The sequence below is a fragment of the Carex rostrata genome, chromosome 7 (assembly GCF_964058835.1).
Source record: "Carex rostrata chromosome 7, lpCarRost1.2, whole genome shotgun sequence".
Lineage (NCBI taxonomy): Eukaryota > Viridiplantae > Streptophyta > Magnoliopsida > Poales > Cyperaceae > Carex > Carex rostrata.
The window spans coordinates 4013999-4251629 of record NC_135924.1 but is presented as its reverse complement, the minus strand read 5'-3'; the positions used below and the strand labels follow the sequence as shown (position 1 = coordinate 4251629).

The window sequence follows — 237631 nt, the reverse complement described above, 5'->3', positions numbered from 1 at the left end:
ATATAATATAATATAATATAATATAATAATATAATATAAATATAATATTTCAAATTCTGGACGGGTTTACTTAACCCGTCCAGATTTTTTTTTTTTCTTGGGACGGGATGCTTAAACCCGTCCGGAATTTTTTTTTTTTTTTTTTTTTTTTACAGACTCGGGACGGGATGCTTAAACCCGTCCGGGAATTTTTTTTTTTTTTTTTTTCCGTGATGTTAGTTAACGGCTAATCCGATTAACCGGGACGGGTCAATTGGACCCGTCCGGTGGGACGGGTTTACAGGGCCCGGTCTACTTAGTTTTCGAAAAAACTCAGCAGTAGTGTTCTTTTTAAATATTTTATTTATTTTATTTCTATTAATAAAAAATTCGGACCTATGGGTTGTTGGCCCAAAAAAAAAAGGGAGGGATGATCTAGGATTATTAAATATCAAATGGTATTATTTTTTTAATTTGTATTGAAATTAATAAATATATACTCTTTGATAGATTTTTAAATCATCGTAATTACATGTATATAAAAAATTATAAGATTTTCATTTTATTTCGATGGCCATTAGAAGAAGAATTAAATTGTTAATCTGTTAATTTTATTAGCTCTTCGTAGGTATCAAAATAAAATTAAAGTGATATATTTTTTTTTTTGTGTACATATACATAATTAATTAGTTTTGTTATTTAAAAGTTTAAAATAGTTATCTGGGATTTAAATTTATAGATAGCGATAATTTTTTCTTTGATATAAATAAATCGGTTATAAACGATTCTCTAACTGTATTAGATGGATATAGTTTAATTGGTTGACTATAAAAAAAAAATTCTATCCTGCGAGCAAAATTCATGTTAATAACAAGCTATTGATATAACTTTGAGAAAATGTTCTTGTCCACTGGTTTTTGTCCACCATCTGTCCACAACATCTTATCCACCGTCTTTTAACTAATTTTACTCGCATGTTTTAGATAAGGTTTCAACTGCTTTTAACTGTCGGTCTCCAACTTTTGTTTATTTAAGGATCTCCTTTCGTATCTAATTTCATATCTCCTTCTCTCTAAAAACTTTTCTCTGCCAACGCTTTGGTCAAGCCATATCTGTCCAGTCAGATTGTCATCATCAGATCTCACATCTATGTTGAGATCGACTGCCTCCCGTTGGAAGGCGAGACCACCTCCGCCCCAGTCAGGCCGCGCGTTTACTCCTCGATGGTTCGACAAAACAGATTTGTTTGTCTCTATGTCATCGTTCTCTCTTCTCTTGCTGTTCCTTCTATCTACTCTCTCCGATCTCTCCGATCAGGGTCACATAATTCCATTTGAAAGCATAATCGAAGCCCTTCGCTCAATTGATCAAACCAGGTTAACAAAAGTAGTGAATAGATGAAAATATTTGCTTCAATCAAGTACTGGTTCGATTTCGGCTCGCTACTCTGAACAGTGAATGTATTGTTTCAAGCTTTGGTAAGAAATATTGTACATTTCTGATTCATTTTTCCTTTGCAATGTCGATTTTAATTGAGATTACTGACTCGATCTCATTTTTTATATATGATCGCAATGGAACCTTCAATCGTGGAGCGCGATCGAATAGAAGTTGTTTTTGTTGAAGAGCACGGCAAAATTCAAATATAGTAAGTTATTTATGTTGAATTTGTTGTTTTCGTTGTATGCAGTAACAGATCTAGCATTTCAAATGAAATCTGGAGGAAAGAGATGATAGAGAGGCGATATGGAGTATTGATCTGTTAATTTTATTGTATTGCCCCGCTAATTTTACAGTATTCATCTTGTGAAAATCTGAAGGAAATAGATGATAGAGAGGCGATATGGAGTATTGATCTGTTAATTTTACAGTATTGCCTCGTTAATTTTACAATATTCATCTTGTCATTTTTACAGTTTTTCTGTTGAATTTTTTTTTTCATTGTATGCAATAACAGATTTATCATTTTGACTGAATTTTTATCTGAATATTAGTCGTATGTTGTAATTTCTTATGATTTTGTATTCTCTGTTTTTTACAGTACATATATATATATATATAGATAGAGTAATGCTACGCTACTTCGCGAATTAAAAGTGTTGTTTTAATTCGCGCTCATATCTCTAGTTTTGAAGGCCAAATAGCCGATCCAAACCGTTAGATATTTAATCTATATTAAAATGTGCTTGGAGACCAAATTTTACATTTTTTGGAATTTTTTTACTATTTATTAAGATGGTTTGAAAATTGCTGTTTTTATTAAAATTCTGCACCATTAAAAAACAGCGATTTTCAAACCATTTTAATAAATAGTAAAAAATTTCAAAAAATGTAAAATTTGGTCTCTAAGCACATTTTAATATAGATTAAACATCTAACGGTTTGGATCGTCTATTTGGACTTCGAAACTAGAGATATGAGCGCGAATTAAAACATCATGTTTAATTCGCGAAGTAGCGTAGCCTTACTCTATATATATATATATATATATACATATAGAGTAAAGCTATCCTACTTCATGAATTAAACTGCATGTTTTAATTCACGTTTCTGACCCTTCGATCTGCTTCAAAAATAGTGCTGAACAGATCTAAAAACAGCGGAACTGGACATCTCCAGTTGAGCGTACTTTACTTTGAAAATTCAATTATCAGAAATGGAGGCCTCCAATTAAACCACAGACTATTGTCCCGATCCCTCTCCTTCTCTCTCACGCGAAAAAGAGGCGAACTCCTGGCGAAAACCTAAGGCGAGAGAGAAAGTTCAGTTGCAGTCGATCTCCCCTCCTCTCTTCCATACGCCAAAAACCATCTTCGCTCTCACCTCTCTCTCTTTCTCTCAGTCGTAATTGCAGTCGCTGCCTCTCCGACCGGTCGCTCAGCGCAGCTCCAACTCCGACGGACCCAGCCCCAACTCCGACGGACCCAACCCCAACTCCGACAGACCCAGCCCGAACTCCGACCCCTCTCTTGCCTCTCTTGCCAGGTGCCCAAACTTTTAGTTGGAATTTTGAGGTGTTATCTTAAAATGCAGCTAGGTTAGATTTTCTTTTGCTTAGTTCTGTGAACTCTAAATCCATATGAAGTTAGATGTTTTTATTATGTTAAAATTTGGTTCATTTTAATTCAATTTTGATTTTAATTCCGTCATGAATTGTAGAGCAAACGATTGGAATTTGTACACAATTCAGGTGGTGCTCCCAAAGAAGTGTACTGGTACAAGACATTTTTTTTTTTTTTTTTAGAATTAGCAATGTAAATGTACTGAATACTGATGTATTAATCAGTTTAAATTTAGTTTAGGTTAGTTCTATTAGTGTGTTGATGTACTGAGCAAGTCGATTTTAGCTTTGCTGATATTTTAATTATGAGTTGTACTTGCACAAATCTATGTTGTTTCACAACCTATGCTTGCATGCTTCTTATATAGTTCCTTTTGTATATCTTTTTTCAAGAAGTTATTTCTTTCTCATCCTAATTTGGATTTGCGTATCTATGCTGTGAGGATCTATGCGTGCCCAAGATGTACTGTGATTATGTCTAATTTTGTTTCAGAATGTAGTTTTAGATAAGATGTAGTTTATTAATTGTTGATGAATTTTTTTTTATTATTATTTTTGGTTTACAAAGGAAGAAGAGACATTTGACTACTAAGGATGAGAATTTTAATTCTCTCACTGTCATGTGCATGCCAAAGTTCTTTTTTTTCCTTTATATTAATATGTAATCAAAATGCTAATTATAGTACTTTGCAATACATTTTTTAATTATGTTTTTTCGAGGAAATTAGACATCAAATTTGTACAAAATCTGAAAATTAATAGGAACAAAATGCAAGATTTCATTACTGGTACCAATTGGTACCAGTGCAAAAACAGAAATCAGAAATGAGTTTGTAGGTTTAATGAAGCATATAAATAATAAGACATAACTGACCAATGCAAAACATTACTGCAAATAAAAAGAGTACAATTGCAAATTAAATAAATTGTATTGCAATACACAAAAAAGTGATGTTTATTACAAGCCATTATATCACCCTTCAAAGAAATACACAAAAAAAAATACATCACACCCTATCCTGGATTCTTTGTTCAGTTCTCTCTTATAGTGTCATATACCCCTAAGCCTCCTTGCACTCACACTAGAACATAACAACAAAAAATTTCAGTGCCAATTAATTTCAACATTACGTTACCACATTGAGAGCAACATTGTCAAGTCAACATAGTGAAAGTATGAAACAAGGCACATGGAAAATATAGAATTTTTGATGATTCTGAATCAAGAAACCAGCACAGAGACCACACCAAGAACACACAAACAGTCAAGACGGGAACACACAAACAGTCTGTGCTGGTAAGCATCAGAGTTTATACAAGAGAAAAGGAAGCAGAAACAAATGGAAGCCATTGTTGCTGGATTTAAATATAAATCAAATTTACAAAAAAGGGCTGCCTTGAAAGAGCTTCGTCGAGAGAGAGGAAGAGGTTGCCGATGTTGCCGAAGAGCCACCGGACTGAGTGGGGCCGAGAGAGGAGAGAGCGCCGCTACCGCTGGAGTTGGGGCTGGGTCCGTCGGTGTGAGGAAGAGAGGAAGAGAGGAAGAGAGGAAGGCGACTGAGAGAGAGAAGCGCCTGATCGCCTGAGAGGCGCTGATCGCGACTAAACCCTAGGCGCTGCTTTTGTGCTATTCGCGTGAGAGAGAAGGAGAAACAACGGGAGGAAGTCTGGGGGTTTAATTGGAGATCTCCGGTTCAAATTAATTAGGTTGGATATACAAAGCGCACCGAACTGGAGATGTCCAGTTCCGCTGTTTTTAGATCTGATCAGCACTATTTTTGAAGCAGATCGAAGGGCCAGAAACGTGAATTAAAACATGCAGTTTAATTCATGAAGTAGGATAGCTTTACTCATATATATATATATATATATAGAGTTAGGCTGGGTTGCTATGGATAGCATAGTGGCCTCTATGCTACGGCTCAATATTCGAGTTTTCAAAATCCAAACGGTCGATCCGAACCGTTCATCTTATTCTCCATATTAATATCTGCTTGGAGACCAAATTTTACATTTTTCTGAATTTTTTTACTATTTATTAAGTATTTTACAAAATTGTTGATCCAACGGTGGCTGCACAAAACAGTAAAACCGTTGGATTAGCGATTTTCAAAGTGGCTTAATAAATAGTAAAAAAATTCAGAAAATTATAAAATTTGGTCTCCAAGCAGATATTAATATGGAGAATAAGATGAACGGTTCGGATCGACCGTTTGGATTTTGAAAACTCGAATATTGAGCCGTAGCATAGAGGCCACTATGCTATCCATAGCACCCCAGCCTAACTCATATATATATATATATATGAATTACAATATATATGTCTCATTTTACAAGATATCGAACTGTTATGAAAGTTTCTGGATGTTTGAAAATGTGAAGTACGTTTTTTGTAGGATTTGTTATTTAAGTTACAACATTGAATGATGAATTTTACAGTATTAGTGCATATTGAAATGTTTTCATATTACATGCACTCCTATGATTTTCAGTCAGGTAAATAACTTGTAATATTATTTTGTAATTCTTATTTGTTATAAATCGAATTTGTTTCATTGTTTATTTTATTATTATGCAGGATGACATCTCAAAAGAACGTGTTGTTCTTGTGATAAGACTTCTTACTCATTCAAACAATGAACACATGAGGTTTTTAATGTAAAAGTTATTTGTCCATAGTTTTTTGTTGCTATTATGCTATTCTGAATGTTGCGGTGAATATTTTTATCTTGTGTTGAACAAATCTTGTTTGTGGTGAACATATGTTGTTTTGTGGTGAACAGATTTTTTGTGTGATGATGGATGTATGTATAGATTTACTAATTTTAGAGTATACATGGTATTATTTTATGGTTTATATTTTGAAATTTTATAGTATACATGATTCTTTGTAGGTTGTAGTTTAAACTGAAATGTAGCATTTGTTACATTTTATCTTACAGTATAGATGGTATTATTTTATGATTTAGTTTTAAAAATTTTACAGTATACAATAATCAATTGAAAATTTACAGTATTATGTGAAAATTTTACAGTATACAAGATTCAATTGAAAATTTACAGTATTATTTGAAAAATTTACAGTATACAAGATTCAATTTTACAGTATATATTTTACAATATACAAGATTCAATGGAAAATTCTACTGTATACAAGATTCAATTTTACAGTATACAAAATTCAGTTGAAAATTCTACCGTATACAATATTCAATTTTATAGTTCTGTTGATTCTGTTTTACAGTATACAAGATTCAATTGTAAATTTTACTGTGTAGCAGATTCAATTTTACAGTATGCAGGATTCAATTTTACAGTATACAAGATGTAATTTTACAATATACAAGATTCAACCCAGTGCGGAAGCTAATAATTAACTCTAACTGCCAATAACCGCTAATAACTGCTAATAACTAACTCTAACTGCCAATAACTTCCTATAACTGTAATTTCCGAAAGTACAATTTGAAAGTACATTTATTTTGTCCTGTTGTGCAAGTTGCAATCTTTTTCTAACTATCATGGAACCATTTCAAATAGTTGCTGGATGTTTTGTGATTAACTGATATATTTTATGTGATATATTGTATAATTATACAGCATGTAAGAGTAATTTTACAGTATTCACGCAAGTTAAAACTGTGGACAAATGGTGGACAAAAGGCTGTGGACAATTAGACGCTTCCTTTGGTCCTGCGTCTATTTCTTAAAAAAAAAAAAGTTTCAATAAGCTTTTCAATTATTGGACATAATAATTTTATCTAAGTTCTAATTGTTTTTCTTAATTCAACTTGTCCTATCAAGGGCTTGTTCGGCAATATGAGAATTTAGTGAGAATTAGAACTTTTAATATGAGAATCGGAATTTTAATTTGTCAAAACCAAATGTATTTAACCTATGATTTTTTTTAGAATATAGATGTTCGGCAAATGCATATTCACAATAAATTGCTCAAAACTAGTTCAATTAAGATTGCTAAAATTAACACTGATTGTAAATTGTAATGTATGAAATATATCAATAAAAGTTAATTATTCAATTAAGATTGCTAAAATTAATATGGTATTAGAGAGCAAGAGTGATCTGTACCCGTTAATCCATTTAATGTACAAGCAAGAGGAAATTAATTATGTTTAATTTTGCCAAAATGTGCATCAAGGCATGACTCATGGATGAGGTGCCCAATTTCACGACTTTGCTTTTGAAAGTTTTTTTTTATATTTCTCTCAAAATTAATCAAAACAATGCTTTTTTGCTTTGCATTTACCTAACCTGAAATCAGGATTTTGGTTTAAAATATTCCTTCAAAAGCTGCACTTAACAAGTTATGCTGTTGGAGAGAAAAAATGTTTTGGTTCGACTTAATTAAGACAGTTCAGAATTCAATTTACAAAAGTTTGTAGATTAATTGTAATTAAAAAGTATGATCGACCATTTCTTATGGAATGTATGGTTAGAAAGAAATAGAGTTATTTTTAATGATAATACTACTCCCATTTCTGCTAAATCATTAGGGGTTTAAGATAATCTTTTTAGCTACTTTTTGGTGTAAGTCTAGCTCTGACAATTCATACTTAAAATTAAGTCTAATACTTCCATGTGATATTAAGGACCTTCCAGATCAGATACTCGAGGAGGAAGAGGAGTCCACCCAAGCTCTTGGAACTAGCAACCTCCCAGATCATATGTCTGGAGACGAGATGTCGGATGAAGATCTATTGGATTACTAGTCTCCTAGGATATGATTGCTTTTTGAGACTTTTATTTTGCTTAGTATTCATTTTGTTTCCATTTTAGCTTTTGATGTGGTACTATCTCTCCTTGTATGCTTTTATGTTTGTTGATGATGACTTGATGTAAGACTTTTCATATTTGATTTTGGTACCTATTTTAGGTACCATATCAGGTATGCTTGATTTCTATGAAATCGGTGGTAATACCACTATTTTTCAAAAAAAAAAAAAATGTACGATCGACCTGACAAGTTATGCCATTTTTGGTTTTATTTATTTATATACATTTTTATTTATTTTGGCAAAAGACATTTTTTGGAGATGCTCTGTTTTGATTACCGCTAAAGAAGGTTTTAGGATTTGAAAGACGAACATTTTACCCAAGAGCTTTAGATCTATTGATGAAAAGAGAGTCTTACTTACAAAATTAATATCTTGTATCCAAACATGTCATGCTGCTAATGGACAAAAGCCTTGTTCATGACCGGTCCAGATCAAAATTGAAAGGAACGGGTTCTGTTCATGTTCAGCCTGGTTTAGTGTTGTTCTTGTCTATGTTCAGCCCATTTATACATGCTCAAAAATGAATTCGGTTCGGACTTGAACTCTGTTCGGAACAGGCCCGGTTCAATGAACAGGGCTGAACCGTTGACAACTAATTGAGACCTGTTTTGAACAACTTTTCATACTAACTTAGTGATTAACAGAACAGATACATGAAAATGCGTACCATCACAGAATCACTACTAATAGATGAATCACTACTAATCACGGAACAAAATACATGTTCTCTCACTTACAAATATCTCGCAAATCCCCGTTAAATGCATGTATATGCTATTGGGCTCCAATGAACTCAACATAAAAAAGTGTTGGCCTCTCGCGAATAGTAAGTGCATGTTTGGCACAATGTTACGTTATAAAATATTGTATCAGCATTTCATAAATCGGCCGACCACGATACAATTTTGGAATAAGTTCCTTAGTATGTGATTTGAAAAACCAGTTCAAACTGGCAGAGTCGAGCGATTCTTTGCCAATTCTTCTACCGTGAATAGGTTCTTGAGTTGATTCTCACGACTTGAAGCGATTCTTTAGAAAAAAAAAAAGAAAAAAAAAAGAGCAAAGCAAAGTGCTACAACCCGAGTCGGATTCGGGGATGAATTCTGCGATTTTATGGAGAAGAAGGGCCCGCTTCAGTTTCTGCGATTTCTTCAGATGAGCTTTTCTTTTAATTATATGGGCCCCAAGACTCAGAAACTGACAGTTCAAGGAATTAAAGTCTTGGGGCAGCAAAAAATTAATTAAAGTTTTATCGTTTAAATATCTAGAGATGGGCCGTTTATTTATTTGACATTAATTTTAACTTATTGAACATTAATATATTAATATAAATAATAAATTTTGGCATTATTGTCTCATGTTGATTTTTTTTTATTTTGTTTTGACAATTTTTTTACCCATTTTTCCTATCTTTTAGTACAGAACAAGTTTTTACCACAAAGATCTGAGTTTTCGATCTGATTTGGCCGATTCCGATTTCGTTTCCAATTCCAATTTTCCATTCTATGATTTCATACAAGATCAATAAAAGTATAAGCTGTCGATTTTGTTTCGAATTCCAATTTTCCATTCCAATTTTCCATTCCAATTTTCCGGCTCAGTGTATAAGCTGTTGATTTCGGTAGGAAAGACTCGGTGGGGATTCAAAGAAGTTTGGGCAGCAGCTGTACCTTCGAAAGTCAGCATATTTGCGGCACTGCTATTGGAAGACAGAATTTTAACACGTGAAAGGTTGAAAATTATAAACAAAAGTTGTGATGAGCATTGTGTTATGTGTGATATGGGTACTTTAGAAACATCGTATCACCTTTTCTTCGAATGTAACAATGCTAGAGAGGTCTGGGCACGTGTGGGAAATTGGATGTAAAGCAGGGGGTCGGTACAGGACACTTGGGAGGCATCAAAGTTTCATTACTGCAACAATCAAGGGTATCCAAAGCGGGTCTGGGTTGTACTCTTCATGGCTGTTAATTCTTTGGTCCATTTGGAGGCAGCGCAATGAAGTGATTTTCCGAGACACGAAGTTACCATCTCGAATTGTGGCGAATAGGGCAGAAGAGGATGCGCGACTGTGGCTGAGGTTTTGCAAAAAAGGGAAACAGATTGGTTCAAGACATGTTGGGAATCTAGGAGTAGATCAAAGCAGGTTCGGAGTGATGTAATAAAAACTTATCCATGAGTTAGGACATGTGGTTGTAATCAAATTTATTAATATATCTTTGGTAGTCACTACCAAATTTTCAAAAAAATAATAATAATAAAAGTACGTCTCTATTTGATTTTGAAGGTGAATTCATAAATGAAGATACAATTCAATCAATACTAATTACTTAATAGAGCATGTTTTGCATTTACCTTTTTATCTACTTTGATTATGTTTGTTGTTTTGGGCCAATATAATTGTCAAATGGTATTTTCTTAGATGGTTATAAATCAGTGGTTAAACAAATTTCATGACTTCCTTAATAATTGTTTTAGTTTTTTTTTTTTTGTACTTATAAAACAGATTTACTGGTATATGCTATTCTGCTCTCATACCATACTAATATTCAAATTGTGATGTACAGGTATCATGAACTAGATCTACAATTATTGTTGCATAATCCATACACTTTACGATATCTTTGAATAACATTCCCTGGTAATCGGCTCTGTATCTATTAAAATTTAAATTTAGATTTCGATCAAGATGAAGAAGTACAATTAAATGTATTATGTATGTATATCCTTCCTACTATTTAGTTTAACCTGACCAATTAATTAAAGCATGCAAACTAAAAAGAAGTCAAATTACTCCTAGCAATACTAGAAGAAGTAGAAAGGGATCAAAATATATAATTAAAGAAATTGTATTCCAGAACTACAATATTCTGCAAAAACTATTGAAGCAAAATTTAGTTTGAATAGTTAAATCATAACTTCTCTGTTTTCTTAAGGCTCAATAATTATTAGGTCATACATGCTATTAAATTAGAGCTAGTGATGAAGGTTTTCCTATCGCTCATCTCCAACCTCTATCTTCCAGCTCTTCATGATGTTTTATATCCAATATTCTTTTAGATTATTACAGTAAAGCCTACTAACATCCCAATAATTCAAAACCACATTCTTCAACAATCCCAATCGCTTTCGAATAATTAAGCTCCAAATTCACAAAAGAGAGAAAATAAAAAGGAAAAGGTATAGAACAGAACGGAAGGAATAATTACTCTTTTCCTAGCAAAATATACTCTTTGAACTAGCGAACATTTTTTTGTTAAATTATGTAAACCTCATGAGCTCATGTGATATATATTTTCATAATAATAAAATTAATAGCCCTTAAATTCTTAGGGAATTAAGTAATTAATGATAAATTATATCTAAACGTTGCAGCTGGAATTAAAGACCAAGCCAAAAAACTATGTTTGTAACAAGTAACAAATGGTTGGTGGCTCAAGCAAAAGCAATGGATTTTCAAGTCATCAAAAGCAAAAGCAATGGAATCAATGAAACGTATGGGATTCCACATCGCACAAAGCAAATGGAAAAGCAAAGTAGTGCATATCATTTCCTTGTCTTGCTATTATGCTCCACCTCTTTTGAATAACAAAGCTTCAAATTTACAAAAGAGAAACGTTAATAAAAAGAAAGGAATAATTACGTACTCTTTGATCCTAGCAAAATTAATGTACTCTTTGAACTAATAAAGAACATTATTTGTATAAATTATAACAACCTGATCATCTAATTTAATATATAATTTCATATATAATAATCAAAATAATATCTCTAGAAAATAATATCATAACATTACTGACTAAAAAACCCAGGCAAGAAAACTATGTTTGTAGATAGTACGTAACAAACGACTAGTCCCTCGATCAAGCAATGAATTTTCATATCATCAAAAATGAAACAAAGAATAAAACATATGGGTGTCCACATTAAGTGTAATTATGCTCCACTTCTCACAACCAGTTATAACCAATTAATTAAGCAAGCTTCAAATTTACAACATAGAAAAGGAAATCAAAAGATAAAGGTACAACGACAGAAAGAAATTAAAGGAATAAGTAATCTTTGATCCTAGCAAAAATATACCCTCCAGCTCTAGAACCACATTCTCCAACTATCTCCATTTCAATCCCTCTTCCTCTTGAGCACTATACCTGCAGCTAGCTCCCATTCTAAACAAAGATGGCTATGATACTTGATGCCTTCCTGTCAAAGTTCAGCGAACTTCTCATGCAAATGGTGCAGGATGAGGTCGGCATGCTACTAGGCATCCCTGGCCAGATTGAGAAACTTGGCGAGACCGTTCGTGATATCCAACGTGTCCTTCCCGATGCTGAGAGGAAGCAAAGCAAGAGCAGTGCCATTCAACGGTGGCTCATGCAGCTCAAGGATGTCATGTATGATGCTGATGACATTATCGACCTATGTCAGATCAAGGCAAAGGACCGCCTTGCTGGCTCTAGTTCCCATTCCTCATCAAATGCTCATTGTGGCTACCCTTTGCTGTCTTGCTTCCGTAACCCGGTCTTTGCTCATGGGATTGGCTCCAGAATTAAGGATATCAATTCCAGGCTAGAGGGGATTGCCAAGAGAAAGTCTAATCTGGGTTTGAATGAATCACAAATCTCTTATGGGCCTTCCAAACCAGTTCCCCGAGTGGACTCTGTCATCACCCACAAGACTGATCCCTTGATTGTGCTAGATGATATTGTGGGAGAAAAGATTGAAGAAGATACAAACCTAATAGTGAACTGGCTGACGGAGGAAGAGAAGAGTGCGAGAAAAACCATTCATGTTGTAGCAATTGTGGGGATGGGTGGAATTGGGAAGACCACTCTAGCGAAAAAGATCTTCAATGATCCGAAAATTGGGGAGGAATTCCAGTTAAAAATTTGGGTGTGTATCTCAAAGGAGGTGAATGGAATAGAATTGTTGAGATGTGTGATCCGGGAGGTAGGAGGTGACCACGGTGCTGCCCAGGAAAGATCAGAGCTGGTGCCTTTACTCGAGAGGCTTGTCCGGGGAAAACAGTTCCTACTTGTTATGGATGATGTTTGGGAAGAGAGCCAAGTGGTGTGGGACGGTCTGTTACGTGCTCCCATGAGTGGGGGAGGTCACGGGAGTAGGTTACTTATTACCACTCAAGATGAAAGAGTTGCAAATCAAATGAGAGCAATAAAATCACATCGGGTAGATAAGTTATCTCTTGAAGATGGCTGGTCCCTGTTAACAAAACAGGTAATTGAAGTTTATAACTTTGTTTAGCCTTAGCCTTGCTACTTTTGCCTTAGAAGCTTAGCATTGTCTAATTGGTTGTGATTTAAGCCGATTTTTTTTTTAAGATCCAACATTAAATATAAATTTATACAAATGTTCATGAATACTGAACAATTTTAAAAATGCCCAGACCAGCCAAATTGGCCGATTCTAATTTTTATTCCAACCGACCATTTTTTGGCCGGTCGGGATTTCTTTTTTAGAACATATTATGATTTATTTATTTTATTTATTGAAATATTATAAATATTTTATATATTTCTTTGAAGATAGATGAAAATGTCGGTGATTTAAGTATTGGGTTTCTTACACAAACAATTTTGCAGTCGTATAATAATTCCAAACTTATTTAATCCTATCTAAACAAAACCGAATTTTGTATAAGATTTTACAATCCACCACAATGACACCTGGTAGCACTTGATAAGCAAAATGGAATTTTGTATAAAGCAATAATAGATATAATGCCTATGATTATTTTCATAATTAATGGAACCACTTTAAATTAATATCTCTGTTCGCCAATAGGCAATTTCTAACAATTAATATGTGGTCCATTGATGGGGTGCACTTGGTAGCACTTGATAAGCAAAATAATCACAGACACTATATCTATTATTGCTTGATTGTAAATTCCATTTTGCTTATCAAGATGCTCCACAGTTGGTTGCACTGCTTAATTTCCAATTAATTGAGCACAAAAACGAAATCGGCTAATATTTTGGTTGCACTACTGCTATCTATCCTAATTTATTCTCTCTTTTCTTTGAAAATGAGGTTTTGTTATCTCTTAATTAATGTGTTATGGTTTTTGCTCAATCTCAATATTTTATCACAACCCTAGGATTTATAATTCTTTTACAATCATATATATTAACATATAAATTTTCTAAAACACTTGACATGTATCTAAAATAAAAATGAAAGCATTGACGTTCCTAACTTTTTCATTTATTTGACAGGTAGTTCAAGATGAGGAAAAGAGTGAAATTCAAGAACTTAAGGATATTGGGTTGCAACTAGTTGAAAAGTGTGATGGTTTGCCTCTTGCTATCAAAATCATAGGTGGTGTGCTTTGCACGAAGCGGAAAACCAAGGTCGAATGGCAAGCAGTTCTAAAAAACAACATGTGGTCCATATATTGATGGGGTGCAAAATATCCACCATGTGATCCATATAAATGAAATGGGCATATCATTTGCTCAGCAAGGGTGTCGATGTTGTGGGGTCAAATACACAACTGCAAAATTTGTTTGCACGGTTGTGGTGATTAAAGGGAGTAATTAATACCTAAGTTAAAAAAAAAATTTTGGAAGGCATTATGTGATGCATTGCCAGTATCTCATACTCTTGGTTGCATAAATAATTAGGGATTTTAACTCGGCTTGCCCGATCTGTGGGGATAAGATTGAATTCGTTACAGGGACATTTTAGTGCAATTTTTATAAAACTATGGGAGGACCTAGATGAATATAATTTGTGTCTCTTATCTTATATTGAATGGTCATTATGGAAGGCGAGATGCTCCTATTTTTATGCTGGCAAGAAGTTCAACCCTACTGGTATACTTGCAATGGCTTTGACACAGATTGCGATTGCTGAAAAATGCAAACTGCTCCAATCTCCTATTTGCCATATAGCACATAAGATAGCATGCTGGTACAGTACCAGACCCGCTATGCAGAGGCATTTTCACCCTTCCAAATGGAATTAAGCTTTAGCCATGTTATGTGCTATAGAGGCTGCTCAAACAAGGGGCATATATATCAGAATTAATATTGTTGTGTAATCTTCTAAATGGGAAAACAGCTTCAATTAGTGTGGAATGGCAATCCCCCAATGAGGTGTTGTAGGATTGGCTAAATTATATTGGCCAACTTGGTAGAATGTTACAAATAAATTATATATGGATTTACTCTTCTCTTATTTGCAATGTTGTAACAGACGATGTAAAACGTAGTTTATTGTTTAATGAAATAGCCTTACTGGAATATTGCCAAAAAAAAAAAAATAGTTCTCTGAACTAGCCGTTATTGTAAATTGGAACATGAGCTCTCCTGAACCTGATTAGTTTGAATTCACCGATCGAAAATTTAATGACGAAATCTGAAGAATATAAAAGATGCAGAAGTGTATGCAAATATGCATGTCTATTTTTCTTTATGCTTGTGATTAGGGTGGTAATTAATGGCATATATATGTCGATCTTATGGTTCGATTTATGCAATTATTAAAAAAAAATAACAATGTTGTTTAATGAGTTGCAAATGTGTTTGAAGCTGTAATATTTTATTTGGAATTGAAATCATTTTTTTGTGATTTGATATTGTGATTGAAACAAATGGTTTAAGAAATTGGTAAAGCCCAAAGGCCCAAAAGCACAGGAGACTTGAGAGATTGGTAAAGCCCAAAGGCCCAAAATGGCCCAAAATCATTTATTTGGCAACTCTGCCGAGTTTTTTAAAAATACCCAAATTTATTAATATTTTATTATAAATAACCAGAAGTTTGGCAAAATTATATTTTTGCCCAAACCGTACGATTTCCTTACGGTTTGAATTTTTTTTTTTTTAGCCCAACTTTGCACCTCTGGTTAACATATCAAAATACCTTTAAAAATCATGAAAATTTACCGACATGTATTGTTGACTTCATAGAATAAGACTGTGTAGTTTCATACAAAATTTCAAAACAAATCGTGAGATATCGGCTCTCAAAAATTGCCCGAACTGCTGAAAGAGTGTTTCTGAGCCCAACTTTGCACCTCTGGTTAACATATCAAAACACCTTCAAAAATCATAAAAATTTACCGACATGCATTGTTGACTTCATAAAATAAGACTGTGAAGTTTCATACAAAATCTCAAAACAGATCGTGAGATATCGGCTCTCAAAAATTGCCCGAACTGCTGAAAGAGTGTTTCTGAGCCCAACTTTGCACCTCTGGTTAACATATCAAAACACCTTCAAAAATCATAAAAATTTACCGACATGCATTGTTGACTTCATAAAATAAGACTGTGAAGTTTCATACAAAATCTCAAAACAGATCGTGAGATATCGGCTCTCAAAAATTGCCTGAACTGCTGAAAGAATGTTTCTGAGCCCAACTTTGCACCTCTGGTTAACATATCAAAACACTTTCAAAAATTATGAAAATTTACCGATATGCATTGTTGAGTTCATAGAATAAGACTGTGATGTTTCATACAAAATTTCAAAACAAATCGTGAAATATCGGCTCTCACAATTTATTTTGAAATTTTGTATAAAACTTCACAGTCTTATTCTATGAAGTCAACAATGCATGTTGGTAAATTTTCATGATTTTTGAAGGTGTTTTGATATGTTAACCAGAGGTGCAAAGTTGGGCTCAGAAACACTCTTTCAGCAGTTCGGGTAATTTTTGAGAGCCGATATCTCACGATCTGTTTTGAGATTTTGTATGAAACTTCACAGTCTTATTCTATGAAGTCAACAATGCATGTCGGTAAATTTTTATGATTTTTTGAAGGTGTTTTGATATGTTAACCAGAGGTGCAAATTTGGGCTCAGAAACACTCTTTCAGCAGTTCGGGCAATTTTTGAGAGCCGATATCTCACGATCTGTTTTGAGATTTTGTATGAAATTTGGCAGTCTTATTCTATGAAGTCAACAATGCATGTCGGTAAATTTTCATGATTTTTGAAGATATTTTGATATATTAACCAGAGGTGCAAAGTAGGGCTAAAAAAAGAAAAAATTCAAACCGTAAGGAAATCTTACGGTTTGAATTTTTAAGTCAAACAGTAAAATTTCCTTACAGTTTGGGCAAAAATATAATTTTGCCAAACTTCTGGTTATTTATAATAAAATATTAATAAATTTGGGTATTTTTAAAAAACTCGGGCAACTCTGTGTTCCTCTCCTCTACTCCCACCTCACCTCCTCACTTTCATTTTTAGTCAGTTTCCCACGCCTCTTCTTCTCAAGTCGTTAATTATTTAGTCAGACGCAAGTGTTTGTTGAAATGCCCCACGGAGATATGCTTCGCACGTGCTGCCTAAACCACTTCTCCACCTCTTCTCTCAAATGCAAGCAGACCAACTACCTAGTCTCTCTCTAACCATGGTAACTGCCCTTCATGCTCTCTTGTGTAGGTAATTTGCATTTACTCCATAAATTAATTAGGCCTTTTGATAGATCGGGGTGGAGAACTCTTTTGTTCCCTCAATTTAAGATCTTCTGTACTTGGTACTACATTTGTGAACATGAGTTTACCATTTGGTAATCCCTGACCGTGCACACAAGTTACTTGATGAAATGTCCCAAAGAGACATTCCGTATGGAATGTAATTTTGATTCATTCAAGGGGAAAATGTCCCTTGCTGTTTCTATCAAAGTGAGAAACAAGGCATAAATTGAGTATCATTTAGGACCATAAAAATGTTGTAATTATGCATCACTGTCTATTACTTTTGAACAAGTTGGTTAAAGCCAAAGTTAGGAAAAATAAGAAGAAGAAGACCATGGGAAAGGAAATGGGGCTTTAGGTTATGATTTATGAACCAACAACCAATTTACTTATGTTGAATGCAAAAGATAAGAGAATGAGAGCACACAAAGAGTGCCATTCTGTTTATTAAAATAGTTACTAGTTTTATGATATTATTGGGGTTCTCAATTTTTTTAGGATTGTACTGCGCAGTTCAAAGGTTGCAAGCATAGGGGTGAAATTACATCTTAAATAAACATGTCAGACCTATTAATTTGGAATTAGGTATATCTATTTAGCTGAATTATTATTAGTTTCTCACTGCTGGTTATTCGAGCTCCAATCTGGTTCACACGTTGCTGATCAAGTCTTGCCTTTTCAATTGAGATGGTTTAATTAACTTTCTTGGAAGTAATTTATTTGTTGGGGGCATAAATTAGGCTGGTGTTATGATGTTTAACCGTAATTGTTGAGAGGCATCGGATCTGATATAATTCCTAGAGGCATCACTTTTTTAGTATGGTACTAGGAGTTATTTCTTTGAGCCTCAACAAAGCACCAATTTGTCTCGTGAAGAAAAAGCAAACAAAAACAGTCCTTCACTACTAAAATCTGATTCTTAAAGACAAATTTGTTTGATACAGACTTTGAGTTCCTATTTAGCCTTTTGCTATTTTCAGTATGATTTATTGTTTTATAGCTTTTAGTCATTGCTTGCTTCTTGATTCTTTAGATCACTTTGCTTGTTGACCAAATCCCTAGAAAGGAAAAATGACCAAAAAGCCCTTCAGGAAGTGTCTAACTTGATGCAGTATCTAAACCACTCCTAACGCAAAAGGGCATAACATAACAGTACTTTGTGTGGTAACTATTGTACTGACCTAAATTACAACTCTAATCAGAACTGCTTTATCCAATAGTTATTTTTTTAATAATTGCATAAATTGATAAATGGATTAGAACGCAAATTGATAACATAACAGTACTTTATGCAAAAGGACATAAATTGATAAATTGAGATATGTCGACCTAAATTACAACTATGTTGTTTAGGGTAATCCATTTATGCAAAAGGACATAAATTGATAAATTGATATATGTCGACCTAAATTACAACGCAAAAGGGCATAACATAAGTACTTTATGCAAAATCAATTAACCATTCTTTCATTTTTTTTTCAGGTAATCCATTGATAAATTATATCACACCTTCAGTAAGGTCCTTGCAGGTGACCTCTCTGGATTTCTGTCCACCCAAGTTAAACAAACAGGTGTATCTGCTCCATATTCTAGAAGCAGTGTTGAAGCTGCCCCCAATCTTACAGTTGTATCTGTCCATTGTAACCATTTCATACCATGGCCATGGGGACCCGCCAGCTGGAATTACTTGTAAAAGAACGTTATCGGTCGGGCACTCTTACTATTAAAGATGCTCTTCAATTTTTTGATCACTTGCTGGCCGCTAAGAACCCGGCACCATCCATCTATTCCTTTACTCAACTCTTTACCGCCTTAACTTGTATGAAGAACTCAAACAACCATTATGCAACTGTCTTTTCACTTTTTAACCGCTGGACCCAATCAAGAGGGGTCTCACCGTCACCCAATGTTTGCACCTATAGTGTCTTGATCAGCTACTGTATCCGAATTAATCAGCCCAGACTAGGCTTGGTTTTCTTGGGGCAGTTTATTAAGGGCGGGCAGAGAGCTGAACCTAACATCTTCAATCCACTACTTAAGGGCCTTTGTTCTAAGAATAGGATTAGTGAAGCCATAGCCATAGTGTTGAACAAAATGCCTAAGCTGGGCTGCACACCTGACGTGATCTCCTACAACACTGTTCTTGATGGCCTTTGTAAAGAAGGTGAACTGAGTAAAGCATTTAGTTTGTTTGACCGAATGCTCTCAAAGGGTATTACACAAGATGTATTTACGTACAGCTCACTGATTGATGGTCTTTGTAAACAAGGTGCAATTAGTAAAGCTTTTAGTTTGTTTGACCGAATGCTCTCAAAGGGTATTACACCAGATGTATTTACGTACAGCTCACTGATTGATGGTCTTTGTAAAGAAGGGGCAATTAGTAAAGCATTTAGTTTGTTTGAGCGAATGCTTTCGCAGGGTATTGCGCCTGATGTAATCACATACAGCTCACTGATTAATGGCCTGTGCAAGGAAGGAGATACTGAGAAGGCAGAGGAATTGTTGTCCTACATGGTTTTTAAAGGACTTAAACCTAATGTTGTGACCTATAATACTGTCGTGGATGGGTTGTGCAAGAAAGGGCAATTGGGCAAGGCAGTGGAAATGCTCCAGTCCATGGTTTCTAAAGGATATGATCCCACTGTTGTGACTTATAATACCATCATAGATGCAATTTGCAAGGAGGGGGAAACTGAAAACGCAGAAGAGTTGCTATGTAATATGATTTCTAGAGGTACAAATCCTAATGTTCGTACCTATAATACTCTTATAGATGGGTTCTGCAAGGTTAACAAATTAGAAAAGGCAAAGGAGTTGCTGAATGTGATGGTTTCAAAGGGAATATCGCCTAACACCGTGACATGCAATATAATTGTGGATGCACTTTGTAAGAAGGGGGAACCTGATAGGGCAGAGAAACTATTGTGTGATATGCTTGATCAAGGTGTCAGACCTAATCTTATCACATATAGTAGTGTTATAAATGGATATTCTAATCTAGGCTGCTGGAAAGAGACTATTAGAGTTTTGAAGGATATGATTGATCACGGCATTTTGCCCAATGAGGTTACATTCAGATCAATGATGGATTCTTTGTGTAAACAAGGCCAAAGTAAGGAAGCTGAAAAGTTGCTTGATTTAATGGTAAGGGGAGGTATAAAACCAGGTGTTGTATCATATCGATTTTTACTTCTCGGCTATGTAAATGATGGCAATATTGATGATGTGATGAATATCCTAGATAGAATGCATCTCAATCATATAGCGCCAGATCTCTCTACTTACACTTCCTTGCTCAAAGCATATGCTAAGAAGAGAAAAGTAGACGCAGCTATGAGTGTGTTGAACAGAATGAAGAAAGAAAGGGTGAAACCCGATTTGGCTGCCTCTGCACCAGTATTAGAACTACTTTTGAAAATGGGACGCAATGATGTTGCAAGAGATCTCATGGAGCAGACAAGTGGCAAGACAAATGATTGATGTGTCAAATTGGGTCGAAGATGGCTTCTTGGAATGTAGATAATCAATTAATTTACTTATGATTGATCGAGGCTTTTTGCCAAATGAGGTTACTTATGGATCAATGATGGATTCTTTGTGCAAACAAGGACAAAGCAAGGAAGCTGAAAAGTTGCTCGACTTAATGGTAAGGGGAGGTATAAAACCAGGTGTTGTATCATATAGAATTTTACTTATTGGCTATGCAAATTATGGCACTATCGATGATGTGATGAAAATCTTAGACCGAATGCAACTTAATCACGTAGCACCAGATCTCTCGACTTACACTTCCTTGTTGAAAGCACTTTCTAAGAAGAGAAAAGTGGACCAAGCTATGTGTGTGTTGCACAGAATGAAGCAAGATGGGGTGAAACCTGATTTAGCTGCCTCTGCACCAATATTAGAACTGCTTTTGAAAATGGGGCGAGATGAAGATGCAAGGGATCTGATGGAGCTGACAAGTGGCAAGACAAATGATTGATGTGCCAAATTGGGTCGAAGATGGCTTCTTGGAATGTAGATAATCAATTAATTTACTCTGACAGCTCCTTGTGCTATTAACTTTAAAAGTTATTGTACTGCTTTGCTGATTATTTTTGTTATAATTTGTAATGTTATTTGGTTATTCTGCATTTAGTTTTATTTTTCTTTGTGATTTTATTGTTTTTTTCACTTGTAGTTGTGCTGCATCCAACTTGACTCTGCTAATAGCCCTTGGCTTAGGGCCTATAAAGTAAACTGGGAGACTCATGAAATGGGGAAATGATTGTTCACAATATTGAAATATCATTCGAAACAATTTTTGTCCTTTATACTTTGCCTCTGCCTTGGGACTTACAATGAAGTACTGTACTTATTGTTCAATTGACACCATATTTCCAAATAGCAATCATGGTTTTATGAAAAGAGAGGGGTTTGGTAATATGGGTATAAACTGCTCTTGTGAAAAAACTAGACATATCTTTGCAATTCATGGTACACTGATTTAAAATTCCAGTTAAATTTGGCGTGATTGATTTTATTAGACGGTGGATGTAAAAGGAGGCAGGCAGGCAGTCCTATTCTTCGAACTAATATCAATTAAGCTTTTTTGCGCAGCGACAGTACAGGAAGCACAAGCAATAACTGTGATCCTGGCACTGTTTTCTGAAGCATCAGGACAAAGGGGTGGGGCTGGAGAAAAGCACCATATGGTTTGGTAGGGCTACTAGTCAGCTTGATGTGGAAGCTGTCTCTCAGGAATTGAGGGTCCCACCAAACGATCATCCTAGTGGAGAAGAGCAGCAAAGATTAACAGTCAAGAGACCTGGTCCACTGAAGACAATGGATCATGGGGCCTTCCCGGTATGAACTGCGTGCATAGAGGAACAAGAAGATTATCAACACCACATCTTTGGATGCCAATTTGCAAGAACCTGCTGGTATGGTGAAGCTATGGCATACTAAGGTCAGATGCACTAATTTCTGGAGGGCTTTTTCTGAGAGGTTCAAGGAAAACAAATCCTTCATTTCCAGATAGGTACGGAGATTAGTGCATATTTCTTTCTCTTTGAGAATGATTGGTTCAGGTTGTACGGTGTTTGCTAGTAAGGAATCAGTCGGTGGACCAGTCCTGGTACGAAGAAAAAAAAAGGGAAAATTACGATTTGAACCCTCCAACTGTCTTTAATTCATAAACAAAAAGGACAGGCACACGGAATTTCAAGACCTTTCAGATGTGAAGGCTCCAACAGAATAGATGTTTAGCTTTATTTCAATTGGTTTTTGTTTCTGTCACAATTTACTTTTTTTATTCTTATGCTACTTATTACATCGTAGGTTTAAATTAGATTGCCGTAATATTTTGACAATTTCCATTAATAAATTACACCTACAAATTTTTTTCACAAAAAAAAGAAAAAAAAAACTAGTTACTACATAAAGCAAAACATCAATAGTACAAGTGAAAGTGTATAGCATCATTGCAAGATACAAATATATTTATGTCATAAATCATAGTTGGCCACAAGTCATCTCTAATTTATTGCAATTTTCAATTGCACTATTAATTATATTTTGTTTAAGATAATACACATTTCAATACCCTAAACAAATGGGAAGCTAGAAATACAGCTATTTTGTGATAAAGAATATGAAGTTCATTATCATAAATTATTTTAGATATTTTTCAAAGATTTGCCAATTAATTACCTATTTTGATCTATCATGCATGTTTTCAGATTCATTAGTTATATATATGTATATGTTGTTAATATGTTCGGGGTTTGTTCATACAGAGCAAATTAAGCACTAGACCGTACAAGATACAATTAATTTCTGGAGGGCTTTTTCTGAGATGTTTGAGGTCTGGAAGAGGTTCAAGGAAAACAAATCCTTCATTTCCAGATAGGTACGGAGATGCCATAATTTGGCAAGGGAAGAATCCAAGTGTGGTCCTACATAGGATACTCATATCCAATGTTCAAAGAATGAGATTCTGGTTATGCTATAGGATACAAGGAATATTTCTACAAAATGTTTTCAGGATTAATAGTGAATTCGATGTAATCGACTACATCCTATACAATGTAGTTTGGCTTAGTGAAAGTTTCTGCCTACGGGCTTATATGCCAAAAAAAAAAAAACTTTTAGAAAAAATAATGCAACTTCTTGTTAAATCGTTTTATGGAGGTCCCAGAATTAATTTTTTTTTAAAGACATATTGTTATCAAATGATTTTTAAAATTAAAACGTTTAAACCGATTATACTGCGTTAAGTGACACCTCATCTTAAATTCTTGCAAAAATGTTTAAAAAAAAAATCTTAATTTCAATGCAAATAGTGAAAAATACAAAGAAGATACCACCAATCACAGTTAAGAACCAACTCTTTAAGTAAAATTTCTCCGTGTAGCTAGCACATCAAAGAAACAATATTGTAAGAAATATACGTTAATTCGTTAAAATGATGGAAATAGCATCATTTCGTTAATTTTCTGCTGAAACAGCAATTTAAATCCCATACTTTTTTATGAATCTGAATAGTTAAAAGGATAGATCATTATTTAGTGGTCATCTGCATGTAGCATGTTATGAAGTAAATATTGCAAAAATTGTATTTCAGCTATTATCTAAACTTTTTTTATGCACAATTATTTACTAGTACTAAAATTAGTTTCGTGAGTTTAAACTCATAATAGCTTTTCTCAAAATGAAAACAAAACGCTAAATAAAATTAAGGATTTAAATAGGTCTTTTATTAATGTGCACAAAATGATGGTGACAAAAACTCAGCATTGCAGCTAATATGTAGTTGTGGTTATTGAACTTTATTCCTTCATCTAACAGAAAGAAAAATATAAAATAAAGTAAAGTCAAAATTTGAATTAAGCTTTTGAAGTTTTGTTCAATTTAGCCCCTCAATTGTTTCACATCATTCAATCAAAGACTTGACTTTTTCTTAATGAAAATTTCCTTAATATTTTGGGCTTGATTAAACATAAGCACCCTCGATTGAGAAGACCTTCTTGTGAGAGGATCTTGTTATCCAACATGAGCCATAGGAAGATTGTAATTTTCATTGGGACTTTAATTTTCTAGAGGAACCTGTTAGGGGAGATAATACCTTTGTGATGAAGCAGCCTGTAAGCCGACGAGCATGTGAAAAGACCTGACTCGGTCCATTTCCATGTTATCCCATTCTCTCGGTCGAACGAGCAATTCATTTTCGCTTTTGCTACTTAGCATTTTATGTTTCTAATTCCACTAAATTGTGTTCGAGATCCGTCACTAGCAAAGTCTGCTAGTCGATATCCGGAATCAAGATTGCGTCAATTTGTATCAGAGCAACCTATATATCCTCTTCTTATTGTTGAATATCTCACTAAACCAAACAAAACCTGTACACATGGAGTAGAGTTTGGGACGTGCTGTCGTCATATAAGTTTTGTTACATTTAATAATATAACAATAGAATTATTGCTCTTTAATCGGATTTCTCTACTCAACATTGACTGAGGAAGTAGATTCACGAGGAAACAGTTTTGGTAAGGATTCTTGCATAATTGAGTGGCCCAGATGCATTTAATTCTCACATAAAGAGCCCCACAAAAATTGAAGGTAGAATCAAAATGTTGGTGAGAGCATGTAATTGAGAGGGGGTTGGAAATTAATATGTAGAACATCTTTGTGGAGTGCGGCATCAAAACTTTTTCGACTTAGTTAGCCGACAGAGAATGGATAAAAATTAATTTTATTTATTTATTTCTAAATTTATCTTTCGTTCTTTGTTCTTATCTTCCTTTTCTTTAAATTTTTTAATGTAGACATTGCAAACCAAACTATACCAAATTCATGTCAAATTTGACAAAATTCTATCCTTTAATGCCTTTTGCCGTAACATAGGTCTATATTGTAATCTCTTTTGCCGTAACATAGGTCTGTTTCTCAAATTTTGCTTCAAATAAAAGAGAAATTTAGATATATATATGCCCATCATAACTTCTTCAATTAGATATTTTCTCATCAAAAATTCAAAATTAGTTATTTCCCCATCTAAATAGATCTATATTATAAATATACCCATTACTCAATTAAATCAATTAATAACACTGATTAATAAAATAAAAAATAAAAAATAAAAAAGACAGTTATGCCCTTCTCTTGCCTCCGGTTTAAGCCCGTCCTCTCCTTTCTTCCCTTGGATGCAAGAAACAATATCTCTTAATTTATTTTAAATCTAGTAACGAGAATCATTACGTTGTACTAATTAAACAGAAATGGTTGCTTGCTCTGATTAATTTAAATAAAAAAAAAATCTGCAAAGGACTACCAAATATACTAGAGTAGATAAAAGTACATCAATGAATTTTTCTCTCATGATTAATTTCAATCTTATAAATGGTTTCCAGATCAAATTGTTGAATTATTAAATACCCCGAGGCCAAGATTGCTGGTGAGAGATTCTTGAGGGCTACCTCTGACAAGCATTCCTTCCCAAAATCCTGCTCCAAGAAAAGGTGAAAAAGAATTATAGTTTTGGCTCCACTGATATATATCAAGAGATGATAAATTTTTAAAACAATACTGAGGAACCATGCTGCTAAGGCTGCTGGTACTCAGTAATTAATCTGCTGTACTCGATGACCCTGTGAAAAATATTAATCACAAATAAGATTAGTGAGGCTGAACTAGTCAGCACATGCACACAGTATAAAGGACAACAGCTTAATTTGGTTTTAACGGTATGGACAACCATTTCACCATTTCAAAAGGTTCTCAGTTCTCCCAAAAGAATAATGTAATTATTGTGAATGGTGCAAGTTTTGTACGGTCCAGCATATGGAACTCATAATTCAAATGTCAGTGCAAGTTGCTTCAAAAAACCAGCTTTATATGAAAACCTATGTTATAGTAGTAGAGTAGCTACCAGACACAATTACCTAATTGTATGCCTGCCATGGCATGTACTGAATCAGCAAGTCGGATGCAGAACAAATGCAGGCACAAAGTCAATAAAATCATACAGAAAAATACAATACAAAATGCAAACTAAATAAAACATTACCAATAAAGAAAGTACAGTGAAAAAATAATAATGAAGATATCTAGAAAAACAGAAATATTGAGCAAAGAATTAGAGGTACTTCATTTGAGTAACAAACTATCCAAATTACATAAAATGATTATCCAAATTCAAATGAGCTATCTTCAACCAAACTCAGCACTTCAATCATTAGTCTTACTAATTGTCTGCTCCATTAGATTTCTTGCATCATCATCGCGTCCCATTTTCAAAAGCTGTTCTAATACTGGTGCAGAGGCAGCCAAATCAGGTTTCACCCCTTCTTTCTTCATTCTGCTCAGCACACTCGTAGCTGCGTCTACTTTTCTCTTCTTAGCATATGCTTTGAGCAAGGATGTGTAAGTAGAGAGATCTGGCGCTATATGATTGAGATGCATTCTATCTAGGATATTCATCACATCACCAACATTGCCATCATTTACATAGCCGAGAAGTAAAAATCGATATAATACAACACCTGGTCTTATACCTCCTTTAACCATTAAGTCAAGCAACTTTTCAGCTTCCTTGCTTTGTCCTTGTTTGCACAAAGAATCCATTATTGATCCGTAAGTAACCTCATTCGGCAAAAAGCCTCGATCGATCATATCCTTGAAAACTCTAATCGACTCTTTCCAACAGCCCACCTTAGAATATCCATTAATAACACTAGTATATGTGATAAGATTAGGTGTGACACCTTCATCAAGCATATCAGACAATAGTTTCTCTGCCCTGGCAGGTTCCCCCTTCTTACAAAGTGCATCCACAATTATAGTGCAAGTCACAGTGTCAGGCAATAATCCCTTTGAAACCATCTCATTCAGCAACTTCTTTGCCTTTTCCAATTTGTCCAACTTGCAGAACCCATCTATAAGAGTACTATAGGTATGAACATCAGGATTTGTACCTCTAGAAATCATATTACATAGCAACTCTTCTGCGTTTTCAGTTTCCCCCTCTTTGCAAAGTGCATCTATGATGGTAGTATAAGTCACAACATCGGGATTATGTCCTTTAGAAACCATGGACTGGAGCATTTCCATTGCCTTGCCCAATTGCCCTTTCTTGCACAAACCATCCACGAGAGTATTATAGGTCACAACATTAGGTTTAATTCTTTGAGAAACCATGTAGGACAGCAGTTCCTCAGCCTTCTCAGTATCTCCTTCCTTGCACAGGCCATTAATCAGTGTGTTGTATGTGACTACATCTGGCGCAATACCCTCTGAGAGCATTCGCTCAAACAAACTAAGTGTTTTACTAATTGCGCCTTCTTTACAAAGGCCGTCAATCAGTGAGTTGTACGTGAATACATCTGGGGCAATACCCTTTGAGAGCATTCGGTCAAACAAACTAAATGCTTTACTCACTTCACCTTCTTTACAAAGACCATCAATAACAGTGTTGTAGGAGATCACGTTAGGTGCGCAACCCAGCTTTGGCATTTTGTAGAGCAACATGGCTACGGCCTCACTGCTCTTATTCTCATAACAGAGACCCTTGAGTAGCGAAGCGAAGATAAAAGCATCAGCTCTCTGGCCCTCTCTAATGAGCCGTCCTAAGAAAACCAAGCCTAGTCTCGGCTGATTAATTAGAATACAGTAGCTGATCAAGACACTATATGTGCAAACATTGGGAGACGGTGAGACCCCTCTTGATTGGGTCCAGCGGTTAAAAAGTGAAAAGACAGTTGCATAATGGTTGTTTGAGTCCTTCATACGAGTTAAGGCTGTAAAGAGTTGGGTAAAGGAATAGATGGACGGTGCCGGGTTCTTAGCAGCCAGCAAGAGATCAAAAAAGTGAAGAGCATCTTTAATAGTAAGAGTGCCCGACCGATAACGTTCTTTTACAAGTAATTCCAGCTGGCGAGTCCCCATGGCCATGGGATGAAATGTTTACAATGGACAAGTAAACCTCTAAGATTAGGGGCAACTTCAACACTGCTTCTAGAATATGTATAGATACACCTGTTTGTTTAACTTGGGTGGACAGAAATGTAGAGAGGTCAGCTGCAAGGGCCTTACCTACAAAACAAAAAATGAAAGAATGGTGAATATATTTGGCATAAAATGCTAAAGTATTGCAGGTCAGTACAATAGGTACCCCACTAAGTACTGTTAGGTTATGCCCTTTTGCGTTAGGAGGTGTTATAAAGGGCAGGAAAGTTCAAGTCGTACTCTACCAGAAGGGCTTTTTGGCCATTATTCTTGCTGGGATTTGGTGAATAAGCAAAGTGTTCTAAAGATTAAAGAAACAACAAATGACTAAAAGCTTGAAAACAATAAATTATTTTTTTCTAATCAGTTAATTCTCTTATACAAATTAATAAGCCTGTAGCCTCTACTATGCAAATTGACATTTGTAGCAGCTTCGCAATGAATTGTTAGACTGCAGTTGTTTCCTTTTCAGTGGCAAGTTGCAGGCTTCTGGTAATACCATTACTAAATTGGTCAGAAATTATCAGACCATACTAAGAAATAAATTGAATTCCTTGACACTTTTAAGAGCTGATTTGATAATGATTTATGCTCAGTTATAGGGTTCCAGTCAAAACCCAAAATAAGAGAAAAAAAATGACTTGTACCAGTATGAAGATAATCGATCAAAGGAAGTTCTTGATCTAACGCCTCTCCCTCAGCCCGGCGACTGCAACATTTAACATTTAATTTAGTTTTGCTTTTGCTTTTGCTTTTCGCGATAGAGGAGAGACGGCACACGGGAGAGTTGAGAGTTGAGAGTTGAGTCGAGAGAGGTGGCGAAGAGGGAGGGAGGGAGTTAGGGTGAGTAGAATAGAGAGAGGCGGCGAAGAGGGAGTAGAGACTGTAGAGTTGGAGCGGGAGGTGTGTGTGAGAGCAAGAGAGGGATGACACTATGACAGAGATCAATCCGTCTGGGTCAGGAGTCAGGGCTAAACAAACGGATTTCTCAATAGAGAAGAAGATAAAACGGGCCGTCTCAAATCCTCAAAATTCAGCCCGTTTAAGAAAATAAAAATTCTGAAACTTGAGTATTACAAATATAATACTTGTACGCATCTCACCGTAATCCTTATAACATGCAAGTTAATGCGAAATTCCATCACTTTTTATTGCCTAATAATTAATTGTAAAATCAATTGTAGTTAATTAAAATTGTGAGATTGCCATTTACCAATAAGATAATCAGAATATCAAATCAAAAGTGTATTAATTCAATGCTGCTCTGACCACTATACATCTCAAATTACACCATTTTTTCCTTATAAGTTAAATACTTGATTTTTTTTACCTTAATTGTTTGATTTTGTTATTTGATATATTAATTTAACGTCATAATCTGCATGGTGTTCTCAAACACAATGTGAAATGGGTAATGTAGAAATATTACTCTGTCCAAGTGTTTTTATATGTCTGAATTAGAATATAACAAACTTATTTCATTTCTAATTACCATAATAACCGGCAAAAAAAAAAAATCCAAGATAAAGAAACAAAAAATATATGTGTGCGCGCAGATTGAGCATGAAGCGTACGTAACACATTTAATTTGGTATAATTAAATGTATGCATTTATTTTTTTTATAAATATTTAAAGTTTGAAAATTTAATCTTCACCTTTTGTAATAAATGGCTAAATGTCTGCCTTTGTAAAAGTACAGTAATTTGTAGAGCTGTAAACGAACATAGAACAAAATTAAAGTGTGATGTGGTCATCAAGAGGAGTTGGTACATAAATCACTCGCAAGTACTTGAATTTCAACAATTTAGATTCGTAAATCAAAATTAATTTGATATTAGTTTCTTTGGAAATGTGCTCATCAATCTCTCCAGATGAGCACATTACACTCTAATTTTGTTCAACAAACATATATAGGCAAATAGAATTAGACAAAATTTGAACCTGGTTCATGTCCACCAAAAAACCAAGTTGAGTTAGGTTGTAGCCAAACTAATCACGAGCTACTGTAATGAGTCATGCATAGATCAAAGAATTTTACTGACTTATGTTATATAAGCCAAAGAGACATTTTTTTTTTTATAATGAGTTTTATAATAAACACAAAAAATTACAATGAAAGAGTCAATTAAATGAATAGAATAGAAACAATTAAATGAATTATTTTATTTATTTTAAAAGTGTGCTTAAGTATCTTTTTAAAGGGATTATTTTATATATACATGGAGTACACCATCATATTCACATGACCTCCAATTGAAGTCCGAAACTAGGGCAACATAATATTTTTTCTATCTACCGGACTATGGTAGCCTCTACCTTTCCAACAAGTACAAAAGAAAATAACTAATAGTTTGAATTCTAATTTATTTTGTACTTTTTATAATACAACCTCAAAAACGTTTGATTATAACTAATACACCGTTTCTATTATAAAATGTAGGCATCTGATATACTAGACATGTAGAAAAATTATTGCAAAAGGCTAATTTAATGTTGAAATTGGAAATTATTTCTTCTATATTCAAGGACACTGCAAAAATAATGAACTAATTTTGAGCAATTTAGTGTGAATTGATCTAATTTATGGTAATTGTTAATTAATTTGCAAGTTCAATATTTTTCAGCAGAAGTCAAGTGCATACAGAGAGGGAGAGTAATCTCAAAAATAATTCATGTAGCGTACAATTTGTTAATTTTATGCCACAGAAATTCAAAGCCCACTTTCGCTACCAAGCGGCATGTCTTCACCCTATCAGTCAATGACTCAATGCCAATCAAAAGTTCAAAACAATACTTTTAATCCTGACCTGCTATATGTTTGACAACAAAGTTTACATTACGGAAAGATTCTAACAAAATAGTCAAGTACAGTAATTCAAAGAAATAAATTCTACATTTTAAATTTAAACTTCAAAACTGTTAGTCTCATTTCTACTACAACTTGTAACAAAACGCTTCTCTAGTGCTTACTGAGGCATCCAGTGGCATTGATAATAGAACACATCATATTGGCCAGTTTTTTTTTTAAAAAAAAAGGCCTAAGCCCGTTTCATTGCCATGAAACATAGAGTTTTACAAAACAAACATAAAAGCAACATAAGGTTCACCAACCAAGCAACAAAAAAAACAAAACAACAAAAGCATAATAAGAACATGCAAGTAGTAGCTGAAAACAGTCATCACCACAAAATAACATAGTCTATGCCACCAGAAGAGCAATTGTGGCCAAAAGAAGCAAACTGCAGAGCCTAATTAGAGTCACTGGAAATCCATGCCACCATCTGAGCATCATAATTAATTTGAGAAAGAAATTTAGAAAAGAAGAAGGTTCGAGAGAGAGAGAGAGGGGGGGGGGGGGATGAACTGTCTGGGCGGACCTGGTGCGAGCTTGGCGGACCAAGAAGAGAACCAAGGAAAGAGGAGCGCGAGAGAGGGAGGACCTATTCCTTAACCTTCTTCTGACTTGTCGACGGAGCAGGAGGCGCACGAGAGAAATAAGGAGGTGCTGAGGGAGGAAAAAAAGCAACATAGGAGAAAGAGGCGCAACGAAGAGAAGGGATGTGAAGAAGAGGCGGCGCAGATTGGATCTAGGATAGAGAAGAGAAGAAGCGCAGCGCTCGAGTTCCAGCGAAAAAAATTAGACTCGTTCGATTTAATCTGCACGATTTTTGACTCAAATTCAACGGTGCAGAGCGAAAATGCGTGTGGTAATATGTGTGGCTATATATGTGACGGGTCCAATTTGAACTAAATGTAGACTTCTACATTTATAAAGAATGTATTTAATCAAAAGAAGGTATATTATTTGATTTGAGGGTTCAGATTCAATCCGAATTAAGATCAATCAATCTCAGCCGTTGAAATTTCAAGACAGCCAATTTAATTTAAGATGCATAATATAGAGAGATTTCTCTTGAAGTCTAATGGAAATTTAGATAGTGTTAGTTTTCTTGTTTTATAACTTTTTTACCATGACAAGATTCACACAATTACACAAAACTTAACTCTGAAAACTTAGTGATTTTTTTTTTCAAAAAAAAAAAAAATTGGATTTTTTTATGAAAATTTGAGTTTTCATGAAAAAATCTTCAAGTTCGATGGAAATTTGTGTTTTTTTGGATCATTTTGTAAATTGGAAATGGATGTAATGCATCATCTTAAAAATTAAAGATGAAATTTGTACCCGCATGATTCCACTCTATGGGTCCTTTTGTGTTTCTTTTATAATATTTTTCTTTTGAGTTCAGAGTGCGTTTGCTTTATTACACAATTTAATATTAGTAAACTTTGAACATAAAAAATAGATAATAATCAAAATATTACTTTATGACACACTACATAAATAATCAGTAGATGATTGTTAAGAAATGATCTATCATTTTAACTAGTCATGAAATATTATGCGCTTTAAATTACTATTTGAGCAAAAATTAACAAAAATAATGCTATTTTTTCTCATTGCAACTAAATAATTAAAATTTATTTCTTATAATATTGTTCCTTTTATGTGCTACACAGAGAAATATTACTTGAAGAATTCGTCCCTAACTGTGATTGGTGGTATCTTCTTGGTATCAGTGTATTGATACCAGCATTTTATGAATTCGTATCCTCTGAGATATCTCAAACTTTGCGTGACTTTATGGAAAATCCCAACCATTTAAATATGTTCTGCACGAATCTCAAAGCATACATAATTTTGACCCCTACATCACCTCCGAATAGGCACCGGACACGTCGGTCACGCAAAAGTTGAGATATCTCAGAGGATACGCGCACTCGCATTTTATTGTCTCTATAAAATCTCAATGCAAAGCTTCATTGGATTTGAAATTAGCACCTACTCAGCAAAATCTCAATTAATAATCTCAATTTTCTATTTATTAGTTGGAGTTTAATTATGCAACTAAGTAAATGGGTCAATTTTCATGGAATATTTGGATTTCGGTCACTCATGATATTAATTTAGTACATCATATTTTTCACAATCTGCATTGAAATCAAGATTTTTATAAATATTTTTACAGGAATTTAACATGAGGTGTCACTTAACGGTGAAATTGATTTAAATGCTTTAATTTTAAACTTCATTTGAGAACAACATATATTTTGTTTAATCCATGCTAGGGGCTCCATAAAACGATTTAACAACAAATTTAATTATATATTCGAAAAGCTTAATTGATATAACCATCTTTTGTCAAATCTATAAAAAGAACGGCCAATTGTGCACCCAATTTATTCAATGGACCATTGTCTATATAATTCGACCCACTGCATACTATGCTACACAATTTCCACTTCAGTGATTTTCTTTGAAAAAATAGAGAGAGTTCGTGGAGCTGTTATTGAGCTTTATGCAAATCTCATTAATGCAATGTTCTGAAGCAAGAAAACTAAAAAAAGTTCCCTTGAATAAATATAAAAAAAATTGTTTGGCTTATCGGAAGATACTGACCTTAGTTATTTAATATTATAGATGTATTTGCTCTAGAGGCCTCTAGTTGTGTTTTTTTTTTTTTTTGAGAAACAGCCCTTTACACGTACGTAGTGACATAAGAAGCCTGAATAACGCGTCAGAAAGTTCCAAATTTGCATAGTTTCAAAATATACCTGTCACTCTGCACATACTAGGGCCTGTGGATTTTGTTAGAGATTGTACCAGTACCTCTAAATCGGAGTAAAACTTACACTGTTTAATGCCTCTGGATTGAACTGCATGCATTCCTCACAGTAAACTCAGTCCCTCCGCAGTGAACATCCATTCCCCACATACTGTACCACCAAGAGCTAATAAAATTAACAGATCAAAAATTAAATTATTCCTTTAATGGCTACTGAAATAAAGTCAAAATCTTATAATTTGTTATATACGTAATTAAGATGATTTAATATATCATCAAAACTTAGTTCACTTCCAGAGATCCCATAATCTTGTACCAGTTCTTCTCCTTTTACAAAAAGAACCCTATACAGATTCCTTATCATATCATGTACCAGACCCCAAATTACTAACAAAACTCACATAAAAAAACCAGCAAAGAAATATAGGCTACAAGTACCAATTATAAGTACAAACTACAAACCCTTGCATAGATCCCATCCATCTCCCGTACCAGACTCTAAATTGCATATAAACCCTTAAAACACCAAAAATAACAGCAAAGACCACACATATATCAGGTCAGGCCTCAATCTACAATTTACAAGAAACCCCCCTAGAAAACCCAATCTACAGCGAAGCCTCTTGAAAAACCAAATGTATAGCTGAGCCCCCATATATGTCAGCTGAGACCCCAATTTACAACAAAACCCTTCAAAAAACCAAAATTTTCAGCAGAAAACTACAACCCAAGGACAGCACTACACAATATATACAAAGACACCTAAAAACCCCTAGAAAAACACGGACAGCACCACCAAATATTTACAAAGACACCCAAAAATTACAGCACGAAGAGCATGTACCAGTTGCTCGGAATCTGTAAATAACAAACATCTGGTCTGACCATGAGAAGCTGTAGCTTGCATACCTATCAAGAGACTTGTGGGCCTCAATATGAAAGGGGAAAAAAGCAGAATAACCAAATAATATTACAGCAGCCGAATTGTATAAGTTTACACCCCCATATGCAACACAACTGCAAGTGAAAACACAATGAAATCACAAAGAAAAATTAAACTAAATGCAGAATAACCAAATAACATTACAAATTATAACAAAAATAATCAACAAAGCAGTATAAAAACTTTAAAGTTAATAGCACAGGGAGCTGTCAAAGTACATTAATTAATTATCTACATTCTAAGAAGCCATCATTGACCCAATTTGGCACATCAATCATTTGTCTTGCCACTTGTCTGCTCCATGAGATCTCTCGCATCATCATCCCGTCCCATTTTCAAAAGTAGTTCTAATACTGGAGCAGAGGCAGCTAAATCGGGTTTCACCCCTTCTTGCTTCATTCTGTTCAGCACACTCATAGCCGAGTCGATTTTTCTGATCTTAGCATATGCTTTAAGCAAGGAAGTGTAAGTCAAGAGATCTGGCGCCACATGATTGAGATGCATTCTATCAAGGATATTCATCACATCATCAATATTGCCATCATTTACATAGCCGAGAAGTAAAAATCGATATGGTACAACACCTGGTTTTATACCTCCCCTTACCATTAAGTCGAGCAACTTTTCAGCTTCCTTGCTTTGTCCTTGTTTGCACAAAGAATCCATCATTGATCCATAAGTAACCTCATCCGGCAAAAAACCTCGATCAACCATATCCTTGAAAACTCTAATTGACTCTTTCCAACAGCCTAGCTTAGAATATCCATTTATAACACTATTATATGTGATAAGATCAGGTGTGGCACCATGATCAAGCATATCATACAATAGTTTCTCTGCCCTGTCAGGTTCTCCCTTCTTGCAAATTGCATCAACAATTATAGTGCAAGTGACCGTGTCAGGCAATAATCCCTTTGCAACCATCTCATTTAGCACCATCTTTGCCTTTTCTATTTTGTTCATCTTGCAGAGCCCATCTATCAGGGTACTATAGGTATGAACATCAGGATTTGTACCTCTAGAAATCATATTACATAGCAACTCTTCTGCGTTTTCAGTTTCTCCCTCCTTGCAAAGTGCATCTATGATGGTAGTATAAGTCACAACATTGGGATTATGTCCTTTAGATACCATGGACTGGAGGATTTCCACTGCCTTACCCAATTGCTTTTTCTTGCACAACCCATCCACGAGAGTAGTATAGGTCACAACATCAGGTTGAACTCCTTTAGAAACCATGTAGGACAGCAGTTCCTCTACCTTCTCAGTATCTCCTTCCTTGCAAAGGCCATTAATCAGTGAGCTGTATGTGATTACATCTGGGGCAATACCCTTTGAGAGCATTCGGTCAAACAAACTAAATGCTTTCCTCACTTCACCTGCTTTACAAAGACCATCAATAACAGTGTTGTAGATGATCAAGTCAGGTGTGCAACCCAGCTTTGGCATTTTATCGAACGCCATGGCTACGGCCTCACTAATCCTATTCTCAGAACAAAGGCCCTTAAGTAGTGGATTGAAGATGCTAGGTTCAGCTCTCTGCCCGCCCTTAATAAACCGCCCCAAGAAAACCAAGCCTAGTCTCGGGTGATTCATTCGGGTACAGTAGCTGATCAAGATACTATAGGTACAAACATCGGGTGAGGGTGAGAGCTGTCTAGGTTGGGTCCAGCGGTTAAATAGTGAAAAGACAGTTGCATAATAGTTGTTAGAGTTCTTCATACGAGTTAAGGCTGTAAATAGTTGATTAAAGGAATAGATGGATGGTGCCGGGTTCTTAGCAACCAGCAAGCGATCAAAAATTTGAAGAGCATCTTTAATAGTAAGAGTGCCCGATCGATAACGTTCTTTTACAAGTAATTCCAGCTGGCGGGTCCCCATGGCCATGGGATGAAATGGTTACAATGGACAGATACAACTGTAAGATTGGGGGCAGCTTCAACACTGCTTCTAGAATATGGAGCAGATACACCTGTTTGTTTAACTTGGGTGGACAGAAATCCAGAGAGGTCACCTGCAAGGACCTTACTGAAGGTGTGATATAATTTATCAATGGATTACCTGAAAAAAAAAAATTAAAGAATGGTTAATTGATTTTGCATAAAGTGCTCAAGTCTTCCAGGTCAGTACAATAGTTACCACACAGAGTACTGTTAGGTTATGCCCTTTTGCGTTAGGAGCGCTTTAGATACTGCATCATGTTGGACTCTTCCAGAAGGGCTTTTTGGTCATTTTTCCTTTCTAGGGATTTGGTGAACGAGCAAAGTGATCTAAAGAATCAAGAAGCAAGCAATGACTAAAAGCTATAAAACAATATATCATACTGAATGTAGCAAAAGGCTAAATAGGAACTCCTATTTCCTAAATTAATGTTTTCTGATCAGTCCTCTTATACAAATTAACAAGCCAGTAGTCTGTATCAAACAAACTTTGTCTTTAAGAATCAGATTTTAGAAGTGAAGGACTGTTTTTGTTTGCTTTTTCTTCACTTGACAAATTGGAGCTTTGTTTAACTCCTAGTACCATACTAAAAAAGTGATGCCTCTCAGGAGTTCAAAATTGGCAATCAAAGTTCAAAATTGACCTTACAAATTGAAACAGAGCAAAAAAAAAAAAATGAGTGCCAATACAATCTTGCCAAAACTTGATCGGTCTCAATATCTAAAAAACCCAAATTGGTAGTCTTAGGTTGAAACTTGAAGTGTAACCTGCTCATAGAATAATAGTAATTATTATGCACAATTAAGAGATGCTTGATCCAACAATGGATTCATTTATTAAAGTAAAATAGTTTCACCACTACACATGTAATCTCGAAATAAGTTTAGCGCCTGGGTGATAACCACCACAAATCCTAATTACTTTCAGAAATGTAAATAGCTCATACAACTAGTACATATGTAAATAGAGGAGGGTTCAAATGCCTCCATTTTTTGTGCCTCCACTTTTTAAAACTTTAATAATTCAAAATTTAAAACTTAAAAATCAAAATAAAACCGTTAGATATGATCTACATCATTTTATCTATGCACATGTAAAAAATTATGACATTTCAATTTTATTTTGATTATCATCAAGAGCTTGTAAAAAATGCACTAATTTGGATGATTTCTAGATGTTGATTTTTGAATTTATTGATTCACATAAAAATAAAATTGAAATGTAATAATTTTTTATGAGCACATAGAGAAAATAACATAGATCACATCTAACGGTTTTATTTTGACTTTTAAGTTTTAAATCTTGAGTTATTAAAGTTTTAAAAAATGGAGGCATGATGGAGGCACAAAAAATGGAGGCATTTGAACCCTCCTCATGTAAATAATACAAATAGTAAGTAATAACTACTAAAAAGAATATTAGCTCAGAATGGTATTCCTAGTGTGCTCTCATTCTCCTATTTTTTGCACGTTTGATGACTAAATTTGTTGGTGGCTCATATAGTTGACTACATTGCAATGCACCCCAAGAATAATCAGCTGTGTGTACAAGTATACATCGGCCAATTTTCGCTCTAACCCAACTTTTTAATAAGTAGTGGATGATGATGCTTAACTTAATTACCAGATTTACATATAGGGGTCATAACTGTAGTCAATTGGCTTTTATGTCGTGTACCCAAGCATCTATTTGAAAAAATTAGCAAAGGATACTTCCAGACCGGTCATTTTTCCAAGAAACTTGCATGCACAGTCACCAGGATCGACCAAAGTGCTAAATTTGAGGCCTAAATGCAAAGCACCTAAAGAATCACTTACCACAGTTAGAGAGAACCTAGTCATAATCCATCTTCTATGATTTGAAAGAAGAGGTAGAGCGCTTCTTTAGACAACAAGTATGAAGCGTGGCTACACAAAAATGGTGTTTGGAGCGACAATACTTCTCAGGAGCATTTTGACAAACAGTTGGAGTGCAAGAGAGAGTTGAGAGAGGAGATGAGCTGAAAGCAGGGGAAGATAGGAGTTGCTTCGGAAGAAGAGAATGAGGCTCAGGCGGCGGTGGCACTGGGAGTAATTTAGTTCAGTGTGGGAGAAGTACAGTACAGTGCTACTTTCGTCCAATTTCAAAACACCAAGGAAAAGCCAATTTGGGGAAGAAGTAGAGAGGTAATCTCATCCAATTTGGATGAACCTCTACTGAATTGTGGGTCCGCTTTCTTGGTTCTGGTTACGGTCTAATAGAATAGGTCCATATGGTGATACCACAAAATTTCAAGAGTATTTCAAGTTTTACGATCAGATCCCAACTGTTCGATTAAATGTTGAGCTAATCCGGTTGTGCCAAAAGAGATTTAACGGTCCGGATCTAAACTCAAAATTCGATTGACTTCAGGTGGTATCAAACTATCAACTCGTTAAGGGATCGGATTAGGGGTGTAAACGGATCGGATAATATCTGATTTCGTCCGAATCCGAATCCGAAAAAGTACTTAAATTATCTGATCCATATCTGTATCTGAGATTATCCATATCTGTATCCGTATCCGAAAAATTATAATGGATACGAATATGGTAAGACATTTAACTATCCGTATCCGACCGTTAACACTTTAAACCACAACAAATGTGATATATGTTCTTAAATTGATTTATTAAATTACATATTGTACGAAATAATTTATTAAATTGCATATAGATATATATTTTGATGAACAGTATAACACTATGACATAATTAGTGACTAATATTTTAATAATATAATAAATGTTTTGTAACTAACAAGCTAATTATGAAAAATATCCGTATCCGTCCGATATCCAATCCGTATCCGTAACATTTAATATCCGATCCGTATCCGTATCCGTATCCGTATCCGAGACTATTTGTATCCGAAAAATTATAACAGATACGGATACGAGATTACCTCTAAATAATATGTATTATGTTTAGATTTGATCTAAGAAAATAAATATGTATTATGTTTATAATAAATGATGAGATTTGATGTACATTTTATCGTAATTAAATGATTTAAAATTTGAACAGTTTGAGCTTAATAGTTACTTACATACCATTGAATAATAATTAAATTAAGTAAAATTTGATTATTAGTCTATCAATTTGAAGAATCCATTTAATCTTTTTAATTTAGAGAACTCACTGCACGTATCATCAATTCAGATTCTGTATTTATGCTAGAATTTCATAATCTAGTTCATTGTTTTGCATTCGATGCATGAATTTAAACGGTGGGTAAAGGTATTAACAAAGTTGTTCTCGCTTCATGCTAAAATTGAAATGGAGGCAGACGTACGTTTGTATTTCCAAATACTTGATTTATTTACCTTAATTGTTTGATTTTGTTATTCGATATATTAATTGTTCTCAAACACAATGTGAAATGGGTAATGTAGAAATATTACTCTGTGCAAGTGTTTTTATATGTCTGAATTAGAATATAACAAACTTATTTCATTTCTAATTACCACAAATCGATAATAACCGGCAAAAAAAACAAAATTCCAAGATAAAGAAACAAAAAATATATGTGCGCGCAGATTGAGCATGAAGCGTACGTAGCACATATAATTTGGTATAATTAAATGTATGCATTTATTTTTTTATAAATATTTAAAGTTTGAAAATTTAATCGTCACCTTTTTTTTTTTTTTAAATGGCTAAATGTCTGTCTTTGTAAAAGTACAGTAATTTGTAGAGTTGTAAACGAACATAGAACAAAACTAGAGTGTGATGTGGTCACCAAGAGGAGTTAGTGAGCACACCTTCAAAAGAATATCGAATTGACTTCGAACTATAAATCTAAACCGTTGAAATCCCTATACTTCGTGAGTGATACATGTACATGCAAATTTTTTTAAGTTTTGAATTTATTTAGCATATGGTCAAGTAGTCAAAACAATGAAAATTTTATGAATTTTTTATTATTATTTTATGTATTGATTTTTCATCATTTTTTTTTACCGTTTAACTATGTACTAAATAAATTCGAAAGTTTAAAATTCTTGCATGCACATACATCACTCACAAGTATTTGAATTTCAATAATTTAGATTCGTAAATCGAAATTAATCCGATATTAATGTTTTGAAAATATGTTCATCAATCCCTCCTGATAAACACATCACACCCTAATTTTATTCAACTAACATATATAGTCAAATAGAATAAATTAGACAAAATTTGGACCTGGCTCATGTCCGAAAAAGCCAAGTTGAGTTAGGTTGTAGCCAAACTAATCACGAGGTACTGTAATGAGTCATGCATAGATCAAAGAATTTTACTGACTTACATTATAAGCCAATGAGAATTATTTTCTTTTTACAACGAGTTTCATAATTAACATAAAAAATTACAATGGAAGAGTCAAAAAGAAAAAGGCTTCATAATTTTCTTACAACGACTGAGGAACGAACCGAGTTGAGTTTGATTTAAACTGAACTCGTGATATAACAAATTTGAATCAAAACGAACTGATTAATAATAATTAGTTCATTTTGAACTGATCTCGATCGAACAAGTCACGAGTTAGAAGTTCTTTTTTTATCCGTCAATCTCGCAAAAATATAATATGGATGGCATTAAAAGGAAAAAAGAAAAAGAAAAAGAAATACCTTGACTTTGACCATGGTCAACAAACAACTCAATTATAAACAAACAATCAAAGTTAACTGTTTTTGTCGGATCTTTACTGAACTATTTATGACTTACGAATGGTCTGACGTACGGTCGATCGATTTAATTACAAACTAATTAATATTTTTTTCCTTTTTTATAAGAGAGATTTGTACAAATTGTATAGGCCTGTATAGACGTACTACAAGGCTTACGGAATTATTTTTCTTAAGTAGATATATCAACTTAATTATCTGCCTTACAACTCAAATTTAATACTGTTTAGTATTAGATTGAATATGGACTGCCAAATTATAACAGAACATGGACTGCCAAAATTCTCACGTCTGTTCCTAGAACCATCAGATTGAATAGTAGATTCAAAAACGCTTTTTCCTTAAGTATATAATTCTCATTTTGTTGACAACTAACCATAATATGCAGAATGTTATAATTAATAAAATAAAAAAATTTAATATATAGATGGATTAACTTTCGGCTTGACATGATTTAGCACTGTCATATCTGTAATGGTTACTTTCTAAATTGATTGTCTCTAATATCTTAAAAGTTGGCAAGAATTGAATTTGAAATAATATGATTCCATATTTATGCAAGAATGATTGGATTTTGATGTTTCATATAAATAGATCATCACAACATATTCAATTATCATTACATTTATATTGTTTATATCATGTATGTACAAACATTATGTTTTGATGACCAGAAAATACTTTTACGATGCTTTCACATAAATATTGCATTACCTCAACTTAAAAGACATGATCACCTCAAAACACATACAAAAGAAAATAACTAATAGTTTGAATCCTAATTTATTTTGTACTTTTTATAATATAACCTCAAAAACATTTGATTAAAACTAATACACCGCTTCTATTATAAAATATAGGCATCTGTTATACTAGACAGGTAAAAAAATTATTGCGAAATGTTAATTTAATGTTGAAACTGGGAATCATGTCTTCTAAATTCAAGGACACTTCAAAAATAATGAACTAATATTTGAGAAATTTACTGTGAATTGAACTAATTTCTGCCGATTGTTAATTAATTTTCAAGTTCAATATATGTTTTTAGCAAAAGTCAAGTGGTAATCTCAGAAATAATTCATGTTGCGTATAATTTGTAAAGTTTGTGCCACAGAAATTCAAAACGCTACTTTCGCTGCCAAGCGACACGTGTCCTACTACTCTTGCAAGACAAGCCACGCGAGGCACCGGGCACGTGCTCAAATACATATGCGCACAAATCACATGTATAGCAAGTCAATGCCAATCGAAAGTTCAAAGCAATACTTTTAGTCCTCACCACCTGCTATATGTTTAACAACAAAGCTAATGCCACATAAAGATTCTAACAAAATAGTCAAGTACAGTAATTCGAAGAAATAAATTATACGTTTTAAATTTAAACTCAAAACTATCATTTTTTTTTCTTATTTTTTACTCGAATAATTTTTAACACTTTAGCATAGCTCCGTTTATATATAATTATGTGCAATTTTTAACACTCTTGAATTATTTGTTAATTTACAGTTAATTACATTACATAGATTTATTTGGAGATGACATATATATGTTTATGAAATTTCTATCATCCATTCAAACTAACCCACGAAAGAATCAACATTATGTAAATGTAAGGAAATTACAAATAATACTATACATAAGTTAATTAGTTCCTCAATTTCTAGTGGAACAAAGTCTTAAATTTCAAACAACTTATTCGAACCCGTGCGAATGCTTTATTCTACTCATCACTTCACTGTATGCCACACAAAGTTGTCCCCTTCTGAGGAAAATTGAGATGCCCAGAACAATGCATAATTCGGAGGATGAAAGAATTTATAAATAAAGATGAAGGAACTTAATGCAAAAATAAAGATGAAGAAATTTATAGTTTCAACCATCAAAAACAATTTGATGCACACATTTTAAAATTACACCATTTTCCATTATCAAACTGTCAGAAACTATAAACCAAAATAACAGCCAAATTACACTCAAGAAAAAGGGAAGGACCCACATGAAAAAAACAGCTTTTAACTTCTGTCCTGCAGTACTAGGCCCCCTAAATACTTTTCTGGCATATATATATCATCATATTAAGAAGCATTCTCTAGTAATTCACACGAGTACAATTAAATAAGACGAAAAAACCAGTAGTGATTTTTTATAAGAGACTATTGGGAGGAAGACCAAGGGCATCTTTCACAGGTGAAGACTTTAGTCAGTACTATAAGGCACCTCGTACCATATCAACTAAGACTGACAACAATAACATGAATCTTAAGTGGTTTATAACTCAAACACATTAAACCCTTCTCATCTAGCTAATAATAGTGGTACCAGCGGTATCAGCACGTAAATTGGATCAAAAGGCAAGTTATGCTGAGTTCAGCACCAAAGAGGAATGGATTCCAAATCTTAAGGCAACCAGCTACTCAAGTGTGAAACAGTGCAAAATTCTGAAACATAAAACAACAAATTCAAAAAGCAAATTCAAAAAACCTTGCCCTCCAAAGTAAATTAAAAAAATTGCACTTGTACATACTTTCGAAATGTAAACCAGTGTAAAATTCATAAAGGCCAAGTCCTCCAAAGAAAAAACCCAAGCCGTCCAAAGCAAATCGAATCGGATTTTACCTAAATATGACAAGTCCATAATTTTTAAAGACGCTTCCCATTGTAAGCACAACATAACAAAGCAATATTAAACAGCAAATACTAGCTGGCTCATTCCAAGCATAATCAAGTAAATAGAAAGCACACATTAAAACAATAAATAACTTAATTAGCAAACATATTCCTTCCAAGGATGCAGAAGTTACAAAAAAGCATATTTTAAGTCAAAAGGCTAACAAAATGTTCAACAACCAAAGGTAAAAACTAAAGTACAACAATCAAATTGGACAAATGTTTCACAAAGTCTCATTTCTACCACAACTTGTAATAAAATGTCTCTGCAGTACTTACTAAGAGACCCAGTGGCATTGACCATACAACAGATCATATTGACCCGCGTTTGCTTAGTTGGCAAATACCAACGTTTAATTGGAGCCCTCTTTATTATGTTAACTTGTAGGGGATCGCACACAATGAACCCAATTTATAGAATATAAAATATAAGTTGGGAGGATGAGATACATTGGCTGGTCAAATAAAATAATGGCTCAAAGATCATTTTAAAGAGAATTAAACATCAACTAAATCTGTTAAGAGAGTAATATGCAGCAGAGCAGTACAAGCCCTTCAGTTAAACAGAGTTATAAAATGCCCAAAGTACATAAAATGATTACCCAAATTCAAAAAAGCAATCTTCAACCAAACTCAGCACTTCAATCATTTGTCTTACTAATTGTCTGCTCCATGAGATTTCTCGCATCATCATCTCGTCCCATTTTCAAAAGCAGTTCTAAAACCGGTGCAGAGGCAGCTACATCGGGTTTCAACCCTTCTTGCTTCATTCTATTCAGCACACTCAAAGTTGCGTCTACTTTTCTGCTCTTAGCATATGCTTTGAGCAAGGAAGTGTAAGTAGAGAGATCTGGTGCTACATGATTGAGCAGCATTCTATCTAGGATATTCATCACATCATCAATATTGCCATCATTTACATAGCCGAGAAGTAAAAATCGATACGATACAACACCTGGTTTTATACCTCCCCTTACCATTAAATCAAGCAACTTTTCAGCTTCCTTGCTTTGGCCTTGTTTGCACAACGAATCCATCATTGATCCATAAGTAACCTCATTCGGCAAAAAGCCTCGATCAATCATATCCTTGAAAACCCTAATCGATTCTTTCCAACAGCCTAGCTTAGAATATCCATTTATAACACTAGTATATGTGATAAGATTAGGTGTGGCACCTTGATCAAGCATATCATACAATAGTTTCTCTGCCCTGTCAGGTTCCCCCCTCTTGCAAACTGCATCCACAATTATATTGCATGTCACAGTGTCAGGCGATATTCCCTTTGAAACCATCTCATTTAGTAACTTCTTTGCCTTTTCTGATTTGTTCATCTTGCAAAGCCCATCTATAAGAGTATTATAGGTTCGAACATTAGGATTTGTACCTCTAGAAATCATATTACATAGCAACTCTTCTGCGTTTTCAGTTTCCCCCTGCCTGCAAAGTTCATTTATGATGGTATTATAAGTCACAACAGTGGGATCATGTCCTTCAGAAACCATGGACTGGAGCATTTTCACTGCCTTGCCCAATTGCCCTTTCTTGCACAACCCATCCACGAGAGTATTATAGGTCACCACATCAGGTTGAAGTCTTTTAGAAACCATGTCGGACAACAGTTCCTCTGCCTTCTCAGTATCACCTTTCTTGCACAGGCCATTAATCAGTGAGCTGTATGTGTCTACATTTGGCGCAATACCCTCTGAAAGCATTCGCTCAAACAAACTAAATGCTTTACTAATTGCCCCTTCTTTACAAAGACCGTCAATTAATGAGCTGTACGTAAATACATTTGGTGTAGTACCCTTTGAAATCATTTGGTCAAACAAACTAAATGCTTTACTAATTGCGCCTTCTTTACAAAGGCCATCAATAACAATGCTGTAGGAGATCACGTAAGGTCTGCATCCCAGCTTAGGCATTTTGTTCAACACCATGGCTACGGACTCACTAATCCTATTCTCAGAACAGAGGCCCTTGAGTAGCGAATTGAAGAAGTAAGCATCACCTCTCTGGCCCTGCCTAATGAACCGTCCAAAGAAAATCAACCCAAGTCCAGGCCGATTCATTCGAGTACAGTAGTCAATCAACATAGTATAGGTAACGACATTGGGTGACGGTGAGACCCTTCTAGATTGGGTCAAGCGGTTAAAGAGTGAAAAGACAACTGCATAATGGTTGTTTGAGTTCTTCATGCGAATTAAGGCCTGAAACAGATGATTAAATGAATAGATGGATGGTGTCGGGCTCTTAGCAGCCAGCAAGCGGTCGAAAAATTGAAGAGCATCTTTAATAGTAAGAGTGCCCGACCGACAGCGTTCTTTTACAGCCAGCTCCAATTGGCGAATCCCCATGGAGGTGTATTTGAAATGGTCACAACTCCAGTTGGAGATGGTTCATTCAGGTGCAAGATCGGTAGTGAAGTCACTTTTTAATTTTACAACCTGGTATTGACAAGCACGATTTCAATCAGATCAGCTACCATGCTATTAGGCTACAATTAACTACTGGATACAATTTAGGATCTAAACTATAATTCCTGATACCATAGTAAGAAGCTCAGGCCTCTAGAAATAGAAATGATACAGCTTGACCAATAAGAGAGTTGATGCATCTCATAATTACAAATAAACATTGGAACACCAGCCGAATTTATGGCCCCAACAAACTAATTACTCTTTATTCTTTAAGAAGACGACAAAAATTACCAACCAGAGGTTCAAAATTGACCTTACAACTGTTTTTTGCCAAATTTACAAGTTGGTGCTATATTGAGGATCTTAGAAATAATTCCTATACCATACTATAAAGGTGAGGCATACAGGTTTGGTATGAGTGAACAAATACCAGAGTCGATGCCTCTCACAAATTACGAATAAGGATTATAATAACCAGCCTAATTTATGACCCAACAAACCAATTACTCCTACTGGAGATAATTAAATGATAGAAATCTAATGATCAAAATTAACCTTACAAATTGGATCTGTGGCAGCAGATACTGCGCATGCAAAGTGATGACCAGTACATGCCGGTACAAACTTGATCAGCTCAAAACGACCTGAGATAACTGTGCTTGATTGGAACTGGTCTTGTAACCTGCTCATAAAGAAATTTTGTTTAAGAAAATATTTGATCTAATAATAAATTGCCTTTACATGATTCGTTAAAATATAATACCACCATTATGCTTGTAACATTAAAACTAAGTTTAGATGTTGTGAGATAACCTGCACAGATCCTAAGAACTATCTGAACCCTAATAACTCATAAGCTAGTACATATTGAAATAAATACAACTATAGATGTATCCCTCAGAATGGTACTCTTAGTGTTCTCTCATTCTCTTATTTTTTTTGTATTCAACCTTACTAAACTGGTTGTTGTGGTTCATAACCTAAACCCCTATTTCCTTCCTAAAAAATCAAACTTCACAACTGCAATTAATTGGTTTTATTTGTTATTTACCCATTTGGGAAATGAAATCTAAATGATACTTCAAAACAGAAAGGTTCACAAAATTGAATCCGTACAGTAATATCTCTTTGGACTTTGGGACATTTTATCAAGCAACTTACGCGCACGGTTAGAGGACTCCTAAATCACACAAGTGCAGTACCAAATACGGGACACCGAATTAACAGAATTTGAGAAAAAAAAAAAAAAAAAAAAAACCAAAGTCACCATAATATCTGAAAAGTCACCTATAAAGGAACCAGCATAGGAGGGCAAAAGGTGTTACCATGGTTGAAGAGAACTTTTTCATTCTTGCATTTCAGAGAAAAGGTTGAGAGCTGGTTTAGAAACATGTATAAAGCTTAGCCGTCAAAATCTGTTGCTTGAAGCAAGAATATCTCTCAGGGGCATTTTCACAAACAGTTGATGTGCAAGAGAATTGTATTACACCACATTGAAAAAGGATGAGAGGGGAGCTGAGGATTGGGGGGAAGAGAGTTGTGAGGAGGCAGCGATGGTGTAGTAGGAGCTCCAATGAAGTATTGGGGGGATTTGGCAGCGTTAAAATGAAAAGAGAGAGGGGTACTTGTTCCAACTTCCAAGCGACAATCAGTTGAAGTGCAAGAGAGAGTTGAGAGAGTGGGGTTCCAGACTTCCAGTAGAGAAGCTATGCGGTTCCCTTGTTTCCATCTAATTGAATTGGGTTGGTTACTTGGGCTGGGAGCAATTTTCTTTTCAAAGGTTTTTTTGGGCCTTTTAAGTATAAATTAAGCCTAGAATTAAATGTTTATTTTAAAAACCATTGAATTTAATTTTGTTGGACGGAGAATAGTTTTTCATTTCAATTAACTGAAGTACAGTATCTATACGAATTTAAATCACATTACAACTAAAGTGTACGGTTCAAAGAATCCATCGACCTTTGATATATCATAAGACAAAATAGCATGGTTGAAGCCGATATGCATTGCAAACATGTGCATCATGTTAACACAGCCTTATTTCGTTTGTTACAAATAGATGCATGAATATGTTTCTTTTTTAGTAAAGATCAAGCCACACAACCATATATTTATTACCACGAGAGATTTTCTTATTCGGATTTCGAATCTGCGACACATGAATGCGTTTGCTAACAATAATTAAACTTGATGTTTCTCTTCGAAATGTCACTTACAATGTTTGAACACAATATGGATTTTCACTAACTAACATGCAATTATACAAAATAAAGAAGCAAGTTTGAAGTGTCGCAGCAAAACGGGGAGACCGACTTAATGAAAATTTTATCAAAACTCAAATTTTCATCAAAACCCAATTTTTCTTTCAAATAGAAAGAGGAATTCACTAAGGTGTTAGATTTAAACTTTGTGTAAATTTCTTCATGCTTCTGTTAATAGTTTTTTTTTTTTTTTTTTTCAAAAAAAGATGGAGGTCAAATTTTCAAAATTTATTGATGAGAACACCAGAAGTGCCAGGGCTACTAATAATTATTTGATTAATGATTGAAATAGTTATTGATAAAGGGGAACAAAAGGGTGGTGACACAAAAAAAAAATCAGCATTCAGACTTGTTAGTACATGTCGTAAATCAACTTCGTTTCATCATCCATCGTAATTACAAATATAAAATAAAAATAAAGTCTGGTTTAGAACTTTAACTAATAATGTAAGATTTAAAAAAAATTAAGTCTTAGTGAATAATTTCATAGGGTCAAGTTGAATAAAAAATAATTTTAGAAATAGATAGAAAATGATTGAACAAAAAATTGAAAGAACTGGACGCAACCAAATTTTCGAATTAAGTCAAAGCAAAACGCCAAATTGTCGGGACCGGATCCTGAAGTAACCCAAAATTGGAGTGCAGGTCGGACCGAATTGGAATGCACGGGGTTCCATTAATATTCGTGCCAGAGAAGATCGAACAGTCCGGATCCAAATCCAAAAATTGAGTTACTTTAGGGATACATGTGTGCTTCATTCCGATCAAAGGAAGAGCTGTTTTCAAATCGGACGAAACTACCACTCTACTTCTAACTTCTTCCCCCACTGAACTAAAATTACTCCCAGGCTCCCAGCACCCCACCGCAACTCTTGTTTTCCTCTGCTGTCATCTTACCCCCTCTCTCAAAACTCTCTTGCACTCCAAATGTTTGTCAAAATGCTCCTTAGAAGTATTGTCGCTCCAAGCACCACGTGTTATACTTGTTGCTCTTCCAAATGAATCAAGACAGACTAGGCTCTCCCTAACTGTGGTAAGTGATTCTTTAGGTGCTTTACATTTAGACCTGAAATTTAGCACCTTTGTAGACCGTGGTGACTATGCATGCAAGTTGCTTGGCAAAATGTCCTCAGACGTTGCACTCTTGAATTCAATATGTCAAGTCTTTTCATGGGATGGGAAGTACCCTAGCACCCACACGGCATATAACCAATTGATTACAGTTATGACCCCTATAAATCTGGTAATAAATTAAGTTAAGCATCACCATCCACTATTTATTTTATTAAAAAGTTGGGTTATTGTGAAAATTGGCCATTGTATACTTGTACAAACACCTGATTAATCCTTGGGGTGCATTGCAATGTAGTCAACTATATGAGCCACCAACCAATTTAGTCATCTTATGCACACTAGGAATACCATTCTGAGCTACAAATTCCTCTCTTACCCCAATCCCCACCTACCCTCTCTTCCTTCTTTGAAGTGGTATAATAGAACTCTCTTGCATGTCAAGTGTTTGTGAAAATGTTCCTGAGATATATTCTAGCTTCCAGCAGCATATTTTGATTGCTACGATTTGTACACGTTTTCAAGTCTCTCTTTAAACCATATTCTCTGAAATGCAAGAATGAAGAAGACATACTAGTCTCTCTTTAACCATGGTAACACCTCTGCCACTTCCTTTAGGCCAGTAATTTAGCACCTTGATTGATTATGGTGTTTTTTCCCCCTCAAATTCTTGGTCCCGTATTTGGTACTGCATTTGTAAAATTTAGGAGTCCTCTCACTGTGCACGAGGAGGTGCTTGATAAATTGTCCCAAAGAGAGTACATGAATTCAATTGTTTGAACCTTTCCATTGGGAAGTAGTTTAGTTTTCATTTCCCAAATGGAGAAAAACACATAAAACTAATTAATTGCAGTTGTTAACCCTATAAATTGGTAATTATGAAACTTTCTCTTGTATCTTTTTTAGAAAGTTGAGTTAGAGCCTAAATTGTTGAAACTAAGAAGCAAAAGCTCATGCAAAAGGCATCTTTTGCCTTGTCAACTATAAGTGAAGCTCGATTATTTAGGAAGGAAAATAGTGGTTTAGGTTATGAACCAATGACCAGTTTAGTAATATTGAATACAAAAAAATAAAAGAATAAGAACACACTAAGAGTACCATTTTGAAGGATACATCTAATTTATTTGAATATTTACTAGTTTATGAGGTAATTAGGGTTCTGATAGTTCTTAGGATTAGTGCATGTTACCTCACAGCATCTAAACTTAGTTTGAAGTTTACAAGCATAATAATGACATAATAATAAATTAAATCATGTAAAGGCAATTCATTATTTGATAAAGTATTCTCTAAAGAAAAATTTCTTTACGAGCAGGATACAGTACCAGTTTCCAATCAAGGATTCCAATCTCAGGTTATTTTGCAATTGAGCTGATCAAGTTTGGTACCGACATGTGCTGGTTATCACTGTGCATGCACACTATCTGCTGCCACATATCCAATTTGTAAGGTTAATTTTGATCTTTAGTTTTCTTTCGTTTAATTATCTCCATGAGGAGTAATTAGTTTGTTGGGACATAAATTATGATGGTATTAGGATTCTTTTTTCCTAATTTGTGAGAGGCAAACACAAAAAGATCCAAGTAATTACTAAAATCTGGTTCACGAAGTCAAAATTTGTCTGATTTGGACCACTGCAAGCTCAGTAATTACTGCTATAAGAGTATCGAGCTGCAACAATAATTAAGTTAATAGGGAGTTCTCTATTTAGCCTTTAGCTACATTTAGTCTGATACTATGATTTATTATTTTTCAAGTTTTGAGTCTCTTGTTGCTTCTTCATTCCTTGCCTTATCACAGACAAAATCCCTAACCAGAAAAAATGATCAAAATACCCTTCGGGAAGAGCCCAACTTGACCTTCACTTCCCTCAACCAAGCCCATCTTAGTATGGATAAAAAATACAACGAATGATTATGACACTGTATAACACAAAAAAAAGGCATCTGGTAGTACCCAGCAGTAATGGTAGCTGATCTGATTGAAATTGTACCAACCTGAAAAACTTCTTCTATTCGTGTTTGACTATTTGCATTGTACATCACTATTAAACAAAGATGCACATCACGTACTGGACTGATGCCTAACTAGTATTGTTCTGATTTCTATTACCTCAGCCATGTTATGCAAAATTATATTCACTGTTCTTTCATTTGTGTTTTGTAGGGAATGTATTGATTAATTTTTAGGACCCCATTTATTTTCTGAGGCTACCAACAGCCTCAAGTGAATCATCATCTACAAGTGGAGTTTTGACCAATTGAAACACACGACCATGGTGATCCACCAATTGGAACTAGCTCTAAAAGAACATTGTCGCTCGGGTACCCTTACTATTAAAGATGCTCTTCAATTTTTTGATCACTTGCTGGCCGCTAAGAACCCGGCACCATCAATCTATTCCTTTAATCAACTCTTTACAGCCTTAACTCGTATGAAGAACTCGGACAACCATTATGCAACTGTCTTTGCCCTCTTTAACCGCTTGACCCAACCTAGAAGGGTCTCTGCCTCACCCAATATCTACACCTATTGTATCTTGATTTCCTACTGTATCCGAATGAATCGGCCGAGAATAGGCTTGGTTTTCTTGGGGCGGTTTATTAAGGGCGGGCAGAGAGCTGAACCTAGCATCTTCAATCCACTACTTAAGGGCCTTTGTTCTCATAATAGGATTAGTGAGGCTGTAGCCATGGCTTTCAATAAAATGCCAAAGCTGGGTTGCACACCTGATGTGATCTCCTACAGCACTGTTATTGATGGTCTTTGTAAAGAAGGTGAAGTGAGTAAAGCATTTAGTTTGTTTGACCGAATGCTCTCAAAGGGTATTGCACCAGATGTATTCACGTACAGCTCACTGATTGACGGCCTTTGTAAAGAAGGCGCAATTAGTAAAGCATTTAGTTTGTTTGAGCGAATGCTTTCAGAGGGTATTGTGCCAAATGTAATCACATACAGTTCACTGATTAATGGCCTGTGCAAGGAAGGAGATACTGAGAAGGCAGAGGAATTGTTGTCCTACATGGTTTCTAAAGGACTTAAACCTAATGTTGTGACCTATAATACTCTCGTGGATGGGTTGTGCAAGAAAGGGCAATTGGGCAAGGCAGTGGAAATGCTCCAGTCCATGGTTTCTAAAGGACATGATCCCGATGTTGTGACTTATAATAGCATCATAGATGCTCTATGCAAGCAGGGAGAAACTGAAAACGCAGAAGAGTTGCTATGTAATATGATTTCTAGAGGTACAGATCCTAATGTTCGAACCTATAGTACTCTGATAGATGGGCTCTGCAAGTTGGGCAAATTAGAAAAGGCAAAGAAGTTGCTGCATGAGATGGTTTCAAAGGGAATATCGCCTGACACTGTGACATGCAATATAATTGTGGATGCAGTTTGCAAGAGGGGGGAACCTGACAGGGCAGAGAAAATATTGTATGATATGCTTGATAAAGGTGCCACACCTGATCTTTTCACATATACTAGTGTTATACATGGATATTCTAAGCTAGGCTGTTGGAAAGAGTCGATTAGAGTTTTCAAGGATATGATTGATCGAGGCTTTTTGCCGGATGAGGTTACTTATGGATCAATGATGGATTCTTTGTGCAAACAAGGCCAAATCAAGGAAGCTCAAAAATTGCTCGACTTGATGTATAAGGGAGGGATAAAACCAGATACTGTATCATATGGAATTTTACTTACCGGCTATGCAAATTGTGGCACTATCGATGATGTGATGAAAATCTTAGATAGAATGCAGCTCAATCATGTAGCGCCAGATCTCTTGACTTACACTTCCTTGCTGAAAGCATATGCAAAGAACAGAAAAGTAGATCAGGCTATGTGTGTGTTGAACAGAATGAAGCAAGAAGGAGTGAAACCCGATATAGCTGCCTCTGCATCAATATTAGAACTGCTTTTGAAAATGGGACGAGATGATGATGCAAGAAATCTCATGGAGCAGACAATTAGTAAGACAAATGATTAAAGTGCTGAGTTTGGTTGAAGATTGCTTTTTTTAAACTAGGTAATCATTTTATGTACTTTGGGCATTTCATTACTCTATTTAACTGAAGGGCTTGTAATTCTCTTTGAAATGATAGCTGAGCCATTATTTTAATTCTCTTTGAAATCATCCTCCCCAACTTATATTTTATATTCTATAAATTGGGTTCATTGGGTGCGATCCCCTACAAGTTTACATAATAAAGAGGGCTCCAATTAAACGTTGGTATTTGCCAACTAAGCAAATGCCGGTCAATATGATGTGTTGTATCATCAATGCCACTGGATGTCTTAGTATGTACTGCAGAGGCGTTTTATTACAAGTTGTAGTAGAAATGAGACTTTGTGAAATATCTGTCCAATTTTATTTGTTCTGCTGGGAATTAGTACTGTAGTTGTTACCTTTTGTTGTTTAAAATTTTGTTAGCCTTTTAAATTAAAATATGTTTTTTGTAACTTTTGCATCCTTGGAATGAATATGTTTGCTAATTAAGTTATTTATTGTTTTAATGTGTGCTTTCTATTTACTTGATTATGCTTGGAATGAACCAGCTAGTATTTGTTGTTTACTATTGCTTTGGTATGTAAATTTGGTTGGTTGTCATTGCTAGTAATTACAAATGTTGTGTTTACAATTCGAAGTCTTTATAAATTATGACATTGTCATATTCTGGTAAACGCTGATTTTTGTCTTATTTTATTTTTTTTTAGGGGAAGCCCGTGGCAAACGCTGATTCGATTTGCTTTGGAGAGCTAGGTTATTTTCTTTGGAGGACTTGGTCTTTATGAATTTTACACTGGTTTTTTCTAAATAAATCAGCGTAATTTTCTTAGAAAATTGATCCAAACAGTCAATTTATGAACTACCTCTTCAAACAGTCAAATTGATCCAACTATAATATTCTTATGTAAAGTCTTGCTTATGGCAGGAACTCAAATATTTCTTTGCTTTCAAAATTAGCTTCGCACAATTTTAGGCAATTCAAAAATACATTTTAGATGAAAAAGTTATTTAGGCGCTTAAAAAAAATTGGGAGAGGACGTGGTCGAATAGTTCAACTCATTTTTTATTATTTCACAAACTAAAATTGTGAAGAAAAGTTAAAGAAAGACCAGGGAACACGAGGAAACAACGCTACATGACAAAGTAATATTTTCGTCCTAAATTGTATCTCAACATGGAAGAAAAACCCTAAAAATAATCCAAAAAGGAAAATTAGAAACGGTATGAGTATGCATAAAACGCTATAGGAATTCCAACGAATGAACTATTTAATTTAATATTTAATAAAATAATATCATGATAAAATGGTAAAACCAAGATGTTTTGGTAAAAAGAAAGATTGAATGCACGATTAGTTGTGTCATGTGTCAGACATCAACCACAGAATCAGCAATCTATCTAATGTTTACATGTTGTATGCACAGAGAGTTTGGCAATGGGTTGAGACGAAAATGGGTCATAGAATAGAATAGTCAAGCTGGAGCAAACAATGGAGGCAACTTTGCACAAATCGGTGAAAGAAGTCTCTAATGCAGCATGGAGGAAGTTTGAGCACAAACTTCCTTCATGGTGTAATTTGAGATGTATAGTACTCAGAGGAGCATTGAATTAATACACTTTTGGTTTGATATTCTTATTATCTTATTGGTAAATGGCAATCTCACAATTTTAATTAACTACAATTGATTTTGCAATTGATTATTAGGCAATAAAAAGTGATGCAATTTCGCATTAACTTGCATGTTATAAGGATTACGGTGAGATGCGTACAAGTATTATATGTATTATTTGTGTAGCTATATTTGTAATACTCAAGTTTCAGAATTTTTATTTTCTTAAACGGGCTGAATTTTGAGGATTTGAGACGGCCCGTTTATCAGCTGAAACTCTAACCCGTTTGTATAGCCCAGACCCAGACGGATTGATCTCTGTCATGTGTCATCCCTCTCTTACTCTCACACACACCTCCCGCTCCAACTCTACAGTCTCTACTCCCTCTTCGCCGCCTCTCTCTATTCTACTTACCCTACCTGACTACCTCCCTCTTCGCCACCTCTTTCTACTCAACTCTCCCGTGTGCCGCCTCTCCTCTGTCGCGTCGCCTCATCTCTTTAGGTAAACTGTTCTGTCTCTATTTTTCTTAAACTTTTTGTCGCGAAAGCAAAACTAAATTGAATGTTGAATGTTGCAGTCTCCGGGATGAGGAAGAGGCGTTAGATCGAGACCTTCCTTTGATCGATTACCTTCATACTGGTATAAGTCCTTTTTCTCTATTTTGGGTTTTGACTGGAACCCTATAACTGACCGTAAATCATTAAATTGGGTTTGAAATCAGCTCTTAAAAGTGTCAAGGCATTGAATTTATTTGCTTAGTCTGGTCTGATAAATTCTGACCAATTTTGCAATGGTATTACCGAAAGCCTGCAACTTGCCACTGAAAAGGAAACAACTGCAGTTTAACAATTAATTGCGAAGCTGCTACAAATGTCAATTTGGGTACTATAGGCTACAGGCTTGTGAATTTGTATAAGAGAATTAACTGATTAGAAAACAATTAATTTATTGTTTTCAAGCTTTTAGTCATTTGTTGTTTCTTGATTCTTTAGAACACTTTGCTTATTCACCAAGTCCCTAGCAAAAAAAAAAAGACCAAAAAGCCCTTCTGGCAGAGTACGACTTGAACTTTCCTGCCCTTTATAACACCTCCTAACACAAAAGGGCATAACCTAACAGTACTTAGTGGGGTACCTATTGTACTGACCTGCAATACTTTAGCATTTTATGCAAAATATACTCACCATTCTTTCATTTTTTTTGTTTTGTAGATAAGGCCCTTGCAGCTAACCTCTCTACATTTCTGTCCACCCAAGTTAAACAAACAGGTGTATTTATACATATTCTAGAAGCAGTGTTGAAGTTGCCCCTAAACTTACAAGTGTACCTGTCCATTGTAACCACTTCATCCCATGGCCATGGGGACCCGCCAGCTGGAATTACTTGTAAAAGAACGTTATCGGTCGGGCACTCTTACTATTAATGATGCTCTTCACCTTTTTGATCTCTTGCTGGCTGCTAAGAACCCGGCACCGTCCATCTATTCTTTTACCCAACTCTTTACAGCCTTAACTCGTATGAAGAACTCAAACAACCATTATGTAACTGTCTTTTCACTTTTTAACCGCTGGACCCAGTCAAGAGGGGTCTCACCATCTCCCAATGTTTGCACCTATAGTGTCTTGATCAGCTACTGTATTCTAATTAATCAGCCGAGACTAGGCTTGGTTTTCTTTGGACGGTTCATTAGAGAGGGCCAGAGAGCTGATGCTTTTATCTTCACTTCGCTACTCAAGGGTCTCTGTTATGAGAATAAGAGCAGTGAGGCCGTAGCCATGTTGCTCTACCAAATGCCAAAGCTGGGTTGCGCACCTAATGTGATCTCCTACAGCACTGTTATTGATGGTCTTTGTAAAGAAGGTGAAGTGAGTAAAGCATTTAGTTTGTTTGACCGAATGCTCTCAAAGGGTATTGCCCCAGATGTATTCACGTACAGCTCACTGATTGATGGTCTTTGTAAAAACGGGGCAATTAGTAAAGCATTTAGTTTGTTTGAACGAATGCTTTTGGAGGGTATTGTGCCAAATGTAATCACATACAGCTCACTGATTAATGGCCTGTGCAAGGAAGGAGATACTGAGAAGGCAGAGGAACTACTGTTCTACATGGTTTCTCAAGGAATTAAATCTAATGTTGTGACCTATAATACTCTCGTGGATGGGTTGTGCAAAAAAGGGCAATTGGGCAAGGCAGCGGAAATGCTCCAGTCCATGGTTTCTAAAGGACATGATCCCGATGTTGTGACTTATAATACCATCATAGATGCACTTTGCAAGGAGGGGAAAACTGAAAACGCAGAAGAGTTGCTATGTAATATGATTTCTAGAGGTACAAATCCTAATGTTCGTACCTATAATACTCTTATAGATGGGCTCTGCAAGTTGGACGAATTAGATAAGGCAAAGAAGTTGTTGAATGAGATGGTTTCAAAGGGAATATTGCCTAACACCGTGACTTGCAATACAATTGTGGATGCACTTTGTAAGAAGGGGGAACCTGACAGGGCAGAGAAACTACTATATGATATGATTGATCAAGGTGCCACACCTAATCTTATCACATATACTAGTGTTATAAACGGATATTCTAAGCTAGGCTGTTGGAAAGAGTCGATTAGGGTTTTCAAGGATATGATTGATCGAGGCTTTTTGCCGAATGAGGTTACTTATGGATCAATGATGGATTCTTTGTGCAAACAAGGCCAAAGCAAGGAAGCTGAAAAGTTGCTTGATTTAATGGTAAGGGGAGGTATAAAACCAGATGTTGTATCATATAGAATTTTACTTATCGGCTATGCAAATTATGGCACTATCGATGATATGATGAAAATCTTAGATCGAATGCAACTCAATCATGTAGCACCAGATCTCTCTACTTACACTTCCGTGCTGAAAGCATATGCAAAGAACAGAAAAGTAGATCAGGCTATGTCCGTGTTGAACAGAATGAAGCAAGAAGGGGTGAAACCCGATTTGGCTGCTTCTGCACCAATTTTAGAACTGCTTTTGAAAATGGGGCGAGATGAAGATGCAAAAGTTGTCATGGACCAGACAGGTGGTTAAACTAATGATTGAAGTGCTGAATGAGAATGAAGATAGCTTATTTGAATGTAGATAATCAATTTATGTAATTTTGGGCGGTTTGTTGCTCTATTAAATGAAGTATTACTGCTGTTCTCAATAGTTCTCTTATTCTGGATATTTTCTTTGTTCTTTTTCACTGTTCTTTCTTTATTTGTAATGTTTTATTTTTTTAATTTGCATTTTGTATTCTATTTTTCTTTGTGATTTTATTGACTTTTTACATGCATCTGACTTGTTGATGCTGATTCAGTGCTTACTAGGTATATAAGTTGTAGTACCTGGCAATTACTCACTAGACCTTTAGCCTTTCATATAAAGTTGTTTTTGTGAGTGCTTGCATTGACAATTGAATTATGAATTCCAAATGCTGAACCATGCAAAACTTCCTCAATTGGCAAAATTTACAAGATTTATTTGAGAGAATTGGGAACCTTGAGAAATGGGGAAAGGGTTGTCCATAAAGTTGAAACCAAATTAAAATTTTGTCCTTTTATTGTTTATGCTGTGAACTTGCTAGTAACTGTTAGTGCATATGCAGGTTAGGTCAGCCTCACTAATCTTGACTGTGATTAATATCTTAACGGGGTTGCCAAGCTGGAGTTCAGCTTGAAATTAATAAGTGGTTCCCAAGGACTTGGAGGCACGTTCCTCTGTATTAAGTGCCACATCAATTGATGTGAATATGAATTTTGGGAAATCCCCTGACTGTGCTCAAGACTTGTTTGAAGTGTTGTTGTGTGGGATTTGAATTTTACCAAGTAGATTTATATCGAAGGTAACTAATGGTTGAATTTGTTAATAAATATATATTGTTTTAAATCAGTTCAATGTTCGACAAGTATTTCTCTTACTTGTAAGTAATGATGGATTATTAGTGTGCAGGTTCAAGTGCTTTACTAGCATGTGCCGTTTAAAACTGATCGTGCATTCCTTCGTGTGGAAATAATAAAAGAAAATACAGGTAACACCTTTTCTTCATCAGAACTGTATCGTAGTAAATAATAAAAGAAAATAAAATTAATTGACAAACAAATAAATGGAGATGGACACCAATTCCCTATTTCCCTTTTGATATTTTTACAATGTAATTACTAAACCTGTTAGGCACGTTCCTCTGTGATTAATATGCAGCATTAATTGATATGAAGATGAAATTTGGGAAAATCCCTCATTAATGTCTGAAAGAAACCGTGTAGTGTGGGATTTAATTTTTACCAGGCTTGCCAAGGGAAAGTCTGCTTTTAGGTTTTTGTCAAGTCCAGATTAATTGTAAACGTGCAGTAGACAAGCATGTGTTGAAGCTTCTTCTCGATAAATCTAGTAATTGTGTATTCTTGTTGTTAGTTGGTTGGATGATAAATGGTTTGTGAATAAATTTAGGTTCGCAATGATTATCACACTGCAATGATTGAAGTCAATTTGTTAATAAATCTCATATAATCAATTCATTACGGAACCAAGTATATGTAACACCGTTATACGGGTTTGACACGTGTCAATATCCTAGCTGGCCTATTTGGCACATACGTACCGCATCACAAGTCCTCAAGAGACTTCTCTAGCTCTCCCTTCAGGTCCTTTGTTTGATCGGCAACTGGTACTCTTTGAACGGGACTTCTGTACCAACGGCTTGTTATATATGAAGAACACTGGTTGCAACCCCTCCATCCACCCGCAATGGCGACCTGAGTACTTCTGTACGGCAATAATAGTCAATGGCAAGGCCTGGCCCAACCTGCCAGTCAGCCGGTGTCGGTACAGGTTTTGTATTCTCAATTACTTCTCTGACAGTACAAAATTCATCCATGTGGTATTCGACTCCGGTGACAGAGATGCCAAAGAGGAAAACGCAAGGTGGCACGACATGAGAGGGATTGGAAAAATGTTGTAAAGATCTGGTCTGGTCCTGGAACTGTAACAAGGATTTTGGTACTACAGTTTAGGCCACTATCGGCTGAACCAGGATATGTGTACCAATGCCATGTAAGTCTCTTTTTCATCTCAATTATTTTTTGTGGTGATAATAGAAAATTGTAAATTTGAATAGCAATTAGAAAATGATGTAAGGTAGAAAAAAAAAAACACTAGAAAACAAATTAGTAATTGAATTAACAATGTCAACATAGAGCAGTACAGAACTTTTGTTAGGAGTATTAATTAATTATTGTTCGAACTTAGATTATGGTGCTTATTATATCGGTCAAGATTTTTATTATATTTAGTCAAGTTTCAGAACTCCTGATCATTTAAGCCCGTCAATTATTTTATTATTTTCTTAATATTCAAGACTTGACTATACATGTAAGATTCATAATTTATAATTTTAGAGGATAGATTGAATTAAGAAAAACAGTTAAAACTTGAAAAAATTATTATGTCAAATAATTAGAAAACTTGATTGAACAAAATTCTTTAAAAAATGATCACAATCAAATATCCGACCCACTACAATAATTATTAGCAAAAAAGAAAAAGAAAAATGAAAAAAACGAAAAACGATTAAATTGACCAAGGCTTTTCTCAGAATCCCGGAGACTCCAATTGAAGTTAATGCCAATCAAATTAAAAGATTTCTTCTACCGACCCAATTGGGCTTTTAGCTTGTTGTTTCATTTCCGATTAAAGCAAGGGTTGCTTTAAAATCTGACCAAAGTACTTCTCCCCCATCGCCGCCTCATTCTCTCCTCTCAGCTCCTGTCTGCCTCCTCTCTACTCTCAGTTCACCTCCTCTATCAAGTCTCTCTTGCACTTCAACTGTTTGTCAAAGTGCTCCTGAGAAGTTTTGTTGCTCCAAGCAGCTGGAATCACTTGTAAAAGAATTCGGGTACCTTCACTATTGAAGCCGCTGTTTGATTTTTCAACCGTCTGATGTCCACAAGAACCTGACACCGTCCATTTTCTAGAAGCAATTCTAAGGTAACCCCTCCTGTGCCAGTTCCTTTAGGTTCTTTGCATCTAGACCACAAATTTACCACCTTCATAGATTCTGGGTCCTGTATTTGGTACAATTTAGGAGTCCTCTAACCGTGCACACAAGTTGCTTGATAAAATGTCCCAAAGAGACAATACAGTATGGGTTCAATTATTTGAGCCTTTCCATTGGGAGGTATCATTTAGCTTCCATTTTCTAAATGGTGAAGTAACACTTAAAACCTATCAATTAATTGTAGTTGTTAACCATATATATAAGTTAGTATGCAACTTTGTCGTGTATCTAAATTGTGGCAATTAGAAGCGAAAGACCTTATGTGAAGCTGAATTCTTTACGAAGGAAATAGCGGTATCGGTTTTGAACAACCAGTTTATTAACATTGAATCAACAAATAAGAGAATGTGAACACGTTAAGAGTACCATTCTGAGGAATACATCTAATTTATATGAATATTTACTAGCTTATGAGGTTCTGATAGTTCTCTCTCCCTCTTTTAATTTTTTTCTTTCCAAAGAGGCACTAAGGCCCATTGTATTACCAGAAAACAGTATTTACAACAGTTAAATCCTAAGTAGTTCTCTCTGCTCCCAGAATAAAAGCCTAAACAGTGTACAAGGTCTTAGCAACTACCATATCTAAGTAGTTCCCTCTGCTTACAGACGGAACTGTCAGCTAATGGCTACTACCATACCAGGTACAGCAGTCAAGACAGTTCTAGTCTCAGCCCCATGCATTTTGCATAGTGGACCCTACTGTTAATAAAACTCAAACCCTTAACTATGCTATATCACAAGTTTATTCACATCGTATCAAGTATTCTTTTAAGCATAATTTATTTATGAACAGGTTATAGTACCAGTTGCCATCAAGGACTTCAATGTTTAGTACCGGCTCGTGCTGGGTTTCTCACTGTGCATGCACACTATCTGCTGCCACAGATCCAATTTGTAAGGTTAATTTTGATCTTTAGATTTCTTTTGTGTAATTATCTCCAGGAGTAATTGGTTTGTGTTTGACTATTTGCATTGTGTATTACTATTAAGCAAAGGTGGATATCACGTACTGGACTGATGCCTAACTAGTACTGTTCTATTACCTATAGCCTTTGTCATGTTATGCAAAATTTATTAACCATTCTTTCATTTTTTTTGTAGGGAATATATTGATGAATTTTTAGTACACCATTATAGTTGAACAAGAGGGGTCAGCCCATTTTCTAAGGCTACCAACAGCCTCTAGTGAACCATCTCCAAAGGGGGTTGTAACCATTTCATTCCATTGCCATGGGGACCCGCCAGTTGGAATTACTTGTAAAAGAACGTTATCGGTCAGGAACTCTTACTATTAAAGATGCTCTTCAATTTTTTGATCACTTGCTGGCCGCTAAGAACCCGGCACCGTCCATCTATTCTTTTACCCAACTCTTTACAGCCATAACTCGTATGAAGAACTCAAACAACCATTATGCAACTGTATTTTCACTCTTTAACCGCTGGACCCAATCTAGAGGGGTCTCACCGTCACCCAATGTTTGCACCTATAGTGTATTGATCAGCTACTGTATCCGAATTAATCAGCCAAGACTAGGCTTGGTTTTCTTGGGGGGGTTTATTAAGGGTGGCCAGAGAGCTGAACCTGACACCTTCAATCCACTACTTAAGGGCCTTTGTTATGAGAATAGGATTAGTGAGGCCATAACCATTGTGTTGAACAAAATGCCTAAGCTGGGCTGCACACCTGACGTGATCTCCTACAACACTGTTCTTGATGGCCTTTGTAAAGAAGGTGAAGTGAGTAAAGCATTTAGTTTGTTTGACCGAATGCTCTCAAAGGGTATTACACCAGATGCATTTACGTACAGCTCAATGATTGATGGTCTTTGTAAAGAAGGCGCAATTAGTAAAGCATTTAGTTTGTTTGAGCGAATGCTTTCAGTGGGTATTGCACCAAATGTAGTCACATACAGCTCACTGATTAATGGCCTGTGCAAGGAAGGAGATACTGAGAAGGCAGAGGAACTACTGTCCTACATGGTTTCTCAAGGAATTAAATCTAATGTTGTGACCTATAATACTCTCGTGGATGGGTTGTGCAAGAAAGGGCAATTGGGAAAGGCAGTGGAAATGCTCCAGTCCATGGTTTCTAAAGGACATAATCCCAATGTTGTGACTTATACTACCATCATAGATGCACTTTGCAAGGAGGGAGAAACTGAAAACGCAGAAGAGTTGCTATATAATATGATTTCTAGAGATACAAATCCTGATGTTCATACCTATAGTACTCTTATAGATGGGCTCTGCAAGTTGGAAAAATTAGAAAAGGCAAAGGAGTTGCTGAATGAGATGGTTTCAAAGGGAATATCGCCTGACACCGTGACATGCAATATAATTGTGGATACACATTGCAAGAGGGGAGAAACTGACAAGGCAGAGAAACTATTGTATGATATGCTTGATAAAGGTGCCACACCTGATCTTTTCACATATACTAGTGTTATACATGGATATTCTAAGCTAGGCTGTTGGAAAGAGTCGATTAGAGTTTTCAAGGATATGATTGATCGAGGCTTTTTGCCGGATGAGGTTACTTATGGATCAATGATGAATTCTTTGTGCAAACAAGGCCAAATCAAGGAAGCTCAAAAGTTGCTTGACTTGATGTATAAGGGAGGTATAAAACCAAATGCAGGATCGTATGAAATTTTACTTACCGGTTTTGCAAATTATGGTACTATTGATGATGTGATGAAAATCTTGAATAGAATGCAACTCAATCATGTCTCGTCAGATCTCTCGACTTACACTTCCTTGTTGAAAGCATTTGCTAAGAAGAGAAAAGTGGAGCAGGCTATGTCCGTGTTGAACAGAATGAAGCAAGAAGGGGTGAAACCCGATTTCGCTGCCTCTGCACCAATTTTAGAAATGCTTTTGAAAATGGGGCGAGACGAAGATGCAAGGGATCTGATGGAGCTGACAAGTGGCAAGACAAATGACTGATGTGCCAAATTGGGTCGGAGATGGCTTCTTGGAATGTAGATAATCAATTAATTTACTTTGGACAGCTCCTTGCGCTATTAACTTTTAAAAGTTTTTGTACTGCTTTGCTGATTATTTTTGTTATAATTTGTAATGTTATTTGGTTATTCTGCATTTAGTTTTATTTTTCTTTGTGATTTCATTGTTTTTTTCACTTGTAGTTGTGCTGCATCCAACTTGACTCCACTAATAGCCCTTTGGCTTAGGCCCTATAAAGTAAACTGGGAGACTCATGAATTGGCGAAATGATTGTTCACAATATTGAAACATCATTGGAAACCAAATTTAGTTTTTGTCCTTCATACTTTGCCTCTGCCTTAAGACTTGAAATGAAGTATTGTACTGTATTGTTCAATTGAAATAATATGGTCTAAATAGCAATCATGGTTTTATGAAAAGAGAGGGGTTTGGTAATATGGGTATAAACTGCTCTTGTAAAAAAACTAGACATATCTTTGCAATTCATGGTACACTGATTTAAAATTCCAGTTAAATTTGGCGTGATTGATTTTATTAGACGGTGGATGTAAAAGGAGGCAGTCCTATTCTTCGAACTAATATCAATTAAGCTTTTTTTGCGCAGCGACAGTACAGGAAGCACAAGCAGGAACTGTGATCCTGCAACTGTTTTCTGAGGCATCGGGACAATGGGGTGGGGCTGGAGAAAAGCACCATATGGTTTGGTAGGGCTACTAGTCAGGAATTGAGGGTCCCACCAAACAATCATCCTAGTGGAGAAGGGCAGCAAAGATCAACAGTCAAGAGACCTGGTCCACTGAAGACAATGGATCACGGGGCCTTCCCGGTATGAACTGTGTGCGTAGAGGAACAAGAAGATTATCAACACCACATCTTTGGATGCCAATTTGCAAGAACCTGCTCTGCTGGTATGGTGAAGCCATGGTACACAAAGGTCAGATGCACTAATTTGTGGAGGGCTTTTGCTGAGACGTTTGAGGTCTGGAAGAGGTTTAAGAAAAACAAATCCTTCATTTGCAGATAGGTACCAAGATGCCACAACGAATTGGCTGATAATTTGGCAAGGGAAGAATCCAAGTGTGGTCCTACATAGGATACTCATATTCAATGTTCAAAGAATGAGATTCTGGTATTGATATAGGATACAAGGAATATTTCTACAAAATGTTTTTAGGATTAATAGTGAATGTTTCTGCCTACGGACTTTTATGCCAAAAAAAAAAAATAATAAATAAAAAAAAACACTTTTAGAAAAAATAATGAAACTTGTTAAATCGTTCTATGGAGGGCCCAGCATTATTTTTTTTAATAACATATTGTTATCAAATGATTTTTAAAATTAAAACTTTTAAACCGTTTATACCACGTTAAGTGACACCTCATCTTAAATACCTGCAAAATTGTTTTAAAAAAAAAAAATCTTAATTTCAATGCAAATAGTGAAAACTATGACTTCCTAAATTAATATCACAAGTGACCAAAACTAAATTTTCCATGAAAATTGACCCATTTACTTAGTTGTATAAACTCCTAGAGGATGATATGCAATAAAAACAAACTAATAAAATATAAAATAGAGTTAATTGATCTTGCTGAATAAGTGCTAAATTTAAAGTCTAATGAAGTTTTGCATCAAGTTTTTTATTTTACAGAGAATATAATGTCGCTAACAACACACTAATACCAAGAATATACCACCAATCACAATTAAGAACCAACTCTTCAAGTATAATTTCTTCGAGTAGCGCATCAAAGGAACAATATTGTAAAAAATATATGTTAATTAATTCTTGAGTTGGAATGAGAAAAAATGATAACATTTTCAATAATTTCTGCTGAAATAGCAATTTATAACCCATACTTTTTTATGGAATGAATAGTTAATAGATCATCCGTTAACAATGTTCTAAAGTAATATGAGTGAGGCTATGGTACTTTGTAATGAGCAGATTATTCCATACATTAGATTATCTAAATAGTCGATTTGAACCGCTCAACATTGTTATCATATGAAAATATACTTGGAGACCAAGTCTATATTTTTTTGAATTTTTTTTTTACTATTTTTCGTGACAATTAGAAAATCTCTAGATCTAAAAATTCTGAACCATCTAAAGGCAGTGATTTTCTACCTACAAAAAAAATAGTAAAAAAATACAAAAAATATAAAATTTGGTCTTCAAGTATATTTTTATATGATAATAATATTAAGCAGTTCGAATCGACTATTTGGACGGAGATATAAATCCAACGCACGGAACGATCCATGCATTACAAAGTACCATAGCCTCACTCAAGTAAAAAATTGACTATTATAAAAAAAAATATTTTCAAATTTTACTAATATTAAATTGTGTAATTAAGCAAGTGCACAATGAACTCAAAAAGAATAATACCGTGCAACAAGTACAAAAGAATCCATAGAGAGGAATACACATTTCATCTTTAATTTTTAAGATGATGCATTACTTTTCAAATCCATTTTCAATATACAAACTGATCAAAAAAAGCTAAAACTTCCATTGAACTTAAAAATATATATATATTTTTTTATGAAAACTCAAATTTCCATAAAAAAAATCCAAAATTTCTTTAAAAAAAATCACTAAGCTTTCATGGTTGAGCTTTGTGTAAATCTTATCATGATGAAAAAGTTATAAAACAAGAAAATTAACATTGCCTGAATTTCTATTAGACTTTAAGAGAAATATATTATGCGACTTATCAGAAAAAAAAGAAGTCTAATTTTGATATTTATTTACAAAATAAGTAAACTATAAGCATGCAAGAAATCACTCTAGCTATATGTGTTTTTTGTGATGTGACTGCAGAAAAATAGCCATGCATGCTCGTTTAGAAAAATTAGTTTCGTGAGTAAATTAGAAATGAGAAGCCCACAAATAGACATGGTTGAAAGGTAAAATTGGTGTAAAATTCGAGCTTAATTAGAAACTTAATTTATGTTCTATTTCAAGCGGCTAAAATATTGTAGATTTAAAACTTCATTTTGATGTGATTAATCTTGTTTTGTTGTACTATTTCACTTCATTCAAAATAAATTAATTTTTTTATAAATTCAACATATAAAATGTATAACCATGAGATATATTGATTTGTAATGTTTGAATTTGTTGTTTAAAATATTTGATAGATTGTAAATTCATGTCAACAAATTAATTTCGTAATTTTAAATTCGTAATAGTTTTACTCAATGAAAATAAAAACAATAAATAAATATATTAAAGATCTAAATGTCTTTTTTTATTAATATAAACAAAATAACGGTGAAAAAAATTCAACATTTGAACCTACTAATTATAGCTGTGTTACTAAATTGTATTCCTTCATTCAATCGTTTTAAAATAAAATATAAAATAACTTTATTCCTTCATCCACCATAAATCAAAATATTAAAATAAAGTCCGAAGTTGAAATTGTATTTATTTTACTTGATTGAACAAAAATATTTAAGCAGCTCTAGAGTCTGGACGCAACCAAATATTGACGAATCTATATCCTCTTGAGGAAACCAAATATTTCTGTTTACACTTTACACGGCCGTCCATAGAAATCTGTGTCAATCTAATCCTAGATAGAACGCACAGGATGCTTCAATAGTCGTGCGGCTTCTAATTGGACGGTTCAGATCCAAACAGAAATATTGTGTTACCCTTAGGTGAGTCGGTGAGTGTGATACGAATTCGATATTGACCAAATTGGCATCAGCTTCTTCATAATTGGCGAAAAACGATAATCGTCTACATAATTGGCTCCCCAGTCCCCACCGACCAAATTGGCTTTCCCTTCTTTCTTTTTACGAGAGTACCACTGTGCTTCTTCCCCAATCCCCATCCGCTGCCGCCTCATCCTCATTCAGCTCACCTCCTCTCTCAACTCTCTCTCAAAATGCTCCTGACAAGTATTCTCGCTCCAAGCACCAGTTTTATGAATCACTTGTAAAAGAAAGAAGGCTGTTGGTCGGGCACCCTCACTATTGAAGACGCTCATTGATTTTTGAACCTGGCACCGTCTATCTTCTAGAAGCAATTCTAAGGTAACCACTCATCTTGCACTTGAATGAACTGCACTTGTAAAATTTAGGAGTCCTCTGACTGCGCACAAGGTGCTTGATAAATTGCACCAAAGAGACACTACATGGATTCAATTGTTTCAACCTTTCCATTGGGAAGTAAATTAGCTTTCATTTCTCAAATGGACAAATAATTAATTGCATTTGTTAACCCTATAAATTGGTATGTATGAAACTTTGTCTTGTATCTTTTAAAAAAGTTGAGTTAGAGCATAAATTGTGGAAAATAAGAAGCAAAAGCCCATGCAAAAGGCATCTTTTGCCTTGTCAACTATAAGTGAAGCTGGATTATTTAGGAAGGAAATAGTGGTTTAGGTTATGGACTAACTACCAGTTTAGTAATATTGAATACAAAAATAAAAAGAATGGGAACATACTAATAGTACCATTCTGAGAGATACATCTAATTTATTTGAATATTTACTAGTTTATGAGGTAATTAGGTTTCTTATAGTTCTTGGGATTAGTGCATGTTACCTCACAGCATCTAAACTTAGTTTGAAGGTTACAAGCATAATTGTGACTTAATATTATATTGAATCATGAAAAGGCAATTCATTATTGGATCAAGTATTCTCTTAAGCATAATATCTGTATGGGCAGGTTACAGTAACAGTTGCAGTCAAGGACTCCAATATCAGGTTCTTTTGAGCTGATCAAGTTTGTACCGGCATGTACTGGTCATCATTGTGCATGAACACTATCTGCTGCCACAGATCCAATTTGTAAGGTAAATTTTTATCTTTAGATTTCTTTCGTTTAATTATCTACAGGAGTAATTAGTTTGTTGGGACATAAATTAAGCTGGTTTTTAGTATGGTGTAGGAATTATTTCTAGTATCTTCAACATAGCACCAACTTGTAACTACTAAAATCTGGTTCATGAAGGTGAAGTTTGTCTGAGTCCACTACAAGCTCAGTAATCACTGGTATAAGAGTATGGACCACTACCATGCTTCTCTATTTAGCCTTTTGCTACATTTAGTATGATACTGTGATTTATTAATTTTCAAGTTTTGAGTCTCTTGTTGCTCCTGGATTCTTTAGGTCACTTGCCCACTGACGAAATACTTAACCACTAAAATTGACCAAAAAACCCTTCTGGAAGAACCCAACTTGACCTTCACTACCCTCAATAAAGCCTTCTTAGTACAAATAACAAATACATTGAATGGTAGCTGATCTAAACTGCAGCACATAGCATAGTAGCATGGTAGCTGATTTAAATTGAAATTGTACCAACTTGGAAAATTTCATCTAATCGTGTTTGACTATTAAGCGAAGGTGGACATACTATACTGGTACCTACTGCCTCAATCATATTATGTAAAACTATTCACCATTCTTTCATTCATGTTTGTAGGGAATGTATTGATGAATTTTTAGGACACTATTATAGTTGAACAAGGGGGGACACCGCATTTTGTGAGGCTACCAGCAGCCTCAACTCAACACATTTTGTGAGGCTTCCAACACTTGGTCATGGGGACCCGCCAGCTGGAATCACTTGTAAAAGAACGCTGTCGCTCGGGCACCCTTATTATTAAAGATGCTCTTCAATTTTTTGATCGCTTGCTGGCCGCAAAGAGCCCGACACCGTCCATCATTTCCTTTAATCAACTCTTTACAGCCTTAACTCGTATGAAGAACTCAAACAACCATTATGCAACTGTTTTCTCACTCTTTAACCGCTTGACCCAACCTAAAATAGTCACAGCCTCGCCCAGTATCTACACCTACTGTATATTGATTTCCTATTGTATCCGAATGAATCGGCCGAGACTAGGCTTGGTTTTCTTGGGGCGGTTTATTAAGGTTGGGCAGAGAGCTGAACCTAGCATCTTCAATCCACTACTCAAGGGCCTTTGTTCTCAGAATAGGATTAGTGAGGCCGCAGCCATGGTGTTTAATAAAATGCCTAAACTTGGCTGCACACCTAACGTGATCTCCTTCAACACGGTTATTGATGGCCTTTGTAAAGAAGGTGAAGTGAGTAAAGCATTTAGTTTGTTTGACCGAATGCTCTCAAAGGGTATTGCACCAGATGTATTCACGTACAACTCATTGATTGATGGTCTTTGTAAAGAAGGGGCAATTAGTAAAGCATTTAGTTTGTTTGAGCAAATGCTTTCAGAGGGTACTGCACCAGATGTTGTCATATACAACTCACTGATTAATGGTCTGTGCAAGGAAGGAGATACTAAGAAGGCAGAGGAACTGCTGTCCTACATGGTTTCTCGAGGACTTCAACCTAATGTTGTAACCTATACTACTCTCGTGGATGGGTTGTGCAAGAAAGGGCAATTGGACAAGGCAGTGGAAATGCTTCAGTCCATGGTTTCCAAAGGACCTAATCTCAATATTGTGACTTATAATACCATCATAAATGCACTATGCAAGGAGAGGGATACTGAAAAGGCGGAGGAGTTGCTGCATTATATGATTTCCAGAGGTAAGGAACCTGATGTTCAAACCTACAATACTCTTATAGATGGGCTCTGCAAGTTGGACAAAATAGAAAAGGCAAAGAAGGTGCTGAATGAGATGGTTTCAAAGAGAATATTGCCTAACACAGTGACTTGCAATATAATTGTGGATGCACTTTGCAAGAGGGGGGAACCTGACAGGGCAGAGAAACTACTGTATGATATGATTGTTAAAGGTGTCACACCTGATCTTATCACATATACTAGTGTTATACATGGATATTCTAAGCTAGGCTGTTGGAAAGAGTCGATTAGAGTTTTCAAGGATATGATTGATCGAGGCTTTTTGCCGGATGAGGTTACTTACAGATCAATGATGGATTCTTTGTGCAAACAAGGCCAAATCAAGGAAGCTCAAAAGTTGCTTGACTTGATGTATAAGGGAGGTATAAAACCAGATGCAGGATCATATGAAATTTTACTTACCGGCTTCGCAAATTATGGCACTATCAATGATGTGATGAAAATCTTGGATAGCATGCATCTCAATCGTGTCGCGTCAGATCTCTCAACTTACACTTCCTTGTTGAAAGCATTTGCTAAGAAGAGAAAAGTGGACCAGGCTATATGCGTGTTGAACAGAATGAAGCAAGAAGGGGTGAAACCTGATTTTGCTGCCTCTGCACCAATTTTAGAACTGCTTTTGAAAATGGGGCAAGACGAAGATGCAAGAGATCTCATGGAGCAGACAAGTGGCAAGACAAATGGCTGATGTGCCAAATCAGTCGAAGATGGCTTCTTGGAATGTAGATAATCAATTAATTTACTTTGGGCAGTTCCTTAAGCTATTAATTTTAAAGTTTTGTACCGCTTTACTGATTATTTTGTGTTATAATTTGAAATGTTATTTGGTTATTCTGCATTTAGTTTAATATTTCTTTGTGATTTCATTGTTTTTTCACTTGCAGTTGTGCTGCATCCAACTTGACTCCGATAATAGCCCTTTGGCTTAGGGTGTATAAAGTTGATTTTTGGGGGTGTAAACTTGCACTACCATTTGAAATTTGAATTCTAAATTTCAAATGTTCTACCATGCATATCTTCCAGTATTTCACAAATGAGAAAACTTGGATACTGTTGAAATGGGGAAATGATTGAAATCATTGCCTTGGCACTTAAAATGAAGTACTGTACTGTTCGATTGAAGTCATACGGTCCAAATGGCGATCGTATATGTAGTTTTCTGAAAAGAGGGGTCTGGTAATATTGGTACAAACTGCTTTTATAAAAATACTGCAGGTCTTTACAATTCATGGTAATTAATTTGATATTATGAACCTCGGATTCTGTGCTACATAACTTAAAAATCTCCCTCTGATTAGTTGCATACCTGTTAGGAATGGATTAATTGATATATGGTTAGATATGTTGTTTCATTCCACTATCTTATCGGTTAATTATTTTTGACTTATTTCATCTTGCGTACAAATCAATTTCAATGTCAAATTCACAAGCAATTATATGCCTGCCTATGAAATGGGATATCCTTTAATTGTAGAACTCTGAACTCTGAATTTATTGATTCTTTACTGTGCAATTTGATGAACCCAGCATGACAGCGACAGAAATTAAAGGAATGTTGTGTAAAGAAGGGAATATGTATAACTGTGTATTCTCAATTGGGGGGCCAATAATGGTCGCTACTAATCCAGTATTGACATATTTAACTCAAAGAAATAGCTGATGCTAAAGGGAACACTGTTGCACAGGTATTTAATGTTCTCTCTATTAATTTATAGATCACTGTAAAAGCACAAGGTATTTTGATCTTAATCTTGCCTTCAGCTTATCTTGTTGGTAATTGCACAATGTAAATTGTAGGTGCTTAGAAGCCTTTGTTACACAATTCTGCCATAAGTGTGCTGATTTTACGCCTAATTGTAAAATTGATGGAGAGTAAAAATAATTACATTCTGGTGATGGGATCCATCTCATAGTGGCATTTCTTCTAAAAATTCTCACATTTCCTTTAAATTTGCACTTGTCGATTCTTCTTTGGTAGAGGTGATATAATGGCCCTTGCTTCTTATTTTTACCTCTTTGGTATCTCTTTTTTTAGTTGTATCTTGAAGAAATTAGATAATAAAAAAGAAGGAAAACTTTTCAGTATATTACTCACATGATGTGTTGACTCCTCTTATTTGCATGTAGCAAACCTCAAACTTTTACTGATTGATTATGCCAAATGGCATCAAATTTTTTTTTTTTTTTTGGTATACTGTATATATAGTGAATCAATTTTTTTTCCTCATTTCTGCAGCTTTTTTTTTTTTGGCCTGGATTAGCTTATAAAAATCTGTGGCACCGTTAAATTATAGTTTGTACTTTGTAGCAAGGTTACAGTAGAGTTACTCGGGAGAACATTAGGAGAAATTCTAGTCATTCCTACTGGGACAGATTCATATCTTGTAATTTATGCTTATAATAGTGTTTCTAATATGTGTACATTTATTCTGTTTAAAGAAATTTCGCTAAAACTGATTCCTTGTTAATTAGACTATTCCATCCCTTAACTAACACACAATAAAGTAATTAGATGGCATATATAGTTTGACAATTCATATTTTGGAAGCAACAGGCCCAATCACCGGAAGGCCCAGAAGAACAAAAAACGAGAAGAAGAAAAAAGGAACCTCAAAAACAATTAAATACAGTACACAATTAAGCTCCAGAACATATTCAACACTCAACAGCAATACAGCATGCAAGGAAATAAAAAAGAACTACGGAGTTGATATCCATACAAATTGCAATTAGGGAGCATCTAGCTATTCCCTCGTAACAATCCCCCATTTATCTCCCAGTTATTAACTACTTGAATAACTACTAACTACCCAGGGGACCACTTACTATTTGAGGACCATCTAATATTTGAAAGATTTTACAACTGACGCACGCAAGTATTCATCTATAATGTATTAAGTATTCATATATAACACATCAAGTATTCATACCTAAGATATCAAGTATTTAAAACAAAAAAAAACTTGACACGTTTTTAGAAGTGGTTTTTTTTCTCTGTTCAATGTAATCAATATTTCTAACGATCAGTGAGGAATTTACAAATCTAAAACCACGAATGTTTTCTACATAATTTTATCTTTCAAATGAGATCCATGATGACATACTTTTGAGTTGTCCGTTACACAAGTATTCATCCTCATCGAGAAAGTATTAATCATCATTGTGCAAGTGCAAATATAAAAACTTAACACATCACTCATCTATCTTTTACACGTTTTTAGAGGTGATTTTTTTTCTCCGTTCAATCTAACCAATATTTATGACGATCTGTGAGGAATTTTGCAAATTTAAAATCACAAATGTTTTTTAGAAGTGATTAAATAGTATTCATTTGTTGCCATGCAAGTATTCATCATCGTCGTGCAAGTGTAAATACAAAAATTGGACACATCACTCATCCATCTTTTACACATTTTTAGAAGTGATTTTTTCTTCTTCGTTCAATCTAAACAGTATTTCTGACAATATGTGAGAAATTTTGTAAATCTAAAATCACGAATGTTTTCTACACAATATTTTTTGTAAATGAGATTCATGATGACATATTTTCGAGTTATCTGTTGCACAAGTATTCATATCTCGTCATGCAAGTATTTATACATTATCGAGAATGTATTCATAAATCATGGAGAAAGTATTCATCCGCATCGTACAATTGCAAATAAAAAAGCTGGACACATCACTTATCCATCTTTTACACGTTTTTAGAGGTATTTTTTTTCTCCGTTTAATCTAACCAATATTTCTGATGATCTGCGAGGAATTTTGCAAATCTAAAACCACGATCATGCTCTACATAATTTTCTCTTTCAAATAAGATCCATGATGACATACTTTCGAGTTGTCCATTGCACAAGTATTCATCTCTCATCACGCAAGTATTCATCCCTCATCGAGAAAGTATTCATTCTCGTTATGTAAGTGTAAATACAAAAGCTGGACACATCACTCATCCATCTTTTACACATTTTTAGAGGTGGTTTTTTTTCTACGTTCAACATAACCAATATTTCTGACGATTTGTGAGAAAGTTTGCAAATCTAAAATCACAAATATTTTCTATACAATTTTATCTTTCAATTGAGATCCATAATGACATACTTTCAAGTTGTCCATTACACAAGTATTCATTCTTGTCATACAAGTATTCATCCTTAAGATATTAAGTATTCATTCATAAACGTTGAAATATTCATGTCTAAAACATCAAGTATTCATTCGTATACCTCTATTTTTTTTTCAAAATTTTTTTTTCTGTCATTTCATAATGACATACTTTCGAGTTGTCTATTGCACAAATATTCATATCTCATGGAGAAAATATTCATACTCGTCGTGCAAGTGTAAATAGTTAATGTATCAAGAGTATTACAAGCATATGTGCCTACCTCAATTAATTTTACAAGAGCAGCCAAATAGTATTGAACATTGCTTTATTGCTTTCGAGTTAAATTTTATTTTTTGAAAATAAAAAATAGTTGCCACATCAAAACAAAAATAATCTATCAAATTTTACAAATCATGTAATTGAAATATTACAAACAAAAAATAAAAATAAAAACAATATTTAAAAGAAACAAAACATATTTTATTGAAGTATTCATACATAGGATATCAAGTATTCAATCATATACGTTAAAATATTCATACCTAATACATCAAGTATTCATTCACACACCTCTATTTTTTTTTTCAAATTTTTTTTTTCTGTTATTTCTTAGTACTTAGTACGCACTTTCCTAATTCATCATTAATAAAACTTTGTTCTTTGCAAATAATACACTACTTCACGAGGAAAAGAAACATAGACACAAAAGGTGAATAGTTAATGTATCAAGTGTTTCTCTCTCGACTCTTTCTAGTAGCATAGCAGTTCATACCAGTTTGATGTATTCGTACCAGTAGTGTACCGGTTAGTAATGCATCAACAAAGAATAGGCTTCTAGTTCCTACAAAAGAAAAAGGTGTCACAGGCTGTCAGTAAACATCAATACTAACTAAATCTGATCAAAATATCACATTATGCTCTAAATAAAATTATGTCAAACACTTTGCTGCATGTCTAATCAAAACAATGAGAAAAACAGCGATTATAATCAAATTCACAGTCTTGAACATTAAACTTCTAATTAAAAGAATATATAGAGATCGGTGAAGCTTGAAATTCTATTTGTCTTGTTTATTTACACACTAATCTACCATCAATTTTTACCTCTTTGATCTTTAAACAGTAACCATATGAATTAATTCAATTGTGTGGTGATGAATCAAACTTTTTCATGTTACTTGGTTTAAAATTGGTGCGGAAGAACTACCATTAGCAGTAAATGGTTTCACTTCTAAATGAGATAAAAAAAAATCAGCTAAATCAACATGTACATTTTACACAACTCAATTTTTCATAGCTAAATCAACATGTACATTTTATGCAACTCAATTTGTCGTTCCTATCTATCAATCGCTTAATATCAAGTCAAAATTAAACAAGATAAAGCCTACCAGTAACTAGAATCTCAGCAGTAAGGCCATTAGAGCTTCTCGCCACCTTCAATTCACACCCCAGAGTGCTGAAAAGACTCAAAGAAAGGTGAGACAGAGCGCCTCCGGTGAGATGGCCTTGCGAGCTGTTCAATCTGTGTCAGCGGCCCTCCTTACTCAGAACCCTAGCACAAAGCTTGCGTGGAATCCAGAGATGACGGCACGAGTGGGCGAGATCCCCGCTCAGCGCCTACTTACGATTAGAATTGATGAGGTGCATCACACTACTTTCAAAAGCCAGTCTCGGTTGCGCGATTCAGCTCTCGAAGGCATGCTTATGAGATAAACACAGGCTTTGTCGGTGGAGTTGGGAAGCGAACAAGAGGCGACCGTCGTTTGACATGGCGATCCGAGAGAGGTCGGACACCGCCTCAAAAAGGAAGGTGATAAAGCGCGAGTTTATCAGATCGAGATCGATGATGCAATTATCAGCCAAAGGAACGAGGAGCAAGTCGTCGGAGATCCATGTTGCGGCGGAGGCAGGGGTTGAAAGAGGAGGAGGCAGATCGCAATATATTTTTTCCAAATCGGGAGGGTATTTTATTTGAGTTAGTTTGACGGTTAATTGTTGGACATTTAGGGAAAGCAGTTTGACGGGGGATGAAATCGGAGATGGTTGAACGGGGATGTTATAATTACTCTTGCAATTATCCTCTACCCTACAACATCAAGAAAAATAACTGATAGCAAATAGAATACAACCACCGAAACAAGCCTGTCCAAAAAGAAACCCTAATTATTACCAACACAACCAACCAACCAACCCTATATATATAATCAAATCCCTACTCGTCTACAGCATCTCTTTTTTACGTCTTTTTTCTCTTAGGAGGTTGGTCTTCCTCTTCCTCTTCCTCTTCCTCTTCCTCTTCCTCATTGTCATCCTACCCATATATTTAAGTACTAGTTAGGCTTCAGTATATGGTCAAGATGCAGTATTTCCCATATATTTACTATTCTCATCAGTTTGCTTTATTTCTCAATTTTATTAAAAGTAAAATGTTTACAAAGAAAACTTATTTGACAAGTAAAGTTGACCAAATTGAAAAGGAAAGTTGATGTAAGTTTGAAACTTAATTTCAAAACTCATTCAATTATATTTAAACTACAAACGTACATTATTTTACTAATCTATCAAGTGGCTAAAACGACGTAGGTTTAAAAACACGACATATAAAAATGCATAACTAGTGAAATATATTAATTCATTGTTTCAAACCGGTATGATAGATCATAATTTTATTAACAAATTATCTTGATTAGTTTAAACTCATTATAATTACTCAAAATAAAAAATAAAACAATACATTAAAAAATTAAGGATTGAAATAGATGTTTGATTAATATGAACAAAATTGTGACAACGAAAAATCAGCATTTGAACCTGCCAATAGTGATGGTTAATCAACTTTATTCTTTCATGAACCGTAAATCAAAACATAAAATGAAATAAAGTACAAGTTTAAACTTTCAGTTGTATTTACTTGAATCAAGTTTTTGAACTTCTGTAAAAGTAAGCCCCTCAATTATTTCATATTCTGCAGTCAAAGTGTTAACTTTTTCTTGACAATAATTTCCTTTATATTTCATATCAGCATTTGAAGCTGTTTTCCCATTTAGAAGATTACACAATTGGAGGAAATCAGTAAAGAAACAACATTGATTCTGATATATATGCCCCTTGTTTGAGCAGCCTCTATAGCACATAACATGGCTAAAGCTGAATTCCATTTGGAAGGGTGAAAAACTGAAAATGCCTCTGCATAGCAGGTCTGGTACTGTACCAGCATACCCTGTTATGTACTATATGGCAACTGCATAGGAGATCGGAGTAGTTTGCATTATTTTTCAGCAATTGCAAGTATACCAGTAGGGTTGAGCTTCTTGCCAGCATAGAAATAGGAGCATCTCGCCTTCCACAATAACCATGCAATATAAGAGAAGAGACAAATTATATCATCTAGGTCCTTCCATAGTTTTATAAAAATTACACTAAAATGTCCCTGTAACAAATTCAATCTTATTTCCAAATGTGACATAAACCAAACCACTTTAGCAGTGGACTTTCATTTCCCTCCCCAAGAGTATGAGATACTGGCAATGCATCACATAATGGCTTCCAAATTTTTTTTTTTTAACTTAGGTATTAATTACTCCCTTTATTCTCCACAACCGAGCATATATACAAATTTTGCAGTTGTGTATTTGACCCCACAACATCGACACCCTTGCTGAGCAAATGATATGCCCATTTCATTTATATGGACCACATGGTGGATATTTTGCACCCCATCAATATATGGACCACATGTTGTTTTTTAGAACTGCTTGCCATTCGACCTTGGTTTTCCGCTTCGTGCAAAGCACACCACCTATGATTTTGATAGCAAGAGGCAAACCATCACACTTTTCAACTAGTTGCAACCCAATATCCTTAAGTTCTTGAATTTCACTCTCTTCCTCATCTTGAACTACCTGTCAAATAAATGAAAAAGTTAGGAACGTCAATGCTTTCATTTTTATTTTAGATACATGTCAAGTGTTTTAGAAAATTTATATGTTAATATATATGATTGTAAAAGAATTATAAATCCTAGGGTTGTGATAAAATATTGAGATTGAGCAAAAACCATAACACATTAATTAAGAGATAACAAAACCTCATTTTCAAAGAAAATAGAGAAAATAAATTAGGATAGATAGCAGTAGTTGCAACCAAAATATTAGCCGATTTCGTTTTTGTGCTCAATTAATTGGAAATTAAGCAGTGCAACCAACTGTGGAGCATCTTGATAAGCAAAATGGAATTTACAATCAAGCAATAATAGATATAGTGCCTATGATTATTTTGCTTATCAAGTGCTACCAAGTGCACCCCATCAATGGACCACATATTAATTGTTAGAAATTGCCTATTGGCGAACAGAGATATTAATTTAAAGTGGTTCCATTAATTATGAAAATAATCATAGGCATTATATCTATTATTGCTTTATACAAAATTCCATTTTGCTTATCAAGTGCTACCAGGTGTCATTGTGGTGGATTGTAAAATCTTATACAAAATTCGGTTTTGTTTAGATAGGATTAAATAAGTTTGGAATTATAATACGACTGCAAAATTGTTTGTGTAAGAAATCCAATACTTAAATCACCGACATTTTTATTAATATCCAACATTAAATACAAATTTAAACATGTCCAAGAATACTGAACAATTTTAAAAATGCACTGACCGGCCATATTTTGGTTGGATGGAATTAAAAATATGGACCGACCAAAAAATGGTCAGTCAGGTAAATTTTTTTTTTAAGAAAATATTATCATTTATTTATTTTTTGTATTGAAATATTAGTAATATTTTAAATATTTCTTTGAAAATAGATAAAATACTATATAATTTGATTTATTAGAAAGACTGTAACAAATAATCCAATCAATATTTTTCAGGCCGGATATTTACAGGCAGTAAAAAAAATAAAAAATATTTTTTTGTGTGTTATTGGAAAAAAATAAAAAATGTTTTGAATCTGAGTTATTGATTCTGGTTTAAAAGATAATTCTAGGTAAATACATAAAATATTGTGATTCTTTTAGTACATTTAATTTTTAAGATTTTGTATTTATTTTGAAAAATATTTTTGGCAACTATTATGATTTCGTCTGACAACTATAAATAAATTCATATTTTATATATTTTTTTCTTTAATAGATACAATATTTTATAAATTAAATGTATTAGAAGGACCACAATATTTTCTGTATGTACCTAGAAGTGACTTTTCAACTGGGATCAATAACTCAGATTCAAAGCATTTTTATATTTTTCTAGTAACACAAAGAAATATTTTAATTTTTCTTACAACCTTGAAAAATCCAGCCTGAAAAATATTGATCCGGGTTATTTGTTGCAGTCATTCTAATAAATCAAATTATATAATATTTCATCTATCTTCAAAGAAATATATAAAATATTTTTAATATTTCAATAAATAAAATAAATAAATCATAATATTTTCTGGAAAAAAAAATCCTGACCGGTCATAAATGGTTGGTTGGAATAAAAATTAGAATCGGCCAATTTGGCCGGTTTGGGCATTTTTAAAATTGTTCAGTATTCATGAACATTTGTATAAATTTGTATTTAATGTTGGATCTTAAAAACAATCAGCTTAAATCACAACCAATTAGACAATGCTAAGCTTCTAAGGCAAAAGTAGCAAGGCTAAGGCTAAACAAAGTTATAAACTTCAATTACCTGTTTTGTTAACAGGGACCAGCCATCTTCAAGAGATAACTTATCTACCCGATGTGATTTTATTGCTCTCATTTGATTTGCAACTCTTTCATCTTGAGTGGTAATAAGTAACCTACTCCCGTGACCTCCCCCACTCATGGGAGCACGTAACAGACCGTCCCACACCACTTGGCTCTCTTCCCAAACATCATCCATAACAAGTAGGAACTGTTTTCCCCGGACGAGCCTCTCGAGTAAAGGCACCAGCTCTGATCTTTCCTGGGCAGCACCGTGGTCACCTCCTACCTCCCGGATCACACATCTCAACAATTCTATTCCATTCACCTCCTTTGAGATACACACCCAAATTTTTAACTGGAATTCCTCCCCAATTTTCGGATCATTGAAGATCTTTTTCGCTAGAGTTGTCTTCCCAATTCCACCCATCCCCACAATTGCTACAACATGAATGGTTTTTCTCGCACTCTTCTCTTCCTCCGTCAGCCAGTTCACTATTAGGTTTGTATCTTCTTCAATCTTTTCTCCCACAATATCATCTAGCACAATCAAGGGATCAGTCTTGCGGGTGATGACAGAGTCCACTCGGGGAACTGGTTTGGAAGGCCCATAAGAGATTTGTGATTCATTCAAACCTAGATTAGACTTTCTCTTGGCAATCCCCTCTAGCCTGGAATTGATATCCTTAATTCTGGAGCCAATCCCGTGAGCAAAGACCGGGTTGCGGAAGCAAGACAGCAAAGGGCAGCCACAACGAGCATTTGATGAGGAATGGGAACTAGAGCCAGCAAGGCGGTCCTTTGCCTTGATCTGACATAGGTCGATAATGTCATCAGCATCATACATGACATCCTTGAGCTGCATGAGCCACTGCTGAATGGCACTGCTCTTGCTTTGCTTCCTCTCAGCATCGGGAAGGACACGTTGGATATCACGAACGGTCTTGCCAAGTTTCTCAATCTGGCCAGGGATGCCTAGTAGCATGCCGACCTCATCCTGCACCATTTGCATGAGAAGTTCGCTGAACTTTGACAGGAAGGCATCAAGTATCATAGCCATCTTTGTTTAGAATGGGAGCTAGTTGCAGGTATAGTGCTCAAGAGGAAGAGAGCTTGAAACGGTGATTGTTAGAGAATGTGGTTCTAGAGCTGGAGGGTATATTTTTGCTAGGATATATCAAAGATTACTTGTTCCTTTAATTTCTTTCTGTCGTTGTACCTTTATCTTTTGATTTCCTTTTCTATTTTGTAAATTTGAAGCTTGCTTAATTAATTGGTCATAACTGGTTGTGAGAAGTGGAGCATAATTACACGCAATGTGGCCACCCATATGTTTTATTCTTTGTTTCATTTTTGATGATATGAAAATTCATTGCTTGATCGAGGGACTAGTCATTTGTTACGTACTATCTACAAACATAGTTTTCTTGCCTGGGTTTTTTAGTCAGTAATGTTATGATATTATTTTCCAGAGATATTATTTTGATTATTATATATGAAATTATATATTAAAGTAGATGATCAGGTTGTTATAATTTATACAAATAATGTTCTTTATTAGTTCAAAGAGTACATTAATTCTGCTAGGATCAAAGAGTAATTATTCCTTTCTTTTTATTAATGTTTCTCTTTTGTAAATTTGAAGCTTTATTATTCAAAAGTGGTGGAGCATAATAGCAAGACAAGGAAATGATATGCACTACTTTGCTTTTCCATTTGCTTTGTGCGATGTGGAATCCCATACGTTTCATTGATTCCATTGCTTTTCCTTTTGATGACTTGAAAATCCATTGCTTTTGCTTGAGCCACCAACCATTTGTTACTTGTTACAAACATAGTTTTTTGGCCTGGTCTTTCTGTCCAGCTGCAACGTTTAGATATAATTTATCATTAATTACTTAATTCCCTAAGATTTTAAGGGCTATTAATTTTATTACTATGAAATTATATATCATATGAGCTCATGAGGTTGATATAATTTAACAAATAATGTTCGTTAGTACTCAAAGAGTATATTTTGCTAGGAAAAGAGTAACTATTCCTTCCGTTCTGTTCTATATATACCTTTTCTTTATTGTTTTCTTTCTTTTGTGGATTTGGAGCTTAATTATTCGAAAGTGATTGGGATTGTTGAAGAATGTGGTTTTGAATTATTGGGATGTTAGTAGGCTTTACTGTAATAATCTAAAAGAATATTGGATATAAAACATCATGCAGAGAAGAAAGATAAGTTGGAGAGCGATAGAAGAACCTTCATCACTGGCTCTAATTTAATAGCATGTATGACCTAATAATTATTGAGCCTTAAGAAAACAGAGAAGCTATGATTTAACTATTCAAACTAAATTTTGCTTCAATAGTTTTTGCAGAATATTGAAGTTCTGGAATACAATTCCTTTAATTATATATTTTGATCCCTTTCTACTTCTTCTAGTATTGCTAGGAGTAATTTGACTTCTTTTTAGTTTGCATGCTTTAATTAATTGGTCAGGTTAAACTAAATAGTAGGAAGGATATACATATTTGATCTATATGCCTGCATCCATAATTATTGAAAAACACATCTGAAATTGTAGTTTCATATGTCCCTATTTTCAGTGAAAAGTTCATCAGGTTAGAGAGTTGACATCTAGCCCCCTCTCATTATAAACTCTTGCATCTTCTGGTACAGGTACTGTATTAGTATAGTAACAGATGGAGTTTAGTTCAGAACTGAACTGGGACAACATACCTTCTTATCCAAGTACAGACAACAGATCACCCAGAGAACCCCAAAAAAGCAGCCTCAACTGGTACTAAGGTGGAAGATACACTATTGGTATGAAAACCAAATCTGGAACTGCCCACCTCCACCACTATAAAAATATATATATATATATATAATATATATATGAAAAAAAGCCAAAAGGAAAGAACATCGGACACTTCAACAGGGATTGGAACTCATTAGAAATGTGCTTGGATGCTGTGTGAATTTTGTGCATGTCCTTCAAAACCAAAACTTTTGCTTGTTATCAAAAGAACTTGCAAGTTTTCTGTTAGTTTTAGATATTTTATTTCTTTTTTGCAAACATTTTTTGTGTCCTTTTTTCTTAAAATTTGAATTGCTATTCATCTAATCAGGGATTTGGATGGGACCGGCGATATAGTTTAATTAGACATAGGGGGACAAGGAGAAGTAAAGTAGAGCAGATAGCATGAAACAAGGAGAGATATATACCTACACGTAAGGCCACTCTAGTAGTAATTGCCATGCATATATGCCATACAATAGTTTGTTCTTTCCTCATAATTAATTGCATGAAGCTTGTGTATCTTGTCATCCTCTATTCCTCTCGGCTATCACAGCTGAGGCAGGATTATTCTGCGGGGCATTCCTTCTATAGGCATAAATCAAAATTTAAAAAAAAAAAAAAACATAAGTTGAAGTTTGAGTTGATGAGAGATAAAAATGAGAATATTGTTGAAGATTTGAAGCACCTTCATAAGCATTTAAATACAACTCTGGAGAGTCATAATGATAGTACATAAAGTAATATAAAAGTATCAAAGTGAAGATTGAAGTTACTGTAAGCGTGCGTTTGAGCGTATAGTTAAATGCAATACCACCTGACAGCTTCCGTCATGGCATTTCAAAAAAAAAAAAGATTGAAGTTGATCAGAGGGGAGATCATCTACTACTGGATAGCAACAAGGTCCAGAGCCCACTTCTGTACCGATTTCTTAAATTCGCTAAATTACTAGTTTGTATGTTTAGAAGATGCTTAAACCAACTTTGTAAAGTCGGTCATAAATCTAGAATACACTATATTATATATGTGTATCTTAGATGTATCTTGTAAACCACCTATATATGATAGGTAGAAGTAGGACTAAGAGCTATTGTTGTTATACATAGATACATATATAATAAAAAAATAAAAATAAAAGATAAGATGAAGAAAAAAAAAACTTTGTACACATTCTCCTGTACTCGTTTTTAGTGAAATAAAGTGTACTAAACACTCTCTTCAATATCTCCAATAAAGTTATTTCCAACAAAGATTATTATAGCATGAATAACAGATTCCAATTTATTGAGTAGAAAGTATCTTGTGGATACAGAATTGTCCAATAATGAAGTATTATCCCACTGAACACATGGTTGGATATGCTAGGAAAGCAGAGTGTCCTTATGTTTCATAGCCACCAGCCATCACTGCCTTGAATTTTCTTTTCTTTTAGAGAAGCAGGTAATTCCGGGAGTTCCTTCAGCAAATCAACTGTCTTGATTTTTAGATATTTTAGGGCACTAAGATTTGCCATTGTAGCAGGCAATGATTTTAGTGAGCTTGCATCACTGATAACCAACGAACATAGAGAAGTAGGTAATTCTGGGAACTCCTGCAACAAATCAACGTTCTGGACTTTTAGATATTCAAGGGAATTGAGTCTAGCCATTGTAGTAGGCAATGACTTCAGAGAACTTGCACCACAGATAGTCAAATCCGTTAGAGAAGCAGGCAACTCCGGGAGCTCCTGCAACAAATCAACTTTCTGAATCTCTAGAAGTTCAAGGGTAGTGAGCCTTGCCATTGTAGATGGCAATGACTTAAGAGAGCTTGCATCACAGATAGTCAATTTCTTTAGAGAAACAGGCAACTCCGGGAGCTCCTGTAACAAATCAGCTTTCTGGATGTTTAGATATTTAAGGCCAGTGAGCCTCACCATTGTAGCAGGCAATGACTTAAGAGAGCTTGCATCACGAATAGTCAATGAATTTAGAGAAGCAGGTAACTCCAAGAGCTCCTCCAACAAACTGGCTTTCTCAATTACTAGCCATTTAAGAGCAGTGAATCTGACCATAGTGGCAGGCAAAGACTTCAAAGAGCTTGCATCAAGGATAGTCAAGTCCCTTAGGGTATTGCTGTTTTGCAGTAGCCATTGCTCTGGCAAGCTCACCATCCCTGAACAATACAACACCCTCAATTGGGTTACATATCTTAGGCTTCTCAATGGTTCAATGAGAAGGAGAGAGAGGTTATCAATGTAAAGATGATTGATCTTTAAAGAGGCCAATCTACTCCCTTGGTTTACACCATGTAATTGATCCCTCGATGAATGTTCAACGAGCTTGTCACATCCAATGATATTCAAACAACTAAGAGATTTGAATGCATTTTTTGAGGAGGGAAAACGAGAAATGTTTGCACAATTAATCATTGAAAGATCAGTGAGAGTAACAAGGCTTGATGCTGATTCCAGCAGTGGTTCATCAAGTTTACCGCATTTTTCTACCGAAAGGTCTTTAAGTGACATGGGAAGGAGGTTGCTCTGATCATCAACTACCATTAGCATTGAGCAATACACTATAGTTAAATTCATTAGTGACACAAATTTCCCAAAACCACCTACTGGAAGATGTACAAGATTCTTGCAATATCTAACTACTATCACCTCCATAAACTGAAAATCTATATTGTTTTGCTGCAAAAATCCATTCAGTGATATTAACTTTTGGCAGTAACTTATATACACTTTTCTAAGTGATGATGTATATGGGCCATCCTTCGAGTCAGAATTTTGGTAATATTCTGGAAGAGCACTGACTCCTAAGTTATCTATGCAAAATTCAGTCAAAGAGAGTGGTAGACTAGGACATTCAGTTAGGTTTCGGCAATATTTTATGCTCAAATGTTTTAGTGACAATAATGTCCCAAATGCCGGTACCATTACCAGTTTCTCACAATCGCTAATGGTTAATTCCAAAATATCCTGCAAATCTAGGTTGTCTTGTTGCAGAAATCCATTTAAGGATATTAAGTTGGGGCATCCTTTTATGTGCACTACTCTTAGTGATGATTTTAGGGACAATGATGCAAGAGTGTTATTTCCAGAACTTTGATACAACTTTGGAAGAGAAGTCAAGCCCACTTCATGAATTCGAAATTCAATTAGAGAAAGGGGCATATCAGGTAACTCTTCCAGGCTTGCACAGTTATATATATCAAGAACCTTGAGATGTGGCATTTGCCAAGAAAATAATTGATTTTTCCAAACAGGACAGCTTAATAATTTGAGAGATGACAACTTTAAAGGGGGTGATTCCTCCATCCATCTAGGAGATCTTTGGCCTTTATAATTCTCAACTATCAATTCCATGAGATTTGTATGGGGTTGGAGGTAATCAATGATTTGCTCTATGTTATTAGAATTGCTCTCTGAGGTCCATTTCAAATAGAGCGACATGAGATTAGTCTTCCCTAATAGGTTAGCACTCTTAGCTTCAACAGGATCCCCTACATTCTCAATGTTTTCAATAATCAGGTGCCGAAGATTCTCTAGTGTGCCCAACTCATTTATATGTTGACCACTCTCTTGTCCAACAAAAAATGTTAACTCTTGGAGAGATGCCAGCTTGTGAACTCCATGAATGATTTGCATCATCTTACCGGGAAGCCTCATATAATGTAACCTAACTAGATTGGTTATTCTAATTGTTTCAATTCCTGAATAGAAGATAACATCATCAACTTTTGTTGAAAACTCTAGTACTTCCAAATGATAAAGGTTGCAGATTGAAGCAGGGAAGATGTACAAAAATAGTCGACACAAAATATCTAATTCAATGGATAGGTATCGAAGGTGTACCAAGCAACTTATATCCTCTGGCAATTCACAACTACCATATGATTGTAAGTCATGCCCTATGAAATTTAGGTTCAATAAACGTAAATTTTTCTTGATTAAATTGTTTGGTAGAACAAATGAATTATTTTTAATAATTATGACCAAGCTACGTAAATTCTCAAGATGAGAGATCCTCTCAATTTCACTTTCATGTACAGACACATGTCGGACAGTGCTAGGTATGGTCACTGGCCTTTTATTTGATTCAACCGTACAACATTCCCCAGTGGAAATCTTCTGGACCAATTCATGCATCAAATCATGCATAACATACCTTTCACCTTTCCATGATTTAGAATATTCAAAAAACGATTTTCTCAAAAGGTTATTGAAGTAATCTTCACCAATATCCTCAAGCTTTTCTTCCTGATATAATTGTTGTCGGATGAATCCAGAAGCAATCCACATTTTTATCAACTCATTTTTATCAAATAAATAATCTTGAGGAAATATGCTACAAAACCTAAAGCATACTTGCAAATCTGCAGACAAATGGTAATAGCTTAACTTCAAAACCTCCACCACATCTTTTGATGACTCTAAGTTAAATATAGAGCCGTGATTCAAAATTCTTCTCCAATGACGGTGGTTGATGTCTGAATTCAATAAGCTCCCCATCACCTTTGCTGCTAATGGACTACCTCGAAGCATTTTTAGCATTTGATCCCCAAATGTTTGCAAATCTTTATGATTGTCAGGGTTAGAACCATGAAAAGCATAACTATAAAAGAGTAATCGCAACTCTTGCTCTCTTAAGCCTTCTAATGCTATAAATTCATATTCTGTATATATCACACTAGCAAGCAAGTCCGCCACCGATTTCATTCTAGTTGTAAATATGATTTTACTTCCTTTTTCTACGAACCTCAAAGGAGCAACCAATTTCTCCCAATCGCTTCTTTTCTCATCATCCCAAACATCATCTAGAACCAAAAGAATTTTCTTTAAATGTATCTTTTGTTTCAAGGTCTCTTGAAGTGTATTTAATGATTTACCACAACAACTATTTTCCCCTAGTTCACCAAGCATCTTTCTTGTTATATCTTCAACATTGAAGTTGGTAGAAACACAAACCCAAATTGTTTTGTCAAAATGATTCGACCCCCACATCTCTTGATAAACAAATTGCACAAGGGTGGTCTTCCCTACTCCACCAACCCCAACAATACCAAAAGAAGAGAGGCAAGAATTGGTTGGTTGCTTCAGCCAACCAATTATCTTGTCCTTCTCAACATCCCGGCCATACACCTTTTTTTCAGCTAAAAAGGAAGTAGTTTCACGCCCTAAAGCTTTACCGGCTTCTTGCCGTGTTTCAGAAGGATCATGAATACCTACCACAATGGCAGCTTGAAGGAGACGATCCACACCATTAGCTGCCCGATCCAACATTGCTACAGCATTCTTCAACCTCTCAAAAGTTTCATCATAATTGATAGTACATGGTTTTCTCTTCTTTGAACTAGAAGCGGATCCACCCGCCTCATCTCGGTTTTTCACCATATCCTCTAGTTTTTTGTACTCCAGCTCATCGAGCACGTCTTCGGATGCTTCCAAAGCTTGCCTAAACTCCTCGACCCATTGGCTAGCATTAGGGTGCTTCATCTTGAGTGCTTCAGCAATGCCCATGACAGTTGTGATCTGGGGAAGAAATGCCTCTAACCTCTTTAGCTCAGCTTCACAGTCAGCTGGAAGCGTACGGTCATGCAAGTACGAATAAGTCGTGCTGACAATGTTATCAACAATAGAGGACCCCGCCCAGTCAGCAATGGTCAAAACAGCAGAACCTGCCCAGTTTGCAAGAGCCATATTTATGTTTCTTCTTCTTCTCCTGTGGCGCCTTCCTCAAAGTCGTTGGTGTTTTTCCCTATTTTTCTTTTTTTTTTTTGTCTTTCTTTTTTTTTGCTTTTTCCTGGCTGTCGTAGCTTGGGAATGACAAAGAACAGGTCGAAATTTTTTTTTCCCCTGGAAACACGTAGCAAATAGTTGGTTGAGAGATGGGATATATTGAGAATGAAGATAGCAAAAGGCAGAGATTGGTTGATTAAAGAGAGAGAGAGAGGGCTGAGATGAGAAACTGAGATTTGGAAAAGGCAAATGTAGTAACAGATATTGCTCGATAGATTGAATGTGGTAGGAAAAGAGATGAATGGATCAGTAGATTAATTAAATAACATAGATTGCTTGCATTTAGTTGTGAAAGAGGTGAATAGAGTGCACTGGAGCTTGATTTCAACCTCTCAGCAACTTTTGCCTTCATCTTGTACACACAAGTCGTTGTATTAATTGTTTTAGTCAGATAAGTCTGCTATTTTTGTGGTTATAATCAAGTTTTTTGGTCATCAGTAAACAGTCCGTGTGGACATACAACAAAATAATATCTTCCCAACAGTAAAGCACCTACCTAGCTAGCTAGCTAACAGGCTATCAATGAAAACAACAACGTCATGTAATATAAGTTTACACATGGTGTCCACTTCTCAGTGATGAGTGGGAGTGGGCTTAATTTTCTTAGAGTAAGATTTATTAGGTGCTATGAATAGCATAAGGCTTTCCGTGTTATGGCTTCAAAAATCTATCGTATAAATTTAGAACATCGATCTAAGTAGCTCAGTAAATTGGTTATGTAATAAAATTGGAGAAAACCAAACTTTTATTATTTTTTATGATTTATGAAAGATGACAAAAAATGACCTAAAATATTGGCAATTTTTCTTTATTTTTAAGCCACCTTTTACCATCTTTTATAAATCATAAAAAAGTAGTAAAAATTAGTATTCTACAAGTTGATAATATAAACAATTTGCTGAGCTATTTAAATCAAAATTTAAAATTATACAATAAATTTTTGAGGCCGTATCATGAAAGGTCTTATACTATCTATATCACCTAAGCCTTACTCATTTTTTTATATATAATTTTACCTTAGATTTATTTTTCCTTGAGCTATGGCCTCAACGACCTCAAATCAGATGATGACAGCTACAATTGAGCCTAGCAGGGCAAGACAAGCTAATTGTTCATACTTTTCTCCTCTCTTTATTGTTGCAAGCATTTTCTTTCTGTTTCACACCCCTCTCTGCTATTTGATTAGATCCCTTCAGTTTAGATCACGCCGTCACTGCCAATGAATTAGCATTATGTTTATCAGATGGGCTTGGGCCCAATAAACCTCAGTTAGCTTGAGTGAGGTTTATTTGTCTTGGGCCCAATAAACCCTAATAAATGCATCGTCATGGATTAGTGTGATTTAAATTTCCGCAAAAATAAAAATAGCATGAATTTTGAAAATGCATATGTTTTGAACCTCAATGTGATTTAACAAAATATAATATTTTATAAATTCAGTTCAATAATATAAATTATAGACGGACAGATATATATACACACTAGAATGTATTTCATTCGAATTGATCTAATCGGTCTACATTAGCACAAATTTGACATTGCGAACCGCGTTAGGAATAATTTAAAGAATATCAGTGTAGTTTCTTTTTTGATAAAAAAAAAGCCAAAGCCCGTTTCATATATCTGAAACTATTTCTTAATTGTTGGATTAAAATAGTCAAAATAAGTGAAAATTAGCTCCAAAATAAGTGCTTACATGTTGTAGATAACTTTAGCAATAATTCAGTCAATTCAAAAATAAAAATAAAAACTTTAGCAATAATTCAGACATCAAATTGGATGTCACAATTTGAACCCAATTTAATCTAATCTGTTTAAATTAACATGAATTTGCAAAAATGCATTTTTTGTAAGGATTTCTCAAGAATATCAGTGTGGTTTAACATAAATACATGATGTTAATGTACTTCAACAATATTTTAATTTTCTAAGTTTGATATAATTTGTATAAGTTAGTGTGATTTAAATTTTCTTCCGCACATAAGGTACGTAGTGTTTTGGCATTATGTTAGAATTAAATTAAGCACAATTGCATGATCTGTTGATTCAGTGAGACCATAACATTAACACTACTAATTTTTTTACTAACATAACATTATCCAAAAAAAATAATGTATAAATATTCATCCTTCACTAATTATGTCCTTTAAAACCACTTCTCTTTTATACATTATTATAAAATTCTCTTTCATTAAATTTTTTTTTATAAAATAAATTATTCAACGTAAAAGAAATTTTCATCTCACATATTATTATATGATTTGTTTTCTCTTAAAAGTTCAAGTTGTGCTCTGACAGAAGGGCTTTTTGGTCATTTTTTCTTGCTAGGGATTTGGTGAATAAGCAAAGTGTTCTAAAGAATCAAGAAACAACAAATGACCAAAAGCTTGAAAACAATAAATTAGTTTTTTTCTAATCAGTTAATTCTCTATACAAATTAACAAGCCTGTAGCCTATACTATCCAAATTGACATTTGTAGCAGCTTCGCAATGAATTGTTAGACTGCAGTTGTTTCCTTTTCAGTGGCAAGTTGCAGGCTTTCGGTAATATCATTACTAAATTGGTCAGAAATTATCAGACCAGACTAAGAAAATAAATTGAATGCCTTGACACTTTTAAGAGCTGATTTGAAACACAATTTAATGATTTATGCTCAGTTATAGGGTTCCAGTCAAAACCCAAAATAAGAGAAAAAAGGACTAATACCAGTATGAAGATAATCGATCAAAGGAAGGTCTCGATCTAACGCCTCTCCCTCAGTCCGGCGGCTGCAACATTTAACATTCAATTTAGTTTTGCTTTTGCGACAAAAAGTTTAAGAAAAATAGAGACAGAACAGTTTACCTAAAGAGATGACACGATAGAGGAGAGACGGCACACGGGAGAGTTGAGAGTTGAGTAGAGAGAGGTGGCGAAGAGGGAGGTTGGGTAAGTAGAACAGAGACAGGCGGCGAAGAGGGAGTGGAGACTAGAGAGATGGAGCGGGAGGGGTGTGTCAGTGTGTGTGTGTGTGAGAGAGAGAAGGGTAACAGATATCAATCCGTCTGGGCTAAACAAACGGGTTCCTCAATAGAGGAGAAGAGTTTCAGCTGATTAACGGGCCGTCTCAAATCCTCAGCCCGTTTAAGAAAATAAAAATTCTGAAACTTGAGTATTACGAATAGAGCTACACAAATAATACATATAATACTTGGGGATCGACTAACAGTCCCCCTACTTCAGTCCCCTATCTGTCCCCCGCACTAAAAGACAAAAAAAATAGTTAAAACGTGTTAACTACCACCAAAGAGCAAGATTAATGCTATCTTATTAATAGTCAAAACGTATAGTATTCATACCTACGAATTTATAGTATTCATACTTATTATCATAACTATTTGTCATATGTAAACACAAGCTGGAGGGGACCAGTAACAACCAGGGAGACCGCTGACGTCTTGTGACAGCCTAGATTGGGGACCGCAATCGTCTGAAAGCGACATTTGCCAAGTTTGGGGACCACTACAGCGAAACTATATATCATTCATATCTAAATATAGAAGTATTCATATCTAAACAAATGAAGTATTCATACTGACGATTATGAAGTATTCATACATGTTTGAAATAATTTATACAATTCAAAATTCAAAGTCAGATTCATCTCTCACCCCACCTCTTCCAAGAAGTATTCATACTGACGATTACGAAGTATTCATACATGTTCAAAATAATTTATACAATTCAAAATTCATTGTCAAATTCATCCCTCTTACCCACCTCTTCCAAGAAGTATTCATATCTAACATGAAGTATGCATATATAACAAATGAAGTATTCATATCTAACTAATGAAGTACTCAATATATAACAAATGAAATATTCATATATATAACTATTCATATCTAACTAATAAAGTATTCACACATGACACTAACAATATTCACATCTGACACTAATAATATTCACACTTGCCCAGATTGGGACCAAGAAATATTCTCAACAGACTAGTATGCATATCTAAAACAATGAAGTATTCATATCTAACTAAAGAATTATTCATACTGACGATTACGAAGTATTCATACATGTTCGAAATAATTTATACAATTCAAAATTCAAAGTCAGATTCATCTCTCTCATCCCACCTCTTCCAAGAAGTATTCATATGTAACATGAAGTACGCATATCTAACAACTGAAGTATTCATATCTAACTAATGAAGTATTCATATGTTGCATTGTGACAACCTTCGCTGGGCTAGCATGGACCCTCTCCAATGGTGCACCATGCTCTCCCCACCGAATCTTGACGGTGCACCATGCTCTCCTCGTCAGATCTCGACGGTGCACCACGCTCTCCTCGCCGGATCTCGACGGTGCACCACGCTCTCCTCACCGAATCTCGACGGTGCACCACACTCTCCTCGCCACGTGAGAAGATTGAAGATTGAAGAGGGTAGATTTTGACCACGTGAGGGAACAAAAAAGGAAAGTTGTTAGGGGGACAGATAGGGGACAGATTCAAGGGGGACAACATCTTTACTCTAATACTTGTACGCATCTCACCGTAATCCTTATAACATGCACGGCCATTTTTATTAATAACCCAAAAAAATAAGGTATTTACCAAAATAACCACAAAATTTGAGTTTTTTCAAATTTAACCAAACCGCCAGCATGCTGGCGGTCCACTTCTATAGCGGACCGCCAAGGACATGGGCGGTCTGGTAGGGACCCGACCGCCAGAGTTCTGGGCGGTCCGCTTTTTTTTTTTTTTTAGAGATCTATTTTTTTGTTAATATTTTCATTTGTGAAGTTTTAGTTTTTTTTTACTTAGGGTATTTGCCAAAAAATAAAACATTTCATTTTGATTTGATTTGCCAAAAATAACGGACCATTTCAATTTTGGATAATTTTGGGTGATTTTGAGGCGATTGCTACAGGTATAAGACCGTTTCGATGGAATTGCTTAGTTTTAACACTTGATTAGTTATAATTTGACGAAATAGACACGTTGTAATTTCAGAAGGCCGTTTCGATGTAAAGCAGAAAAAACATAAAAACCAACATGAAATATAAAATAAAACTGCAATCATAATAATGCTACAGTCCAAAATACATCATAAAAAAACTACAATCATTTCAAAATACATCATAAAAAAACTGCAATCATTTCTTATGCTTCTTCCCCGAGGGACTGAACCTAGCAGCTGCTTTGCCTTTGAGCTCCCTGTCCGGCTGCACACGCCTCGGTATCTGCTGGGAGTGAGGACTCACATCTCCTAAGTCCTCCTCTCCACCCTGACTCTCATCACCAGTGAGGCCAACCTCCCCCGGGCCCTGTGAATACATGTGCGGTGTACATGTAGCGGCTCCCCATGGATCAAATAGAATGGCTGACTCGGCATCGGCGGTCTGCGTACTTGTTCGCTTCTCAGAGTGTGCTTACAAAGTTCCAAATACAACTAATTGTACTTGTTTTAAACCTTGAATCCACTCACGTCTAGGATTGCAAGTGTACAATCCTATCCGTGTAGTAAAATAAGGTATCGATCCTCAGGGACGGTTAAACTCAATTCTATACTTTCACAAATCCAAGTTAGGTACTAGAAGTTTGAAGAATTGGGTTTGATTTGTTTCAATTTCTAAATTTCAAAAGACAATTCAATTAAAGGTAAATGAAAGTGATTAAAAGGTTTGGTTTTGAATCAATTATAAAAGGTGTTCTTAGGGTTTCAGACTTCATCTCCAAACTTTTCCTTCTCTGGACCTATCATACAACTCGCATCATCTCTGATGCGACCTGTGTGATGCGACTCGCATCATCTCTGATGCGGGTCGCATGGCCCTCGAGCAGAGCTGACATGAGTTCATATCTAAGTTGATTTCTTGTGCGAGGCTTCGACCTGTGGCTCTCGCCTACTGGTATCTAACCTAGATTGATTGTCTGGTTAACTAGAAGTATCTATAACCTCTCGATAATAGAAATTTCACCTCTCGGTTACTATTGATCTTAGATCTACTTCAAGTGCTCAATTACAATTACAAGATACATCAAGGCCTAATTACTAGAAGAGATGCTATAGACATCTAACAGTAGACAATCAAGAATCAATCAAGAAATCACAATCAAGCAAACAATGAATACTCAAACAACAATCACACAAGTTCAACATTAGATCAAAACATCATTCAACTCAAAGAAAAGGTTTGGAGATTACATCTTAACCCTAAGAAACAGGGATCTACTCAAGCATAACAAAAGTAAACATGAAAGAGAGAGAGAATAAGCAAATCATGATGGAGCTCGAAGATCCAAAGTAGATTGGAGAGGATCTTGAAATCTTCCCTTCTCTTCTTCTTCAATCAAGCTCCAATCTCCTTCTTCTCTCTTGATCTTCGCTCTTTTTGTGTTCTGGAATCTAGAGGGGGAAAAAGCTCCTCGAATTCTGGCATAGGACCTCCTTATATAGGCAACAGAGTTGACTTTGGGCTTGTCAGATTTAATTTGAACTGGGCGGCAACAGTTGATGCGACTCGCATCAGGTGGATGCGACTCGCATCAGGTGGATGCGACTCGCATCAGATGGTCTTCAAGAGAGAGCAGTGAGGGTCGCATCGCAGGTCGCTTTGGGCTTGGATGCGACTCGCACCAGATGAATGCGACTCGCATCAGAGCTTCCTGAAGTCTGCCAATTGCCTGATTTTGCCCAATTTCGCCTGATTCCTGCAAAGTAAGAACCAAAACTTAGCAGTACCACATTCTATGGATGTTCAATGTAAAAGGCACCCTTTGTTGGTTCAAAACATAGATTTTCGTATGGAAACAAGTCGAAATGATAGGTCTAATAATGTGATAACAGTACGCATCTCCCATGGATCCTCGGCCCAGCTAGGTGCATATGTGGCTGGAGACGGTGCGCTAAATAATGCAGATACAAATCCATCTGTGTTCTGAGATGCACTCCCACCAGCCTCATAATCGTGCTGCATCGTACCTCTGTATCGTGGTCTGCAAGAGGCAGTCACCTCGTCATCTGTATCCACCGGGTGAAGGTCATTCATGCTAAAACCGAGAGGGTCTTGCCGAGCAGGTACTCCATCCTAAATTTAAATAAGGTCAGATCTGTTATATACAAAATACTCTGCTATAAAATATAGAAAGCTGACATACCGGGCCAATCTCCACCGGAACTCCATATTTATTGTAATCCTATGGGTATTAAGAATCCACTCGTGGAATGCCCAACCTGAGTCATCAGCTTCATAATTGAAAGTTAACTTAATTAGAACCGAGAATTCGAGGAAAATGAAATGATTATGTGTGTCCAACTTTTAACATCAATTCGCGTACGGGTCTTGATCGCCTCCCGCCAATTGATGTTCTCTCCAGCATCGCGCATCATGCCAATGAGGCGGCCTTCCCAACTGCCCATCTCCATGACTGGTGCCGTGTGCTCGAGCATTTGGCATCCTATGGCTCGCTAAGTATCCCTCGCCATACAGACCAAGCTGTGTCCAACTCCTCTCGCAGCTGCCAGTAACTGCACACAACATATTATCATGATTATGACAACAATAAGTAATTAAAATTTACAATTTTTAATTAAAGAATATTTCAGTTGTACTTACCGCGCGAGCATGGATCGGACCCCAAGGCAACAAACACCTAGATGAATCATCCATCAGTCTACGTCGAAGGGTGTCGCCGTAATGGCCTGTAAGGTAGACTGACGGCATGCCGTGTCGCAAGAGATGCCAATGAGACACGGTGCTTAACATGATGGGTCCACAGAAGAGGACTGAAGGTGTCAGGATCGTGGCAGCGATAACTAGGCTCGGCCTCTGTAACGCCACGTAAATTTAAGTTAAGGTATAAATTAAACAATATTTAATTATATTAGTTAAATGCATTAGTAGACCAAAATAGACTTGAGTCCAATTAATTTCCTACCGTCCATATTTTATAATATGCCTTCAGCCCAACCTAATTAATTAATTTTCTAAGAGCCCATATTTCATTAATTAAATTTCAGCCCATAACTATATATCTTCCTGCTTAAATCACTTAAAACCTTTTCACGCCTCCTGTATGTGTTTATCCCTTTCTATGCGCCTCTACAGAGAAAACCCTTCTTTTTATTTTAATACCTGATATATTTCTTCCTTCTCTGTTCTCACATCAACCCGTCCTTTCACCTATTCAAAGAAAATAATTAAACACATTATCTCTCTATGTTCTCTGTTTAAAGCCTCTTCAAGTCCACCGCTGTTGTATCTTCCTTTCTTCTAGGTATATCTAAATTGTCTTATCTACTAGGTATCTAATTTGTCTTTTTCGTTAATTAGCATATACTGTAGTTCTTAATTTCTACAAAATATCTCAATTTTTATGATTCTATTCACATGTATTTCATCCTTATGATTTTTTTGTCATTTCGTTACTGTAATAGATCATATCCATTAATTATTTACTCTTTTGCGTTTTATTCATAATCACTTTAATGTTATATCAACTTTTTGTTTATCAAATATAGTCTCTGTTATAACTAAGCATACAAACGTATTTTATAGTTAATTGTAATTTTATAATTTCGTATCTAACTTCTTTAAAATTTTCTAGATTTTGATTATTTATTTAATTTCTAATTTGGTATTTCAATGAATTTAAATTTATTACCAATCATTTTTAAATAATGAAACAGTAAGAAATTTATTAATTAGAAACTATATTAATTAAAGTTGAATTAAATAAATTAGGTTCGGGAATAGAGATTGAGGAACGTGAAGAGTACGCTCGAGGAACCTACGAAATTCAAGGTGCGGTGTATTTCCTGGATAGTTGTTAAATTACTTTACCGTTTGGTTATATATTTATTCTATAGTTATGTAATGAATGGTGAATTTGGAATCTAAGGAAAGATGCCATGATTGTTATTGAAATGGATTTTTGAAATGAACATGCTATATATGAATAGAAAAGGCTAGGATATGATCAGTGAACAGGGGCCGATACGTTTTACATATCGGGATGTATACATTGGGTTCGGTGTTCGACTAGACCCCTCGTTAAAGTGACTGTAGGCGAAAGCGGTCCTGTCACGGGTCAAAACTTAGCGGAAAGCCGGATGCACCGTCTAATGAGACAGTCAAGACCTAGCGGAAAGCCGGATGCACCGCCTAGTGAGACAACCAAGACTTAGCGGAAAGCTGGATGCACCGCTTAGTCAGGCAAAAGAAATGTGAATTAAAAAGGAAACAAAGATGTTTTTGATTAAATAACTAAATTGGTGCATCATTGGATAGATTTCATTAATTGAATTTGAATGAGAAATTTATATTTGATATCTAAAGTTAATTTCACAAAGATCCGGGCTGGAACTAAAAATCCGTACGGAGAGTTTTTGTTTGAGCTCTCATCCGTACCACTTTATTTATGTGGGTTCCAGGTGACGAAGACAACGTGGCTAGGCGAGGTGAGGAGTAAAATGAGAAGGCAAAGCGAGGATAAACTATTATATTGCCACTTTGTTTATTTTGTTTGTTTGAATACATATAATGAATATGGTTATGAGACATTTATATAATAACCATGTCCATTTATGTCCTTTGTATCAAAATACTTGTGTGATTTATATATAGATTTGTGGCAGTATATATATTTTATTAAAATTTTATTGATGATGTGTGTAACATGCTCACGCCTTACGTATAAATACGTGACGGGTTGTCGTGGGGTGTGATAGCCTCAGACGACTGACCCGCTCCAGTCAGATGCTCAAATCCTGCTCCAGCTCCAGGCATATCCTCATCAGACGACGGGCCCGCTCCAGCCGGACCCGCTCCAGGCGCAGGCCGTGGTCTCCACCGTCTAGATTTAGGCATACTACATTTACAAAAAAAAATATTAAATAATCACAAATTAAGAAGAGAAAATGTCTTTGTCCACTAGCTAGATCTAGGCATACTACATTTTATGGTTTATATTTTGAAATTTTACAGTATACATGATTCTTTACAGATTGTAGTTTAAGCTGAAATGTAGCATTTTTTACATTTTATCTTACAGTATACATGGTATTATTTTATGGTTTAGATTTAGAAATTTTACAGTATACAAGATTCAATTGAAAATTTTAAACAATTATAAATAATTTTACAGTATACAAGATTCGCAATTTCAAACAATTTCTAAATATTTCCAACCAAACTCACAATTGAAACCCTAAACTCGCAATTCAACAATTATTTCAAGCAATTAAAACTCTAAATCCAATTCAAGCGCAATTATTTGTAAGATACATTCTATGATATTACGACTTATAATTCCTAATCAATTCTTAAAAATTATCAATTTTATTCTTAAATCCTAACCCTAAACTATCAATTTTAGTTTTTAACCGTAAACCCTAACCCTAGATTTTTATTAATAACCCAAAATTGAAGCAATTCAACAAATTCGACCATAATTTTACAATTCCAAAGCCGATATCCAATTAATTTTATTCAAGTATAGCCCAACAACAAAGTCATGGCCCCAATTCCATACAAATTCAACCAACCACAATCTTACGAATTAAACCAATTAATTTACATATTCAACCGATTAATTTACAAATCCAACCAATTAACACAATTAATTTACAAATTTAACCAATTAACCCTAACCCTAAACCCTAATCGGGTCGCCTTCCGGGAAAATCAACAACCCGGCAAGGTCACAAGCAATTCGCAACAACCAATTCATAATGAGTTTTGATTTAGATAATTACCTGAGAGAGCTTGAATACACAACAAGTCAGCGGGTTGCAAACCTTCCCGAAATCACCAATTCACGGTCAAGGCACCACAACGAGAGAGAGAGGGGCAAAAATAGTGAAAATGGGCTTCTAGAGAGAGAGAGGGAGAGAGGCAGAAAGAGAGAGAGAGGCAAAAGAGAGAGAGAGAGGCACGAGGGCGGAGCTAGGCGGCGCTGGGCGGAGGAAGGGGCGCGGCGCCTTTTTTTTCTTTTTTTTTTGTCTGTGGTGCGGGGTAAACAGAGACAGAGAGGGGAGGCGGGGCATTAATCCATAGCAGACCGCTAGGGATCCTGGCGGTCGGGTCCCTAGCGGACCGCCCAGGTTCCTGACGGTCTGCTATGGAACTGGACCGCCGGTAATTATGGCGGTTTGGTTATATTTCGAAAAATTATGATTTTGTGGTTATTTTGGTAAATACCTTATTTTTTTGGGTTATTAATAAAAATGGCCGTAACATGCAAGTTAATGCAAAATTCCATCACTTTTTATTGCCTCATAATTAATTGTAAGAGGGTTTCAATGCATCATGTCTTTCATACCTCATCATACCTCATATTTTATATCTTCATTTTCAAAGTCCAGATTATCGATCCGAACTGTTCAACATGATATATATACTAAAATATGATTAGGGATGAAATTTTATAATTTTTGAAATTTTTTTACTATTTTTTAAGATGGGTAGAAAATCACTGCTTTTTGAACGATTCAAACACAATGTGAAATGGGTAATGTAGAAATATTACTCTGTGCAAGTGTTTTTATATGTCTGAATTAGAATATAACAAACTTATTTCATTTCTAATTACCACAAATCGATAATAACCGGCAAAAAAAACAAAATTCCAAGATAAAGAAACAAAAAATATATGTGCGCGCAGATTGAGCATGAAGCGTACGTAGCACATATAATTTGGTATAATTAAATGTATGCATTTATTTTTTTATAAATATTTAAAGTTTGAAAATTTAATCGTCACCTTTTTTTTTTTTTTTAAATGGCTAAATGTCTGTCTTTGTAAAAGTACAGTAATTTGTAGAGTTGTAAACGAACATAGAACAAAACTAGAGTGTGATGTGGTCACCAAGAGGAGTTAGTGAGCACACCTTCAAAAGAATATCGAATTGACTTCGAACTATAAATCTAAACCGTTGAAATCCCTATACTTCGTGAGTGATACATGTACATGCAAATTTTTTTAAGTTTTGAATTTATTTAGCATATGGTCAAGTAGTCAAAACAATGAAAATTTTATGAATTTTTTTTTATTATTTTATGTATTGATTTTTCATCATTTTTTTTTACCGTTTAACTATGTACTAAATAAATTCGAAAGTTTAAAATTCTTGCATGCACATACATCACTCACAAGTATTTGAATTTCAATAATTTAGATTCGTAAATCGAAATTAATCCGATATTAATGTTTTGAAAATATGTTCATCAATCCCTCCTGATAAACACATCACACCCTAATTTTATTCAACTAACATATATAGTCAAATAGAATTAATTAGACAAAATTTGGACCTGGCTCATGTCCGAAAAAGCCAAGTTGAGTTAGGTTGTAGCCAAACTAATCACGAGGTGCTGTAATGAGTCATGCATAGATCAAAGAATTTTACTGACTTACATTATAAGCCAATGAGAATTATTTTCTTTTTACAACGAGTTTCATAATTAACATAAAAAATTACAATGGAAGAGTCAAAAAGAAAAAGGCTTCATAATTTTCTTACAACGACTGAGGAACGAACCGAGTTGAGTTTGATTTAAACTGAACTCGTGATATAACAAATTTGAATCAAAACGAACTGATTAATAATAATTAGTTCATTTTGAACTGATCTCGATCGAACAAGTCACGAGTTAGAAGTTCTTTTTTTATCCGTCAATCTCGCAAAAATATAATATGGATGGCATTAAAAGGAAAAAAGAAAAAGAAAAAGAAATACCTTGACTTTGACGTTCACGTTGACTTTGACCATGGTCAACAGACAACTCAATTAATTATAAGCAAACAATCAAAGTTAACTGTTTTTGTCGGACCTTCATTCAAGTATTTACGAACGGTCTGAAGTACGGTCGATCGATTTACGAACTAATTAATTTTTGAGTAAAGATGTTGTCCCCCTTGAGTCTATCCCCTAAATGTCCCCCTAACTAACTAATACATAAAGTACAATAGGGACCACTAATTACATGGGGGGACTACTAACTACTTAGGAGACCACTTATATTTGAAAAAAATTACAACTGGCGCACACATGTATGGATATTTATACGCACAAGTATTACCATATAATATATTAAGTATTCATACCTAATACATTAAGTATTAAAAATAAAAACTGGACATTAACTTTCTTTTACACTCTCATCTTTTATATATTTTTAGAAGTGGGTTTTTCTTGTCCGTTTAATCTTATCAATATTTCTAATGATCTGTGATGAATTTTGCGAATCTAAAATCACAAACATCTTCTGCGTAATTTTCTCTTTCAAATGAGATCCATGATGAAGTACTTTCGGGTTCTTTATCGTTCAAGTATTCATACCTCAGTGTGCAAATATTCATATCTTGTCAAATATTCTTCTTTAAAATGCCGAGTATTCATACTTAATTAATAAGTAAAGTGTAAATATTTATATTGTAAAGTGTAAATGTATTGATAGGTACTGGGAGCGTCTAGGTGTTTATTACCAGCATGTACAAATTTGTTGATAAATATTGGAGATGGTTGAGGTTTATTAAAGTTTCTTTTTAACATTAATATTTGTACATAAATTCATAGGTATGTACACAATTGTTAATATGATTGCTATTATCTATAAATAACAATACACATCTTCACGTTTAAGTAGGAATACTAAGTGTTTTAGATATCAATAAATCAAATAAAGTATGTATGAAAAAAATAATAACATAAATGACTAGATACGAATACTTCATGTATTAACTATTGGTAAAACATATGCATCACATTAACACCAAAATTTGTACAAGTAGATATGAATACTTCATGTCTTAAAAATTAGTAAAAACATATGCATCACAGTAACAACAAAATTTGACCAACTAGATATGAATATTTGTTGTCTTAACTATTGTTATTTACCGTTTCATATATTAATAGCTTGAATATCATTAATTTTAAAAAATGTTAAATTAAGATACATTACAATGTAACAATTCATACTTCAATTATTAGTATGAATATTTTTCTGAGTACCTATCAATATGTTCAAGTACCAAACAAATTAATTGATTTAAGTTACATTACAACATAACAATTCAACTTCAATGTGTAAGTATGAACACTTAATGTGTTATATATTTTTTTGGAAATATAAATGTCATATGTAAACAATTCATATTACAAAAACTACCGTACTGGTGATTGTGTAGTGGTAGTCCAACCAGGTAGTTAATTCATGAAGCACATTTAGGAATTTTTCACAAATATTTTACAATATAAAAATTTACACTTTAATGTGTAAGATGAATACTTGATATTTTAAAAATGAATGTTTACAATAATTACAACGCCGACACTTGAGATGGTTATTACGAATCTGCTTGTCCTTGGTTTTTTGCATGTGGTCCCTATCGTAGTCGCTTTCAAGCGACGTTTGTGGCCCCCCAAAGTCAGTAGTGATCCCCCAGGTAGTTAATGCCAAAGACACATCTGTTGGTTTCTCAGAAATAATTTACAACATAAATATTCACACTTTACTGAATAAGTATGAATACTCGGCATTTTAAAGAAGAATACTTGACAAGGTATGAATATTTTCACACTGAGGTATGAATACTTGAATGACGAAGAACCCGAAAGTACTTCATCATGGATCTCATTTGAAAGAGAAAATTATGTAGAAGATGTTTGTGGTTTTAAATTCGTAAAATTTCTCACAAATCGTTAGAAATATTGATGATATTAAACGAACAAAAAAAATCTGCTTATAAAAACGTGTAAAAGATGGGTGTACAAAAGAAAGTTGATGTCCAGTTTTTATTTTTAATACTTAATGTCTTAGGTATGAATACTTAATATATTATATGATAATACTTGCACATATAAGTATACATACATGCACATGCCAGTTGTAAATTTTTTCAAATATAGGTGGTCCCCTAAGTAGTTAGTAGTCTTCTATATAGTTAGTGGTCCCTATCGTACTTTATATATCAGTTAGTTAGGGGGACATTTAGGGGACTAGAGTAGGGGGACTGTTAGTTGATCCCTTAATTTTTTTTTTTTTTTATATAAGAGATTCGTACAAATTCGATAGGCCTGTATATACGTACTACAGGCGTACGGAATTATTTTTCTTAACCAGACATTTCAACTTAATTATCTGCCTTACAACTCATATATAAGTTAAGGGACCGAGCGCAAATTAAATTATTTTTAATACTGTTTAGGATAAGTTAAAAGGGACCGAACGCAAATTAATTTAGTTAATGAATGTCTAATGAATTGTGAGTTTATATCCTAATTTCTAGTTTAATCATTCGAAAAATAAGGCTAAACTACGAATCCAAACAATTATGTTTAATACTATGTATAAACATAATCATTATTTATTTAAATAAACATTCAATCAATTTACTTAACATATACTTAACATATGTTTACTTAATTCAAAAATATAATAAAGATAAAAACAAAAACACAACAAAAAAAATAAAACATTTTTTTTTGCATTGTTATTTGTTATTTATACAGACGTATTGTCGAAAAAACTATGTCACGAAAAAGTATAAGAAAAATATATTGCAAATAACATTACATAAAATATCCATTATCAAATCCCAACTGTTAAACAATATCAGGATATATCCTGCCAAAATTATCACACCTGTTCCTAAAAGAACCATCAAATCGAATAGTAGATCAAAAAACACTTCTTTCTTTAATATATCATTCTCATTTTGTTGACAGTTGACCATAATCTGCAAAATGCTATAATTAATAAAATAAGAGATTTCAATTTATAGATAAATTGACTTTCTGCTTAACATGATTTAGCACTTTTATATCTGTAATGGTTACTTTCTAAATTGATTATCTCTAATATCTTAAAAGTTGGCAAGTATTGAGTTTGAAATAATATGATTCCATATTTATCTAAGAATGATTGGATTGTTTCATATAAATAGATCATCACAACATATTCAATCATTATTACATTTATATTGTTCATCTCATGTATGTATAAACATTATGTTTTGATGACTAGAAAATACTTTTACAATGTTTTCACATAAACATTGCATTACTTCAACTCAAAAATCATGATAACTTCAAGAGGTAATCCTTTTCTAGAATAGAAACAATTAAAAGAATTATTTTTCTTATTTTAAAAGTGTGCTTAAGTACCTTTTTAAAGGGATTATTTTATATATACATGGAGTACACCATCATATTCACATGACCTCCGATTAAAGTCCGAAACTAGAGCAACATAATATTTTTTGTATCTACCAGCATATGGTAGCCTCTACCTTTCCAACAAGTACAAAAGAAAATAACTAATAGTTTGAATTCTAATTTATTTTGTACTTTTTATAATACAACCTCAAGAACGTTTGATTATAACTAATACACCATTTTTATTATAAAATGTAGGCATCTGATATACTAGACATGTAGAAAAATTATTGCAAAAGGCTAATTTAATGTTGAAATTGGAAATCATTTCTTCTATATTCAAGGACACTGCAAAAATAATGAACTAATTTTGAGCAATTTAGTGTGAATTGAACTAATTTATGCTAATTGTTAATTAATTTTCAAGTTCAATGTTTTTCAGCATAAGTCAAGTGCATACTGAGAGGGAGAGTAATCTCAGAAATAATTCATGTAGCGTACAATTTGTTAATTTTATGCCACAGAAATTCAAAGCCCACTTTCGTACCAAGCGGCATGTCTTCACCCTATCAGTCAATGACTCAATGCCAATCAAAAGTTCAAAACAATACTTTTAATCCTGACCTGCTATATGTTTGACAACAAAGTTCACATTACGGAAAGATTCTAACAAAATAGTCGAGTACAGTAATTCAAAGAAATAAATTCTACATTTTAAATTTAAACTTCAAAACTGTTAGTCTCATTTCTACTACAACTTGTAACAAAACGCTTCTCTAGTGCTCACTGAGGCATCCAGTGACATTGATAATAGAAGTATAGAACACATCATATTGGCTAGTTTTTTTTAAAAAAAAAAGGCCTAAGTCCGTTTCATTGCCATTGAAACATAGAGTTTTTCAAAACAAACATAAAAGCAACATAAGGTTCACCAACCAAGCAACAAAACAACAAAAGCATAATAAGAACATGTAAGTAGTAGCTGAAAACAGTCATTAGCACAAAATAACACTAGTCTATGCCACCAGAAGAGCAATTGTGGCCAAAAGAAGCAAACTACAGAGCCGAATTAGAGTCACTGGAGATCCAGCCACCATCTGAGCATCATAATTAATTTGAGAAAGAAATTTAGAAAAGAAGAAGGTTCAAGAGAGAGAGAGGGGGGATGAACTGTCAGGGCGGACCTGGTGCGACCTTGGCGGACCAAGAAGAGAACCAAGGAAAGAGGAGCGCGAGAGAGGGAGGACCTATTCCTTAATCTTCTTCTGACTTGTCGACGGAGCAGGAGGCGCACGAGAGAAATAAAGGAGGTGCTGAGGGAAGAAAAAAAGCAACATAGGAGAAAGAGGCGCAGCGAAGAGAAGGGATGTGAAGAAGAGGCGGCGCAGATTGGATCTAGGATAGAGAAGAGAAGAAGCGCAACGCTCGAGTTCCAGCGAAAAAAATTAGACTCGTTGGATTTAAGCTGCACGATTTTTGACTCAAATCCAACGGTGCAGAACGAAAATGCGTGTGGTAATATGTATGGCTATACTACATGTGACGGGTCCAATTTGAACTAAATGTAGACTTCTACATTTATAAAGAATGTATTTAATCAAAAGAAGATAGATTATTTAATTGGAGGGTTCAGATTCAATCCGAATTAAGATCAATCAATCTCAGCCGTTGAAGTTTCAGGACAGCCAATTTAATTTAAGATGCATAATATAGAGAGATTTCTCTTGAAGTCTAATGGAAATTTAGATAGTGTTAGTTTTCTTGTTTTATAACTTTTTTACCATGACAAGATTCACACAATTACACAAAACTTAACTCTGAAAGCTTAGTGATTTTTTTTTTCAAAAAAAAAAAAATTGGATTTTTTTTATGAAAATTTGAGTTTTCATGAAAAAATCTTCAAGTTCGATGGAAATTTGTGTTTTTTTGGATCAGTTTGTATATTGGAAATGGATGTAATGCATCATCTTAAAAATTAAAGATGAAATTTGTACCCGCATGATTCCACTCTATGGGTCCTGTGTTTCTTTTATAATATTTTTCTTTTGTGTTCAGAGTGCGTTTGCTTTATTACACAATTTAATATTAGTAAACTTTGAACATAAAAAATAGATAATAATCAAAATATTACTTTATGACACACTACATAAATAATCAGTAGATGATTGTTAAGAAATGATCTATCATTTTAACTACTCATTCTCATGAAATATTATGCGCTTTAAATTGCTATTTGAGCAAAAATTAACAAAAATAATGCTATTTTTTCTCATTGCAACTAAATAATTGAAATTTATTTCTTATAATATTGTTCCTTTTATGTGCTACACAGAGAAATATTACTTGAAGAATTCGTCCTTAACTGTGATTGGTGGTATCTTCTTGGTATCAGTGTATTGATACCAGCATTTTATGAATTCGTATCCTCTGAGATATCTCAAACTTTGCGTGACTTTATGGAAAATCCCAACCATTTAAATATGTTCTGCACGAATCTCAAAGCATACATAATTTTGACCCCTACATCACCTCCGAATAGGCACCAGACACGTCGGTCACGCAAAAGTTGAGATATCTCAGAGGATACGCGCACTCGTATTTTATTGTCTCTATAAAATCTCAATGCAAAGCTTCATTGGATTTGAAATTAGCACCTACTCAGCAAAATCTCAATTAATAATCTCAATTTTCTATTTATTAGTTGGAGTTTAATTATGCAACTAAGTAAATGGGTCAATTTTCATGGAATATTTGGATTTCGGTCACTCATGATATTAATTTAGTACATCATATTTTTCACAATCTGCATTGAAATCAAGATTTTTATAAATATTTTTACAGGAATTTAACATGAGGTGTCACTTAACGGTGAAATTGATTTAAATGCTTTAATTTTAAACTTCATTTGAGAACAACATATATTTTGTTTAATCCATGCTAGGGGCTCCATAAAACGATTTAACAACAAATTTAATTATATATTCGAAAAGCTTAATTGATATAACCATCTTTTGTCAAATCTATAAAAAGAACGGCCAATTGTGCACCCAATTTATTCAATGGACCATTGTCTATATAATTCGACCCACTGCATACTATGCTACACAATTTCCACTTCAGTGATTTTCTTTGAAAAAATAGAGAGAGTTCGTGGAGCTGTTATTGAGCTTTATGCAAATCTCATTAATGCAATGTTCTGAAGCAAGAAAACTAAAAAAAGTTCCCTTGAATAAATATAAAAAAAATTGTTTGGCTTATCGGAAGATACTGACCTTAGTTATTTAATATTATAGATGTATTTGCTCTAGAGGCCTCTAGTTGTGTTTTTTTTTTTTTTTGAGAAACAGCCCTTTACACGTACGTAGTGACATAAGAAGCCTGAATAACGCGTCAGAAAGTTCCAAATTTGCATAGTTTCAAAATATACCTGTCACTCTGCACATACTAGGGCCTGTGGATTTTGTTAGAGATTGTACCAGTACCTCTAAATCGGAGTAAAACTTACACTGTTTAATGCCTCTGGATTGAACTGCATGCATTCCTCACAGTAAACTCAGTCCCTCCGCAGTGAACATCCATTCCCCACATACTGTACCACCAAGAGCTAATAAAATTAACAGATCAAAAATTAAATTATTCCTTTAATGGCTACTGAAATAAAGTCAAAATCTTATAATTTGTTATATACGTAATTAAGATGATTTAATATATCATCAAAACTTAGTTCACTTCCAGAGATCCCATAATCTTGTACCAGTTCTTCTCCTTTTACAAAAAGAACCCTATACAGATTCCTTATCATATCATGTACCAGACCCCAAATTACTAACAAAACTCACATAAAAAAACCAGCAAAGAAATATAGGCTACAAGTACCAATTATAAGTACAAACTACAAACCCTTGCATAGATCCCATCCATCTCCCGTACCAGACTCTAAATTGCATATAAACCCTTAAAACACCAAAAATAACAGCAAAGACCACACATATATCAGGTCAGGCCTCAATCTACAATTTACAAGAAACCCCCCTAGAAAACCCAATCTACAGCAAAGCCTCTTGAAAAACCAAATGTATAGCTGAGCCCCCATATATGTCAGCTGAGACCCCAATTTACAACAAAACCCTTCAAAAAACCAAAATTTTCAGCAGAAAACTACAACCCAAGGACAGCACTACACAATATATACAAAGACACCTAAAAACCCCTAGAAAAACACGGACAGCACCACCAAATATTTACAAAGACACCCAAAAATTACAGCACGAAGAGCATGTACCAGTTGCTCGGAATCTGTAAATAACAAACATCTGGTCTGACCATGAGAAGCTGTAGCTTGCATACCCATCAAGAGACTTGTGGGCCTCAATATGAAAGGGGAAAAAAGCAGAATAACCAAATAATATTACAGCAGCCGAATTGTATAAGTTTACACCCCCATATGCAACACAACTGCAAGTGAAAACACAATGAAATCACAAAGAAAAATTAAACTAAATGCAGAATAACCAAATAACATTACAAATTATAACAAAAATAATCAACAAAGCAGTATAAAAACTTTAAAGTTAATAGCACAGGGAGCTGTCAAAGTACATTAATTAATTATCTACATTCTAAGAAGCCATCATTGACCCAATTTGGCACATCAATCATTTGTCTTGCCACTTGTCTGCTCCATGAGATCTCTCGCATCATCATCCCGTCCCATTTTCAAAAGTAGTTCTAATGCTGGAGCAGAGGCAGCTAAATCGGGTTTCACCCCTTCTTGCTTCATTCTGTTCAGCACACTCATAGCCGAGTCGATTTTTCTGATCTTAGCATATGCTTTAAGCAAGGAAGTGTAAGTCAAGAGATCTGGCGCCACATGATTGAGATGCATTCTATCAAGGATATTCATCACATCATCAATATTGCCATCATTTACATAGCCGAGAAGTAAAAATCGATATGGTACAACACCTGGTTTTATACCTCCCCTTACCATTAAGTCGAGCAACTTTTCAGCTTCCTTGCTTTGTCCTTGTTTGCACAAAGAATCCATCATTGATCCATAAGTAACCTCATCCGGCAAAAAACCTCGATCAACCATATCCTTGAAAACTCTAATTGACTCTTTCCAACAGCCTAGCTTAGAATATCCATTTATAACACTATTATATGTGATAAGATCAGGTGTGGCACCATGATCAAGCATATCATACAATAGTTTCTCTGCCCTGTCAGGTTCTCCCTTCTTGCAAATTGCATCAACAATTATAGTGCAAGTGACCGTGTCAGGCAATAATCCCTTTGCAACCATCTCATTTAGCACCATCTTTGCCTTTTCTATTTTGTTCATCTTGCAGAGCCCATCTATCAGAGTACTATAGGTATGAACATCAGGATTTGTACCTCTAGAAATCATATTACATAGCAACTCTTCTGCGTTTTCAGTTTCTCCCTCCTTGCAAAGTGCATCTATGATGGTAGTATAAGTCACAACATTGGGATTATGTCCTTTAGATACCATGGACTGGAGGATTTCCACTGCCTTACCCAATTGCTTTTTCTTGCACAACCCATCCACGAGAGTAGTATAGGTCACAACATCAGGTTGAACTCCTTTAGAAACCATGTAGGACAGCAGTTCCTCTACCTTCTCAGTATCTCCTTCCTTGCAAAGGCCATTAATCAGTGAGCTGTATGTGATTACATCTGGGGCAATACCCTTTGAGAGCATTCGGTCAAACAAACTAAATGCTTTCCTCACTTCACCTGCTTTACAAAGACCATCAATAACAGTGTTGTAGATGATCAAGTCAGGTGTGCAACCCAGCTTTGGCATTTTATCGAACGCCATGGCTACGGCCTCACTAATCCTATTCTCAGAACAAAGGCCCTTAAGTAGTGGATTGAAGATGCTAGGTTCAGCTCTCTGCCCGCCCTTAATAAACCGCCCCAAGAAAACCAAGCCTAGTCTCGGGTGATTCATTCGGGTACAGTAGCTGATCAAGATACTATAGGTACAAACATCGGGTGAGGGTGAGAGCTGTCTAGGTTGGGTCCAGCGGTTAAATAGTGAAAAGACAGTTGCATAATAGTTGTTAGAGTTCTTCATACGAGTTAAGGCTGTAAATAGTTGATTAAAGGAATAGATGGATGGTGCCGGGTTCTTAGCAACCAGCAAGCGATCAAAAATTTGAAGAGCATCTTTAATAGTAAGAGTGCCCGATCGATAACGTTCTTTTACAAGTAATTCCAGCTGGCGGGTCCCCATGGCCATGGGATGAAATGGTTACAATGGACAGATACAACTGTAAGATTGGGGGCAGCTTCAACACTGCTTCTAGAATATGGAGCAGATACACCTGTTTGTTTAACTTGGGTGGACAGAAATCCAGAGAGGTCACCTGCAAGGACCTTACTGAAGGTGTGATATAATTTATCAATGGATTACCTGAAAAAAAAAAATTAAAGAATGGTTAATTGATTTTGCATAAAGTGCTCAAGTCTTCCAGGTCAGTACAATAGTTACCACACAGAGTACTGTTAGGTTATGCCCTTTTGCGTTAGGAGCGCTTTAGATACTGCATCATGTTGGACTCTTCCAGAAGGGCTTTTTGGTCATTTTTCCTTTCTAGGGATTTGGTGAACGAGCAAAGTGATCTAAAGAATCAAGAAGCAAGCAATGACTAAAAGCTATAAAACAATATATCATACTGAATGTAGCAAAAGGCTAAATAGGAACTCCTATTTCCTAAATTAATGTTTTCTGATCAGTCCTCTTATACAAATTAACAAGCCAGTAGTCTGTATCAAACAAACTTTGTCTTTAAGAATCAGATTTTAGAAGTGAAGGACTGTTTTTGTTTGCTTTTTCTTCACTTGACAAATTGGAGCTTTGTTTAACTCCTAGTACCATACTAAAAAAGTGATGCCTCTCAGGAGTTCAAAATTGACCTTACAAATTGAAACAGAGCAAAAAAAAAAAAATGAGTGCCAATACAATCTTGCCAAAACTTGATCGGTCTCAATATCTAAAAAACCCAAATTGGTAGTCTTAGGTTGAAACTTGAAGTGTAACCTGCTCATAGAATAATAGTAATTATTATGCACAATTAAGAGATGCTTGATCCAACAATGGATTCATTTATTAAAGTAAAATAGTTTCACCACTACACATGTAATCTCGAAATAAGTTTAGCGCCTGGGTGATAACCACCACAAATCCTAATTACTTTCAGAAATGTAAATAGCTCATACAACTAGTACATATGTAAATAGAGGAGGGTTCAAATGCCTCCATTTTTTGTGCCTCCACTATGCCTCCACTTTTTAAAACTTTAATAATTCAAAATTTAAAACTTAAAAATCAAAATAAAACCGTTAGATATGATCTACATCATTTTATCTATGCACATGTAAAAAATTATGACATTTCAATTTTAGTTTGATTATCATCAAGAGCTTGTAAAAAATGCACTAATTTGGATGATTTCTAGATGTTGATTTTTGAATTTATTGATTCACATAAAAATAAAATTGAAATGTAATAATTTTTTATGAGCACATAGAGAAAATAACATAGATCACATCTAACGGTTTTATTTTGACTTTTAAGTTTTAAATCTTGAGTTATTAAAGTTTTAAAAAATGGAGGCATGATGGAGGCACAAAAAATGGAGGCATTTGAACCCTCCTCATGTAAATAATACAAATAGTAAGTAATAACTACTAAAAAGAATATTAGCTCAGAATGGTATTCCTAGTGTGCTCTCATTCTCCTATTTTTTGCACGTTTGATGACTAAATTTGTTGGTGGCTCATATAGTTGACTACATTGCAATGCACCCCAAGAATAATCAGCTGTGTGTACAAGTATACATAGGCCAATTTTCGCTCTAACCCAACTTTTTAATAAGTAGTGGATGATGATGCTTAACTTCATTACCAGATTTACATATAGGGGTCATAACTGTAGTCAATTGGCTTTTATGTCGTGTACCCAAGCATCTATTTGAAAAAATTAGCAAAGGATACTTCCAGACCGGTCATTTTTCCAAGAAACTTGCATGCACAGTCACCAGGATCGACCAAAGTGCTAAATTTGAGGCCTAAATGCAAAGCACCTAAAGAATCACTTACCACAGTTAGAGAGAACCTAGTCATAATCCATCTTCTATGATTTGAAAGAAGAGGTAGAGCGCTTCTTTAGACAACAAGTATGAAGCGTGGCTACACAAAAATGGTGTTTGGAGCGACAATACTTCTCAGGAGCATTTTGACAAACAGTTGGAGTGCAAGAGAGAGTTGAGAGAGGAGATGAGCTGAAAGCAGGGGAAGACAGGAGTTGCTTCGGAAGAAGAGAATGAGGCTCAGGCGGCGGTGGCACTGGGAGTAATTTAGTTCAGTGTGGGAGAAGTACAGTACAGTGCTACTTTCGTCCAATTTCAAAACACCAAGGAAAAGCCAATTTGGGGAAGAAGTAGAGAGGTAATCTCATCCAATTTGGATGAACCTCTACTGAATTGTGGGTCCGCTTTCTTGGTTCTGGTTACGGTCTAATAGAATAGGTCCATATGGTGATACCACAAAATTGCAAGAGTATTTCAAGTTTTACGATCAGATCCCAACTGTTCGATTAAATGTTGAGCTAATCCGGTTGTGCCAAAAGAGATTTAACGGTCCGGATCTAAACTCAAAATTCGATTGACTTCAGGTGGTATCAAACTATCAACTCGTTAAGGGATCGGATTAGGGGTGTAAACGGATCGGATAATATCTGATTTCGTCCGAATCCGAATCCGAAAAAGTACTTAAATTATCTGATCCATATCTGTATCTGAGATTATCCATATCTGTATCCGTATCCGAAAAATTATAATGGATACGAATATGGTAAGACATTTAACTATCCGTATCCGACCGTTAACACTTTAAACCACAACAAATGTGATATATGTTCTTAAATTGATTTATTAAATTACATATTGTACGAAATAATTTATTAAATTGCATATAGATATATATTTTGATGAACAGTATAACACTATGACATAATTAGTGACTAATATTTTAATAATATAATAAATGTTTTGTAACTAACAAGCTAATTATGAAAAATATCCGTATCCGTCCGATATCCAATCCGTATCCGTAACATTTAATATCCGATCCGTATCCGTATCCGTATCCGAGACTATTTGTATCCGAAAAATTATAACAGATACGGATACGAGATTACCTCTAAATAATATGTATTATGTTTAGATTTGATCTAAGAAAATAAATATGTATTATGTTTATAATAAATGATGAGATTTGATGTACATTTTATCGTAATTAAATGATTTAAAATTTGAACAGTTTGAGCTTAATAGTTACTTACATACCATTGAATAATAATTAAATTAAGTAAAATTTGATTATTAGTCTATCAATTTGAAGAATCCATTTAATCTTTTTAATTTAGAGAACTCACTGCACGTATCATCAATTCAGATTCTGTATTTATGCTAGAATTTCATAATCTAGTTCATTGTTTTGCATTCGATGCATGAATTTAAACGGTGGGTAAAGGTATTAACAAAGTTGTTCTCGCTTCATGCTAAAATTGAAATGGAGGCAGACGTACGTTTGTATTTCCAAATACTTGATTTATTTACCTTAATTGTTTGATTTTGTTATTCGATATATTAATTGTTCTCAAACACAATGTGAAATGGGTAATGTAGAAATATTACTCTGTGCAAGTGTTTTTATATGTCTGAATTAGAATATAACAAACTTATTTCATTTCTAATTACCACAAATCGATAATAACCGGCAAAAAAAACAAAATTCCAAGATAAAGAAACAAAAAATATATGTGCGCGCAGATTGAGCATGAAGCGTACGTAGCACATATAATTTGGTATAATTAAATGTATGCATTTATTTTTTTATAAATATTTAAAGTTTGAAAATTTAATCGTCACCTTTTTTTTTTTTTTAAATGGCTAAATGTCTGTCTTTGTAAAAGTACAGTAATTTGTAGAGTTGTAAACGAACATAGAACAAAACTAGAGTGTGATATGGTCACCAAGAGGAGTTAGTGAGCACACCTTCAAAAGAATATCGAATTGACTTCGAACTATAAATCTAAACCGTTGAAATCCCTATACTTCGTGAGTGATACATGTACATGCAAATATTTTTAAGTTTTGAATTTATTTAGCATATGGTCAAGTAGTCAAAACAATGAAAATTTTATGAATTTTTTTTTATTATTTTATGTATTGATTTTTCATCATTTTTTTTTACCGTTTAACTATGTACTAAATAAATTCGAAAGTTTAAAATTCTTGCATGCACATACATCACTCACAAGTATTTGAATTTCAATCATTTAGATTCGTAAATCGAAATTAATCCGATATTAATATTTTGAAAATATGTTCATCAATCCCTCCTGATAAACACATCACACCCTAATTTTATTCAACTAACATATATAGTCAAATAGAATTAATTAGACAAAATTTGGACCTGGCTCATGTCCGAAAAAGCCAAGTTGAGTTAGGTTGTAGCCAAACTAATCACGAGCTACTGTAATGAGTCATGCATATATAGATCAAAGAATTTTACTGACTTACATTATAAGCCAATGAGAATTATTTTCTTTTTACAACGAGTTTCATAATTAACATAAAAAATTACAATGGAAGAGTCAAAAAGAAAAAGGCTTCATAATTTTCTTACAACGACTGAGGAACGAACCGAGTTGAGTTTGATTTAAACTGAACTCGTGATATAACAAATTTGAATCAAAACGAACTAATTAATAATAATTAGTTCATTTTGAACTGATCTCGATCGAACAAGTCACGAGTTAGAAGTTCTTTTTTTATCCGTCAATCTCGCAAAAATATAATATGGATGGCATTAAAAGGAAAAAAGAAAAAGAAAAAGAAATACCTTGACTTTGACCATGGTCAACAAACAACTCAATTATAAACAAACAATCAAAGTTAACTGTTTTGGTCGGATCTTTACTGAACTATTTATGACTTACGAATGGTCTGACGTACGGTCGATCGATTTAATTACAAACTAATTAATATTTTTTTCCTTTTTTATAAGAGAGATTTGTACAAATTGTATAGGCCTGTATAGACGTACTACAAGGCTTACGGAATTATTTTTCTTAAGTAGATATATCAACTTAATTATCTGCCTTACAACTCAAATTTAATACTGTTTAGTATTATAAGTTAAAGGAACCACAGCGCAAATTTAGTTTATGAATGTCTACTGAATTGTGAGATTATTTTCTAATTTCTAATTTAATCATTCGAAAAATAAGGCTAAACTACGGACACAAACAATTATGTTTAATACTATGTATAAACATAATCATTATTTATTGAAATAAACATTTAATCAATTTACTTACTATATGCTACAATATATATAAAAAAAAAATTAAACTGTTAACTTAATTCTGCGATTGTAACGAGTAAACCCTTAAAAAAATATAATGAAGGTAAGAACAAAAACATAACAAAAAAACATAAAACAATTTTTTGCATTGTCATTTATTGTTTATACATGCTTATTATAAAAAAAATATGGCAATGGAAAAATATAAGAAAAAAATATTACAAATACCATTACAAATAATACCCATTATCGATCAAAAATCAAAAGTCAACTGTCAAATTATAACAGAACATGGACTGCCAAAATTCTCACGTCTGTTCCTAGAACCATCAGATTGAATAGTAGATTCAAAAACGCTTTTTCCTTAAGTATATAATTCTCATTTTGTTGACAACTAACCATAATATGCAGAATGTTATAATTAATAAAATAAAAAAATTTAATATATAGATGGATTAACTTTCGGCTTGACATGATTTAGCACTGTCATATCTGTAATGGTTACTTTCTAAATTGATTGTCTCTAATATCTTAAAAGTTGGCAAGAATTGAATTTGAAATAATATGATTCCATATTTATGCAAGAATGATTGGATTTTGATGTTTCATATAAATAGATCATCACAACATATTCAATTATCATTACATTTATATTGTTTATATCATGTATGTACAAACATTATGTTTTGATGACCAGAAAATACTTTTACGATGCTTTCACATAAATATTGCATTACCTCAACTTAAAAGACATGATCACCTCAAAACACATACAAAAGAAAATAACTAATAGTTTGAATCCTAATTTATTTTGTACTTTTTATAATATAACCTCAAAAACATTTGATTAAAACTAATACACCGCTTCTATTATAAAATATAGGCATCTGTTATACTAGACAGGTAAAAAAATTATTGCGAAATGTTAATTTAATGTTGAAACTGGGAATCATGTCTTCTAAATTCAAGGACACTTCAAAAATAATGAACTAATATTTGAGAAATTTACTGTGAATTGAACTAATTTCTGCCGATTGTTAATTAATTTTCAAGTTCAATATATGTTTTTAGCAAAAGTCAAGTGGTAATCTCAGAAATAATTCATGTTGCGTATAATTTGTAAAGTTTGTGCCACAGAAATTCAAAACGCTACTTTCGCTGCCAAGCGACACGTGTCCTACTACTCTTGCAAGACAAGCCACGCGAGGCACCGGGCACGTGCTCAAATACATATGCGCACAAATCACATGTATAGCAAGTCAATGCCAATCGAAAGTTCAAAGCAATACTTTTAGTCCTCACCACCTGCTATATGTTTAACAACAAAGCTAATGCCACATAAAGATTCTAACAAAATAGTCAAGTACAGTAATTCGAAGAAATAAATTATACGTTTTAAATTTAAACTCAAAACTATCATTTTTTTTTCTTATTTTTTACTCGAATAATTTTTAACACTTTAGCATAGCTCCGTTTATATATAATTATGTGCAATTTTTAACACTCTTGAATTATTTGTTAATTTACAGTTAATTACATTACATAGATTTATTTGGAGATGACATATATATGTTTATGAAATTTCTATCATCCATTCAAACTAACCCACGAAAGAATCAACATTATGTAAATGTAAGGAAATTACAAATAATACTATACATAAGTTAATTAGTTCCTCAATTTCTAGTGGAACAAAGTCTTAAATTTCAAACAACTTATTCGAACCCGTGCGAATGCTTTATTCTACTCATCACTTCACTGTATGCCACACAAAGTTGTCCCCTTCTGAGGAAAATTGAGATGCCCAGAACAATGCATAATTCGGAGGATGAAAGAATTTATAAATAAAGATGAAGGAACTTAATGCAAAAATAAAGATGAAGAAATTTATAGTTTCAACCATCAAAAACAATTTGATGCACACATTTTAAAATTACACCATTTTCCATTATCAAACTGTCAGAAACTATAAACCAAAATAACAGCCAAATTACACTCAAGAAAAAGGGAAGGACCCACATGAAAAAAACAGCTTTTAACTTCTGTCCTGCAGTACTAGGCCCCCTAAATACTTTTCTGGCATATATATATCATCATATTAAGAAGCATTCTCTAGTAATTCACACGAGTACAATTAAATAAGACGAAAAAACCAGTAGTGATTTTTTATAAGAGACTATTGGGAGGAAGACCAAGAGCATCTTTCACAGGTGAAGACTTTAGTCAGTACTATAAGGCACCTCGTACCATATCAACTAAGACTGACAACAATAACATGAATCTTAAGTGGTTTATAACTCAAACACATTAAACCCTTCTCATCTAGCTAATAATAGTGGTACCAGCGGTATCAGCACGTAAATTGGATCAAAAGGCAAGTTATGCTGAGTTCAGCACCAAAGAGGAATGGATTCCAAATCTTACGGCAACCAGCTACTCAAGTGTGAAACAGTGCAAAATTCTGAAACATAAAACAACAAATTCAAAAAGCAAATTCAAAAAACCTTGCCCTCCAAAGTAAATTAAAAAAATTGCACTTGTACATACTTTCGAAATGTAAACCAGTGTAAAATTCATAAAGGCCAAGTCCTCCAAAGAAAAAACCCAAGCCGTCCAAAGCAAATCGAATCGGATTTTACCTAAATATGACAAGTCCATAATTTTTAAAGACGCTTCCCATTGTAAGCACAACATAACAAAGCAATATTAAACAGCAAATACTAGCTGGCTCATTCCAAGCATAATCAAGTAAATAGAAAGCACACATTAAAACAATAAATAACTTAATTAGCAAACATATTCCTTCCAAGGATGCAGAAGTTACAAAAAAGCATATTTTAAGTCAAAAGGCTAACAAAATGTTCAACAACCAAAGGTAAAAACTAAAGTACAACAATCAAATTGGACAAATGTTTCACAAAGTCTCATTTCTACCACAACTTGTAATAAAATGTCTCTGCAGTACTTACTAAGAGACCCAGTGGCATTGACCATACAACAGATCATATTGACCCGCGTTTGCTTAGTTGGCAAATACCAACGTTTAATTGGAGCCCTCTTTATTATGTTAACTTGTAGGGGATCGCACACAATGAACCCAATTTATAGAATATAAAATATAAGTTGGGAGGATGAGATACATTGGCTGGTCAAATAAAATAATGGCTCAAAGATCATTTTAAAGAGAATTAAACATCAACTAAATCTGTTAATAGAGTAATATGCAGCAGAGCAGTACAAGCCCTTCAGTTAAACAGAGTTATAAAATGCCCAAAGTACATAAAATGATTACCCAAATTCAAAAAAGCAATCTTCAACCAAACTCAGCACTTCAATCATTTGTCTTACTAATTGTCTGCTCCATGAGATTTCTCGCATCATCATCTCGTCCCATTTTCAAAAGCAGTTCTAAAACCGGTGCAGAGGCAGCTACATCGGGTTTCAACCCTTCTTGCTTCATTCTATTCAGCACACTCAAAGTTGCGTCTACTTTTCTGCTCTTAGCATATGCTTTGAGCAAGGAAGTGTAAGTAGAGAGATCTGGTGCTACATGATTGAGCAGCATTCTATCTAGGATATTCATCACATCATCAATATTGCCATCATTTACATAGCCGAGAAGTAAAAATCGATATGATACAACACCTGGTTTTATACCTCCCCTTACCATTAAATCAAGCAACTTTTCAGCTTCCTTGCTTTGGCCTTGTTTGCACAACGAATCCATCATTGATCCATAAGTAACCTCATTCGGCAAAAAGCCTCGATCAATCATATCCTTGAAAACCCTAATCGATTCTTTCCAACAGCCTAGCTTAGAATATCCATTTATAACACTAGTATATGTGATAAGATTAGGTGTGGCACCTTGATCAAGCATATCATACAATAGTTTCTCTGCCCTGTCAGGTTCCCCCCTCTTGCAAACTGCATCCACAATTATATTGCATGTCACAGTGTCAGGCGATATTCCCTTTGAAACCATCTCATTTAGTAACTTCTTTGCCTTTTCTGATTTGTTCATCTTGCAAAGCCCATCTATAAGAGTATTATAGGTTCGAACATTAGGATTTGTACCTCTAGAAATCATATTACATAGCAACTCTTCTGCGTTTTCAGTTTCCCCCTGCCTGCAAAGTTCATTTATGATGGTATTATAAGTCACAACAGTGGGATCATGTCCTTCAGAAACCATGGACTGGAGCATTTTCACTGCCTTGCCCAATTGCCCTTTCTTGCACAACCCATCCACGAGAGTATTATAGGTCACAACATCAGGTTGAAGTCTTTTAGAAACCATGTCGGACAACAGTTCCTCTGCCTTCTCAGTATCACCTTTCTTGCACAGGCCATTAATCAGTGAGCTGTATGTGACTACATTTGGCGCAATACCCTCTGAAAGCATTCGCTCAAACAAACTAAATGCTTTACTAATTGCCCCTTCTTTACAAAGACCGTCAATTAATGAGCTGTACGTAAATACATTTGGTGTAGTACCCTTTGAAATCATTTGGTCAAACAAACTAAATGCTTTACTAATTGCGCCTTCTTTACAAAGGCCATCAATAACAATGCTGTAGGAGATCACGTAAGGTCTGCATCCCAGCTTAGGCATTTTGTTCAACACCATGGCTACGGACTCACTAATCCTATTCTCAGAACAGAGGCCCTTGAGTAGCGAATTGAAGAAGTAAGCATCACCTCTCTGGCCCTGCCTAATGAACCGTCCAAAGAAAATCAACCCAAGTCCAGGCCGATTCATTCGAGTACAGTAGTCAATCAACATAGTATAGGTAACGACATTGGGTGACGGTGAGACCCTTCTAGATTGGGTCAAGCGGTTAAAGAGTGAAAAGACAACTGCATAATGGTTGTTTGAGTTCTTCATGCGAATTAAGGCCTGAAACAGATGATTAAATGAATAGATGGATGGTGTCGGGCTCTTAGCAGCCAGCAAGCGGTCGAAAAATTGAAGAGCATCTTTAATAGTAAGAGTGCCCGACCGACAGCGTTCTTTTACAGCCAGCTCCAATTGGCGAATCCCCATGGAGGTGTATTTGAAATGGTCACAACTCCAGTTGGAGATGGTTCATTCAGGTGCAAGATCGGTAGTGAAGTCACTTTTTAATTTTACAACCTGGTATTGACAAGCACGATTTCAATCAGATCAGCTACCATGCTATTAGGCTACAATTAACTACTGGATACAATTTAGGATCTAAACTATAATTCCTGATACCATAGTAAGAAGCTCAGGCCTCTAGAAATAGAAATGATACAGCTTGACCAATAAGAGAGTTGATGCATCTCATAATTACAAATAAACATTGGAACACCAGCCGAATTTATGGCCCCAACAAACTAATTACTCTTTATTCTTTAAGAAGACGACAAAAATTACCAACCAGAGGTTCAAAATTGACCTTACAACTGTTTTTTGCCAAATTTACAAGTTGGTGCTATATTGAGGATCTTAGAAATAATTCCTATACCATACTATAAAGGTGAGGCATACAGGTTTGGTATGAGTGAACAAATACCAGAGTCGATGCCTCTCACAAATTACGAATAAGGATTATAATAACCAGCCTAATTTATGACCCAACAAACCAATTACTCCTACTGGAGATAATTAAATGATAGAAATCTAATGATCAAAATTAACCTTACAAATTGGATCTGTGGCAGCAGATACTGCGCATGCAAAGTGATGACCAGTACATGCCGGTACAAACTTGATCAGCTCAAAACGACCTGAGATAACTGTGCTTGATTGGAACTGGTCTTGTAACCTGCTCATAAAGAAATTTTGTTTAAGAAAATATTTGATCTAATAATAAATTGCCTTTACATGATTCGTTAAAATATAATACCACCATTATGCTTGTAACATTAAAACTAAGTTTAGATGTTGTGAGATAACCTGCACAGATCCTAAGAACTATCTGAACCCTAATAACTCATAAGCTAGTACATATTGAAATAAATACAACTATAGATGTATCCCTCAGAATGGTACTCTTAGTGTTCTCTCATTCTCTTATTTTTTTTGTATTCAACCTTACTAAACTGGTTGTTGTGGTTCATAACCTAAACCCCTATTTCCTTCCTAAAAAATCAAACTTCACAACTGCAATTAATTGGTTTTATTTGTTATTTACCCATTTGGGAAATGAAATCTAAATGATACTTCAAAACAGAAAGGTTCACAAAATTGAATCCGTACAGTAATATCTCTTTGGACTTTGGGACATTTTATCAAGCAACTTACGCGCACGGTTAGAGAACTCCTAAATCACACAAGTGCAGTACCAAATACGGGACACCGAATTAACGGAATTTGAGAAAAAAAAAAAAAAAAAAACCAAAGTCACCATAATATCTGAAAAGTCACCTATAAAGGAACCAGCATAGGAGGGCAAAAGGTGTTACCATGGTTGAAGAGAACTTTTTCATTCTTGCATTTCAGAGAAAAGGTTGAGAGCTGGTTTAGAAACATGTATAAAGCTTAGCCGTCAAAATCTGTTGCTTGAAGCAAGAATATCTCTCAGGGGCATTTTCACAAACAGTTGATGTGCAAGAGAATTGTATTACACCACATTGAAAAAGGATGAGAGGGGAGCTGAGGATTGGGGGGAAGAGAGTTGTGAGGAGGCAGCGATGGTGTAGTAGGAGCTCCAATGAAGTATTGGGGGGATTTGGCAGCGTTAAAATGAAAAGAGAGAGGGGTACTTGTTCCAACTTCCAAGCGACAATCAGTTGAAGTGCAAGAGAGAGTTGAGAGAGTGGGGTTCCAGACTTCCAGTAGAGAAGCTATGCGGTTCCCTTGTTTCCATCTAATTGAATTGGGTTAGTTACTTGGGCTGGGAGCAATTTTCTTTTCAAAGGTTTTTTTGGGCCTTTTAAGTATAAATTAAGCCTAGAATTAAATGTTTATTTTAAAAACCATTGAATTTAATTTTGTTGGACGGAATTAATTCCTTTCATAATTTAATAGTTTTTCATTTCAATTAACTGAAGTACAGTATCTATACGAATTTAAATCACATTACAACTAAAGTGTACGGTTCAAAGAATCCATCGACCTTTGATATATGATATATCATAGACAAAATAGCATGGTTGAAGCCGATATGCATTGCAAACATGTGCATGATGTTAACACAGCCTTATTTCGTTTGTTACAAATAGATGCATGAATATGTTTCTTTTTTAGTAAAGATCAAGCCACACAACCATATATTTATTACCACGAGAGATTTTCTTATTCGGATTTCGAATCTGCGACACATGAATGCGTTTGCTAACAATAATTAAACTTGATGTTTCTCTTCGAAATGTCACTTACAATGTTTGAACACAATATGGATTTTCACTAACTAACATGCAATTATACAAAATAAAGAAGCAAGTTTGAAGTGTCGCAGCAAAACGGGGAGACCGACTTAATGAAAATTTTATCAAAACTCAAATTTTCATCAAAACCCAATTTTTCTTTCAAATAGAAAGAGGAATTCACTAAGGTGTTAGATTTAAACTTTGTGTAAATTTCTTCATGCTTCTGTTAATAGTTTTTTTTTTTTTTTTTTCAAAAAAAGATGGAGGTCAAATTTTCAAAATTTATTGATGAGAACACCAGAAGTGCCAGGGCTACTAATAGTTATTTGATTAATGATTGAAATAGTTATTGATAAAGGGGAACAAAAGGGTGGTGACACAAAAAAAAAAATCAGCATTCAGACTTGTTAGTACATGTCGTAAATCAACTTCGTTTCATCATCCATCGTAATTACAAATATAAAATAAAAATAAAGTCTGGTTTAGAACTTTAACTAATAATGTAAGATTTAAAAAAAATTAAGTCTTAGTGAATAATTTCATAGGGTCAAGTTGAATAAAAAATAATTTTAGAAATAGATAGAAAATGATTGAACAAAAAATTGAAAGAACTGGACGCAACCAAATTTTCGAATTAAGTCAAAGCAAAACGCCAAATTCTCGGGACCGGATCCTGAAGTAACCCAAAATTGGAGTGCAAGGTCGGACCGAATTGGAATGCACGGGGTTCCATTAATATTCGTGCCAGAGAAGATCGAACAGTCCGGATCCAAATCCAAAAATTGAGTTACTTTAGGGATACATGTGTGCTTCATTCCGATCAAAGGAAGAGCCGTTTTCAAATCGGACGAAACTACCACTCTACTTCTAACTTCTTCCCCCACTGAACTAAAATTACTCCCAGGCTCCCAGCACCCCACCGCAACTCTTGTTTTCCTCTGCTGTCATCTTACCCCCTCTCTCAAAACTCTCTTGCACTCCAAATGTTTGTCAAAATGCTCCTTAGAAGTATTGTCGCTCCAAGCACCACGTGTTATACTTGTTGCTCTTCCAAATGAATCAAGACAGACTAGGCTCTCCCTAACTGTGGTAAGTGATTCTTTAGGTGCTTTACATTTAGACCTGAAATTTAGCACCTTTGTAGACCGTGGTGACTATGCATGCAAGTTGCTTGGCAAAATGTCCTCAGACGTTGCACTCTTGAATTCAATATGTCAAGTCTTTTCATGGGATGGGAAGTACCCTAACACCCACACGGCATATAACCAATTGATTACAGTTATGACCCCTATAAATCTGGTAATAAATTAAGTTAAGCATCACCATCCACTATTTATTTTATTAAAAAGTTGGGTTATTGTGAAAATTGGCCATTGTATACTTGTACAAACACCTGATTAATCCTTGGGATGCATTGCAATGTAGTCAACTATATGAGCCACCAACCTATTTAGTCATCTTACGCACACTAGGAATACCATTCTGAGCTACAAATTCCTCTCTTACCCCAATCCCCAGCTACTCTCTCTTCCTTCTTCAAAGTGGTATAATAGAACTCTCTTGCATGTCAAGTGTTTGTGAAAATGTTCTTGAGATATATTCTCGCTTCCAGCAGCAGATTTTGATTGCTACGATTCGTACACGTTTTCAAGTCTCTCTTTAAACCATGTTCTCTGAAATGCAAGAATGAAGAAGACATACTAGTCTCTCTTTACCATGGTAACACCTCTGCCACTTCCTTTAGGCCAGTAATTTAGCACCTGGATTGATTATGGTGTTTTTTTCCCCTCAAATTCTTGGTCCTGTATTTGGTACTGCATTTGTAAAATTTAGGAGTCCTCTCACTGTGCACGAGGAGGTGCTTGATAAATTGTCCCAAAGAGAGTACATGAATTCAATTGTTTGAACCTTTCCATTGGGAAGTAATTTAGTTTTCATTTCCCAAATGGAGAAATAACACATAAAACTAATTAATTGCAGTTGTTAACCCTATAAATTGGTAATTATGAAACTTTCTCTTGTATCTTTTTTAGAAAGTTGAGTTAGAGCCTAAATTGTTGAAACTAAGAAGCAAAAGCTCATGCAAAAGGCATCTTTTGCCTTGTCGACTATAAGTGAAGCTCGATTATTTAGGAAGGAAAATAGTGGTTTAGGTTATGAACCAATGACCAGTTTAGTAATATTGAATACAAAAAAATAAAAGAATAAGAACACACTAAGAGTACCATTTTGAAGGATACATCTAATTTATTTGAATATTTACTAGTTTATGAGGTAATTAGGGTTCTGATAGTTCTTAGGATTAGTGCATGTTACCTCACAGCATCTAAACTTAGTTTGAAGTTTACAAGCATAATAATGACATAATAATAAATTAAATAATGTAAAGGCAATTCATTATTTGATAAAGTATTCTCTAAAGAAAAATTTCTTTACGAGCAGGATACAGTACCAGTTTCCAATCAAGGATTCCAATCTCAGGTTATTTTGCAATTGAGCTGATCAAGTTTGGTACCGACATGTGCTGGTTATCACTGTGCATGCACACTATCTGCTGCCACATATCCAATTTGTAAGGTTAATTTTGATCTTTAGTTTTCTTTCGTTTAATTATCTCCATGAGGAGGAATTAGTTTGTTGGGACATAAATTATGATGGTATTAGGATTCTTTTTTCCTAATTTGTGAGAGGCAAACACAAAAAGATCCAAGTAATTACTAAAATCTGGTTCACGAAGTCAAAATTTGTCTGATTTGGACCACTGCAAGCTCAGTAATTACTGCTATAAGAGTATCGAGCTGCAACAATAATTAAGTTAATAGGGAGTTCTCTATTTAGCCTTTAGCTACATTTAGTCTGATACTATGATTTATTATTTTTCAAGTTTTGAGTCTCTTGTTGCTTCTTCATTCCTTGCCTTATCACAGACAAAATCCCTAACCAGAAAAAATGATCAAAATACCCTTCGGGAAGAGCCCAACTTGACCTTCACTTCCCTCAACCAAGCCCATCTTAGTATGGATAAAAAATACAACGAATGATTATGACACTGTATAACACAAAAAAAAGGCATCTGGTAGTACCCAGCAGTAATGGTAGCTGATCTGATTGAAATTGTACCAACCTGAAAAACTTCTTCTATTCGTGTTTGACTATTTGCATTGTACATCACTATTAAACAAAGATGCACATCACGTACTGGACTGATGCCTAACTAGTATTGTTCTGATTTCTATTACCTCAGCCATGTTATGCAAAATTATATTCACTGTTCTTTCATTTGTGTTTTGTAGGGAATGTATTGATTAATTTTTAGGACCCCATTTATTTTCTGAGGCTACCAACAGCCTCAAGTGAATCATCATCTACAAGTGGAGTTTTGACCAATTGAAACACACGACCATGGTGATCCACCAATTGGAACTAGCTCTAAAAGAACATTGTCGCTCGGGTACCCTTACTATTAAAGATGCTCTTCAATTTTTTGATCACTTGCTGGCCGCTAAGAACCCGGCACCATCAATCTATTCCTTTAATCAACTCTTTACAGCCTTAACTCGTATGAAGAACTCGGACAACCATTATGCAACTGTCTTTGCCCTCTTTAACCGCTTGACCCAACCTAGAAGGGTCTCTGCCTCACCCAATATCTACACCTATTGTATCTTGATTTCCTACTGTATCCGAATGAATCGGCCGAGAATAGGCTTGGTTTTCTTGGGGCGGTTTATTAAGGGCGGGCAGAGAGCTGAACCTAGCATCTTCAATCCACTACTTAAGGGCCTTTGTTCTCATAATAGGATTAGTGAGGCTGTAGCCATGGCTTTCAATAAAATGCCAAAGCTGGGTTGCACACCTGATGTGATCTCCTACAGCACTGTTATTGATGGTCTTTGTAAAGAAGGTGAAGTGAGTAAAGCATTTAGTTTGTTTGACCGAATGCTCTCAAAGGGTATTGCACCAGATGTATTCACGTACAGCTCACTGATTGACGGCCTTTGTAAAGAAGGCGCAATTAGTAAAGCATTTAGTTTGTTTGAGCGAATGCTTTCAGAGGGTATTGTGCCAAATGTAATCACATACAGTTCACTGATTAATGGCCTGTGCAAGGAAGGAGATACTGAGAAGGCAGAGGAATTGTTGTCCTACATGGTTTCTAAAGGACTTAAACCTAATGTTGTGACCTATAATACTCTCGTGGATGGGTTGTGCAAGAAAGGGCAATTGGGCAAGGCAGTGGAAATGCTCCAGTCCATGGTTTCTAAAGGACATGATCCCGATGTTGTGACTTATAATAGCATCATAGATGCTCTATGCAAGCAGGGAGAAACTGAAAACGCAGAAGAGTTGCTATGTAATATGATTTCTAGAGGTACAGATCCTAATGTTCGAACCTATAGTACTCTGATAGATGGGCTCTGCAAGTTGGGCAAATTAGAAAAGGCAAAGAAGTTGCTGCATGAGATGGTTTCAAAGGGAATATCGCCTGACACTGTGACATGCAATATAATTGTGGATGCAGTTTGCAAGAGGGGGGAACCTGACAGGGCAGAGAAAATATTGTATGATATGCTTGATAAAGGTGCCACACCTGATCTTTTCACATATACTAGTGTTATACATGGATATTCTAAGCTAGGCTGTTGGAAAGAGTCGATTAGAGTTTTCAAGGATATGATTGATCGAGGCTTTTTGCCGGATGAGGTTACTTATGGATCAATGATGGATTCTTTGTGCAAACAAGGCCAAATCAAGGAAGCTCAAAAATTGCTCGACTTGATGTATAAGGGAGGGATAAAACCAGATACTGTATCATATGGAATTTTACTTACCGGCTATGCAAATTGTGGCACTATCGATGATGTGATGAAAATCTTAGATAGAATGCAGCTCAATCATGTAGCGCCAGATCTCTTGACTTACACTTCCTTGCTGAAAGCATATGCAAAGAACAGAAAAGTAGATCAGGCTATGTGTGTGTTGAACAGAATGAAGCAAGAAGGAGTGAAACCCGATATAGCTGCCTCTGCATCAATATTAGAACTGCTTTTGAAAATGGGACGAGATGATGATGCAAGAAATCTCATGGAGCAGACAATTAGTAAGACAAATGATTAAAGTGCTGAGTTTGGTTGAAGATTGCTTTTTTTAAACTAGGTAATCATTTTATGTACTTTGGGCATTTCATTACTCTATTTAACTGAAGGGCTTGTAATTCTCTTTGAAATGATAGCTGAGCCATTATTTTAATTCTCTTTGAAATCATCCTCCCCAACTTATATTTTATATTCTATAAATTGGGTTCATTGGGTGCGATCCCCTACAAGTTTACATAATAAAGAGGGCTCCAATTAAACGTTGGTATTTGCCAACTAAGCAAATGCCGGTCAATATGATGTGTTGTATCATCAATGCCACTGGATGTCTTAGTATGTACTGCAGAGGCGTTTTATTACAAGTTGTAGTAGAAATGAGACTTTGTGAAATATCTGTCCAATTTTATTTGTTCTGCTGGGAATTAGTACTGTAGTTGTTACCTTTTGTTTTTTAAAATTTTGTTGGCCTTTTAAATTAAAATATGTTTTTTGTAACTTTTGCATCCTTGGAATGAATATGTTTGCTAATTAAGTTATTTATTGTTTTAATGTGTGCTTTCTATTTACTTGATTATGCTTGGAATGAACCAGCTAGTATTTGTTGTTTACTATTGCTTTGGTATGTAAATTTGGTTGGTTGTCATTGCTAGTAATTACAAATGTTGTGTTTACAATTCGAAGTCTTTATAAATTATGACATTGTCATATTCTGGTAAACGCTGATTTTTGTCTTATTTTATTTTATTTTTTATTTTTTTTTAGGGGAAGCCCGTGGCAAACGCTGATTCGATTTGCTTTGGAGAGCTAGGTTATTTTCTTTGGAGGACTTGGTCTTTATGAATTTTACACTGGTTTTTTCTAAATAAATCAGCGTAATTTTCTTAGAAAATTGATCCAAACAGTCAATTTATGAACTACCTCTTCAAACAGTCAAATTGATCCAACTATAATATTCTTATGTAAAGTCTTGCTTATGGCAGGAACTCAAATATTTCTTTGCTTTCAAAATTAGCCTCGCACAATTTTAGGCAATTCAAAAATACATTTTAGATGAAAAAGTTACTTAGGCGCTTAAAAAAAATTGGGAGAGGACGTGGTCGAATTGTTCAACTCATTTTTTATTATTTCACAAACTAAAATTGTGAAGAAAAGTTAAAGAAAGACCAGGGAACACGAGGAAACAACGCTACATGACAAAGTAATATTTTCGTCCTAAATTGTATCTCAACATGGAAGAAAAACCCTAAAAATAATCCAAAAAGGAAAATTAGAAACGGTATGAGTATGCATAAAACGCTATAGGAATTCCAACGAATGAACTATTTAATTTAATATTTAATAAAATAATATCATGATAAAATGGTAAAACCAAGATGTTTTGGTAAAAAGAAAGATTGAATGCACGATTAGTTGTGTCATGTGTCAGACATCAACCACAGAATCAGCAATCTATCTAATGTTTACATGTTGTATGCACAGAGAGTTTGGCAATGGGTTGAGACGAAAATGGGTCATAGAATAGAATAGTCAAGCTGGAGCAAACAATGGAGGCAACTTTGCACAAATCGGTGAAAGAAGTCTCTAATGCAGCATGGAGGAAGTTTGAGCACAAACTTCCTTCTTGGTGTAATTTGAGATGTATAGTACTCAGAGCAGCATTGAATTAATACACTTTTGGTTTGATATTCTTCTTATCTTATTGGTAAATAGAAATCTCACAATTTTAATTAACTACAATTGATTTTACAATTAATTATTAGGCAATAAAAAGTGATGGAATTTCGCATTAACTTGCATGTTATAAGGATTACGGTGAGATGCGTACAAGTATTATATGTATTATTTGTGTAGCTATATTTGTAATACTCGAGTTTCAGAATTTTTATTTTCTTAAACGGGCTGAATTTTGGGGATTTGAGACGGCCCGTTTATCAGCTGAAACTCTAACCCGTTTGTTTAGCCCAGACCCAGACGGATTGATCTCTGTCATGTGTCATCCCTCTCTTACTCTCACACACACCTCCCGCTCCAACTCTACAGTCTCTACTCCCTCTTCGCCGCCTCTCTCTATTCTACTTACCCTACCTGACTACCTCCCTCTTCGCCACCTCTTTCTACTCAACTCTCCCGTGTGCCGCCTCTCCTCTGTCGCGTCGCCTCATCTCTTTAGGTAAACTGTTCTGTCTCTATTTTTCTTAAACTTTTTGTCGCAAAAGCAAAACTAAATTGAATGTTGAATGTTGCAGTCTCCGGGATGAGGAAGAGGCGTTAGATCGAGACCTTCCTTTGATCGATTATCTTCATACTGGTATAAGTCCTTTTTTCTCTATTTTGGGTTGACTGGAACCCTATAACTGACCGTAAATCATTAAATTGTGTTTGAAATCAGCTCTTAAAAGTGTCAAGGCATTGAATTTATTTGCTTAGTCTGGTCTGATAAATTCTGACCAATTTTGCAATGGTATTACCGAAAGCCTGCAACTTGCCACTGAAAAGGAAACAACTGCAGTTTAACAATTAATTGCGAAGCTGCTACAAATGTCAATTTGGGTACTATAGGCTACAGGCTTGTGAATTTGTATAAGAGAATTAACTGATTAGAAAACAATTAATTTATTGTTTTCAAGCTTTTAGTCATTTGTTGTTTCTTGATTCTTTAGAACACTTTGCTTATTCACCAAGTCCCTAGCAAAAAAAAAAAGACCAAAAAGCCCTTCTGGCAGAGTACGACTTGAACTTTCCTGCCCTTTATAACACCTCCTAACACAAAAGGGCATAACCTAACAGTACTTAGTGGGGTACCTATTGTACTGACCTGCAATACTTTAGCATTTTATGCAAAATATACTCACCATTCTTTCATTTTTTTTGTTTTGTAGATAAGGCCCTTGCAGCTAACCTCTCTACATTTCTGTCCACCCAAGTTAAACAAACAGGTGTATTTATACATATTCTAGAAGCAGTGTTGAAGTTGCCCCTAATCTTGCAGGTGTACCTGTCCATTGTAACCATTTCATCCCATGGCCATGGGGACCCGCCAGCTGGAATTACTTGTAAAAGAACGTTATCGGTCGGGCACACTTACTATTAAAGATGCTCTTCACTTTTTTTATCTATTGCTGGCTGCTAAAAACCCGGCACCATCCATCTATTCATTTAATCAACTATTTACAGCCTTAACTCGTATGAAGAACTCCAACAACTATTATGCAACTGTCTTTTCACTTTTTAACCGCTGGATCCAATCAAGAGGGGTCTCACCGTCTCCCAATGTTTGCACCTATATTGTCTTGATCAGCTACTGTATTCTAATTAATCAGCCGAGACTAGGCTTGGTTTTCTTTGGACGGTTCATTAGAGAGGGCCAGAGAGCTGATGCTTTTATCTTCACTTCGCTACTCAAGGGTCTCTGTTATGAAAACAAGAGCAGTGAGGCCGTAGCCATGTTGCTCTGCAAAATGCCAAAGCTGGGTTGCGCACCTAACGTGATCTCCTACAGCACTGTTATTGATGGTCTTTGTAAAGAAGGTCAAGTGAGTAAAGCATTTAGTTTGTTTGACCGAATGCTCTTGAAGGGTATTGCACCAGATGTATTCACATACAGCTCACTGATTGACGGCCTTTGTAAAGAAGGCGCAATTAGTAAAGCATTTAGTTTGCTTGAGCGAATGCTTTCAGAGGGTATTGCGCCAGATGTAGTCACATACAACTCACTGATTAATGGCCTGTGCAAGGAAGAAGATATTGAGAAGGCCGAGGAACTGCTGTCCTACATGGTTTCGCAAGGACTTAAACCTAATGTTGTGACCTATAATACTCTCGTGGATGGGTTGTGCAAGAAAGGGCAATTAGGCAATGCAGTGGAAATGCTGCAGTCCATGGTTTCTAAAGGACATGATCCCACTGTTGTGACTTATAATACCATCATAGATGCACTTTGCAAAGAGGGGGAAACTGAAAACGCAGAAGAGTTGCTATGTAATATGATTTCTAGAGGTACAAATCCTAATGTTCGAACCTATAATACTCTTATAGATGGGCTTTGCAAGATGAACAAATCAGAAAAGGCAAAGAAGTTACTAAATGAGATGGTTTCGAAGGGAATATTGCCTAACACTGTGACTTGCAATATAATTGTCAATGCACTTTGTATGAGGGGGGAAACTGACAGGGCAGAGAAACTACTGTATGATATGATTGATCTAGGTGCCACACCTAATCTTATCACATATACTAGTGTTATAAATGGATATTCTAAGCTAGGCTGTTGGAAAGAGTCGATTAGGGTTTTCAAGGATATGATTGATCGAGGCTTTTTGCCGGATGAGTTAACTTTTGGATCAATGATGGATTCTTTGTGCAAACAAGGACAAGGTAAGGAAGCTGAAAGGTTGCTTGACTTAATGGTAAGGGGAGGTATAAAACCAGATATTGTATCATATAGAATTTTACTTATCGGCTATGCAAATTATGGCACTATCGATGATGTGATGAAAATCTTAGATAGAATGCAACTCAATCATGTAGCACCAGATCTCTCTACTTACACTTCCTTGCTCAAAGCATATGCTAAGAGCAGAAAAGTAGATGTGGCTATGAGTGTGCTGAACAAAATGAAGCTAGAAGGGGTGAAACCCGATTTAGCTGCATCTGCACCGGTTTTAGAACTTCTTTTGAAAATGGGACGAGATGATGATGCGAGAGATCTAATGGACCAGACAATTAGTATGACTAATGATTGAAGTGCTGAGTTTGGTTAAAGATAACTCATTTGAATTTGGATAATTATTTTATGTAATTTGGGCATTTCACTACTCTATTTAACTGAAGGGCTTGTATTGCTCTGGTGCATATTACTCTATTATTGGATTTGAGTGATGTTTAGTTCTCTGTGAAATGATCTTTGAGCCGTTATTTGATTTTACCAGTTAATGTATCTTATCCTCCCAACTTTTATTTTATATTCTATAAATTGGGTTCATTGTGTGCGATCCCCTACAAATTTACATATTAAAGATCGAGGGCTCCAATTATGCGTTGGTATTTGCCAACTAATCAAACTGGTGAATATGATGTGTTGTCTTATCAATGCCACTGGATGTCTTAGTAAGTACTGCAGAGGCGTTTTATTACAAGTTGCCGTAGAATGAGACTTGGTGAAATATTTGTCCAAAAAGTATTTGACTGTTTTAATTTGTTTGATACTGCAAAATTTACCTTGAAAATCCTCTATAAATACTCATCTTGTTTCAGGATTTGGGACTAATCAAAATCTCTGTAAGAATTCTTTGTTTTTGAAGAGCAAGGACTTGAGCTGCAACTTGCAAAATTGTTAGTTACTGGCCTCAAAAACATTTAATCGGCAAGAGAGTTTAGCCGTGTAATAATTGTTGTCATCTTGAGAATTTGGCCATTGATCAAAAGCAAAAGAGACATTCAAACCTTATAATTGTAACATTTTGTCACCCAACATTGCTAACTAAACTCATATGAAATTAATCTTAAGACAACCATTCATCTCCTTTGACCATCATTAAAGACGTAAAATAAATAAATAGATAGATAAGACGTATAAAATTCATCCATGTGGCATCTGACTCCGGTGATAGAGATGCCATGAGAAAACGCAAAGTGGTACGACATGAGAGGGTTGGAAAATTGTTGTAACAAGGATTTTGGTACAGTTAAGGTCAATATCGGCTGACAAGAAGTTTCCGTTTGACCCGACGGCTGAACCGCGATATGTGTACCATTGCCATGTGAGTCTCTTTTTCATCTCATTCTTTTTTCTTTTTTTTTTGGTGGTGGGAATAGAAAATTGTAAATTTGCATAGGAATTAGAAAATGATACAAGGTAGAAAAAAAAAAAACACTAGAAAACAAATTAGTAATTGATTAACAATGTCGACATGGAGCAGTGCATAACTTTTGTTAGAAGTATTAATTACTGTTCGAACTTAGATTACGGTGCTTATTATGTCCGTCAAGATTTTTTTTTAACCTTTTTTAACTCTGTTCATAATACCAAAGAATAAATTGAGTACCAATAATATTATAATGGCATTAGTCATTTTATAATTTGTATTTGATCTCTTGTTTATTGCAGATATTAGATCATGAAAATAATGAGATGGTGCACCATATTTGAAGAACACCGAATGTATAGAAAGAATTTGCTCCGTGAGAAAATTAAATGTAAATCTAGATTTGAACGGTTTTAAAGTGCTATTGGAGTAGATAAAAGATAAAAAAAAATATTAGATAAAATTGTAAACAAAATTTATATCATCTAGTATTGAACAGTTTTTATTAGTCAATTTATTAGGCCCATAAATGTCCAAAGAGGCCCAGTTTGGGGAGGAGCTTTTATTTCTGATGATTCGAACCCAATTAAGTGTAAACTAAAGTAGGTAGTATGATTTCACAGAACAATTAAGTGTAAACTAAAGTTAATATTTTTTTTTTCCTAAGCTACTTTTGAAAATAAAGGAGTTTGCTAAGCCCCTCAATTATTGTTTTTAGTCAAGTTTCAGAACTCTTGTTCATTTAAGCCTGTCAATTATTTTATTATTTTTCCGTAATATTCAAGACTTATTCGTAATTAATAATTTTAGAGGGCAAATTGAATTAAGAAAAATAACTAAAATTTAATAAAATTATTACGTTTAATAATTGAAAAACTTGATTGAACAAAAATTTAAAGAAATGAATGCAATAAAATATCCGACCCAGTACAATAATTAGCAGAAAAAAAAAAAAACGATTAAATTGATGATGGCTTCCTTCTCAGCATCCCAGGGCCTCCAATTGAAGTTATTGCCAATCAAATTAAAAGATTTCTTCTACCGACCTAATTGGGCTTTTAGCTTCTTGCTTTAAAATCAGTTGTTGTAACATTTCTCCTACCGCATCTCTTGTTGTATTGTTTCATTTCCGATTAAAGCAAGGGTTGCTTTAAAATCTGACCAAAGTACTTCCCCCCCATCGCCGCCTCGTTCTCTCCTCTCAGCTCCTGTCTGCCTCCTCTCTACTCTCAGCTCACCTCCTCTCTCAAGTCTCTCTTGCACTTCAACTGTTTGTCAAAATGCTCCTGAGAAGTTTTGTTGCTCCAAGCAGCTTCAACTCTTTTGTTCCCTCAATTTAAGATCTTCTGTATTTGGTACTACATTTGTGAACATGAGTTTACCATTTGGTAATCCCTGACTGTGCACACAAGTTACTTGATGAAATGTCCCAAAGAGACTTACACTATCAAATTGAGAATATTCTTTACTGTTTCTATCAAATTGAGAAACAAGGCATAAATTGAGTATCATTTAGGACCGTAAAATTGTGGTACTTATGCATCACTGTCTATTACTTTTGAACAAGCAAAAGTCCATGGATACAAAAAAAAAAAGAGAATCACAACACACACAGAGTGCCATTCTGTTTATTAAAATAGTTACTAGTTTTATGATATTATTAGGGTTCTCAAAAAATTTAGGATTTGTGCTATTACTGCATAGTTGAAAGGTTGCAAGCTAAGTGGTGAAATTATATCGTAATTATCATGTCAGACTAATTCATATTTCGACCAAGTATTTCGCTTTAACAGAATCATTATTAATTTGCAAGCATAGTGGTGAAATTATATCTTGATACATCAGCAACTTTAGGTAATTTGCATTAACTCCATAAATTTAGCCTTTTGATAGATCTGGGTGGAGAACTCTTGGTTCCCTCAATTTAATATCTGTATTTGTACTGCATTTGTGAACATGAATGTACCATTTAGGAATCCCTGATCGTGCACACAAGTTACTTGATGAAATGTCCCAAATAGTTTTTCAGTATGGGATCTAATTTTGATTCATTGAAGGGAAATTATTCTTTGTTATTTCTATTAATTTGAGAAATAAGGTAGAGATTGATTACAGTTAGGACCCCTATACATGTGGTAAATTATGCATCAAGTGGGGTTAGAGCCAAACTAATGGAAAATAACAACGAATGGAGAAGGCAGCTGGTTGTACTTTTGGATGCATTTAACTGGGTTTCATTTTTGGATCAAGTATTTCCCGTTATTAGAATCATTACCAGTTTTTCTTAGCTGATCATGCCTTGTACCTCCATGTGCTGGTCAGTACTTGCATGGTCAATGTTAAGCATTCAATTGAGTCAGTTTAATTCACTTTCTTAAGAGTATTGGTTTCTTGGAGGCATAAGTAAGGTTGGTGTCATTTGTAAATTTTAAGAGGCCTTGACTCTGGTATAAGTCCTGTTGTACCAATTCTAGAGGCATCACCTTTTTGGGATGGTTATAGCCCTTCTAGCAGAGCCTCAACCATGCACCGATTTGTCAAGTGAACCAAAAGTCAACAAAAACAGTCCCAATTAATTACTAGAATCTAATGTTGAAGTTTGTTTCACACGTAATACAGGCTTGTTAATTTGTATATAAGTGGACTGATTAGGAAAAATTAATTTAGTAAATAGGGGTTTCCTATGCAGCTTTTTTGCTACATTTAGTGTGTTTATTGTTTTCAAGCTTTTTAGTCATTTGATGCTTCTTGATTCTTTAGATCACTTTGCTCATTCATCAAATCCCTAGCAAGAAAAGATGACCAAAAAGCCCTTTTGGCAGAGTTCAACTTGAACTTTACTGCCCTTTACTAACACCTTGTAACACAACAGGGCATAACCTAACAGTACTTAGTGTGGTACTTATTGTACTGACCTGCAAGACTTGGGCCCTTTATGCAAAAAATCTATTCACCATGCCTTCATGTTTTATCTTGTAGGTAATCTTTGATAAATCGTAGCACACCTTCAGTAAGGCTCTTGCAGCTGACCTCTAGAAGTAGGTGTATCTATCCATATTCTAGAAGCAGTTTTGAGGCTGCCCCTAGTCTTATAAGTTATACCTGATACAAACAGGTGGAGTTGTAACCATTTCATCCCATGGCCATGGGGACTCGCCAGCTGGAATTACTTGTAAAAGAATGTTATCGGTCGGGCACTCTTACTATTAAAGATGCTCTTCACTTTTTTGATCTCTTGTTGGCTGCTAAGAACCCGGCACCGTCCATCTATTCCTTTACCCAACTCTTTACAGCCTTAACTCGTATGAAGAACTCAAACAACCATTATGCAACTGTCTTTTCACTCTTCAACCGCTGGACCCAATCAGGAGGGGTCTCACCGTCACCCAATGTTTGCACCTATAGTGTCTTGATCAGCTACTGTATCCGAATGAATCAGCCGAGACTAGGCTTGGTTTTCTTGGGGCGATTTATTAAGGGCAGGCAGAGACCTGAACCTAACATCTTCAATCCACTACTTAAGGGCCTTTGTTCTCAGAATAGGATTAGTGAGGCCGTAGCCATGGTGTTTAATAAAATGCCTAAACTTGGCACATTGCATAGTGCACAACACTTCCTCTGCTTTGGCCAGATTGCTCATCAGGTATTCCTTTCTGCTGCTTGAGTGAAAAAAACTAACATCTTAATTTTTTCTATGCAGCCCTTGCCATTGGAGAAATTTACAGAGAGGGACTAAAAGATGCAAACTCTTTGAGAAATGATAACATTTGGAAACTACTTACAAATGATCTCTTCCTACCTCTGTCCCAAAGGTATTTATGTATTCATTAGTGTATGTTTACTAATTACAGAAGCCACAAAATTAAGTTTTTGTCCTTTATACTTTTCCTCTGCCTTGGCACTTAAAATGAAGTACTGTACTGTTCGATTGAAATCATATGGTCCAAATGGCAATCATATATGTAGTTTTCTGAAAAGAGGGGTCTGGTAATATGGGTACAAACTGCTTTTATAAAAAGACTGGACATGTCTTTACAATTCATGGTAAATGATATTTGATATTATGAATTTCGGATCCTGTGCTATAGAACTTAAAAATCTCCCTCTGATTATTTGCATACCTGTTAGGAATGGATTAATTGAAATATGATTACATATGTAGTTCATGATCCTAATTATCATATACTATTGATGAAATTCATCAGGCAAATGTATTTTTATTTCTCTTAAGAACCTTAATTGCTTCAACATTTTAAGTACTAATATGTTAAATTTGTAAAGATGGCTGCTGGAGCAAGGAATGAGCATTGTTGTAAAAAAGCTTTAGTAAGAAGTAACAATCATGTGATTCTGGTGATGGAATCCACATCACAGTGGCATTTTTTTCTAAAAATTTTCACATTTCTTTCAATTTCATACTCGTCGGTTCTTATTTAGGGGAGGTCACATAATGGCACTTGCTTCTTATTTTCCCTCTTTGGAATAATTTTTGTAGTTATATCTTGAAGAAATTAGAAGTTAAAAAAAAAATCATAAACTTTGAAGTATCAAGAAAAATAGTTTTTAATTTACATAAATGAAAACATGAATCATTGTTTAACTTACTATTTGACTCCTCACAGCATCTACTATAGTCAAGATGCAACATTTTCACATTTAATCCTTATATATGATATAATTTTTCAAATTAGTTGTTGCACATTCAACATTCTTGACATAGTACTAAATCTAGAATTACTTTTTCTTGACAATGATATCCTTTACATTTTGAGATTGGTTCAAATTAGTATTTAATTTTTTTTTGAGGTTTACAAATTAGTATTTAATTAGTCAACTAGAATTTCTTTTGCAAGTAATGTAAGGTTTTACATAGTAAAATCTTAATTAAAAAATTTGAATTAAGAAAATAAAATAAAACTTAATAATAATTAAACTTGATTGATAAAAAAAAAATGATAACCGCAATCGTCAGCCAAGTACAATAAATAATAATTAGCCGAAAACGAAAATCAGATAATGTTGTTCTGTGCAAATCAAACTAATAAAAGGTCAAGTTTGTCGACGTAATCTGAGTCATAAATAAAATAAAATAAAAAAAGGGTGAAGGTCTCACATCCTCGGAGATGTCTCACCGCGCGTTACTTTCTGGAAAATATCTCAAATACGTTATGCACGAATCATAAAGGACAATTAGAATTTTACTTACCGGCTATGCAAATTAGTCAATAAGAATTTTCTTTGGAGCCTCTGATTGAAAATTTTAATTGGCAAAAAATAATTATGTACAATGAACAAAATAAGCTCCACAATTATATATTTCACATCCTTCAATCAAAGTTTTACAATCATTTTCTTCATATTTTGAAATTGGTTCAGAATGGTATTTTAATTAGTCAACTAATAATTGACATAACATCAAAATTGATGAATGATGACTTTAGTATGTAATGTAAGGTTTTACGTAGTGAAAAATTAATGAAAAATTTCAGTGGACTAATTTGAATTAAGAAAAGCAAATAAAACTTAATAATAATTATGTGCAATGATTGAAAAACTCGATTGACAAAAAAAAATAATAACCGCAATCATCAACCAAGTACAATAAATGATAATTAGCTGAAAACAAAAATCAGATAATGCTGTTCTCCGCAAATCAAACTAAAAGACGCTAAAATTATCGACGTAATCTGAGTCATAAATAAAAAATGAAAAAAAAAAGGTGAAGCTCTCACATATATCCTCGGAGATATCTCTCGCGCGTGACGTGACTTTCTGGAAAATATCAACAGTTAAAATCCGTTATGCACGAATCATAAAGCACAAATATAACTGGCCCCTGCGCTATCCCTAACGCGGTGAGATATCTCAGAGGTAGTTTACGAAAATACCACTATAGCTACTTGTTCCCCCACTCAACAAAATTACTCACAGCGCCACACCGCCGTCAGCTCACCTCCTCTCGCAACTCCCTCTTGCACTGCAACTGTTTGTTAAAAGGCTCCTGAGGAATTTTGTTGCTCCAAATAACAGGGATAACTTGTAAAAAGAAAGCTGTTGGTCGGGCACCCTCACTATTGAACACGCTCTTTGATATATCAACCGCCTGCTTAACGCAAGAAAGTACCTGGCACTGGCACTGGCACCTTCCATCTTCTACAAGCAATTCTAAGGTGACCACTCATCTTGCATTTGTAAAATTTAGGAGTCCTCTGACTGTGCACAAGGTGCTTGATAAATTGCCCCAAAGAGACACTACATGAATTCAATTGTTTTAACCTTTCCATTGGGAAGTAAGTTAGCTTTCATTTCCCAAGTGGACAAATAACACATAAAACAAATTAATTGCAGTTGTTAACCCTATAAATTAGTAAAGATGAAACTTTGTCTTCTATCGTTTTAAAAAGTTGAGTTAGAGCCTAAATTGTTTAAAATCAGAAGCAAAAGTCCGTGCAAAAATCACCTTTGCCTTGTCATTTGTCAACTATATTGTTTAGTTATGATTTATGAACCAACAACCAGTTTAGTAAATATAGCATACAAGAACAAAAAGAATGATAACATTCTAAAGAGTACCATTCTGTGGGATACATCTAATTTAATTCAATATTTACTAGTTTATGAGGTAATTAGGGTTCTGATAGTTCTTACGATTAGTGCATGTTACCTCAACAATTTAGGCAAAGGTGGACATCATGTACTGGATTGATGCCTAACTAGTACTATCTAGTTGGTACCAATTGCCTCAGTCATGTTATGCAAAATTTATTCACCATCCTTTCATTTATGTTTTGTAGGGAATGTATTGATAAATTCTTAGGACACTATTATAGTTGAACAAGGGCGGTCACTGCATTTTGTTAGGCTACCAACAGCCTCAACTCAATCATCTACAAGTGGAGTTGTGACCAATTCCAACACATTCTCATGGGGACCCGCCAACTGGAATCACTTGTAAGAGAACATTGTCGGTCGGGCACCCTTACTATTAAAGATGCTCTTCAATTTTTTGATCGCTTGCTGGCCGCTAAGAGCCCGGCACCGTCCATCATTTCCTTTAATCAACTCTTTACAGCCTTAACTCGTATGAAGAACTCGAACAACCATTATGCAATAGTCTTTTCACTCTTTAACCGCTTAACCCAACCTAAAGGGGTTTCACCCTCACCCGATGTTTGCACCTATAGTGTCTTGATCGGCTACTGTATCCGTATGAATCATCTGGGACTTGGGTTGATGTTCTTAGGGCGATTCACTAAGGAGGGTCAGAGAGCTAATGCTTTCATCTTCACTCCTCTACTCAAGGGCCTCTGTTCTGAGAATAGGGTTAGTGAGGCCGTAGCCATGTTGCTATACAAAATGCCAAAGCTGCGTTGCACACCTAACGTGATATCCTACAACACTGTTATTGATGGCCTTTGTAAAGAAGGCCCAGTTAGTAATGCATTTAATTTGTTTGACCAAATGCTCTCAAAGGGTATTACACCAGATGTATTTACGTACAGCTCGCTGATTGATGGTCTTTGTAAAGAAGGGGCAATTGGTAAAGCATTTAGTTTGTTTGAGCAAATGCTTTCAGAGGGTATTGCGCCAAATGTAGTCACATGCAACTCGCTGATTAATGGCCTGTGCAAGGAAGGAGATACTGAGAAGGCAGAGGAACTGCTATCCTACATGGTTTCTCAAGGACTTCAACCTAATGTTGTGACCTATAATACTCTCGTGGATGGGTTGTGCAAGAAAGGGCAATTGGGCAAGGCAGTGGAAATGCTGCAGTCCATGGTTTCTAAAGGACATGATCCCACTGTTGTGACTTATAATACCATCATAGATGCACTTTGCAAGGAGGGGAAAACTGAAAATGCAGAAGAGTTGTTATGTAATATGATTTCTAGAGGAAAGGATCCTGATGTTTTTACTTATAGTACTCTGATAGATGGTCTCTGCAAGATGAACAAAATAGAAAAGGCAAAGAAGGTGCTAAATGAGATGGTTTCAAAGGGATTACTGCCTGACACTGTCACTTGCACTATAATTGTGGATGCACTTTGTAAGAAGGGGGAAGTTGACAGGGCAGAAAAACTACTATATGATATGCGTGATGAAGGTGCCACACCTGATCTCATTACATACAATAGTGTTATAAATGGATATTCTAAGATAGGCAGTTGGAAAGAGTCGATTAGAGTTTTCAAGGATATGGTTGATCGAGGCTTTTTGCCGAATGTGGTAACATATGGATCATTGATGGATTCTATGTGCAAACAAGGCCAAACCAAGGAGGCTCAAAAGTTGCTTGACTTAATGGTAAGGGGAGGTATAAAACCAAATACTGTATCATATGAAATTTTACTTATTGGCTATGCAAATTATGGCACTATCGATGATGTGATGAAAATCTTAGATCGAATGCAACTCAATCATGTAGTGCCAGATCTCTCGACTTACACTTCCTTGCTGACAGCATATGCAAAGAACAGAAAAGTAGATCAGGCTATGTGCGTGTTGAACAGAATGAAGCAAGAAGGGGTGAAAGCCAATTTTGCTGCCTCTGCACCAATTTTAGAACTGCTTTTGAAAATGGGGCGAGACGAAGATGCAAGAGATCTCATGGAGCAGACAAGTGGCAAGACAAGTGACTGATGTGCCAAAGCAGTCGAAGATGGCTTCTTGGAATGTAGATAATCAATTAATTTACTTTGGGCAATTCCTTACGCTATTAATTTTAAAGTCTTGTACCTCTTTACTGATTATTTTTTGTTATAATTTGAAATATTATTTGGTTATTCTGGATTTAGTTTAAATTTTCTTTGTGATTTCATTGTTTTTTCACTTGCAGTTGTGTTGCATCCAACTTGACTCCAATAATAGCCCTTTGGCTTAGGGTATATAAAGTTGGTTTTTGGGGGTGTAAACTCGCACTAACATTTGAAATTTGAATTCTAAATTTCAAATGTTGTACCATGCATATCTTCCAGTATTTCACAAACGAGAAAACTTGGAAACTCTTGAAATGGGGAAATCATTGAAATCATTGCCTTGGGATTAAAATGAAGTACTGTACTCTTAGGAATGGATTAATTGATATATGGTTAGATATGTTGTTTCATTCCACTATCTTATCGGTTAATTATTTTGGACTTATTTCATCTTGCGTACAAATTAATTTCAATGTCAAATTCACAAGCAATTATATGCCTGCCTATCAAATGGGAGATTTGTTTCAGTTTGATTGGTCCGTTTTGCACAACTCTTGACTGGTCCAGACATTTTGTAGAACTCTGAACTCTGAATTTATTGATTCTTTACTGTGCAATTTGATGAACCCAGCATGACAGCGACAGAAATTAAAGGAATGTTGTGTAAAGAAGGGAATATGTATAACTGTGTATTCTCAATTGGGGGGCCAATAATGGTCGCTACTAATCCAGTATTGACATATTTAACTCAAAGAAATAGCTGATGCTAAAGGGAACACTGTTGCACATGTATTTAATGTTCTCTCTATTAATTTATAGATCACTGTAAAAGCACAAGGTATTTTGCTCTTAATCTTGCCTTCAGCTTATCTTGTTGGTAATTGCACAATGTAAATTGTGGGTGCTTAGAAGCCTTTGTTACACAATTCTGCCATAAGTGTGCTGATTTTACGCCTAATTGTAAAATTGATTGAGAGTAAAAATAATTACATTCTGGTGATGGGATCCATCTCATAGTGGCATTTCTTCTAAAAATTCTCACATTTCCTTTAAATTTGCACTTGTCGATTCTTCTTTGGTAGAGGTGATATAATGGCCCTTGCTTCTTATTTTTACCTCTTTGGTATCTCTTTTTTTAGTTGTATCTTGAAGAAATTAGATAATAAAAAAGAAGGAAAACTTTTCAGTATATTACTCACATGATGTGTTGACTCCTCTTATTTGCATGTAGCAAACCTCAAACTTTTACTGATTGATTATGCCAAATGGCATCAAATTTTTTATTTTTTTTTGGTATACTGTATATATAGTGAATCAATTTTTTTTCCTCATTTCTGCAGCTTTTTTTTTTTCTGGCCTGGATTAGCTTATAAAAATCTGTGGCACCGTTAAATTATAGTTTGTACTTTGTAGCAAGGTTACAGTAGAGTTACTCGGGAGAACATTAGGAGAAATTCTAGTCATTCCTACTGGGACACATTCATATCTTGTAATTTATGCTTATAATAGTGTTTCTAATATGTGTACATTTATTTTGTTTAAAGAAATTTCGCTAAAACTGATTTCTTGTTAATTAGACTATTCCATCCCTTAACTAACACACAATAAAGTAATTAGATGGCATATATAGTTTGACAATTCATATTTTGGAAGCAACAGGCCCAATCACCGGAAGGCCCAGAAGAACAAAAAACGAGAAGAAGAAAAAAGGAACCTCAAAAACAATTAAATACAGTACACAATTAAGCTCCAGAACATATTCAACACTCAACAGCAATACAGCATGCAAGGAAATAAAAAAGAACTACGGAGTTGATATCCATACAAATTGCAATTAGGGAGCATCTAGCTATTCCCTCGTAACAATCCCCCATTTATCTCCCAGTTATTAACTACTTGAATAACTACTAACTACCCAGGGGACCACTTACTATTTGAGGACCATCTAATATTTGAAAGATTTTACAACTGACGCACGCAAGTATTCATCTATAATGTATTAAGTATTCATATATAACACATCAAGTATTCATACCTAAGATATCAAGTATTTAAAACAAAAAAAAACTTGACACGTTTTTAGAAGTGGTTTTTTTTTCTCTGTTCAATGTAATCAATATTTCTAACGATCAGTGAGGAATTTACAAATCTAAAACCACGAATGTTTTCTACATAATTTTATCTTTCAAATGAGATCCATGATGACATACTTTTGAGTTGTCCGTTACACAAGTATTCATCCTCATCGAGAAAGTATTAATCATCATTGTGCAAGTGCAAATATAAAAACTTAACACATCACTCATCTATCTTTTACACGTTTTTAGAGGTGATTTTTTTTCTCCGTTCAATCTAACCAATATTTATGACGATCTGTGAGGAATTTTGCAAATTTAAAATCACAAATGTTTTTTAGAAGTGATTAAATAGTATTCATTTGTTGCCATGCAAGTATTCATCATCGTCGTGCAAGTGTAAATACAAAAATTGGACACATCACTCATCCATCTTTTACACATTTTTAGAAGTGATTTTTTCTTCTTCGTTCAATCTAAACAATATTTCTGACGATATGTGAGAAATTTTGTAAATCTAAAATCACGAATGTTTTCTACACAATATTTTTTGTAAATGAGATTCATGATGACATATTTTCGAGTTATCTGTTGCACAAGTATTCATATCTCGTCATGCAAGTATTTATACATTATCGAGAATGTATTCATAAATCATGGAGAAAGTATTCATCCGCATCGTACAATTGCAAATAAAAAAGCTGGACACATCACTTATCCATCTTTTACACGTTTTTAGAGGTATTTTTTTTCTCCGTTTAATCTAACCAATATTTCTGATGATCTGCGAGGAATTTTGCAAATCTAAAACCACGATCATGCTCTACATAATTTTCTCTTTCAAATAAGATCCATGATGACATACTTTCGAGTTGTCCATTGCACAAGTATTCATCTCTCATCACGCAAGTATTCATCCCTCATCGAGAAAGTATTCATTCTCGTTATGTAAGTGTAAATACAAAAGCTGGACACATCACTCATCCATCTTTTACACATTTTTAGAGGTGGTTTTTTTTCTACGTTCAACATAACCAATATTTCTGACGATTTGTGAGAAAGTTTGCAAATCTAAAATCACAAATATTTTCTATACAATTTTATCTTTCAATTGAGATCCATAATGACATACTTTCAAGTTGTCCATTACACAAGTATTCATTCTTGTCATACAAGTATTCATCCTTAAGATATTAAGTATTCATTCATAAACGTTGAAATATTCATGTCTAAAACATCAAGTATTCATTCGTATACCTCTATTTTTTTTTCAAATTTTTTTTTTTCTGTCATTCCATAATGACATACTTTCGAGTTGTCTATTGCACAAATATTCATATCTCATCGAGAAAATATTCATACTCGTCGTGCAAGTGTAAATAGTTAATGTATCAAGAGTATTACAAGCATATGTGCCTACCTCAATTAATTTTACAAGAGCAGCCAAATAGTATTGAACATTGCTTTATTGCTTTCGAGTTAAATTTTATTTTTTGAAAATAAAAAATAGTTGCCACATCAAAACAAAAATAATCTATCAAATTTTACAAATCATGTAATTGAAATATTACAAACAAAAAATAAAAATAAAAACAATATTTAAAAGAAACAAAACATATTTTATTGAAGTATTCATACATAGGATATCAAGTATTCAATCATATACGTTAAAATATTCATACCTAATACATCAAGTATTCATTCACACACCTCTATTTTTTTTTTCAAATTTTTTTTTTCTGTTATTTCTTAGTACTTAGTACGCACTTTCCTAATTCATCATTAATAAAACTTTGTTCTTTGCAAATAATACACTACTTCACGAGGAAAAGAAACATAGACACAAAAGGTGAATAGTTAATGTATCAAGTGTTTCTCTCTCGACTCTTTCTAGTAGCATAGCAGTTCATACCAGTTTGATGTATTCGTACCAGTAGTGTACCGGTTAGTAATGCATCAACAAAGAATAGGCTTCTAGTTCCTACAAAAGAAAAAGGTGTCACAGGCTGTCAGTAAACATCAATACTAACTAAATCTGATCAAAATATCACATTATGCTCTAAATAAAATTATGTCAAACACTTTGCTGCATGTCTAATCAAAACAATGAGAAAAACAGCGATTATAATCAAATTCACAGTCTTGAACATTAAACTTCTAATTAAAAGAATATATAGAGATCGGTGAAGCTTGAAATTCTATTTGTCTTGTTTATTTACACACTAATCTACCATCAATTTTTACCTCTTTGATCTTTAAACAGTAACCATATGAATTAATTCAATTGTGTGGTGATGAATCAAACTTTTTCATGTTACTTGGTTTAAAATTGGTGCGGAAGAACTACCATTAGCAGTAAATGGTTTCACTTCTAAATGAGATAAAAAAAAAATCAGCTAAATCAACATGTACATTTTACACAACTCAATTTTTCATAGCTAAATCAACATGTACATTTTATGCAACTCAATTTGTCGTTCCTATCTATCAATCGCTTAATATCAAGTCAAAATTAAACAAGATAAAGCCTACCAGTAACTAGAATCTCAGCAGTAAGGCCATTAGAGCTTCTCGCCACCTTCAATTCACACCCCAGAGTGCTGAAAAGACTCAAAGAAAGGTGAGACAGAGCGCCTCCGGTGAGATGGCCTTGCGAGCTGTTCAATCTGTGTCAGCGGCCCTCCTTACTCAGAACCCTAGCACAAAGCTTGCGTGGAATCCAGAGATGACGGCACGAGTGGGCGAGATCCCCGCTCAGCGCCTACTTACGATTAGAATTGATGAGGTGCATCACACTACTTTCAAAAGCCAGTCTCGGTTGCGCGATTCAGCTCTCGAAGGCATGCTTATGAGATAAACACAGGCTTTGTCGGTGGAGTTGGAAGCGAACAAGAGGCGACCGTCGTTTGACATGGCGATCCGAGAGAGGTCGGACACCGCCTCAAAAAGGAAGGTGATAAAGCGCGAGTTTATCAGATCGAGATCGATGATGCAATTATCAGCCAAAGGAACGAGGAGCAAGTCGTCGGAGATCCATGTTGCGGCGGAGGCAGGGGTTGAAAGAGGAGGAGGCAGATCGCAATATATTTTTTCCAAATCGGGAGGGTATTTTATTTGAGTTAGTTTGACGGTTAATTGTTGGACATTTAGGGAAAGTAGTTTGACGGGGGATGAAACCGGAGATGGTTGAACGGGGATGTTATAATTACTCTTGCAATTATCCTCTACCCTACAACATCAAGAAAAATAACTGATAGCAAATAGAATACAACCACCGAAACAAGCCTGTCCAAAAAGAAACCCTAATTATTACCAACACAACCAACCAACCAACCCTATATATATAATCAAATCCCTACTCGTCTACAGCATCTCTTTTTTACGTCTTTTTTCTCTTAGGAGGTTGGTCTTCCTCTTCCTCTTCCTCTTCCTCTTCCTCATTGTCATCCTACCCATATATTTAAGTACTAGTTAGGCTTCAGTATATGGTCAAGATGCAGTATTTCCCATATATTTACTATTCTCATCAGTTTGCTTTATTTCTCAATTTTATTAAAAGTAAAATGTTTACAAAGAAAACTTATTTGACAAGTAAAGTTGACCAAATTGAAAAGGAAAGTTGATGTAAGTTTGAAACTTAATTTCAAAACTCATTCAATTATATTTAAACTACAAACGTACATTATTTTACTAATCTATCAAGTGGCTAAAACGACGTAGGTTTAAAAACACGACATATAAAAATGCATAACTAGTGAAATATATTAATTCATTGTTTCAAACCGGTATGATAGATCATAATTTTATTAACAAATTATCTTGATTAGTTTAAACTCATTATAATTACTCAAAATAAAAAATAAAACAATACATTAAAAAATTAAGGATTGAAATAGATGTTTGATTAATATGAACAAAATTGTGACAACGAAAAATCAGCATTTGAACCTGCCAATAGTGATGGTTAATCAACTTTATTCTTTCATGAACCGTAAATCAAAACATAAAATGAAATAAAGTCCAAGTTTAAACTTTCAGTTGTATTTACTTGAATCAAGTTTTTGAACTTCTGTAAAAGTAAGCCCCTCAATTATTTCATATTCTGCAGTCAAAGTGTTAACTTTTTCTTGACAATAATTTCCTTTATATTTCATATCAGCATTTGAAGCTGTTTTCCCATTTAGAAGATTACACAATTGGAGGAAATCAGTAAAGAAACAACATTGATTCTGATATATATGCCCCTTGTTTGAGCAGCCTCTATAGCACATAACATGGCTAAAGCTGAATTCCATTTGGAAGGGTGAAAAACTGAAAATGCCTCTGCATAGCAGGTCTGGTACTGTACCAGCATACCCTGTTATGTACTATATGGCAACTGCATAGGAGATCGGAGTAGTTTGCATTATTTTTCAGCAATTGCAAGTATACCAGTAGGGTTGAGCTTCTTGCCAGCATAGAAATAGGAGCATCTCGCCTTCCACAATAACCATGCAATATAAGAGAAGAGACAAATTATATCATCTAGGTCCTTCCATAGTTTTATAAAAATTACACTAAAATGTCCCTGTAACAAATTCAATCTTATTTCCAAATGTGACATAAACCAAACCACTTTAGCAGTGGACTTTCATTTCCCTCCCCAAGAGTATGAGATACTGGCAATGCATCACATAATGGCTTCCAAATTTTTTTTTTTTAACTTAGGTATTAATTACTCCCTTTATTCTCCACAACCGAGCATATATACAAATTTTGCAGTTGTGTATTTGACCCCACAACATCGACACCCTTGCTGAGCAAATGATATGCCCATTTCATTTATATGGACCACATGGTGGATATTTTGCACCCCATCAATATATGGACCACATGTTGTTTTTTAGAACTGCTTGCCATTCGACCTTGGTTTTCCGCTTCGTGCAAAGCACACCACCTATGATTTTGATAGCAAGAGGCAAACCATCACACTTTTCAACTAGTTGCAACCCAATATCCTTAAGTTCTTGAATTTCACTCTCTTCCTCATCTTGAACTACCTGTCAAATAAATGAAAAAGTTAGGAACGTCAATGCTTTCATTTTTATTTTAGATACATGTCAAGTGTTTTAGAAAATTTATATGTTAATATATATGATTGTAAAAGAATTATAAATCCTAGGGTTGTGATAAAATATTGAGATTGAGCAAAAACCATAACACATTAATTAAGAGATAACAAAACCTCATTTTCAAAGAAAATAGAGAAAATAAATTAGGATAGATAGCAGTAGTTGCAACCAAAATATTAGCCGATTTCGTTTTTGTGCTCAATTAATTGGAAATTAAGCAGTGCAACCGTGGAGCATCTTGATAAGCAAAATGGAATTTACAATCAAGCAATAATAGATATAGTGTCTATGATTATTTTGCTTATCAAGTGCTACCAAGTGCACCCCATCAATGGACCACATATTAATTGTTAGAAATTGCCTATTGGCGAACAGAGATATTAATTTAAAGTGGTTCCATTAATTATGAAAATAATCATAGACATTATATCTATTATTGCTTTATACAAAATTCCATTTTGCTTATCAAGTGCTACCAGGTGTCATTGTGGTGGATTGTAAAATCTTATACAAAATTTCGTTTTGTTTAGATAGGATTAAATAAGTTTGGAATTATTACACGACTGCAAAATTGTTTGTCTAAGAAACCCAATACTTAAATCACCGACATTTTTATTAATATCCAACATTAAATACAAATTTATACAAATGTCCATAAATACTGAACAATTTTAAAAATGCTCTGACCGGCCATTTTTTGGTTGGTTGGAATTAAAAATATGGACCGACCAAAAAATGGCCAGTCAGGTAATTTTTTTTTTAAAGAAAATATTATGATTTATTTATTTTTTGTATTGAAATATTAGTAATATTTTAAATATTTCTTTGAAAATATATGAAATACTATATAATTTGATTTATTAGAAAGACTGTAACAAATAACCCGATCAATATTTTTCAGGCCGGATATTTACAGGCAGTAAGAAAATAAAAAATATTTCTTTGTGTGTTATTGGAAAAAAATAAAAATGTTTTGAATCTGAGTTATTGATTCTGGTTTAAAAGATAATTCTAGGTAAATACATAAAATAGTGTGATTCTTCTAGTACATTTAATTTCTAAGATTTTGTATTTATTTTGAAAAATATTTTTGACAAATATTATGATTTCGTCTGACAATTATAAATAAATTCATATTTTATATATTTTTTTCTTTAATAGATGCAATATCTTATAAATTAAATGTACTAGAAGGACCACAATATTTTCTATATGTACCTAGAAGTGACTTTTCAACTGGGATCAATAACTCAGATTCAAAGCATTTTTATATTTTTCCAATAACACAGAGAAATATTTTAGTTTTTCTTACAACTTTGAAAAATCCGGTCTGAAAAATATTGATCCGGGTTATTTGTTACAGTCCTTCTAATAAATCAAATTATATAATATTTCATCTATCTTCAAAGAAATATATAAAATATTTATAATATTTCAATAAATAAAATAAATAAATCATAATATTTTTCTGAAAAAAAAATCCCGACCGGCCATAAATGGTCGGTTGGAATAAAAATTAGAATCGGCCAATTTGGTCGTTTTGGGCATTTTTAAAATTGTTTATTATTCATGAACATTTGTATAAGCTAAGCAAAAGTAGCAAGGCTAAGGCTAAACAAAGTTATAAACTTCAATTACCTGTTTTGTTAACAGGGACCAGCCATCTTCAAGAGGTAACTTATCTACCCGATGTGATTTTGTTGCTCTCATTTGATTCGCAACTCTTTCATCTTGAGTGGTAATAAGTAACTTACTCCCATGACCTCCCCCACTCATGGGAGCACGTAACAGACCGTCCCACACCACTTGGCTCTCTTCCCAAACATCATCCATAACAAGTAGGAACTGTTTTCCCCGGACAAGCCTCTCGAGTAAAGGCACCAGCTCTGATCTTTCCTGGGCAGCACCGTGGTCACCTCCTACCTCCCGGATCATACATCTCAACAATTCTATTCCATTCGCCTCCTTTGAGATACACACCCAAATTTTTAACTGGAATTCCTCCCCAATTTTCGGATCATTGAAGATCTTTTTCGCTAGAGTGGTCTTCCCAATTCCACCCATCCCCACAATTGCTACAACATGAATGGTTTTTCTCGCACTCTTCTCTTCCTCCGTCAGCCAGTTCACTATTAGGTTTGTATCTTCTTCAATCTTTTCTCCCACAATATCATCTAGCACAATCAAGGGATCAGTCTTGTGGGTGATGACAGAGTCCACTCGGGGAACTGGTTTGGAAGGCCCATAAGAGATTTGTGATTCATTCAAACCTAGATTAGACTTTCTCTTGGCAATCCCCTCTAGCCTGGAATTGATATCCTTAATTCTGGAGCCAATCCCGTGAGCAAAGACCGGGTTGCGGAAGCAAGACAGCAAAGGGCAGCCACAACGAGCATTTGATGAGGAATGGGAACTAGAGCCAGCAAGGCGGTCCTTTGCCTTGATCTGACATAGGTCGATAATGTCATCAGCATCATACATGACATCCTTGAGCTGCATGAGCCACTGCTGAATGGCACTGCTCTTGCTTTGCTTCCTCTCAGCATCGGGAAGGACACGTTGGATATCACGAACGGTCTTGCCAAGTTTCTCAATCTGGCCAGGGATGCCTAGTAGCATGCCGACCTCATCCTGCACCATTTGCATGAGAAGTTCGCTGAACTTTGACAGGAAGGCATCAAGTATCATAGCCATCTTTGTTTAGAATGGGAGCTAGTTGCAGGTATAGTGCTCAAGAGGAAGAGAGCTTGAAACGGTGATTGTTAGAGAATGTGGTTCTAGAGCTGGAGGGTATATTTTTGCTAGGATATATCAAAGATTACTTGTTCCTTTAATTTCTTTCTGTCGTTGTACCTTTATCTTTTGATTTCCTTTTCTATTTTGTAAATTTGAAGCTTGCTTAATTAATTGGTCATAACTGGTTGTGAGAAGTGGAGCATAATTACACGCAATGTGGCCACCCATATGTTTTATTCTTTGTTTCATTTTTGATGATATGAAAATTCATTGCTTGATCGAGGGACTAGTCATTTGTTACGTACTATCTACAAACATAGTTTTCTTGCCTGGGTTTTTTAGTCAGTAATGTTATGATATTATTTTCCAGAGATATTATTTTGATTATTATATATGAAATTATATATTAAAGTAGATGATCAGGTTGTTATAATTTATACAAATAATGTTCTTTATTAGTTCAAAGAGTACATTAATTTTGCTAGGATCAAAGAGTAATTATTCCTTTCTTTTTATTAATGTTTCTCTTTTGTAAATTTGAAGCTTTATTATTCAAAAGAGGTGGAGCATAATAGCAAGATAAGGAAATGATATGCACTACTTTGCTTTTCCATTTGCTTTGTGCGATGTGGAATCCCATACGTTTCATTGATTCCATTGCTTTTCCTTTTGATGACTTGAAAATCCATTGCTTTTTCTTGAGCCACCAACCATTTGTTACTTGTTACAAACATAGTTTTTTGGCCTGGTCTTTCTGTCCAGCTGCAACGTTTAGATATAATTTATCATTAATTACTTAATTCCCTAAGATTTTAAGGGCTATTAATTTTATTACTATGAAATTATATATCATATGAGCTCATGAGGTTGATATAATTTAACAAATAATGTTCGTTAGTACTCAAAGAGTATATTTTGCTAGGAAAAGAGTAACTATTCCTTCCGTTCTGTTCTATATATACCTTTTCTTTATTGTTTTCTTTCTTTTGTGGATTTGGAGCTTAATTATTCGAAAGTGATTGGGATTGTTGAAGAATGTGGTTTTGAATTATTGGGATGTTAGTAGGCTTTACTGTAATAATCTAAAAGAATATTGGATATAAAACATCATGCAGAGAAGAAAGATAAGTTGGAGAGCGATAGAAGAACCTTCATCACTGGCTCTAATTTAATAGCATGTATGACCTAATAATTATTGAGCCTTAAGAAAACAGAGAAGCTATGATTTAACTATTCAAACTAAATTTTGCTTCAATAGTTTTTGCAGAATATTGAAGTTCTGGAATACAATTCCTTTAATTATATATTTTGATCCCTTTCTACTTCTTCTAGTATTGCTAGGAGTAATTTGACTTCTTTTTAGTTTGCATGCTTTAATTAATTGGTCAGGTTAAACTAAATAGTAGGAAGGATATACATATTTGATCTATATGCCTGCATCCATAATTATTGAAAAACACATCTGAAATTGTAGTTTCATATGTCCCTATTTTCAGTGAAAAGTTCATCAGGTTAGAGAGTTGACATCTAGCCCCCTCTCATTATAAACTCTTGCATCTTCTGGTACAGGTACTGTATTAGTATAGTAACAGATGGAGTTTAGTTCAGAACTGAACTGGGACAACATACCTTCTTATCCAAGTACAGACAACAGATCACCCAGAGAACCCCAAAAAAGCAGCCTCAACTGGTACTAAGGTGGAAGATACACTATTGGTATGAAAACCAAATCTGGAACTGCCCACCTCCACCACTATAAAAATATATATATATATATATAATATATATATGAAAAAAAGCCAAAAGGAAAGAACATCGGACACTTCAACAGGGATTGGAACTCATTAGAAATGTGCTTGGATGCTGTGTGAATTTTGTGCATGTCCTTCAAAACCAAAACTTTTGCTTGTTATCAAAAGAACTTGCAAGTTTTCTGTTAGTTTTAGATATTTTATTTCTTTTTTGCAAACATTTTTTGTGTCCTTTTTTCTTAAAATTTGAATTGCTATTCATCTAATCAGGGATTTGGATGGGACCGGCGATATAGTTTAATTAGACATAGGGGGACAAGGAGAAGTAAAGTAGAGCAGATAGCATGAAACAAGGAGAGATATATACCTACACGTAAGGCCACTCTAGTAGTAATTGCCATGCATATATGCCATACAATAGTTTGTTCTTTCCTCATAATTAATTGCATGAAGCTTGTGTATCTTGTCATCCTCTATTCCTCTCGGCTATCACAGCTGAGGCAGGATTATTCTGCGGGGCATTCCTTCTATAGGCATAAATCAAAATTTAAAAAAAAAAAAAAAAACATAAGTTGAAGTTTGAGTTGATGAGAGATAAAAATGAGAATATTGTTGAAGATTTGAAGCACCTTCATAGGCATTTAAATACAACTCTGGAGAGTCATAATGATAGTACATAAAGTAATATAAAAGTATCAAAGTGAAGATTGAAGTTACTGTAAGCGTGCGTTTGAGCGTATAGTTAAATGCAATACCACCTGACAGCTTCCGTCATGGCATTTCAAAAAAAAAAAAGATTGAAGTTGATCAGAGGGGAGATCATCTACTACTGGATAGCAACAAGGTCCAGAGCCCACTTCTGTACCGATTTCTTAAATTCGCTAAATTACTAGTTTGTATGTTTAGAAGATGCTTAAACCAACTTTGTAAAGTCGGTCATAAATCTAGAATACACTATATTATATATGTGTATCTTAGATGTATCTTGTAAACCACCTATATATGATAGGTAGAAGTAGGACTAAGAGCTATTGTTGTTATACATAGATACATATATAATAAAAAAATAAAAATAAAAGATAAGATGAAGAAAAAAAAAACTTTGTACACATTCTCCTGTACTCGTTTTTAGTGAAATAAAGTGTACTAAACACTCTCTTCAATATCTCCAATAAAGTTATTTCCAACAAAGATTATTATAGCATGAATAACAGATTCCAATTTATTGAGTAGAAAGTACCTTGTGGATACAGAATTGTCCAATAATGAAGTATTATCCCACTGAACACATGGTTGGATATGCTAGGAAAGCAGAGTGTCCTTATGTTTCATAGCCACCAGCCATCACTGCCTTGAATTTTCTTTTCTTTTAGAGAAGCAGGTAATTCCGGGAGTTCCTTCAGCAAATCAACTGTCTTGATTTTTAGATATTTTAGGGCACTAAGATTTGCCATTGTAGCAGGCAATGATTTTAGTGAGCTTGCATCACTGATAACCAACGAACATAGAGAAGTAGGTAATTCTGGGAACTCCTGCAACAAATCAACGTTCTGGACTTTTAGATATTCAAGGGAATTGAGTCTAGCCATTGTAGTAGGCAATGACTTCAGAGAACTTGCACCACAGATAGTCAAATCCGTTAGAGAAGCAGGCAACTCCGGGAGCTCCTGCAACAAATCAACTTTCTGAATCTCTAGAAGTTCAAGGGTAGTGAGCCTTGCCATTGTAGATGGCAATGACTTAAGAGAGCTTGCATCACAGATAGTCAATTTCTTTAGAGAAACAGGCAACTCCGGGAGCTCCTGTAACAAATCAGCTTTCTGGATGTTTAGATATTTAAGGCCAGTGAGCCTCACCATTGTAGCAGGCAATGACTTAAGAGAGCTTGCATCACGAATAGTCAATGAATTTAGAGAAGCAGGTAACTCCAAGAGCTCCTCCAACAAACTGGCTTTCTCAATTACTAGCCATTTAAGAGCAGTGAGTCTGACCATAGTGGCAGGCAAAGACTTCAAAGAGCTTGCATCAAGGATAGTCAAGTCCCTTAGGGTATTGCTGTTTTGCAGTAGCCATTGCTCTGGCAAGCTCACCATCCCTGAACAATACAACACCCTCAATTGGGTTACATATCTTAGGCTTCTCAATGGTTCAATGAGAAGGAGAGAGAGGTTATCAATGTAAAGATGATTGATCTTTAAAGAGGCCAATCTACTCCCTTGGTTTACACCATGTAATTGATCCCTCGATGAATGTTCAACGAGCTTGTCACATCCAATGATATTCAAACAACTAAGAGATTTGAATGCATTTTTTGAGGAGGGAAAATGAGAAATGTTTGCACAATTAATCATTGAAAGATCAGTGAGAGTAACAAGGCTTGATGCTGATTCCAGCAGTGGTTCATCAAGTTTACCGCATTTTTCTACCGAAAGGTCTTTAAGTGACATGGGAAGGAGGTTGCTCTGATCATCAACTACCATTAGCATTGAGCAATACACTATAGTTAAATTCATTAGTGACACAAATTTACCAAAACCACCTACTGGAAGATGTACAAGATTCTTGCAATATCTAACTACTATCACCTCCATAAACTGAAAATCTATATTGTTTTGCTGCAAAAATCCATTCAGTGATATTAAGTTTTGGCAGTAACTTATATACACTTTTCTAAGTGATGATGTATATGGGCCATCCTTCGAGTCAGAATTTTGGTAATATTCTGGAAGAGCACTGACTCCTAAGTTATCTATGCAAAATTCAGTCAAAGAGAGTGGTAGACTAGGACATTCAGTTAGGTTTCGGCAATATTTTATGCTCAAATGTTTTAGTGACAATAATGTCCCAAATGCCGGTACCATTACCAGTTTCTCACAATCGCTAATGGTTAATTCCAAAATATCCTGCAAATCTAGGTTGTCTTGTTGCAGAAATCCATTTAAGGATATTAAGTTGGGGCATCCTTTTATGTGCACTACTCTTAGTGATGATTTTAGGGACAATGATGCAAGAGTGTTATTTCCAGAACTTTGATACAACTTTGGAAGAGAAGTCAAGCCCACTTCATGAATTCGAAATTCAATTAGAGAAAGGGGCATATCAGGTAACTCTTCCAGGCTTGCACAGTTATATATATCAAGAACCTTGAGATGTGGCATTTGCCAAGAAAATAATTGATTTTTCCAAACAGGACAGCTTAATAATTTGAGAGATGACAACTTTAAAGGGGGTGATTCCTCCATCCATCTAGGAGATCTTTGGCCTTTATAATTCTCAACTATCAATTCCATGAGATTTGTATGGGGTTGGAGGTAATCAATGATTTGCTCTATGTTATTAGAATTGCTCTCTGAGGTCCATTTCAAATAGAGCGACATGAGATTAGTCTTCCCTAATAGGTTAGCACTCTTAGCTTCAACAGGATCCCCTACATTCTCAATGTTTTCAATAATCAGGTGCCGAAGATTCTCTAGTGTGCCCAACTCATTTATATGTTGACCACTCTCTTGTCCAACAAAAAATGTTAACTCTTGGAGAGATGCCAGCTTGTGAACTCCATGAATGATTTGCATCATCTTACCGGGAAGCCTCATATAATGTAACCTAACTAGATTGGTTATTCTAATTGTTTCAATTCCTGAATAGAAGATAACATCATCAACTTTTGTTGAAAACTCTAGTACTTCCAAATGATAAAGGTTGCAGATTGAAGCAGGGAAGATGTACAAAAATAGTCGACACAAAATATCTAATTCAATGGATAGGTATCGAAGGTGTACCAAGCAACTTATATCCTCTGGCAATTCACAACTACCATATGATTGTAAGTCATGCCCTATGAAATTTAGGTTCAATAAACGTAAATTTTTCTTGATTAAATTGTTTGGTAGAACAAATGAATTATTTTTAATAATTATGACCAAGCTACGTAAATTCTCAAGATGAGAGATCCTCTCAATTTCACTTTCATGTACAGACACATGTCGGACAGTGCTAGGTATGGTCACTGGCCTTTTATTTGATTCAACCCTACAACATTCCCCAGTGGAAATCTTCTGGACCAATTCATGCATCAAATCATGCATAACATACCTTTCACCTTTCCGTGATTTAGAATATTCAAAAAACGATTTTCTCAAAAGGTTATTGAAGTAATCTTCACCAATATCCTCAAGCTTTTCTTCCTGATATAATTGTTGTCGGATGAATCCAGAAGCAATCCACATTTTTATCAACTCATTTTTATCAAATAAATAATCTTGAGGAAATATGCTACAAAACCTAAAGCATACTTGCAAATCTGCAGACAAATGGTAATAGCTTAACTTCAAAACCTCCACCACATCTTTTGATGACTCTAAGTTAAATATAGAGCCGTGATTCAAAATTCTTCTCCAATGACGGTGGTTGATGTCTGAATTCAATAAGCTCCCCATCACCTTTGCTGCTAATGGACTACCTCGAAGCATTTTTAGCATTTGATCCCCAAATGTTTGCAAATCTTTATGATTGTCAGGGTTAGAACCATGAAAAGCATAACTATAAAAGAGTAATCGCAACTCTTGCTCTCTTAAGCCTTCTAATGCTATAAATTCATATTCTGTATATATCACACTAGCAAGCAAGTCCGCCACCGATTTCATTCTAGTTGTAAATATGATTTTACTTCCTTTTTCTACGAACCTCAAAGGAGCAACCAATTTCTCCCAATCGCTTCTTTTCTCATCATCCCAAACATCATCTAGAACCAAAAGAATTTTCTTTAAATGTATCTTTTGTTTCAAGGTCTCTTGAAGTGTATTTAATGATTTACCACAACAACTATTTTCCCCTAGTTCACCAAGCATCTTTCTTGTTATATCTTCAACATTGAAGTTGGTAGAAACACAAACCCAAATTGTTTTGTCAAAATGATTCGACCCCCACATCTCTTGATAAACAAATTGCACAAGGGTGGTCTTCCCTACTCCACCAACCCCAACAATACCAAAAGAAGAGAGGCAAGAATTGGTTGGTTGCTTCAGCCAACCAATTATCTTGTCCTTCTCAACATCCCGGCCATACACCTTTTTTTCAGCTAAAAAGGAAGTAGTTTCACGCCCTAAAGCTTTACCGGCTTCTTGCCGTGTTTCAGAAGGATCATGAATACCTAGCACAATGGCAGCTTGAAGGAGACGATCCACACCATTAGCTGCCCGATCCAACATTGCTACAGCATTCTTCAACCTCTCAAAAGTTTCATCATAATTGATAGTACATGGTTTTCTCTTCTTTGAACTAGAAGCGGATCCACCCGCCTCATCTCGGTTTTTCACCATATCCTCTAGTTTTTTGTACTCCAGCTCATCGAGCACGTCTTCGGATGCTTCCAAAGCTTGCCTAAACTCCTCGACCCATTGGCTAGCATTAGGGTGCTTCATCTTGAGTGCTTCAGCAATGCCCATGACAGTTGTGATCTGGGGAAGAAATGCCTCTAACCTCTTTAGCTCAGCTTCACAGTCAGCTGGAAGCGTACGGTCATGCAAGTACGAATAAGTCGTGCTGACAATGTTATCAACAATAGAGGACCCCGCCCAGTCAGCAATGGTCAAAACAGCAGAACCTGCCCAGTTTGCAAGAGCCATATTTATGTTTCTTCTTCTTCTCCTGTGGCGCCTTCCTCAAAGTCGTTGGTGTTTTTCCCTATTTTTCTTTTTTTTTTTGTCTTTCTTTTTTTTTGCTTTTTCCTGGCTGTCGTAGCTTGGGAATGACAAAGAACAGGTCGAAATTTTTTTTTCCCCTGGAAACACGTAGCAAATTGCTGGTTGAGAGATGGGATATATTGAGAATGAAGATAGCAAAAGGCAGAGATTGGTTGATTAAAGAGAGAGAGAGAGGGCTGAGATGAGAAACTGAGATTTGGAAAAGGCAAATGTAGTAACAGATATTGCTCGATAGATTGAATGTGGTAGGAAAAGAGATGAATGGATCAGTAGATTAATTAAATAACATAGATTGCTTGCATTTAGTTGTGAAAGAGGTGAATAGAGTGCACTGGAGCTTGATTTCAACCTCTCAGCAACTTTTGCCTTCATCTTGTACACACAAGTCGTTGTATTAATTGTTTTAGTCAGATAAGTCTGCTATTTTTGTGGTTATAATCAAGTTTTTTGGTCATCAGTAAACAGTCCGTGTGGACATACAACAAAATAATATCTTCCCAACAGTAAAGCACCTACCTAGCTAGCTAGCTAACAGGCTATCAATGAAAACAACAACGTCATGTAATATAAGTTTACACATGGTGTCCACTTCTCAGTGATGAGTGGGAGTGGGCTTAATTTTCTTAGAGTAAGATTTATTAGGTGCTATGAATAGCATAAGGCTTTCCGTGTTATGGCTTCAAAAATCTATCGTATAAATTTAGAACATCGATCTAAGTAGCTCAGTAAATTGGTTATGTAATAAAATTGGAGAAAACCAAACTTTTATTATTTTTTATGATTTATGAAAGATGACAAAAAATGACCTAAAATATTGGCAATTTTTCTTTATTTTTAAGCCACCTTTTACCATCTTTTATAAATCATAAAAAAGTAGTAAAAATTAGTATTCTACAAGTTGATAATATAAACAATTTGCTGAGCTATTTAAATCAAAATTTAAAATTATACAATAAATTTTTGAGGCCGTATCATGAAAGGTCTTATACTATCTATATCACCTAAGCCTTACTCATTTTTTTATATATAATTTTACCTTAGATTTATTTTTCCTTGAGCAATGGCCTCAACGACCTCAAATCAGATGATGACAGCTACAATTGAGCCTAGCAGGGCAAGACAAGCTAATTGTTCATACTTTTCTCCTCTCTTTATTGTTGCAAGCATTTTCTTTCTGTTTCACACCCCTCTCTGCTATTTGATTAGATCCCTTCAGTTTAGATCACGCCGTCACTGCCAATGAATTAGCATTATGTTTATCAGATGGGCTTGGGCCCAATAAACCTCAGTTAGCTTGAGTGAGGTTTATTTGTCTTGGGCCCAATAAACCCTAATAAATGCATCGTCATGGATTAGTGTGATTTAAATTTCCGCAAAAATAAAAATAGCATGAATTTTGAAAATGCATATGTTTTGAACCTCAATGTGATTTAACAAAATATAATATTTTATAAATTCAGTTCAATAATATAAATTATAGACGGACAGATATATATACACACTAGAATGTATTTCATTCGAATTGATCTAATCGGTCTACATTAGCACAAATTTGACATTGCGAACCGCGTTAGGAATAATTTAAAGAATATCAGTGTAGTTTCTTTTTTGATAAAAAAAAGCCAAAGCCCGTTTCATATATCTGAAACTATTTCTTAATTGTTGGATTAAAATAGTCAAAATAAGTGAAAATTAGCTCCAAAATAAGTGCTTACATGTTGTAGATAACTTTAGCAATAATTCAGTCAATTCAAAAATAAAAATAAAAACTTTAGCAATAATTCAGACATCAAATTGGATGTCACAATTTGAACCCAATTTAATCTAATCTGTTTAAATTAACATGAATTTGCAAAAATGCATTTTTTGTAAGGATTTCTCAAGAATATCAGTGTGGTTTAACATAAATACATGATGTTAATGTACTTCAACAATATTTTAATTTTCTAAGTTTGATATAATTTGTATAAGTTAGTGTGATTTAAATTTTCTTCCGCACATAAGGTACGTAGTGTTTTGGCATTATGTTAGAATTAAATTAAGCACAATTGCATGATCTGTTGATTCAGTGAGACCATAACATTAACACTACTAATTTTTTTACTAACATAACATTATCCAAAAAAAATAATGTATAAATATTCATCCTTCACTAATTATGTCCTTTAAAACCACTTCTCTTTTATACATTATTATAAAATTCTCTTTCATTAAATTTTTTTTTATAAAATAAATTATTCAACGTAAAAGAAATTTTCATCTCACATATTATTATATGATTTGTTTTCTCTTAAAAGTTCAAGTTGTGCTCTGACAGAAGGGCTTTTTGGTCATTTTTTCTTGCTAGGGATTTGGTGAATAAGCAAAGTGTTCTAAAGAATCAAGAAACAACAAATGACCAAAAGCTTGAAAACAATAAATTAGTTTTTTTCTAATCAGTTAATTCTCTATACAAATTAACAAGCCTGTAGCCTATACTATCCAAATTGACATTTGTAGCAGCTTCGCAATGAATTGTTAGACTGCAGTTGTTTCCTTTTCAGTGGCAAGTTGCAGGCTTTCGGTAATATCATTACTAAATTGGTCAGAAATTATCAGACCAGACTAAGAAAATAAATTGAATGCCTTGACACTTTTAAGAGCTGATTTGAAACACAATTTAATGATTTATGCTCAGTTATAGGGTTCCAGTCAAAACCCAAAATAAGAGAAAAAAGGACTAATACCAGTATGAAGATAATCGATCAAAGGAAGGTCTCAATCTAACGCCTCTCCCTCAGTCCGGCGGCTGCAACATTTAACATTCAATTTAGTTTTGCTTTTGCGACAAAAAGTTTAAGAAAAATAGAGACAGAACAGTTTACCTAAAGAGATGACACGATAGAGGAGAGACGGCACACGGGAGAGTTGAGAGTTGAGTAGAGAGAGGTGGCGAAGAGGGAGGTTGGGTAAGTAGAACAGAGACAGGCGGCGAAGAGGGAGTGGAGACGAGAGAGATGGAGCGGGAGGGGTGTGTCAGTGTGTGTGTGTGTGAGAGAGAGAAGGGTAACAGATATCAATCCGTCTGGGCTAAACAAACGGGTTCCTCAATAGAGGAGAAGAGTTTCAGCTGATTAACGGGCCGTCTCAAATCCTCAGCCCGTTTAAGAAAATAAAAATTCTGAAACTTGAGTATTACGAATAGAGCTACACAAATAATACATATAATACTTGGGGATCGACTAACAGTCCCCCTACTTCAGTCCCCTATCTGTCCCCCGCACTAAAAGACAAAAAAAATAGTTAAAACGTGTTAACTACCACCAAAGAGCAAGATTAATGCTATCTTATTAATAGTCAAAACGTATAGTATTCATACCTACGAATTTATAGTATTCATACTTATTATCATAACTATTTGTCATATGTAAACACAAGCTGGAGGGGACCAGTAACAACCAGGGAGACCGCTGACGTCTTGTGACAGCCTAGATTGGGGACCGCAATCGTCTGAAAGCGACATTTGCCAAGATTGGGGACCACTACAGCGAAACTATATATCATTCATATCTAAATATAGAAGTATTCATATCTAAACAAATGAAGTATTCATACTGACGATTATGAAGTATTCATACATGTTTGAAATAATTTATACAATTCAAAATTCAAAGTCAGATTCATCTCTCACCCCACCTCTTCCAAGAAGTATTCATACTGACGATTACGAAGTATTCATACATATTCAAAATAATTTATACAATTCAAAATTCATTGTCAAATTCATCCCTCTCACCCACCTCTTCCAAGAAGTATTCATATCTAACATGAAGTATGCATATATAACAAATGAAGTATTCATATCTAACTAATGAAGTACTCAATATATAACAAATGAAATATTCATATATATAACTATTCATATCTAACTAATAAAGTATTCACACATGACACTAACAATATTCACATCTGACACTAATAATATTCACACTTGCCCAGATTGGGACCAAGAAATATTCTCAACAGACTAGTATGCATATCTAAAACAATGAAGTATTCATATCTAACTAAAGAATTATTCATACTGACGATTACGAAGTATTCATACATGTTCGAAATAATTTATACAATTCAAAATTCAAAGTCAGATTCATCTCTCTCATCCCACCTCTTCCAAGAAGTATTCATATGTAACATGAAGTACGCATATCTAACAACTGAAGTATTCATATCTAACTAATGAAGTATTCATATGTTGCATTGTGACAACCTTCGCTGGGCTAGCATGGACCCTCTCCAATGGTGCACCATGCTCTCCCCACCGAATCTTGACGGTGCACCATGCTCTCCTCGTCAGATCTCGACGGTGCACCACGCTCTCCTCGCCGGATCTCGACGGTGCACCACGCTCTCCTCACCGAATCTCGACGGTGCACCACACTCTCCTCGCCACGTGAGAAGATTGAAGATTGAAGAGGGTAGATTTTGACCACGTGAGGGAACAAAAAAGGAAAGTTGTTAGGGGGACAGATAGGGGACAGATTCAAGGGGGACAACATCTTTACTCTAATACTTGTACGCATCTCACCGTAATCCTTATAACATGCACGGCCATTTTTATTAATAACCCAAAAAAATAAGGTATTTACCAAAATAACCACAAAATTTGAGTTTTTTCAAATTTAACCAAACCGCCAGCATGCTAGCGGTCCACTTCTATAGCGGACCGCCAAGGACATGGGCGGTCTGGTAGGGACCCGACCGCCAGAGTTCTGGGCGGTCCGCTTTTTTTTTTTTTTTAGAGATCTATTTTTTTGTTAATATTTTCATTTGTGAAGTTTTAGTTTTTTTTTACTTAGGGTATTTGCCAAAAAATAAAACATTTCATTTTGATTTGATTTGCCAAAAATAACGGACCATTTCAATTTTGGATAATTTTGGGCGATTTTGAGGCGATTGCTACAGGTATAAGACCGTTTCGATGGAATTGCTTAGTTTTAACACTTGATTAGTTATAATTTGACGAAATAGACACGTTGTAATTTCAGAAGGCCGTTTCGATGTAAAGCAGAAAAAACATAAAAACCAACATGAAATATAAAATAAAACTGCAATCATAATAATGCTACAGTCCAAAATACATCATAAAAAAACTACAATCATTTCAAAATACATCATAAAAAAACTGCAATCATTTCTTATGCTTCTTCCCCGAAGGACTGAACCTAGCAGCTGCGTTGCCTTTGAGCTCCCTGTCCGGCTGCACACGCCTCGGTATCTGCTGGGAGTGAGGACTCACATCTCCTAAGTCCTCCTCTCCACCCTGACTCTCATCACCAGTGAGGCCAACCTCCCCCGGGCCCTGTGAATACATGTGCGGTGTACATGTAGCGGCTCCCCATGGATCAAATAGAATGGCTGACTCGGCATCGGCGGTCTGCGTACTTGTTCGCTTCTCAGAGTGTGCTTACAAAGTTCCAAATACAACTGATTGTACTTGTTTTAAACCTTGAATCCACTCACGTCTAGGATTGCAAGTGTACAATCCTATCCGTGTAGTAAAATAAGGTATCGATCCTCAGGGACGGTTAAACTCAATTCTAGACTTTCACAAATCCAAGTTAGGTACTAGAAGTTTGAAGAATTGGGTTTGATTTGTTTCAATTTCTAAATTTCAAAAGACAATTCAATTAAAGGTAAATGAAAGTGATTAAAAGGTTTGGTTTTGAATCAATTATAAAAGGTGTTCTTAGGGTTTCAGACTTCATCTCCAAACTTTTCCTTCTCTGGACCTATCATACAACTCGCATCATCTCTGATGCGACCTGTGTGATGCGACTCGCATCATCTCTGATGCGGGTCGCATGGCCCTCGAGCAGAGCTGACATGAGTTCATATCTAAGTTGATTTCTTGTGCGAGGCTTCGACCTGTGGCTCTCGCCTACTGGTATCTAACCTAGATTGATTGTCTGGTTAACTAGAAGTATCTATAACCTCTCGATAATAGAAATTTCACCTCTCGGTTACTATTGATCTTAGATCTACTTCAAGTGCTCAATTACAATTACAAGATACATCAAGGCCTAATTACTAGAATAGATGCTATAGACATCTAACAGTAGACAATCAAGAATCAATCAAGAAATCACAATCAAGCAAACAATGAATACTCAAACAACAATCACACAAGTTCAACATTAGATCAAAACATCATTCAACTCAAAGAAAAGGTTTGGAGATTACATCTTAACCCTAAGAAACAGGGATCTACTCAAGCATAACAAAAGTAAACATGAAAAAGAGAGAGAATAAGCAAATCATGATGGAGCTCGAAGATCCAAAGTAGATTGGAGAGGATCTTGAAATCTTCCCTTCTCTTCTTCTTCAATCAAGCTCCAATCTCCTTCTTCTCTCTTGATCTTCGCTCTTTTTGTGTTCTGGAATCTAGAGGGGGAAAAAGCTCCTCGAATTCTGGCATAGGACCTCCTTATATAGGCAACAGAGTTGACTTTGGGCTTGTCAGATTTAATTTGAACTGGGCGGCAACAGTTGATGCGACTCGCATCAGGTGGATGCGACTCGCATCAGGTGGATGCGACTCGCATCAGATGGTCTTCAAGAGAGAGCAGTGAGGGTCGCATCGCAGGTCGCTTTGGGCTTGGATGCGACTCGCACCAGATGAATGCGACTCGCATCAGAGCTTCCTGAAGTCTGCCAATTGCCTGATTTTGCCCAATTTCGCCTGATTCCTGCAAAGTAAGAACCAAAACTTAGCAGTACCACATTCTATGGATGTTCAATGTAAAAGGCACCCTTTGTTGGTTCAAAACATAGATTTTCGTATGGAAACAATTCGAAATGATAGGTCTAATAATGTGATAACAGTACGCATCTCCCATGGATCCTCGGCCCAGCTAGGTGCATATGTGGCAGGAGACGGTGCGCTAAATAATGCAGATACAAATCCATCTGTGTTCTGAGATGCACTCCCACCAGCCTCATAATCGTGCTGCATCGTACCTCTGTATCGTGGTCTGCAAGAGGCAGTCACCTCGTCATCTGTATCCACCGGGTGAAGGTCATTCATGCTAAAACCGAGAGGGTCTTGCCGAGCAGGTACTCCATCCTAAATTTAAATAAGGTCAGATCTGCTATATACAAAATACTCTGCTATAAAATATAGAAAGCTGACATACCGGGCCAATCTCCACCGGAACTCCATATTTATTGTAATCCTATGGGTATTAAGAATCCACTCGTGGAATGCCCAACCTGAGTCATCAGCTTCATAATTGAAAGTTAACTTAATTAGAACCGAGAATTCGAGGAAAATGAAATGATTATGTGTGTCCAACTTTTAACATCAATTCGCGTACGGGTCTTGATCGCCTCCCGCCAATTGATGTTCTCTCCAGCATCGCGCATCATGCCAATGAGGCGGCCTTCCCAACTGCCCATCTCCATGACTGGTGCCGTGTGCTCGAGCATTTGGCATCCTATGGCTCGCTAAGTATCCCTCGCCATACAGACCAAGCTGTGTCCAACTCCTCTCGCAGCTGCCAGTAACTGCACACAACATATTATCATGATTATGACAACAATAAGTAATTAAAATTTACAATTTTTAATTAAAGAATATTTCAGTTGTACTTACCGCGCGAGCATGGATCGGACCCCAAGGCAACAAACACCTAGATGAATCATCCATCAGTCTACGTCGAAGGGTGTCGCCGTAATGGCCTGTAAGGTAGACTGACGGCATGCCGTGTCGCAAGAGATGCCAATGAGACACGGTGCTTAACATGATGGGTCCACAGAAGAGGACTGAAGGTGTCAGGATCGTGGCAGCGATAACTAGGATCGGCCTCTGTAACGCCACGTAAATTTAAGTTAAGGTATAAATTAAACAATATTTAATTATATTAGTTAAATGCATTAGTAGACCAAAATAGACTTGAGTCCAATTAATTTCCTACCGTCCATATTTTATAATATGCCTTCAGCCCAACCTAATTAATTAATTTTCTAAGAGCCCATATTTCATTAATTAAATTTCAGCCCATAACTATATATCTTCCTGCTTAAATCACTTAAAACCTTTTCACGCCTCCTGTATGTGTTTATCCCTTTCTATGCGCCTCTACAGAGAAAACCCTTCTTTTTATTTTAATATCTGATATATTTCTTCCTTCTCTGTTCTCACATCAACCCGTCCTTTCACCTATTCAAAGAAAATAATTAAACACATTATCTCTCTATGTTCTCTGTTTAAAGCCTCTTCAAGTCCACCGCTGTTGTATCTTCCTTTCTTCTAGGTATATCTAAATTGTCTTATCTACTAGGTATCTAATTTGTCTTTTTCGTTAATTAGCATATACTGTAGTTCTTAATTTCTACAAAATATCTCAATTTTTATGATTCTATTCACATGTATTTCATCCTTATAATTTTTTTGTCATTTCGTTACTGTAATAGATCATATCCATTAATTATTTACTCTTTTGCATTTTATTCATAATCACTTTAATGTTATATCAACTTTTTGTTTATCAAATATAGTCTCTGTTATAACTAAGCATACAAACGTATTTTATAGTTAATTGTAATTTTATAATTTCGTATCTAACTTCTTTAAAATTTTCTAGATTTTGATTATTTATTTAATTTCTAATTTGGTATTTCAATGAATTTAAATTTATTACCAATCATTTTTAAATAATGAAACAGTAAGAAATTTATTAATTAGAAACTATATTAATTAAAGTTGAATTAAATAAATTAGGTTCGGGAATAGAGATTGAGGAACGTGAAGAGTACGCTCGAGGAACCTACGAAATTCAAGGTGCGGTGTATTTCCTGGATAGTTGTTAAATTACTTTACCGTTTGGTTATATATTTATTCTATAGTTATGTAATGAATGGTGAATTTGGAATCTAAGGAAAGATGCCATGATTGTTATTGAAATGGATTTTTGAAATGAACATGCTATATATGAATAGAAAAGGCTAGGATACGATCAGTGAACAGGGGCCGATACGTTTTACATATCGGGATGTATACATTGGGTTCGGTGTTCGACTAGACCCCTCGTTAAAGTGACTGTAGGCGAAAGCGGTCCTGTCACGGGTCAAAACTTAGCGGAAAGCCGGATGCACCGTCTAATGAGACAGTCAAGACCTAGCTGAAAGCCGGATGCACCGCCTAGTGAGACAACCAAGACTTAGCGGAAAGCTGGATGCACCGCTTAGTCAGGCAAAAGAAATGTGAATTAAAAAGGAAAAATAGATGTTTTTGATTAAATAACTAAATTGGTGCATCATTGGATAGATTTCATTAATTGAATTTGAATGAGAAATTTATATTTGATATCTAAAGTTAATTTCACAAAGATCCGGGCTGGAACTAAAAATCCGTACGGAGAGTTTTTGTTTGAGCTCTCATCCGTACCACTTTATTTATGTGGGTTCCAGGTGACGAAGACAACGTGGCTAGGCGAGGTGAGGAGTAAAATGAGAAGGCAAAGCGAGGATAAACTATTATATTGCCACTTTGTTTATTTTGTTTGTTTGAATACATATAATGAATATGGTTATGAGACATTTATATAATAACCATGTCCATTTATGTCCTTTGTATCAAAATACTTGTGTGATTTATATATAGATTTGTGGCAGTATATATATTTTATTAAAATTTTATTGATGATGTGTGTAACATGCTCAAGCCTTACGTATAAATACGTGACGGGTTGTCGTGGGGTGTGATAGCCTCAGACGACTGACCCGCTCCAGTCAGATGCTCAAATCCTGCTCCAGCTCCAGGCATATCCTCATCAGACGACGGGCCCGCTCCAGCCGGACCCGCTCCAGGCGCAGGCCGTGGTCTCCACCGTCTAGATTTAGGCATACTACATTTACAAAAAAAAATATTAAATAATCACAAATTAAGAAGAGAAAATGTCTTTGTCCACTAGCTAGATCTAGGCATACTACATTTTATGGTTTATATTTTGAAATTTTACAGTATACATGATTCTTTACAGATTGTAGTTTAAGCTGAAATGTAGCATTTTTTACATTTTATCTTACAGTATACATGGTATTATTTTATGGTTTAGATTTAGAAATTTTACAGTATACAAGATTCAATTGAAAATTTTAAACAATTATAAATAATTTTACAGTATACAAGATTCGCAATTTCAAACAATTTCTAAATATTTCCAACCAAACTCACAATTGAAACCCTAAACTCGCAATTCAACAATTATTTCAAGCAATTAAAACTCTAAATCCAATTCAAGCGCAATTATTTGTAAGATACATTCTATGATATTACGACTTATAATTCCTAATCAATTCTTAAAAATTATCAATTTTGTTCTTAAATCCTAACCCTAAACTATCAATTTTAGTTTTTAACCGTAAACCCTAACCCTAGATTTTTATTAATAACCCAAAATTGAAGCAATTCAACAAATTCGACCATAATTTTACAATTCCAAAGCCGATATCCAATTAATTTTATTCAAGTATAGCCCAACAACAAAGTCATGGCCCCAATTCCATACAAATTCAACCAACCACAATCTTACGAATTAAACCAATTAATTTACATATTCAACCGATTAATTTACAAATCCAACCAATTAACACAATTAATTTACAAATTTAACCAATTAACCCTAACCCTAAACCCTAATCGGGTCGCCTTCCGGGAAAATCAACAACCCGGCAAGGTCACAAGCAATTCGCAACAACCAATTCATAATGAGTTTTGATTTAGATAATTACCTGAGAGAGCTTGAATACACAACGAGTCAGCGGGTTGCAAACCTTCCCGAAATCACCAATTCACGGTCAAGGCACCACAACGAGAGAGAGAGGGGCAAAAATAGTGAAAATGGGCTTCTAGAGAGAGAGAGGGAGAGAGGCAGAAAGAGAGAGAGAGGCAAAAGAGAGAGAGAGAGGCACGAGGGCGGAGCTAGGCGGCGCTGGGCGGAGGAAGGGGCGCGGCGCCTTTTTTTTCTTTTTTTTTCGTCTGTGGTGCGGGGTAAACAGAGACAGAGAGGGGAGGCGGGGCATTAATCCATAGCAGACCGCTAGGGATCCTGGCAGTCGGGTCCCTAGTGGACCGCCCAGGTTCCTGGCGGTCTGCTATGGAACTGGACCGCCGGTAATTATGGCGGTTTGGTTATATTTCGAAAAATTATGATTTTGTGGTTATTTTGGTAAATACCTTATTTTTTTGGGTTATTAATAAAAATGGCCGTAACATGCAAGTTAATGCAAAATTCCATCACTTTTTATTGCCTCATAATTAATTGTAAGAGGGTTTCAATGCATCATGTCTTTCATACCTCATCATACCTCATATTTTATATCTTCATTTTCAAAGTCCAGATTATCGATCCGAACTGTTCAACATGATATATATACTAAAATATGATTAGGGATGAAATTTTATAATTTTTGAAATTTTTTTACTATTTTTTAAGATGGGTAGAAAATCACTGCTTTTTGAACGATTCAAACACAATGTGAAATGGGTAATGTAGAAATATTACTCTGTGCAAGTGTTTTTATATGTCTGAATTAGAATATAACAAACTTATTTCATTTCTAATTACCACAAATCGATAATAACCGGCAAAAAAAACAAAAATCCAAGGTAAAGAAACAAAAAATATGTGTGCGCGCAGATTGAGCATGAAGCGTACGTAGCACATTTAATTTGGTATAATTAAATGTATGCATTTATTTTTTTATAAATATTTAAAGTTTAAAAATAAAATCTTCACCTTTTTTTTTAAATGGCTAAATGTCTGCCTTTGTAAAAGTACAGTAATTTGTAGAGTTGTAAACGAACATAGAACAAAACTAGAGTGTGATATGGTCACCAAGAGGAGTTAGTGAGCATACCTTCAAAAGAATATCGAATTGACTTCGAACTATAAATCTAAACCGTTGAAATCCATATACTTCGTGAGTAATACATGTACATGCAAATTTTTTTAAGTTTTGAATTTATTTAGCATATGGTCAAGTAGTCAAAACAATGAAAATTTTATGAATTTTTTTTTATTATTTTATGTATTGATTTTTCATCATTTTTTTTTACCGTTTAACTATGTACTAAATAAATTCGAAAGTTTAAAATTCTTGCATGCACATACATCACTCACAAGTATTTGAATTTCAATAATTTAGATTCGTAAATCGAAATTAATCCAATATTAATGTTTTGAAAATATGTTCATCAATCCCTCCTGATAAACACATCACACCCTAATTTTATTCAACTAACATATATAGTCAAATAGAATTAATTAGACAAAATTTGGACCTGGCTCATGTCCGAAAAAGCCAAGTTGAGTTAGGTTGTAGCCAAACTAATCACGAGCTACTGTAATGAGTCATGCATAGATCAAAGAATTTTACTGACTTACATTAGAAGCCAATGAGAATTATTTTCTTTTTACAACGAGTTTCATAATTAACATAAAAAATTACAATGGAAGAGTCAAAAAGAAAAAGGCTTCATAATTTTCTTACAACGACTGAGGAACGAACCGAGTTGAGTTTGATTTAAACTGAACTCGTGATATAACAAATTTGAATCAAAACGAACTGATTAATAATAATTAGTTCATTTTGAACTGATCTCGATCGAACAAGTCACGAGTTAGAAGTTCTTTTTTTATCCGTCAATCTCGCAAAAATATAATATGGATGGCATTAAAAGGAAAAAAGAAAAAGAAAAAGAAATACCTTGACTTTGACCATGGTCAACAAACAACTCAATTATAAACAAACAATCAAAGTTAACTGTTTTTGTCGGATCTTTACTGAACTATTTATGACTTACGAATGGTCTGACGTACGGTCGATCGATTTAATTACAAACTAATTAATATTTTTTTCCTTTTTTATAAGAGAGATTTGTACAAAGGAAGCGTCTAATTGTCCACAGTCTTTTGTCCACCATTTGTCCACAGCTTTGACTTGCGCAAATACTGTAAAATTACTTCTACATGTTGTATAATTATACAATATATCACATAAAATATATCAGTTAATCACAAAACATCCAACAACTATTTGAAGTGGTCTCATGATAGTTAGAAAAAGATTGCAACTTGCACAACAGGACAAAATAAATGTACTTTCAAACTGTACTTTCGGTTATTGGCAGTTAGAGTTAGTTATTAGTGGTTATTAGCGGTTATTGGCAGTTAGAGTTAATTATTAGTGTCCGCACTGGATTGAATCTTGTATACTGTAAAATTGAATCTTCTACACAGTAAAATTTACAATTGAATCTTGTATACTGTAAAATTGAATCAGCAAAATTGTAAAATTGAATCTTGTATACAGTAGAATTTTCAATTGAATCTTGTTCGGATGAGTAAGAAGTCTCTCTATCATCTATTTCCTCCAGATTTTCACAAGATGAATACTGTAAAATTACAAGATTAATACTGTAAAATTAACAAATCAATACTCCATATCGCCTTTCTATCATCTCTTTCCTCCAGATTTTCACAAGATGAATACTGTAAAATTACAAGATGAATACTATAAAATTAACAGATCAATACTCCATATCGCCTCTCTATCATCTCTTTCTCCAGATTTCCACAAGATGAATACTGTAAAATGACAAGATGAATACTGTAAAATTAATAAGGCAATATTGTAAAATTAACAGATTTATACTCCATATCGCCTCTCTATCATCTATTTTCTCTAGATTTTCACAAGATGAATACTGTAAAATGACAAGATGAATACTGTAAAATTAACGGGGCAATACAGTAAAATTAACAGATCAATATTCCATATCGCCTCTCTATCATCTCTTTCCTCCAGATTTCATTTGAAATGCTAGATCTGTTACTGCATACAACAAAAACAACAAATTCAACAAAAATAACTTACTAGATTTGAATTTTGCCGTGCTCTTCAACAAAAACAACTTCTATTCGGTTGCGCTCCACGATTGAAGGTTCCATTGCGATCATGTATAAAAAACGAGATCGAGTCAGTAATCTCAATTAAAATCGACATTTCTAAGGAATATTTCTTCATTAAATTAAGCTTCCTTAACCAAAACAACAATAAACAATTTTTAATCACATTGAACTTCCTTTAGGTCAAAAGAGTCAGTTCAACAGGGTGAGAAAGCTGGTGAGGAAATGAATTCGTTAGGGAGGCTTTATTGGTCTACTTTGGAGGGCTTCGATGCTGACTCGAGGCTCTGGGTGTCTTTTCCTTTTATAGCGTAAAGAGCGAGCCAGATTCGGATGGAATGAAAGAAAATTCTATTTGACATAGTCAATTATTGAAGAAAAGGCAGGGATTGTAAATGGTTAAAAGAGAGTTAGATGGGAGTGGATAAGCTTGTGGACAAATGGTGGACAAAACTCAGTGGACAAAAACATTTTCTCTTGTACAAATTGTATAGGCCTGTATAGACGTACTACAAGGCTTACGGAATTATTTTTCTTAAGTAGATATATCAACTTTATTATCTGCCTTACAACTCAAATTTAATACTGTTTAGTATTATAAGTTAAAGGAACCACAGCGCAAATTTAGTTTATGAATGTCTACTGAATTGTGAGATTATTTTCTAATTTCTAATTTAATCATTCGAAAAATAAGGCTAAACTACGGACACAAACAATTATGTTTAATACTATGTATAAACATAATCATTATTTATTGAAATAAACATTTAATCAATTTACTTACTATATGCTACAATATATATAAAAAAAAAAATTAAACTGTTAACTTAATTCAGCGATTGTAACGAGTAAACCCTTAAAAAAATATAATGAAGGTAAGAACAAAAACATAACAAAAAAACATAAAACAATTTTTTGCATTGTCATTTATTGTTTATACATGCTTATTATAAAAAAAAATATGGCAATGGAAAAATATAAGAAAAAAATATTACAAATACCATTACAAATAATACCCATTATCGATCAAAAATCAAAAGTCAACTGTCAAATTATAACAGAACATGGACTGCCAAAATTCTCACGTCTGTTCCTAGAACCATCAGATCGAATAGTAGATTCAAAAACGCTTTTTCCTTAAGTATATAATTCTCATTTTGTTGACAACTAACCATAATATGCATAATGTTATAATTAATAAAATAAAAAAATTTAATATATAGATGGATTAACTTTCGGCTTGACATGATTTAGCACTGTCATATCTGTAATGGTTACTTTCTAAATTGATTGTCTCTAATATCTTAAAAGTTGGCAAGAATTGAATTTGAAATAATATGATTCCATATTTATGCAAGAATGATTGGATTTTGATGTTTCATATAAATAGATCATCACAACATATTCAATTATCATTACATTTATATTGTTTATATCATGTATGTACAAACATTATGTTTTGATGACCAGAAAATACTTTTACGATGCTTTCACATAAATATTGCATTACCTCAACTTAAAAGACATGATCACCTCAAAACACATACAAAAGAAAATAACTAATAGTTTGAATCCTAATTTATTTTGTACTTTTTATAATATAACCTCAAAAACATTTAATTAAAACTAATACACCGCTTCTATTATAAAATATAGGCATCTGTTATACTAGACAGGTAAAAAAATTATTGCGAAATGTTAATTTAATGTTGAAACTGGGAATCATGTCTTCTAAATTCAAGGACACTTCAAAAATAATGAACTAATATTTGAGAAATTTACTGTGAATTGAACTAATTTCTGCCGATTGTTAATTAATTTTCAAGTTCAATATATGTTTTTAGCAAAAGTCAAGTGGTAATCTCAGAAATAATTCATGTTGCGTATAATTTGTAAAGTTTGTGCCACAGAAATTCAAAACGCTACTTTCGCTGCCAAGCGACACGTGTCCTACTACTCTTGCAAGACAAGCCACGCGAGGCACCGGGCACGTGCTCAAATACATATGCGCACAAATCACATGTATAGCAAGTCAATGCCAATCGAAAGTTCAAAGCAATACTTTTAGTCCTCACCACCTGCTATATGTTTAACAACAAAGCTAATGCCACATAAAGATTCTAACAAAATAGTCAAGTACAGTAATTCGAAGAAATAAATTATACGTTTTAAATTTAAACTCAAAACTATCATTTTTTTTTCTTATTTTTTACTCGAATAATTTTTAACACTTTAGCATAGCTCCGTTTATATATAATTATGTGCAATTTTTAACACTCTTGAATTATTTGTTAATTTACAGTTAATTACATTACATAGATTTATTTGGAGATGACATATATATGTTTATGAAATTTCTATCATCCATTCAAACTAACCCACGAAAGAATCAACATTATGTAAATGTAAGGAAATTACAAATAATACTATACATAAGTTAATTAGTTCCTCAATTTCTAGTGGAACAAAGTCTTAAATTTCAAACAACTTATTCGAACCCGTGCGAATGCTTTATTCTACTCATCACTTCACTGTATGCCACACAAAGTTGTCCCCTTCTGAGGAAAATTGAGATGCCCAGAACAATGCATAATTCGGAGGATGAAAGAATTTATAAATAAAGATGAAGGAACTTAATGCAAAAATAAAGATGAAGAAATTTATAGTTTCAACCATCAAAAACAATTTGATGCACACATTTTAAAATTACACCATTTTCCATTATCAAACTGTCAGAAACTATAAACCAAAATAACAGCCAAATTACACTCAAGAAAAAGGGAAGGACCCACATGAAAAAAACAGCTTTTAACTTCTGTCCTGCAGTACTAGGCCCCCTAAATACTTTTCTGGCATATATATATCATCATATTAAGAAGCATTCTCTAGTAATTCACACGAGTACAATTAAATAAGACGAAAAAACCAGTAGTGATTTTTTATAAGAGACTATTGGGAGGAAGACCAAGAGCATCTTTCACAGGTGAAGACTTTAGTCAGTACTATAAGGCACCTCGTACCATATCAACTAAGACTGACAACAATAACATGAATCTTAAGTGGTTTATAACTCAAACACATTAAACCCTTCTCATCTAGCTAATAATAGTGGTACCAGCGGTATCAGCACGTAAATTGGATCAAAAGGCAAGTTATGCTGAGTTCAGCACCAAAGAGGAATGGATTCCAAATCTTACGGCAACCAGCTACTCAAGTGTGAAACAGTGCAAAATTCTGAAACATAAAACAACAAATTCAAAAAGCAAATTCAAAAAACCTTGCCCTCCAAAGTAAATTAAAAAAATTGCACTTGTACATACTTTCGAAATGTAAACCAGTGTAAAATTCATAAAGGCCAAGTCCTCCAAAGAAAAAACCCAAGCCGTCCAAAGCAAATCGAATCGGATTTTACCTAAATATGACAAGTCCATAATTTATAAAGACGCTTCCCATTGTAAGCACAACATAACAAAGCAATATTAAACAGCAAATACTAGCTGGCTCATTCCAAGCATAATCAAGTAAATAGAAAGCACACATTAAAACAATAAATAACTTAATTAGCAAACATATTCCTTCCAAGGATGCAGAAGTTACAAAAAAGCATATTTCAAGTCAAAAGGCTAACAAAATGTTCAACAACCAAAGGTAAAAACTAAAGTACAACAATCAAATTGGACAAATGTTTCACAAAGTCTCATTTCTACTACAACTTGTAATAAAATGTCTCTGCAGTACTTACTAAGAGACCCAGTGGCATTGACCATACAACAGATCATATTGACCCGCGTTTGCTTAGTTGGCAAATACAAACGTTTAATTGGAGCCCTCTTTATTATGTTAACTTGTAGGGGATCGCACACAATGAACCCAATTTATAGAATATAAAATATAAGTTGGGAGGATGAGATACATTGGCTGGTCAAATAAAATAATGGCTCAAAGATCATTTTAAAGAGAATTAAACATCAACTAAATCTGTTAATAGAGTAATATGCAGCAGAGCAGTACAAGCCCTTCAGTTAAACAGAGTTATAAAATGCCCAAAGTACATAAAATGATTACCCAAATTCAAAAAAGCAATCTTCAACCAAACTCAGCACTTCAATCATTTGTCTTACTAATTGTCTGCTCCATGAGATTTCTCGCATCATCATCTCGTCCCATTTTCAAAAGCAGTTCTAAAACCGGTGCAGAGGCAGCTACATCGGGTTTCAACCCTTCTTGCTTCATTCTATTCAGCACACTCAAAGTTGCGTCTACTTTTCTGCTCTTAGCATATGCTTTGAGCAAGGAAGTGTAAGTAGAGAGATCTGGTGCTACATGATTGAGCAGCATTCTATCTAGGATATTCATCACATCATCAATATTGCCATCATTTACATAGCCGAGAAGTAAAAATCGATATGATACAACACCTGGTTTTATACCTCCCCTTACCATTAAATCAAGCAACTTTTCAGCTTCCTTGCTTTGGCCTTGTTTGCACAACGAATCCATCATTGATCCATAAGTAACCTCATTCGGCAAAAAGCCTCGATCAATCATATCCTTGAAAACCCTAATCGATTCTTTCCAACAGCCTAGCTTAGAATATCCATTTATAACACTAGTATATGTGATAAGATTAGGTGTGGCACCTTGATCAAGCATATCATACAATAGTTTCTCTGCCCTGTCAGGTTCCCCCCTCTTGCAAACTGCATCCACAATTATATTGCATGTCACAGTGTCAGGCGATATTCCCTTTGAAACCATCTCATTTAGTAACTTCTTTGCCTTTTCTGATTTGTTCATCTTGCAAAGCCCATCTATAAGAGTATTATAGGTTCGAACATTAGGATTTGTACCTCTAGAAATCATATTACATAGCAACTCTTCTGCGTTTTCAGTTTCCCCCTGCCTGCAAAGTTCATTTATGATGGTATTATAAGTCACAACAGTGGGATCATGTCCTTCAGAAACCATGGACTGGAGCATTTTCACTGCCTTGCCCAATTGCCCTTTCTTGCACAACCCATCCACGAGAGTATTATAGGTCACAACATCAGGTTGAAGTCTTTTAGAAACCATGTCGGACAACAGTTCCTCTGCCTTCTCAGTATCACCTTTCTTGCACAGGCCATTAATCAGTGAGCTGTATGTGACTACATTTGGCGCAATACCCTCTGAAAGCATTCGCTCAAACAAACTAAATGCTTTACTAATTGCCCCTTCTTTACAAAGACCGTCAATTAATGAGCTGTACGTAAATACATTTGGTGTAGTACCCTTTGAAATCATTTGGTCAAACAAACTAAATGCTTTACTAATTGCGCCTTCTTTACAAAGGCCATCAATAACAATGCTGTAGGAGATCACGTAAGGTCTGCATCCCAGCTTAGGCATTTTGTTCAACACCATGGCTACGGACTCACTAATCCTATTCTCAGAACAGAGGCCCTTGAGTAGCGAATTGAAGAAGTAAGCATCACCTCTCTGGCCCTGCCTAATGAACCGTCCAAAGAAAATCAACCCAAGTCCAGGCCGATTCATTCGAGTACAGTAGTCAATCAACATAGTATAGGTAACGACATTGGGTGACGGTGAGACCCTTCTAGATTGGGTCAAGCGGTTAAAGAGTGAAAAGACAACTGCATAATGGTTGTTTGAGTTCTTCATGCGAATTAAGGCCTGAAACAGATGATTAAATGAATAGATGGATGGTGTCGGGCTCTTAGCAGCCAGCAAGCGGTCGAAAAATTGAAGAGCATCTTTAATAGTAAGAGTGCCCGACCGACAGCGTTCTTTTACAGCCAGCTCCAATTGGCGAATCCCCATGGAGGTGTATTTGAAATGGTCACAACTCCAGTTGGAGATGGTTCATTCAGGTGCAAGATCGGTAGTGAAGTCACTTTTTAATTTTACAACCTGGTATTGACAAGCACGATTTCAATCAGATCAGCTACCATGCTATTAGGCTACAATTAACTACTGGATACAATTTAGGATCTAAACTATAATTCCTGATACCATAGTAAGAAGCTCAGGCCTCTAGAAATAGAAATGATACAGCTTGACCAATAAGAGAGTTGATGCATCTCATAATTACAAATAAACATTGGAACACCAGCCGAATTTATGGCCCCAACAAACTAATTACTCTTTATTCTTTAAGAAGACGACAAAAATTACCAACCAGAGGTTCAAAATTGACCTTACAACTGTTTTTTGCCAAATTTACAAGTTGGTGCTATATTGAGGATCTTAGAAATAATTCCTATACCATACTATAAAGGTGAGGCATACAGGTTTGGTATGAGTGAACAAATACCAGAGTCGATGCCTCTCACAAATTACGAATAAGGATTATAATAACCAGCCTAATTTATGACCCAACAAACCAATTACTCCTACTGGAGATAATTAAATGATAGAAATCTAATGATCAAAATTAACCTTACAAATTGGATCTGTGGCAGCAGATACTGCGCATGCAAAGTGATGACCAGTACATGCCGGTACAAACTTGATCAGCTCAAAACGACCTGAGATAACTGTGCTTGATTGGAACTGGTCTTGTAACCTGCTCATAAAGAAATTTTGTTTAAGAAAATATTTGATCTAATAATAAATTGCCTTTACATGATTCGTTAAAATATAATACCACCATTATGCTTGTAACATTAAAACTAAGTTTAGATGTTGTGAGATAACCTGCACAGATCCTAAGAACTATCTGAACCCTAATAACTCATAAGCTAGTACATATTGAAATAAATACAACTATAGATGTATCCCTCAGAATGGTACTCTTAGTGTTCTCTCATTCTCTTATTTTTTTTGTATTCAACCTTACTAAACTGGTTGTTGTGGTTCATAACCTAAACCCCTATTTCCTTCCTAAAAAATCAAACTTCACAACTGCAATTAATTGGTTTTATTTGTTATTTACCCATTTGGGAAATGAAATCTAAATGATACTTCAAAACAGAAAGGTTCACAAAATTGAATCCGTACAGTAATATCTCTTTGGACTTTGGGACATTTTATCAAGCAACTTACGCGCACGGTTAGAGAACTCCTAAATCACACAAGTGCAGTACCAAATACGGGACACCGAATTAACGGAATTTGAGAAAAAAAAAAAAAAAAAAACCAAAGTCACCATAATATCTGAAAAGTCACCTATAAAGGAACCAGCATAGGAGGGCAAAAGGTGTTACCATGGTTGAAGAGAACTTTTTCATTCTTGCATTTCAGAGAAAAGGTTGAGAGCTGGTTTAGAAACATGTATAAAGCTTAGCCGTCAAAATCTGTTGCTTGAAGCAAGAATATCTCTCAGGGGCATTTTCACAAACAGTTGATGTGCAAGAGAATTGTATTACACCACATTGAAAAAGGATGAGAGGGGAGCTGAGGATTGGGGGGAAGAGAGTTGTGAGGAGGCAGCGATGGTGTAGTAGGAGCTCCAATGAAGTATTGGGGGGATTTGGCAGCGTTAAAATGAAAAGAGAGAGGGGTACTTGTTCCAACTTCCAAGCGACAATCAGTTGAAGTGCAAGAGAGAGTTGAGAGAGTGGGGTTCCAGACTTCCAGTAGAGAAGCTATGCGGTTCCCTTGTTTCCATCTAATTGAATTGGGTTAGTTACTTGGGCTGGGAGCAATTTTCTTTTCAAAGGTTTTTTTGGGCCTTTTAAGTATAAATTAAGCCTAGAATTAAATGTTTATTTTAAAAACCATTGAATTTAATTTTGTTGGACGGAATTAATTCCTTTCATAATTTAATAGTTTTTCATTTCAATTAACTGAAGTACAGTATCTATACGAATTTAAATCACATTACAACTAAAGTGTACGGTTCAAAGAATCCATCGACCTTTGATATATGATATATCATAGACAAAATAGCATGGTTGAAGCCGATATGCATTGCAAACATGTGCATGATGTTAACACAGCCTTATTTCGTTTGTTACAAATAGATGCATGAATATGTTTCTTTTTTAGTAAAGATCAAGCCACACAACCATATATTTATTACCACGAGAGATTTTTTTATTCGGATTTCGAATCTGCGACACATGAATGCGTTTGCTAACAATAATTAAACTTGATGTTTCTCTTCGAAATGTCACTTACAATGTTTGAACACAATATGGATTTTCACTAACTGACATGCAATTATACAAAATAAAGAAGCAAGTTTGAAGTGTGGCAGCAAAACGGGGAGACCGACTTAATGAAAATTTTATCAAAATTCAAATTTTCATCAAAACCCAATTTTTCTTTCAAATAGAAAGAGGAATTCACTAAGGTGTTAGATTTAAAATTTGTGTAAATTTCTTCATGCTTCTGTTAATAGTTTTTTTTTTTTTCAAAAAAAGATGGAGGTCAAATTTTCAAAATTTATTGATGAGAACACCAGAAGTGCCAGGGCTACTAATAGTTATTTGATTAATGATTGAAATAGTTATTGATAAAGGGGAACAAAAGGGTGGTGACACAAAAAAAAAAATCAGCATTCAGACTTGTTAGTACATGTCGTAAATCAACTTCGTTTCATCATCCATCGTAATTACAAATATAAAATAAAAATAAAGTCTGGTTTAGAACTTTAACTAATAATGTAAGATTTAAAAAAAATTAAGTCTTAGTGAATAATTTCATAGGGTCAAGTTGAATAAAAAATAATTTTAGAAATAGATAGAAAATGATTGAACAAAAAATTGAAAGAACTGGACGCAACCAAATTTTCGAATTAAGTCAAAGCAAAACGCCAAATTGTCGGGACCGGATCCTGAAGTAACCCAAAATTGGAGTGCAGGTCGGACCGAATTGGAATGCACGGGGTTCCATTAATATTCGTGCCAGAGAAGATCGAACAGTCCGGATCCAAATCCAAAAATTGAGTTACTTTAGGGATACATGTGTGCTTCATTCCGATCAAAGGAAGAGCTGTTTTCAAATCGGACGAAACTACCACTCTACTTCTAACTTCTTCCCCCACTGAACTAAAATTACTCCCAGGCTCCCAGCACCCCACCGCAACTCTTGTTTTCCTCTGCTGTCATCTTACCCCCTCTCTCAAAACTCTCTTGCACTCCAAATGTTTGTCAAAATGCTCCTTAGAAGTATTGTCGCTCCAAGCACCACGTGTTATACTTGTTGCTCTTCCAAATGAATCAAGACAGACTAGGCTCTCCCTAACTGTGGTAAGTGATTCTTTAGGTGCTTTACATTTAGACCTGAAATTTAGCACCTTTGTAGACCGTGGTGACTATGCATGCAAGTTGCTTGGCAAAATGTCCTCAGACGTTGCACTCTTGAATTCAATATGTCAAGTCTTTTCATGGGATGGGAAGTACCCTAGCACCCACACGGCATATAACCAATTGATTACAGTTATGACCCCTATAAATCTGGTAATAAATTAAGTTAAGCATCACCATCCACTATTTATTTTATTAAAAAGTTGGGTTATTGTGAAAATTGGCCATTGTATACTTGTACAAACACCTGATTAATCCTTGGGGTGCATTGCAATGTAGTCAACTATATGAGCCACCAACCAATTTAGTCATCTTATGCACACTAGGAATACCATTCTGAGCTACAAATTCCTCTCTTACCCCAATCCCCACCTACCCTCTCTTCCTTCTTTGAAGTGGTATAATAGAACTCTCTTGCATGTCAAGTGTTTGTGAAAATGTTCCTGAGATATATTCTAGCTTCCAGCAGCATATTTTGATTGCTACGATTTGTACACGTTTTCAAGTCTCTCTTTAAACCATATTCTCTGAAATGCAAGAATGAAGAAGACATACTAGTCTCTCTTTAACCATGGTAACACCTCTGCCACTTCCTTTAGGCCAGTAATTTAGCACCTTGATTGATTATGGTGTTTTTTCCCCCTCAAATTCTTGGTCCCGTATTTGGTACTGCATTTGTAAAATTTAGGAGTCCTCTCACTGTGCACGAGGAGGTGCTTGATAAATTGTCCCAAAGAGAGTACATGAATTCAATTGTTTGAACCTTTCCATTGGGAAGTAGTTTAGTTTTCATTTCCCAAATGGAGAAAAACACATAAAACTAATTAATTGCAGTTGTTAACCCTATAAATTGGTAATTATGAAACTTTCTCTTGTATCTTTTTTAGAAAGTTGAGTTAGAGCCTAAATTGTTGAAACTAAGAAGCAAAAGCTCATGCAAAAGGCATCTTTTGCCTTGTCGACTATAAGTGAAGCTCGATTATTTAGGAAGGAAAATAGTGGTTTAGGTTATGAACCAATGACCAGTTTAGTAATATTGAATACAAAAAAATAAAAGAATAAGAACACACTAAGAGTACCATTTTGAAGGATACATCTAATTTATTTGAATATTTACTAGTTTATGAGGTAATTAGGGTTCTGATAGTTCTTAGGATTAGTGCATGTTACCTCACAGCATCTAAACTTAGTTTGAAGTTTACAAGCATAATAATGACATAATAATAAATTAAATCATGTAAAGGCAATTCATTATTTGATAAAGTATTCTCTAAAGAAAAATTTCTTTACGAGCAGGATACAGTACCAGTTTCCAATCAAGGATTCCAATCTCAGGTTATTTTGCAATTGAGCTGATCAAGTTTGGTACCGACATGTGCTGGTTATCACTGTGCATGCACACTATCTGCTGCCACATATCCAATTTGTAAGGTTAATTTTGATCTTTAGTTTTCTTTCGTTTAATTATCTCCATGAGGAGTAATTAGTTTGTTGGGACATAAATTATGATGGTATTAGGATTCTTTTTTCCTAATTTGTGAGAGGCAAACACAAAAAGATCCAAGTAATTACTAAAATCTGGTTCACAAAGTCAAAATTTGTCTGATTTGGACCACTGCAAGCTCAGTAATTACTGCTATAAGAGTATCGAGCTGCAACAATAATTAAGTTAATAGGGAGTTCTCTATTTAGCCTTTAGCTACATTTAGTCTGATACTATGATTTATTATTTTTCAAGTTTTGAGTCTCTTGTTGCTTCTTCATTCCTTGCCTTATCACAGACAAAATCCCTAACCAGAAAAAATGATCAAAATACCCTTCGGGAAGAGCCCAACTTGACCTTCACTTCCCTCAACCAAGCCCATCTTAGTATGGATAAAAAATACAACGAATGATTATGACACTGTATAACACAAAAAAAAGGCATCTGGTAGTACCCAGCAGTAATGGTAGCTGATCTGATTGAAATTGTACCAACCTGAAAAACTTCTTCTATTCGTGTTTGACTATTTGCATTGTACATCACTATTAAACAAAGATGCACATCACGTACTGGACTGATGCCTAACTAGTATTGTTCTGATTTCTATTACCTCAGCCATGTTATGCAAAATTATATTCACTGTTCTTTCATTTGTGTTTTGTAGGGAATGTATTGATTAATTTTTAGGACCCCATTTATTTTCTGAGGCTACCAACAGCCTCAAGTGAATCATCATCTACAAGTGGAGTTTTGACCAATTGAAACACACGACCATGGTGATCCACCAATTGGAACTAGCTCTAAAAGAACATTGTCGCTCGGGTACCCTTACTATTAAAGATGCTCTTCAATTTTTTGATCACTTGCTGGCCGCTAAGAACCCGGCACCATCAATCTATTCCTTTAATCAACTCTTTACAGCCTTAACTCGTATGAAGAACTCGGACAACCATTATGCAACTGTCTTTGCCCTCTTTAACCGCTTGACCCAACCTAGAAGGGTCTCTGCCTCACCCAATATCTACACCTATTGTATCTTGATTTCCTACTGTATCCGAATGAATCGGCCGAGAATAGGCTTGGTTTTCTTGGGGCGGTTTATTAAGGGCGGGCAGAGAGCTGAACCTAGCATCTTCAATCCACTACTTAAGGGCCTTTGTTCTCATAATAGGATTAGTGAGGCTGTAGCCATGGCTTTCAATAAAATGCCAAAGCTGGGTTGCACACCTGATGTGATCTCCTACAGCACTGTTATTGATGGTCTTTGTAAAGAAGGTGAAGTGAGTAAAGCATTTAGTTTGTTTGACCGAATGCTCTCAAAGGGTATTGCACCAGATGTATTCACGTACAGCTCACTGATTGACGGCCTTTGTAAAGAAGGCGCAATTAGTAAAGCATTTAGTTTGTTTGAGCGAATGCTTTCAGAGGGTATTGTGCCAAATGTAATCACATACAGTTCACTGATTAATGGCCTGTGCAAGGAAGGAGATACTGAGAAGGCAGAGGAATTGTTGTCCTACATGGTTTCTAAAGGACTTAAACCTAATGTTGTGACCTATAATACTCTCGTGGATGGGTTGTGCAAGAAAGGGCAATTGGGCAAGGCAGTGGAAATGCTCCAGTCCATGGTTTCTAAAGGACATGATCCCGATGTTGTGACTTATAATAGCATCATAGATGCTCTATGCAAGCAGGGAGAAACTGAAAACGCAGAAGAGTTGCTATGTAATATGATTTCTAGAGGTACAGATCCTAATGTTCGAACCTATAGTACTCTGATAGATGGGCTCTGCAAGTTGGGCAAATTAGAAAAGGCAAAGAAGTTGCTGCATGAGATGGTTTCAAAGGGAATATCGCCTGACACTGTGACATGCAATATAATTGTGGATGCAGTTTGCAAGAGGGGGGAACCTGACAGGGCAGAGAAAATATTGTATGATATGCTTGATAAAGGTGCCACACCTGATCTTTTCACATATACTAGTGTTATACATGGATATTCTAAGCTAGGCTGTTGGAAAGAGTCGATTAGAGTTTTCAAGGATATGATTGATCGAGGCTTTTTGCCGGATGAGGTTACTTATGGATCAATGATGGATTCTTTGTGCAAACAAGGCCAAATCAAGGAAGCTCAAAAATTGCTCGACTTGATGTATAAGGGAGGGATAAAACCAGATACTGTATCATATGGAATTTTACTTACCGGCTATGCAAATTGTGGCACTATCGATGATGTGATGAAAATCTTAGATAGAATGCAGCTCAATCATGTAGCGCCAGATCTCTTGACTTACACTTCCTTGCTGAAAGCATATGCAAAGAACAGAAAAGTAGATCAGGCTATGTGTGTGTTGAACAGAATGAAGCAAGAAGGAGTGAAACCCGATATAGCTGCCTCTGCATCAATATTAGAACTGCTTTTGAAAATGGGACGAGATGATGATGCAAGAAATCTCATGGAGCAGACAATTAGTAAGACAAATGATTAAAGTGCTGAGTTTGGTTGAAGATTGCTTTTTTTAAACTAGGTAATCATTTTATGTACTTTGGGCATTTCATTACTCTATTTAACTGAAGGGCTTGTAATTCTCTTTGAAATGATAGCTGAGCCATTATTTTAATTCTCTTTGAAATCATCCTCCCCAACTTATATTTTATATTCTATAAATTGGGTTCATTGGGTGCGATCCCCTACAAGTTTACATAATAAAGAGGGCTCCAATTAAACGTTGGTATTTGCCAACTAAGCAAACGCCGGTCAATATGATGTGTTGTATCATCAATGCCACTGGATGTCTTAGTATGTACTGCAGAGGCGTTTTATTACAAGTTGTAGTAGAAATGAGACTTTGTGAAATATCTGTCCAATTTTATTTGTTCTGCTGGGAATTAGTACTGTAGTTGTTACCTTTTGTTGTTTAAAATTTTGTTAGCCTTTTAAATTAAAATATGTTTTTTGTAACTTTTGCATCCTTGGAATGAATATGTTTGCTAATTAAGTTATTTATTGTTTTAATGTGTGCTTTCTATTTACTTGATTATGCTTGGAATGAACCAGCTAGTATTTGTTGTTTACTATTGCTTTGGTATGTAAATTTGGTTGGTTGTCATTGCTAGTAATTACAAATGTTGTGTTTACAATTCGAAGTCTTTATAAATTATGACATTGTCATATTCTGGTAAACGCTGATTTTTGTCTTATTTTATTTTATTTTTTATTTTTTTTTAGGGGAAGCCCGTGGCAAACGCTGATTCGATTTGCTTTGGAGAGCTAGGTTATTTTCTTTGGAGGACTTGGTCTTTATGAATTTTACACTGGTTTTTTCTAAATAAATCAGCGTAATTTTCTTAGAAAATTGATCCAAACAGTCAATTTATGAACTACCTCTTCAAACAGTCAAATTGATCCAACTATAATATTCTTATGTAAAGTCTTGCTTATGGCAGGAACTCAAATCTTTGCTTTCAAAATTAACTTCGCACAATTTGAGGCAATTCAAAAATACATTTTAGATGAAAAAGTTATTTAGGCGCTTAAAAAAAAATTGGGAGAGGACGTGGTTGAATTGTTCAACTCATTTTTTATTATTTCACAAATTAAAATTGTGAAGAAAAGTTAAAGAAAGACCAGGGAACACGAGGAAACAACGCTACATGACAAATTAAGTAATATTTTCGTCCTAAATTGTATCTCAACATGAAAGAAAAACCCTAAAAATAATCCAAAAAGGAAAATTAGAAACGGTATGAGTATGACCAACAAGTTAGTTGTTTCTTCATTTCAAACAAATTATTTTTTGCTGGAAAATAAATAAATCAAAATTATTATTATAATTATTGAGCTTAAAATCATGACAATGTAACTATCCTCTCAATTTTTTTATTCATAATATTAAAGAAAATCCATGACATTTTTTATTAAACTAAAAAATAAATAAAAATTCAGCAAAGTAATGATTTTAAAAAATTCTGAAAAAATAGTAAAAAATTTCCAAAAAATATAAAATTTGGCCTTCAAGCACATTTTAATATGGATAACACGTTAGAAGGTTCGAATCCACTATTTGGAGTTTGAAAATGAAGATATGAGGGAAGGGTACACGTTAGGAGCACAAAAGGAATGATGCATTTTAACCCTCTTGTAAAATTGATAGAGGCTAAATACTCAGTCCCATATAATCTTCATCCTAATTATCAGATGTTATTGATTAAATTCATTAGGAAAATGCATTTTTTTATCTGAAGAACCTTGCTTCAACATTTCTAAGTACTATTATTTACTTAAATTTGTAAAGATGGTTGCTGGAGCATCCAAGGAATGAGTATTTGATGTAGAAAGCTTCAGTAAGGAGTGAGTAATCTCACGTTATAGCGGCAATTTCTTCTAAAATTTCTCACATTGACTTCAACTTTGCACTTATCGAGTCTTCTTTGAAAGATGTCACATAATGCTCCTTGCTTCTTATTTTCCCTATTTGGTATATATATATATATATAGAGTACGGCTAACGCGCTTCCTCTAGCATATGGGCCGAAATGCTTCCGGTGGAAAGTTGAAATTTCAAAATCCAAAAAGTCGATCTGAACCGTTCATCTTCTTCTCCATATTAATATCTGCTTGGAGACCAAATTTTACATTTTTCTGAAATTTTTTACTATTTATTAAGCCATTTTGAAAATCGCTGATCCAACGGTGGCTTACCAAACAGTAAAAATCAGAAGCTACCGTTGGATCAGCGATTTTCAAAATGGCTTAATAAATAGTAAAAAATTTCAGAAAAATGTAAAATTTGGTCTCCAAGCAGATATTAACATGGAGAAGAAGATGAATGGTTCAGATCGACTTTTTGGATTTTGAAATTTCAACTTTCCACCGGAAGCATTTCGGCCCATATGCTAGAGGAAGCGCGTTAGCCGTACTCTATATATATATATATATATATATATATATTCTTAATGTATCTTGAAGTAATGAGTAAAAAAAATGGAAAACCTTTTCCGTCAAAGCCAGGCCAAATGAATGCTCGTCAAGAAACAAAGATTTTGAAAGGTTTTTGATGTATAGAAAAAGAAAGTTGCTCCTTATAATCTATTTGATTCCAACCATCTTTCATTTTAGTATAAAGAAAAGTAGTTTTGAATTTACACTAGTCAAGTGCCCGTGCTTTGCAACGGAGAAACAAAATATTTATTTACTAATTTTAGATTTTAAACTTACAATGTCATCAAAAATAGTTTTTGAATTTCTAAATTGCATGAAAAATGGCTTAAGAATATGTCTTTAATTTTATGAGTTACAATGGTAAATTAAATCTTCAAATTTATTTATTTATATTTGCATATGATGTTATGGAAGATGATGGAAATAACTAAATTAATTAATCTAAACTATATAATAATGATATCAAAATATAATGCAAACATATTCTATTTTGCCATAACTGGAAAAGACCTCAGTCAAATTAAATTAATTGATTTATTATTATAATGCATAAAACGCTATAGGAATTCCAATGAATGAACTATTTAATTTAATATTTAATAAATTAAATAATATCATGATAAAATGGTAAAACCAAGATGTTTTGGTAAAAAGAAAGATTGAATGCACGATTAGTTGTGTCATGTGTCAGACATCAACCACAGAATCAGCAATCTATCTAATGTTTACATGTTGTATGCACAGAGAGTTTGGCAAGGGGTTGAGACGAAAATGGGTCATAGAATAGTCAAGCTGGAGCAAACAATGGGGGCAACTTTGCACAAATCGGTGGAAAGAAGTCTCTAATGCAGCATGAAGGAACTTTGTGCTCAAACTTCCTTCATGGTGTAATTTGAGATGTATAGTACTCAGAGCAGCATTGAATTAATACACTTTTGATTTGATATTCTTCTTATCTTATTGGTAAATAGCAATCTCACAATTTTAGTTAACTACAATTGATTTTACAATTAATTATTAGGCAATAAAAAGTGATGGAATTTCGCATTAACTTGCATGTTATAAGGATTACAATGAGATGCGTACAAGTATTATATGTATTATTTGTGTAGCTATATTTGTAATACTCAAGTTTCAGAATTTTTATTTTCTTAAACGGGCTGAATTTTGGGGATTTGAGACGGCCCGTTTATCAGCTGAAACTCTAACCCGTTTGTTTAGCCCAGACCCAGACGGATTGATCTCTGTCATGTGTCATCCCTCTCTTACTCTCACACACACCTCCCGCTCCAACTCTACAGTCTCTACTCCCTCTTCGCCGCCTCTCTCTATTCTACTTACCCTACCTGACTACCTCCCTCTTCGCCACCTCTTTCTACTCAACTCTCCCGTGTGCCGCCTCTCCTCTGTCGCGTCGCCTCATCTCTTTCGGTAAACTGTTCTGTCTCTATTTTTCTTAAACTTTTTGTCGCGAAAGCAAAACTAAATTGAATGTTGAATGTTGCAGTCTCCGGGATGAGGAAGAGGCGTTAGATCGAGACCTTCCTTTGATCGATTACCTTCATACTGGTATAAGTCCTTTTTCTCTATTTTGGGTTTTGACTGGAACCCTATAACTGACCGTAAATCATTAAATTGGGTTTGAAATCAGCTCTTAAAAGTGTCAAGGCATTGAATTTATTTGCTTAGTCTGGTCTGATAAATTCTGACCAATTTTGCAATGGTATTACCGAAAGCCTGCAACTTGCCACTGAAAAGGAAACAACTGCAGTTTAACAATTAATTGCGAAGCTGCTACAAATGTCAATTTGGGTACTATAGGCTACAGGCTTGTGAATTTGTATAAGAGAATTAACTGATTAGAAAACAATTAATTTATTGTTTTCAAGCTTTTAGTCATTTGTTGTTTCTTGATTCTTTATAACACTTTGCTTATTCACCAAGTCCCTAGCAAGAAAAAATGACCAAAAAGCCCTTCTGGCAAAGTACGACTTGAACTTTCCTGTCCTTTATAACACCTCCTAACACAAAAGGGCATAACCTAACAGTACTTAGTGGGGTACCTATTGTACTGACCTGCAATACTTTAGCATTTTATGCAAAATATACTCACCATTCTTTCATTTTTTTTGTTTTGTAGATAAGGCCCTTGCAGCTAACCTCTCTACATTTCTGTCCACCCAAGTTAAACAAACAGGTGTATTTATACATATTCTAGAAGCAGTGTTGAAGTTGCCCCTAATCTTGCAGGTGTACCTGTCCATTGTAACCATTTCATCCCATGGCCATGGGGACCCGCCAGCTGGAATTACTTGTAAAAGAACGTTATCGGTCGGGCACACTTACTATTAAAGATGCTCTTCACTTTTTTTATCTATTGCTGGCTGCTAAAAACCCGGCACCATCCATCTATTCATTTAATCAACTATTTACAGCCTTAACTCGTATGAAGAACTCCAACAACTATTATGCAACTGTCTTTTCACTTTTTAACCGCTGGATCCAATCAAGAGGGGTCTCACCGTCTCCCAATGTTTGCACCTATAGTGTCTTGATCAGCTACTGTATTCTAATTAATCAGCCGAGACTAGGCTTGGTTTTCTTTGGACGGTTCATTAGAGAGGGCCAGAGAGCTGATGCTTTTATCTTCACTTCGCTACTCAAGGGTCTCTGTTATGAAAACAAGAGCAGTGAGGCCGTAGCCATGTTGCTCTGCAAAATGCCAAAGCTGGGTTGCGCACCTAACGTGATCTCCTACAGCACTGTTATTGATGGTCTTTGTAAAGAAGGTCAAGTGAGTAAAGCATTTAGTTTGTTTGACCGAATGCTCTTGAAGGGTATTGCACCAGATGTATTCACATACAGCTCACTGATTGACGGCCTTTGTAAAGAAGGCGCAATTAGTAAAGCATTTAGTTTGCTTGAGCGAATGCTTTCAGAGGGTATTGCGCCAGATGTAGTCACATACAACTCACTGATTAATGGCCTGTGCAAGGAAGAAGATATTGAGAAGGCCGAGGAACTGCTGTCCTACATGGTTTCGCAAGGACTTAAACCTAATGTTGTGACCTATAATACTCTCGTGGATGGGTTGTGCAAGAAAGGGCAATTAGGCAATGCAGTGGAAATGCTGCAGTCCATGGTTTCTAAAGGACATGATCCCACTGTTGTGACTTATAATACCATCATAGATGCACTTTGCAAAGAGGGGGAAACTGAAAACGCAGAAGAGTTGCTATGTAATATGATTTCTAGAGGTACAAATCCTAATGTTCGAACCTATAATACTCTTATAGATGGGCTTTGCAAGATGAACAAATCAGAAAAGGCAAAGAAGTTACTAAATGAGATGGTTTCGAAGGGAATATTGCCTAACACTGTGACTTGCAATATAATTGTCAATGCACTTTGTATGAGGGGGGAAACTGACAGGGCAGAGAAACTACTGTATGATATGATTGATCTAGGTGCCACACCTAATCTTATCACATATACTAGTGTTATAAATGGATATTCTAAGCTAGGCTGTTGGAAAGAGTCGATTAGGGTTTTCAAGGATATGATTGATCGAGGCTTTTTGCCGGATGAGTTAACTTTTGGATCAATGATGGATTCTTTGTGCAAACAAGGACAAAGTAAGGAAGCTGAAAGGTTGCTTGACTTAATGGTAAGGGGAGGTATAAAACCAGATATTGTATCATATAGAATTTTACTTATCGGCTATGCAAATTATGGCACTATCGATGATGTGATGAAAATCTTAGATAGAATGCAACTCAATCATGTAGCACCGGATCTCTCTACTTACACTTCCTTGCTCAAAGCATATGCTAAGAGCAGAAAAGTAGATGCGGCTATGAGTGTGCTGAACAAAATGAAGCTAGAAGGGGTGAAACCCGATTTAGCTGCATCTGCACCGGTTTTAGAACTTCTTTTGAAAATGGGACGAGATGATGATGCGAGAGATCTAATGGACCAGACAATTAGTATGACTAATGATTGAAGTGCTGAGTTTGGTTAAAGATAACTCATTTGAATTTGGATAATTATTTTATGTAATTTGGGCATTTCACTATATTTAACTGAAGGGCTTGTATTGCTCTGGTGCATATTACTCTATTATTGGATTTGAGTGATGTTTAGTTCTCTGTGAAATGATCTTTGAGCCGTTATTTGATTTTACCAGTTAATGTATCTTATCCTCCCAACTTTTATTTTATATTCTATAAATTGGGTTCATTGTGTGCGATCCCCTACAAATTTACATATTAAAGATCGAGGGCTCCAATTATGCGTTGGTATTTGCCAACTAATCAAACTGGTGAATATGATGTGTTGTCTTATCAATGCCACTGGATGTCTTAGTAAGTACTGCAGAGGCGTTTTATTACAAGTTGCCGTAGAATGAGACTTTGTGAAATATTTGTCCAAAAAGTATTTGACTGTTTTAATTTGTTTGATACTGCAAAATTTACCTTGAAAATCCTCTATAAATACTCATCTTGTTTCAGGATTTGGGACTAATCAAAATCTCTGTAAGAATTCTTTGTTTTTGAAGAGCAAGGACTTGAGCTGCAACTTGCAAAATTGTTAGTTACTGGCCTCAAAAACATTTAATCGGCAAGAGAGTTTAGCCGTGTTGTCATCTTGAGAATTTGGCCATTGATCAAAAGCAAAAGAGACATTCAAACCTTATAATTGTAACATTTTGTCACCCAACATTGCTAGCTAAACTCATATGAAATTAATCTTAAGACAACCATTCATCTCCTTTGACCATCTCTAAAAGACGTACAATAAATAAATAGATAGATAAACACAGGAAAGTCATCTTAATTATATAACAATATGTGAATATCAAGTTAAGACGTATAAAATTCATCCATGTGGCATCTGACTCCGGTGATAGAGATGCCATGAGAAAACGCAAAGTGGTACGACATGAGAGGGTTGGAAAATTGTTGTAACAAGGATTTTGGTACAGTTAAGGTCAATATCGGCTGACAAGAAGTTTCCGTTTGACCCGACGGCTGAACCGCGATATGTGTACCATTGCCATGTGAGTCTCTTTTTCATCTCATTCTTTTTTCTTTTTTTTTGGTGGTGGGAATAGAAAATTGTAAATTTGCATAGGAATTAGAAAATGATACAAGGTAGAAAAAAAAAAACACTAGAAAACAAATTAGTAATTGATTAACAATGTCGACATGGAGCAGTGCATAACTTTTGTTAGAAGTATTAATTACTGTTCGAACTTAGATTACGGTGCTTATTATGTCCGTCAAGATTTTTTTTAAACCTTTTTTAACTCTGTTCATAATATCAAAGAATAAATTGAGTACCAATAATATTATAATGGCATTAGTCATTTTATAATTTGTATTTGATCTCTTGTTTATTGCAGATATTAGATCATGAAAATAATGAGATGGTGCACCATATTTGAAGAACACCGAATGTATAGAAAGAATTTGCTCCGTGAGAAAATTAAATGTAAATCTAGATTTGAACGGTTTTAAAGTGCTATTGGAGTAGATAAAAGATAAAAAAAAATATTAGATAAAATTGTAAACAAAATTTATATCATCTAGTATTGAACAGTTTTTATTAGTCAATTTATTAGGCCCATAAATGTCCAAAGAGGCCCAGTTTGGGGAGGAGCTTTTATTTCTGATGATTCGAACCCAATTAAGTGTAAACTAAAGTAGGTAGTATGATTTCACAGAACAATTAAGTGTAAACTAAAGTTAATATTTTTTTTTTCCTAAGCTACTTTTGAAAATAAAGGAGTTTGCTAAGCCCCTCAATTATTGTTTTTAGTCAAGTTTCAGAACTCTTGTTCATTTACGCCTGTCAATTATTTTATTATTTTTCCGTAATATTCAAGACTTGTGCCATATAAGATTCGTAATTAATAATTTTAGAGGGCAAATTGAATTAAGAAAAATAACTAAAATTTAATAAAATTATTACGTTTAATAATTGAAAAACTTGATTGAACAAAAATTTAAAGAAATGAATGCAATAAAATATCCGACCCAGTACAATAATTAGCAGAAAAAAAAAAAAAACGATTAAATTGATGATGGCTTCCTTCTCAGCATCCCAGGGCCTCCAATTGAAGTTATTGCCAATCAAATTAAAAGATTTCTTCTACCGACCTAATTGGGCTTTTAGCTTCTTGCTTTAAAATCAGTTGTTGTAACATTTCTCCTACCGCATCTCTTGTTGTATTGTTTCATTTCCGATTAAAGCAAGGGTTGCTTTAAAATCTGACCAAAGTACTTCCCCCCCATCGCCGCCTCGTTCTCTCCTCTCAGCTCCTGTCTGCCTCCTCTCTACTCTCAGCTCACCTCCTCTCTCAAGTCTCTCTTGCACTTCAACTGTTTGTCAAAATGCTCCTGAGAAGTTTTGTTGCTCCAAGCAGCTTCAACTCTTTTGTTCCCTCAATTTAAGATCTTCTGTATTTGGTACTACATTTGTGAACATGAGTTTACCATTTGGTAATCCCTGACTGTGCACACAAGTTACTTGATGAAATGTCCCAAAGAGACTTACACTATCAAATTGAGAATATTCTTTACTGTTTCTATCAAATTGAGAAACAAGGCATAAATTGAGTATCATTTAGGACCGTCAAATTGAGAAACAAGACATATTGTACTGTATCCAAATTGAATGTTGTTATATGAGGCTGTGTTATGAACATCAAGTACAATGGCTGTTAATTTAAGTGAGATATCTCTAGCATTTAACTATTGAACATTTCACAATTTCTTGTAATTTTCATCAAAACTTAAATTATATATGTTAAGTTGAATGGCCTTTCCGAATGAAACATTATGTATATTCACAATTTACCTTGCATGATCAGTGCACATGTCTGCAATGCATATTGGCTTCAACCATTGCTATAATCTATGAATTTATAGATACTAGAAACATTTAATTTAATGAGTAAGGCAATAAAAAATTCGAAGTCATTTTGGGCCGAAATAAAAAAGACCAACCATGATAAACTGTTCAAAAGAAAATTGTAGCCCATTTAAAAAAATTTATTGGGTTAATATACACGACCCAATTCAAATAATTAGTTTTGTTAGATGGTAACAAGAGACATAAATGGGCACTTGCAATTACAAATATGTAATCTAGGTTACCAGCTCTAGTAATAATTAGAGGCGCCGCCATTCCAATTTCCAATCTAGGTTACCAGCTCTAGTCAGATTCATTAATTAGAGGATGTCAACCTTGATGCTCCCATTCTAATTTGTGATTTATAATACTTCTTTTCATGGTTTCTCTTCTCAGGGACATCATTTTAATGTTGCGGCTTATAATACTATCATGGATGCACTTTGCAAGGAGGAAGAAACTTAACACGTTTTTAGTTCTCCTTGCATAGTGCATCTATGATGGTATTATAAGTCACAACATTGCATAGTGCACAACACTTCCTCTGCTTTGGCCAGATTGCTCATCAGGTATTCCTTTCTGCTGCTTGAGTGAAAAAAAACTAACATCTTAATTTTTTCTATGCAGCCCTTGCCATTGGAGAAATTTACAGAGAGGGACTAAAAGATGCAAACTCTTTGAGAAATGATAACATTTGGAAACTACTTACAAATGATCTCTTCCTACCTCTGTCCCAAAGGTATTTATGTATTCATTAGTGTATGTTTACTAATTACAGAAGCCACAAAATTAAGTTTTTGTCCTTTATACTTTTCCTCTGCCTTGGCACTTAAAATGAAGTACTGTACTGTTCGATTGAAATCATATGGTCCAAATGGCAATCATATATGTAGTTTTCTGAAAAGAGGGGTCTGGTAATATGGGTACAAACTGCTTTTATAAAAAGACTGGACATGTCTTTACAATTCATGGTAAATGATATTTGATATTATGAATTTCGGATCCTGTGCTATAGAACTTAAAAATCTCCCTCTGATTATTTGCATACCTGTTAGGAATGGATTAATTGAAATATGATTACATATGTAGTTCATGATCCTAATTATCATATACTATTGATGAAATTCATCAGGCAAATGTATTTTTATTTCTCTTAAGAACCTTAATTGCTTCAACATTTTAAGTACTAATATGTTAAATTTGTAAAGATGGCTGCTGGAGCAAGGAATGAGCATTGTTGTAAAAAAGCTTTAGTAAGAAGTAACAATCATGTGATTCTGGTGATGGAATCCACATCACAGTGACATTTTTTCTAAAATTTTTCACATTTCTTTCAATTTCATACTTGTCGGTTCTTATTTAGGGGAGGTCACATAATGGCACTTGCTTCTTATTTTCCCCCTTTGGAATAATTTTTGTAGTTATATCTTGAAGAAATTAGAAGTTAAAAAAAAATCATAAACTTTGAAGTATCAAGAAAAATAGTTTTTAATTTACATAAATGAAAACATGAATCATTGTTTAACTTACTGTTTGACTCCTCACAGCGTCTACTATAGTGAAGATGCAACATTTTCACATTTAATCCTTATATATGATATAATTTTTCAAATTAGTTGTTGCACATTCAACATTCTTGACGTAGTACTAAATCTAGAATTACTTTTTCTTGACAATGATATCCTTTACATTTTGAGATTGGTTCAAATTAGTATTTAATTTTTTTTTGAGGTTTACAAATTAGTATTTAATTAGTCAACTAGAATTTCTTTTGCAAGTAATGTAAGGTTTTACATAGTAAAATCTTAATTAAAAAATTTGAATTAAGAAAATAAAATAAAACTTAATAATAATTAAACTTGATTGATAAAAAAAAATGATAACCGCAATCGTCAACCAAGTACAATAAATAATAATTAGCCGAAAACGAAAATCAGATAATGTTGTTCTGCGCAAATCAAACTAATAAAAGGTCAAGTTTGTCGACGTAATCTGAGTCATAAATAAAATAAAAGGGTGAAGGTCTCACATCCTCGGAGATGTCTCACCGCGCGTTACTTTCTGGAAAATATCTCAAATACGTTATGCACGAATCATAAAGGACAATTAGAATTTTACTTGCCGGCTATGCAAATTAGTCAATAAGAATTTTCTTTGGAGCCTCTTTGAGAAATGATAACATTTGGAAACTACTTACAAATGATCTCTTCCTACCTCTGTCCCAAAGGTATTTATGTATTCATTAGTGTATGTTTACTAATTACAGAAGCCACAAAATTAAGTTTTTGTCCTTTATACTTTTCCTCTGCCTTGGCACTTAAAATGAAGTACTGTACTGTTCGATTGAAATCATATGGTCCAAATGGCAATCATATATGTAGTTTTCTGAAAAGAGGGGTCTGGTAATATGGGTACAAACTGCTTTTATAAAAAGACTGGACATGTCTTTACAATTCATGGTAAATGATATTTGATATTATGAATTTCGGATCCTGTGCTATAGAACTTAAAAATCTCCCTCTGATTATTTGCATACCTGTTAGGAATGGATTAATTGAAATATGATTACATATGTAGTTCATGATCCTAATTATCATATACTATTGATGAAATTCATCAGGCAAATGTATTTTTATTTCTCTTAAGAACCTTAATTGCTTCAACATTTTAAGTACTAATATGTTAAATTTGTAAAGATGGCTGCTGGAGCAAGGAATGAGCATTGTTGTAAAAAAGCTTTAGTAAGAAGTAACAATCATGTGATTCTGGTGATGGAATCCACATCACAGTGACATTTTTTCTAAAATTTTTCACATTTCTTTCAATTTCATACTTGTCGGTTCTTATTTAGGGGAGGTCACATAATGGCACTTGCTTCTTATTTTCCCCCTTTGGAATAATTTTTGTAGTTATATCTTGAAGAAATTAGAAGTTAAAAAAAAATCATAAACTTTGAAGTATCAAGAAAAATAGTTTTTAATTTACATAAATGAAAACATGAATCATTGTTTAACTTACTGTTTGACTCCTCACAGCGTCTACTATAGTGAAGATGCAACATTTTCACATTTAATCCTTATATATGATATAATTTTTCAAATTAGTTGTTGCACATTCAACATTCTTGACGTAGTACTAAATCTAGAATTACTTTTTCTTGACAATGATATCCTTTACATTTTGAGATTGGTTCAAATTAGTATTTAATTTTTTTTTGAGGTTTACAAATTAGTATTTAATTAGTCAACTAGAATTTCTTTTGCAAGTAATGTAAGGTTTTACATAGTAAAATCTTAATTAAAAAATTTGAATTAAGAAAATAAAATAAAACTTAATAATAATTAAACTTGATTGATAAAAAAAAATGATAACCGCAATCGTCAACCAAGTACAATAAATAATAATTAGCCGAAAACGAAAATCAGATAATGTTGTTCTGCGCAAATCAAACTAATAAAAGGTCAAGTTTGTCGACGTAATCTGAGTCATAAATAAAATAAAAGGGTGAAGGTCTCACATCCTCGGAGATGTCTCACCGCGCGTTACTTTCTGGAAAATATCTCAAATACGTTATGCACGAATCATAAAGGACAATTAGAATTTTACTTGCCGGCTATGCAAATTAGTCAATAAGAATTTTCTTTGGAGCCTCTTTGAGAAATGATAACATTTGGAAACTACTTACAAATGATCTCTTCCTACCTCTGTCCCAAAGGTATTTATGTATTCATTAGTGTATGTTTACTAATTACAGAAGCCACAAAATTAAGTTTTTGTCCTTTATACTTTTCCTCTGCCTTGGCACTTAAAATGAAGTACTGTACTGTTCGATTGAAATCATATGGTCCAAATGGCAATCATATATGTAGTTTTCTGAAAAGAGGGGTCTGGTAATATGGGTACAAACTGCTTTTATAAAAAGACTGGACATGTCTTTACAATTCATGGTAAATGATATTTGATATTATGAATTTCGGATCCTGTGCTATAGAACTTAAAAATCTCCCTCTGATTAGTTGCATACCTGTTAGGAATGGATTAATTGATATATGATTACATATGTAGTTCCATTCCATTATCATACCACTTAATTCCTTTTGACTTATTTCATCTTGCCAACAAATCAATTTCAATGTCAAATTCACAAGCAATTATATGCCTGCCTATCAAATGGGAGATTTAATTGTTTCAGTTTGATTGGTCCGTTTTGCACTACTTTTGACTGGTCAAGACATTTTGTACAAATCTGATCTGAAAGAAAAATCGGGGGTGATCGATTAGAAGCCAGCATGGCAACAACATATGTAAATATAATTGTGGTTGATTACAAGCCTTTTGTTACACAGTTCTACCACAAGTGTGCTGATTTTACGTCTAATTGTAAAAGTTGATTACAAGCCTTTTTGTAGTTATATCTTGAAGAAATTAGAAGTAAAAAAAAAATCATAAACTTTCAAGTATCAAGAAAATTAGTTTTTAATTTACATAAATGAAAACATGAATCATTGTTTAACTTATTTGACTCCTCACAGCGTCTACTATAGTCAAGATGCAACATTTTCACATTTAATCCTTATATATAATATAATTTTTCAAATTAGTTGTTGCATATTCAACATTCTTGCCGAAATTTTTATTAATAGGAAATATATTAATTAAATATTGAGATTAGAGAACGCTTTTTCGAGATATAGGGAAAACGTGATGGTTAATCACGTTCTCTGGTCGTTATAGACTATCACGGCCAGATTTAGCACTAATCACCGCACTTCTAAAAAAAAAAAAAAAAAATTCCTGGCCGTGATTATCAATCACGGCCAGAATCATGCCATATTAAAATGGACAAATTCAGATCTCAAATATGGACAAACTCAGATCTCATTCTACACGGTCAGATATTGCACTGGATTTGAATTCTGGCCGTGATTATCAATCACGGCCAGGAATTTTTTTTTTTTTTAAAAGAAGTGCGGTGATTAGTGTTAAACCTGGCCGTGATAGTCTATAACGGTCAGAGGACATGATTAACCATCACGTATCTCGAAAAAACGCAAAAACGTTCTCTAATCTCGATACTTAATTAATATACTTCCTATTAATAAAAATTTCGGAACATTCTTGACGTAGTACTAAATCTAGAATTACTTTTTTTTGACAATGATATCCTTTACATTTTGAGATTGGTTCAAATTAGTATTTAATTAGTCTACTAGAATTTCTTTTGCAAGTAATGTAAGGTTTTACATAGTAAAATCTTAATTAAAAAATTTGAATTAAGAAAATAAAATAAAACTTAATAATAATTAAACTTGATTGATAAAAAAAAATGATAACCGCAATCATCAACCAAGTACAATAAATGATAATTAGCCGAAAACGAAAATCAGATAATGCTGTTCTGCGCAAATCAAAGTAAAAAAAAGGTCAAATTTGTCGACGTAATCTAAGTCATAAATAAAAAAAAATAAAAAAAGGGTGAAGGTCTCACATCCTCGGAGATGTCTCACCGCGCGTGACTTTCTGGAAAATATCTCAAATACGTTATGCACGAATCATAAAGGACAATTAGAATTTTACTTAATTAATATTTAATTAGTCAATTAGAATTTTCTTTGCAGCCTCTGATTGGAAATTTTAATTGGCAAAAAATAATTATGTACAATGAACAAAATAAGCCCCACAATTATATATTTCACATCCTTCAATCAAATTTTTACAATCATTTTCTTCATATTTTGAAATTGGCTCAGAATGGTATTTTAATTAGTCGACTAATAATTGACATAACATCAAAATTGATGAATGATGACTTTAGTATGTAATGTAAGGTTTTACATAGTGAAAAATTAATGAAAAATTTCAGTGGACTAATTTGAATTAAGAAAATCAAATTAAACTTAATAATAATTATGTGCAATGATTGAAAAACTCGATTGACAAAAAAAAAAAAATAATAACCGCAATCATCAACCAAGTACAATAAATGATAATCAGCTGAAAACAAAAATCAGATAATGCTGCTATGCGCAAATCAAACTAAAAGACGCTAAAATTGTCGACGTAATCTGAGTCATAAATAAAAAATGAAAAAAAAGGTGAAGCTCTCACATATATCCTCGGAGATATCTCTCGCGCGTGACGTGACTTTCTGGAAAATATCAACAGTTCAAATCCGTTATGCACGAATCATAAAGCACAAATATAACTGGCCCCTGCGCTATCCCTAACGCGGTGAGATATCTCAGAGGTAGTTTACGAAAATACCACTATAGCTACTTGTTCCCCCACTCAACAAAATTACTCACAGCGCCACACCGCCGTCAGCTCACCTCCTCTCTCAACTCCCTCTTGCACTGCAACTGTTTGTTAAAAGGTTCCTGAGGAATTTTGTTGCTCCAAGGAACAGGAATCACTTGTAAAAGAAAGCTGTTGGTCGGGCACCCTCACTATTGAACACGAACCGCCTGCTTAACGCAAGAAAGTACCTGGCACTGGCACTGGCACCTTCCATCTTCTACAAGCAATTCTAAGGTGACCACTCATCTTGCATTTGTAAAATTTATGAGTCCTCTGACTGTGCACAACGTGCTTGTTAAATTGCCCCAAAGAGACACTACATGAATTCAATTGTTTTATCCTTTCCATTGGGAAGTAATTTAGCTTTCATTTCCCAAATGGATAAATAACACATAAAACAAATTAATTGCAGTTGTTAACCCTATAAATTGGTAAAGATGAAACTTTGTCTTGCATAATTTTAAAAGTTGAGTTAGAGCCTAAATTGTGGAAAATAAGAAGCTAAAGTCCGTGCAAAAATCATCTTTGCGTTGTCATTTGTCAACTATATTGTTTAGTTATGATTTATGAACCAACAACCAGTTTAGTAAATATAGTATACAAGAACAAAAAGAATGATAACATTCTAAAGAGTACCATTCTGTGGGATACATCTAATTTAATTCAATATTTACTAGTTTATGAGGTAATTAGGGTTCTGATAGTTCTTACGATTAGTGCATGTTACCTCAACAATTTAGGCAAAGGTGGACATCATGTACTGGATTGATGCCTAACTAGTACTATCTAGTTGGTACCAATTGCCTCAGTCATGTTATGCAAAATTTATTCACCATCCTTTCATTTATGTTTTGTAGGGAATGTATTGATAAATTCTTAGGACACTATTATAGTTGAACAAGGGCGGTCACTGCATTTTGTTAGGCTACCAACAGCCTCAACTCAATCATCTACAAGTGGAGTTGTGACCAATTCCAACACATTCTCATGGGGACCCGCCAACTGGAATCACTTGTAAGAGAACATTGTCGGTCGGGCACCCTTACTATTAAAGATGCTCTTCAATTTTTTGATCGCTTGCTGGCCGCTAAGAGCCCGGCACCGTCCATCATTTCCTTTAATCAACTCTTTACAGCCTTAACTCGTATGAAGAACTCGAACAACCATTATGCAATAGTCTTTTCACTCTTTAACCGCTTAACCCAACCTAAAGGGGTTTCACCCTCACCCGATGTTTGCACCTATAGTGTCTTGATCGGCTACTGTATCCGTATGAATCATCTGGGACTTGGGTTGATGTTCTTAGGGCGATTCACTAAGGAGGGTCAGAGAGCTAATGCTTTCATCTTCACTCCTCTACTCAAGGGCCTCTGTTCTGAGAATAGGGTTAGTGAGGCCGTAGCCATGTTGCTATACAAAATGCCAAAGCTGCGTTGCACACCTAACGTGATATCCTACAACACTGTTATTGATGGCCTTTGTAAAGAAGGCCCAGTTAGTAATGCATTTAATTTGTTTGACCAAATGCTCTCAAAGGGTATTACACCAGATGTATTTACGTACAGCTCGCTGATTGATGGTCTTTGTAAAGAAGGGGCAATTGGTAAAGCATTTAGTTTGTTTGAGCGAATGCTTTCAGAGGGTATTGCGCCAAATGTAGTCACATACAACTCGCTGATTAATGGCCTGTGCAAGGAAGGAGATACTGAGAAGGCAGAGGAACTGCTATCCTACATGGTTTCTCAAGGACTTCAACCTAATGTTGTGACCTATAATACTCTCGTGGATGGGTTGTGCAAGAAAGGGCAATTGGGCAAGGCAGTGGAAATGCTGCAGTCCATGGTTTCTAAAGGACATGATCCCACTGTTGTGACTTATAATACCATCATAGATGCACTTTGCAAGGAGGGGAAAACTGAAAATGCAGAAGAGTTGTTATGTAATATGATTTCTAGAGGAAAGGATCCTGATGTTTTTACTTATAGTACTCTGATAGATGGTCTCTGCAAGATGAACAAAATAGAAAAGGCAAAGAAGGTGCTAAATGAGATGGTTTCAAAGGGATTACTGCCTGACACTGTCACTTGCACTATAATTGTGGATGCACTTTGTAAGAAGGGGGAAGTTGACAGGGCAGAAAAACTACTATATGATATGCGTGATGAAGGTGCCACACCTGATCTCATTACATACAATAGTGTTATAAATGGATATTCTAAGATAGGCAGTTGGAAAGAGTCGATTAGAGTTTTCAAGGATATGGTTGATCGAGGCTTTTTGCCGAATGTGGTAACATATGGATCATTGATGGATTCTATGTGCAAACAAGGCCAAACCAAGGAGGCTCAAAAGTTGCTTGACTTAATGGTAAGGGGAGGTATAAAACCAAATACTGTATCATATGAAATTTTACTTATTGGCTATGCAAATTATGGCACTATCGATGATGTGATGAAAATCTTAGATCGAATGCAACTCAATCATGTAGTGCCAGATCTCTCGACTTACACTTCCTTGCTGACAGCATATGCAAAGAACAGAAAAGTAGATCAGGCTATGTGCGTGTTGAACAGAATGAAGCAAGAAGGGGTGAAAGCCAATTTTGCTGCCTCTGCACCAATTTTAGAACTGCTTTTGAAAATGGGGCGAGACGAAGATGCAAGAGATCTCATGGAGCAGACAAGTGGCAAGACAAGTGACTGATGTGCCAAAGCAGTCGAAGATGGCTTCTTGGAATGTAGATAATCAATTAATTTACTTTGGGCAATTCCTTACGCTATTAATTTTAAAGTCTTGTACCTCTTTACTGATTATTTTTTGTTATAATTTGAAATATTATTTGGTTATTCTGGATTTAGTTTAAATTTTCTTTGTGATTTCATTGTTTTTTCACTTGCAGTTGTGTTGCATCCAACTTGACTCCAATAATAGCCCTTTGGCTTAGGGTATATAAAGTTGGTTTTTGGGGGTGTAAACTCGCACTAACATTTGAAATTTGAATTCTAAATTTCAAATGTTGTACCATGCATATCTTCCAGTATTTCACAAACGAGAAAACTTGGAAACTCTTGAAATGGGGAAATCATTGAAATCATTGCCTTGGGATTAAAATGAAGTACTGTACTCTTAGGAATGGATTAATTGATATATGGTTAGATATGTTGTTTCATTCCACTATCTTATCGGTTAATTATTTTGGACTTATTTCATCTTGCGTACAAATTAATTTCAATGTCAAATTCACAAGCAATTATATGCCTGCCTATCAAATGGGAGATTTGTTTCAGTTTGATTGGTCCGTTTTGCACAACTCTTGACTGGTCCAGACATTTTGTAGAACTCTGAACTCTGAATTTATTGATTCTTTACTGTGCAATTTGATGAACCCAGCATGACAGCGACAGAAATTAAAGGAATGTTGTGTAAAGAAGGGAATATGTATAACTGTGTATTCTCAATTGGGGGGCCAATAATGGTCGCTACTAATCCAGTATTGACATATTTAACTCAAAGAAATAGCTGATGCTAAAGGGAACACTGTTGCACATGTATTTAATGTTCTCTCTATTAATTTATAGATCACTGTAAAAGCACAAGGTATTTTGCTCTTAATCTTGCCTTCAGCTTATCTTGTTGGTAATTGCACAATGTAAATTGTGGGTGCTTAGAAGCCTTTGTTACACAATTCTGCCATAAGTGTGCTGATTTTACGCCTAATTGTAAAATTGATTGAGAGTAAAAATAATTACATTCTGGTGATGGGATCCATCTCATAGTGGCATTTCTTCTAAAAATTCTCACATTTCCTTTAAATTTGCACTTGTCGATTCTTCTTTGGTAGAGGTGATATAATGGCCCTTGCTTCTTATTTTTACCTCTTTGGTATCTCTTTTTTTAGTTGTATCTTGAAGAAATTAGATAATAAAAAAGAAGGAAAACTTTTCAGTATATTACTCACATGATGTGTTGACTCCTCTTATTTGCATGTAGCAAACCTCAAACTTTTACTGATTGATTATGCCAAATGGCATCAAATTTTTTATTTTTTTTTGGTATACTGTATATATAGTGAATCAATTTTTTTTCCTCATTTCTGCAGCTTTTTTTTTTTCTGGCCTGGATTAGCTTATAAAAATCTGTGGCACCGTTAAATTATAGTTTGTACTTTGTAGCAAGGTTACAGTAGAGTTACTCGGGAGAACATTAGGAGAAATTCTAGTCATTCCTACTGGGACACATTCATATCTTGTAATTTATGCTTATAATAGTGTTTCTAATATGTGTACATTTATTTTGTTTAAAGAAATTTCGCTAAAACTGATTTCTTGTTAATTAGACTATTCCATCCCTTAACTAACACACAATAAAGTAATTAGATGGCATATATAGTTTGACAATTCATATTTTGGAAGCAACAGGCCCAATCACCGGAAGGCCCAGAAGAACAAAAAACGAGAAGAAGAAAAAAGGAACCTCAAAAACAATTAAATACAGTACACAATTAAGCTCCAGAACATATTCAACACTCAACAGCAATACAGCATGCAAGGAAATAAAAAAGAACTACGGAGTTGATATCCATACAAATTGCAATTAGGGAGCATCTAGCTATTCCCTCGTAACAATCCCCCATTTATCTCCCAGTTATTAACTACTTGAATAACTACTAACTACCCAGGGGACCACTTACTATTTGAGGACCATCTAATATTTGAAAGATTTTACAACTGACGCACGCAAGTATTCATCTATAATGTATTAAGTATTCATATATAACACATCAAGTATTCATACCTAAGATATCAAGTATTTAAAACAAAAAAAAACTTGACACGTTTTTAGAAGTGGTTTTTTTTTCTCTGTTCAATGTAATCAATATTTCTAACGATCAGTGAGGAATTTACAAATCTAAAACCACGAATGTTTTCTACATAATTTTATCTTTCAAATGAGATCCATGATGACATACTTTTGAGTTGTCCGTTACACAAGTATTCATCCTCATCGAGAAAGTATTAATCATCATTGTGCAAGTGCAAATATAAAAACTTAACACATCACTCATCTATCTTTTACACGTTTTTAGAGGTGATTTTTTTTCTCCGTTCAATCTAACCAATATTTATGACGATCTGTGAGGAATTTTGCAAATTTAAAATCACAAATGTTTTTTAGAAGTGATTAAATAGTATTCATTTGTTGCCATGCAAGTATTCATCATCGTCGTGCAAGTGTAAATACAAAAATTGGACACATCACTCATCCATCTTTTACACATTTTTAGAAGTGATTTTTTCTTCTTCGTTCAATCTAAACAGTATTTCTGACAATATGTGAGAAATTTTGTAAATCTAAAATCACGAATGTTTTCTACACAATATTTTTTGTAAATGAGATTCATGATGACATATTTTCGAGTTATCTGTTGCACAAGTATTCATATCTCGTCATGCAAGTATTTATACATTATCGAGAATGTATTCATAAATCATGGAGAAAGTATTCATCCGCATCGTACAATTGCAAATAAAAAAGCTGGACACATCACTTATCCATCTTTTACACGTTTTTAGAGGTATTTTTTTTCTCCGTTTAATCTAACCAATATTTCTGATGATCTGCGAGGAATTTTGCAAATCTAAAACCACGATCATGCTCTACATAATTTTCTCTTTCAAATAAGATCCATGATGACATACTTTCGAGTTGTCCATTGCACAAGTATTCATCTCTCATCACGCAAGTATTCATCCCTCATCGAGAAAGTATTCATTCTCGTTATGTAAGTGTAAATACAAAAGCTGGACACATCACTCATCCATCTTTTACACATTTTTAGAGGTGGTTTTTTTTCTACGTTCAACATAACCAATATTTCTGACGATTTGTGAGAAAGTTTGCAAATCTAAAATCACAAATATTTTCTATACAATTTTATCTTTCAATTGAGATCCATAATGACATACTTTCAAGTTGTCCATTACACAAGTATTCATTCTTGTCATACAAGTATTCATCCTTAAGATATTAAGTATTCATTCATAAACGTTGAAATATTCATGTCTAAAACATCAAGTATTCATTCGTATACCTCTATTTTTTTTTCAAAATTTTTTTTTCTGTCATTTCATAATGACATACTTTCGAGTTGTCTATTGCACAAATATTCATATCTCATGGAGAAAATATTCATACTCGTCGTGCAAGTGTAAATAGTTAATGTATCAAGAGTATTACAAGCATATGTGCCTACCTCAATTAATTTTACAAGAGCAGCCAAATAGTATTGAACATTGCTTTATTGCTTTCGAGTTAAATTTTATTTTTTGAAAATAAAAAATAGTTGCCACATCAAAACAAAAATAATCTATCAAATTTTACAAATCATGTAATTGAAATATTACAAACAAAAAATAAAAATAAAAACAATATTTAAAAGAAACAAAACATATTTTATTGAAGTATTCATACATAGGATATCAAGTATTCAATCATATACGTTAAAATATTCATACCTAATACATCAAGTATTCATTCACACACCTCTATTTTTTTTTTCAAATTTTTTTTTTCTGTTATTTCTTAGTACTTAGTACGCACTTTCCTAATTCATCATTAATAAAACTTTGTTCTTTGCAAATAATACACTACTTCACGAGGAAAAGAAACATAGACACAAAAGGTGAATAGTTAATGTATCAAGTGTTTCTCTCTCGACTCTTTCTAGTAGCATAGCAGTTCATACCAGTTTGATGTATTCGTACCAGTAGTGTACCGGTTAGTAATGCATCAACAAAGAATAGGCTTCTAGTTCCTACAAAAGAAAAAGGTGTCACAGGCTGTCAGTAAACATCAATACTAACTAAATCTGATCAAAATATCACATTATGCTCTAAATAAAATTATGTCAAACACTTTGCTGCATGTCTAATCAAAACAATGAGAAAAACAGCGATTATAATCAAATTCACAGTCTTGAACATTAAACTTCTAATTAAAAGAATATATAGAGATCGGTGAAGCTTGAAATTCTATTTGTCTTGTTTATTTACACACTAATCTACCATCAATTTTTACCTCTTTGATCTTTAAACAGTAACCATATGAATTAATTCAATTGTGTGGTGATGAATCAAACTTTTTCATGTTACTTGGTTTAAAATTGGTGCGGAAGAACTACCATTAGCAGTAAATGGTTTCACTTCTAAATGAGATAAAAAAAAATCAGCTAAATCAACATGTACATTTTACACAACTCAATTTTTCATAGCTAAATCAACATGTACATTTTATGCAACTCAATTTGTCGTTCCTATCTATCAATCGCTTAATATCAAGTCAAAATTAAACAAGATAAAGCCTACCAGTAACTAGAATCTCAGCAGTAAGGCCATTAGAGCTTCTCGCCACCTTCAATTCACACCCCAGAGTGCTGAAAAGACTCAAAGAAAGGTGAGACAGAGCGCCTCCGGTGAGATGGCCTTGCGAGCTGTTCAATCTGTGTCAGCGGCCCTCCTTACTCAGAACCCTAGCACAAAGCTTGCGTGGAATCCAGAGATGACGGCACGAGTGGGCGAGATCCCCGCTCAGCGCCTACTTACGATTAGAATTGATGAGGTGCATCACACTACTTTCAAAAGCCAGTCTCGGTTGCGCGATTCAGCTCTCGAAGGCATGCTTATGAGATAAACACAGGCTTTGTCGGTGGAGTTGGAAGCGAACAAGAGGCGACCGTCGTTTGACATGGCGATCCGAGAGAGGTCGGACACCGCCTCAAAAAGGAAGGTGATAAAGCGCGAGTTTATCAGATCGAGATCGATGATGCAATTATCAGCCAAAGGAACGAGGAGCAAGTCGTCGGAGATCCATGTTGCGGCGGAGGCAGGGGTTGAAAGAGGAGGAGGCAGATCGCAATATATTTTTTCCAAATCGGGAGGGTATTTTATTTGAGTTAGTTTGACGGTTAATTGTTGGACATTTAGGGAAAGTAGTTTGACGGGGGATGAAACCGGAGATGGTTGAACGGGGATGTTATAATTACTCTTGCAATTATCCTCTACCCTACAACATCAAGAAAAATAACTGATAGCAAATAGAATACAACCACCGAAACAAGCCTGTCCAAAAAGAAACCCTAATTATTACCAACACAACCAACCAACCAACCCTATATATATAATCAAATCCCTACTCGTCTACAGCATCTCTTTTTTACGTCTTTTTTCTCTTAGGAGGTTGGTCTTCCTCTTCCTCTTCCTCTTCCTCTTCCTCATTGTCATCCTACCCATATATTTAAGTACTAGTTAGGCTTCAGTATATGGTCAAGATGCAGTATTTCCCATATATTTACTATTCTCATCAGTTTGCTTTATTTCTCAATTTTATTAAAAGTAAAATGTTTACAAAGAAAACTTATTTGACAAGTAAAGTTGACCAAATTGAAAAGGAAAGTTGATGTAAGTTTGAAACTTAATTTCAAAACTCATTCAATTATATTTAAACTACAAACGTACATTATTTTACTAATCTATCAAGTGGCTAAAACGACGTAGGTTTAAAAACACGACATATAAAAATGCATAACTAGTGAAATATATTAATTCATTGTTTCAAACCGGTATGATAGATCATAATTTTATTAACAAATTATCTTGATTAGTTTAAACTCATTATAATTACTCAAAATAAAAAATAAAACAATACATTAAAAAATTAAGGATTGAAATAGATGTTTGATTAATATGAACAAAATTGTGACAACGAAAAATCAGCATTTGAACCTGCCAATAGTGATGGTTAATCAACTTTATTCTTTCATGAACCGTAAATCAAAACATAAAATGAAATAAAGTCCAAGTTTAAACTTTCAGTTGTATTTACTTGAATCAAGTTTTTGAACTTCTGTAAAAGTAAGCCCCTCAATTATTTCATATTCTGCAGTCAAAGTGTTAACTTTTTCTTGACAATAATTTCCTTTATATTTCATATCAGCATTTGAAGCTGTTTTCCCATTTAGAAGATTACACAATTGGAGGAAATCAGTAAAGAAACAACATTGATTCTGATATATATGCCCCTTGTTTGAGCAGCCTCTATAGCACATAACATGGCTAAAGCTGAATTCCATTTGGAAGGGTGAAAAACTGAAAATGCCTCTGCATAGCAGGTCTGGTACTGTACCAGCATACCCTGTTATGTACTATATGGCAACTGCATAGGAGATCGGAGTAGTTTGCATTATTTTTCAGCAATTGCAAGTATACCAGTAGGGTTGAGCTTCTTGCCAGCATAGAAATAGGAGCATCTCGCCTTCCACAATAACCATGCAATATAAGAGAAGAGACAAATTATATCATCTAGGTCCTTCCATAGTTTTATAAAAATTACACTAAAATGTCCCTGTAACAAATTCAATCTTATTTCCAAATGTGACATAAACCAAACCACTTTAGCAGTGGACTTTCATTTCCCTCCCCAAGAGTATGAGATACTGGCAATGCATCACATAATGGCTTCCAAATTTTTTTTTTTTAACTTAGGTATTAATTACTCCCTTTATTCTCCACAACCGAGCATATATACAAATTTTGCAGTTGTGTATTTGACCCCACAACATCGACACCCTTGCTGAGCAAATGATATGCCCATTTCATTTATATGGACCACATGGTGGATATTTTGCACCCCATCAATATATGGACCACATGTTGTTTTTTAGAACTGCTTGCCATTCGACCTTGGTTTTCCGCTTCGTGCAAAGCACACCACCTATGATTTTGATAGCAAGAGGCAAACCATCACACTTTTCAACTAGTTGCAACCCAATATCCTTAAGTTCTTGAATTTCACTCTCTTCCTCATCTTGAACTACCTGTCAAATAAATGAAAAAGTTAGGAACGTCAATGCTTTCATTTTTATTTTAGATACATGTCAAGTGTTTTAGAAAATTTATATGTTAATATATATGATTGTAAAAGAATTATAAATCCTAGGGTTGTGATAAAATATTGAGATTGAGCAAAAACCATAACACATTAATTAAGAGATAACAAAACCTCATTTTCAAAGAAAATAGAGAAAATAAATTAGGATAGATAGCAGTAGTTGCAACCAAAATATTAGCCGATTTCGTTTTTGTGCTCAATTAATTGGAAATTAAGCAGTGCAACCGTGGAGCATCTTGATAAGCAAAATGGAATTTACAATCAAGCAATAATAGATATAGTGTCTATGATTATTTTGCTTATCAAGTGCTACCAAGTGCACCCCATCAATGGACCACATATTAATTGTTAGAAATTGCCTATTGGCGAACAGAGATATTAATTTAAAGTGGTTCCATTAATTATGAAAATAATCATAGGCATTATATCTATTATTGCTTTATACAAAATTCCATTTTGCTTATCAAGTGCTACCAGGTGTCATTGTGGTGGATTGTAAAATCTTATACAAAATTCCGTTTTGTTTAGATAGGATTAAATAAGTTTGGAATTATTACACGACTGCAAAATTGTTTGTCTAAGAAACCCAATACTTAAATCACCGACATTTTTATTAATATCCAACATTAAATACAAATTTATACAAATGTCCATAAATACTGAACAATTTTAAAAATGCTCTGACCGGCCATTTTTTGGTTGGTTGGAATTAAAAATATGGACCGACCAAAAAATGGCCAGTCAGGTAATTTTTTTTTTAAAGAAAATATTATGATTTATTTATTTTTTGTATTGAAATATTAGTAATATTTTAAATATTTCTTTGAAAATATATGAAATACTATATAATTTGATTTATTAGAAAGACTGTAACAAATAACCCGATCAATATTTTTCAGGCCGGATATTTACAGGCAGTAAGAAAAATAAAAAATATTTCTTTGTGTGTTATTGGAAAAAAATAAAAATGTTTTGAATCTGAGTTATTGATTCTGGTTTAAAAGATAATTCTAGGTAAATACATAAAATAGTGTGATTCTTCTAGTACATTTAATTTCTAAGATTTTGTATTTATTTTGAAAAATACTTTTGACAAATATTATGATTTCGTCTGACAATTATAAATAAATTCATATTTTATATATTTTTTTCTTTAATAGATGCAATATCTTATAAATTAAATGTACTAGAAGGACCACAATATTTTCTATATGTACCTAGAAGTGACTTTTCAACTGGGATCAATAACTCAGATTCAAAGCATTTTTATATTTTTCCAATAACACAGAGAAATATTTTAGTTTTTCTTACAACTTTGAAAAATCCGGTCTGAAAAATATTGATCCGGGTTATTTGTTACAGTCCTTCTAATAAATCAAATTATATAATATTTCATCTATCTTCAAAGAAATATATAAAATATTTATAATATTTCAGTAAATAAAATAAATAAATCATAATATTTTTCTGAAAAAAAAATCCCGACCGGCCATAAATGGTCGGTTGGAATAAAAATTAGAATCGGCCAATTTGGTCGTTTTGGGCATTTTTAAAATTGTTTATTATTCATGAACATTTGTATAAGCTAAGCAAAAGTAGCAAGGCTAAGGCTAAACAAAGTTATAAACTTCAATTACCTGTTTTGTTAACAGGGACCAGCCATCTTCAAGAGATAACTTATCTACCCGATGTGATTTTGTTGCTCTCATTTGATTCGCAACTCTTTCATCTTGAGTGGTAATAAGTAACTTACTCCCATGACCTCCCCCACTCATGGGAGCACGTAACAGACCGTCCCACACCACTTGGCTCTCTTCCCAAACATCATCCATAACAAGTAGGAACTGTTTTCCCCGGACAAGCCTCTCGAGTAAAGGCACCAGCTCTGATCTTTCCTGGGCAGCACCGTGGTCACCTCCTACCTCCCGGATCATACATCTCAACAATTCTATTCCATTCGCCTCCTTTGAGATACACACCCAAATTTTTAACTGGAATTCCTCCCCAATTTTCGGATCATTGAAGATCTTTTTCGCTAGAGTGGTCTTCCCAATTCCACCCATCCCCACAATTGCTACAACATGAATGGTTTTTCTCGCACTCTTCTCTTCCTCCGTCAGCCAGTTCACTATTAGGTTTGTATCTTCTTCAATCTTTTCTCCCACAATATCATCTAGCACAATCAAGGGATCAGTCTTGTGGGTGATGACAGAGTCCACTCGGGGAACTGGTTTGGAAGGCCCATAAGAGATTTGTGATTCATTCAAACCTAGATTAGACTTTCTCTTGGCAATCCCCTCTAGCCTGGAATTGATATCCTTAATTCTGGAGCCAATCCCGTGAGCAAAGACCGGGTTGCGGAAGCAAGACAGCAAAGGGCAGCCACAACGAGCATTTGATGAGGAATGGGAACTAGAGCCAGCAAGGCGGTCCTTTGCCTTGATCTGACATAGGTCGATAATGTCATCAGCATCATACATGACATCCTTGAGCTGCATGAGCCACTGCTGAATGGCACTGCTCTTGCTTTGCTTCCTCTCAGCATCGGGAAGGACACGTTGGATATCACGAACGGTCTTGCCAAGTTTCTCAATCTGGCCAGGGATGCCTAGTAGCATGCCGACCTCATCCTGCACCATTTGCATGAGAAGTTCGCTGAACTTTGACAGGAAGGCATCAAGTATCATAGCCATCTTTGTTTAGAATGGGAGCTAGTTGCAGGTATAGTGCTCAAGAGGAAGAGAGCTTGAAACGGTGATTGTTAGAGAATGTGGTTCTAGAGCTGGAGGGTATATTTTTGCTAGGATATATCAAAGATTACTTATTCCTTTAATTTCTTTCTGTCGTTGTACCTTTATCTTTTGATTTCCTTTTCTATTTTGTAAATTTGAAGCTTGCTTAATTAATTGGTCATAACTGGTTGTGAGAAGTGGAGCATAATTACACGCAATGTGGCCACCCATATGTTTTATTCTTTGTTTCATTTTTGATGATATGAAAATTCATTGCTTGATCGAGGGACTAGTCATTTGTTACGTACTATCTACAAACATAGTTTTCTTGCCTGGGTTTTTTAGTCAGTAATGTTATGATATTATTTTCCAGAGATATTATTTTGATTATTATATATGAAATTATATATTAAAGTAGATGATCAGGTTGTTATAATTTATACAAATAATGTTCTTTATTAGTTCAAAGAGTACATTAATTTTGCTAGGATCAAAGAGTAATTATTCCTTTCTTTTTATTAATGTTTCTCTTTTGTAAATTTGAAGCTTTATTATTCAAAAGAGGTGGAGCATAATAGCAAGACAAGGAAATGATATGCACTACTTTGCTTTTCCATTTGCTTTGTGCGATGTGGAATCCCATACGTTTCATTGATTCCATTGCTTTTCCTTTTGATGACTTGAAAATCCATTGCTTTTGCTTGAGCCACCAACCATTTGTTACTTGTTACAAACATAGTTTTTTGGCCTGGTCTTTCTGTCCAGCTGCAACGTTTAGATATAATTTATCATTAATTACTTAATTCCCTAAGATTTTAAGGGCTATTAATTTTATTACTATGAAATTATATATCATATGAGCTCATGAGGTTGATATAATTTAACAAATAATGTTCGTTAGTACTCAAAGAGTATATTTTGCTAGGAAAAGAGTAACTATTCCTTCCGTTCTGTTCTATATATACCTTTTCTTTATTGTTTTCTTTCTTTTGTGGATTTGGAGCTTAATTATTCGAAAGTGATTGGGATTGTTGAAGAATGTGGTTTTGAATTATTGGGATGTTAGTAGGCTTTACTGTAATAATCTAAAAGAATATTGGATATAAAACATCATGCAGAGAAGAAAGATAAGTTGGAGAGCGATAGAAGAACCTTCATCACTGGCTCTAATTTAATAGCATGTATGACCTAATAATTATTGAGCCTTAAGAAAACAGAGAAGCTATGATTTAACTATTCAAACTAAATTTTGCTTCAATAGTTTTTGCAGAATATTGAAGTTCTGGAATACAATTCCTTTAATTATATATTTTGATCCCTTTCTACTTCTTCTAGTATTGCTAGGAGTAATTTGACTTCTTTTTAGTTTGCATGCTTTAATTAATTGGTCAGGTTAAACTAAATAGTAGGAAGGATATACATATTTGATCTATATGCCTGCATCCATAATTATTGAAAAACACATCTGAAATTGTAGTTTCATATGTCCCTATTTTCAGTGAAAAGTTCATCAGGTTAGAGAGTTGACATCTAGCCCCCTCTCATTATAAACTCTTGCATCTTCTGGTACAGGTACTGTATTAGTATAGTAACAGATGGAGTTTAGTTCAGAACTGAACTGGGACAACATACCTTCTTATCCAAGTACAGACAACAGATCACCCAGAGAACCCCAAAAAAGCAGCCTCAACTGGTACTAAGGTGGAAGATACACTATTGGTATGAAAACCAAATCTGGAACTGCCCACCTCCACCACTATAAAAATATATATATATATATATAATATATATATGAAAAAAAGCCAAAAGGAAAGAACATCGGACACTTCAACAGGGATTGGAACTCATTAGAAATGTGCTTGGATGCTGTGTGAATTTTGTGCATGTCCTTCAAAACCAAAACTTTTGCTTGTTATCAAAAGAACTTGCAAGTTTTCTGTTAGTTTTAGATATTTTATTTCTTTTTTGCAAACATTTTTTGTGTCCTTTTTTCTTAAAATTTGAATTGCTATTCATCTAATCAGGGATTTGGATGGGACCGGCGATATAGTTTAATTAGACATAGGGGGACAAGGAGAAGTAAAGTAGAGCAGATAGCATGAAACAAGGAGAGATATATACCTACACGTAAGGCCACTCTAGTAGTAATTGCCATGCATATATGCCATACAATAGTTTGTTCTTTCCTCATAATTAATTGCATGAAGCTTGTGTATCTTGTCATCCTCTATTCCTCTCGGCTATCACAGCTGAGGCAGGATTATTCTGCGGGGCATTCCTTCTATAGGCATAAATCAAAATTTAAAAAAAAAAAAAAACATAAGTTGAAGTTTGAGTTGATGAGAGATAAAAATGAGAATATTGTTGAAGATTTGAAGCACCTTCATAAGCATTTAAATACAACTCTGGAGAGTCATAATGATAGTACATAAAGTAATATAAAAGTATCAAAGTGAAGATTGAAGTTACTGTAAGCGTGCGTTTGAGCGTATAGTTAAATGCAATACCACCTGACAGCTTCCGTCATGGCATTTCAAAAAAAAAAAAGATTGAAGTTGATCAGAGGGGAGATCATCTACTACTGGATAGCAACAAGGTCCAGAGCCCACTTCTGTACCGATTTCTTAAATTCGCTAAATTACTAGTTTGTATGTTTAGAAGATGCTTAAACCAACTTTGTAAAGTCGGTCATAAATCTAGAATACACTATATTATATATGTGTATCTTAGATGTATCTTGTAAACCACCTATATATGATAGGTAGAAGTAGGACTAAGAGCTATTGTTGTTATACATAGATACATATATAATAAAAAAATAAAAATAAAAGATAAGATGAAGAAAAAAAAAACTTTGTACACATTCTCCTGTACTCGTTTTTAGTGAAATAAAGTGTACTAAACACTCTCTTCAATATCTCCAATAAAGTTATTTCCAACAAAGATTATTATAGCATGAATAACAGATTCCAATTTATTGAGTAGAAAGTACCTTGTGGATACAGAATTGTCCAATAATGAAGTATTATCCCACTGAACACATGGTTGGATATGCTAGGAAAGCAGAGTGTCCTTATGTTTCATAGCCACCAGCCATCACTGCCTTGAATTTTCTTTTCTTTTAGAGAAGCAGGTAATTCCGGGAGTTCCTTCAGCAAATCAACTGTCTTGATTTTTAGATATTTTAGGGCACTAAGATTTGCCATTGTAGCAGGCAATGATTTTAGTGAGCTTGCATCACTGATAACCAACGAACATAGAGAAGTAGGTAATTCTGGGAACTCCTGCAACAAATCAACGTTCTGGACTTTTAGATATTCAAGGGAATTGAGTCTAGCCATTGTAGTAGGCAATGACTTCAGAGAACTTGCACCACAGATAGTCAAATCCGTTAGAGAAGCAGGCAACTCCGGGAGCTCCTGCAACAAATCAACTTTCTGAATCTCTAGAAGTTCAAGGGTAGTGAGCCTTGCCATTGTAGATGGCAATGACTTAAGAGAGCTTGCATCACAGATAGTCAATTTCTTTAGAGAAACAGGCAACTCCGGGAGCTCCTGTAACAAATCAGCTTTCTGGATGTTTAGATATTTAAGGCCAGTGAGCCTCACCATTGTAGCAGGCAATGACTTAAGAGAGCTTGCATCACGAATAGTCAATGAATTTAGAGAAGCAGGTAACTCCAAGAGCTCCTCCAACAAACTGGCTTTCTCAATTACTAGCCATTTAAGAGCAGTGAGTCTGACCATAGTGGCAGGCAAAGACTTCAAAGAGCTTGCATCAAGGATAGTCAAGTCCCTTAGGGTATTGCTGTTTTGCAGTAGCCATTGCTCTGGCAAGCTCACCATCCCTGAACAATACAACACCCTCAATTGGGTTACATATCTTAGGCTTCTCAATGGTTCAATGAGAAGGAGAGAGAGGTTATCAATGTAAAGATGATTGATCTTTAAAGAGGCCAATCTACTCCCTTGGTTTACACCATGTAATTGATCCCTCGATGAATGTTCAACGAGCTTGTCACATCCAATGATATTCAAACAACTAAGAGATTTGAATGCATTTTTTGAGGAGGGAAAACGAGAAATGTTTGCACAATTAATCATTGAAAGATCAGTGAGAGTAACAAGGCTTGATGCTGATTCCAGCAGTGGTTCATCAAGTTTACCGCATTTTTCTACCGAAAGGTCTTTAAGTGACATGGGAAGGAGGTTGCTCTGATCATCAACTACCATTAGCATTGAGCAATACACTATAGTTAAATTCATTAGTGACACAAATTTCCCAAAACCACCTACTGGAAGATGTACAAGATTCTTGCAATATCTAACTACTATCACCTCCATAAACTGAAAATCTATATTGTTTTGCTGCAAAAATCCATTCAGTGATATTAAGTTTTGGCAGTAACTTATATACACTTTTCTAAGTGATGATGTATATGGGCCATCCTTCGAGTCAGAATTTTGGTAATATTCTGGAAGAGCACTGACTCCTAAGTTATCTATGCAAAATTCAGTCAAAGAGAGTGGTAGACTAGGACATTCAGTTAGGTTTCGGCAATATTTTATGCTCAAATGTTTTAGTGACAATAATGTCCCAAATGCCGGTACCATTACCAGTTTCTCACAATCGCTAATGGTTAATTCCAAAATATCCTGCAAATCTAGGTTGTCTTGTTGCAGAAATCCATTTAAGGATATTAAGTTGGGGCATCCTTTTATGTGCACTACTCTTAGTGATGATTTTAGGGACAATGATGCAAGAGTGTTATTTCCAGAACTTTGATACAACTTTGGAAGAGAAGTCAAGCCCACTTCATGAATTCGAAATTCAATTAGAGAAAGGGGCATATCAGGTAACTCTTCCAGGCTTGCACAGTTATATATATCAAGAACCTTGAGATGTGGCATTTGCCAAGAAAATAATTGATTTTTCCAAACAGGACAGCTTAATAATTTGAGAGATGACAACTTTAAAGGGGGTGATTCCTCCATCCATCTAGGAGATCTTTGGCCTTTATAATTCTCAACTATCAATTCCATGAGATTTGTATGGGGTTGGAGGTAATCAATGATTTGCTCTATGTTATTAGAATTGCTCTCTGAGGTCCATTTCAAATAGAGCGACATGAGATTAGTCTTCCCTAATAGGTTAGCACTCTTAGCTTCAACAGGATCCCCTACATTCTCAATGTTTTCAATAATCAGGTGCCGAAGATTCTCTAGTGTGCCCAACTCATTTATATGTTGACCACTCTCTTGTCCAACAAAAAATGTTAACTCTTGGAGAGATGCCAGCTTGTGAACTCCATGAATGATTTGCATCATCTTACCGGGAAGCCTCATATAATGTAACCTAACTAGATTGGTTATTCTAATTGTTTCAATTCCTGAATAGAAGATAACATCATCAACTTTTGTTGAAAACTCTAGTACTTCCAAATGATAAAGGTTGCAGATTGAAGCAGGGAAGATGTACAAAAATAGTCGACACAAAATATCTAATTCAATGGATAGGTATCGAAGGTGTACCAAGCAACTTATATCCTCTGGCAATTCACAACTACCATATGATTGTAAGTCATGCCCTATGAAATTTAGGTTCAATAAACGTAAATTTTTCTTGATTAAATTGTTTGGTAGAACAAATGAATTATTTTTAATAATTATGACCAAGCTACGTAAATTCTCAAGATGAGAGATCCTCTCAATTTCACTTTCATGTACAGACACATGTCGGACAGTGCTAGGTATGGTCACTGGCCTTTTATTTGATTCAACCCTACAACATTCCCCAGTGGAAATCTTCTGGACCAATTCATGCATCAAATCATGCATAACATACCTTTCACCTTTCCGTGATTTAGAATATTCAAAAAACGATTTTCTCAAAAGGTTATTGAAGTAATCTTCACCAATATCCTCAAGCTTTTCTTCCTGATATAATTGTTGTCGGATGAATCCAGAAGCAATCCACATTTTTATCAACTCATTTTTATCAAATAAATAATCTTGAGGAAATATGCTACAAAACCTAAAGCATACTTGCAAATCTGCAGACAAATGGTAATAGCTTAACTTCAAAACCTCCACCACATCTTTTGATGACTCTAAGTTAAATATAGAGCCGTGATTCAAAATTCTTCTCCAATGACGGTGGTTGATGTCTGAATTCAATAAGCTCCCCATCACCTTTGCTGCTAATGGACTACCTCGAAGCATTTTTAGCATTTGATCCCCAAATGTTTGCAAATCTTTATGATTGTCAGGGTTAGAACCATGAAAAGCATAACTATAAAAGAGTAATCGCAACTCTTGCTCTCTTAAGCCTTCTAATGCTATAAATTCATATTCTGTATATATCACACTAGCAAGCAAGTCCGCCACCGATTTCATTCTAGTTGTAAATATGATTTTACTTCCTTTTTCTACGAACCTCAAAGGAGCAACCAATTTCTCCCAATCGCTTCTTTTCTCATCATCCCAAACATCATCTAGAACCAAAAGAATTTTCTTTAAATGTATCTTTTGTTTCAAGGTCTCTTGAAGTGTATTTAATGATTTACCACAACAACTATTTTCCCCTAGTTCACCAAGCATCTTTCTTGTTATATCTTCAACATTGAAGTTGGTAGAAACACAAACCCAAATTGTTTTGTCAAAATGATTCGACCCCCACATCTCTTGATAAACAAATTGCACAAGGGTGGTCTTCCCTACTCCACCAACCCCAACAATACCAAAAGAAGAGAGGCAAGAATTGGTTGGTTGCTTCAGCCAACCAATTATCTTGTCCTTCTCAACATCCCGGCCATACACCATTTTTTCAGCTAAAAAGGAAGTAGTTTCACGCCCTAAAGCTTTACCGGCTTCTTGCCGTGTTTCAGAAGGATCATGAATACCTAGCACAATGGCAGCTTGAAGGAGACGATCCACACCATTAGCTGCCCGATCCAACATTGCTACAGCATTCTTCAACCTCTCAAAAGTTTCATCATAATTGATAGTACATGGTTTTCTCTTCTTTGAACTAGAAGCGGATCCACCCGCCTCATCTCGGTTTTTCACCATATCCTCTAGTTTTTTGTACTCCAGCTCATCGAGCACGTCTTCGGATGCTTCCAAAGCTTGCCTAAACTCCTCGACCCATTGGCTAGCATTAGGGTGCTTCATCTTGAGTGCTTCAGCAATGCCCATGACAGTTGTGATCTGGGGAAGAAATGCCTCTAACCTCTTTAGCTCAGCTTCACAGTCAGCTGGAAGCGTACGGTCATGCAAGTACGAATAAGTCGTGCTGACAATGTTATCAACAATAGAGGACCCCGCCCAGTCAGCAATGGTCAAAACAGCAGAACCTGCCCAGTTTGCAAGAGCCATATTTATGTTTCTTCTTCTTCTCCTGTGGCGCCTTCCTCAAAGTCGTTGGTGTTTTTCCCTATTTTTCTTTTTTTTTTTGTCTTTCTTTTTTTTTGCTTTTTCCTGGCTGTCGTAGCTTGGGAATGACAAAGAACAGGTCGAAATTTTTTTTTCCCCTGGAAACACGTAGCAAATTGTTGGTTGAGAGATGGGATATATTGAGAATGAAGATAGCAAAAGGCAGAGATTGGTTGATTAAAGAGAGAGAGAGAGGGCTGAGATGAGAAACTGAGATTTGGAAAAGGCAAATGTAGTAACAGATATTGCTCGATAGATTGAATGTGGTAGGAAAAGAGATGAATGGATCAGTAGATTAATTAAATAACATAGATTGCTTGCATTTAGTTGTGAAAGAGGTGAATAGAGTGCACTGGAGCTTGATTTCAACCTCTCAGCAACTTTTGCCTTCATCTTGTACACACAAGTCGTTGTATTAATTGTTTTAGTCAGATAAGTCTGCTATTTTTGTGGTTATAATCAAGTTTTTTGGTCATCAGTAAACAGTCCGTGTGGACATACAACAAAATAATATCTTCCCAACAGTAAAGCACCTACCTAGCTAGCTAGCTAACAGGCTATCAATGAAAACAACAACGTCATGTAATATAAGTTTACACATGGTGTCCACTTCTCAGTGATGAGTGGGAGTGGGCTTAATTTTCTTAGAGTAAGATTTATTAGGTGCTATGAATAGCATAAGGCTTTCCGTGTTATGGCTTCAAAAATCTATCGTATAAATTTAGAACATCGATCTAAGTAGCTCAGTAAATTGGTTATGTAATAAAATTGGAGAAAACCAAACTTTTATTATTTTTTATGATTTATGAAAGATGACAAAAAATGACCTAAAATATTGGCAATTTTTCTTTATTTTTAAGCCACCTTTTACCATCTTTTATAAATCATAAAAAAGTAGTAAAAATTAGTATTCTACAAGTTGATAATATAAACAATTTGCTGAGCTATTTAAATCAAAATTTAAAATTATACAATAAATTTTTGAGGCCGTATCATGAAAGGTCTTATACTATCTATATCACCTAAGCCTTACTCATTTTTTTATATATAATTTTACCTTAGATTTATTTTTCCTTGAGCTATGGCCTCAACGACCTCAAATCAGATGATGACAGCTACAATTGAGCCTAGCAGGGCAAGACAAGCTAATTGTTCATACTTTTCTCCTCTCTTTATTGTTGCAAGCATTTTCTTTCTGTTTCACACCCCTCTCTGCTATTTGATTAGATCCCTTCAGTTTAGATCACGCCGTCACTGCCAATGAATTAGCATTATGTTTATCAGATGGGCTTGGGCCCAATAAACCTCAGTTAGCTTGAGTGAGGTTTATTTGTCTTGGGCCCAATAAACCCTAATAAATGCATCGTCATGGATTAGTGTGATTTAAATTTCCGCAAAAATAAAAATAGCATGAATTTTGAAAATGCATATGTTTTGAACCTCAATGTGATTTAACAAAATATAATATTTTATAAATTCAGTTCAATAATATAAATTATAGACGGACAGATATATATACACACTAGAATGTATTTCATTCGAATTGATCTAATCGGTCTACATTAGCACAAATTTGACATTGCGAACCGCGTTAGGAATAATTTAAAGAATATCAGTGTAGTTTCTTTTTTGATAAAAAAAAAGCCAAAGCCCGTTTCATATATCTGAAACTATTTCTTAATTGTTGGATTAAAATAGTCAAAATAAGTGAAAATTAGCTCCAAAATAAGTGCTTACATGTTGTAGATAACTTTAGCAATAATTCAGTCAATTCAAAAATAAAAATAAAAACTTTAGCAATAATTCAGACATCAAATTGGATGTCACAATTTGAACCCAATTTAATCTAATCTGTTTAAATTAACATGAATTTGCAAAAATGCATTTTTTGTAAGGATTTCTCAAGAATATCAGTGTGGTTTAACATAAATACATGATGTTAATGTACTTCAACAATATTTTAATTTTCTAAGTTTGATATAATTTGTATAAGTTAGTGTGATTTAAATTTTCTTCCGCACATAAGGTACGTAGTGTTTTGGCATTATGTTAGAATTAAATTAAGCACAATTGCATGATCTGTTGATTCAGTGAGACCATAACATTAACACTACTAATTTTTTTACTAACATAACATTATCCAAAAAAAATAATGTATAAATATTCATCCTTCACTAATTATGTCCTTTAAAACCACTTCTCTTTTATACATTATTATAAAATTCTCTTTCATTAAATTTTTTTTTATAAAATAAATTATTCAACGTAAAAGAAATTTTCATCTCACATATTATTATATGATTTGTTTTCTCTTAAAAGTTCAAGTTGTGCTCTGACAGAAGGGCTTTTTGGTCATTTTTTCTTGCTAGGGATTTGGTGAATAAGCAAAGTGTTCTAAAGAATCAAGAAACAACAAATGACCAAAAGCTTGAAAACAATAAATTAGTTTTTTTCTAATCAGTTAATTCTCTATACAAATTAACAAGCCTGTAGCCTATACTATCCAAATTGACATTTGTAGCAGCTTCGCAATGAATTGTTAGACTGCAGTTGTTTCCTTTTCAGTGGCAAGTTGCAGGCTTTCGGTAATATCATTACTAAATTGGTCAGAAATTATCAGACCAGACTAAGAAAATAAATTGAATGCCTTGACACTTTTAAGAGCTGATTTGAAACACAATTTAATGATTTATGCTCAGTTATAGGGTTCCAGTCAAAACCCAAAATAAGAGAAAAAAGGACTAATACCAGTATGAAGATAATCGATCAAAGGAAGGTCTCGATCTAACGCCTCTCCCTCAGTCCGGCGGCTGCAACATTTAACATTCAATTTAGTTTTGCTTTTGCGACAAAAAGTTTAAGAAAAATAGAGACAGAACAGTTTACCTAAAGAGATGACACGATAGAGGAGAGACGGCACACGGGAGAGTTGAGAGTTGAGTAGAGAGAGGTGGCGAAGAGGGATGTTGGGTAAGTAGAACAGAGACAGGCGGCGAAGAGGGAGTGGAGACTAGAGAGATGGAGCGGGAGGGGTGTGTCAGTGTGTGTGTGTGTGAGAGAGAGAAGGGTAACAGATATCAATCCGTCTGGGCTAAACAAACGGGTTCCTCAATAGAGGAGAAGAGTTTCAGCTGATTAACGGGCCGTCTCAAATCCTCAGCCCGTTTAAGAAAATAAAAATTCTGAAACTTGAGTATTACGAATAGAGCTACACAAATAATACATATAATACTTGGGGATCGACTAACAGTCCCCCTACTTCAGTCCCCTATCTGTCCCCCGCACTAAAAGACAAAAAAAATAGTTAAAACGTGTTAACTACCACCAAAGAGCAAGATTAATGTTATCTTATTAATAGTCAAAACGTATAGTATTCATACCTACGAATTTATAGTATTCATACTTATTATCATAACTATTTGTCATATGTAAACACAAGCTGGAGGGGACCAGTAACAACCAGGGAGACCGCTGACGTCTTGTGACAGCCTAGATTGGGGACCGCAATCGTCTGAAAGCGACATTTGCCAAGATTGGGGACCACTACAGCGAAACTATATATCATTCATATCTAAATATAGAAGTATTCATATCTAAACAAATGAAGTATTCATACTGACGATTATGAAGTATTCATACATGTTTGAAATAATTTATACAATTCAAAATTCAAAGTCAGATTCATCTCTCACCCCACCTCTTCCAAGAAGTATTCATACTGACGATTACGAAGTATTCATACATGTTCAAAATAATTTATACAATTCAAAATTCATTGTCAAATTCATCCCTCTCACCCACCTCTTCCAAGAAGTATTCATATCTAACATGAAGTATGCATATATAACAAATGAAGTATTCATATCTAACTAATGAAGTACTCACACATGACACTAACAATATTCACATCTGACACTAATAATATTCACACTTGCCCAGATTGGGACCAAGAAATATTCTCAACAGACTAGTATGCATATCTAAAACAATGAAGTATTCATATCTAACTAAAGAATTATTCATACTGACGATTACGAAGTATTCATACATGTTCGAAATAATTTATACAATTCAAAATTCAAAGTCAGATTCATCTCTCTCATCCCACCTCTTCCAAGAAGTATTCATATGTAACATGAAGTACGCATATCTAACAACTGAAGTATTCATATCTAACTAATGAAGTATTCATATGTTGCATTGTGACAACCTTCGCTGGGCTAGCATGGACCCTCTCCAATGGTGCACCATGCTCTCCCCACCGAATCTTGACGGTGCACCATGCTCTCCTCGTCAGATCTCGACGGTGCACCACGCTCTCCTCGCCGGATCTCGACGGTGCACCACGCTCTCCTCACCGAATCTCGACGGTGCACCACACTCTCCTCGCCACGTGAGAAGATTGAAGATTGAAGAGGGTAGATTTTGACCACGTGAGGGAACAAAAAAGGAAAGTTGTTAGGGGGACAGATAGGGGACAGATTCAAGGGGGACAACATCTTTACTCTAATACTTGTACGCATCTCACCGTAATCCTTATAACATGCACGGCCATTTTTATTAATAACCCAAAAAAATAAGGTATTTACCAAAATAACCACAAAATTTGAGTTTTTTCAAATTTAACCAAATCGCCAGCATGCTGGCGGTCCACTTCTATAACGGACCGCCAAGGACATGGGCGGTCTGGTAGGGACCCGACCGCCAGAGTTCTGGGCGGTCCGCTTTTTTTTTTTTTTAGAGATCTATTTTTTTGTTAATATTTTCATTTGTGAAGTTTTAGTTTTTTTTTACTTAGGGTATTTGCCAAAAAATAAAACATTTCATTTTGATTTGATTTGCCAAAAATAACGGACCATTTCAATTTTGGATAATTTTGGGCGATTTTGAGGCGATTGCTACAGGTATAAGACCGTTTCGATGGAATTGCTTAGTTTTAACACTTGATTAGTTATAATTTGACGAAATAGACACGTTGTAATTTCAGAAGGCCGTTTCGATGTAAAGCAGAAAAAACATAAAAACCAACATGAAATATAAAATAAAACTGCAATCATAATAATGCTACAGTCCAAAATACATCATAAAAAAACTACAATCATTTCAAAATACATCATAAAAAAACTGCAATCATTTCTTATGCTTCTTCCCCGAGGGACTGAACCTAGCAGCTGCTTTGCCTTTGAGCTCCCTGTCCGGCTGCACACGCCTCGGTATCTGCTGGGAGTGAGGACTCACATCTCCTAAGTCCTCCTCTCCACCCTGACTCTCATCACCAGTGAGGCCAACCTCCCCCGGGCCCTGTGAATACATGTGCGGTGTACATGTAGCGGCTCCCCATGGATCAAATAGAATGGCTGACTCGGCATCGGCGGTCTGCGTACTTGTTCGCTTCTCAGAGTGTGCTTACAAAGTTCCAAATACAACTAATTGTACTTGTTTTAAACCTTGAATCCACTCACGTCTAGGATTGCAAGTGTACAATCCTATCCGTGTAGTAAAATAAGGTATCGATCCTCAGGGACGGTTAAACTCAATTCTAGACTTTCACAAATCCAAGTTAGGTACTAGAAGTTTGAAGAATTGGGTTTGATTTGTTTCAATTTCTAAATTTCAAAAGACAATTCAATTAAAGGTAAATGAAAGTGATTAAAAGGTTTGGTTTTGAATCAATTATAAAAGGTGTTTTTAGGGTTTTAGACTTCATCTCCAAACTTTTCCTTCTCTGGACCTATCATACAACTCGCATCATCTCTGATGCGACCTGTGTGATGCGACTCGCATCATCTCTGATGCGGGTCGCATGGCCCTCGAGCAGAGCTGACATGAGTTCATATCTAAGTTGATTTCTTGTGCGAGGCTTCGACCTGTGGCTCTCGCCTACTGGTATCTAACCTAGATTGATTGTCTGGTTAACTAGAAGTATCTATAACCTCTCGATAATAGAAATTTCACCTCTCGGTTACTATTGATCTTAGATCTACTTCAAGTGCTCAATTACAATTACAAGATACATCAAGGCCTAATTACTAGAAGAGATGCTATAGACATCTAACAGTAGACAATCAAGAATCAATCAAGAATCACAATCAAGCAAACAATGAATACTCAAACAACAATCACACAAGTTCAACATTAGATCAAAACATCATTCAACTCAAAGAAAAGGTTTGGAGATTACATCTTAACCCTAAGAAACAGGGATCTACTCAAGCATAACAAAAGTAAACATGAAAGAGAGAGAGAATAAGCAAATCATGATGGAGCTCGAAGATCCAAAGTAGATTGGAGAGGATCTTGAAATCTTCCCTTCTCTTCTTCTTCAATCAAGCTCCAATCTCCTTCTTCTCTCTTGATCTTCGCTCTTTTTGTGTTCTGGAATCTAGAGGGGGAAAAAGCTCCTCGAATTCTAGCATAGGACCTCCTTATATAGGCAACAGAGTTGACTTTGGGCTTGTCAGATTTAATTTGAACTGGGCGGCAACAGTTGATGCGACTCGCATCAGGTGGATGCGACTCGCATCAGATGGTCTTCAAGAGAGAGCAGTGAGGGTCGCATCGCAGGTCGCTTTGGGCTTGGATGCGACTCGCACCAGATGAATGCGACTCGCATCAGAGCTTCCTGAAGTCTGCCAATTGCCTGATTTTGCCCAATTTCGCCTGATTCCTGCAAAGTAAGAACCAAAACTTAGCAGTACCACATTCTATGGATGTTCAATGTAAAAGGCACCCTTTGTTGGTTCAAAACATAGATTTTCGTATGGAAACAAGTCGAAATGATAGGTCTAATAATGTGATAACAGTACGCATCTCCCATGGATCCTCGGCCCAGCTAGGTGCATATGTGGCAGGAGACGGTGCGCTAAATAATGCAGATACAAATCCATCTGTGTTCTGAGATGCACTCCCACCAGCCTCATAATCGTGCTGCATCGTACCTCTGTATCGTGGTCTGCAAGAGGCAGTCACCTCGTCATCTGTATCCACCGGGTGAAGGTCATTCATGCTAAAACCGAGAGGGTCTTGCCGAGCAGGTACTCCATCCTAAATTTAAATAAGGTCAGATCTGCTATATACAAAATACTCTGCTATAAAATATAGAAAGCTGACATACCGGGCCAATCTCCACCGGAACTCCATATTTATTGTAATCCTATGGGTATTAAGAATCCACTCGTGGAATGCCCAACCTGAGTCATCAGCTTCATAATTGAAAGTTAACTTAATTAGAACCGAGAATTCGAGGAAAATGAAATGATTATGTGTGTCCAACTTTTAACATCAATTCGCGTACGGGTCTTGATCGCCTCCCGCCAATTGATGTTCTCTCCAGCATCGCGCATCATGCCAATGAGGCGGCCTTCCCAACTGCCCATCTCCATGACTGGTGCCGTGTGCTCGAGCATTTGGCATCCTATGGCTCGCTAAGTATCCCTCGCCATACAGACCAAGCTGTGTCCAACTCCTCTCGCAGCTGCCAGTAACTGCACACAACATATTATCATGATTATGACAACAATAAGTAATTAAAATTTACAATTTTTAATTAAAGAATATTTCAGTTGTACTTACCGCGCGAGCATGGATCGGACCCCAAGGCAACAAACACCTAGATGAATCATCCATCAGTCTACGTCGAAGGGTGTCGCCGTAATGGCCTGTAAGGTAGACTGACGGCATGCCGTGTCGCAAGAGATGCCAATGAGACACGGTGCTTAACATGATGGGTCCACAGAAGAGGACTGAAGGTGTCAAGATCGTGGCAGCGATAACTAGGCTCGGCCTCTGTAACGCCACGTAAATTTAAGTTAAGGTATAAATTAAACAATATTTAATTATATTAGTTAAATGCATTAGTAGACCAAAATAGACTTGAGTCCAATTAATTTCCTACCGTCCATATTTTATAATATGCCTTCAGCCCAACCTAATTAATTAATTTTCTAAGAGCCCATATTTCATTAATTAAATTTCAGCCCATAACTATATATCTTCCTGCTTAAATCACTTAAAACCTTTTCACGCCTCCTGTATGTGTTTATCCCTTTCTATGCGCCTCTACAGAGAAAACCCTTCTTTTTATTTTAATACCTGATATATTTCTTCCTTCTCTGTTCTCACATCAACCCGTCCTTTCACCTATTCAAAGAAAATAATTAAACACATTATCTCTCTATGTTCTCTGTTTAAAGCCTCTTCAAGTCCACCGCTGTTGTATCTTCCTTTCTTCTAGGTATATCTAAATTGTCTTATCTACTAGGTATCTAATTTGTCTTTTTCGTTAATTAGCATATACTGTAGTTCTTAATTTCTACAAAATATCTCAATTTTTATGATTCTATTCACATGTATTTCATCCTTATAATTTTTTTGTCATTTCGTTACTGTAATAGATCATATCCATTAATTATTTACTCTTTTGCGTTTTATTCATAATCACTTTAATGTTATATCAACTTTTTGTTTATCAAATATAGTCTCTGTTATAACTAAGCATACAAACGTATTTTATAGTTAATTGTAATTTTATAATTTCGTATCTAACTTCTTTAAAATTTTCTAGATTTTGATTATTTATTTAATTTCTAATTTGGTATTTCAATGAATTTAAATTTATTACCAATCATTTTTAAATAATGAAACAGTAAGAAATTTATTAATTAGAAACTATATTAATTAAAGTTGAATTAAATAAATTAGATTCGGGAATAGAGATTGAGGAACGTGAAGAGTACGCTCGAGGAACCTACGAAATTCAAGGTGCGGTGTATTTCCTGGATAGTTGTTAAATTACTTTACCGTTTGGTTATATATTTATTCTATAGTTATGTAATGAATGGTGAATTTGGAATCTAAGGAAAGATGCCATGATTGTTATTGAAATGGATTTTTGAAATGAACATGCTATATATGAATAGAAAAGGCTAGGATACGATCAGTGAACAGGGGCCGATACGTTTTACATATCGGGATGTATACATTGGGTTCGGTGTTCGACTAGACCCCTCGTTAAAGTGACTGTAGGCGAAAGCGGTCCTGTCACGGGTCAAAACTTAGCGGAAAGCCGGATGCACCGTCTAATGAGACAGTCAAGACCTAGCGGAAAGCCGGATGCACCGCCTAGTGAGACAACCAAGACTTAGCGGAAAGCTGGATGCACCGCTTAGTCAGGCAAAAGAAATGTGAATTAAAAAGGAAAAATAGATGTTTTTGATTAAATAACTAAATTGGTGCATCATTGGATAGATTTCATTAATTGAATTTGAATGAGAAATTTATATTTGATATCTAAAGTTAATTTCACAAAGATCCGGGCTGGAACTAAAAATCCGTACGGAGAGTTTTTGTTTGAGCTCTCATCCGTACCACTTTATTTATGTGGGTTCCAGGTGACGAAGACAACGTGGCTAGGCGAGGTGAGGAGTAAAATGAGAAGGCAAAGCGAGGATAAACTATTATATTGCCACTTTGTTTATTTTGTTTGTTTGAATACATATAATGAATATGGTTATGAGACATTTATATAATAACCATGTCCATTTATGTCCTTTGTATCAAAATACTTGTGTGATTTATATATAGATTTGTGGCAGTATATATATTTTATTAAAATTTTATTGATGATGTGTGTAACATGCTCACGCCTTACGTATAAATATGTGACGGGTTGTCGTGGGGTGTGATAGCCTTAGACGACTGACCCGCTCCAGTCAGATGCTCAAATCCTGCTCCAGCTCCAGGCATATCCTCATCAGACGACGGGCCCGCTCCAGCCGGACCCGCTCCAGGCGCAGGCCGTGGTCTCCACCGTCTAGATTTAGGCATACTACATTTACAAAAAAAAATATTAAATAATCACAAATTAAGAAGAGAAAATGTCTTTGTCCACTAGCTAGATCTAGGCATACTACATTTTATGGTTTATATTTTGAAATTTTACAGTATACATGATTCTTTACAGATTGTAGTTTAAGCTGAAATGTAGCATTTTTTACATTTTATCTTACAGTATACATGGTATTATTTTATGGTTTAGATTTAGAAATTTTACAGTATACAAGATTCAATTGAAAATTTTAAACAATTATAAATAATTTTACAGTATACAAGATTCGCAATTTCAAACAATTTCTAAATATTTCCAACCAAACTCACAATTGAAACCCTAAACTCGCAATTCAACAATTATTTCAAGCAATTAAAACTCTAAATCCAATTCAAGCGCAATTATTTGTAAGATACATTCTATGATATTACGACTTATAATTCCTAATCAATTCTTAAAAATTATCAATTTTGTTCTTAAATCCTAACCCTAAACTATCAATTTTAGTTTTTAACCGTAAACCCTAACCCTAGATTTTTATTAATAACCCAAAATTGAAGCAATTCAACAAATTCGACCATAATTTTACAATTCCAAAGACGATATCCAATTAATTTTATTCAAGTATAGCCCAACAACAAAGTCATGGCCCCAATTCCATACAAATTCAACCAACCACAATCTTACGAATTAAACCAATTAATTTACATATTCAACCGATTAATTTACAAATCCAACCAATTAACACAATTAATTTACAAATTTAACCAATTAACCCTAACCCTAAACCCTAATCGGGTCGCCTTCCGGGAAAATCAACAACCCGGCAAGGTCACAAGCAATTCGCAACAACCAATTCATAATGAGTTTTGATTTAGATAATTACCTGAGAGAGCTTGAATACACAACGAGTCAGCGGGTTGCAAACCTTCCCGAAATCACCAATTCACGGTCAAGGCACCACAACGAGAGAGAGAGGGGCAAAAATAGTGAAAATGGGCTTCTAGAGAGAGAGAGGGAGAGAGGCAGAAAGAGAGAGAGAGGCAAAAGAGAGAGAGAGAGGCACGAGGGCGGAGCTAGGCGGCGCTGGGCGGAGGAAGGGGCGCGGCGCCTTTTTTTTCTTTTTTTTTCGTCTGTGGTGCGGGGTAAACAGAGACAGAGAGGGGAGGCGGGGCATTAATCCATAGCAGACCGCTAGGGATCCTGGCGGTCGGGTCCCTAGTGGACCGCCCAGGTTCCTGGCGGTCTGCTATGGAACTGGACCGCCGGTAATTATGGCGGTTTGGTTATATTTCGAAAAATTATGATTTTGTGGTTATTTTGGTAAATACCTTATTTTTTTGGGTTATTAATAAAAATGGCCGTAACATGCAAGTTAATGCAAAATTCCATCACTTTTTATTGCCTCATAATTAATTGTAAGAGGGTTTCAATGCATCATGTCTTTCATACCTCATCATACCTCATATTTTATATCTTCATTTTCAAAGTCCAGATTATCGATCCGAACTGTTCAACATGATATATATACTAAAATATGATTAGGGATGAAATTTTATAATTTTTGAAATTTTTTTACTATTTTTTAAGATGGGTAGAAAATCACTGCTTTTTGAACGATTCAAACACAATGTGAAATGGGTAATGTAGAAATATTACTCTGTGCAAGTGTTTTTATATGTCTGAATTAGAATATAACAAACTTATTTCATTTCTAATTACCACAAATCGATAATAACCGGCAAAAAAAACAAAAATCCAAGGTAAAGAAACAAAAAATATGTGTGCGCGCAGATTGAGCATGAAGCGTACGTAGCACATTTAATTTGGTATAATTAAATGTATGCATTTATTTTTTTATAAATATTTAAAGTTTAAAAATAAAATCTTCACCTTTTTTTTTAAAATGGCTAAATGTCTGCCTTTGTAAAAGTACAGTAATTTGTAGAGTTGTAAACGAACATAGAACAAAACTAGAGTGTGATATGGTCACCAAGAGGAGTTAGTGAGCATACCTTCAAAAGAATATCGAATTGACTTCGAACTATAAATCTAAACCGTTGAAATCCATATACTTCGTGAGTAATACATGTACATGCAAATTTTTTTAAGTTTTGAATTTATTTAGCATATGGTCAAGTAGTCAAAACAATGAAAATTTTATGAATTTTTTATTATTATTTTATGTATTGATTTTTCATCATTTTTTTTTGCCGTTTAACTATGTACTAAATAAATTCGAAAGTTTAAAATTCTTGCATGCACATACATCACTCACAAGTATTTGAATTTCAATAATTTAGAGTCGTAAATCGAAATTAATCCGATATTAATGTTTTGAAAATATGTTCATCAATCCCTCCTGATAAACACATCACACCCTAATTTTATTCAACTAACATATATAGTCAAATAGAATTAATTAGACAAAATTTGGACCTGGCTCATGTCCGAAAAAGCCAAGTTGAGTTAGGTTGTTGCCAAACTAATCACGAGCTACTGTAATGAGTCATGCATAGATCAAAGAATTTTACTGACTTACATTATAAGCCAATGAGAATTATTTTCTTTTTACAATGAGTTTCATAATTAACATAAAAAATTACAATGGAAGAGTCAAAAAGAAAAAGGCTTCATAATTTTCTTACAACGACTGAGGAACGAACCGAGTTGAGTTTGATTTAAACTGAACTCGTGATATAACAAATTTGAATCAAAACGAACTGATTAATAATAATTAGTTCATTTTGAACTGATCTCGATCGAACAAGTCACGAGTTAGAAGTTCTTTTTTTATCCGTCAATCTCGCAAAAATATAATATGGATGGCATTAAAAGGAAAAAAGAAAAAGAAAAAGAAATACCTTGACTTTGACGTTCACGTTGACTTTGACCATGGTCAACAGACAACTCAATTAATTATAAGCAAACAATCAAAGTTAACTGTTTTTGTCGGACCTTCATTCAAGTATTTACGAACGGTCTAAAGTACGGTCGATCGATTTACGAACTAATTAATTTTTGAGTAAAGATGTTGTCCCCCTTGAGTCTATCCCCTAAATGTCCCCCTAACTAACTAATACATAAAGTACAATAGGGACCACTAATTACATGGGGGGACTACTAACTACTTAGGAGACCACTTATATTTGAAAAAAATTACAACTGGCGCACACATGTATGGATATTTATACGCACAAGTATTACCATATAATATATTAAGTATTCATACCTAATACATTAAGTATTAAAAATAAAAACTGGACATTAACTTTCTTTTACACTCTCATCTTTTATATATTTTTAGAAGTGGGTTTTTCTTGTCCGTTTAATCTCATCAATATTTCTAACGATCTGTGATGAATTTTGCGAATCTAAAATCACAAACATCTTCTGCGTAATTTTCTCTTTCAAATGAGATCCATGATGAAGTACTTTCGGGTTCTTTATCGTTCAAGTATTCATACCT

General features: G+C 34.8%; 20 protein-coding genes and 1 long non-coding RNA gene across 41 annotated transcripts; 10 read left to right on the top strand and 11 right to left on the bottom strand.

The window, feature by feature from the left end:
• Positions 1-11946: 11946 nt before the first annotated feature.
• Positions 11947-15036, top strand: LOC144556384 (putative disease resistance protein RGA3). Of its 2 annotated transcripts, none has more exons than XM_078304730.1 (2): positions 11947-13071; positions 14073-15036. In XM_078304730.1, exons 1-2 carry the CDS (start codon positions 12016-12018, stop codon positions 14253-14255), a joined length of 1239 nt encoding a protein of 412 aa, XP_078160856.1. In that variant the 5' UTR covers positions 11947-12015; the 3' UTR covers positions 14256-15036. The 2 variants fall into 2 exon arrangements, with proteins under 2 accessions (XP_078160856.1, XP_078160857.1); XM_078304731.1 differs by lacking the exon at positions 14073-15036 and adding an exon at positions 13384-13548 and having other exon boundaries at positions 11948-13136.
• A 2066-nt stretch (positions 15037-17102) lies between these two features.
• LOC144556830 (uncharacterized) lies at positions 17103-21457 on the top strand. Of its 2 annotated transcripts, XM_078305291.1 has the most exons (3): positions 17103-17221; positions 18768-18856; positions 18911-21457. In XM_078305291.1, the coding sequence occupies exon 3, from the start codon at positions 18942-18944 to the stop codon at positions 20766-20768; it is 1827 nt and encodes a 608-aa protein (XP_078161417.1). In that variant the 5' UTR covers positions 17103-17221; positions 18768-18856; positions 18911-18941; the 3' UTR covers positions 20769-21457. The 2 variants fall into 2 exon arrangements, with proteins under 2 accessions (XP_078161417.1, XP_078161418.1); XM_078305292.1 differs by lacking the exon at positions 17103-17221 and having other exon boundaries at positions 18766-18837; positions 18927-21457.
• Positions 21458-34842: 13385 nt separating this feature from the next.
• On the bottom strand, positions 34843-38909 carry LOC144556843 (uncharacterized). Its single transcript, XM_078305319.1, has 2 exons — positions 38598-38909; positions 34843-36900 (listed from the first exon to the last, which is right to left on the bottom strand). Exon 2 carries the CDS (start codon positions 36724-36726, stop codon positions 35110-35112), a length of 1617 nt encoding a protein of 538 aa, XP_078161445.1. The 5' UTR covers positions 36727-36900; positions 38598-38909; the 3' UTR covers positions 34843-35109.
• A 5522-nt stretch (positions 38910-44431) lies between these two features.
• On the bottom strand, positions 44432-47236 carry LOC144556835 (uncharacterized). Its single transcript, XM_078305301.1, has 2 exons — positions 47110-47236; positions 44432-46581 (listed from the first exon to the last, which is right to left on the bottom strand). The coding sequence occupies exon 2, from the start codon at positions 46489-46491 to the stop codon at positions 44776-44778; it is 1716 nt and encodes a 571-aa protein (XP_078161427.1). The 5' UTR covers positions 46492-46581; positions 47110-47236; the 3' UTR covers positions 44432-44775.
• Positions 47237-50607: 3371 nt separating this feature from the next.
• On the top strand, positions 50608-71968 carry LOC144556582 (uncharacterized). The gene is made up of 6 exons (XM_078304968.1): positions 50608-51331; positions 62683-64526; positions 64728-64782; positions 69239-69276; positions 69999-70003; positions 70101-71968. Exons 2-6 carry the CDS (start codon positions 62812-62814, stop codon positions 71831-71833), a joined length of 3546 nt encoding a protein of 1181 aa, XP_078161094.1. The 5' UTR covers positions 50608-51331; positions 62683-62811; the 3' UTR covers positions 71834-71968.
• LOC144557069 (uncharacterized) lies at positions 51214-58781 on the top strand. Its single transcript, XM_078305621.1, has 4 exons — positions 51214-51336; positions 52053-53875; positions 56724-56780; positions 56851-58781. The coding sequence occupies exons 2-4, from the start codon at positions 52162-52164 to the stop codon at positions 58572-58574; spliced, it is 3495 nt and encodes a 1164-aa protein (XP_078161747.1). The 5' UTR covers positions 51214-51336; positions 52053-52161; the 3' UTR covers positions 58575-58781.
• Positions 68333-144030, top strand: LOC144556837 (uncharacterized). Of its 4 annotated transcripts, XM_078305307.1 has the most exons (4): positions 68333-68599; positions 69239-69365; positions 69999-70033; positions 142146-144030. In XM_078305307.1, the coding sequence occupies exon 4, from the start codon at positions 142240-142242 to the stop codon at positions 143953-143955; it is 1716 nt and encodes a 571-aa protein (XP_078161433.1). In that variant the 5' UTR covers positions 68333-68599; positions 69239-69365; positions 69999-70033; positions 142146-142239; the 3' UTR covers positions 143956-144030. The 4 variants fall into 4 exon arrangements, with proteins under 4 accessions (XP_078161433.1, XP_078161435.1, XP_078161434.1 ...); XM_078305309.1 differs by lacking the exons at positions 69239-69365; positions 69999-70033 and adding an exon at positions 126858-126987 and having other exon boundaries at positions 142110-144030; XM_078305308.1 differs by lacking the exons at positions 69239-69365; positions 69999-70033 and adding an exon at positions 126858-126992 and having other exon boundaries at positions 142110-144030.
• Positions 78619-82339, bottom strand: LOC144557644 (putative disease resistance protein RGA3). Its single transcript, XM_078306247.1, has 2 exons — positions 80942-82339; positions 78619-79158 (listed from the first exon to the last, which is right to left on the bottom strand). Exons 1-2 carry the CDS (start codon positions 81995-81997, stop codon positions 78976-78978), a joined length of 1239 nt encoding a protein of 412 aa, XP_078162373.1. The 5' UTR covers positions 81998-82339; the 3' UTR covers positions 78619-78975.
• On the bottom strand, positions 82544-92507 carry LOC144557530 (disease resistance protein RGA2-like). 4 transcript variants are annotated; one of them, XR_013512692.1, is made up of 5 exons: positions 92357-92507; positions 92219-92280; positions 90528-90724; positions 84158-84317; positions 82544-82801 (listed from the first exon to the last, which is right to left on the bottom strand). XR_013512692.1 is itself a non-coding variant. In XM_078306111.1 (4 exons), the coding sequence occupies exon 4, from the start codon at positions 89410-89412 to the stop codon at positions 85117-85119; it is 4296 nt and encodes a 1431-aa protein (XP_078162237.1). In that variant the 5' UTR covers positions 89413-89568; positions 90528-90724; positions 92219-92280; positions 92357-92507; the 3' UTR covers positions 84333-85116. The 4 variants fall into 4 exon arrangements, 1 of the variants encoding a protein (XP_078162237.1); XR_013512693.1 differs by having other exon boundaries at positions 84162-84317; XR_013512691.1 differs by lacking the exon at positions 82544-82801 and adding an exon at positions 82810-83792.
• On the bottom strand, positions 110056-123866 carry LOC144556831 (uncharacterized). Of its 4 annotated transcripts, XM_078305293.1 has the most exons (4): positions 123510-123866; positions 122748-122869; positions 121413-122214; positions 110056-111431 (listed from the first exon to the last, which is right to left on the bottom strand). In XM_078305293.1, exons 3-4 carry the CDS (start codon positions 122122-122124, stop codon positions 110323-110325), a joined length of 1821 nt encoding a protein of 606 aa, XP_078161419.1. In that variant the 5' UTR covers positions 122125-122214; positions 122748-122869; positions 123510-123866; the 3' UTR covers positions 110056-110322. The 4 variants fall into 4 exon arrangements, with proteins under 4 accessions (XP_078161419.1, XP_078161420.1, XP_078161421.1 ...); XM_078305294.1 differs by lacking the exon at positions 123510-123866 and having other exon boundaries at positions 122743-123313; XM_078305295.1 differs by lacking the exons at positions 121413-122214; positions 123510-123866 and adding an exon at positions 112025-112113 and having other exon boundaries at positions 110056-111970; positions 122748-123313.
• LOC144556840 (uncharacterized) lies at positions 127071-129960 on the top strand. The gene is made up of 2 exons (XM_078305314.1): positions 127071-127430; positions 127709-129960. Exon 2 carries the CDS (start codon positions 127818-127820, stop codon positions 129531-129533), a length of 1716 nt encoding a protein of 571 aa, XP_078161440.1. The 5' UTR covers positions 127071-127430; positions 127709-127817; the 3' UTR covers positions 129534-129960.
• LOC144556834 (uncharacterized) lies at positions 132490-134567 on the top strand. Its single transcript, XM_078305300.1, has one exon. It carries the CDS (start codon positions 132532-132534, stop codon positions 134251-134253), a length of 1722 nt encoding a protein of 573 aa, XP_078161426.1. The 5' UTR covers positions 132490-132531; the 3' UTR covers positions 134254-134567.
• A 6555-nt stretch (positions 144031-150585) lies between the features above and the next one.
• Positions 150586-154360, bottom strand: LOC144556439 (putative disease resistance protein RGA3). The gene is made up of 2 exons (XM_078304793.1): positions 152836-154360; positions 150586-151125 (listed from the first exon to the last, which is right to left on the bottom strand). The coding sequence occupies exons 1-2, from the start codon at positions 153889-153891 to the stop codon at positions 150943-150945; spliced, it is 1239 nt and encodes a 412-aa protein (XP_078160919.1). The 5' UTR covers positions 153892-154360; the 3' UTR covers positions 150586-150942.
• A 256-nt stretch (positions 154361-154616) lies between these two features.
• Positions 154617-161458, bottom strand: LOC144556828 (disease resistance protein RGA2-like). Of its 3 annotated transcripts, none has more exons than XM_078305288.1 (3): positions 156925-161458; positions 156052-156211; positions 154617-154695 (listed from the first exon to the last, which is right to left on the bottom strand). In XM_078305288.1, exon 1 carries the CDS (start codon positions 161306-161308, stop codon positions 157013-157015), a length of 4296 nt encoding a protein of 1431 aa, XP_078161414.1. In that variant the 5' UTR covers positions 161309-161458; the 3' UTR covers positions 154617-154695; positions 156052-156211; positions 156925-157012. The 3 variants fall into 3 exon arrangements, with proteins under 3 accessions (XP_078161414.1, XP_078161413.1, XP_078161412.1); XM_078305287.1 differs by lacking the exon at positions 154617-154695 and adding an exon at positions 154711-155678; XM_078305286.1 differs by lacking the exon at positions 154617-154695 and adding an exon at positions 154712-155686.
• Positions 161459-161510: 52 nt separating this feature from the next.
• Positions 161511-164393, bottom strand: LOC144556846 (uncharacterized). The gene is made up of 3 exons (XR_013512506.1): positions 164251-164393; positions 164113-164174; positions 161511-162619 (listed from the first exon to the last, which is right to left on the bottom strand). It is a non-coding gene; the product is annotated as an uncharacterized LOC144556846 (long non-coding RNA).
• Positions 164394-179257: 14864 nt separating this feature from the next.
• LOC144556836 (uncharacterized) lies at positions 179258-182900 on the bottom strand. Of its 4 annotated transcripts, none has more exons than XM_078305303.1 (3): positions 182544-182900; positions 181782-181903; positions 179258-181248 (listed from the first exon to the last, which is right to left on the bottom strand). In XM_078305303.1, the coding sequence occupies exon 3, from the start codon at positions 181156-181158 to the stop codon at positions 179443-179445; it is 1716 nt and encodes a 571-aa protein (XP_078161429.1). In that variant the 5' UTR covers positions 181159-181248; positions 181782-181903; positions 182544-182900; the 3' UTR covers positions 179258-179442. The 4 variants fall into 4 exon arrangements, with proteins under 4 accessions (XP_078161429.1, XP_078161432.1, XP_078161431.1 ...); XM_078305306.1 differs by having other exon boundaries at positions 181782-181874; XM_078305305.1 differs by lacking the exon at positions 182544-182900 and having other exon boundaries at positions 181777-182347.
• A 2730-nt stretch (positions 182901-185630) lies between these two features.
• LOC144556838 (uncharacterized) lies at positions 185631-188658 on the top strand. Of its 3 annotated transcripts, none has more exons than XM_078305312.1 (2): positions 185631-186015; positions 186737-188658. In XM_078305312.1, the coding sequence occupies exon 2, from the start codon at positions 186846-186848 to the stop codon at positions 188559-188561; it is 1716 nt and encodes a 571-aa protein (XP_078161438.1). In that variant the 5' UTR covers positions 185631-186015; positions 186737-186845; the 3' UTR covers positions 188562-188658. The 3 variants fall into 3 exon arrangements, with proteins under 3 accessions (XP_078161438.1, XP_078161437.1, XP_078161439.1); XM_078305311.1 differs by having other exon boundaries at positions 185631-186020; XM_078305313.1 differs by lacking the exon at positions 185631-186015 and adding an exon at positions 186063-186458.
• A 3645-nt stretch (positions 188659-192303) lies between these two features.
• On the top strand, positions 192304-195233 carry LOC144556833 (uncharacterized). Its single transcript, XM_078305299.1, has 3 exons — positions 192304-192445; positions 192522-192583; positions 193155-195233. Exon 3 carries the CDS (start codon positions 193296-193298, stop codon positions 195015-195017), a length of 1722 nt encoding a protein of 573 aa, XP_078161425.1. The 5' UTR covers positions 192304-192445; positions 192522-192583; positions 193155-193295; the 3' UTR covers positions 195018-195233.
• Positions 195234-204251: 9018 nt separating this feature from the next.
• LOC144556841 (uncharacterized) lies at positions 204252-207007 on the top strand. The gene is made up of 2 exons (XM_078305315.1): positions 204252-204460; positions 205084-207007. The coding sequence occupies exon 2, from the start codon at positions 205214-205216 to the stop codon at positions 206927-206929; it is 1716 nt and encodes a 571-aa protein (XP_078161441.1). The 5' UTR covers positions 204252-204460; positions 205084-205213; the 3' UTR covers positions 206930-207007.
• Positions 207008-213463: 6456 nt separating this feature from the next.
• Positions 213464-216864, bottom strand: LOC144557068 (putative disease resistance protein RGA3). The gene is made up of 3 exons (XM_078305620.1): positions 215809-216864; positions 213963-214097; positions 213464-213535 (listed from the first exon to the last, which is right to left on the bottom strand). The coding sequence occupies exons 1-3, from the start codon at positions 216862-216864 to the stop codon at positions 213464-213466; spliced, it is 1263 nt and encodes a 420-aa protein (XP_078161746.1).
• A 1-nt stretch (position 216865) lies between these two features.
• Positions 216866-227352, bottom strand: LOC144556827 (disease resistance protein RGA2-like). Of its 3 annotated transcripts, none has more exons than XM_078305283.1 (6): positions 227223-227352; positions 227085-227146; positions 225394-225590; positions 219896-224434; positions 219025-219184; positions 216866-217668 (listed from the first exon to the last, which is right to left on the bottom strand). In XM_078305283.1, exon 4 carries the CDS (start codon positions 224277-224279, stop codon positions 219984-219986), a length of 4296 nt encoding a protein of 1431 aa, XP_078161409.1. In that variant the 5' UTR covers positions 224280-224434; positions 225394-225590; positions 227085-227146; positions 227223-227352; the 3' UTR covers positions 216866-217668; positions 219025-219184; positions 219896-219983. The 3 variants fall into 3 exon arrangements, with proteins under 3 accessions (XP_078161409.1, XP_078161410.1, XP_078161408.1); XM_078305284.1 differs by having other exon boundaries at positions 219029-219184; XM_078305282.1 differs by lacking the exon at positions 216866-217668 and adding an exon at positions 217683-218659.
• Between the last annotated feature and the right edge of the window lie 10279 nt (positions 227353-237631).

Bases quoted from the DNA above. Each gene is read 5' to 3' on its own strand.
- LOC144556384 (XM_078304730.1), top strand. From the start codon at position 12,016: ATGGCTATGATACTTGATGCCTTCCTGTCAAAGTTCAGCGAACTTCTC. The intron at 13,072-14,072 runs GTAATTGAAGTT...TTTATTTGACAG, and splicing joins GGTCCCTGTTAACAAAACAG to GTAGTTCAAGATGAGGAAAA.
- LOC144556830 (XM_078305291.1), top strand. From the start codon at position 18,942: ATGGCCATGGGGACCCGCCAGCTGGAATTACTTGTAAAAGAACGTTAT.
- LOC144556843 (XM_078305319.1), bottom strand. From the start codon at position 36,726: ATGGCCATGGGGACCCGCCAGCTGGAATTACTTGTAAAAGAACGTTAT.
- LOC144556835 (XM_078305301.1), bottom strand. From the start codon at position 46,491: ATGGGGATTCGCCAATTGGAGCTGGCTGTAAAAGAACGCTGTCGGTCG.
- LOC144557069 (XM_078305621.1), top strand. From the start codon at position 52,162: ATGGTGATCCACCAATTGGAACTAGCTCTAAAAGAACATTGTCGCTCG. The intron at 53,876-56,723 runs AAAGTGCTGAGT...TTTGTTTTGTAG, and splicing joins AATTAGTAAGACAAATGATT to ATAAGGCCCTTGCAGCTAAC. The intron at 56,781-56,850 runs GTGTATTTATAC...CCTGTCCATTGT, and splicing joins CACCCAAGTTAAACAAACAG to AACCACTTCATCCCATGGCC.
- LOC144556582 (XM_078304968.1), top strand. From the start codon at position 62,812: ATGGGGACCCGCCAGTTGGAATTACTTGTAAAAGAACGTTATCGGTCA. The intron at 64,527-64,727 runs ATGTGCCAAATT...TTTCACTTGTAG, and splicing joins AGTGGCAAGACAAATGACTG to TTGTGCTGCATCCAACTTGA. The intron at 64,783-69,238 runs GTAAACTGGGAG...CTGTATGGGCAG, and splicing joins TTTGGCTTAGGCCCTATAAA to GTTACAGTAACAGTTGCAGT.
- LOC144557644 (XM_078306247.1), bottom strand. From the start codon at position 81,997: ATGGCTATGATACTTGATGCCTTCCTGTCAAAGTTCAGCGAACTTCTC. The intron at 79,159-80,941 runs GTAATTGAAGTT...TTTATTTGACAG, and splicing joins GGTCCCTGTTAACAAAACAG to GTAGTTCAAGATGAGGAAGA.
- LOC144557530 (XM_078306111.1), bottom strand. From the start codon at position 89,412: ATGGCTCTTGCAAACTGGGCAGGTTCTGCTGTTTTGACCATTGCTGAC.
- LOC144556831 (XM_078305293.1), bottom strand. From the start codon at position 122,124: ATGGGGATTCGCCAATTGGAGCTGGCTGTAAAAGAACGCTGTCGGTCG. The intron at 111,432-121,412 runs GTGATACTGAGA...TTTGTAAAGCAG, and splicing joins TAATGGCCTGTGCAAGAAAG to GTGAAGTGAGGAAAGCATTT.
- LOC144556840 (XM_078305314.1), top strand. From the start codon at position 127,818: ATGGTGATCCACCAATTGGAACTAGCTCTAAAAGAACATTGTCGCTCG.
- LOC144556834 (XM_078305300.1), top strand. From the start codon at position 132,532: ATGGCCATGGGGACCCGCCAGCTGGAATTACTTGTAAAAGAACGTTAT.
- LOC144556837 (XM_078305309.1), top strand. From the start codon at position 142,240: ATGGGGACCCGCCAACTGGAATCACTTGTAAGAGAACATTGTCGGTCG.
- LOC144556439 (XM_078304793.1), bottom strand. From the start codon at position 153,891: ATGGCTATGATACTTGATGCCTTCCTGTCAAAGTTCAGCGAACTTCTC. The intron at 151,126-152,835 runs GTAATTGAAGTT...TTTATTTGACAG, and splicing joins GGTCCCTGTTAACAAAACAG to GTAGTTCAAGATGAGGAAGA.
- LOC144556828 (XM_078305288.1), bottom strand. From the start codon at position 161,308: ATGGCTCTTGCAAACTGGGCAGGTTCTGCTGTTTTGACCATTGCTGAC.
- LOC144556836 (XM_078305303.1), bottom strand. From the start codon at position 181,158: ATGGGGATTCGCCAATTGGAGCTGGCTGTAAAAGAACGCTGTCGGTCG.
- LOC144556838 (XM_078305312.1), top strand. From the start codon at position 186,846: ATGGTGATCCACCAATTGGAACTAGCTCTAAAAGAACATTGTCGCTCG.
- LOC144556833 (XM_078305299.1), top strand. From the start codon at position 193,296: ATGGCCATGGGGACCCGCCAGCTGGAATTACTTGTAAAAGAACGTTAT.
- LOC144556841 (XM_078305315.1), top strand. From the start codon at position 205,214: ATGGGGACCCGCCAACTGGAATCACTTGTAAGAGAACATTGTCGGTCG.
- LOC144557068 (XM_078305620.1), bottom strand. From the start codon at position 216,864: ATGGCTATGATACTTGATGCCTTCCTGTCAAAGTTCAGCGAACTTCTC. The intron at 214,098-215,808 runs GTAATTGAAGTT...TTTATTTGACAG, and splicing joins GGTCCCTGTTAACAAAACAG to GTAGTTCAAGATGAGGAAGA. The intron at 213,536-213,962 runs GTCGAATGGCAA...TTATTGTGGAAG, and splicing joins GCACGAAGCGGAAAACCAAG to GCGAGATGCTCCTATTTCTA.
- LOC144556827 (XM_078305283.1), bottom strand. From the start codon at position 224,279: ATGGCTCTTGCAAACTGGGCAGGTTCTGCTGTTTTGACCATTGCTGAC.